This window comes from Mustela putorius, unplaced genomic scaffold, assembly GCF_011764305.1.
Source record: "Mustela putorius furo isolate JIRA1106 unplaced genomic scaffold, ASM1176430v1.1 tig00003845_pilon_pilon_pilon, whole genome shotgun sequence".
Lineage (NCBI taxonomy): Eukaryota > Metazoa > Chordata > Mammalia > Carnivora > Mustelidae > Mustela > Mustela putorius.
In genome coordinates this window covers 53,800,714-54,089,071 of record NW_025421998.1, presented here as the reverse complement: position 1 = coordinate 54,089,071, position 288,358 = coordinate 53,800,714, and the positions used below count along the sequence as shown (strand labels likewise).

Genomic DNA, 288,358 nt, shown 5'->3' with positions numbered 1-288,358 from the left:
AAAGCACAATCATGAAATTACAAAGTAGTGATAGGATAAGAGAGAACCTTACCTTAGTGGGGAACCTTACATTTATCTACACACACACACACACGCCTACACACACGTACATTCATCAGGACAAAGCACAGCAGTTTTCCTCTTCAATTCATCTTAGTTGACAACCAGTTAGACCAGTTGCAAGGGCTCATTCTTTCCTGAAGGGGTAGGGGTGGGGAACTTTCTGGAATAGGATTTCTCTGCTGTCTCGAGTCTATCTCTTCACATCATTTAGCATACTTTTTCCTATTGTATGTGGGCATCTTGCAATATTTTCCATGCTGTAGGAATTCTCCTGTGTAGCAGACTTCCAGCCCCATAACTTGTATGCCCTTTCCTATACAAAGCCTCCTTCCCCCATACTAGTTTGGCCTGACCTCCCCCGTACTGCTGTGAGCACAAGATCCCCTCCCCAGGGCCACGGTGAGCTTGCATGTAGAGATGGCAGAGGGTGGGCAGTAACAAGGGGACGCTCACCACTGCTGCCAAGGTCTGGGTCAAATAACCAGGAGGCTCGTGAAGTGTGCATTTCTTGTTCCTGTTCCACTGAGACCCTGTTCCATTCTGAGAATCCTTGTCCACTCTCTCTCTCTCCTGTTTTCCTGTCTTATGTTTCCCAGTTGATTATTCATCTGTGCTGTGAGCAGTCAGCCACCATTTTTGGCAGAAGGACCAAGTCTGAAGATCTTAGCCTTTCTTAGCCTTTTTCTGCCTGAGGTGGGGCTTACAAAGCAACTGGAAGTCCTTTGCTCTCAGGGAATGACAAGAACTTTTCTCTAGAAAGAGACGGGACTCCTACTGTGTATCTATTTTAAAATGTTATTGATATTGTACGTAACATATAGCAGAATAAGAAGCTAGAATAGTAAATAGCCTGTTAGATACCAATGAAGGGCAATTTTCTAGTTTCCATCAATGTGTGAGAAGGAGGGCAGGAGCAGTGGGTACCAGAGGGCATTTGCTGTTATCCATTCTTCCTTTCTCTTGGTACCCTTTTCCCAGTCTTTACTCAGATATTGTACCAGTTAAGGTCTTGGAAGGAAACAGAAGGCACAGCCACAGGGGTTAGTGAAGAGGTTAGTTATAGAAATGTAAGTGGGATCGGGACCCATAATGGAGGACACAGTGCTAAGGGACTGACTGGCAACAGCAGAGAGTTGGAGAGCCATGCCACCTCGTGGCCTGATAGAACAAAGAGGGGAACAGGGGACCAGAGCCTGGCTAGAGCTGGAGCTAGAAGAGTGGGAGGCCACCCAACAGGGGTTGTCCCTGTAGAGGAACACAGCCTCTGATGGAGAAGCAGTGAGGCAAGGAGCAGATGGGAAAAGAGTTACCCCCATCTTCTCCTCCTCCTGCCTTCTGATCTTCCATTGGTGCTCCCAGGATCAAACGCAATGAGAAACTAGAGAGCAAGACAGCGGGTGTAATGTATTCTGTCAAGTTTGCCCCCGAGGGTACAGAACAGAGCAGAGAATGGATCTGGGGCAAAGGTGAAACGGCAGAGAAATCATGCCTCTGGTGCCAGCCCTCATGCTCTGGGCGAGGAGACCATTCCAAAAGCGTAGCCTTAGCCTCTCATTAGCTAATTCCCAACCAGAAAATTCCATCCCCCTAGCCATAGTGCTTACTTCAGGACACACAACCCAATCCAGGCGAATGGACCAGAAGAGAGATTTTCTAGAGACTTTTGGAAAAGAAGATGTCTCATTTCTCAAGAGAGCTACTGGCAGAAAGATTTCTTCCCCCTTCTTGCTAGACATGAATGAAGAAACAGGAGGCTCTAAAGCTGCTTCCAGCTATCTTGCAAACATGCATGCAGGGAGTTAGTTTTAGGATAAAGCCACTACCACAGAAGAGAAGATGAGAAAATTGGTGCCACCACTGGGCCGCTGACATTCATCCTATTACTGTGGTTTTATTTATTTATTTATTTATTTTAAAGATTTTATTTATTTATTTGACAGAGAGAGATCACAAGTAGGCAGAGAGGCAGGCAGAGAGAGAGAGAGAGAAGGAAGCAGACTCCCTGCCGAGCAGAGAGCCTGATGCGGGACTCGATCCCAGGACCCTGAGATCATGACCTGAGCCGAAGGCAGCGGCTTAACCCACTGAGCCACCCAGGCGCCCTACTGTGGTTTTTAGTTACCGAACCAATACTGTCTTTAGTATTTATGTCAATTGAGGTTGGAGTTTCTGTCACTTGCAACCAAAAGCATCTTATGAAAGCCAGCAGGGTCATGCCTGGGTTCAGAGAATGCTGTCCTATTCAGTGCCTCCCAGACAATGGAGTCCCGGAGGGCAAGTCAAGCTCTGTTTGATGGGAGAACAGTACTCTAAGTGATAGTAAGACTATGAACAGGACCAAGTCCAAAATGCCTCAGGAGAGGCAGAAGCTGGAATCACAGAGTCAAGGGTTCCACATCCATTATAGACAGGATTGGGGAAAATACAGGTCAAGAGCAAATGAGGAAGGCCGAGTCATGGTGGTGAGTGTGTCTGTCTGACAGGCTTGAAAGGCCCGGGGCAGGTTGGGCAGACAGTTTTGAATGAGGTCATCACAGTCTCTAAGCAGGAGGACACAGCTTTCTCAAAGATCCTTGAGAATACTGGACTGTTGAGGAAAACTGTGCTGCTGTGTTGTCAGCTTTCTTCATCATGACTCTTTGTAAGCTTTTGGGCTCAGCCTGTGATTTCAGTCAAAACCAAGTGAGCCACGGGGCAGAGGGAGGAGGACCAAGTTGTTCCCGGGCTGTAAGCAACTTTGTCACTTTGCTTTAAGCAGCAATACAAAATGTTCTCTGACAACTTCTTCCTTGGTTAGAGATTTTAATAATTCCTGTCCTTGATCATACTTAAAGGTGTGCTCTGCAGGCAGTGCTGGTGGTGAATAAGAAGGTGATGGTACTAGTTACATTTTTTGAGCACTTAATATATGCCTGACTCTAAGCCAAGCCCTTGATGTGCACTAATTAATTTCATCTTCACCACATTCTATGAGAAAGTTACTGTTATTTTTCCCAGGGGGCATGTGAGGGAAAGAAGTCACATGGGTTGAATTTTAAGTGATAGAAAAGTTCTAATCATTTGGTTCACTATCTTGAACAAACTTTGAAATAGCAAATATACATAGAAGAATATAAATATACACACGTGTGTATATATACAATATATATATACATATATATTGTATATATATATATAATATACACGTGTGTATATTATAAAGAATAATGAAACACACCCCCACATGTCCACAACCACTTGGAGACATCGTGCTGATGAGGGCCCTGTGTATCTGTTCTGTGACCGAGCCCCTCACATCCTCTGTCCTTCAGGCAAACCCTTGGTTGAATTTGGTTTTTAGCGCTCCTTTGTTTTTCTGTATGGTTTTACTACCTATAGATCTGCCCAACCTATGTCAGACCTTTCAAGCTCACCAGACATATTGTTTAGATTTATGAGTTTTTGAACTTTGTAGAAATTGTATTATTGGGGTACCTGGGTAGCTCAGTTGTTAAACGTCTGCCTTCGACTCAGGTCATGATCCCAGAGTCCTGGGATCGAGCCCTGCATTGGGCTCCCTGCTCAGTGGGAAGCCTGCTTTTCCCTCTCCCACTTCTCCTGCTTGTGTTCCTTCTCTCGTGGTGTCTTTCTCTGTCAAATAAATAAAATCTTAAAAAAAAAAAAAAAGAAATCGTATTATTCTGTATGTATCTTTAAAAATATATAACACGATGTGAGATTTACCCATGTGGACATAAGTAGCTCTGTTTATTCATTTTTCATTGAAATGTGATATTCCTTTTTATGACTACACCACAGTTTACTTTCATTGTTGTGATTGTTGGACATTTGGGTAGGGGGTCCTTACTTTCCGATGTTGTCATCATGAACACTGTCGTACCTTCGGCCCATTGGCAAGCATTTCTCCACGGTCTGAAACTAGAGGGGGAGCATCCACTTGGTCGGGTCTGTGCAGCACTGAGTATCCTGGATATTGACTAGTTATTGACCAAAGTGATTGCACCACTTAGCACTCCCACAAGCTGTACAGGAGGGTTTCACGTACAGGGTCTCACTTACCTTCGGTGTCCCCCTCTAATTATGTTCTGCACAGTTGAAAAAACCAGGTCATTTATTCCATGTGCTTTCCCACAATCTAGATTTTGCAATTACTTTCCAGTATGTCAACCAGCATGTTCCACTGAACCCTCTGTTTTCTGGAAATTGGTGGTGAGATCTAGAGAATTGATCACATTTAGCTTTAGTTTTTTTTTTTTTTTATAAGAACACTTCAGATAATGTGGTATCCTTCCGTCCACCAGGAAGGAGATGATAGCTGGTTAACTGTTTCTTATAATGTTAGCAACGGCCATTTATGATTATTGTCTAGATTCATTATTTAATTCTGGCATTAAAATATTACAATTCTATCACCCCCACTTCATTTATTAGCTGGGATATATTTTTATTGACATATAATGTATTATTTGCCCCAGGGGTGTGAATCATCAGTCTTAGACAATTCATAGCACTCACCATAGCACATACCCTCCCCAATGTCCATAACCCAGCCACCCCATCCCTCCCCCACCCCCAGCAACCTTCAGTTTGTTTCCTGAGATTAAGACTCTCTTATGGTTTATCTTTCTCCCATCTTGTTTCATTTTTCCCCCTCCCTTCCCCCCACATCCCCCGCCCTGCCTCTCAAATGCTTCATATCAGAGAGATCAGATGATGATTGTCTTTCTCTGATTGACTTATTTCATTCAGCATAATACAGCTGGGATACTTCTATAAAGAAATCCTTTCCAGTGCACCTTGGTGGCTCAGTTTGTTAAGCACCCGACTCTTGGTCTTAGCTCAGGGGTCATGGGATTGAGCCCCAAATCAGGCTTGTGCTCAGAGTAGAGTCTGCTTAAGATTCTCTCCCTCTGACCCTCCCCCCTCCCTCTCTCTAAAAGAGAAATAAATAAATCTTAAAAAAATAAAAAGGAGGGATGCCCGGATGACTCAGTCGCTTAAGAGTCTGATCATTGATTTTGGCTCAGGCATGATCTCAGGGTGGTGAGACTGAGCCCTGAGTTCTGCTCTGCACTCAGCGTGGAGTCAGCTTAAGATTTTCTCTCTCTGCCTCTGCCTCCACTTGTGCTCTGTCTCAAAATAAATAAATAATATCTTAAAAAAAAAAAAAAAAATCCTTTTCCTCATTGACTGATATCCTGAGATTGAATTTGTAAACAGATTCAGTTAGCCTGATGCTTTCCCCTTATTTATCAGTTTTCAAAATAACAAATTGGTTTCCAATCTTCTAGATATGACCAGTGAATTTTTAAAATTATTATCTTCTCATTTGAAATATATTTAGTATTTCAGACCATTGTAGTTAAACCTATTGACGTTCAACTGTCCCATCACTGACCAGTGGGAGCCTCTCTTTAAGTTGGCCTGTATGTCTTCTTGACTCATCTGCAACACTCTTCAGCAGCTTCCTAATTTTCTGGTATAACAAGCGCCAGATTGATTCATACATTTTATGTCATAGACCTGGAATCAGTCGTCTCTCCAAAATCCTAGAAAAAGGTATTAGATGCGACAACCTAAGTGCTAGGGGCTGTTACTTGTTTGTTGTTAAAGATTATTTCTTGTTCTCGGGTTGGTCATTGCTTACCCTTGGGTATCATTGGCTTAAAATTTTTTTTGTCACATTGGTATGTTTAAAATGGTATTATCTTTAATTTGCTATTGAGTTTGAACATCTCCTACATGTTTACAGACTCCCCATACCACTCACCATTTATAATTCCTTTGTGGTGAAAGGCCTACTCATAAACTTTAATTTGAGGCAAGTTAAAGGTTTTCTAGTATTAAACTAACCTTGATCATAGGTATTTTACTTTTCTTTTTTTTTTTTTTTTTTTACTTGAGAGAGGGAGTGAGAGAGACAGCACGAGTGGGGTAAGGGGCCGAGGGAGAAGCAGACTCCCCATTGAGCAAGAAGCCTGAAGCGGGGCCGGAGTTCCAGATCATGACCTGAGCTGAAAACAGCTGCTTCACCAACTGAACCACCCAGGTGCCACATATTTTACTTTCCGTACACTCATAGATTTAGCCTGCTAATAAATGATTGAGAATTGCTGCATTTATGTTCACAGATGAGATTGTTGTATAATATTTCTTGTACAATTCTCAATTCGACATATTAGCTTTAACATTCGTTGAGGTGTTCCTTCTTTCCTCCTCCTCCATCTTGCTCCCCCTCATCTTTTTCCTCCTCTTCCTGTCCTTCTCTTTCCCTTTCTTCTCTTAAGACTCTGCATAACCATAATGGAAATGTTGTGATCCTTGGATGTTGGTTAGAATTTACTGATGTTTTCTTTGTGGGAAGACAGAACGCACAACCCCTGATTAAATTCATTTCAAGCCTATAAAAATAACCAGGCTTCCTGTTCTTAAATCAGAGTTAGAACATTAGACTTTTTTTTGAAACTTGTCTATTTTGTCAAAACCTACGGCGTAACAGCTATGTCTATAATCATAGGTCCCATGTGATGTCAAGCCCACTCCTGGCTGGCGCTGCCCACCAGTCCTCTCCCTGTCCCTCCCCAGCCCTTCTCCATCTCAGGAAAGCCAACCCTCTTCTTCCAGTGGCTCAGGCCACAAGACTTAAAATCACATTTGATTCTCTCTCTCTTGCAAGCCACTTCCAGTCAATCAGGAAATCCCGGTGGCCGTTTTTGCCATCTCCATTACACCAAGTGTCTCAGTCTGCGTGGGTGACTCTAGCAAACTCCCATAGACCGGATGACTTATAAAGAATAGAAATTTCTTTCTCAACAGTTCTGGAGGATAGAAGTCCAAAACCAAGGCACCAGCATGGTTACTTTCTGCAAACCAGCCCTCCTCCTTGTTCGTGGCTAGTATCTTCTGGCTGTGAGTTCACATGGGGAAAGGGGCTAGGGACCTCTGTGGGGTCTCTTATAGGAACATGATTCCATTCATGAGGGTTATGACCCAAGCACCTCCCAAAGGCCCCACCTTCTAATACCGTCATACTTGGGGGTTAGGATTGCAACATGTGCATTTGGGAGCGATACAAACACTCAGATTATAGTCCCAAGCTGTCTAGACCATCGTCACTTCTTGCTTGGTCTGTTGTATTAACTGGTTCTCTGGCTTCTGCTCTTGCTCCCCTATTGTCTGTTCCCCATACAACACTCTGAGTAAGCCTTCTGAATGTGAACTCAATCTTCAGTGTCTTCTCAGCTCTTTAGAACCAATTCCAAGTCACCCATATGGCCAACAAGATGCTCTGTGGTCTGCCCCTTGCCCCAGCTGTCTATTGGATTCTATATTCTGTATTCTTCTTTTACTTAGACAGAACTGGTTTAGGGCTCTTATGTTTTTGATTCCCTCTTTTGAAAGCACTTCCCTTTAATCACTGCATGGATCACTCCTTCATGTCTTTCAAATCCTGCTTAGTTAGATGCTCTGTCACCAGAGTCCTTCCTTCACCAAACTATAGAAAATTCTACTCCTATCCAGTCACTTATCATCATCCTCATCCTTATTTATTTTTCTCCTTAGCATTCATTATTACCTGATACACACACACACACACACACACACACACACACACAGTCTGTCTTCCATGGTTAGAATATAATCTCCCTGGAGGCAGGGCTGACCTATTTTGTCCATTGCTCTATTTTCAACATCTAGCTCACAGCCCAGCACATGGTATATGTTCAATAAATCTGTGATGAATGAAAGAATGTGTGCAGGCTGGCCTGAAGTTACAAATTCTCAGGGAAAGTCACTACTCTCTCTTTCACCTGGAGCCACAGCTCTACCTTCATATGACAGTTTTCTTCTTGCTTTCGCTGTCACTCCCCCTTTTCCTGAAGGTATAGGTAGCCCTTTGGATATTTAACTTAGTTCATGGAGTTAGGATGGCAAAAGAGAGCGTCTGCTTTTTGACTTGATACCTTTTAAGGGCCCAAGGCTTCGTTTCTATCTTCCTGAGCAGTGAATATCAGCAAATGTCCCTGGCATGGCTTCACCACTTTTAGAAAATTCTGATTTTCTTGCTCTTACTTCATTTTTTTTATAGTGTTCTGAGGATTCCCCTTACTTTCTTGTGAGCTTAGCTATGCATTTCAACTAAATAATGTTTATTTTATTTTGCATTTTAGGGAAAGATTTCAGAGGATCTGGTTTACCATATTCTTGAATATGACACTTTTCAAACTTCCCAATTTTTTTGTGCTGTGCACAGCTGTGCAACAGAGTGGCTTACCCAAGGTCTCACCATCAACAAAATCCCTGAGACAAGACCTGGGGCTCCTTACCTCTGAGGCAGTACTTTCCTTCCATGTTGGGCTGGTGGGTGCCTTCTTTTCTTTGCAGGGATTAATAGAACAGATATTTCTAGTCTGATGAGTCTCTATACATAGAGAAGACAAACAAGAGGGAAGATAATAATAACACAACAGTCTCCAGTTCCAAGGAACTTGTCATAGCCACTGAGGCTGTAGAAGCCATTTGTAAATATGAAAGGGGAAGTAGCTCTGGGAAGGAGAGCTAACTTCAGCACCAAAGTTCTTGTTAGAAGATGCCCCTTTTGCTTTTTCTTTAGAAGTCAGATACAAAGGACTCGCTTTCCTTAGGATTTCTGCTCCAATATAAGCCTGGAGGCCATGTCTTTTCTAGCTCTGGCAGCTCATATAGGCTGTGCCTTGGGAGGCTGCCAGCCAACATGGAAACAGTAGTATCTTGATAAATTGTATTGCAGATTTTTATAAAATTATTATTGGCCCTAGTGAGATAGTGTAGCTGGAAACAGCTGCAGGTTGGACTGCTCAGAATACTATGCAAATCAGTTGAAATGTGAGAAGTTCAGTCAGTCAATCAGTTTTGCTTCATGTGATGCCAACTGATTTTTTTTTTTTAAACCTTATTCGTCTTATTGAATTCACTGACTTTAGGCCCAAATTGACTTAATTGCATGGATCCTTTTGACATATTGTAGACAGTGATTGCTCTGTTGGGCCATCATCAAAGGCAACAAATAATGCCATGAGTGTTGGTGGACATCCCCAGCTGGTAGATGGCTTGTTACCATTTTCCCTTGCAAAACAACCTCATGCTGCCAAACTAGCAGTTAGTGTATTTAAAGAGCATGTGAATAATAGGCAGCAATGTGTTCTGTCCAGTGAATTAAAGTTTAATGTATGACACAAAGCCATTGGATCGGTTAATCTAGTACAAGTTTTTGATAGACAAAGTTATGATGACTTTCAAACCATAGGCAGTGAACTATTCTGAATACCTGTTTTAATAAACACCATTAAATTATGTTTTCTAGAAGTATTGTTATGATACATATTTGAAAATCTCACTTACCCAGAGGTGGTAAGAGTTAATACTTTAGTATATCTCCTTCCAGTCTTTTTTCCATACATTTTTTTACTAATTGAGGTGATACTATATCCTGGTGTGATTCCTCTTCCCCCCATTAACAATTTGTATGCTGATGGTTTTTCTTTCCCCCCGTGGAACATGATGATTCAAATATGTCCCCATGTTACCAATTCTTCAAAAATATTTTTAATAGTGATGTAATATTTCATTGTATGAATGTAGAATAGTTTACTTAAATATTCTATTTCAGGTTGTTTTTTGTTATAAATAGTACTTAAATGGACATCTTTGTATATGACGTTTTTTCCTGTATCTTAAATTAGTTTCTTAAACTAGCACCCTATAATTATAGTAGAATTATTTAGTCAAAAGTTATAGATTTTTTTTTTCAGACTTCTGAGACAAACAACCAAATTGTTTTCCTGAAAAGATGTCCTTATTTATATTGACTCAGACAAGCACACAAGAATTTGTCTCACCATAGTTAGGCCAGTATGGAATGTTTTATCCAAAACAATTTACCACTTGAATTGATGAAAATTATAGCTTTTTAAATTTATATTCTTCTGATTATTCTTAGGACAGAATATATTTTTCTTATGTTTATTAGTTATTTTTCAAAGAGGGGTGAACTACTCTTTTGAAACCCTTTATCCATTTAGAATTGGTATCTCACTACTTTGTTCTAGATTTGTATGCAATCTAATATACTAATCACATTAAGTTTTTGTATTATATATGGTAAATATTGTCAGCTTATTATTTATTACTTATTTTATTATTTATTTGTTATTATCAATTTATCTATTTTTGTGTTTTGATGTGTCAAACCTCTACTTTTTAAAAAATATTTTATTTATTTATTTGACAGACAGAGATCACAAGTAGGCAGAGAGACAGGCAGAGAGAGGAGGAAGCAGCCTCCCCGCGGAGTAGAGAGCCGGATGCAGGGCTCAATCCCAGGACGCTGGGATCATGACCTGAGCCGAAGGCAGAGGCTTTAACCCACTGAGCCACCCAGGCACCCCAAACCTCTACACTTTTATGGATTCATATCTATCATCCCTTTATAATTTTTTACATTAAATTTAAGTTTGGGACCCAGAAATAGATGGAAAGTCAAGTCATTAACTACAGTGTTTATTTCTAACAGTATTATTGAGGTGTGATTGACAAACCATCTATTCATTTCAATGGTACACAATTCAATGACTTTTTAGTAGATTCACAGAGTGGTGCAAACCTCACTCCAGCCCATATCTGAACATTTTCATCACCACAGAAGACATTTCCTGCTCACGTGCAGTCATTCCTTATTCCTATTTCTAGTCCTGGGCAAGCACGAATTTACTTTCTACCTCTATGAATATCCCTATCCCAGATGTTTCATATAAAGGAATTCTTACAATAAACAATTTTTTTGTGACTGGTTCTTTTCATAGTGTAATGTTTTCAAGTTTCAGCCAGGCCGTAGCACATATCAGCACTTCAGTCCTCTTCGTGGCCCATCGATGGGTACCCCACATTTTGCTTGTCCATTCATCCACTGATGGGCGTTTGGCTTGTTCTACCTTTTGACTGTTACGAATAAAGCTGCTACGAACATTCATATACAAATCTTTGTGTAGAGACATATTTTTATTTCTCTTGAGGAGATACCTAGGAGTGGAGTGGCTGGGTATACGGTAAATTTATGCCTAATTTTTTTTTTCTTAGAGATTTATTTATTTATTTGAGAGAGAGAGCTCAGGGGGAGGGGCAGAGGGAAAGAGAGACTCTGAAGCAGACTCCCTGCTGAGCACAGAGCCAGATAGAGGCTGGGTTCTATCCCACAGCCCTGAGATCATGACCTGAGCCGAAATCAAGACACTTCATCGACTGAGCCACCCAGGTGCCCCAAATCAATGCTTAACTTTTTAAGAAGCAACCAAGTATTTTCCAAAGTGGCTGTGCCATTTCATGTCCTCATCAGTGGTGTTCCGGCTTCTCCACATCCTCGCCGACACTTGTCCTTGTCCCTGCAGTCTTTGTACACTGCATTCCTTCCCTTGTCTCTACTGCACTCTGCTCCATAACCTAAGCTAAGGATAGAAAATAATTTTGCCTTATCAAACAATTTTTTGTCATGACTTATTATGTTAAACCCATATTCCAATGAAGAATTTTTATGGTGTTTTTCTCCCAAGATCTCCTGTTCACATTCTTCAACATAAACTTCATCTTTTTCCTTCTCACTCAAGCAAAACAAGCATTTCCCTGAAACTTGGTTCGATGCAACCTTAGGATAAACTGATGTAATGATTCAAGTGGTCGATGACTGCTTTAAATCTTTCTGAAAGTAGGAAAACTAAAAACCCTTTTTAAAAATCCTACCACCAAGTGTGTTTAAGCTCAAATGAGAATGTTTATCTTCAAAATATTCAGCTTGAGTATTTTAATGAAGTTATCCCTCATGTCGTTTCGGGGACTGTTCTTTTGAAATTGCATTGCAGAGCCCGGGGCATATTCTTTTGGGTCTCCCTTGTTGGTTACAATATTTATGGCAGGGAAAATTTGTTTTTAGAAAGAGCACAAAGTCATTTGGAACCAAACATACACAGTAAGGTGAGCGCACACACACACACACACACACACACACACAGAGTTGCATTTTCTGTGTTTCCTAGATTAAACTAGAAAACAACTTTAAAAACAGGACTATCGATGTTTTTAAGTGATAACACTATTAAACAAGAGAATAATCTTCTAGAGTGCCATCTTTAAAGATAAAAACATTCAAACAGTTGTTCAAGTTCTAGCATATTTGTTTAAACATTGATCCCACTATTTGATAATGACATTTCATTTCAAAGTTAACTTTGATAATTCCAAGTTCAAGTTTTGTTCATACTGAAAATGTTCCCATAAGAGGTTCTAATTACAAAGTTGGGTGTGTATGGGAAGAAGAGGTCCCTACGTTGTTTTCAGCTCCCTGCTTAGCCAGTAATGAGTTTCTGCTCTCAGTGGCACCTTGTGTCGAACTTGGTGAATACCATGCTCGTCTGTGCTCGTTACAGGCTCCTTTGGAATGCTAGTGGTTCCTGTTTCTTACAAACTGCTTGGAAAAATCTTTTTTCTTTGGTTTACTGGACTTCCTCTCACTGTACCTATATTCAAGATGTTGGACTGACAACATCAAAGCTGTCTTGACGTCTGGAAAAGAAACTTTCAGAACTGAGTAGGAACACAGATGGAACAGCCTGGCTGTGGTATGAAGGTGATGGAGGGAAACCCAAGGAGTCTAACTCTACTGCCTGATAGAGCAGAGTGGAGCATCCTGGATTGTGAGCTCTTTGATGTGCTGTGTGGTTTCTACACCTCCCTGGGCCTCAGTTTCCTCACCTGTAAAATGGACACAAAATGAAAATGTTTTTTCTCACAAGTTGTGGCAAAATTGAAATGTAATGACACTCAGCACGGTCTGTTGCACACATCAAGCATTTAGGTGATGTAACTTTTATTGCTGTCATCATATCAGTCATTGTCATCAACTTTCTAGCCCCTCAGCACCTGCCACAGGACCTGTTTCTTAAGAACACGGTAAATGGTACCTTGTATTACTGTCATCCTTGTATTTTTGCCATCACTTAGCCCAGAGCCTAGCAGAGAGCCAGTGGCCAATGAATGAATATTAAGTGAAAAAAATCCACATTAGCTCGCCAGACATAATTTGTATTTTATATTCAGAAAAATTCATTATTTTTTTTAACAAATCAAAATCTTCCTATTCTGCCATGTGCTCTGAGAGAGAGACAGTTGTGTGTGATTGTTGAGCTGGACCCCTTGGGTTCAAATCCTGCCTGTGGGACCTGGGAAAGTGACTTACCCTCTCTGTGCCTCTGTTTGTTCATTTGTAAAATAATAGTGCCTTCCTCACAGGGATGAGAGACTTTATACATGTAAGTAATTAGAATGATGACTGGCAAATAGTACGGGACATGTAAGTATGTGCTGGGCAAGGGAAGACCTTTAAGAAGGGATAAAGGAGCGTCTCTCCTCAGAGAAGCTCTCTCATCTTCAGGGATCCAGGCATGCCTATGTGGTGGGCAAGAGGATGAAGGAAAAGCCAATTGTATGTGAAGGACTAAGCATAGAAACATGCACATAGTTAACAACCAGCTCTCTGAGAGAAAGCAGTTCTGATTTTCCAATTTCTGTGGTGTAAATATTCCTACCGTGGCCAATTTCAGGGCACCATTGTGATATTCCTAAATGTGGCACTGGGAAAAGATGCTCACAGTTGGCTCTTGGAGGTTGATCTGGCAGGCTCCAGGGCACTACTGGGTAGAAGCTTCAAGACTGCAGAGGAGAACACCACATATTGACCATACGGACTGAGTGCTTTGCAATGCCGCTAGTTGGAGGGTTCTTCCTGGATTTGGGGACAAGGTGGTAGGCTAGAGGGAGGGGCCACTTTCTTTATACAATTTGTTGCTTTAGAAAAAAAAATCCCTTTATCACTTGATCCCTAAATTCTTTCAATAATTCAGTTTCTCTGACCATTCAGTCCTTGACCTTGAGACTGCCAGTGGGTAGGACCGTGACAAAAACTATTTAGGTTTGTTGAGTTTCAGAGAGATGGAAGAGAAACCAGACCCACTTTGCCCTTCTAATGTAGTCTTCAGACATTTCAGGGAGAAGGAACCGCATCAGAATCGTAGGCCCACACTCTCTGGGATACGTTAAGAAAGCACTGAAACTCACCATTTCTCATATTTTCCACAATACAATGGGTAAAATGATATGGTGCTAGTCCCCACTTCTATTCAACAACAATTCCTTGTGCCTGCCTGCCGGGGGCCTGCTAGGATCAACCATGTGACCAGATCCCGCCAGCGAAATGTGAGAGGAAATGCACATTCCTTTGGAGCCCAGCACTGATTTGCTGGAGGGAACACTTAGCAAGCATCAGCAGATGCTCTCTCCCTCTGCCACAAAAAGCAGCCCGTTCCATGATGGCCACTCTGTCAGTGTAGATCTGCCACGGGGTACATCCCCCAGCTGACTCATGAGAGAGCAAGCAAGAAATACATATTTGTTGTGTTAATCCACTGACATTGTGGGGGTACATTAGGGAGCACAGCCTATCCTATCCTGACATAAGAATCAGATGTGAGAATCAGATGTAATTATAAATGTTGGATGGCAATGTTCTGACAACATTAAAGCACTTTACCCAGGGAAGGAATTAGTATCTCTAAATTAGCAAGAGGGTAGAAGATTTTGACAAAACTCCTTCTCGGAAAATTCCTTGCAATTATTTCTTTGAAGTAGAGCTTGAACTCCAAAGAGCTATATCAGATCTTTACACTAGGTCAAATTTGCTGTCAGCTTTCCTGGCCCTAACCTGGAGAGCAGTCAGCTTGAAGCCTTTGGGGTTAAAGTTTCTGGAAGTGTTAATGAGGAGGGAAAAGATGTTTTATAGTTGTTTAGGAATAGGCACAGTGGGGTGCCTTTGTGGTTCAGTCAGTCTTGGGTCAAGATCCTGGGGTCCTGAGATGGAGCCCCCTGTTGGGCTCCCTGCTCAGTGGAGAGTCAGATTCTCCCCCTGCCCTAACCCACCCCTCCACCCTGCTCATGTTCTCTCTTTCTCTCATAAATGAATAAAATCTTAAAAAAAAAAAAAGGGAATAGAAAAAATGATCATAGAACAATAGCATCTCCTTTAGTAAAGACTGACAGTAAGAATGGCCATTTTTGGAAGGCTTGTGTACGAGGACTTCATATATAATATAATATATCATATAGAACTTTATATATAATATTGCCAGAACTTTATATATGATAATGTCGAAGTTCTGCACCAGCTTGCCCCCTTTCCAGAGAATGAAGTCTTCCCAAAGATCATATAGAAAGAAAACACTGGTGCAGGAATTCAAAAGAGGTCTGGTTTAGAGTCTGTCTTAGTTAGGCTTTCCTAACTCAGGAGACCCTGAGACAAAAATTTAAGTGCAAATAGTGTATTAGGCTGTGGAAGGTAATCCAGGAGAGGGAAGGCAGCCAAAAAAGGTTGCATTATTATATCAGCTAATACAATGGCAATTAAGTTTTAATCTCCAAAAGAAAAAGCAAAAAACTCATGACCCCAAATTAGCCCACCCAAGAGCTGAGGGAGCTGGGGTATTTATACACTGTTGTCATTGGTTGAATGCCTAGACTGGGGAACAAACACCCTCGGATGCAGAGATGTAGACCCTAACAATTGGAAGCCATCTGGAATGCATGATTGTCCTAGGGTTGTGGGTGGAGATATGGCAGCATTTGCTCTAGCTATAAAGCCTGAGGTCTGCCCACCACTCTACCCTGCTCCATTCCCTTGGTCCCTGAGTTATGGTAGGCTCTGGGCCATGCTTCCTCCACCCCCAATCCCCAGGCTTCTCTAAGGTCAGGGAAACCCTTCTGTGGTTCCTATGGGTGATAGCTAGAGGACAGCTAGTGTCCAGCAAGTAGAGGAGAGAGCTCTTGGATGAAACTACTTTAAATGGCACTAATGGAATCCTTCCTAGAGTATGTGTGAGAATGAGTACATGCAGCATTCTTGGAACAGTGTCTGACCCACAGTAAATACACAATAAATGTGGCGATGGTGTGGAGGACAATGGACTGGGCAGGAGAGGATGAAGAGAAGGAACAACAGAAAGGGAGGAAGGCAGGAAGGATGAGAAGAAGAGGAATGGCAGGCTGCCTGGGGGGCTCAGTCTGTTAAGCCTCTGCCTTCGGCTCAGGGTTCTGAGATGGAGCCCCTCATTGGGCTTCTTGCTCAGCAGGGAGCCTGCTTCTTCCTCTGCCTGCTGCTCCCCCTGCTTGTGCGCTCTCTCCTTCTCTCTCTCTGACAAATAAATAAAATCCTTCAAAAAAGAAAGAGGTGGAAAAGCTCTTGTCACAATGCATCCTTCATGCTGTCCATATCAGCAAACTTCTCTCTACTTTCCTCTGGGTTTGAGGGAGGGTGATACACTCCTTTATCAGCCAAAGAGCCCGAGATCCCTTCCTATGACATCTCCAGTCATATTCCTGCCCAAGGTTACCCTCCTGATGGTGCCCCCTCTGAAAAGATGGGACAAACCTCTCGGGGCTGAAATTCTGGGCTTTAGGGCAGCCGAGGATGGGGTGGCCTTTCCAAACAGCTTCTTGCATTGAGCCCAAGGCGTGGAATATAATGTTTGCTTATGTGTAATACCAGTTTAGACTGCCCTGAAAGTGTGTGCATCTGTGTGTGTGTGGATGTGTGTGTGTGTGTGTGTGTGAGAGAGAGAGAGAGAGAGAGAACACACACATGTGTTTCACTTGCAGAATGTATGGAATTATAGACTTTCTGCTCTAGAGAAGGACAAATGCAGTCATCATTTCCTATTTGCACCATAAGCTGAGGGAGAGAAGTGATGGCTTGAATCACAGAGCAGGGGTTTCAGATGAGATACAAGGGGAAATTTCTTTTTCAGATGAATTGGATAAACCCTGGAATGGATATTCAAGGGGAATTTGGAAGCCTCTTTCTCTGGGAGCTTTTAAAAATAGGGTAGACACTCATCTCTCTGAGCTAGGTGAAGCCAGATCCTATCTGGAGATGGTATGACGGGCTAGGTTCCGGCTGGGAGCAGAGGAGAAAGGCATCTCCTTTCTACTGAGGTCTACGGACTGAGCCTTCACCTCACTTTTCAGAGCATTTCAGTATTACTGACTTTCTCTGACTGAAAAAAAATCACCAATGTTCATTATTTAAATTTCAGAGAAAATGTAAAAAAGAAAAACTAAAAATCAAATAAAATCCTATACTCTGAAGGTAACCTAAAATGGTTTCTTTATATATAATCTGTATACATCTATTCTTTCTGACATAATTCTGTATAATTCTGTAATCTAGCTTTTCTACTTAGTATGTTGGGGATTCCTTTTCATGTCCATAAACACTGCTCTCTATCATGCTTGGCTGTAAAGCCTGGTTCATGGTATGGTTAAATACATATTTAACCAGCTCCCCCTGTAGAGGTATAGCTTGTTACACCTGGAAGTCCTCGCACATATATCCTTTTGGAATTGTCCAGTTATTTCTTCAAAATAAATACTTGGAAGTAAAAGAGGTGAGTTAAGGGTTTGCCTGTTTAATATTTTCCCACCTGTTGCTAGATTTCCCTCCCAAAATATCATACTGCTTTAAATTTCCATCAGTAATGTTTGAAAGAGTGTATTTCCCCCTTTTCTAAAGAACACTGGCTACTCTCAGTATTTTGATAGACATTTCTTTGAGTCTTCGAGAGGCTGAGGTTTTCAATGTTCTCAAGTATCTATATTTCTTTTGTTCCTTGCCTTTTGTGCCCTTTATCCATTTTTAATGGGGAAACTTGACAGACACATACATGTAGGCAAAGACACGTGTAATGCAGATTATATCTGTATCTTTATATGTATGTGCCATTTTCCGAGTTGTAACTGTACTGAGTATGGATGTGCTGTATGGAAGTCTGCTACCTACATCATTCTTTGGGCTCCATTCGTGATGACTAGAGTGCAGTGAATTTCTGGAATCCTGGTCGTAACTGCGTCACCTGCTTCTGGACCAGATCTCTCAAGTCACCAAGGAGTATGAGGCAGAGAGTGTGACTGGGTAGGTAAGAATGTGTATACATGATCAGTGTATATTTTAAAGAGTCAGGTCAAGCGTTCCCTGTCATCGAAAGAAGTCAGAGCCCCTGGGCTTGTCAACAGAACATCAACTTAGTCTTCAGCACATGGAGCATGTGGTGGCGGACAGACTGGGAGATGAGGGACAGAGGGAAAAAGGGGATGGTGGTCTCTCAGGGCCGGTCCCCCTGTTCCCCTCCATCTAAAAGTAGCAGCATCTGCCCCTTCTCACTTGCCTGCCTCCTCCCTCCCATTCCCACAAAGAACACATTAAGAGGCTTAACTAACCAGGCTGTTGTTGATTCTCTCCTTTCTCTTCCACTGGGCCAACAGGGGGGACGCAAACACTTTTCATAATTGTGACGTAGGGCAAGGAAGACCTAACAACACATGGACAAGGTAGACAGGGGGAGGAACAGGGCAGTCTCCCTGGGGTGGGTCTGCTTCTGGGGAGGTCCACCCAGCAGGAGGTATAGTGGAAATAGAACTTGTCATGCTTTATCACAGAAGATGGATCTAGAATGAGGACTGCATCCTAGTTTTTCTGACTTCAGCTCATCTTTGTTCATTCCTTGTAATTTTAGCTGTCTCAGGTTGCAAGTTTTGTAAGTTTTTGACAAGAGTATCTTGTTCATTTCTCTCAGAATAAAATCCAGATTCCTAACCCTTAACGTATTACATCTGCCACCTCTCCTACCCCATTTCTTACCCCATTCCACAAATCATTCAAGTCCACTTGCTCCTGGAACAAGTCAAGTGTGTCCGTGCCCCAGGGCTGTTGCGCTTGCATTTGTCTTGTTGTAATGCTCTTTCCCCACACATCCACATTCCTTACTCTCCTCCTTCAGGTCTCTGCTCCAATGTCACCTTATCTTAGTGGTGCAGAGAGGTCTTTGGCAGCAGCTCTTCTGTCTGGGAAGTCTGTCTCAGAGAGCAGGGCCCAGACATCGGGGAGGGTTCCTGAGTTGAACTCCAGGCTGGGGCAGGGCTGACTGACAGGATGAAGGCGAAGCTAGCTTTAGCAGCATACAGACCCAAGCAACTCACCAGGGCAGGGACGTGGCCCAAGGGACCCAGGTGAGGATTCAATAACTGGGACTGGATTCCCTTTAGTCCTCCAAGCCTACCTGTCTGCTGCTGAGCCGGTCCCACCCACGAACAGCATCTCTTGTCCCTGGCCTCCTTCTGGTCTTGTGCTCAGAACCCCATTTCCCCTGCTTCCCAACCTGTTCCTGAACCCCTCATTCCTTGTGCCCCCTTACCTTTTCCCCTTCCGTACTGATACTCACACCCCTCCTCACCCCATTCTGGAAAATCTCCTTTCCCCTCCAGGTGTATTGTGGGTCCAGAACCCACATTAGGGCGTAGACATTGTCAGCTGCTGCTGTTTTGGGAAGTCCACTGGTTCAATTTTTCCAGAACATCATTCCATCAAGCCTTGGCCATGCTAATGTGAGCCTGTGTCTTCCACTTGGGAGCTCACTAGTCGACCAAGGAAGGGTTTTTCAGAAAGCTGCCAATCTCTAAGTACTAAAGCCCCCCAGATATGACAATCCGTTTAGGAGATTAGGGAAGGAGGGTAAGGAGAGAGAGGCTTAGGCATTATCCATCTGCCAGGATGACAGGCATCTCCTCAACCAGGAGAGAAGAGAGTGATATCAGAGAAAGACTGAGGCAAGGGTAACCTATACACAGCACTTTGGTCAGCTTGGGTAAAAACTTGTCCATTATCTAAAGAGCTGGTGGAACACATGCATGGTGGGGCCTGGTTTGTTTCTTTAAAGATTTCCAGGTAACTAGTGGCCTCACTTTGCTCGCTACTTGATTGTTGTGTGTGTGCCAGGCATTGCGGCAACATGGGGGGTGGGGTACGAGATGAGGCCCTTATGGGCAGTGATGGAATGGACCCGTCAATGTAATCAGTTGCTTGAAAAGGGGAAAATTTAACCCATCAATAGGATGTTCTGTCTACACAATGCTTGATCATCAGCCTGGTTTGCTTTTCCTGAATTGATGCAATTTAATTCGTATTGTTGTTTTTGTACCATATGGACAGCCAAGCACATTGTCTCTTCAAGCGCAATCCAGGTATCTCCTGTTTTGGGAAGGCTGTTTCAAGTTCAATTCCTGAACCCCCACCCAGACCTCCTAGATCAGGATCTCTGGTTCCTAGGTTTTTCTCAGGCAGCTGTTCCCACCCTGTCTGCATGTTAGAATTGCCTGAGGAGCTTTAAAAAATAATAATAAATTTATTTATTTCACATAGAGAGAAGAGCAACAGGCTCCACACTGAGCAAGGAGTCCGATGTGGGGCTCGATCCCAGCAACCTGGGATTATGACTTGAGCCAAAGGTCGATGCTTAATGACTGAGCCACCCAGATGTCCCCTACCTGGGGCACTTACAAACAGCCCAGGCTGTACCTCACAGCAAGGACTTTAAACCACTGAGCCACCTAGGTGCCCCACACACCAAGGACTTTAGAAGCTCCAGGTAGAAGTGGCAAGGAGAGAACCCAAGCATCCATGTTTTAAAGTCTTCCAGGTGGTTCCACCATGCAACCAGGGTTAAGAAGCAGAGTTAAGTGGCATGGGATGAGACAGACGTCAAGATCTTTTAGAAGCTTACTGTGGGATTCTAATAGAGGATTGCTAATAAAAACCCCAGAGCCTGCGCTCAGGCCAGGTGCCTTCCACACGAAGAGCCCGGGAGCCTTCTTCCTAAGATCACTGTCTGTGACAGTACGGCTCATGGTGAGTTCTGGCCCAGGGAACGAAGGCTACTAGTCCTGCATCTGTGTGTTTCTAACACAGTGTCAGAAGACCCCACTGCCCACATCCTCAGGCCCTGATATTTTTCTTGGTGGCTTTCTCAGTCTTCTTGAGGTTGTGCTGGGCTGGGCTTCCAGCCCTCCAACACCCAGGAGCTGGCCTCCTGCATCTTCCCATCCCATCTGCTTTCCTGGGTACTCATGGGCATCGGTACTATGCATCCCAACCTGGCCACCGAGATCAGGAGGCAACCACAGTTCTGGCTGTCGTGGGTAACAAAATCCTGAACTCTCTTCGGGACACTCTCCCACCCAGGTGTATTAAACGCTTCCGATGTGCTGCTTTGGACCACGGCTTAAGGGGAAAACACACGCCACCAGCCCCACAGTCAAGGCGGCACAACCCAGGCTTGGCATTCTTCTCTGTGGTCTGAATACCCCACTCTCCTGGAGCTGGGAAAGGATATCGGCTCTCAGGAAATCCCACATCTTGTTACTCACCAAGTGTGGAAGGGTGATTCTGAACCACACGTTATAGGTACCTGAGGAGTTAGAAAAGCTCTCCATGCTGGGTTGCATTCAGGTCGGTTACATCAGATCTGTGAGTGCAGCCTGGGTTGAAGATCACTGATCCAGGAGCCGTAGAAGATGGTGGAGCCAGAAAACGAGTGTTTTGCGAGTATCCCCTCCGTCCTAGGCAATTTGCCTAGTAGTAGCTGACCGCTACTGAGGGCTTACTGTGTGTAAGGTGTTGTTTTAAGGTTTTTTGAAATCTATTGGCTGCTATTAAAACAATCTTCTGAGGAATGATCTCCATGTCTCAATACAAAAACTGAGGCTCAGAGCAATCACAGAGCTCATGGGTGGTAAAGCTCAGCGTCAGATCAAGGCAGTGCACTTCCAGAAATCTCGCTCTTGATGGCTACATTTTGCCGCCTCACAGTAACCCTGGCTATTAGGAATGGAGGAAGTAACTCAGGAAGGCCTTAGGACCACACAGATGATTTCTTATTCATGCTGTCTCCTCTGTGAGGGGGGCATGAGGATAGGGAGTAGGGGGAGGGGGAAGGGAGAGCTCGGCTCCGCAGAGTCACCCAGGAACCCAGCTGAAAGAGGTTTCACCATCTTGTAAACTGCACCATCTGGGAAAACGCCCTTTCTCAATCCCCTGGACAAGGGGAGAAAGAGATGTGATCATCACACATGGGCTCATCACCTCAGCCGGAAGTCACGTACCTGTCATCTCTGCTCATACTTCATTGGCTACAACTGGTCACATGACCTGTCCCCGGGAGGCGGTTGTTATGTGTACACAATGGGGAGCAAATGCAACACCTGGTAGCATTAATTTCCGTACCACATTCCATGTAGTGGCTGTTGTTCCCAGCTCAAGACGCAAATTTAGAGACATTAAGACAATGTGCCTCATGAGACAAAACTTTGAGTCGGCCTCACACTCTGGCTTTCTCCCTTGAATTCTGTTTTTTACCCCAAATGCAACGGGAGGGAAATCGCTACCTCATTTAGTGTTTATTTATCCTTGAGTGCATCGAGTAAGTGCTGAACACCGCCACCCAATGTAAGGTAACGCTAGAAATTCCTTAGCTGTAAATATAGATAAGTGTGCTATTTTTACAAGGTAAGCTCATTAAATCATCAGGTGAAGTACCTAATGCCATCTTGGGAGTAGAAAGGATCCTGTCGGGTGCCTAAAAATAAACGACTGACTCACTGTGGGTTGCTAATGTCTGTGGCTTCAAAAACAGCTGCCACCAAGTAGCAGAGCTCTGGTCTCTGAGGGAGACTGCGTTTCTGCTGGTTGTGGCAGCTTCGTGCCATGTCTGGAGCTCTGCCGTCCCCACCTGCTCTAGGTATAGAGCTGGATGTGTTCTTTTCTTGCTCCTTCTGTGAGCCGCTGTGGCTGTAAATGAATCCACAGTGCGAACAGGACTCAGGAATCCTCTATACTGAAAACCCCACAGTTGGAACCTGAGACTCTCTCCTCACCCAGTTACTTGGGGTCTATTGTTTTGATAATTATGTCTTACGATGTTGGACCGTTTCCAAATGGCCCGCGACACAGAGGGTGGAGAGCCCTTCTTGCGTGTGCCTTCTGGTGGAGCTGCTTTGTCCCCAGGTGCCCTGTGCCCTGGGAAGGAGACAAGGTGGGAAAGCCTGTGGTGGCATGCTGAACCCAAGTGCGTGTGTGTGTGTGTGTGTGTGTGTGTGTGTAGGCAGGCGGGAGTCCCGGTTCTTAACCGATAAAGGAAAGAGAAAGGAAAAAAGGCTTTGAAGGGGAAAAGCATTATTGACAAGAAGTAACCAAGGGTCCCTTCCCTGTTTCTGTTGTTGACTTCTATAAGGCCCAGCCTAAGACTGGGGTTACTTTCCTAGCAATATCAGGCCAGGACTTGGGCTGTGGTTCCAAAGGGATCTGGCCCCAAACTGAGTTTTTTAAGTTCCTGGGGAACTTAAAAAGGCATTAGCCAAGCCCTGCTCCTGAGTCGCTAAAACCATCCACGTCCCCAGGAATATTTTACATCAAATATCTTTGGATGTTTCTAATTGCCAGGCAGGTTTTAGAGTCCATGCTATCCCCATAGTGGAACATTTGGAACAAAATCAAAATGTTCCCGTGCAGAGGGATAGGCCAGAGCAGACCTGGGCTGGAGGACAGGTGCTCAAGACAAGTCACCTGTTCTTGTATTCAAGGACAAGCATCAAGGCTAGATCTGAAGGGGAAAAGAAGTGGTCATGGTTCAGAGTAGGAAATGTATAGCCGGCCTGCCCTAGTCATCCCTTAGTGATGGGATTGAGGTCCTCTGAACAACGTTTTATTATTTTTTTCCACTCTGTGCACCACTGAAAAATGTACATTAGTAAGAAGAAGAAAATTGGGGTGCCTGGGTGGGTCAGTTGGTTAAACATCTGACTTCAGCTCAGGTCATGATCTCGAGGTCCTGGGATCAAGTTCTGCATCAAGCTCTCTGCTCAGCAGGGAACCTGCTTCTCCCACTGCCTTTTTGCCTTACTTGTGCTTGTGCACGCTCTCTCAATCTCAAATAAATAAATAAAATCTTTAAAAAAAGGGGGGGTGGGGAGAAGAAGGGTGCCTGGGTGGCTCAATCAATTAAGCATCTGCCTTCCAATCAGGTCATGATCCCAGCATCCTGGAATTGAGTTCCACAACGGGCTCCCTGCTCACTGGGGAGCCTGCTTTTTCTCTGTGCCCCTCGCCCTGCTCTTGCTTGTTCTGTCTCTCGAAAACAAATAAATACAAATACGTTAAAAAAAATATTAAGAAGAAGAAGAAAATTAAAAGCACCAGCATTCCTATCACCTAGAGTTACACTGTTAAACTTAGGTGTATGAACCACTTCCTGCCAGATAGATAGGTTTCCTGTCTCTGGTTTGCACAGGCTGGTGGCACCACCATTTTGCCATCTGTCCACCTTACTGAGTGGCGCTCCACTAGGTCCCTCGTTCTGTCAGTAATGTGGGCTTGAGGCTCAAGACTCTGCTGAAAAGCTGAGCTGGGGTCAGCAGGCTGATGGGATTAAGGAAAGTCTGTGCATTGGGGATTTGCTCTGGTGGAGGTGTCCCAGTAGCTGCCAGAACATGTTAGCGCCACAGAATCAGCCCGGCAGAGACCACCTGTGGCCATTTCATAAACCAGGACACCAGAGTTTAGGAAGGCAATGGTCAAGCCCAGCTGTCTGCCTTCCCTGGCCATGAGTTCTCCTCTCCCTGAGATGTGACTGTTGTTCTGGCAAGGGAATCAATCAGGTGACTCCTAAGGAACAGGATTTATGATCAGCTAACAAAACCAGCTGGGCAAAGGTCACTGGAGCTTAACTTTGTCTAAATCCTGGATGACCAACTGGCACACATATTTGCATAACCTAACTGTGGCTTGGTGGGGTGAAATTCACCCAACAAACCCAACGAGGGTCTCTTGCCTCCATTTTTTGTGGAGGCATTTTTTGTGACCATACCCCTAGACACCCCTACCTCCCTTTCTTACTATTTCCCCCTGCAATGTGATTGGTTAGGTTTGGTCAAACCAGCATTAGTCATTTTTTAGTATCTTCATAATGACCATTTAAATAGATCTACTTGTAAAAAATTTGTAGAGGTTGGAAAACTTTCTCTTAAGGTCATATACTAGACATTTTCGGTTATATGAGCTCGAGGGTCTCTATTGCAACTTCTCAGCTTTGTCATTGTCAAACAAAAGCAGCCATAGACAATATGTTAATGAATGCATGCAACTGTGTTCCAATAAAACTTTATTTACAAAAAGAGGGGGCCAGCCTGCCAAACTCCTGTTCTTGTGAATAATTACAGCCTATCTAAAAAGTCTTGATTCTTTGATGAGATGCCAGCAGAGAAATCACTGACTCTTTAGAGTGTGTGGCCAGATCTATTCATCAAAAAAAAGTTTGCTTTGTTCTGGAAACTCTGCTTTCCCTGTTTTGTAACCAGTGCCAGAGCAATGATCTTGCCAAATGTGTGTGTCATATGTTCAGCGTGTAGAATTATTTAAGCTCAGACTAGACACGGCTCGTGGGTCTGCCCATGACATTAAAGCAGATGAAGGCTGGGATATCGACTACCAGTGTTAAAATTTCAGTTGTTATTTAAGCAGAAAATGCTGTCAAGGTAGCTGATTTTTTGTTCTGATTGATTTCTGTGTCAGTTAGTTGTGAAAACAAGCCACCCTAGAACTTAATACCTCGAAAACAGTAATTATTTATTTGGCTTACAAGTCTAAGCACTTGGGTGGTCTTGACTCGTGGTCAAGGCCGGGTTCACATGATGAAGACTGGGCTTGCTCATGGCCCCGGTAGGTTGGTTTGGAGCTGGCTGGTGCGGGATGGCCTCCATCACAGCCGGGTGGCTGCCAGCTAGGGCAGCGGGAGGCAGGGGCAACTGGATCCCAGGTCTCTTCTCCCCTAGGCGGGCCTGGAATTGTTGATATGCAGTCCCAGGGGCCAAGACTGTGAACGGAAGCATTAAGGGCCTCCTGAGATCCAGGCATTCTGTGGCTTCAAGCTGTCAAAAGAGCAGTTCATATTCAAGACATGAGAAAATAGGCTCTGCCTCTGAAGGAAAGATGTGCAGAGCAATAATTCAGAAGTTCACAGATCCAGGGAGGCGTGGACAATTTGACCATGACTACAATGAATCTAACAGTTTCTAAGAGAATAGACCGAATAATTGTCTCTCAAAGATAAGGCAGGAGGAACACCTGGGTGGTTCAGTTGGTTAAGCAGCTGACTCTTGATTTTTGGCTCAGGTCGTGATCTCAGGGTTGTGAGTTCCAGCCCTGTGTCAGGCTTATGCTGGGTGTGGAACCTGCTTAAGATTCTCCCCCTGCCCCTCCACAGTCCTCTCTTAAAAAGAAAAAAAAAATGAAAAAAAAAATATATATTTAGAACAGGAAATCCTACTGATAAAATCATTCACATGGTTGAGATGGAAACAGAACCAGCAGGACTGACATGTATTTTCAGTGTTTGAAGCCTTTCTTCTTGTTGAATGAATCCAAACTATGTCTTGGGTTTGAGTTCTGTCCATCTAACAAGCCTATCCAAATTCCAACATTTTGCTTGTGTGCATAACCGTGCTCTCCCTTAAGAAAGCCTTGGGTATGAACATTTAAGCTGCCAAAAGGGAAATTAGAATGTTATTCTTGGATTGACAAGAATTCCTTTAATTTTTAACTAAAGCTTTTATTACAGAGTTCCTTGAAATACTGAGTGCTCTATTTGCCATGTAATTTACTTCCCACAAATTTGGGATGGAGATTTTCTAGCATCCTTATCCCATGAAATGTGACCTATCCATATTTTTCTCGGGACTCCCTTATTTATTGAGAAGATCTCTTAGTTTTGTTTTCACCGTGCTTGAATATATGAAAAGGTAAATCTGCAGCAAGAGTACCTCTATTTAAAAAAAAAAGGGTACCTCTATTTTTAATTTCCTTTTTAGGGGTCAGTCCACACTGGGGCTGGGGAAAAAAGCATTGGACAAAGTTTGAGCAGATGTGAGGTATAGCTTCTTTCAGTGAGATGGCTCAGGTGGCAGGCTTGGAACCAGGAGATCTGGGTTTGGGTCTCATCCAGAAAGGTTTTCCTTTTTTTTAATACACAGATGAAGTCCTCTTGCCTTCATTTCTTTACTGTGGGAACCTCCAGGATCTATCCCTGTACGGTTCTATTTGTTAACTTTGTAACTTCCCTGGGCTTCAGCTTCCTTATCTGTAACATGGGGCTAATGGTACTTACCTTAGCGATTTCAATGGTGGGTAAGGATCAAGAAAGACATGAGAAACGAGTTTATCATCAGACTCCTGAGGATTGAACTTCAGAGCACCTCACTTGCATAGCTTTCCTCTAGATAAATATGCTTTTATGCCTAATTTTGTATTTACAGTTTTGATGCCATCAGAGTTTCTTAAGAAAAAACAAAGAATAAGGAGTGTCATAAAGCTTAAAGAAAAATATATATTTAATAACTGTAAACTTGGGTTTATGTTACTTTATAAATAAATATAAATAAAGAAAAGAATAAGGCTGGCTTTTCTGGACATTAAAACCTGAACCTGCCTCTGGAGAAAACATTAAAGAAGTGTTTCATCAGGGGTCTGTAGCTTAGATGGGGGACATAGTTCTTTCATTTCAAGCTTTCACTCCTAATGAAATGCAAATATTGTTGAAATGGGTTGTACACAGGGTCTTACCTGCCATTGATATTTCAGAGGGTGTGAGTTAGAGCTTTTCCTGAGAACAGATTTAATAGGGGAAGAAGAAAGAGCCAATAGTGTGAGATTCTGAAATGAGTGGAGGAGAACCCAGAAAGAGAAAGTAGGGTGACATCTAAGGTAAGACATAGGCAATGACCAAGGGATGCCACAGTCTGGATGCCTTCGTTACGGATCCTAAGTGAGGTCCACAGACCCTGGGGCAAAGGTTGAATGTAGTACACCAAAATGGTGATGAAGCCTTTATCATTGGGTGGCATGACTATTATTCTTTCTGTGCGTGCACACATAACTTTATTTCCCTCCATTACAAAATGGACACGAACCTGCTGTATCAGAATTTTTTGAACATTTGAGAAAGAGTCTACATTTTGAAGCAAAGAGTACACAGAAGATACCTGATGCTATTGGACCAAAAATGGACTGAATTGCTTAGGGCTTAGACAGTGTATCAGATGAGGGCCCTTTCTACTGGATGGTTTTACATTTCCAGACAAGCATACTTATTTGAAAGAAGCATTTTCCTCCTTGAAGCTGATTCAGGCCAAATAAGATTTTTTAAAGCTATATAAACGTTGAGTCTAATTTTCTTATGGAAACGCCATTAGGATAGAAACCTTTACCAGAGCTCATTTAATTTAATTCGATTTTATGACCATTACTTATTGGGTGCCAATAGGTGGAAGGTTCGAGATGAGTAAGACTTGATCTTTGCCCTCAAGATGCTCAGAGCCAAGTGAATGAGTTGAGTGCAAAGCCTAGAGAAGTCATGATGTGATAAGTGATAAGTACTTCAGCCGTCTTAACTCCTGCCACCTCAAATCATTTGGTTCTGATCCCAGAGACAGAAGATTCTGGACAGTGCTTCCTATGGAAGGCAGTTTCTCTCTATAGCTGTTCAGCCAGCATTCTTACCAACACAGGTGCAGATTTCAATTCTTATTCCATACATTGGATTTTAAAACCTTGGCCACATTTACTGGCCCCCCCATGGAGACCTCATCCCCAGATCTCCTAGAATGTTCTAGAACAATTTGTCCCCCTCAAACCCACCAGCCTTGCCTACTTCACTCCTAATAAGTCTCATTTACACAAGCATGGCTATACACCCCCAACAAACAGGGAAGGGAAATTTAAAATGCCGAATGTGATTTGCCCTAATTTCTCCTAATTACCCCCAAACATCGGCAGTACTACCCTCCTATAGCCAAACTTCTAATAAGGTCTGTGAAATAGAGGCACAGAATGTGGAGGGAGAAAATGAATTCCAATTAGGAAGGGAGAACTGAAAAGGCTTCCTGGAGGAGATGCCGTTTGATTTAAGACTGGAAAGGTAGGTGGGATCATCGTAAGGAAAGGGCCAGATTTGGGCAAATGGAAGGTGGGTTTTGGGAGGCAGATATGGAGCCTGCTCTGGGATAACTCTACTGCTTATGGATGAGTGTGGCTCAGGGGAGGGAATTGAAGATGGAGAAGTGACTGGCAGTGACTTTGCAAAGAGTTTTGTATGCCAGTTTAAGGAGTTCAGCATTTATTCTTTGTGCAAAGGAGATAACCCTAAAATGTGGTGGAGTGGAGAGCGTCCATGGAATCATGTGGGCTGGAAGTGAGCACAGAATCCCTCTCTGAAGACCCCTCTACACAAACTTTATCCTTCATTTCTCTCTGTAAGCCAGCTTGCCTGGCATGAGGTGACACCCTATGACAGAACTTCCCAATCCGCCCCCAGAGGCCTGCAAAAGTAGATGCGCAGAGACTTGTTTCCTCCTCTTCTGCTCTACAAGGAAATATTTATTGAGTCTAGGCCAGAACCACAGGAGTGCCCTGGTAAGCCTCAAGGCATCGAAACTTCATGAAAAATCATGCCTCGTCCAATTCAAACCCCTGAATCCAGGAACCTGCCCCGAGGAAAGGGAACACGTTGTGAGAAGTAGGTTTCCGATTATTTTGTTGTGAAAAAGACCAGGCGTTCCCTCTTGCCAACCTCTATCATGGGAGAAGGAAGTAACGTTCAGCTCAAAAGGAGGCAAGCGGGTCTCTGGGAAGAAACACGTTAGAAAAGTAATCCCTCCAGAGTCATTCTGAAAATTGCCTCTGCTGATCCATGATTGGAAAAACAAAGCGCATTTGAGGAATTCGGCTGAATAAAATCCTGGAAAATTATCTGAGTTAAAAAAAAAATTTTTTTCAAAGCAAAGCTTAAAAGCATTGGCTGTCTTCTGCGAGTGGGGAAAGAACACGCGTGCACATGCTGTCATGGTGATTCATGCCTTCAGTGGTGTAGCTTTTTGTCAGCAAGTGCCTATAACTTCAAGTGGTGCCATTTATTTTTCATTTCCTGCAGGGAGAGGGAGGTGGAAGGAAGGCCAGTGAGAGGGATGCTTTTTAAAACAGACCCCAGGAGTAAATAAAACCATACAGTATTTTTCACTGGGAGGAAGCTGATGTTGGTTATTGTTGAAAGAGTTGAAGCCTTGGGTCTCATGGGTAGGACTTCATCTTGACATTTTATACCTAGAACAAAGACTTCATCTTGACATCTAATACCTAGAACAAAGACATCTGAAATATATCTGGGGGCCCGCCTCCAGGGAAACACTCAGAATTCTTACCATTTTAACCTCTATCCACTATGTGTTCTTTATTCTTGGAGCTGGCCATGAGAGGGAGGAGCCTGTCTATCTGCTCCCTCCCTCCTGGCCCCTGAACTTCCCTTTGTAACACCTGGCCAGGTTGTGATTCAGATCTTGTGCCCCATGGCACAGGGCTTCGTGGAAGCCAGAGATGGCGGAAACTCTGTGCACCTGTCCCATGGGTGCCTGCTGCCCACACAGAGTCACTCTCTGTGGCGGCTGCCCCAGCAGAGAAGCAGCCAGAGCTCTGGGTCACAGGCAAGGCAGAGAAAGTCAGAGGAGGCAAGGGAGCTGTGTCTGATGGGGGAGAGCAAGAATCATCCGCTGTTACCCTGGATTATTATAAAGATCTAGAACTCTCTCCAGATTCTAGAAAAATCGCAAAGGCAGCACTTTAGGAAACTACAGTATGGCTCTTAGTTGATTGGGTTTGAGGATCATCCTGCTTGTTCACTCAGGCAACAATAGTAATCCAAGAGTAGGAGGCTAGGAAGTTCTTTCTGAGGCCTCATTCAGTGTCATCTCTTGGTATAACTGTGCGCTATTGGTTCGTATGTGTTCAGAGTTCTACCAGTGGCTTAATTGAACTCGGGAAAGTGACCCTAAGCAGAACAAGCCTGAGAGGCTGTCCCAGAACGCGCCTCATCACTAGATTGTAACTGAATATAGATTGTAACTGAATATTTACTAAGGACCAGGCCCTCTAAGAGCAGGACGTACAGGGAGAAGAGCACACAGAGTCCACTTTCTAGGCTCTCGCTTAGTGGAAGGGAACGTTCTGCAGTGGCCCTTGCTGGCCTCATTGGCTCCCATGGAGGGGAGGTCCAGGGTTTATGCTCAGGATCCCCAGCATCTACTTGAGTAGATCTCACTCCCCTCGAGTCCTTGCTCGGTTGTCACCTCCTCAAAGACCTACCTTGAGCACCCATTTTCAGATTGCCGTACCTCCGGTCCCCTTGCCCTACTCTGCTTTTTTCTTTCCATACATACATCTTTTTCTTTTTTTTAAAGATTTTATTTATTTACTTTGTCAGAGAGAGAGAGTACAAGCAAGGAGAGCGTCAGGCAGAGGCAGAAGCAGGCTCCCCACTGAGCAGGGATCCCGATGAGGGGCTCAGTCCAGGACACTGAGATCATGACCTGAGCCAAAGGCAGATGCTCAACTGACTGAGTCACCCAGGGGTCCCTATATACATCTTCTTTTTTTTTTTGTTTAAGATTTTATTTATTTGACAGAGATCACAAGCAGGCAGAGAGGCAGGTAGAGAGAGAGGAAGAGAAGCAGGCTCCCTACTGAACAGAGAGCCTGACACGGGGCTCAATCCCAGGACCCTGGGATCACGACCCGGGCCGAAGGCAGAGGCTTAACCCACTGAGCCACCCAGGTGCCCCTATACATCTTCTAACACATATAATTTAATTCATGTTGTGACTATTATTTATGAACCGTTTCTTCTTACCCAAGAAGATAACCCGCCGCTGCCTGCCCCGCCCCCAGCCAAGGCATAAGTTTTTGCCTGTTTGGTTCACTCTTTTGTTCACTGATGTAGCTGAGGTGCCTACCGGTAACAGCCCCAGATGCCTGGGGACCCCCGGTCATGCTTGATTGGTGCTGGGCTGTGCTCCCACTTGAGGGGGCTTCTGGACCGTGCCGAGGCCAGCCTCTCTGTTCCACAGCTCAGACGACTGCTTGCTTCTCTCTGTGATGGAACAGTGATGACTACAGGGAGCTGGGGTGACATCTTACAGAGCTCTGTGCCACCCACCGGGAACAGAGATTGTTTCTCTCTCATTTCAGCCTTCTGTCTGATCCCAGTGCCTGGGATTTCATAGGAGTTCAGTGAAGTTTATGGAAATGAAACTCCGTTCGCAATGGCATTTAGTCCCTCCTTTCCCAAACACAGAAAGAGAACGATTGTGCTCTGTTTCTATCCCCCAGGAGCTGGCTCTGTGGAACTGCCTGTCTCCAGACGCAGCCATGTGAAAGTCCGGTTGGGTGTGGGGGCGGGGAGGTGGCTCTTGTGTCCCAGCACCAGTTCTCACCACAGCTTTTTCCTCTTCTGTTCCTCCAGTTCCTCCCTTGTGAGTGGCTGCCCTTCTTGCTGGCCTTCCTGCCATCTTGAGTCAGCCTGGATTTCATCAGACCCCTCCCTGCCGACTGGGCCCCAGATCCCCACTATCAGAAATATTATGTACATCTCCCAGCTCCTTTCTGGGTTACCCAAGATAAGCAAGGGGAGGAACTAAAATATAGGGCATGAGGGCCAAGAGATGCCAAGAGATGCCAAGAGATGCCCATTAGAACTCTAATGGGCCATCAGATCTTTCTGGGCCAAGAGTCACATCTTTGACTCGTGCTTGATGGTGAGTTCCATTTCTGAGCCAGCAGTCTACATGCGGGCCAGGTGAGGGGTTGCAGCAGAATTCTTTCACAGTCGCTTCTGTTCCAGAAGCCTGACTGCCAATGTTTCCAGCCACTTTTTCCCTCTTGCTCGGGGCTTCTAAGAAGTGGGCAGCAAGTTGGAGGTACTGCAGAGAGTCCCCTGTGGCGGTCAGGAGAGAGCTTGGGTGAGGAGAAGCAACCCTTCTCATCAAACTAGATCCATTCTGGATAGCCCAGCCAGGGCTTTCGAACTGACAGCTGGTGTTAAACAGTCCTCAGTTCATTGTTACATCCAAGAGAGGGAGACCAAAATTCTTGAAAAGGAACACTGTTCCCTCATGCTGTTACTTCTCTGGAGAGGTATCTTTACCATTAAAGCCAGATCAAATAGGGGCTGAGCTAGAGTGTGAGGGCAGGGAAAAGTCTAGGTTCTTTTAGTGGGAGCACAATCCTCTGGTAACACAATGCCCTTGCTTCAAGACTTTGACTGCCATGGTCATCAATGCCCATTGACCATTTGGAGAGGGGACAGCTGTGGGGATCCAGATCCTTATATTAGCTACTAACAACTAATTGATGTCCTTTAAGAGAATGAGGAGAAGAAAGCTTTACGGGTAAGGAAACAAGGCAACTGGTCCAAATGGTGGGTCCTCTGTCTTTTTCTCAAGGTTGCTACCTTGCCAGGACATTTCCGATATTTCTGCTCTATGGCAAGTTCCCCACTCTACCTCACCCAATACTCTCATACCTGCTTTCTCTAACCTCAACAAAATGGGTCAGGAAGTGGTCAGAAACTCCATCTAGGGTCCCAGCAAAAACAAGTGTAGTTGTCATCACTTTCAGGTTTTGGTGGTTTTTTTTAAGTTTTGTTTGTTTTTTTTTTAAGACTTTACTTATTTATTTGACAGGCAGAGATCACAAGTAGGCAGAGAGAGAGGAGGAAGCAGGCTCCCCGCTGAGCAGAGAGCCCGATGTGAAGCTGGATCCCAGGACCCTGGGATCATGACCTGAGCTGAAGGCAGAGGCTTTAACCCACTGAGCCACCCAGGTGCCCCTTGAGTCATCAAAGGGATGAGGGAAGTCCACTCCTCACCATTTCATCAGAGCTGCCCTCACATGCTGCTTCTCATTATCCCCAAGTATAGGTGTGGCAGGGCTAACCCACTGGTCCCCTGAGGCTGGGATTCCTTGGAGAATCCCACCACTGTAAGGAGGCTCTACCTAGTCACCCTTTTCTTCAGCTAAGGCCCAACCATCGAGATGGGGAGGAGACAATGGATCGGAGGGTGTGGCCAGTTTAATACCTGCCAGGGTTTCAGTTCAATTTAGCATGCCCATTGTGAAAACAAAGGAACGGTAAAAAATTAGAAGAAAGCTATATATGGAAATAAGTTCTGGATGTTTCTACTGATGTTTGGCTCTCCATTGTATCTAGAACTGGGATAGTCAACCCAGTGTCATATAGGATATTGGCCTGTGATTTGGTCTGGTCCATTTGGGTTGTAATTAATTTTTTAAATGTATGATAACACTAACAGAGACTCCCACCTGTGGACATAACTAAGTTACAAGTGCCTGCTGTATCTGGGAAGTCAATAAAAGCAGTGCTAACCCAGTCTTTGCTGTCAGGTAATGTTTTTGCTTCTCTATGTATCATGATCATTTCTAAATAGGAACCGTATAAAGGGCTCACAATGGCTTAAAAATCACGGTTATAAAAATACTTCTCTTTCTTGTTGTTTCCCCAAACTGATTTCAATTCGTGACCAAGAGATTTGTTCAGTGTCATTTGCTATTTGTTTCCTATTAGCAGTTTCTGAAAGAATTGCCTTCTCCGTGAATAGTGTTTGGGGACACCATCTCTCTGGAAATGTATGCTCCCAGGCTCCAGGAACAAAATATTCCTCCATAGAAAATAACAGTATATAAAGGCCGATTGAAAATTCAGGATCCAACTAACCAGTATTTATAGCATCTTTTCTGAAATGACCAGCTGTATACCAGGGAGTTTCCTGAATAGCCAGAGAAGGATTCGGGAGAATAAGTCCTAGTTCATTTGTTTCCTTCTCTTTTGATGGATGCCCCCATGACACTGCAATCCCTTCGAGTGATGTCTGGGGGAGGAAACACTGAGGGGTGAATGAAATGCTGGTTAATTCCATCATGGCATTTACTGACATTCTGGTGAAGCTTGATCTATCCCTAGGGGACTCTTTACAGGGGAACACATCTGATGAGAAATGTAGGTTTTTGTCCTAATTAGCCCAAAAGGCAATTACAAGTCCTGGGGTTGGCAGTGGAGGATGTCACTCTGAGAGTCAACAGAACTGGACAGATTCCTATTCTTCCTCTGTGTGCCTTGCTCTATGAGCTTGGGAGCCTTTGCAAAGACTGGGTTAATGTTCTGTAATGGGAGCATGAGCTATGTCCGGAAAATTACAAATGGATGAAAGATCTGAGTTCAGACCCCGTTTTCTCTAATTAACAATTTGTAGCTCTCTCTTCTCATACAATGGTGATAATCATAGTCACTCGCTGAAAACATTTGGAAAGCTTTGTGGCAACATTCAGATAGAAGCCATCATTATCACCATGACAGCACATGCCATTATAATGCCCCCTTTCTTCCTTTTACTTTATCTTGCCTTACTTTACCTTATTGTAAATAGTGAGCCGTGTCTCTCAAAAGAGCTAGTAATTCCTTGAGTTATACCTTCATGCTTCCCCTTCACACTGCATGTTAGAGGTAGATCTTCTGACAAGCCCCGGGAAATCATTCATCTGAGCTCCCTCTTTCAGAGAGAAAGAGCCAAGGTGGCAACTGATCTTGCTGAGAAGAGTTGAAGAATTTTTCACTTGTGAGAATCTAGGGGTTGTTTTGTTTTCTTGTGTTTACCTAATAACCCCCACAAGGTGAAACTCTGCTGGGGGTAATTAGGGTAAAAATCAGCAGTAATATCCTTCATTGAATTTCCAGCACTACATGGAATTTTGTGTCCCTTTAAAAAAACATCTTAACCAAGGTTTGCATTCTTTAATTGATAATGTAAATTGAAATAGTATGCTGCTGTATTACTGCTTACTCTGAAGAACGAGCCATTCCATTCCAGCCAGAATATTGGCCCACTTATGAAATCGAAGCTTCCTCAAGTTATCATATTGGATTGGATAAGTGATAAGGAGTTTCACTGGTCTCTGCCCTAAAATGCATAGGTGTTACAGTAGGAGGTAGCTGGTGTGAGTCAGTGACCTTGACATGTGAGTCTTGGATAACCAGAAGGAAGACCTGGTTGGGTATTGCAGGAAGGTCCTCCGTAGCTTGGTGATCACAGATATTTAGATGTAAAGATTATATCAAGGACTTGCAGTACAAGTCATGGTAAACCTAGAACACAGAGTCATAGATTTAGAGCTGGAAGGCATTTTAGAGATCATTTAAACTCCTGCTACTCAGGAGGGTGGTCTCCAGAGGACCAGCAGCATCAGCATCACCTGGGAACTGGTTAGAAGTGGAGAACCTCGGGGCCCACCCCAGACACTGAATCAGAGTCTGCATGGGACCAAATCCCCAGGGCCAGAAGGCACATTAGAGTTTTAGATGCACCAGTCCAACCCATCCCTCTTGTTTTATAGATAAACAGATTCACAGCAAATCTAATGACCAATTCAAGAGCCTACAGCCGGTCACTGGCAGAGTAGGAGCCTTCCCATCTTGTAATCTCATTCTTAGACCTCTGAATTTGAGTAGCTGTGAGTCATGAGCCTGGTCCCCAAATCAAAGGTTGGTTCTCCCAGTGAAATGTACAATAGGAACCTCAAGCAATATTGGTTTAAGAAGTCACTTCTCATGCTTCAACTACAATTCTCGTGCTTAAGCTAAAATCTCATGTTAAACTAAAATTTCTACACCATCTGTAAAAGTGGGTTAGTCTCACTAAATTACCACACCTCTCCTGGTGGCTGTTTATTCTGGTTGAGTTCTTAGATGCCATGGAAATCGAAACTGTTAACGTGACCACAAAGAGGAACGTGACTTTGTGCCCATGGCCTGTGGTAATGCAGCACTGTGTTGTGATGGGACGCTCTGCAAGGCTTTGCCCCTGCTGTTCCTTTCACCTGTGAGCTCCAGCTCTGAACCTTCCACCTACCAGACTCCATCTTCTCATCCAATGTTTCATCCTTAGAGAAGTTTTTCTTCTTCACTCTAGTGTCAACCTCTCCCCCCATCCCGTTCTCCCCAGTCACTCTCTATCCCATGGTCTTATTTTACTTTACTCATGGCAACTACTAATTTAAATTATTTAGTTTAATAATGTGTTGTCTGACTTCCCTCCTGCAGCATGTGTGTTTGATGAGAACAGTGACCTGCCTCCGCTTGTACACCGAGGACATCTCTGTTAACCAATGACAATGCTTCACACAACAGTGCTCAATGATTGTTGGCTGACTGAATGAATAAGTAAATTATATATATCTTTTTAAAAGATTTTATTTATTTATTTGACAGAGAAACAGCAAGAGAGGGAACACAAGCAGGGGAAGTGGGGAGGAAGAAGCACACTTCCCACTGAGCAGGGTGCCAGATGTGGGACTTGATCCCAGAACCCTGGGATCAGGACCTGAACCCAAGGCAGACGCTTAACAACTGAGCCATCCAAGCACTCCTGAATAACTAATTTAAAACAAGGTTTGCCATGTTTATGTCAAGGATAATCAACAGTAAGAGCAAACATTTACTGACTTTAGCAATGGATTGGGCATTGTGCTATGGACTTTGTATACATTGCCTCATTTTATTTAATATTTCATTATTAAAGTTTCAAAAAGTGGTCATTAGCCTTGACTGCTTAGAGCTTGTGGCATTAAATGACTCTTCTTAAAACTGGAGAAATTGACTGAAATCCAACTTGACTTCAGGACATTTCCCTAAAAGAAAGCACTGAGTGGGCCTTCTGTATAAAGCTTTCTTGACTCTGGCTGAGGATCCAAGGATCCAGACTCTACTTGGATTAGGGAAATCATTACACTCAAAATTGTGGCTCAATATCCTTGTCAGTTTTCCTCTGAGTGCATGAATAGGGACAACCAGACATAGAGGAATGGCTGGGAATGAAATGTCGTGGTAAGCTTTCTAAGCAGTGATGGAAAAATGAACTCTTGCCCATTCCCCCTTGCATGACTTACAAAATCACTGGTAAGGATAAGTTGTGCATTGGAGGGTCATGATGCCAACCAGAGGACAATCCTTGATATTCTCAGTTTTCACCAAGGAAACAAAGCAAAGAGCCCAGTTTTGGCCTCAACCATTTCATGGCACCTACAAAAAGATAAAGGGCAATCAACTTGCCCTCATGATGGCAAGTCAGCACTCCTGCCCAATATTTTTTTTCCAATTTAAAATGTCCCAGAGCACTCATCCTCATCCCACTCCCCGTCTTGGCTTCCACCAGCTCCACACATCCACACCAATAGCGGCAACTGGCTGACTCAGTAGGACTGGGCCCACCAACTGATTGGGAAGTCAGCCGGAAAGGCACATCTATAACGAGAAGCAGGAGGATGGAGGGAAAAACAACTTGAGTAAATGTATTTCGTTCCAGAGAAGAGCTTTTTTAAAAACTGCTTAACATTTAAAGTTCTATTATTATTTTTGGCAGCATGTTGAGTCCATGTCTCTTTTTGGCTACTTTTCTAGTACTTTATGTATCTGGAAGCAAAATTTGCAACTGATTTCAGTAACACTGGGGAAGAATTTTTTCCAGTGTAATTATAGGAGGTATTTAAATGCTATCTAAATGTTATTTTGTGTACTCACCAAATAAGAGGAACAACTTAAAATCACCACATAAAATTACCTATAATATAATTTATTTATATAACATAGAAAATATCTTAAGCATTAGTCATTACAGAATTAATTGCATAACAAAAAAATCCAATAACAAATACCCATAAATTCCAAATTCATTATTCAATGCAAAAGGTGGGTTTATAAGGTCATATGTTTTCCCTTCCTTCACATGGTCAGTGGTGGAGATTTATTTTATTTTTATAGATTTTTTATTAGGGAAAATTTCAAATGTATGTGAAAGCAGAGAGACTATGTACCCATCACCCAGCTTCAACAATTACCCCTTTATTGACCCTGTGCATTGGTGGTGGGGTTGGGGAGGATGACAGGATGGTCCTTACGATAGTTGGAAAGGCAAAGTAATTGTCTGTCATGGCAGGGATGTGTCTATAACTGGTTGTCCATATTAACTGTTGGAAGCTGTAGATGAAATAGGCAGTTCACAAGCTTGATTCTGACTTCTGCTTTATGTTACCAGGCAAAAAAAATTCCAAGTCTATAAGCATTGATTATCTACCATGAGCCCATCATTGTCCTAGATAGTGTGTTGGATATAAAGCAGCCGTGAAGATATTGCAATGGTAGATAGTTCCCATTTACCTTCCCACATATGGTCTCCCCATTACCCCACCTTGCTCTGCATCTCAGCATAGAAGCTGATCTGTACTACACTAAAAGTCCCCCTGCCGTCTGGCTTTCTGGTGGTTGATGGCTTTAAGCTCATTTTACAGATGATAAAGTTACGATACGGAGCAGCCCTAACTTTTCAAAGATCATAGCTTACTTGTGGCTGAAAGGGGGTTGTATGACACTCATCTTTAGGTTGCTTGTTGTCATGACAGTGCAGAAATAGCTCTAGAATGCTTCTTATATATGTTCAGGTACTGGAACGTAGGGGTCATACTGACTTAGGCCAAGCAACATGAAGGAAAAAATCAGGCCATTGAATGGTAGTTTCTTATATACTTGTAGTTGATAAGAACAGTTTTCAAGAAAAATTTTGTGAAGAAAAACTCACAGTTGGACATGCAGTATTCACTAACTTTATTTTCTGCAAGTTGGGAAAAGCCCACTGTTAATTGAATTTTAGAATTAGAGAAGTTCAGACATGCAGATTAAAATGTTTCTGCTTTTGCTTCTGTAAACTCTCCTTTGCCAGCCAGCAGTTCCGTGAGTCAGTTACACTTAAGAGAAAAATCTAACCCTTTTGGAAAGTCAACCCTGTCAAACCCTGTCATCTCTATTACTATCGATTAGAAGCCAATGGTGTTTCTTTGCACAAATCCTAACTACTTCATTATTCCCCCTTTAGAAATAGACTCCTAAAATACCCAGCTGAATTCTATCTTTTAACTTCATTCAGTCAACAAATACTTGTTGATTGTTGATTCTGCTCTCTTAGGGACAGGTTAATGACCAAACAGACAAGAATCCCTGGCCTCTAGAAATTTCCATTCTACCAACTTTGAAGGTAACTTACTCTTCAGATATTAGTGGCATTAAAAAGGTTGCTTTCTAAAGAAAGTAGAATCCGTAACATTATTCTTATGTAGAGCTTTTTTTTTTTTTTTTTTTTTTTTTTTAAAGATTTTATTTATTTATTTGTCAGAGAGAGAGTGAGCGAGAGTGAGCACAGGCAGACAGAATGGCAGGCAGAGTCAGAGGGAGAAGCAGGCTCCCTGCGGAGGGCAAGGAGCCCGATGTGGGACTCGATCCCAGGACCCTGGGATCATGACCTGAGCCGAAGGCAGCTGCTTAACCAACTGAGCCACCCAGGCGTCCCTGTAGAGCTTGTTTCTAACCACAGCCTTTGTATTGCCTTATCCACAGGAAAATAATCTGAGTAAGGAATATAGAAAAGAAATATTCTTGGGGCACCTGGGTGACTCAGTGGGTTAAAGCCTCTGCCTTCGGCTCAGGTCATGATCTCAGGGTCCTGGGATCGAGTCCCGCATCAGGCTTTCTGCTCAGCAGGGAGCCTGCTTCTTCCTCTCTCCCTCTCTCTGCCTGCCTCTCTGCCTACTTGAGATCTCTGTCTGTCAAATAAATAAACACAATCTTGAAAAAAAGAAAAAAAAGAAATATTCTTATAAGTTCAATATGGGTTCTGAATTCTTCTGCCATTTGGGCCCTATCTCAGCTGAGAGTCTGATAGAAGTTTCCAGCTAATACCCCTTTAGAGTTAAGGTTAAATCAGAGTCAAGTATTTCCTTCGAAGCAGTCAATGCTAAAGAAAATTTTCCTCCAAACCCCACTCTAAGCATTACCCTAACCATCTTCTGCCCATGAATTTCAGACATAGATTTTATTTTTCTGTGCAGAAGCTCCATAATGACAGGAAAACCCAGGACTCAGGGTATAAACAAGGCAGAATGTAGAGGGATAGAGAAGGGCAACAGTACAGCCCAGTGGCTTATGTCCTAAGCAGTGTCAATGGGCACAAACAGAAATGCTTTATTCTCTCTCATATTGCCTCCCAATCAAGCCCAATCTTTGCGGATATAATACATTGTTGAAAATTTTTAGAGATTCTTTGCAACTCAAAATCCAAAAGTGTTAGGTAATGGGGAAGTAGTGTGGCTTATTATTTCCATTAGAAAATGTGTTCATGGAGAAGCCTGGGTGGCTCAGTAGTTAAATGTCTGCCTTCAGCTCAGGTCATAATCCCAGAGTCCTGGGATCAAGTCCCACTTCAGGCTTCCTGCTCAGTGGAGAGCCTGCTTCTCCTTCTGCCTGACATACCCTTGCTTGTGCTCTCTCTGTTTGTCTGTCTGTCTCTCTTTCTGACAAATGAATAAATAAATAATCTAAAAAAAGAAAAAAGAAACGTGTTAATGTATAGAGATCATGAATTCAGTAAATACATTTTTAAAAGCAAATGCAAAAGATATTGAGCTTATATATTTACATATTTAACTTCATGAAAGTTCTGACTCACAAGTTAGGATTTCTTAAATTAAAATTGTTATTTTGAGATAATTATAGATTCTATATATTTTTTAATTATAAAATTTAGCATTTTCTATGTGTAGTTTGTTCATAAGTGCTACTTGATATTTCCCTTGTGCCCATTATTTAAGTTTTAAAAAATTCGTTGTTCGTTAGGCCCTGCTGACAGAAGAAGTTATAATTTTCTTGGTTTCCTTAAAAAAAAAAGAAGTGACAGTTGACATTTTGTGTCTTTTGAATGTGGGTGGGAAGATGACAAATAGTGGAACAAAGATCGTTAGGCACTGTCTCAGAAGTTTAAACTGTGTAATGTGTGTTGGGAATAGAGGCAGAAAAAAGGAAGATTTCTTAGCAGAGCAGAAGCACTGGAAACTGATTGCTGAAGTGTTTAAAAAGTGCTTGGATGCCACATGAGATTGACTCAGCCTCTTGTTCTAGGTTAAAAAAAATGAAGAAGAAAAAAAAGATACCTAATTAGAATTAATAAGATAGTCATCTCCTGTGTGAAAATCTTCATTGTTGTAACTACTTATCCTAAAAAATACTTTTAAAATAATTTTATTTTTCACACTTTCCTCATTGATGCATTCTAGACTTTTCTTTCATGGAGTTTCTTGCTTTAATCCTGATGGGCACTTCAGTTTAATTAGTGTGTAATCTTCTTGGCTATAAACTAGAAGTGGAGCTCTTCCCAGATTAAACTTCAGAGAGGTTTTTTTTTAACCTTTGTTAATTGCAGATGGGAAAGATTACTTATCTATCTGCAATGCTGAGACGTGTATGGATAGAATTCAGATTCATAAAGAAATAGAAAGGCAGAGACTTGGTCTGAGTTGTTTTATTCTCACAAGGCTGATGTGTGTGTGTGTGCACACTTTTTGGTGGGGGAACATTGTTCGGATTTTTTTAAAAAATCAACCATGAGCTAAACTACAGGTTCTCCATTCCACTTACAAGTTTAGGAAATTGAGTTGAAGGAGTTATTGATTGGGTACACAAGCAGTGAATTATGGCCCATCAAGAACCCTTCTTTAATTATCAGAATTGCCATTGGCGTTGGTCTGGACCCCCATGGGACAAGTTAGGAGATGGTTGTGTTTGTGCTGCTTCCCTTGCCACCATCTCCCACACAGCCTCACCTCTCTGGGCCAGAGAAACAGATCACTCCATCATGTCCTGCAGTAGATCAATCCCTGTTTTAATTCACGACTGCTTCTTCTCAAGACACTGCCCTAAATGCAAAGTAGGGATGCCCTAAAATTGGGAGATGGGCAAACAGTAGTAATTTGAATGGCCCATTAGGTACTCCACAAAAGCTTTCTGGAACTCTTTTAGGAGACTGATAGCATTAACATCATTATAATTCAACCATGTAAATATACATGCAAATTCTTAGTTTCAGTCTATCATTTATAGCCTACTCTCAAATTGGAAAAGTATCAAATGTCAAAAGACATAGTTCTTTTTTTTTTTTTAATAATATAAAAAGGAACATGAAAGTGTGAATGCCCATGATAGCTGAGATTAAAAGCTTTGGCCAAGAAACTATTTACAGTATTTTGTGGGAATAATGATTGGTTAAAGCTGAGTACTCTTCTCTTGAGTCTAATGGAAAATATTGATTGAACAGCATTTACCTCGCAAATTGCAGAGATTCTCTGCTGGTCAATCCTCTACCTGCTGAGACGTTGGAAAGTCTGAGGGTTGGGAAGGCTTGTGAACCAGACATACTCTCCTGACTGTGTGTGATGTGGGAATGCAGGCAGGAACTAAGGTCCTGGTAGGTTTGTTTAACTGTTGGGGTGTAATGAATCTGATTCAGCAGCTCTCAGAGGACTAATATGTTCTCTTTCTTGCCTCTTTGGGGATAGGCCTACCTGAATTTCTATCTTCTGTGAAACCCCAAACTTTGGTTGCCTTCCTTCAGAACCCAATATAGACAGTGTATAGTTGGAAATAAGTGGCCGCAAATCAGCTGGTAGGGATATATTGGTGGGGGGGAGTGGTTAGTAGTGAATATACTGAATGTTTATCAGAAATACTACCTTAAAACTATAATTGACACTATTGTTTTTAAAGAATTCAGGGATCCCACTGGTGAATATAAATACTATTGTGTTTAATGTATCATAGGCTCTTTATAAAAATTGTATCTTCTTTGGGGAGCTACTATGTCACAACTTTTTTTTTTAAAGATTTCATTTATTTATTTGACACAGAGAGATCACAAGTAGGCAGAGAGGCAGGCAGAGAGAGAGAGGAGGAAGCAGGCTCCCTGCCGAGCAGAGAGCCGGATGCAGGACTTGATCCCAGGACCCTGAGATCATGACCTGAGCTGAAGGCAGAGGCTTACCCCACTGAGCCACCCAGGTGCCCCTACTATGTCACAACTTTTATGAAGAACTCATCCACTGTGGTTCCCTACCTTTTGAGAAAGGAATCTATTGTCCTTTTCCCCAAAAAGTTTAGAGATATAATTAGAAATGTCGAACTGGATGTATAAATGAATCTTAAATACATGGTGTTAAATGAAAATGGTTTTCAGTGAAAAAAAATGAAATAAAACAAGATTTTCAGAATGCTATCATTTATGTACATTAAAAACACAGCAATGATGACATGACACATTTTTAAGGATAAGTGCATATCAAACACTTAAGAGTGACATCCCTCTGGGAGGAAGGATTGAGGGTTGAAGATGAAGGGGTTGAATGAAATGAAGTAAAATAAACAAGGAAGAACCTGGCATGGACCAAGGATGTTTGTGCCACAGACTGAAGAAAAGAATTCATTCACGTCTGTGAACCTGAGGGTCAAAGATAATAGAAGAACAAAATTTTGTGATTTCTGTGGTAGGATTGAGGAGACATGTAAAAAGGGTGGTCCCTGGGCACCGGGAGGGGAAAGGGGGCCTCAGGTCATGCTTCCTCCTCCATCTTGCTCTATACCAAGCACTCCAGTGAGGCCTGGAAAAGGCCATGCCGCAGGGCAGGGGTCAGCAAACTTTTTCTGTAGGGAACTGTAGAGAAAATATTGTAGGCTCTGTAGGACATGCGGTGTTTGTTGCAAGTACTCAACTTCCTTGTCGTAGTGAGAAAACAACCACAGATGATCCCTAATGAACGGTCATGACTGAGTTCTGGTAAAATCTGATTTAAAAAACAAAGAGGCAGGCCGGATGTGGTCCATGGGCTGTGGTTTGCTGGGCCTCCTCAAGATTGGCATCACCTCCCCTCAGACAGAGGGCCCAGAGCAGAGCCTCCAAGATGGTTCTGTCATTCAAAAATATGACCTGTGAGGACAAACGCAAAGGCACCAGGCTTATTTAAATTCAGAGAAGAAGAGCCTGAGGTCCACTGGGGCTTCCATGATAATAGAATCTCAGCCTCTCCGAGCCTTCGCTGCTGGGATAAATAACCTGCGGGCAGGGTTCGCTTCGTTTTTCATTTGATCAAGTCAAGACCATGTTTCATACACAAATGCAAATGCTCAAGGGATTTCTGACTTTATAGCAAGTGGCATGAATTTACAGTCTGTCTCCCAGTAGAACTGTTAAAAGGGCTTCCCTCCAACTTTCTCAGACATCCTGGCTCAAGTCCTAGGGATACCCCCTCTATGAGCCCCTGTGCTGGGCAAGAGGCAGTCTAGGTGATAGCTAAGCCCACGCCTGCGCCTCCTGTTAAGGAAATGTAGGACACAGGTTATAAAGCCCTCAAAATGCTCATTTCTAGATGAATGGGCCAATTAAGCGCTGTTGATTCAAGCGCGATAATCATCAGTGCTATTGCAGATATCTGCAGGAAAAGGCAAACAAAATCAAGCGGCCGGCCTGTTCTTCACCTCCACCCTGTCCACTTGCTTCTAGCTGCTGATTATCGTCTCTTGAGGCCCCTACCCTGTCTTGTCCAGCAAGTATCTTAGGTTCTCTTTCATGACTGTGTCCCTAGCTGTTCTCTAGGCTCTGGAAGGATAACCTGTACACCAATGCAGCTGACCTTTTATTTCAGTCTGGTGACAGTGTCCTTGGCCATAAAAATCCATTCGTTCCAAGTTAGATCCCCCCAGGTGCCCCTCCCCTGTGTTTTACTCAAGTCTTTACTTTCTTGCAAGAGCACCTATGCTTAGTCTCCTGAGGAGAGGCTGGAAGGCAGCAAAGGTCCCTTTCTCGGCCTATATAAATTAGTGTCAGTCATAAAATTCACCCACAGATGTGCCCAGGAGTCCACAGGTCAAGAGAGAGGTGAGGAGCGTCATTGGCTCAGAATGCTTGTCTGCTGGGACTCCAGGACCTGTAACCTGCCTGTGACAATGAGGGAGCTCTCCAAGCAGACTTACAGGGGAAAAAAAATTAAAAAAGTCTCCATGGACCGGTTATTCCCATGCCTGGTATAAATCCAGATTACTGAAATACTGGAAGTTTTTTGTGGTGGAAGAACATCGTGTTAATTTTTCTCTAAGTCCTGGGAAATTGCCCTCAGCACAATTAACTGTAGCAGACCAGAAAGTGTACTGTTGGACGAGTGTGGGAATGCCAATCTGACCACATACTTCCCTAAAAATAAGTTCTACCTCAGTCATTCAAAATGAAGCCAAAAATGTTCATCCTAGCTCACTCCCTCAGAGCCCCAGGTGCCCAGTAACAATGACTTCTGCATTTTCAGGGCTGTGCCGGGATGGAGGGAGAGGCCAGCGCAGTCGTTGAGTATCCTGTCTCCCCCACTTCCCCTCCCCAGCAGCCCAGAGCAGCCATTGCTGGGGATTGCTTCGACTCTGCCATTCTCTCCTCTTTTATTGTTTTTCCCACATCAGGACCCACCAAGCCCACAACCTGTTGTAACCTCTGTACCTTCACAAATCTGCACTTCCCGGGAGGAGAAAAAACAAGTGTGTTGTCTCCCTTCGAGGCGCAAAGGTGACGGGGAACTCAACAGAGAAACAGAGAGACAGAATGCCTTCTACTCCCGGTGAACATGAACACTCTGGACATTTTGTTGAAGGGGCGATAGACTGACCCGTAGTTTGTGATGGGCTCACACTGAGTGGTGCCTATGTCGTATGCATATAACCTTTGTACCTGTTGATGCTGATGACACAGACAGCCCCATGTGAGAGGCTTTAATTGAATACATTTCTCGGGTGGGAAACTGAGATTCAGTAAGTTAAGTGACTTGCTCTTGGGTAGAGTTTGAAACCAGCCAGTCTGGTCCCTGATTTCAGCGTCTACACCACAGCAGAGAAGGGATTAGAGGAAGCAGGCAGCGTCCTGATGAGTCCAGGCCTCTCGTGGTCATCTACCTTCCCCTGGGGAGGGCTGTTTCCATCGCCTCATACAGGAATACCCAGTGCACACTGGAAATGCCTTATGGGTTAATCTGGCAGCTTGCCCCTTATCATCCCTCCGCCCCTTATCACACAATCAATCCCTGTCTATTCAAGGAATGTAAACTCGGGTTATTATTAGCTGAGGAATAATTGTGAATTTATATATAATTCATGTATGTAAATTCTACAAGTGTTAATACCTTTTTCCTGTCCTTAATCTTGTCTAAAGTGTTGTCATGAAGGGGCATTTTGATGTCTATAGCCTAACCTCTTAGAATAGAGTTTTGTTTGGATTGAATGTGGGTATGGCATAAATCATACAATACCAATTTATTATTTTTTTTTAAGAAAAATTTTTGTAACTGATCTACTAAAAAGATGTCCCTGATTCCTTGGCTAATGGAGCTTTTTTCTAGACTATTTTGCCAGTGTCTTTTGGAATAATGAACTCCCGTTCAGCCAGGCTGAGTGCAGGTCACAGAGCTGCTTTTGGAACAATGCAAAAATAAATCGTCTGATATGTGCCCCTGACTTGCATTTTTCTCTATGGAGGTAGTTATCCGAAGACAAACTTACACACTGACAAAACCCTGCAACCACAGTGGCAGCAGTAAGAGCTGACCTCTAGCTACAGCTTTCTATGGGTCAGGTGCTGTGCTAAGCCAACGACTGCACAGTCCACGGTTGTTGTCCCACTGAGTACACTGTTACACCTGTGTAGCAGATACAGAGGCACATGGACAGGGAGGCAATCACACACTCGTAAAATTGCAGAACCAAGATTCAAACACAGACCCCCATTGCCTCTGAATCACCGTGCAACTCAACCAAGTGGCAGCTCCAGCTGCTAAAGGGGGCCTGGTGGGCCACGGAGAGGAATGAGGTCAGCTGGAGCATGACATCAGGGAGCGACGGGGCTAAGGACAAATGCAGAGAGCCCATGCTGAGGAAAGAGAGGCTGCTGCTCTCTGGCAGGCATGCAGGCCAGGGTGCCCAGGTCTTTGGATTTGTCCAGAGCACCCAAAAAGCTACAGTTCAATAGAAATTTCCCACTTTTAAACAGTTGGCACTTAATTTTATAAAGGCACCCTGCATGCCAACAGCAGACACCCACAGCTCAGGCTGAGCCCATGTACTGCCGTCCCCCACCTCAGCCACGCTGGTGTCCACAGCACAGTGTGTCCTGTGAATGTGCTTTTGCTCTCCAGTCTCGACCTTCTGTGTGGACATGCGTCTGGATTCTGAGCTCTAGCTCTCAGGTCAACTTCTGAGCTCTGGCTACATAAGAACAGAGAGAGTAGATGAGCCTGCCCATTTCACTGCTCTGTACTGCAATTTTTTCAGCTCAGTTTTAACTGTACCCTTAGGCTTTCCTGTGTCCTCTTGGCCCGAGTTCTCATGAGGCTGTTAACTAAGCTGGCCTGGGTGCTAGCTCCCTCTTTCCAAGTCCGTTTCTCCCATCTTTCCATTGCACAACTTCTTGGGGCCAACACACCCGCTGGCCCATTCCTCCACCCTTTCCCCCTTTCCCCTAAGCCTGAGGTCAGTGATTAAAGGTTTACCTTTCAAATATTTACTGAAGTAAATATAAAAATTACAGCAGGTAAAGCTCATCTTTGTATTCTATTAGCAGAGATAGGTTCCATTCCTTTAATAAAGAAAGAAAAATGCAGCAACTTTGCCTCCTTCAGCCTGTTTCCTCATTTGCTGCAGGGTAATCACGACCGACCCCACAGGAACCATGTAGGAGGTGAGGGCTTAGCGCAGCGCTCGCTTCAGAGAGGCACACCATAGAGGCTGGCTCTGGTTGTCATCCAGTTTCACAAATTGCTCATGGGATTTAGTATAATGAAGCCAGGATTTATTAAACCTCAGGGGAACCATTGCAAGTGGTCCTCACATCGCAGGTGGAGTTCTAGATGAACTTGTAAAAGGCTTTTTCCAACTTAAGACAGAACTTAAGAGTCCCACACATACTTTTGTCAACTATAGTTGTTTGCTTGAACTGAGTTCATGCTGTTTTCCTTCTTACCAGAAGTATACACAGATCTCCATGAAAAATGTGTTCTTTACTCTCTGTTATGGGCTGTTTCTCCTCCTTAAAATTCTTGACTTGAAGCCTGGCTTCCAGGACTTCAGAAAGTGATTGTGTCTGGTGATAGGGCCTTTGAAAAGATAATTACGGTTAAATGAGATCAATGGGTGGGCCCTGACTCGTTCTGCCTGGTGTCCTTGGAAGAAGAGGAAATTAGGGGTTGGGCTTGCACAGGAAAAGGCTCATCTGGGGACACAGGGAGAAAATAGCCATCTATAAGCCAAGGAGAGAGGCCTCAGGAGAAGCCAAGCCAACTGATAACTTGATCTTGGACTTCTAACCTTCAGATAGGTGAGAAAATAAATTTCTGTTGTGTTAGCCACCCAGTCTGTGATACTTTGTTATGGCAACCTTAGCAAACTAATACACACTTCCTTCTTTGGATATTTGCCTCTTTCCAACCATGCAACTTCAGAATATAGGAAAAGGGCACCTGCTTGAAATATGTGAGGGGGAAATGTACTTTGGGAAAAAGAGCATGTTTGCCTAAAAACTCCGTCTCCTGAACTCATATGTAGGGGATTTTCCGAGGAAGACCTCTGCAACAGATCCTATCCACCCCCTACCTATGTATGATAAAGCACTCAGGCTTTATCCTTGTAGCACACACCAGTGAGGCTTGAAAGTTCCTGCATCACATCTGTGTGTGTGGAGGATTTATTTGCTCAGGGGACAAGAAGTGCCAGAGAACTGGTGCCCAATGACTGATGGGTATTAGAGTATAAATACCCCAGCTCTCTCATCCTTAAATGGGATAACTCCAATGACTCTACATTGGCTGCCAGAGTTCTCCAGCAGGAGCTTAATTCTTAATCTTTCTTGAAAATGCACCTTTCCTTGGCTCCCTTCTTATCCCTGTTGAAGTTCTTTTACTCCATTCTTCTCTTGAAAGCATCTCCCAAGTAAATCACGTGCCCTAGAATTCTTATTTCAGGGTGTGATTCCAGGGGAACCCACACTAAGACAACCTGCTTTCTGGCTACCTGCTGTGCATATGAAACTTCCATATTCGAAGATGCTGCTGCAGTTTCTAATTTAATGAGCTGACACACTGCACTGGGTTCTTTACAGGGTCAGAAACCCATCCACTGGTGGAGTCTCGGAGCCTCTCCTTGAGGAGAGGGAAGCTCAGCAGTCCTGCCTGGTCAATGTATTTGCCTCAAATCAACCACTCTGCATTTTTCATTCCATAAACACAGAAGCCCAATCCTTTCAATGCTCATTGGCTTTTATTAGCTTGTGCTCTTGCGTCATATCTGTATGTTTGGTAAGTATATTTGCATCAGCATTGTATGATTTTAATAGGTTGTCTTGTAGCTGAGCCACATATTTCCTTATGGGCGGCTGCAGTGACTGCTGTGAAATTTGGTTTGCCCATGGGGGTGGGGAGGGTGGTTCTGAATAGGAGTCACAGAGACCGTGACTGGAGCAAACTTCTTAGGAACAATGCAAGCTGGCCTGGGTGTGCAGCAAAGCTTCCCATAAGGACCACCAACCCTAAGGTTATTCTCTTCTATGTACAGAGGTTTAGGTCTTCTCAGCAACTGCTCAGGACAGTGCTAAGGAAATTCGACATTAAGTAACATGTGGCACGCTGGCCTCCCTTAACCTTCTGCAAGCGATTTGTACCCAAACCCCAGAGTTTTGGACCAAGGATGGCTCTAAGGCTGTAGATGGCTGTAGAGGAATGCATCAGCGAAGCCTCACCTGACTGGGCTTAACCTTCTTGGGTGTTTGACAGTGAGTTCACTCGTCTTTGCCACTATGGAAAATGTTTTGTCACCGAAGCTATTTCTGTGTTGCATCTTTTGTGAGTTGTGGGTATTAGTGCATCAATCCTAAGAAGCATTTCAAGCTTAAGGGATTTCTGGAGAACATTCAGGGGGCCGCCCAGGGCCCATCTCAGAGTTGAGGCAGCAGTCAGTGCCATGTGGTCTCTGGGACAGGACTCCAGGCTGGAACCACAGTTTTAAAAGGCGGTGACTAACCCACTCCACGCATCTCAGCCAATTTATTTACCTTCTGCTCCTTTACCAGTAAAAAGGAAATAATAAAAGTGTGTGGTACTCTATTATTTTCCATCTAATTATCTAGGAAAGCCTCCCCTATGAGTTGATGAAAGTATTAAATAAAGAGAAGATTTCAAATAGGTCCTGGGTAAACCTACTAACTTGTATAAATCCACCTATTACATTTAAAGGGACTGCCTTTGAAGTAGGTCATTCTGTAAAATGATGGGAGCCTTAATCCTGTCTTTAGTTTAAACATGTTCTGTAAGATAATTTCTCCTAGCAACCTGTTGGGGTATTAGCTCGGCCCTGACGCAAACAGCGTTAGCAATGAGCTGAGATGCACAAAATCCCTCGTTTGGTTTCCCAGAATGTGCTTCCTGGAAGATAAAAAATATTTTGTTTTTATTTCTTGTTTTGGTAATGGGAAGCAAGCTTAGTAGATTGAAGAGTTGACATTATCTGATTCTCGAGAAGGGCCCTGAGCACCCCCACAGCATTTGGCAGCTCCTCCAAAGCAGGTGTCCTCTTGGCCTGAGAATCTCTCTCACCTCCCATCCCCCATATCACCGTCCTGTTCGGTTTTGTTTCAATATGTCCAGCTCCTCTCTTCCTCCCCCTTCCTGCTTAGACTGTTGGTCATCCCCTCACCCAGTGTCACTATGATACCTCCAAGCTAGCCACCCTGATCCTAATTCTCCACAGTCCAGGCAACTCTGCCTCCTGTTTCTCGGTTAACCATCCCCAAATATGCTTCTACCACATCCCTGCCCAGCTCAGAGACCTGTCATGCTCTCTATGTCTTGCAAGGCACCATCCAGTGTCATCTGCCTGACTCCTGCTACCCTTGGTAATTCAGCCTGTCCCACCCATCCCAGCATACTGTCGTGTTTTACGACACAACATGCTTTGCTTTTTCCACTTACCATGAAGAAGCCATGATCATTTCAGGGCCAATGGGTCTGGGCATCCGGGTCAGACACTTTCATGCCCGAAGGCATTGTTCACATTGATTCTTAGCGAAATGACAGCTCCTAGCATTGTGCTTCCTACAGCACTCATCGTTCCTATTTCCCTGATTTGTTCCTTCCCATGGCTTGTCTATCTAAATCCTTTCCTCCCTCACGGGGTACCTTAGCTGTGATGTCTTAACCATGCCAACTCTCATCTGTGTCCTCCTCCTTTGAGGTTCTGGAAGTCACAAAAACGCTTACCCTCAACACATTTCCTAGTAAGAATTCCCCTGCTCCCGAAGACACGAACCCTTTCCAATTCGTTTTTCCATCTCTACAGCAGAAGACAGTGAGGCTTGGTGACTATTGAATAGTTTCCTCTTGTTTCAAATGGGATTGTTTGAACTCTCCCAGTTAGTTTCTGAGTCCCTCAAGGGAATGGATGCTACCAGCCACATGTGTAGCTAGCATAGTCCTAAGCGCAGGATTGGTATTCTTTAACTATTGATTATCTGGTTCCTGGACGTGGAAAATACCTCAAGTGTTGACATGTTTCTTAAGGCAAAACCAGAATCATCTCTAGTCTGTTTCCAGAAATATCTAATGTGAACCAAAGAAGCAGTAAGATCCTTTTCAGGAAGTTGTCAAAATTTTCCAGAGAGAAGAAAGGATTCATCATTTTTAACCAACAATAATGAAGTGGATTTCAAGCAAGGCAGCTTCAATTATTTAGAATACCAAGTAGCTATTCAAGGTTATTAATATGCAAGCTGAAAGGCAGAAAAGCTAGGAAAGCAATGTCTCTGCCTTCTTCTTGGAGATTGAAATTTTATGAGGATTACCTGTTGTCATGGCAGAAAATTATTCTAAATACATATCTAACAGTAACTATGAGGAGTCGTAAATTTTCCAGTAAATGCTCCAGAAAACACAGCGACAAAATTCTGTCATCCCATCTGTCTTTTTCTTCTCATGGAGGATCTGTGCTGCCTTAGGAAGACAAATGCAAAACCGGAACAGAAAATAAAGTTGCCTCCTGCAAATGCCTTCTCTTGGCATTTTCTCCTGTCGCATTTACCTCTCATATTTGATCCTGTGATGATTGTCACTTCTTCAGAGTATTTTTAGGATTTCAGCATAAACAGACGTAATGGATTTCCATTTGTTTTGCCCTTTCCCAAATTGTCTCCCAGCTACCCACCGCCCCCAAATTGTCTCCAAGCTACCCCCTGCCCCCAAATTCTCTGTGCCAGCAGCTAACGGTTTATGTCACATGGACCTGCATGGAGTGCTAACCTTTGTTCATTTTCAGGTGTGTGTGTTTTGGGGGTGGGGGTGGGGAGCATCAAATTGTACTACTTAGGTGTTCACTAAAAGAAGGAGCACTCCTTTGGACTGTAATTGAATTCATAGTTAACAACTCTTAATGTACACGGGGAGCTTACATCTGTCTTTGTCTTTGGCCTGTCTGTACACGCTCACATTTAAGAAGGTAGACTCTAATCCAAATGCCATAGGTTTTAGAGATGCCGTTATTAGATTACCTACTTGGAAAATCTGATGAAGGCTATGTTTCTTTCATCAGAAAAGTGCACGGATATTTTTCATATTTCAGGAGGTTCCCAGCCATTGTAAAGCCTGTGGACCCCTGATGGAAATGAATACTAAGGATAATCTCTAACACATCTGTCCTCCTGACTGCCCCAGCTCCAGTCTAAGTACTTGACACAAACTAACTCTCTTATTCCCCACATGAATCTAATGAGGCAGGTCCTGTGAGTATCCTCATTTTATAAATGGGGGAAACTGAGGCCAAAGATGGGCCTGTGGAACTTCTTGGGACTGATAACGGCAGTGGGAGGATTTGAATCTAGCCAGCCTTGCCACAGAGACCCCCCTACTACACTGGTGCTCATCTAGGATTCCTGAATTAGAAACTATAAAGAAAGCTGAGAAGAAATGAGTTATTAAGACAAACACCCCATGCTTCCAAATCTTATCCTAAGATTTCATGGGCTCTTGACTTCATTTCTTTGTTTCTTCTAATGTCTACATCATAGAGATCTAAAAAAATCACTTTTTAAAAAAAAAAGAATGTATTTGTTTATTTATTTGAGACAGAGAGGGAGCACAAGCAGGAGAAGCGGCAGAGGGAGAGGGAGAAGCAGGCTCCCCACTGAATAGGGAGCCCCCAGGCAGGGCTCGAACCTAGGACTCTGGGATCATGACCTGAGCCAAAGACAGCCACTTAACCAGCTGAGCCACCCAGGCACCCCAAAAAAATCACCTTGTTCATATAGCCTGGGAAAAACTATGAAAACTCTCCAAACATGAAAGCTTATTGATCCTTTGAGTGTCTTGTGTGAGTAAATATGAAATTTTGTTGTTACCATAGTGAATGGCATCTAAGAGAATGTTTCAAATCTATGTATTTGAAAAGTGAAACATTATCACTTTTAATTTGGAATTACAAAATTACAGTTCCATGGAATGCCCACAGTGCAGAGAACAATACAACAAGTAATGGGGAATTTACAGATACTCACAAGCAGTGACTTCAGTCCTTAGGAATTGCACAGCTAAAGAGGAGTCAAGGGTAACAAATATGCAGATACCCCAGTGGACTGTGACCAAAACTGGCTGGTCTTGATTCAACTGGAAAACGGAGTCAGGTTCTCTCAGCCCTGACAATGCAGGTTTTAACATTTCACCAGGGGTAAACAGAAACTTCATGACTAACAGCTTTTCCTACCTCTAAACCCATAGACATCAAAGAGCACCTGTTCAGATGTAGTCAGCAGCTCGGCTAATAGCAGTTATGAATTATCACCTCTTCAGGGTCTCAGAGCTGTCCTTTCCTTCCCAAGGGACCAGGTTGTTAATATAGGTGATAGGTTTTATGAAAAATAACTGTTTTCCAATGCAAAAAGAGTTTTGTGAGAAGAGTGGCATTGTTTATATTTTTGTGAATTTCTTCAATGTGTGGCTTTCTAGAATAGAAAATGTTGTATTCTGTGGGTTACAACATTATGTCTCTAGACTCTGGAAGACACCAATGTATACTCATGATAGAATAACAACAAAAGGGTAAATAAGACTTTGGAATTATTAAGACAATAGGTTCAGCTTTGTGGAAACCCTGAAAGGGTCTTGAGGGTGCCCAGATGTCTCCAGACCACACTTTGAGAACCGGTATCCTACAACTGCTTCTGTATGCATACCAGCCAGGAAAATCACTGAATCTTTGGGTTGGAAGGAACATTCCAGGTCATTGAGTCCAGTCATCTGTCTGATGACATGAAATCCCATGAGGTTCAGTCGCATCTCCCCATTTTGCAAGGATAAGGACCATGTTCAAAAGGACTTGAAAGGGAGAGAAAAGCCTTTACTATGAGAAGAAACTTTTTTCTCGGTGGTTTCCTTCTTTGGTCTTAGCTATGTGTAGAATGAATCCATTTCCTCTTCTACCTATTCAGAATATTTGAAAACAGCTACCTTGTCACCGCTTGAGTGCTGTCATTGTCTTCAGGCTAAGGGTTTAAGAACTTTGGAGACCTTTCTTGCTCCTGCAGAAGCCCTTGCTCTTCTTGGGTTTTAGCCCCATCTCTATCTTCTCTCCAAGGTCTTCAAAAGCCAGTTTGAAGTCATACAATGTTGCCAGACCCACTATGGTAGATTTTCTCCTGGCTTATTCTGTAGTTGGCTTGGATCAATACTACAGATGCTTAATATTCACAAATAGGAAGCAACACATTCTTAGTGGCCTTTGTCTTGCGGTTGGGCTTGATCTTCCACACACTGTTTCCTTTCCTGCTCCTGTCATCCCACTCCAGGCTCTGCTTCCTCCAAGGTATCATTTCATCTGCCCCCCAACCCCCACAGAAAGGCAGTGTTTTTTCACAGTGCCTTACAGTGTGCAAACAGCCTTACAAACATCGGCTCAGTTAATTAGCACAGACGCTTTGTACACAGAATACACTCAAGCAAATAGTTTAAGGAAAACACAGAAGTTTCCATCAACCGAATTTTATGGATTACCGTCTTAATACTTCATGCCTGCAATCCTGTAACCTGCTTTGCTGGCTGCCCAGCTTCTCGCATCTCCCTGTTCTGAAGCACTTCACATACTGATGCTAAAATCATCTTCCTTCTCGGCTGATCTGAACATGCCACCATCTGGAGTCCATTTATAGCCTCCCGTCACCCTTAGAATAATGTATTTTCCTGCGACCTCTGAGCCTCTGCTTCCGCTAATACCATTGTCTTACTTTTTTCTACTTATGATGGCAGTGTTTAACTAATAATGATTTTGTTTATTCATTTTTGTTATTCATCCACTGGCATTCACGTATGCATGTGTTCATTAACTTAGCATCTACTATGTGCTACGAACTGCCAAAGACACTAGAGGGGAATGCAAAGATGAATATTTTCTGCCCTCAAGGACTTTATAACTTCACATAGGTCTTCTTTGTAAAAATTTAATTCAAATATGACAGATATTCAAACGGACTGTTGTAAGGGAGGTGGTAAAAGTAGATTCATAGTTGTAGGTAAATCCTAGTTGAGGAAGAATTAATTCCAAATGGGAAGAGCAGGAAAGGCTTCTGGGAGGAGGTTTTGTTTGATCTGCTAAGGGCGAGTAGACTTGTACAAGCAGAACAGGGATGCTGGGAGAAGATTGGCTTGCCTTTCTAGCTGTCTGCTGGTCAAGTTAGTTCTCTTACTGCCTTCTTCCTCTGTCTTCTTAAGCATTTGACCACAAAGAATTTTTTTTTTTTTTTTTTTTTTTGGCAAAAGTTTTCTAAATACCCAAAGGTGGCAAACTTGCACTCTTGACTTAAAGGAAGAAATTTCCACAATGATAATAGTAAATAGCGTATGAAAAAGCATCAGTAGAATTTGTTTCAAGATTACGAGTATAATGAACAGAAGATGAACTTACCGTGGCATCTTTATCAGCCAGTCTCTGGCTGGAGACACCAATGCAAATTGTGTAAGAAAAACATCTCCTCCTCGAGGGGAATACTTGTGTGTGCTGCGTGACAAAAATAATAGCCCAGCGTCACACAGGTTTGTCATGAACAGTCTGACAGCATGTAGTTCTATTTGTGATTCTTGAAAACGAAAATAAAGTGAGTAAGCCTTAATATTTTTAGTTTTGAAACAGGTTTCATCATTTTGCTTCATTTCTCCCAATTGCATATTCATTCCCTAAGAAAACATAAAAATAGCACTAATGTCAAGTAAACCAACAGTTCTGTCTGGACTTCTCAGTAGAGGCAGGATGGGCAGTACCCATTTACCTGTGCAAGGTCTGCCTTTTGAGATTGCAGGGCTCAACCTTGGTCTTGGGAAGGTCAGATTCAGTCCATTTTGATCATCACATACTAAAGTGTTGGCAGGCTTCAATAGGGAGACACAATTGTATTTAGGTTTTGGTTTTTTTTTTTTAAATTTTTAAATTTTTTTAAAAAATATTTTATTTTAAATTTTTTAATTTTTAAGAGCTGGTAAGCAATGCAAAATATCTCAAATGGAGGGAAAATTTAAAAATGAGATGCTGGGAAGGTATGAATTCCAAGAAGACTGATCAAAGTCCTAATAGCAATTCGTGTTAGGAGACTCATTAGCATGGCTTGTCTTTTTGGTAAGTTTATCAGGAGACAAGCAGGTGCACACAGTGTGGAAGAACACAGGGAAAGCTCAACCAGTAGATACTGTGGTAATCTTGGTAATCATATGGGACTGCACGAATTAAAGGAGGAAAAGCCACAAGAGTCATTACCCCAAATTTCATACAGCTGGAAATGGGAAGTCCTCTGCTTCATGTTCTCCAAGGGCCCTGCTTGAGAATGGAAAAACTGTCTCTGCTCCTCCTCTGTCCTCTGAGCAACTTCCTTTAGTTCTACCCTTTACTGCCACACTTGTTCACGCACCAGCACTGGCCTGTCCATTGCACCTATCCTCTCTCTGGAGCTCCTGCTCACCCTGTGCCCACGGGCCACATTTTCATTTGGGTGCCTTCTAGTTTAGTCAAGTTGAACTTCCATGAAAAACGAGATCTAAAAACCAGCTCTTCCCACCTCCCTGACTTTTCTAAATCCAGCGACACTTAAAAAATAAAATTGTTCAGGGATGCCTGGGTGCTCAGTCAGTTAAGTATCTGCCTTCAGGTCAGGTCAGGATCCCAGGGTCCTAGGATTGAGCCCACGTGGAGGGGGGATTCCTTACTCAGTGGGGAGCCTGCTGCTTCTCCCTCTGCCTATCACTCCCCCTGCTTGTGTTCTCTCTCTCTCTCTGACAAATAAATAAATACAATCTTTTCTAGGTAATACAGTTACATGTTTTTAAAAAACCAAAAACATAAAAACTTACACATGAAAAATCTTCCTTCTTTCCTTTCTGCATGTAGCCAGTTCTGACTACTTGCAAGAAGTTCAGCTTTCTTCACATATACAAATATGACTATAAATTTCCTTCCTTTTTACTCACAGGGGAGTATGTTCTTCATACTTTCCTGAACTGGGTGTCTGGTCACCTACTGTTGTATAACAAATACCTCTAAACTTAGTGACTTAAAGCAATCTCTCATAGTTGGGTGGGTTCATTAGGCTCAGCTGGGTACTTCTTGCTTCAGTTTCTTACCCACATATGGTTGTAGTCAGGCTTGTGCAAAGGGTGAGGCGAAGACTCAGTTGGACTACGAGTCCAAAATGGCTTACACATGGCCAGCTCTTGATGTTGGTTGTTGGATGAGAACTCAGCTGCCAGAGCACCTCCACATGGTCTCTCTAAGCAGCTTGACTCCTCACAGCAAGGAAGCCGGACTCTGGACTCTGAGTGAGAGCATCCCAAGAGCGACCACTCCAGGTCGATTAAGGCCTACTTCTGGAGCAGGCACTATTATTTCTACCGTATTCCATGGACCACAATAGTCACAGAGCTAGCCCAAGATAAAGGGAATGTAGGAAGAAACCCTGTCTAGTCATGGGGGTGTAGAGAGATCATATTGCAGAAAAAGTCTTGGGGGATACAAGGTCCAGAGTTGGTCATCTTTGTAAAACACAATGGGCAACACCACCTGGAATACTTTTCTTGTCCTCCTAACACATATTAGGCCGGAGGATCTTTCTTTGCAATGTCTGACATCTCACCTCCCCCAGTATCCACTGACCCCACTAATTCAGACCCTCATGTCTTTGTAGCTAGTTAAATGTCAGCATTATCTTCCCAGCCTCCAATTTCCCCTCACTGCAAATAGCCAATAAAACTTGTGTTTTCTTACCATAGGTATTTCCATAAACTTTAGCCTTAACAATTGTCATTCTCCTAAAAACTGGCTCTGGTACTGAATGGCTGTTTGACTTGGGTCATATTGACACATATAGGATTTACATGTTTTTTTTTGTTTGTTTGTTTTGTTTTTTAAACTTGCAATTTTGCAAAATTGGGAGGTTTTCTGTAAAAATCCAGATTAAGCTCCTTTTGAAAAATTGAGTTCTCACATATGGAAAAATTCTTCAACTAATATGTTCTCGATACTGAACAAAAGGAACAAAAATCAGGTCCTGTAACAGTTGCATTCTTGTTGTGGAAAAGCAGATAATAGATGAAATGAGTAAGTAAAATATATGGAATCTTGGATGGCAGTAAGCTCTATGGAAGGTTAGAAGGAGATAGAAAAAGGCGCGATTGGGAAGGGCTATAATTTAAAATCACATGGTTGTGGAAGGCCTCCCTGAAATGGGCATTTTAGTTAAAAAAAAAATACAGGAAGGGAAACATGGATTTTTAGAACCTTGCTTTCCAATAGGGTAGCCTAGAACCATCTGTGGCTAACTAAATTTATATTAATTAAAATCAAATTAAAATTAAAAATTCAGTTTTTCAAACATACTAGCTACATTTCAAGTGCTCAGAAGCCACATGTCACCACTGGCTACAAAACAGATAGAAACCATTTCCACCATTGCAGGAAGTTCTGTTGCTTCGCGTTGCAGAGGAAGAGTATACCAGACAGAGGGCATGGCAAGTACAAAGGTCCCGGGTTGGGACATGGCTTGATTTGAGAGGAAGAGTATACCAGACAGAGGGCATGGCAAGTACAAAGGTCCCGGGTTGGGACATGGCTTGATTTGAGCTAAACAGTGGCATAGCTCTTCTGTTTACACATTTCTACATTCCCTATTGTCTGTGTTCTACTATGGCTGTGTGGCAATTAACCTTTACCACCGTAACCCAAGCCAGCCTTCCAAAGGCCCTTAGGGATATCGAGTTTTAGACTGTTGATCAGTGCCGTACAATCCACGGGCTGAAGTCTCAACTCCTTGGTCTTACACTGAGAAGCTATGTGGAAGAATGGGAAGACTGAGAAACAGGGTTGCCAGAACACTGGTGTTCTATTTTGGAGCAGAGTAGGCTAATAGTGTGATTCAAAATTACCGGGGGGTGATCTGGCACAAGCCGTAACAGAGTTCTGTTGACCAAAAGTGTTTTTGGAGGGCCTCTTCTGGACCAGGACTAAATGTCTAGTGGACCTCTAGTTGGTATTTCAGGGGGAAGTTTGGAGTACGGGATGCTCCAGACAATGACTGATTACCTTAAGCATTATATAATCTGGTGTAGTCTTCCATGATAACACAAGGGGAATTTCAGCCTGGAATAAATATATGTGATAGGTATTTGGAAACGGGAATGGGCTATGGAGTTCACCACAGAGCTCTTTCCAGTAAATACACACACCTGAAGGTGACAGGATTTAAGGCCTTCTGCAATGTTTGACCAGCATCCATTCTGGTATTTTTTCCCTGCTTCTCCATTGTGCTGTCTTTTTCTCTCAGCAGTATGATGTAGTTGGTGCCCAATAGGTTCAGTGTCTTAACACCTTGGTGTTTTTCTCATGTTTTTCCTTACCTAAAGGATCCTCACCTTTGTTTCTGCATGATTCAATCTTCTACTCTTGACCTTACAGCACAACTCAAACTTTCTTTGTTGACTTTTGTTTTTTGCCCATCCCAGGCCCGAAACATTTCTCACTTCTATGGCCTGGAATGTTCATTATCCATACTCACTTGGCAATTACTAAGAGTACAAGGCAATATCTGTTTTTCTACTCCTGGGCAAAAAAAAGTCTTAAGTTCTTTGAGGGCAGAGATCACAGGTCGTTCTTCTTCTTTTTTTTTCCTAATGTGGTCTATTTCCCCATATTATGGCCAAGCATCTATAACGAGAGGGGCTGAGGGCACAGTAGTTAAACCAACTGAGAGCTCTTACCTGTAATCCTTTCTTGTCAATGCTTTTTCCTTTTTCTTTTTTAAACAGGAATAAACTTACTCAATTTTAACAAGTCTTGGGCAAAGATGGGGCCCCAGTGTCCTACTGGTAAGGAGTAAAAGCCCTAGCTGGCTCTTGTTGAAGACAGACTGGGGGGGGGGATGTGACGATTTGGGGTTGTCTGGATTGTAAGGCCCTGCTGGAATAGTTTCACTCCGGATGCTCCACTATTCCTAGCTCCTGGAGCGCTGTAAACAATGATTCACACCACGGTAGGCCTATGCAGTTTACCAAGCACATTCATCACATGCATCAGGCTTTCAGGGAAGGTCAGGTTCCAACATGTTAACTGAGATTCACCTTCAGGTCACCAGACTTGGATCTCTTTGCCAAACGCCTATCATAGCCAACCAAAGTTTTCTCCCCTTATTCTTTAGCGATGAACATGCCAAAGAGTAGAGGCAAGTCTATCTCAACGGTGTTTGACCTGTACCAGACTATGGAGCCTATTCTGAAGTTTCTTGGGCAAAAACCGTTTTTGAGGAATAGCGATTATGGTTTGGGTCTGGATTGTGCAAAAAGCAAGGAGGGACTGGAAGAGGGAGGAGTGCCCCAGACTTCCCAGTTCACACGGTGGAAGTCCAAGTCAACCCAGGCTATTAGGTAAAAGGCGGTGAAGGAGACTCTTCAGCCTCAAGGAAATTGGGGGTGGGGGTGGGATGGGCAGTAGAGTGGGTTGGTGGAGGATTCTGGGAATCCCGCACCTGTGGATGAGCGGGTGCCCAAGGTGTCCCACCCTCTTCCTCTTGGGTTCCGGGAGTGGCTGAGGGGGGCCCGGCCGCGGGCGGAGGTGAGCCACCGGAGGGGGCGGGGCGGGGCGGGGCCCGGCGCACCTGGGCGGAGAGGGGGAGGTGCGCGGGGCCGAGCCTGCCGGGGGCCGCGGCGCGCGCCAATGGGCAGCGGCTGGCAGCGCGCCCCGTGCCCGAGCCGCAGTCGCGCCCTCTCGCTGCCTGGCGAAGGCGCGGACGGCGCGCGGAGGCGAGCGCGGGGGAGACGAGCTGCCGGCGCCGCAGCCGCCGTCAGGGCATGAGGATGGCCGTGGGCTCCGTGAAGATGCAGCCGCCGTGCGAGAGCCCGGCCCTGGCCGCGGCGGCGGCCGTGGCGGCAGCGGACGGCGCCCTGCGCCGCAGCCCCAGTGCCCGGGAGCAGGAGCGCGAACAGCCGCTGGCGCCGCCACGGCCGCGGCTGAGGGACCTGCCGGCGCTGCTGCGGAGCGGGCTCACGCTGCGGAGGAAGCGGAGCGCCGCCGGGGCCCGGGTGAGTGGCCCGGACCCGTCCGGCCCGAGTGGGCACGGGCGGCGCGCACGTGGAGCCTGCGCCCACCCTCCTGGGCCGCAGAGGGGGTACCTGGAAGTTGGGGAGGTGGCGGAAGGGGCGCCCTCGTGCGGGGTCCCGGGAAGGCGGGGTCCAGGGGGGTGCCCCCACTGGTGAGCAATGGTTTCCCCTTCCCTCAGATGCCCCTGACTTAACCCGGGGCACCTGGATTTGGAGCGGCGGACCGTGGGCATCCCCGGAAGGAGGGCCGTTTGCCCCTCCCCAGAGGGGAAGCTGCAGGTGTCCCGGACCTAACTGTCGGCCAGCCCTGTCTCGGCAGCAAGCCTCAGGCCCCACAAACGGGAGCCCAGTTTTCAGGAGGTGTGAGACGCGTGAGCTTGTTTGGAACGCCCCGTGGCAAGCTTCGGGCGTCGGGTCTGGTTCTGACCGCCGCTGCCACCACCGCCACTGACGAAGTGGAGACACAGGAGTTGGAAGTTCCCCGGGCGAGCTTCTAGCTCCTGGGTTCTGGAGTCTCCAGCACTTGGTACTTGGTGACGCCCCCTTGAGCGGGAGGGTGCACACCCTCCACCCCGCCAAATCTTAAATATTGACTTCCTGATGGTGTGTTCAGATATGATTTCCTGGTGAGGGAGTGTCCCTGGTTGTGCCTCTAAGTGCATTTAATGGCCTGAGCAGGTCGGACATGTTTTGTTTGTGAAGCGGGATGGCTGCTGATTTTCTCCTGGGACCTTTCACAGGCCGCGCAGGAGACTGCTCTGGGACCTCAGGCCAAGGGCCAGACCCTTGGATTTCCCTGCCCACCAGGGCTTTGGGGCAAACTTTGGTAGATTCTACAAAGTTCTTTAGAATTTGTCACCATTAAGCAGGCTTTGCTGAGAAGCTGCAACAAAATGGACTTTGGGGGAGGGGGCTGTAATAAATTGAAGTCTTGGTTGCTTGCTTTAAAAGAAGACCTTACTGGAGGACTGTGGGCCCTTACAAAGATAGGCTTGTAGAAACGTGAGTGTTGGGGAAAAACATTTGTTTGGTGTGGCTTCCTTGGGCAAGAAGGGTATGAATTGGTATAGGTCTTCAGCCTTCCCAGGTTGTGTTTCTCCTCTTCCTTCCAATGTAGGGATGGCTGGGCATGACATGATCTGCCTCAGAAGGATATTCCAAGGATTAGCTGGATGTAGAACTTCTTAAAGTCCATGACCAGCGGAGTAAAGGAATTGCCCACAAGTGACCTTAACGTGCGGCATACAGATTGTCTGCAAAGAAAGTGAGATGTCCAAAGATGTGATAGCTAAATAAACACAAGAACCAGAGTTGTAGACTTTGCAAGAATCTGGGGAAAAGTAGGTCAAATCGAGTTCCTATTATCCTTGACAGTTACTTTTTCATGGCACAGAATACTGAAGACATGAGGGCAGCCAGGCAATCTGTGATGGGAATTGCTGAAGGTTTCTGTATAAATAGATCTGTGTGTTCATCTGCATAAAGGCTTGTGTTTCTTGCTGCCTGGGATGATGATGTGTGCCTTGCCAATGTACAAATTTGCTCTTCTTAATTATTCTGAATGTGGTTACTTCAAATAATACATACTTCATTAACCCTTCTTTGATCCTAATACTGTATTCCTTTGGGACATTCCAAATACATTTTGTAAGTACATGGCCAATTTTTTTTATTGGGGGAAAGATTGTCAAATTTTCCAATGTTGGAAACCCATACTTTTCAACTATTTCCCCTTCCTTTGGCTTTGGAACCACCTTTGTGATTTTGGACCCTTCCTTAACAGAGATAGGAAGCGTTTGAAAGAAATTAAAAAATAACAACAACAGGTGGAATATGTACCTGTATTAGTCTGCTCAGGATGCTGTAACAGAATGCCATACACTGGGTGGCTTAAACAGTAGAAATTTATTTTCTCACACTTCTGGAGGCTTGACAGTCCAAGATCAATGTGCCGCAGACTTAGTTTCTGATGAGAGCTCTCTTCCTGGCTTGCCTTCTCACTATACCCTCACATGGCCATTCCTCAATGCACATGGATGGAAAGAGAGATCTCCCTCTCTTCCTTTTCTTGTAACTCCACTAATTCCATCATGGAGGCCCCAGCCTCATGACCAAGTCTACCTCTGAGTACCTCCCAAAGGCTCCCTCTCCAAATACCACCACAGTAGAGGGTAGAGCTGCAAATTATGAATTTTGAAGGAACGCAGACATTTAGTCCATAACAGAAGGGTTACATAGGAAAGAGAAAAATAGGTGAAGTGTGTACCAAACTAGCTGGTGACCTGTGAGCATCTGGGGTTACCTGGTTAGCCCTTTAATTAGACCAGTGGTGCTTGTGCAAACAATCATGGCTTAGATCCCTCTGTGGACTTTTAGTTTTATATTATATGGCCTGCACCTCCAGATTATAGCTGAGTGATTATGGGAACAAATAAACACAAATTTATTACCACTGGTTAAAAAGAAAAAAAAAAGCAGCTCTAGGTATTACACAAGTTGGTAAGAAGGTTTGCAATTTCTGTATTGACCAAGATTTAATTTAGGAATACGTGTGGCACTTGTCCATGCTGCCTTGGGCTCTCACAAATCTGGACAATCAGACATCTACTGTCATCAAGTAAGCTCTTTGTAGGTTGTGTTGCCCAACCCAGGTGCCTTGTAGGCTGTCCATTACTGGGAAAAATTAAGCTGACATTTGGTTAATACTGCAGAACTCCTGTGTGCCTTGGTGTAGTCACTTCCAATCATACTGAATTCAAAATGCAAACTGATTAAGACTCTGCACTCTTTGGGCTAAGTGGGGAATGACCACGTTTCACTTGGTGGGAGTACCCTAGCTACCTCCTAAAAGAGTGCTAAGATAGGGCACAGCTTGAATTTCCACCAAAACCCTTTAGTCATTCTTTAATAAAAGCTGTGTTGTGGAGATTATGAGAAATAGTGTGATAAACACTTAGCCTTCAACACTTTCTAACATTTTGCCAGTCTTGTTTCATTATTTCTCTTCCCCACTTTTTTTTTTTTGTGGGGGCTGGTATATTTTAAGGCAAAATCCTAAATATCCTATTATCTCACTCATAAAGGTGTTTGTTTACATCTCTGATAAGGACTTTTTTCTTTGAAAACAAAACCAAAAACCAAACCCAATGACTTCTGTATGTTTTTCATGCCTAAAAATAGTAACAATTATTTATTTGAGAGAGGGAGACAAAATGAGCAGGGGCAGGACAGAGGGAGAGGGGGAAACAGACTCCCTGCTGAGCAGGGAACCTCAGACATGGGGCGCAATCCCAGGACCGCTGGATCATGACCTGAGCCAAAGGAAGATGCTTAATCGACTGAGCCACCCAGGTGTCCCTTAACAATGACTTCTTAATATGATTCCCGTATTCACATATTCTCAAAGATCTCTTTTTACTTATGATTTGTCAGAATCAGGAACGAAACAAGGTCCATACATTGTATTTGGTTGTTAGGGTTTTTTTTTTGTTTTTTGTTTTTTAATATTAATACTTTTTAAAAAAGATTTTATTTATTTATTTGACAGAGAGATAGAGAGCACAAGTAGGCAGAGAGGCAGGCAGAGGGAGAGGGAGAAGCAGGCTCTCCGCTGAGCTGGGAGCCTGATGTGGGACTTGATCCCAGGACCCTGGTATCATGACCTGAGCCCAAGGCAGCCACTTAACTGACTGAGCCACCCAACTGACTGAGCTACCCAGGCGCCCTTGGTTGTTAGGTTTTTAAATCTATATTATTTTATAATAGTCCTCCTTACCTACTTTTTTCATGCCATTGATTTGATGGAGAAAGAGTGTACAGGTCATTTGTCTGGTAGAATGGTCCAATTTCTGGGCTAATTTCTCACTTGTGTCATTTAGCTTCTTTCTCCATTCCCATGTCTCCTATAATACAGCAGTTAGAATTGAGGCCTGATTAGGTTTAGGTTCAGAGGCAAGCATACTTTGTAGGTGGTGCTGTTAAAATCTGTTGTATCACAACCACAAGACATGTGATGTCTGCCTGTGTCTCTTTTTGAGATGTTAGGATTGATTAGTGGGTTCTTACCTTTCTACCTTTCACCTAATGACTGTAACATCCATAGATGGTTGTAGCCTAGATCCATTTCATTAGGGATTGCAAAATGGTGATGATCGAAATCTATCATTTCTCTTGCATTTATTATTTGGGTATTCTATCTGTAAAGGACTTACCCTCATGAACTGTTTGGGTCTCTTGAAATTCGGATTGTGTAGGAAAAACAAGGAAGGGCCTAATTTTTTTCCTTTTATCAATTTTCTGAGGAATGATTTGGTACTCTAACAGTCTCCCATGATAATCAGTGAGTTTTCTTTTTTTAAGTATTATAAGAATTTGTGGATCTCAAATTGTGTTTCAATCCATTGCAGTCAATATTCTTTTGGACCCACAAGTTGTCCTTATCAACTCTATACTTTTTACGAGACCCCAGTAGTCTCTGATACCTTCCTTGCTTTCTGGCACAAGGTACTTTAAGCTTACCTTGTCCATTTCCTGCTCCAGACCTGAAATCAGCCATTTTCCCCAAAGAGCACTAATTCTTTTTACTAAAAACTGTTCATTTTACTCCAACCTTTGCCTCTCTTGGTGGTTACGTTACTTCTTACCTTGGTCTTAGGCCTTCCATCTTAAGTTTTTTATTTCTTCTTAAATTCGTCTCATCAGCTGCTTCTGAGACTATCATATTCTCCCTCTAATAAAATAGCTGGTAACTACCATTCCCTCTTTCTATATATACTGTCAAATTGCTGGGACTGACTTATTTTGGGCTTTGGCGGCTGTGATCTTTTCTGCAGTGTTCTACCAGTTTCTTCTTCTCTTCAAAATCTGTTTTATTTACAGCAGACAGAATGATTCAGCAGTTGCGCCAAATTGTTCACCAAACGGTGACAGTCCGCTTTTGGATTCGTCTCCTCTCCCCTGATTTCTTCTCGCTCAGGCAGGGTCCCTGAGGCATGGCAGGTGCCCTTCCAACTTAAGAAATTGGAAGAACAGCTAGTGGCTCTCTGCATGAGGTTCTCTCTTTTTCATTTGTAGTCTCTACCCGCATGATTCCCTCTCAAAAATGAACAAGGTAGCCTGTTTCCTTTTTCCAAGCTGGAGTGTTTTAGGGGTGAGTTAACACCCTCCCCTGCTGGAACTAAGACCTTATTGATTGGGAAATACATACTGCTTCAAGTTGTACCAGTATGCCCAATTTATAGTCATTTTGTAAACATATTTCACAGGCAAAGCATGTAATTTTAATTCATTCTTTGTATTTAAATTCAAATCAGTGGCTAACAGCTCATAGCACTTAAGATTTAGAATTTACAATAATTAATCCTTGTGTGCCACGCGTGTTCTGCTACAGACTTCATTTAGCCCTCACAACAAGCCTGGGAATTAAATGCTATTACTTGCGTTCTGCAGATGAGGAAACTGTAACAGAGATGGAACTTGCCCAAGAACCCAGAGGCGGAGGGGGGTTTGAATCTAGCCAGTCTGGTTCCGTAGTCCCTGCTCTGAATTGACTCTCTGGTTTTCCTCAAATGCACTGAGGACAGGGGGTCTATTTTAGTCTAAACTAATTAGCCTTATAGTACCTAAGAGCATTCTATTACCTTACCACTGTGAGAGTGGTTAGTGAATGCTGTCGATAATGCCAGACACTAATCTTTCTTTCATTTGAGTACTCCGAGGCTTGTGGTAGACCTACTGGGTGCGAGGCAGGGAGAAGGGGAAAATATCATGGTTATGGGTGAATAGTAACTAATATTGACTAAAATTAAAAATAGCATTCTTTTTTTTTTTAAAGATTTTATTTATTTATTTGACAGAGATCACAAGTAAGCAGAGAGGCAGGCAGAGAGAGAGAGGTGGAAGCAGGCTCCCTGCAGAGCACAGAGCCCGATGTGGGGCTCAATCCCAGGACCCTGGGATCACGACCAGAGCCGAAGGCAGAGGCTTTAACCCACTGAGCCACTCAGGAGCCCCAAAGTAGCATTCTTGGTGTCATAAGCAAAAACAACCCAGGCCCACCTCAATCAAGGCCAATACAAAAAGTCTGTGGATTCGCTTGCTTACTTTTTTCTTACCTGCTTACGGTAGCCTGTCAGAGATAGGGCCATGAGGGGAGGCATGCACCTTCCGTGGAAGATGAGTCAGATCAAATATGAGGGACACGTGTTGATCTTACTTGAGAAACATTGACTTTGTACCAGCTTAAACCTTGGTATGATAATCCTTTGTTAACCATGGCTACAGATAAAGTAAAACTCCATGAGTGCTACCTCGAAAAATATTTGACAAGAGAGAAAAGAAATTATAGATTCATTTATTCTACTTTAATTTCACATAAATTCTAGTAAAAGACCTCAATGGCAAGTTAATGCCATATTTACTTTCTTTCTCTCTCCTCTGACCCCTGGTGTAGGCTTTGTTTGCACAATTAGATCCAAGGAAAAGAGCATGCACTATGACTTCAGAAACTGGGTTTCCATCCTTGCTTGAGTTATTCTTTTTTTTTTTTTTGGTGAGTTATTCTTGGAGTTCTCCAAGCCTCCATTCTTCCTTTAGAATGACATACATCATGGGGCAAGTTTTTCTGAGAAGAGAGACAGTGTATGGAGACTTTGGGGTACATTGGAGCTTAAATTTTTCCTTCCCCAGCTGGGTGCTTATTCTAGGCAAATATACATTTATAGACCTATTTATAGGAATCTAGTAACAAAAAAACTTTGCGTTCGTATGCAATGTCAGGTTCCATAATATCCTAACATAATATCCTAACATACAGTGACTATCTTAGATGTTATATAAATACTGGTACCATAACAAAATATTCTCAGTTTCACATTTGCACTGTTTCTTAAATTGACTTGGGAGCAATTGGCAGCTTGCATAGCTGAAAATAGTTGGAGAGGTGGGAGATAAGTCACTGGTGATGACTTGGAGTACTTGTGATTTTTGTTTGCCTCGATGTTGCATAACAACCTTTGTTAGGAATACTGATAATCCCAGTAATGCTGTGTGATCTAGAAGTAGTTCCGTGAGAAGTTAGAAAATTGCTTGTGAAGGCAAAATAGTTAAAATCAATGACAATTTTTTGTAATCAATTATTATTGTGATAAATAATTCATAAATGGATGTGGGAAAGGGATGGTCTGCAGACACCACTGTGGATACTGGCATTTTTTTTTGTCGGATTAGCACGTCAATAGTCCCCTAAAGACTGGACATAATTTCACCTCTGAGGAAACTAGGGTCTAGAGAGGTTAAGTAACTTTCCCATGGTCATCCAGATAGAAAGTAGTAGAAGCAGACTGGAACTCAGGACTGCCTGATTCCAAAATCTATGGCCTTTCCTCAATACTGTGATATCTGAGACTTTGACATATTCATAGCCTGTGGTATATTGAAAGAGTGAATGTACAAGACATTTCAAGTAAGTGCAAAACATAGTTCATTTTCTTTCCAGTGTCTTCAGTAATGACTTCCAGGATCAGTCTTTAATTACTCACAAGGTTGACAATGGCTTGGGCAGCAGCTGTCCCTCATCTTCGAGCAATAGCAGCCATTGTACCGGAAGGAAGGCTCCGCTTGACTCATCCTGAAAGCCATTGTTTTCTCAGGAGGTTTGGAAGCCGACTAGCTTCCCTGTACAAATGCACTTGGAAATTTATAAAGCAAGCAGGTTTCTTTTCTGGCGTGTCTAGAAGATGAGCTAAAAAAGGAGGAGTTTCCTCTAACCCAGGATTTGGGTTCCTTACGGCATCTTGTTTGCCGTTTAAGAAACTTCAGGAAGCAAGAAGTATGGATACCTGTCAAAGTAACTGAATCCATTTACAATTGAATAAAAAGCATTGAGAATATACAAATATATTAATAAAATTAAACTTTGGTATGTTTACCTTTCAATGTGGCATTACTACCTGAGGCAGATGGTTCTTAACTTTTATTTATTTAATACCAGGCCTTTTTGAGAATTAAAAGATAGCACCCCAGAAAAATGCATGTGTTAATATATTTTTTGCGTCTTTTTTCAGAGGGCTTGAAGCTGTCCTGACACCTGGTCATCACAGACCCTCTGATTTAAAAGCCTTTCTCTACTCTGTCTCTATAGAGTACCACCATGGTTCTATAATTGTTTTACTTTTGACCTTTACTTCTAAACATCTAGCATAGTATTAAGCACTCATTCCATCGTTAGTAAATAGTTCCTTGAATTAACGTGTTTTACCAGTGTGTTGAATTAGAAATCATCTGCCTCTGACTGTAATAAGGGCACTGGTGGTGTTGGTGATAACTGTTTTTGTTTAAGAAATCCTTATATCGGGCACCTGGGTGGTCCGGTGGGTTGGGCCGCTGCCTTCGGCTCGGGTCATGATCTCGCGTCCCAGGATCGAGTCCTGCATCGGGCTCTCTGCTCGGCAGGGAGCCTGCTTCCTCCTCTCTCTCTCTCTCTCTGCCTGCCTCTCTGCCTACTTGTGATCTCTCTGTGTCAGGTAGATGAATAGAATCTTTAAAAAAAAAAAAAAAAAGAAATCCTTATATCACACTTGTGGTGTTGAGGTTGTTTGGAGTACCCCTAACAACCTTGGGCAGCAGTCACCCTCATTGTCTTCTTTTTTCCCTAAAGAGGGGAACAGAGAGGTACAGAGGTACAGATTTTAGTGCCCCCCAAAATGAGGTGCAGAGAGGCTAAGAAAGATGCCTCAGGTCACCCAGGAAGTGGAGGAGCCCAGAATGGAACCCAGGAAAACAGTCTCCATATTATGAGGTCTACCTCTTCTGCTGTATCCTCTCTCTAAATAATGTATTTTTTTAAATTACAGTCTCTCTTTTTTTATTTCAACCCTTTTGGAATAGGGATATATATTAAAGTCCATGTGAACATTTAATGGGATACATTTACCCTCGTGAAGCTGTTCTTAAATTGATGGAATGTGTTAAAATTTGGGTATCTTAGAATAAAGGAAACTATAGTAAGTCATGTTCTAGTTTTTAAATGTAGCTGCATAGTTTATTTGTAGACGTCTCAGAGTAAATCACAGCTTTAAAATGATGCATATAAGCACAACCATGTCTATTGATGAAGTGTGAAAAATGTGGGTTAAGATTATATTAATGATTTATATGAACACTGATATTGCTTGGGTAATAATATAAATGTCAGAGGAGAATAAACTTAGTATTTTCCTACAAAAAGCATAAATAGCCTCAGAGCAATGTTGAAGATTAAAGAAACTGAAATTCTTTTAAGTGAAACTTTATATTTTTGGTATTTCTGTGTTTATATATAACTTCTTATGCATAATATAGAAACATAAATTTATATTATATATGATTATATATCATTTATAATTCATTTAAAAAATTATATTTAAATTTAATTTATAATTTAAATGATATTTCTACTTTATAAATTATTGCATGTAATGTATATTATATAACTACATCATTTATTATTACACAATTTGTTATATAATCTATTGGTTTCACAGGTTTTTTTAAATTAAAATTTTAAGTTAAACTTCTTATATAAATTTATTTTTTTAAACTAAGTACTGTGAATATATTGAAATGATAATAGATTTAGACTTGTCTTTGGTCACCACTTTGTGTGGTGAGTTGGCAGAGCTTACCTTCTGTGACTCAGTTAAACTTTTAAAATTTTGTCTGCTTTTTTCATGAGGCATTGGCTTCTCCCTTATAAAATGCTTTTTATTTTGCATTATTTGTATTAGCCTAGGAAAAAAATCGTTATTAAAATTAAAGAGTTCTGAAAACCAGGGCTTCTGCAGTCTAGCTGGTTGTCTTCCCATATTTTTTTTCCTAACTGGTCTAGCAACTTAAACTCCAGCCCCATTGGTGGTTTTGTTGTTCAGTTGAATTTGACCTTGTCAGATCATTTACCTGCAGCTGCTCTGAGGTGTACATGCAGATACTTGTGATGGCCTAATGCTTACACCTTTGGCGCTGACTGTAAATTTGTTTTACTCTCTCCTGTTACTGTTGTGGGAAGTGAACAGCTTATCACTTCTGTTTGGTCTAACACTCTAAATGTTGACTATAATGAACAAACACGACAAATGGTTCACTCCATCGTTTTGTGCTGTGAATTTATATATAGGTATGAAATTCTTCTTTGGTAGGGAAAAAAAAAAGAAGGGAAGATGTGTGATGATACCTTTTCTAAACTGGGGCAAGTATTATGCCTCTTTCAATCTACTAAAATAGAATTTGATTGTGACATAGTAAACAGTTTTCTATATGTTTGTCACTTAACAGCTGTATGTCCTGGAATAAGTCAAATAACCTTGCTGATTTTCTGTGGCTAAAGTGGAATACCATTGCTCCATCACGAGAATCCACAGTATATTGATAGGAGACCAGTTTTCATTTCTTGATTCTTGTCTGACCAAGGTCAGAGAAGTGGTCTTTCTCCACTGAGGTGCTAGTTGAACCCTAGGACACTTTGGGGCATATCTTAGACAGATGGAAAGATGGATCATTAGTATTCACCGTATTTCTTGAGTTGGGGAGGGGGAAGATAATGTATTAGTAGAAAGAGCACTGGAAGATACAGGAAGAATCTAATTAAATCAAGAATCTTTTAATATGAAAAGAGTAAAAAGAACATACCTATAAATCTATTTCTAGAAGATTGAATTGTTTGGCCATAAACAGAATTCTCTGAGAGATATCAGAAGAGAACTTGAGATAGCCAACCCTTTGTGTCTGAAGAGCTCTTACCAGGAAGTTCTATCTTCTTTCAGATAAGAGGTTTGTTGCTTTTTCTTGTCACCACTGAAAGCTGTTTCTTTGCTTCAAATTAGCAAATTAGCAATATTTGTTCTCCTCTGCTGTTTTAAATTTTATCACAAATCTTCAAAATAGCCCCCATTGAAACATTCAGATTTCCTATTATTCTTGGCATATAACTTCTTAAAAAACAAACAAACAAAAAACAAATCTAATCCTGTTCTAATCGATCTTGAATATCTCATAAACTTTGAGTTTAAAAAAAAAGCAAATTCAGTTCATTAGTGGTTGGCTGTTCACTCTGCTGTCTCTTATATAATGATTTACATTTATAAAGTGCTTTCACATGCATTCTTATTTTACTGTTTTCATAACTCTGGAATAAAGTATTCCTTTCTTATATGGATTCAAAAGTATCTTACTGAGTTTTTTTATATGCTATACCCTCAACATCTGTGAAGCAAAGATAGGATGGTGAGACTAAGTAAATTAATATGTGAAGGCTGTTAAGACAGAGGTAGTTATGCAGAGAAACCTAGTGTGAGCTGCCACTGTTGTCATTGCCATCCTCATCATCATCATCACCGTCACTGTCTAAAATGACAGATCTGAGGGAGTCCAAGGTCAATCTCTTTGAAAAGCTGAAAGAGTTCTTACTGTTTATGAATAGCAATTGACTGAAAAAACTGAGGCTCAGACATTGCTGTCTTACTGAAGATCATAGTGAGGAAGTTAAAAGAGTGGGAGGCTCCGAAGCCTGAACTCCTGGTTGGTCCAAGGGTCTGTGTAAGATTATCTGTGGACTCTTTACAGTCCCTATCTTTAGTCTCTAAAGCTAAGGAAGACCTCTCAAATTTTAGCATACTTGAGGATCCCTGGACTGTTTGTGAAAACACAGATTCCAGGAGCCCCACACTTCAGACGTTTAACCAAAGTCTCTAGCATGGGTAGGGCCCAAGAATCTGCATTTCCATCAGGTTCCAGGTGATGCTGCTGGTCCATGGGCCACACTTAGTAGCCCTGGTCTCAAGGGCTGCCAAGAGTTTGGTGACCTTCCTCATCAGAAAGTTAAATGAGGCCAGGAGTCTGCCTGGGTTTCCTGTTTGCCACTTCCATGATGGAAAGCCAAATCAAAGTGGAGCACCATGACAATGAGACTTTTATTTCATTAATAATATTGGAAACTACCCCTTTTTGGTTTCTACAGAGTGACTGGTAGTTAAAAAAGAAGTGGCAAACATTTGAAACATAAAGAGTTTATGGCACCTGCACTGATTGTTCTGTTTGTCCATCCCATATACTCTCTACCCTTTTTTGTTTTTCTTTGTACCTTGGAGGCTGCCTCTGGGTGTTCATCACTGGGGACTTTGGTTACGGTTCAGTCGATGGAAGGCCAGGAGAGAGAAGTCAGCAATATTTGTCTACTGTGGTCCCTCTGCTTTTCAGTGGTGATGGCGGTGACTGTCTAGAGCTAGCTACCACTGGGCTGTCACTCCTCAGTCACTTGGGCGCTCTCCAGCCTCCAGGGAAACTGTGTGTTTTCCTAGTCCCTCCCAGTTGTGGCTTTTAAAGGCTTGTTGTTACTACCTCCTTTGTGCTGCAGTGTCTCCTGTGGGATCTCTGAACCTTGCCTGCACATCTTTGATAGGCTCTTTCCTGAGAGGACCTTGGCCTGATGTAGGAGCCCAAGGAAGAGCAGTGTTAGGAAGAGTGACAGTAGAAGGTGTAGCCACGGGGAGAAGAGTTTCATGAGTGGAATGGACGTTGGCAGTGATGGAGGCAAGGAGTCAAGCCTCAAGCCCCCAAAGTGTAGATAGAAGATGAGGGTGAGGAATGCAGGGAAGGGGCCTGGTCTCCAGGGTGATACTGAGCTTAACAGAAAGTCCTGAGAGGTCCCTGGTAAGCGGCTAGAACTTGTGCTAGAATGTGACTGACCGCCATTCCTGCCTCATTCCTGTGCAGGCACTTGAATGACTGGGGTTCAGAATCAGAGAAGCTTTTACATGAGGAATTTGTATCCTTTCTCTGTGATTGCCTTAGTTTTGTTTTTTTGGTATTTTTTTCCCCCTGCTGCTACCTTTTTCCCAGAAGCCCTTAGCATTGTTAGTCTATACATAGGAGCTGTAAGACCTTTATTTGGTACTTTGATCTTGGTTAATTTTGTTGCAGTATATTGAACATGTTCTGAAATGCCTGGGAACACTACATTCACAAAGTAACAAACAGTTGAATAGAATAATTACACCTTCAGTTCCTTTGCCCGTGGGTTCCAGTGGTGGGCGTGTCAATAAGATAAAAACCATTTCTCATGGTTTTGGTGCTCAGCCAAGTCATCTTCTACAGTAGCCTCACCAGGAAACAAGGCAACAACACAAACTCATACCAATTTTGTATGTTTATCAGTTCGTTTATACTGAAATGTTATGGTCAGGATAAAACTGTTTCACACCCTTTATGGATCATTTTGGGGTAGTACAGGTTGAATGCTACCAAGAGCCAAATATTTTGTGTTAATCAAGGAAACACTTAAAGACAAAATAGGCTCTCAATTTCAATTTTTCTATGATTAAAATTTTTTAGGAAGAGAAAAATTTCTCTGTGAGGGAAAGTCAACTCTATAATTGTTTCCCCCTCTTTCTGGGTTTTCATACATTTATGCATTAGAAAACATGGGTGTGTGAAAGTTGGGGCTCGACCTCCTATAGTTGAGGCAAATCATGTAACCTCATGGTACACAGTGTGGGACAGATGGAAGCATATGAGCCCTTTGTGTTTCCTCCATTTCCCCTCCTTTCTGGTCAGTCATCCTCCAAGGCTTGGCGGCTGGGCACAGAGTAGAAGAGCCTTGCTCTGCCAGGAAGGGGATGGATCCCTAGATGAGGGCTGCCCAGAAGTAGTGGTACATGAGCATCATCTGTTCACCTGCTAGTGGAAACTGAGCAGAGGGAGCAAGAGGGATTCCAGTGCAAATGACCCTGGTGAGGGCCTGATTCTGATCAGCCAGCAGAACGGTGCTCAGTGTGGAGGAGTGGACTCCGTGCCCTCCAGTCAGGCAGGCTTTCTAGTCTCCAACGCTTTCTTGTTTTCAACTCTAGTCTAGAGCACAAGTCCTTCCAATCCCCCTCACTGGGGAAGGAGCTCTAACTTTTTTTAGTATCTCCTTCTCTGGATTGGCCCCAAGAAATCTCTGGTGAGCCTTTCCATTGGTTTTTTGAAGACTCATCTCCTTACTCACTTCCCTTGCAATGAACCATCCTTCTTTCTTCGGGTCTGGTTTCCTTTGGCTGTATCATCCCTGGTTTCTTCTCCTCCTTCCCTCCCAACCTTTGTTCCTTTAAGGCTTTGCAGGTGGGCTCTCTGCCCACAACGTCTTCTGTGAACCACCTCCTCCTTTTGTTCACTTTCCTTAGTTCACTGAACAACCCTCCTATTTCTTCATCCTTTACTGGTTACCTGGTCCCTGCTGAGGGCTGTTTCATATGGAAGAGGATGCCAGATGCTCTTCTTAGGAGTTGGGGTGATTCCACTTTTGCATGTTAAAGAGAATTATGTTAAGACCCTTGGGGAAGTCCCCATCCAACCTCCATTCATTTTTTTTCTTTTAGATGATTGGCAGCATTTATATCGTTCTCTCTGCCTCCTGCCTTTACTCCCTCTCGCCTCGGCCCAACCTCCCACCCCAAAAGAAGAGGAACTTTTGCAAGGGTAATCACTGTCTAACTGGTCTGCATCATGGGATGGAGAATATATAATTATATGGATTGCTGATGGGTATTACATTTTCAAAACTACATCCTTTTCAATAGGGACTTCTGTTTTGGTCAAAGGATATATACAAGAGGTATTATTCTTGTAAGAAGTAGGATTGTGAAATTCAAAATCCATTTAATTTCTTAATAACTCTCATAAATGTTGAAGCTTCTATGTAAGCAGTTATCTTTGGGAGTAAAAGGCTAAACAGAAGACCAAGTATAGTGGATTAATGATTTTCTTCCTTGTTCCCTCCCTGCGGGCAGCGTCTTGTAACATAGCATCGGCCCTGCCCATCCCAGCTGCTGCCCAGAGCCGTCATCCCTGCTTTGACATTTCCGTGGTATATTTCCTTTCTTTTAAAAATCTGTGTTACACAATGCTTTCTGATTTGTCAGTCAGGATAGTGTAGGTTTTGCTGCAGTAACAAAAATACACAAAAATCCATATGACAACACAGCAAAGCTTATTTCTTGCTTACAAAAAGACCCTTTTGTGAGTCTGGGTGCTCTTCAGGGTAGCTGTCTTCTGTGTGGTGTCTCTGCTTCCATCTTAGGACCTTTCCAGGTCATCACCCTCCACAGTGACTACAGCATATGAAGAAAGAATGGGGAATTTCCCACAGGCATCTCAGTGCCTCTGCCTGAGGTGACCTTTGCTCATAGTTCATTGGCCAGAGCAAGTCCTATTACCTCACTCATTTCAAAGTACTGGGGAAGTATCCTCTTTCCAGGAGCTTTGACGAAGAAAAGAAGAACCAGTATTAGTAACATCTGCTTTAAGCCTCAGAAGCTTGGAACACAGAACTGAATAAAGCCATGATCCCAGTCTTAAGTCCAGCAAGGGAGATAAACATGTTAGTAGTATTGCAATCTAGTTTTACAGAACTACAAAGTACATAGCATGATAGCTACAGTGATAGAACAGAAAGTATGCTGGGGGTACAAAGGGAGAGCATCCACCTCCCCAAGCCGGAGATGGGAGGAAAACTTCAGAGTAGGGGTGACACAGGGCTGGGGTTTTTCATTTGTCAGCCTCAGATCTACCTTACCTTGTTAAGGGTGGTATCTGGTTTTATTTTATGTACTGTATAACATCTAAACTAATAATTTGGGATACAACTGTAGGAAATAGGCTTTCTTTTCTCTAGGACCTCAAGAAAGAAATGAAAGCCATTAGCAGTAGAACAGATCTGCTAGTTCACATGAAATAGAACACAAAGGTATCCTTTTAATGAAGACATACAAAAACTACCTTTACTGAGCAATTATGCCACTGACAGTTCTTTGATCTCAAAAATTAAACTCGCTGTTGCAGTATGAAAGGAATAAAGGCAAGTGTAAAATAACAAGGTTAGTTATTAGGCAACAAAGGTGGCATGCACAGTACTTTGATTTGCCCAGAGATTCTGACATAGTTTACATTAGATATAAACGTGAGTGGTGTGGTAATGGTGCAAATAATTTGTTTTATAGACAAAAGAAGAGTCTCATCCTGAGATTCGATAAAGCCATTATTCTCTCTCCATCACTGCTTTGGGTCCCACTGGCCTTCTTTACACTGGGCCTGCTCCTACCTCAAGGCTTTTGCAGGTCTGAACCCATTTCTCTTCAGATACCATTCACTTGCTTCGAGTCTCTGCTCAAAGACCATTCTCTTGATGAAGCCCCTTGGCCACCCTGTTTAGGATTGTAACATCTATCTCTTCCCCACGTCCTATTCCTAGTCTGTCTTCTAGCATAAATAGTTGATAATTTGCTTATGTGCTTTATCTGTAATCAGTCTTTCACCACTATCGTGTAAGCTACCCAAGGATAAGGATTATCGTCTGTTTCATACGTGGTTGTATTTTCAATCAGTTAGACCACTGCTTAGGGCATGATAGGTTCTCAGTAATAATTGTTGAACACGTGGGTGGGGGTTCCATTAGAGTTCCTCTAAACTGTACACAAAGTTGTATATTTATTTACATGTATTTTCACCTGTAAGCCATGACTACTTTTTAATTCAACTTTATGATGTGCCAGCTGTCTTTCCCTAGGGAGCAAGAGTGAGGCTTATTTAAGGAGCTCATAGTCTGGTGGAGAAATTTGTTTGATTCTGCCTGTATTTTTTAGTTAAATGTAGCAAGTATTGGAGTGCCTAATGCAGGTAGATATTAAATAGAATTCCTGAATTTTGGAAGCTTACTGTTTTAAGTGTGACAGGCCTGTACTGAAGATTTGCCTCTTTGTGTCATGAACTTTGATAAAATACCTCTCCCATGAGGTTTCTTGGCTCAGTCCAGTGGCTCTTGGATTTCTCCTCTGTCAAGACACACATGAAGTGTGGTAGTAGTGCTCACGTGCTTGACCATTCCGGGGTGTGTGGAATGCTTGGTCAACAACCGGTGGGTTATTTTTCTCATAAGAATTTCACCAAGCTGTACACGGAGTTGTTCTTCACCTCTGGTTCGCCCACTCAGGAAATTATACTGGGAAGAGATGTTGTTTTAGAAAACCAATCTGCTTTGATTAAAAAAAAAATTATTCATAAGCCTCAGTACTTCTCTTACTAATAATAAAGTTCTTGTGACATATAGAAACTAAGCAAAGGGTGTCATGACAGCTTATTTAAGAATAATTGTTGGGGGGGGTGCCTGGGTGGCTTAGTGGGTTAAGCCTCTGCCTTCGGCTCAGGTCATGATCTCAGGGTCCTGGGATCAAGCCCTCCATCGGGCTCTCTGCTTAGGAGGGAGCCTGCTTCCCCCCTCTCTCTGCCTGTCTCTTTACCTACTTGTGATCTGTCAAATAAATAAAATCTTAAAAAAAAAAAAGAATAATTGGTTTAGAGGTTATATACTATGAGGAAAAAGAAAATCAAGCTTGATTACTAAGATTTAAGAAAACTACTGGGTAGAGGTAGGGTTTGAGGACTAACTAGTCGGTGAGAATAATAGGTAGGGAAGACAATAGAACAGGTCAGGGCAGAAAGGAGCATGGCATGTGATAGGGACATTGAGGGATGGGCCTGGCTGGAGTTCAAGGTTAAAGGGTTGGACTTGTAAATTGAGGGAAGATGATAGGTAACCTTGAGTTTGTCTTTGTATTAAGCTTGTTATCAGCAAGGGAAAAATGTCCTTGGAAAACCTGTGTACTGTAGAGGTTACCAGACTTCATGTTTAATGCCTTTGTAAAGAAAAAAAAAAAATTTTTTTTAAATGAGAACTGTGAGCACAGCATAGGGTATAGAGAAATTGAATCACTATGTTGCACACTTGAAACTAATGTGCATGGTGTGTCAACTACTCTCAAATTTAAACATTAAAAATAAATAAAAGCCAGAAAGATTTGCCTCTAAAAAAATAAAAAATAAAAGATATGGGGCACTTGGGTGGCTCAGTGGGCTAAGCTTCTGCCTTTGACTTGGGTTATGATCTCAGGGACCTGGGATTGAGCCCCCACATTGGGCTTTCTGCTCAGCAGGGAGCCTACTTCCCCCTCTCTCTGCTTGTCTCTCTGCCTACTTGTGATCTTTGTCTGTCAAATAAATAAATGAAATCTTTTTAAAAAATAAAAATAAAAAAAAAATTAAAAGTGAGAACTAACTTGTGACTTCAAGCTTTCATTTTGCCAAGTGAGGGCGCAAAAAAATTCAATAGGTCTTACATTTCGTAAGAGAAAGGCATTTTAACACAAAAGCAAAAATCATACAACCTCTACCAAAGAACTGCTCTTCGTAACTAAATAAATACAGCTTTATAGAAGACTAGCCACACTGTCCTTATTCTTTTTGTGCCTCACGTTGACATTTGGGGACTATTTCATGAGATACATGTGTGGGTTTGGGGGACAGAATAAAGTTGAGACCATATATAGACATGATCTAACAGATGTCAGGTGGCAGTCACCATGAGTGGACAAAAGCATTTCCTTAGAAAGATCAGTGTAGGTGGGTGTTGTGCAGAATGGAGACAGGAAAGGTTGAAGGGAGGGGAATCACTTAGGAGGCTATAGTCCAGGTGACAGAAGCCAGGGTCAGACAGGGAGGTCTTGGGGCTGAGAAGTCAGAGTTTGGGAGGACAGGATGCTGGGATTTAGTGATATCCGTTCTGTTTTCATGGGCAGCTAAAAACCAGCAGGAATTCAAAATACATTTCCGATTTTGAGAGGAATATAGCTCTGTCTGAAATGTGACCAAAGTTTATCTATATTCTATACATACGTCTCTTAGATTTCCAAGACTGTTATTTAAAAAATTATCAGAGAGAGAGAGAGAGAGAGCGCACACACGAGCCATGTGCACACTGGTGTGGTTGAATGAAAAATTGTCTTTGCGTGTAGATCACCTTATGTGAAGGAAAAAGAAAGGGGTTGCTTTTTAATGACTAACGGTGGTATTTGTTTTTAGAACATTTTTTTGAGGTTTCAGTTTTTTGGTTCCAGGAAGGAGTACTAAATTAGGGCAGTCTGCTCCCATTCTGGTGGTCCTGTCAGGGTGGGTGCTGCTTTATGGCCTCTAAGCCGGTGGAAAGGATGCCTCCCGACCCCCTTTCCTCCCTCCCTCCCAACACCTTGCCCTTAGGCTGCATTTGCTCAGTGCCAGAGCTCCACCTTCATAGCCAGATAAGCTTTGTGCCAGCTGTCCTCACACCCAACCTTGGGTTAGGTAGGGGAAGATAAGGTAGAAGATGATAGCCTATGTGGGAAGAGAGGCAGCTGACCGATATACAGGGGAGTGCTTATTTCCTTTAATCACTCCTGACTTTCTCCAGTTCTTAAGTTTCTGTGTGTGAAGTCCAAGGAATTGCTGCCGGAAGATACTCAGAGCTGCTTTTCACAGTAGGCTTAGGTAGAAAATTGTGAGTTCCTCCTCTGGCTTGAACGTGACAGTAACAAGCACCACTGTTTCTTCCTTTCATAAATTTCACCATGGCTCTTGTTTCCCACCCTGTAAGATGAAGATTTGGCTCATTTACATGACAAGTACGCCTCCCCCCTTCTGTGTTCCTCAGGTAATTGACTTGTTATTGGGCCAGAGTACAGTGGAGGCTTTTGTGTTCACAGAAGCTTGTCTCTATAATTGGATTTGGGACTGAGTCAGTCAAGGGTCTTGATTGCAAACAAGAGAAACCAACTCTGAAATTACTAGAAGGATGTTGGAGTGCAGGTCAGCCTGCAGAATTATTGGAAGCCTGGAGACATAGGTTTCAAAAGGGGCAGGAACCCAGGACATTGACAGAGAAGAAGCCACTGAAGGTAGGGATGAAAAGCACTGAAACCAGCCCACCTGGGTTTCTCTGGCACTTCCCAGCTGAATGACCACAGGCAAGTTACCTAATCATTCTGTGTCCCCAAGGACAGTTACGATGAATAAATGCATTAGTTTGCCAGAAGTGCTTGAAACAGTGACTGGTAAATAATAAGTATATATTAATGTCTGATAAGTATTTATTTCTAGTTGAAGTTGTGTGTATACATGTATATGTATTGGCATTTAACTGCTAAACATAATGCTAGGTTGCTCTCTAGCCTAGACTTTCCTTCCATGCCCACAACCTGTTCTTTGCTCAAACTAGCTTTTCCCTTAAATCACAAATTGCCAACCTTGGTTCAAGGGCTTTGTTTTAGTTCTTTGCGGTTCCCTCAGAAACTTCGATTCTGGGGCATTATTAACAGAATACATAAAGATCATAGTCTGTACATTTGGGACTTCAGTTTTACTTTACTACCCTTAGGGTTAGTTTAGTAAATTTTTTCTGCCCTTTGTCTTTTTTTTGATTCTGTGTTCTCATGATCATTATTAATATCTGCTTTAGTCTTTCTTCTTGTTATTTTATTACATGAGAAACAGCCAAAATGGAAACTCTTGTAGAAGAGGAAACCATTCTACCTCTCTGAAGGTTTTTATAGCCCCCCCGTGAAAATATAGCATTAATATTTAAACATATCAATATTTAATAATTAGCACTGCTATTAATATTTTGTTATTAATATTAATGATTTTTAAAAGAACAGAAGATTTCTGCAACACATACTGTTATCCCTTTTTAGTTTGGTTCAAAGAAAATTACATTATACATTCTTTTGTTGAAATAGCCTTTCCTTTAAGTAAGAAGTTGAGGGTTGGTTATTCTGGCAAACCAGAGTAGAGTCTATTTACAGAAGTTTTACTTAAGAAAAAAAAAAATCAATGACTTAATATATCTCATGTGTTGAATATGTTGTCCTGGGTCCCAAGGTTAATAAGTTAGTCTCTTTTTACTCTCTTCACGTAAACACATATAATATCTAGGTGTATAGTGTGTGGTTTAGCCTGATTTCGAATATGTAAAAATGTAAGTGCTTAAGTATTTACCTGAATAGTTTGAAGATTCAAATAGCTAAAATGGAGTGGAAGTTTTTCTTTGGCAGTTTAACTGAGAATTGTAGAATCATAATGAAATGTTAACATTTCATATGAATGTATATAAAATAACAGGCTCAGAGTTTCTCTCATTTGGCAGGCAGTAGAAGGGGGTGAAGAAAAGGTGTTTTGTTTTCAGTTATATACATAAAAACATATGTTTGTGTGACCTGGGTCACCACATAAAATGTACTCTTTACTGTGGGTGGCAGTCAAAAGAGTTTGAAAGGCATTGGTTTCAAAAAAATAGTCACAGCTTCTTTCAGTTGGGCCCCCCTCACTGTGTGGTGGGTTGGTTGCTCCCCCAGGCATAGAAGGGTGTGAAAAAGCCAGAGAGAAGGGGGTTCAAAATTTAATACGTCACCTGATGGTTAATAGGATTAATTGTGTGGAAGTGTTTGTTGTCTGGCTTGCCATACGTTCAGCGAGAAGTCTGTGAAAGGAATTGCCTGCCGTGAGTCATAGCATTCATTTGTGATTGAAAAGCTTTCAAAATAAGTTTCCCCATGTGTGTCACATATAGTCGGGAATAAGAAATGGGCATCACCTCCTGAAAACCTTTTGTAGCGTTGAAATGTGCGTTGAGTGTAGAGGGAGAAAGTGCTTTGCTAGGAACGAGCCAAGTTCTGTACCCTGCAGGTGGAACAGTCCTCATTTTTATGTCCATGTTCAAGGCTTTATTTAAATGATGACCTTTGTGCTGTATTTAAATATATTCATAAGAAGAAAATATGGGCACACAATTCTGTTAATTAACTCCTGGAGCTTCGTTTGCTTGTGATTATATTTCCAGCCGTTGCCATGTAAAAGTCACTGAAATTAAGACGTAGGTTTGACAAGGCCAGATCTCCACATGGCGTGGAGATAGAGGCAGAGTGAGCGCGTCCTGCAAGAGAACCTTCGACCTGGATGTATGGCTTTGGTTATGTGCTTATGTACTTCGTGTTGCAGATTATTCGTTTTAAATAAATTGGAATTTCAGAGTCTATCAAATATGGCTTAAAATTTTTAAATATTTAATTGTGGCAAAATACACATAAAATTTACCATCTTAACTTTTTTGAATATTCAGGAGTGTTAAGCACATTCATATTGTGTTGTGCATCCAGTCTCCAGAATCATATGGGTTTAATGCCAGAGGGCAGAAAAGCTTTATTATAAGTATGCTTTTAACTCTGTTTCAGTATTCTAAGCAAGTGTTTTTTAATTCATGGTTTTCGAGATTTGTGATAGAAGGAAAGCCATGGTTCTTTGCTCACTCCTGAATGTACTCCTTTCTTGAAAGTTTGTGGTCAATTCAGTAGCCCTTATAACTATTTTTAAATAAGTCTTGGTCTCTTATTCCAAGGGACACAAATAATATCAAACTCAAAATAGTGTATAAATACCAAGCTTCTGCAAGACTCACCCTGAAGAGATAAAGAGGTTTCAGTCTTGTGTTCTTTTGAAAAGATTTTGGTCTAATTCAGTTTTATATTCCATCAGTGTGGTGGGTTTTGTTTTGTTTTGTTTTGCTTTTTCCTAAGATACATTTATTTTAGAGAGACAAAGAGCATGGGGGAAGAGCGAAGGCAGAGGGAGAGAAAATCTGAAATGGATTCTGAAGAGAGCCCAATGTGGGGCTCCATCCTACGACCCATGAGATCATGCATGACCTGAGCTAAAACTTTACCGATTAGGCCACCCAACTGCACCCAACTGCCCCCTCCGTGAGTTTGAAGTTATCAAACTAGCTTAGGAACTGATTTGCAAATGACTGTCTTAATGATTTAATCTTACCTTCAGTGAAAGATCTACGAGAGAAATACCTAAAGGCTCTTTAAATCCAATTTTCCTGCCATGGGTCAAGAACTTCATCTCTATCTGTGTGCTGGTGTCTGACTACTGACACTGGCTTGTATGTGACTGGAGAGGGGTCACTCAGGACTCAGGGAGGAGTGTGCTGGATGGACAATAAAGGCCACGAGGCTGGTACTGAAACTTAAATTCATGTTTATGGCTCTGATGAAGCCAGTGTCCTATGCATAGAGGATCATAATTAATTAAAAAAATTAATGTGCAGTTTTGTATCTGGGAGTAGTGAATACTGTTCTCTTGGACAGAAGAGAGAGTTTAGACTTTGCTAGAAACTACATTGACCACATGTCTTCATATCACATATTAAATATAATATATTCGTCATATCATAATCCATGGTGTATCTCACATTCTTCCCTTGGAAGCTGATATCTAACCATTCTGTGTATAAATTCAAACATCAGGAACCCAGAAATTACTGATATTTGACTTTGGGGTATTTACTTCCTGAGCTTTTTTCTTTAGATGCGGTTAGTTCTGAGTATACAGATGTTAATGGCAAAATAAAGTGATCCTAAAAACTTGAGCAAATTGGCCACAGAACAGATAATCTGAATCCTGATGTCATTATTAGAGTTGGAACTTTGGGCAGAGGAAGTGGATACCCTTTACCCACCAAGGGCATTTAGAAACGGAAGAGCTGCCCCAGCTTGTCTTGCTGTGTTGTTTGAGGTGATCCCACGGTCCTCTCTCACTGTCTTCTGTCACAGAGGGCTCCTTTGGATTAACCTCAGTGGCCTCCCCCATGCTCCTGTCTTTTTAGGGCAGGCAGAGATGGGGGATGCATAAGCAGAAAGGGGGAATGAGTAAAAATATCCTTCCAACAGAATCTTTAACCCCATCCTGTTTTGGCGCTTTACCTAGAGGTTTATTTCACTCTCCTCGAACCCATGAATATAATTTTATGAGCGCTAACTTAGGTTTGGATTTCTTTCTGACTATAGTTATGTTCTTAATCATTTATTTATGAAGACTCACCATCTTCATCTCTGTAACTTGGCCTTTCCTTTATAGGGTTGGAGGTGGAGGATAATGGTGTAAATGGAGGTTTTATCTTTTACAGTAGCTTTTTTTTTCCTGGTTATAAAAGTAATATATTTAATATAGAAAAATGGGAAGTTTGGAAAGATTGAAACAAAATTCTACCAGGAGTAATAGTAATCTATTACATTACTATTGGCATATTCCTTTTTATTTTTATTTTTTTTTAAGATTTTATTTTTCAGTAATCTCTACACCCCGTGTGGGGCTTGAACTCAGAACCCTGAGATCAAGAGTCACACACTACACTGACTGAGCCAGCCAGGCACCCTTCTGTATTTGACCTTTACTGTTTGTTCAGTTTTCCTTTTATTTTTTTTTTTCACTTTTCACCAAAATACTTCTGTGTATTACAAGTTCGTTAAACTGTTTGTATGGCTGCATAATATTTCGTCATGTACCTGGAGTAGGAAGGGAGGAAAGGAATGTGGTTGGAAGGGGGATAGCACGGACAGTGCGGGGGCGGAGCATGGTGCTTTTAGATAAGCAAGGATTGTAAGACCCTCTTGAGTGGTAAAAACACCCTGACAAAAGGTCTCCCCTCTGTCGCTCATACAGGTAGTGTTGGTTAATTCCTCAGTCACCTACGTTTGGAATGTAGGACAGATAACAAACTTCTGATCTTTCATCTAGAAACAGATTATCAGTGTTAACATACTTTGAAAGGGGCCTCTTAAAAAATTAGGGTTATGATTAAGCATATTTGATCTAAAAGAAAGTTAGTGAAGATAATAACTTTGTTACCCTCCCTATTTCATACAAATAGAAAGTGGAAAGAGTACAGTCGTAGGTCTGTAAGATGAAGTTTGATTAAAAATTGAGGGAGTTCTAAAAATGGAACCCTTTATGAAGGTTACTTTTACAGTAATTATCCTGAAAGAAGAGGGGTAAACACAAAACCTTGCTTTTGGAACTTTTATTTTTAGTTTTTTAAAAAAGACTTTATTTATTTATTTATCAGAGAGAGAGAGAGCCCAAACTGGGGGAAAGGCAGAGGCAGAGGGAGAATCCGGTTCCCCACTGAGCAGGGACCCCAAGGCGGGGCTCCATCCCAGGACCCTGAGATCATGACCTGAGCTGAAGGCAGACGTCTAACCAACTGAGCCACCCAGGTGCCCTGCTTTGGGATCTTTTATAGCAGAATACAAGTAAATTGGAATCTGATTTGACTTTTTCCTCTTACAGAGTGAAAACCAGTAAAGAGAAGAGGCAAAGTATGTCCAGAAAGTTTGGGGGAATCACAGGCTGGTTTAAGTGGGGAATTTGGTAGCTCTGGTGTTTGGCCTCTTTCCCTTCTTGTTCATCTAGGCAGTGTAGTGTCCTGCCAAGGATGGCCTCTACTTGACCTTTCCGACCATGAAGGTAGGAGGCAACATCTATTGAACTTGATCAACACATGTACTTAAAAGTCATTGTTACACAAGCCAGAGGAGTAAATGCCATGGTTTGTGATTGTCAAATGGAGGTACTTCGTCTCTGGGGCAGGCTTTTTAATTTACTGCTTTCTGTTTATACCAAAACCATGCTCTGAGATGGTAACAGCTGTTTATAGAAATAAATTTTAAAAATTCCCAGGCCAGATATGTTTGAGAAAGTTGGGATTACTGCAGGAGTTCTTTAACGTCTCCAATATCCTTAGGTGCATTTTTTTCATCTTTAAGGAGGGAGACTAGAATAAGCAGCACCTTCAAAACCCGTTTTGCCCACGTAATCCTTTTTTAGGAGGACCTCTGTTGATACCTTCAAGGGCTTTTTGTGATTTAGAAACATGTTTGGCAGAAGCAGGATTTTGTATCTAGGCAGTATAGGTGAATACACTGCGAGATTTACTGTGGTGTGATTCACCTGGGGATCTGGTTACGCCTCATCTGACTGTGTCAGTATGTGGGGTCGAGCCCAAGGATGTCTAGTTCCCAGAAGTGCTCAGGTCTGCCCCACAGACCACACTTAGTGGGAGAAATGTAGATGCTTGTTGATTAGCAGCATCTGAGATTAGCTAGATGAGACCTGAGGAAAATAATACTTGCCAGGTGGTTGTCATTGCATTCCAGAAGCTTCTCTTGGGAGGCCTGTAATGAGCAGGGAGAACTGATGGGCAGTCACTGATGTCTGTGATGGCGGAAGGGGAAGTTCCGGGGGAGATGGGAGAACTCAAGATCACTTTGAGTCCAGAACATCTGAACACTGCCCTGGGGACGTGTGGGGTAAGGGCTGTCTTTCTTGTTCTGGTTGAAGGATCACTGGTAATGTTTGCTGGGACTGTAGTGGGCTTTGTGCCAGAGTAGAAAGTGGGGGAGGAGGGAAACAGTTTGAAGACGGGCTCTCTGTGATGCCTACTAGAGAAAGGAAAAGGTGTATAGACAGGTTAGAAGAAATAATTTGGTAGGGAGACTAGAAAGAAGGTGAATCAGTGGAGGTAGAAGAACATGTCAGTCAGGGTCCAGGGGTGGGCAGGACAAGAAACCCAGCGGCCACAGAGTGGGGCACAGTCCTACCCGGGGTCTGTCTGCTTTAGAGAGGGACCTGAAGAGAAGAGGCCCCGTCGTGAGTGCTGTATTTTGTGGAGTCAGATCTTAACAGATTAAGAGAAGTGAGAGTTAGGGTGTCATAGCTGGAAACACTAAAAGGAAAGACACTCGAGATGTGAATGGAATTCTGATTCTGTAGTATTATTGGTAGAAGGTGTTAGAAAAGGAGAAGGAAGTGAAAGAAGCTGGTGTGGCTATACAGTGAGCCTTCTTCAGTGGACCTCAGGTTTTAAAAAAGTCAAGGATTTGAGTGGAAGGAGGGTATGTGACCCAAAATAAATAAAGTTTCACAAGCCTGTAAGACTCAAGTGCCCTCTGACTGAGTGCTCGTGAAGTAAGTGAGGGCCAGCTAAGCTAACATTTTCTGTGCAGTCAGAGCCTGAAGAGAGGGAGGGCGCACGCCTGCTCCTTGTGGCAAATGTAAGCTTGTTGACCGATGAGATGACACTATTCTACGACCATCAAGAGAATGATTCTTCAAACTGGAACTACACATGATAGGCAGTAATAGTTCCCAACTGCTTTAAATGACTTTGGGGGACTAGAAAAATGATTTTGTCTGGTAAAAAGTCTGCACATGGGGTCACAGCCCTGCTGTTAGGATTATTTGTAAAACTGTGGAGAATCTGTGTCCTAACCCTAGCATGGCAAGTGACCTGAATTTCGTAAGCTGCATATGTGAAATCATAGACTGCTAGGTAAATACTGATTCTCTTCAATTCCAAAATCAGTTATTAACTCAAAGATTTGGGAATGCTAGAGAAGGTAAGTAGTGAATAACTGGAAAGGTATAACTTTCGAATGAATGACAGGATTTCCACTTGGCGGCATCCAGAAGAAATTCTTGTTTGTACAAGAATTGACTTTACCTAGAGGGTTGTGTGTGTGTGTGTGTGTGTGTGTGTGTGTGTGTGTATGTTTAGAGAGAGCATGCCTGTGGTGAGGCGGGGCAGAGGGGGAGGGGAGAGGGAGAGAGAAAACCTTAAGCAGACTCCACACCCGGCTCAGGCATGGGGCTCTGCTCCATCTCATCACCCTGAGATTATGACCTGAGCTGAAATCAAGAGTAGAACCAACTTAGCCAACCCGGTGCCCTGACTGACTGTAGCTAGAGTCTCAAACAGTAGTGGCAGATGATCGTCATTGACAAAAGCCCATTGAAACTCTGCACCCATTTGAGAACAGACCTGGTCCCAAGAGCCTTGTAAAAGCTCTCTGATTATGAGTCAAGAGGAAACTCCCAAGTATGGGATATGGGACCTAACTCCCTTGGGTTATGTGTGATGTGAAACCCCTGGGAATATTGCTAGTGGGAGAATTTTCTTTGCCACAAGTCCTGTTTTTTTTTTTTTTTTTTCCAACCAGGGGGATCCTTGGGTGAGGGGCAGAGAATTCTGTCAGGGCTCCACTTGTGTTGCTTTGTCATAGGCACTCTGTCCTGACCTAGGGATGTGGATGAAAAACATACAATCCTGTCCCTTGAGAAGCTTGCATTGTAGTAGGTGACAACCACACTCATGGACCTGGTAACAGTCAAGTTTGTTGAATGCGCAGCAACACTGGTTAACATTCACTCTACAGCAGGCACTGTTCTAAACTCTTCACGTATTTGGAGTCCCTGGGTGACTCAGTTGGTTGAACATATATCTTCTGCTCAGATTGTGATCCCAGGGTCCTTGGATCGAGCCCCATGTTGGGGCTTCCTGCTTGGCAGAGAGTCTGCTTCTCCCTATTCCTCTGCTGCTTGCCCTGCTTGTGCGCATGCTCTCTCTCTGTCAAATAAATAAATAAATTTTTTATTTTATTTTTTAAACTCTACACATATTTTAAGTCAGTGGTTCTCCAGGTGTCGTCTGTCAGCATTAACATCCTCTAGGAGCTTATTAGAAATGCAAGATTCATAGGCACCCCTCAGACTATACCCGCTAAACCCAAAATTTCTGGGTATGGGGTTTAGCAGTCTGGTTTCCTAAGCCTTCCAAATGCATGAAGTTTGAGAACACTGTTTTAAGTCATTAACCCTTACAACAACCTTCTGGGTAGATTTTATTTCTCCCACTTATAGACGTGGAAAGAGAGGCAGAAAATTTAAATAGTTCGTTCAAGGACATGTAATACAGTTGGGCTTTGAATCTAAGCCATGTAAATTCAGAGCTCTGCTCGTAACCACAACACAAGGCTTGCCTCCCAGGACCAGAAGGTGCAGGGCATGGAGGAAGGAGCTGTAAACTCCCGAAGGGGAGAGGGTTTGAGGAAAGTATTAACAGGGCTGGATTTGTTTTTCCTTGAGAAGCATTCAGTGAGAATTAACTGTGTGTAATGTATCATGTTAGATATTGTGGATATTTATGTATATGAGTAAAATACAGACCTTACCTTTAAGATTCTTAGAATGAACTGGGGGGAATCCGAATGTTAATAAGTAGCTGGAATCTAAAGTACTTTGAAAGTACATAAGAAGTTCTAATAGGGGAGTATTGAGCATATGAATATATTTTAACATAAACTCAATAAAAATTTAAATATATGAGGAGGAAATCATTACAAGCAGTGAGACTACTGTGTGCAAGATTCGATATTTGAAACAGGATAGTCTTGCATTTATTAGTACTTTTGTATATTTGACCTTGGCTATAGTTTTGTGAAGTCTAGACTTGTCTACATTATGGCAAAGGTTGGAAGTTCCCAATTTAGGAGGAGTTGGTGAAACTAATTGCTCCTTCTTTGTTTGTTTTAATCTTGGGAGCCAAAAATTGTTTTGACCTATTTCTTCCTTTTATGTGACATATAAATGAAGACAGAAATGTGCATTAAACATTTTTGGAGCAAATAATCTTCCAACGGCAGTGGGAGATAATGGGGTTCAAGAGGGAAAGAAATTCTTATCAGTAACTAATTGAGCACGGGAATGTACTGCTGGGATTTTATGGAGTACCTCCTGTTCTGTAAAATTTGATCATCTAGACCAGGGTTGGTAAATTTCTTTTGTGAAGTGTCGTATAGTAAATATTTTTAGCAAGAAAATGGCCAGAGACCATATGTAAACAAACGGGCCCAGCTGTGTTCCAATAAAACTTTATGAAAACCAGGTGGCAGCTGGGTTTGATCTGTGGGCTGTAGTTTACAGACTCCTGATCCACATTCCCACCTGACTCAGAGTGTAGATGAAGGCTGTGAAGTAGGCCAGGTGACCTCAGGATATTTTTTCTGGTGGCTTATTTCTGAGTTTCTTTGTATGTCTTATATGCGTAACTGAGAAAGAAAATCTAGATCTAGTTTTCTAACTCTTCCTTCTGCTGGAAGACAACATTATCACCTTTATTACTTTGTAGCTTTCAAAGATTTATATGCAAGTTAGGAAGAAACACTTAAGAGATTAATTTATTCCCAGAGCCAAGGAAGGAAAGAAAGGTGGCTGCTCCAAGGTGTATTTCATTTGCAGATTTCTGACTTGCCAGTAACATAGAAGAAAAGTGAACTTTTTTTTTCCTCTTGAAGACCCCACACAAAGTGACTTTATGGAAGTGTTTTTCACTACAAAGAAACAATTGGCTTTCAAATGTATCTTTAAGTTTTAAAATGAACAAAATTAATTCAGTGTATAGAAATACACTATGTATATACTCTTGCTGCATACTGGACCACTTAAAACAGAATTGAGAAATAAGGGAAAAGAAGGGTGGTGGTCTCTCTCTCTCTCTGTCAAATAAATAAATAAATAAAATCTTAAAAAAAAAAAAAAAGAAGTAGGGTGGGATGTACCTGGGTGGCTTAGTTGGTTAAAGGTCCGCCTTCAGCTCAGGTCATGACCCCTGGGTCCTGAGATCGAGTCCTGCCTCAGGCTTCCTGCTCAGCTGGGAGCCTGCTTCTCCCTCTCTTACTCCCCCTGTTTGTGCTCTTTCTCTCTCTCTGTCCAATAAATAAATAAAATCTTAAAAAAAAAGAAAAGAAAGTAAAGGATGGGTGGTGATGATATGGCAGAGACGGCAATGGGTTTCATAGATTTTGAGGTGGTAATATCATGTTTGCCACTGGCCTGAGAGCCTGGAACATCAGGTTCTGTGACAAGGGGGAAGGTCACCACTGGGTGGTCATCCCCTGTTATACACCAAAGGGCCTTGATTTACAGAAGGGACCAGCGAACACTGGGGGGTCGCCAGCTGGCTGAGGAGAGACAGCACACACGTACAATGGAGGCAGGAGGCACTGCATCCTTGTGGCAGATGAAGATGCTGGAGTGTTTGGGGGAAGATTAGTCATGGGAGGCTCAGGGTGGAATGGGGCTTCATGCAGCATTTGCGTGGATCTCAGGAAGAGCAGGGTGTGGAAATTTAGAGAAATGCAGGGAGCAGAGGTCACAGCCAGGGCTTGGGCACAGAGAGGAGAATGTGTACAGTTTGCGTAGTTAAAAAATCGCAGTCTGCCTGGCTAGAGCAGAGCCCTTGTAGGACAGAAGCGTGGCAGGGTGTCATTGAGGGTATCATCCACTGGGCAAACCGTGAGCAATCGGCAAGAGGAAACTGAAATTTTTAAGTAGCTATTTTAATTAGAAACAACAACAATAAGACAACAAACTAAGGTGCTATGTAAGGAGATGTTTTAGGGAGATAAATCTGATTTGTGCTAGAGGTCAGAGTGTACAGGGAGGCAAGTTGGGTCATTCTCTTGCAGCTTGAGGGAATGTTGTGGTAGGGGTCATGCAGCTTTCAGCAAAGAAACAGATGGCTTATTTTGAAATAATATTTGAACTTTTTTGAAACTTTATTTGTGGGGCGGAAAGAGGCCATTACTTTTTCTTTTTTAAACTTTTCCTTTTGAAATAAATTTCAGATTCACAAGTTTCACAAAGAGTACAAAGAGTCCTCTTAAAACCTTCATCCAGCTTTCCCAAATGTTAACATTTTAGGTAACCACAGTGCACTTGACAAGAACAGCATTCAGAGTCAATTAACTCAAATACAGACCTCATTCGGAGTTTGCCCATTGTCCCACCAAGGTCCTTATCCTAGTCCAGAATCACACATGGGCTTTTGTTTTGTTTCCTTATGTCCCCTCCAACCTGGGAGAGCCCCCTCCGTATTTTGTGGTCTTTCAAAGCCTTGGCAATTTTTGCAGAGTTAAAGGCTTATTTATATTGAAGAATACCCCTCGATTTGCAGTCGTCTGTTTTCTCATTGAATTCAGGTATCCTGTTTTACAAAAATGCCGTAAAAGTGCCTTCTTCATTGTATCCTTTCAGTGGGCAAATGATGTCAACATGTTTCATGGTTGGTGATAATTTTTGTCAGTTAATTAGGGTGAGGTCCACTGTGCTCCACTGAAAAGTGACTCTTTTCTCCTCCAAACATATTGACTTGAGAGAAGCCACTTTGATACTGCGCAGACAGCCCGATTATCACCCTTGTGTCCACTAATTTTGGCATCCGCTGATTGCTTTCTTTTTTGTCTGCAGTATTCAGTATGGTGGTATTTGCCTAACGGTGATCTTGTTTTCCTTCTCTTCTTGAATTTAGTAATTGGAATTCGGTAGGGAAGAGCTGTCCCCACTCCTCCAGCCTGCTTGGCCCAACATTTATTTATTCAATCATTTATATCAGTATGGACTCATGGGTATTTATTCTGTGGGTTATAATGCACAGTTATTACCTTCTATCCCACAATGTGGGATGTAATAACTGTGGATCATTTTGCTGCTCAAAGATCTCAGCAGGAATATCTTCATGTTGGTCAGTGTTTTGGAAAGGGTTCATCTTGGAGTCCAGGTGTGACTGGGTAGGTTGATAATAATACAAGTAGGGAATCCAGTGTCAAGTGGAGGTGAGTAAGCTTGCTAATTTAACGTTCTAAAATCTTTGGTGACTTGATTCCTAAATTTTAAAGGCTTTTCTGTGATTGCGTTAACCAGAAAACCCCGCCGTGTTAGGCAGAACTATTCTCTTGCTTGTAAATGCAGCAAGAAGAAAGATTTTCCCAAGAATCGAATAAAAATCAAGTCGATAACGTGTTGGGATTTGTTTCTGTTGTACCTATTGTGTATATTTTCCCAGAAGCTGCTGCTTCTTGCTGATTTATTTTCCTAGGCAGGCAAGATTTTGAAATATTTATAAGTATTCCTAGAACCCACTTCACTTTCCTACTTTAGCTGTTAAGTGAGGCAAACATGTTTATACTAGAAGAGAGTCCTTTACTAATGGGAAGTAAAAATTAAGTTTAATGCTGCGGATGTCATTAAGAGGGTATGCCTTTTGAGAAGGTATATAGCGTCTTTCTTTTCTGCAGACATGAAAGTACCTTGGCTTAGGGCTGTGTCTGGGATGGGGTAAAAATAAGACACATAACACAAACAGGGACAAGGTGGGATTTCCAGAAACACTGGCCCTTTGTTTTATACAAGCCAGACTTAGAAGCTCAGCCACAGATCCCAATGCTTTCGGTCAAAGGACTTGTACCTCTACGAGGTTCTGAACTCAGCTGGGCCTGCGAAGGAGGCAGTTTGAAGAGTACTCTGGGTCTCATAGCTGAGAAGTTCAGACTGCCGGTTCCCACTGATGATTGTTCAGTGGTCACACATTAGAACAACCTGGGGAGCTGGGCAGAAACCACCCAGGTCCCACTCCCAGAGGTTCTAATTCTGTGCTCTGGGGGTCGGATATGAGCTCCTGTTGAGTTCTCTCTTCAGCTGGCTTTCAGATGGCTTTAATCTACATCCAGGGGCTGAGAATCACTGGAGCTTATGCTGTTTGTGACTTCCGAATGCAGTGAGATACACTCGTTCATCATGTCATTCTCAAATCATCACAATCTGTAAATGACACCTGTAGAGTAATCACTACAGATGGGCTTGGGTTGCAAACTCGGGTAAATTTCTTAACCTCTTGAAGTCTAGTTCTGTCAGCTGTGAAATAAAATTAATAATAGTGCCTACCTCAAAGTTTTTCACAGATTAAGTGGTATATGTTGCATGTAAAATACTTCGCACAATCTGTAGCACAGAGTAGAAACCCCGCTAGTGATTGACAGCGGGCAGCCTATTATAGCAGACTCGTGGCTTTGGTGAAGCAGTCCCTTTTGTTTCAGTCCTGGCTCTGTAACTTTCCAGCTCAGCGGCTTGAAGTCATTTTCCCCCTTCCCCCTTCCTTCCTTCCTTTTTTAGAGAGAGAAGGGGGAGAGTTGGGACAGAGGGAGAGAACAACGTCTCAACAGATTCCAAGATACAGGGCTTGATTTCACAACCCTAAGACCATGCCATGAGCCAAAATTAGGAGTCCGACGCTTAACTGCATGACCCAGGGGCCCCATTGAAGGAAATAGCTTAGTTTCTCTTTTCCTCAGGCCTCTTGTCTGTAAAAATGTGAATAGTTGGGTGCAGTTACTGTTATGGGAAAGTGCTAAAGACCAAGGAGGTGCTTAGTAAACATTTCTGCCACTTTCCATGTCATCCCATGTTTCTTAACACTTCACGGGCAATTTTGAGAACATGATTGATGTTGGTGTGGCAAGGCTGTGCTGAGAAGGTGTTATCACAAATGACCTTTGTGGTGGTGACTGACTGGTGGGAGCATATCCCTTGGGGCCCCTAGGCCATGGTGGTGGGCCTGAGAGCTTGCAGGAGGGTGATGGCACCCTGCTCCATGCTTCCCTTTCAGCAGTTGGCTCTGGCTTGCATCATGCCTGACTTGTGATCCTGTGGAATTCTCAAGCCCACGTACTGGCTGGGGTTGGGTCCCTTTTACCTTGATCAAGTTCTGATTGAGCTAGAAGTGTATCCTGGGGCTTAAAAAGGACTCATAGACTTAGAACTCTACTGGACAGCCTGCTTGGTCACAACCCTTATTGTTGGAGTCGGTAGTCATCTCTTTACACGAGGGGCCTTCTGGTAACTTCGGAAGCTTTCTGGTTTCCTGGGTTTGTGAAAGAAGTAAATGCACTGATTCCACTGTGATGTCTTCATCTTCTACATGATGGCCCAGAATAGGGAAAGGACAGTGGCTGCAGGTGACAGAGAGTCTTGTCAGTAACTGAATTCTCAAGGCATCAATACATTTGGTAGTTCTTGCTGGTTCCTCTTTGAAATGGAGCAGGTCATACATTTGCAGGGATTGAAATGATTCGGTCTTTCTCCTTCTTCTCTCCCCTTAGCTGCTTAGGGATTAGTTCAATCTAAGGAGAGTATTAAGGCATGTCCTTTAAGAGCTAGTAAGAAATGTGCCATAAGTCTATCATACAATATAGTAAGATAACCCTCACTGACTCTGGAATGAGTTCTGTGCTTGGTTCAGACCCAGCATCTTGGACCATTATAATTTAATGTCAGTGGACACCTAACTTAAAAAAATTGAGATAACTAACCAGTTACCCTTTGAGTTATGCCATTATTTGTTTCTGGAAATTTGTGAATATCAAAGGGCTGCAGTTTTCTAATACATGTTTAATATATGAAAAATATTTGCCTGGAATCATTTAGGGATTCCTTTTCCATGGTTCACTAAAACAGAAAGGAGAAGAAATAAATTTGAATTAAAATCTAATTTCATTTGTATTGTTACCAGTCTTCTCTCTATGGTAGAAATAATGTCTTTCACGAAAGTATCATTGCATGTAGCCAAAGTAATTCTAAGAAGCTGGAAATAAAGGGGAAAAAACCCATCATTTCACATCATTGTATTAGGAGATATTACAGTGAGAGTCGTTTAAAGGAGGGCACTGTATCACTGGAAACAGCCATCCAAGATTATAGAGTAAACTGATAGGAAATGAGGATCAAGTAAAAGAATTCATGGGTTTAAAGTGTTCTTTAGATCCTCTATGTTTATGGGGTGCCTGGGTGGCTCAGTGGGTTAAAGCCTCTGCCTTCAGCTCTGGTCATGATCCCGAGGTTCTGGGATTGAGCCCTGCATCAGGCTCTCTGCTCAGCGGGGAGCCTGCCTCCCCCACCTCCCTCTCTGCCTGCTTCTCCTCCGCTTGTGATCTCTGTCAAACAGATCCTTTATGTTCTGGTAAACGGATTTAGATTAGGAACAGCATCATGGGACTTGTGTGTGTTTCTGAAAGCGCCCACAGTGCCTGGCCAGGCGCTCAGTAGGTGCTTTGTAAATGAGAAATGAATGTAAGTTTGTTGCTACCAGACGGATTAGATGAAGCCTTAGCATGCTCAGAGGAGAAATAAAACCAGGAGATTCAAAGAAGGAATGCAAACAGCTGATGACATATTAGGAAAGAATATCAAAACAGAGAGTGATGCATTTTTAAGGGTGTTCTTGTGATAGATGCTTTCAAGTAAATGTAGGAGAGCAGTCAGTGAGGTGATTCAGAGCAGTGATTCTCAGATTCTTTTAAGTTGGCCCACTATGTTCCTCTGACAAACTTACATAATTTCCTAATACCTCTTAAAAAGGAGGTCATGCATAGACTATTCCATGTTCTTTTTTCTCCAGGTCTTTGACGCTTGCTATTTTGGGTCAATATCAACAACTAAAAAAAAGCGGTCTCTAAAGCACATAGTTAGGAGAGTTGTTTTAAGTTGAACACATCCGAACTTTACAGAGTTCTGCAGAGAGCTCTGGGGCTTCCTGGAGCCCAGCTGAGTTTGAGAGCCGCTGTCCTAGAGCGTTAATGAAACAGAGCCCTCCTGGGACCAGTTAGGAGAGCGCTTCACAGGAGTTTCTGACAACAAATGTAGGTATTGTGTTCTGGAAAAGGCCGTTCTTGTTGTGTTGCTCCTGTCGATTCCCTGTGGGCTGGTAGCTTATCTGTTATCTAGTCTGCATGGAAGAATCGCATGGCTTTATTTACTCACCTTACCAATCTTTTGAAACCAGCTATCCATGGGGAAGTTTCTGTGAAGTAGAATTGTGTGAGTGTAACACTAGTGTGGAGACGGCCAGATTTAGGTTGGCAGCCGAAAGAAAGGAAATGGTTTGCTTTCTTTTGTGAATGTGCCTCTACCTGGTTCTTGAGAACTTGTTTCTACCTAAAAGCTTTCTTTTCTTTCTTTCTCTCTCTCTCTCTCTCTCTTTTTTTTAACTAAATCATGTGAAGTAGTTGCTTTTGTGAGCCGATTCAGGCAATTAGATGAGTAATAAAGACTGTCAGTTCTGGCCTGCCTTATTGACTTTTAAAAGTCTCTCTATTTAGGGGGAGAAAAATCACTTATGATGATTCATCCTCGAATGATAAAGCTAGTGCATATGCAAATTTTAAATTGTTTGGTATTTCAATAAGTGAATATATTACATAGGCTCAGACGACAGAAGGCCTGAGAAGGGCTGATTGGGAATGTGTATAATACCACACCAGAAGGGGTGGGTGGGTGTTTTATTTTAATACATGGGAATTAAAAATGGCCTGTCTACCTTCGTAAATTTAATTTTCTTTTAAGCCTTTGCACATCTTTAGCAGAGTAAACCAATTGGCATCTCTGGAAAGAGTTTGTATATTTCTTCCAGTTTAATTAAGATAAGTAACGGGGGTGGGGTGGGCATGTGGCATGGAGAGGATGCAGAATAGGAATTGTGCCTTAGACTAAGGTTTGGTTGAAGGCTCAGATGCTGAAAGGTGATGACTGGCAGGCCATGTTTTGTAATTCAGCCAATGATTTTGAGAAGTGGAGGCGGCAGACTAAAAACGATGGGATCTCAAAAGACAGCAAGCCTTGGAATAGAGTTGTAAAGAGCTTTTAAACATAGGTTGGGAGCTCAATAAATGTTAGTTTCTCTTTTCTGTTTTCCAAAGCACAATGGGAAATGATACTAGTTTTCTATTGTGCTTAAGCATATGCGGGTGATGGTGCTGCCTACTGGATCGTTAGGTACGAAAAATGAGCCACTACAATTCAAATCATTCAGTAACCACTTACTAAATTGATACAGAGATGTACATATCTATAAACAAGTGAATAGCAAAGTAAACATTTCTTTGCAAGGTTATGCGCTCTATGCTGTAAGAGCAAAGCAGTGTAAACTGTCAGCACCCACTCCAGGAGCTTGTGAAGATAGTTGGGGCAAATGCACACATAGAATGCCAGCCAGCCATGCAGAGCATCTGGGAGCTGCTGTGATTGTATGGAATAACAGAGCTGCCAGGAGGGCCAAACCCCAGTGACCCGGGCAGGTGGGAGGAGCTTCACCTAGGAGCGAACTGCACTAAACTTGGACTTCGAAGTCTGGTGTGGCTCAGGAAAGTGTCAGGGAAGATGGAGGGCTCTCCAGTGTGGAGAGTGGTGAGAGCAGAGGCAGGTGGGAGTGCCAAGCTCTTCTGATGAGGAGGTTTGTCCTGTAGGAAGTTGGAGGGAGAATACTGAAACCTGTTGGAAGCAGCCCGTGGTGGTCGGACGGACTCCCTAAGCAGTAAGAGACCCACTGTAAAGCAGGGGACCTATGTTCAGTTTTGAGGTTTGCAGGATGGCCTGTGGGGAGCGTGACCAGAGGTCCGGGAAATCCATGGAGAGGCTGAAGCAGTGGTGTAGATGTACAGTGATGGGAGTCTGTGTTAGGTGGGGAACAAGATGAAAAGGAGAAACAGAATCAAACCACTCAGAGAATAAAATCCCAACTATGAAAACCTCCATCTTTTCGTGGCCCTCCTTAAAGTTGTATCCTTTTGGTTGGGAGCTGTTTATTTATTTATTTATTTATTTATTTATTTATTTAAAAGATTTTATAGCTAGAGATAGAGACCAGAAGTGGGCATAGAGGCAGACAGGGAGAGAGAGAAGGGGAAGCAGGCTCCTGGGAACAGAGAGCCCGATGCGGGGCTTGATCCCAGGACCCTGGGATCCTGACCTGAGCCGAAGGCAGAGGCTTTAACCCACTGAGCCACCCAGGCACCCCATGGAAGCTGTTTAAACAGAATAACCTGTCCCGTTGCAATGAATGGTGACCAGATGCTTGCACTGAATGAGAATAAGGACATGAATCCTTTATAGCCCATGACTTGAGACTGAAGCACATTTTTTTTTTTGGTTTGGACGACTGCTGGACCCGCCGCATTGTAGACATTGACCCTGCTGGTACAAAGATTTGTTTAGTTCTAATTTTTCCCCTCTTCTTTCTTTCAAAATAGACTCTATCCAGAAGAATTTCCAATCCATACCTTGAACACACGCCTTCCCAGGTATGATCTTTTCTCTCACTGCATTTTGTGAAACGGATTTATGAATCCTGATGTAGAATTCTCTAGTTACAGTTTTTCCCTTTCCTCCTGGGCATGCTGTCTCCCACGCTGTCTCCTTCACCTGGGGATAACACAGATGAAGTTTTTTGAAATGCTCTGATAATTGTGTCATGGTACGAGATGTTCACCAGATAGGAAAAAAATATTTTTCCAACTTCCAAGCCCTTATATGAGTGTGTTATCAATATGGCCGAGTTAAATATATATTTTTTCAATTTGCTGTATTAATAGAAATGCTGCATTTTTAAAAGAGTGAATATTCTAAAAACTTGGTATAACAGGGACTTAATTGTAGTTATCTATTAGTAGAGTATTTCTAGGTTTGTTGAAAAAAGATGGGGAGCCTTCACTGTATTTAAAAATCATTTGACAAAGAGTTCCTTTTTTTCTTTTCTTTCTTTTTTTCTTTTCTTTTTTTTAAAAAGTAACAGGAGGCTGTGAGCACTGTGAGGTCTGAAACTTCTTGGCCTTGTTCACTACTGTATTCCCAGCACCTGCAGTGGGGTCTGAGAGCCACTCATTAGATGTTTGTTGTCACTCATTAGATGTCTTGTTCACTACTGTATCCCCAGCATCTCAGTGGGGTCTGAGAGCCACTCATTAGATGTTTTGTTTTGTTTCTTTTTGTTTTTAAAGATTTTATTTATTTATTTGACAGACAGAGGTCACAAGTAGGCAGAGAGGCAGGCAGAGAGAGAAGGGGAAGCAGGCTTCCGGCTGAGCAGAGAGCCTGATGCGGGGCTTGATCCCGGGACCCCAAGATCATGACCTGAGCCGAAGGCAGAGGCTTTAACCCACTGAGCCACTCCGGCGCCCTCACTAGATGGTTTTTGAAAGACTGAGTGAATGAGCATTGATACCTTGTCAGAACCTGTCAAGGGTGAGCTGACTTGACCTTCCTTTAGGGTAATATTTTTTCTTTTCTTCCAAATTTTTATTTAAATTCTAGTTACTTAACATACAGTGTAATGCTGATTTCAGGAGTAGAATTTAGGGATTCATCATTCACATAGAACACCCAGTGCTCGTCATGCCAGGCGGCTTCTTAATGCCCGTCACCCATTCAGCCCATCCCTCACCCTAGGGTAGTTCTTTCTGTCAGCTGACTTGTTGCTATTTTTGTTTTGTTTTGCTTTATATACAGTTACAACATGTTAAAAAAAATCATTTCCTGCCCTTCACACTTTCTCATCAGGTTGTGTTTAGGAAGTGACACTAGGAATATTAGGAAATGTAAGGATAGGGTTGAAATGTTCCTTGTCAGGTCATAGTCAATATACTATTAGTTGGTTTGCTTCAAGAGAAGATATAAAATATTTTATAGGTGCAAAGTAGTGTAGCTGCAGAAAGAGTTCACCAGGAAATAAGTAAACAGATGTCATGTACATTCCCAGTATATACTAATTTTCACGAGCATCAAGACAGTTCATTTTTACTTAGCTTTCTTTGTTTGTGAAACAGCATTGCACTGTGGAGGAACGTGCCACATACAAAGAAAGGAGGTAATATATAAAGTAGGACGTGGACCTCTCTGGATCCTTCATCCTCTAAGAATCAGAGATGCGTATGGGTGAATTAGGATGAAAAAGGAAGTTAAGTAAAATTTTTATCTGCTAGGTGGAATCATGAAGTAGATGAAACCAGGGTGCTTGGAATTAACAATGAGCTCTGCAGCAGAGGGAAGCTTAAAAGCAAAGCAGACAGCAGCCTATCACATCGTGTCACAGTGTGAGATGTTCACTCGTTAGGAAAACGTATTTTCCCATCTTCCAAGACTTTGACATGAATGCATTATCAATATGGCACAGTAATATGTAGTATAAATATGCTTCAGTTTGCTATGTTGATAGAAACCCTATTTTAAAAAAAACATTTCATTCTGGAAACTTGGTATAAAAATTATTTATAGTTAAAGCAGTTTATTTGGAAAATAGTTACTGTCACGTAAGAGGGCAAGTGGACCAATAACAAAAATAAAATGGGTAGTAGTTGGTCTGTAACTACGTAGGCTAAAGTGTTGTTAAACTTAGGAATGTGGGCATGATTTTTTTTTTATAGTGTGCTATTGGCAGCTTACAAATTGTCATATTATTGTAAATTTATGGAGAATGTCTTTTTCCATTTAGATTTATGGAGAGAATTCTTCTTGTGCAGGAAGAGCATTGAGGAATATTATTATCGTTCAGGCAGCTGACCTGATAAAGGACAGAGTGAACCTCAAGGGATTTTACAGGTAACACAGTTTTCTAATACCTTGTCAAAAATTCTCCTTGAATAATAAAAGAAAAATGTGCTGAAATCATAACCTTGATCACAGAGAGCTGGGCTTATCACTACTGGGAGGATTTGTTTGTTTGAAGTGTCTATTTGGGGTACTGATGGTGATTTTTCTCTTTAGACAGTAGACTCCTGGTTCTCAAGTCAGGGTATGGGCTCTCCAGGTGCAAGTGGATGGGTTCCTGAGAGAGTCTGTTTTGCTTCCTCTGAAATGTGATGTTTTATAATATTTGTACTTGGCATGTGCTGCTTTGGGACATCAATAAGCATAGGTCCCTTCTTCAAGGACCTTATCAAGGCTCTTTGAGGACTTTTGGGATATTGAATGGGAGAAGGAATTCTGCTCTAACTTGCCAGGTGAGGATGAGCCCCTCCTTGGGCGCTGCAAGGAAAGGGTAGGGCAGGTGGCAAAGGGTTAGTATTTCTCCACCTTGGCTTGTGAATAAGGACAGGGGTATGAAAGTGGATGGATGGGCTAATGCCCAGTTTTGAAGTACAGCCGGACTAAGAGAATAGTCACTTAGAAAATTGAGGATGTGTTTTCAATTCATTGAGCCATTTAAAGAAAAAACAAAAGTGAATTATGAACTTTTAATTTTATCAACTCAGGGTACTAAACCATACCAAAAAATACCAAAACTACATTATAAAAATAAAACAAAAAGAAAAAAATTTATTACCATTTTTTCTTACAGAAATGAGACTGCAATATACTGTAAAGAATAGGAAGAGTACTCAGAATAAATGACACCCAAAAAAAAAAGGGAAAGGGGCACTTGGGTAGCACAGTCGGTTAAGCACCTGACTCGGTTTCAGCTCAGGTCATGAGCTCTGGGTCATGAGATAGAGCCCTGCCTCAGGCTAAACGCTCAGAGTGGAGTCTGCTTGAGACCATCTTTCCCTCTGCCCCTTCCCCCCAAATAAATAAATAAATCTTAAAAATGGTAGGAAAGATTCTCAGAATAAGGACATTTCATTAAGTTAACTAACTTTATCTTTATCACAAACTCATTGTAATATTCCTGTTTTTTCCCTTTGTCACAGTTTGGGAAAAATTTCATCATGGCCTGGATTTGGGGTATAGTGATTCCCAACCTTTTTGAGTAAGAAGACCTCCTTTTTATTGAGACATGACTTAAAATGCACAGTTCTTGAGGGTACAGCTTGAAGAATTTTTTAATTATTATATACACCTATGTAACTATTATCCATACCCTAGGTAATTCCTTAATGTTTCTTTTCTCATCACTGTCCCATGCTACCAACTACTTTCTAAGCAGACTCTTGGCAGAATCTGAGGTACCAATGAGCAAGGGAGGGAGGGGAGGCTGGGAGAACTACAGTGAATTAATACTTTAAAATCCCATGCTAAATTTTTAAAAAGATTTTACTTATTTATTTGAGAGAGAGACATACAGAACACAAAAGCGGAGTGGGAAGGCCAGAGGGAGAAGCAGACTCTGAGCAAGGAGCCCTATACGGGACTTGATCCCAGGACTCTGGGATCATGACCTGAGCTGAAGGCAGATGCTCCACCGACTGAGCCGCCCATGTGACCGAATATCCCACATTAAATTAACCACATTAGTATACATATAGGTTTTGAAAAATATGACCAAGGTTAGACATGATCTATTCTGTTGAGAAAGCATGTTTTTGTATATACGGACTCATGAACCTCTTGAAAAAAGCTTACCCCCTACCTTCCAACCCTCTGTAAGCAATTCATAGCCCGAGGTCTAAGAACCTTCAGTTTAGAGTCCGGGCCAAGTAGACATGACAGGTGAGAACAGCAGTTGCACTCATGGCTGGACCACTTCACATAGAGCCTTTTGAATTTTTTTTTTTTTTAATACTTGATATCAATTTTAAACGTATCTAATTATTTTTCATTTTTAAAAAATAAAAACTGATTGAATAAAGCTTTGGGTCTGAACATGAGCTGGCTCCTGCGATTCTTTTTAGCTAGCACCCAAGTCTCTGTGTAAGACCTGTCATTGCTCTCAGTGCTCTACGTGGTCTCCATGGATAGAGATTGAAAAAAGCATTGGGAGATGTACGTTAATGAGGTTCATGGAAAAGAACCATCTATCCAAGTTAGAACAGATTTAGGGTTCGGTGGGAGTTGAATGGGGAGAGAGCATGTGCTGTGCTATTTCAGAGTCCCCGTGGTTGGGCCAGAACTTCCTGTCCTTCACAATATAAAGACTGATTAGTGCCCGGGATCTAAAGACAGTGCCAATGTGATTGCCTAGGATGAGTCGTTTTCCTTTGTCTGGTAGTAAATTGAGGTGAAGTGGTCCCCATGTGCTACATGAGAATTACTTTCAAAACTTTGAGATGTTTTCTTTTCCTTTTGCGCTCTAGAAAAAAATCATACTGGTTTCTGAGACTTCAAGTAAGTCTCTAAATACCGTCACCCCATTTACATTTAAGATTAGGGTTCTTTCTGTCTGCAGTACCATGAATGAATTGCTAAAAGTGTAACTAGAGACAGAAGGAGACCAGAAACTGGAGCTGAAATCATGTTTAGTGTTATGTTGTAGCAGTCACTTAGCCTGGTAGCTGATCACCTCCATATCCCAGTGTTCCTGCCTCATAGTGCAGCTGCAGTTAGATCTACATGTACTCAAACGGTTTCTGGATCCGCTACAACACTGAAAATACCCTAGGAGGTAGAACTGGGTGTTGAGATCGCTCCCTTCCATCTATCCCTTTTCTTCCTCCTTGCTCTCCCCTGAGTCCTGTAAGCTTTAGGTATGGTAGCTGCATTCTTGCAGCCCTGGCCAGCAAGTCAGGAGAGGAGTGCAGTGCAGGGGCCCCTAACCTCATGTTGTCTGCTTTGGTGATATTAATCATAGTGTTGCTCTCTGTTCCTAATGGGGCTTTCCCTCATGCAGATGGGTTGTTGAAGGAGATTTGAAACACAACTTAAGAAAGTTGGGGGTGAAGAAAGGGATCCCGAGCACTTGAAACATAGCTTGCTGGCTGGGGTGGGGAGCTCCGATGAGCTGTTATTGTCATGGCAGTGTTCTGGTGATATGTTTCAGTGTGTGGACTCAGCTCTGCTCCCCAAGACAGAGTGAGCCCTTCCCAGTGAGAAGCTAGAGCTGGTGGACTGGGGCTTTGTAGTCACCAGGGTCATCTGGGCCCCATTCAGCCACACTGCGTAAGAATCTACACAGTAACCGAATCCCCCAGGTGCTCCTAAACACAATTTTGAGGAGCCCCAGTCTAGGACACTTCTCCATCGCCTGTGAGCAAGGCAAACATACTCACCCATCTAGCCATCTTTTGCAGTTTGGTTTGTTTAGTAAATGTTTGGTTGTGTCCTGTTCTGGGTGGTCAGACGCTGAGAGCAGGTTGAGGACTGACTGGATTGTTCTTAGAATAGGGATTATGATGATACAGTGTTTTAATCCATAGGATAAAAGTGTTTTACAGGCTCAAAGATGCTGGCTAATTGACAGAGGTGTTGAGGAATTAATTAACACTTTGAGCCTTTAACATGAAAGGTGTCTTATAGAATTAGAAGTTAATATTGACTGTTTTGTCTGATTGCCTAGTTTATTGTGATCTGTTTTCTCCCTTTTCAAGAAACATCCATTTATTTGACAGTTAATCTTTCTAATGTCTTAACACTAACCTGCAACTAAATGTGTCTGGTATTGCCCTAATTGCCTTAGAGTATCTTTCAAATAGTGACACTCCCCCCCGCCCCCCCAAAAAAGGATGCTTTACCTAAAGCTGGAATATTTGTTCATATACCTCAGCAGAGGGGTGCCTGGCTGGCCCAGTCCGTAAAGCTTGCGGCTCTTGATCTTGGGGTTGTGAGTTCAAGCCCCACGCTGGGCATTAAAAACAAAAACAAACAGACCCAAAACCACAAAACAAATATCTCAGCACAGAAGTTTATTTTTCCTTTTACCCCTGAAAATGTAGGGCCTCATGGCATTTCTTGACATTGTTGGTTACTATGTGATTTCTAGGTATTGATGGCTATGGCCAGTCACAAAAAATAAGCAGTATTTTTTCTGTTTTAGGTATAAAATAAATGTTGATGTGTTTTGGTCCTTAAATACCAAATACTGAATAAAGACAACCATTTACACGATGCATCTTTGAAAAAAATAAATGGTGACATTTTCATAAGGGAGAATGATTTTCAGTGAAATTTCTGCAAATGAAAACTGTATTTCAGCAAGTTGTCTTCTTTTGGGTTTTCAGCTGAGGCTGATAAAGATGAAAAAGTAGGCATGAAAATACTGCTTGTAATGCCCAGATTGGGGCGTGCTTCGAATATAGCTGTGTATTTTAAGACAGATTACAGGGGATATTTTTGTATGTGTGGTTAGTGGAATCCATCAGACACATCTGGGTTTGTAGGTTTATGAGTTTACGACTTAGGCTGCTTAGCTAGATTGCTTAGATGATATTAAAAAGAATGGTTGTGGTGGTGCCTGGGTGGCTCAGTGGGTTAAGCCTTTGCCTTCGGCTCAGGTCATGATCTCAGTGTCCTGGGATCGAGCCCCGCATTGGGCTCTCTGCTCCCCCCGACCCCCGCCCCGCCACCTGCCTCTCTGCCTACTTGTGATCTCTCTCTCTCTCTCTGCCAAATAAATAAATAAAATATACTTTTTAAAAATAATGGTCATATTTATTGTTCTTTGAGACAAATTTTAAGATTTAATGTGTTTGGAGAGTAGCAAACAAAATTCTTTACCGCTCACTGTGGTCCTGACTTTGTGTAATCTTCTTGGAGTTACTTTGTTCTCAAAAAGGCTAGATAAAAATCTATAAAGAGTTGAACAAAAGTTTATCACCATCACCTTGAGGTAATTATCTTACCAAGAAGCATTATCTTTATATAAAGGATCACTACATTTATTCCTTCATTTGTTCAACTACATGTTTTGAGAATTTGCTTTGTGCCTGGAATGTTCTCACTGTTGAGGTTTAGCAGTGAGTTATGTCTGTAGTCCCTGATATCCTGAAAATGATTCTGAAGTGACGGAAGCCAATATTACTCTTTCAGAAAGATGTACAATTACTACATGGTAGGTGATTTGAAGTAAAAGCACAAGAAGGTGTGATTCTAAGTTTTCTTACGGAAATGATAGTTGAGCTGAAATTGGAAAGATGAGTAAGAGTTGCCTGTTCATTTATTATTGAGTCCCTTGGAAAGGATAATATTAAATATCAATTCTTGGGCAAATGAGTGGCAATATTGTCTTACTATGGAAGGTTTTCCTTTTGTTCTAGGAGGAGCTGTGTTGGGTCAGAGCTGGTAGACTGGCTTCTGGAACACTGTCCTTTTGTCCAGTGCAGATCTATGGCCATAGGGGTCTGGCAGCTCCTACTGGATATGGGAATTATGTTATCAGGTCAGTATTTCATGTTTTGTGAAGCATAGAAGTGTTAATTTTATTAAGCTACCAGAAGAAAATTTACCTGATTTTCTAGAGGCTGTTACAATGGAAATTGTTTCCACAGGTAAATATTTGCGTTCTCTCACATTTTATAAACAAAAATGACCAGTCATCTTTTGGTTGTTAATTCTCACACCTTTTGTAAAAATAAGTAGGTACTTGCTGATTCATAGACTACTATGTCTAAGCGTCTTTCCCTTACCTTCTCCTCTACTCAGAAGTCTGCTCACAAAAAATTTTTTTTTATCAGTGACATCTTTAGTTGCTCTAAATGTCTAATTTATCTAGCTGTACTTAAAATAATTATCAGAAACTGATATGAGTGGAATGTTATGAGTGGAATGTTATGCCTTTTTAATTGACTAATCATGAACAATTAGAGATATGACCTATGAAAATTAGCTGTTTAAATAGAACGCAGAATTGATGTTAACTAGCAACTAAAATAGATGGCAGATATGCTTTTCTTAGTTGAGCCCAGGGAATTAAAGGATTAGAAGTTAAGCAATTCAGAGTCTTAATTTAGCTTCATCATGCAGGTGCTAGTTGGTCACTCGGAAGTTCCTTTGTCCCCATAGATAATAAATATTGAGGGTCAGAGAACATAGTAAGGTTCGGAAAGGCTTATCCAAGTCCCAGTGTAGTACAGATGGGGATGTGGCTATAATTTCAGTGAGTCGTTAATACCCAGCACCTGATACTATGATTTAGAAAAGTGGTAACTACCTTTGAGGGATGTTACCAGCTTGCTCATTGAGTCTCATGTTTTGGTGAGCAAAAAAATTTGTGTCAGTATTTTTTTTAGGTTTAGTCTCCAATTCTTGATCCCTTTTAAAACAGCCTTGGTGGCACTGACATGTTGAGCTAGATAATTCTGTTGTAGGAGCCTGCCCTGTGCATTATAGGCTGTTCATCAGTGTCACTTTCTGTACCCACCAGATGCCTGTAGCACCCTCCAGTAGTGAAAACCAAAAATGTCTCCACACATTGCTGAATGTCCCTTAGGTGTCACAGTTGCTCTTGATTGAGAGCCACGGCTTGGAAACTTGGGATAGTTTTGTATTTGTATACCACTCCAGTAATTAAATCTGTTTGTTTGCTTTGAGACACACAGAAATTCTCCCCACTTTTTGAATCGTTACTGATTTCACCTGTCTGTGGAGCTGAAGAATCGTAAAACCCATATGAATATGCTGGCTAAAGCCTCAAGTAATAAAAATAGATTGGTCAGTAAGTCCCTTTTAATTCAGTGGGATTGTGAGCATGAATGGACTTAGACGATGTAATTATAGTCCTACGCCTTGATTCTCCCTAATAATTAGCAGGGCTTTTAATTTATTATTTGGTTTATGACTCTCTAAATAATAGACTTTTAAAAACAGATCTTTCCCTTTTTTGTTTCCAACAGTGGACCAGAATTTATACTTTCAAGATACCTATGTTTTCTACCAGTTTTCTTCTGATGAATGTAGCTACTTGTACTGTGAATTTGAAAGGGAAGAAGAATGGCAGAATGGTGTCAAGCTTTTACTGCAACTTGTACCTCTCATTCCGGCTAGAGCTGGCATCTGTGAACTGTAAGTAGATGCTCTTTTGTTCTGATATAAAATTATTCTCAACTTAGAGAACACTTCCTGTTTCTGGGACTGTGCTCTGCTGTTTAAGGTCACCATCTCCTTTAAGAGATAGCTGTCCCGTTCCCATTTCTCAGATGCAAGTTCAGAAAGGTAAAAGAAATGACTGGAGAAAGGTAAAAGAAATGACTGGAAATTAAATCCAGCTAAAAAAATGACTGAAGTGGTATTCGAATCACAGAAGCGGATGCCTGGCCAGCTGTGCTATTCTCTATCTACTTTAATCATCACTGTATGAGCAGTAATCTAAATTAGAGGTAAAGATGATTTGGCTTAGGTTGAAATAAAATAATAACTGACATATTATCTGCTCTCCACATCGTGACTTTCCTAAGAAAGAGAGCTTTCAGTGAACAGACCTTTCTGAAAATAAGTGAGAAGCAACATTTGGCAAATTAAAACACGTGAATCACAATCACATGAAGATAGTGAATCACTATATGAATAAAATGAATTAAAATTCATTAGAGAAGCCTTGGGCACAGAGCTTGAGTCATGATATGGTGCTGTTGACACGTCTTTGTCTTTCCATGGAATTCATGATAAGCTTATTTTGGAATAGTAAATTTCAAGTTAAAACTTTCCATCAATAATTTTTCCATATTCGGTTTTCCAAATATGTTCCCATACTGTTGACTCTCAGGTCTGTGAGATCAGCAGAACAAGTGGTGTCATTTTTATCTCATGGGTAGGAAAGTGGGTTCCAGGGGAAACACCTACAATCATCACAAAGATCAGTTACTCTTAAAAACAAAACAAAACAAAAACCACAAAACTGGATAGTTAATCCAGGCTTTTAGAAAAGAAATAAGTGTTAGGATAGTAATGAGACACCGTGCTAATAGGTTGACTGTAGAAACCTATCTTATGTCAGGAACTATGCTAACTGCTTTGTATTATTTCATCTTCAGTTGAATTCTAGAAGTTAGGACTATTGTCACTATTTTTAAGTGAGGAAAGTTAGGCACAGAGGTCAGTTGGCCTGTCCAAGGTCACACGAGTGGTGAGTGGAATGTTAGGGTTTGCATCCATGCCCATGTGATCTAATACCCACTCTTCTAACTCCTGCCAGAGTGTGTTTGTTCCAGGAGTTATAGGGGTCATTCCAATTTCCCCTTCTAAGACACTATAAACAGAAGCTATAAAAATGTTAGACTCTGAAATGGTTATGACTTGACCAGCACCACTGCACATAGAGGACCTTGGAATGGTAAGGCAAAATTCAAATGTAATTCTTCATTCAACTGTCTAAGCACAGAAGATGTTCTTCAGTGTAAGATGCTTTTAACAGAGGTCGGAATTTCCTGAGAAAAGTCAAGGAGCGTTTTAATAAACTTTAATAAGCTTTCCGAGGAGCGTGTGCTTTGGAAGCTAGAGATGAGATGACTGTGACTCGCTTTGATGCCGTGGGACTGGCCTTCTCTAGCAGCTCTCCTTCAGTTCCCATCCTGCACGCAAGAAGGAGGAGGGGCCAGCCCCCTGGGTGCACGCGGGTCACCAGGGGCGTGAGGGCAGCTGAAATGAGCTTGCAGGCAGTCCTCATGATTTCGCTCCACTGCTTTCTCCCTGACTTGGGCAGCGGATTGGAATGCTACTGGGGGAGATGACCTTGTTACAGGGAAACCCGAGTCCCCTCTAGAATCTAAAAATTACTTTCAAAATTCAGTTCCTAATATTAGTTCCAGATTACCTGCAGTCATTTGTCACACGTATCACTGAGCACCAGCGTCACACCTCTGGAGTTGAGAATCACTCGTGCCTTGTTTATTGGCAGGTTTTTTATTGGTGGTGGTGTGAACATGCACATTGGCAGTGGTCATTCCTCTGGGGCAGTTGTCACTGGGGAGCTATAGATCCATCTGTTCCTTCTTATAACTACTAACTATAAACAGGTAAAGTTAATGAACCACAGTGAGTCTCTAATGGCAGGAGATAGGTGTATACACATGTATAACATATGTGTATATAATACACAAATATATAGTTTTTTTTCTATGCTACAGTTAAGCAAACCTCTAAGCTAGGGTAAAATTTTTGGCTAAATTTTGGAAAGCCAAGGTTGAGGTTATCCAGACTTGGAAGAAATTATGGTCAGAGAAAAGGTGCCTAGGGACACTGTCCTCTTCCAGCTGTGATGGCTCAGCCTTCCTGCGGCTCGATGCATGTGATTCCCGTCGTAGCTTCTGCTCTCATCTGGTGATCCCCATTCATTCTAACCCCCATCTCACCCCGCTTATTCCCTCCTGCTCCTGCGGTGCTCTGCTCCTTCTAGGACCCCTTTCCTTATCTAGTCAAATTCTACCCACCCCTCAAGGGGGAGCCCAAGTCCTACTATGACTACAAAACTTACACAACGTCTCCAGTTCCTGTCTCTTCGACTTTCAGAAACTAATGGCGCTTGCTGTTTGCTTCTGAAAATTTTCCATTCTTCTGTGTCATTAGTCTTGTGTTACCCATTCTGCTCTCTTAATCCGTTTTTATCCATTCTACTGAAATGGCCTCTCAGGTCCTCTTGATTCATTAACTTGCATCATCCATTCACGAGCTGAAAATCCTGTCCTGTGGTCCTTTTGATATTGGAAGGCTATTAAGGTCTGTATATGTGATTCTGCATTAGGTCCCTTTAATTTGTTGTCTTCTAAATCTCTGCAAAATTATGGGAGGAAACCACTTAACGTCTCTATGTAAACACAATTCTGTACAAATGTATCCTTTTAAAGTGGATTTTTTTTTTTCGTTTAGGAAAGAAAGCTTAAAGGAGGATGGCAAATGGGTCTATTGCAGGTTTCTGGGCTAATTTGAGGGGGGAAAATCCCGTTCTATACCAAATAGCTTTTACATCCAAACTGAGTAGATAATTTCAACGGAGTGTTGAGAGTACTGTCTCTGGGAGAAAAAAATAGCAGTCATGGTATTTTATTCAAACTGAAAGCCAAATCAAGTCCTCCAGAATGGACTTTTTTCTAGCTCTTTTTTAAATTGTTGTTTTTTTTTTTGTTGTTTGTTTTTGTTTTAAATTTTGTGGTGGGTGGGGTGGGGGGGTGGTGTTGTTTAGAAATGCTGAAGTAAGAGCACAGGGAAAGACAGCCTAATCTTACCTTCAGGACTAGTGAGAAATTGGAGGACTTACTCTGTGAGGAAGCTTGGCTGTTTCACTTTAACCACCCTTACAGCAGCTGCCTGCTTCCCAGGGAGCAGTAGGGCTCTGGAGGACTGAGTCTATGAACCTCAAATACACGAAACTGTATTCTCCAATTACAGGGCAGTTTCCATTTAAGCTGTTATTTAAGGAGTTCTAGAGGATTGCTCAAAGATAACTCATGCTACACCCAGACATGTAAAGAAAAATGTCATGTCTTCATTTTTCCTCTCAGCAATCTATTATTTATTGTCCACGTGAACCTCCATCTTGCTAGGTAGCCAGAAAGAAGGGACAGAAGCCCATAATTGTAGTTTAATCCAGTTAAGTTATTCTAATAAGGTAAAAGGCTGTGGAGCATATTGCGGTAGAAAGGTTCAGTCTGTGCCCACTCCCTGTTCCTCAGGAAGACAGTCTCTGGTATGTGGTGAGTGGTATTGATCTCTTAAGCCTGGTAGAGAAGGCTCTCCTGTCAGGGTGGACCCTTTCCCATCCCCACTGATTTTGCCTAGTGGATGGGCAGTCCCTTTTCTAATGATCCCTGAGGTATAACTGGGGTGTTCTGTTGTCATCTGCTGTGGAGCCTGAGGCTGGTACAAGTTGGGTTTGTCCATCCTGGCCGGACCAGTGTCTGTTCTTCCTGCCTGGCTGGTGGGACTTCCTGTGTGCCTGCTGGTGTTGCGGGTGCTCCTAAGGGTCTGGCTGTGATTTCCACAGAGAGTACATTCAGCCCTATGACCTCTGTTCAAACAGCTCCCTCTCATGGCATCCCAGCCTGTCTTCCTGATTCTAACTATTGAAAAAACAAAAACATGTTTATTGTTGTTATTCTTATTTAGCAGGGTGCTTAGTTAAATGGTATCTTAACCTCAGTCCAGCAGGTTAATGTGAGTTTATTAGCGGGTCCCCTGAGTGGCTCAGTCAGTTGAATGTCTGACTCTTGATTTCAGCCCAGGTCACGATCTCAGGGTTGTGAGATGGAGCCCTGCGTTGCGCTCTGCCCTGGGCGAGGATCCCACTTGGGATTCTCTCTCTCCCTGCCCCTCCCCTCTACCCCTGACCCTCAAACCCCTTTCCCTCTCTTAAAAAAAAAAAAGAAAAAGATGACTTTCATAGCATTCATTATTCCATGCTCTAGGCAGAGACGCAAAAGGATACTTGAGGTAGATGGCACAGGGTGCCAGGCCTGCAGCTTGGAAGAGCGGCGGCATGTCTGGGCAGCATGAGGTAGGTCGCCACAGCTGCCGCAGGGAGTCACAGCGAGAGGAACTCAGGTTTTGAGAAGAGTGGGGAGCACGTCTCAGATGGAGCCCCCGTAGGGAACACAAGCATTATCTTTACATTGAAGAAAGAAAATGACCTACCTGTGTGTCGTTGGTTCTGAAAGAAGTAAAATACAGTTTGTTACTTGAATTCACAGCAACGTTTTTGTCGTATGTTTGCTTAATCAACATGGACAGAGTTCATGGTTCTGTGATCCATTTCTACATAAAAGGTGTCTCCCTACTTAAAAAATGGGGAAGAATTGGCTTTGTCACTTGACCTAAACTGGCCTGGAAGTGACAAGAGTAATAAAATCAATCGTAGCAGTAATGATGAACACTTCTTAAAATAGTTTGAAGTTCCAGATGAAGGAGCTGTGGCAAGGCGGGCTGCAGTGATGTGAAATGAAGGCAGAAGGTGAACTTGGAAGTGACCTCTGTGGCAGTGGTTCTCAACCATGACCCTTTCAAAAAGAAGGAGGCGTAATATGAGATCTGTTGAATTAGGCATGGGATGGAGAGCTCAGACAATCATATTCGTACTTAATATTAAGTTCTAAAGGTGAGGCTGATATATACCAAAGTTGAAGTCTACAGTTCTGTAAAGTCAGCCATACGGAAAGTGCTGGGTTAAGAGGTAGGAACCGTGAATGTTAACTAAATCAAAGTTGTAAACTACTATGTAAAGAAGTCAGATTAATGCCATTATGATGAAGATTTTATCAAGCATGGTACTTACCGCCACTTGGCTGACACTCCTGAAATTCCATGCATTTAGCTTTATAAACAATTATTATTTGGAAGGGAGTCTGGAGTCCTTAGATAACTGAATTTGCTCCTCTTAGCTTTAGATAAAGAAAAGGGGCAGGGAGAAGGTCTGGGAAAAGGCAACGACTTGTCACCAGTACTCTTCCTCATCAGACTTTCACTGACCATGAGGTTTGTATGAAGTACAAGTTTGTGCCCTGTGGGAATGCAACTCTATGTGAGTAATATAAGACCCTTTAAGAGGCCAGCATGATTAGGACAAAGTTCAGAAAGAGAAAGTGAATGTGAAAACCAGGAACTTTCTCAACAAATTTTAGTAGTAGATGGAATCCATCAATATATACAAGTGATAATACATCATGAAAATCTGGAGTTTATCCCAGGAAAAAAGGGTTTTCAAAGTTTAAAAATCAACCAGTATAATTCATCAGATTTAGTCTAACAGGAAAAACTGTATGATAAACTCCATAGATATGGAGAAAGCATTTGAAAAAAATTCAGTATCCATCCGGGATAAAAAGTCTTGGAAAACTAAGAATATAAGGAAACTTCTTCAATCTGATAAACCTTACATAAAACCTATGGCTTAATTTAATAGTGAAAGACTGACTACATTCCCACGAAGGGAACGAGGCTAATACATATCCTTTTTTTTTTTAAGATTTTATTTATTTTATTTTATTTGACAGACAGAGATCACAAGTAGGCAGAGCAGCAGGCAGAGAGAGAGGAGGAAACAGGCTCCATGCTGAGCAGAGAGCCCGATGTGGGGCTCGATCCCAGGACCCTGGGATCATGACCTGAGCTGAAGGCAGAGGCTTTAACCCACTGAGCCACCCAGGCGCCCCAATACATATCCTTTTAATCACTTCTCTTCAACACTAGTCAGTGCAATAAGGCAAGATAAAGAAGTAAAAGATATACAGACCAGAAGAAACAATATAGCCACCTCTTTCTGCAGAGGACCCAATTATATAAATAGAAAATCCCAAGGCATCTACAAAAAACCTACTAGAAGTAATAAGCTGGTTTAGCAGGGTCATAAGATACAAGGTCAGTATACAGAAATCAACTGTGTTTCTATTTACTAGCACAAAAAACACTCTGAAGTACTTAGGTACAAACCTAAAAAGTGTGCAAGAGCTGTATGTCAAACACTTCATGAGTAATAAAAAAAAATCAAGACTTAAATAAGAGACCTCTCCATGTTCATGTAATGGAAGACTCCGAATTATTAAGACCTAATTGTCCCCAGACTGATTTATCTTTTCAATGGCAATCATCTCCTTGTCTGTTGGCCTCACCATACCTGCGTAATAATAAAACCTACTTTTGGAAACACTGACCTCTGAACAGGGAGTGTCCTGGTGCTCAGCCCTCAGACTTCTTCTTCTTCTTCTTCTTCTTTTTTTTTTTTTAAGATTTTATTTGTTTATTTGACAGAGAGAGAGATCACAAGTAGGCAAAGGGGCAGTCAGAGAGAGAGGGAGAAGCAGGCTCTCTGCTGAGGAGAGAGCCCAATGCAGGGAGAAAGATGCGGGGCTCTATAATAGGGCGATGAGATCATGACCCGAGCTGAAGGCAGAGGCTTAACCCACTGAGCCACCCAGGCGCCCCAGTCCTCAGACTTTTTTGTTTGCTCTTAACTCTGGCTATGTCCTCACCCAGTTCTTTATTTAATATCCTCCCCACAGTGGTGATTTCTAAAATTCAGACCCCTGTCTGCCCTTGGCACCCTACCTACGCTAATGCTGCCACCACCCTCCACCCTGTTACCTCCTCTCCTTTGTTGTCCTTATCCTGCCTAACTTTGCCTTGTCTGCCTGACATGTTTAAGCAAGGTAAGAATCCATTGGCATTCTTGATTTCTGAATTGGTGCCGGATTAACATCTTCTAAGTGGGAGATCAGCTTCAAGTCCACCATTCCTATGTCCCAAAACTACCTTTTATATTCCTGACTTTTCTTAATTAGATTCTCATTTTATGCTCTTTGGGGAATAGGAAACAAATACTGGATAAGTAAACATTTTTTGAGTATTTCTCAAAAAAAGATTCATGATGGAACTGGGCACAAGTTTTGTATTAGGACCATAGGTGAAGAAAATTGCCATTTACTACTTTATATTGTATAAAAAATGCTATGAAATCAGCTGGTCTTAGTCTTTGTTATTACTCATCACCCCCTCTCCCAAGGAAACACTAAGCCCTCCAAAATTTCCATTGTTTACAGAAAAGGCTTATTCTAGCTGTGGGAACAGATTGTTTATTTTTATCAGAGTGCATAATTATTTAAGAGTATAGGAATTTTAACAAAAATTGAACTTTTAAACCTGGTTTTGCTAGTATTTGAAATGCTAGCTGTTTACTTAAATATTAACTACTAATCTTCAAATCTTCAATATAAAATGCAAAAATATCAGTAGTAACTAATGTTATTTGATTTTGGATGAATGTGTAACTAAATATCCTGGACTCAGTGAAACCTGTCACTTTCACATTTTACTGGTATTTGGTAAAAGGCTACTAGTTGTGCTTACAGAGGCCAGATCCTGTGAAAAATTAACTTCCCTTTAGAAGGTTGAACAGAAGGTTGTATTCATGATATCAGACATTGCAAGAAAAATCTAATTCTCATTTTTCTACCATCCCAGTTTTTTTTTTTTTTGTCATAAGAATTTGTATGCAAAATAGATGTGTCCAGAATATAGGTGTTAGAGAAGGGACAGTACTTGAGTGTACTTTCTTACTCTCCTGGAATCAGTGGCTGTTGGATGTGGTGGAGATTAAGTCTGTGTACCTGGAGAGCATTCTCTTGGATAGTGTCTAGGATTTGCTATCAGTGATTCCTAAGAAAGAAAAATCTCAAGTCTGCCCCAGGAAATATTTCTGCAAGAGAAAAGCCCTAAAGTTTCCTTGCCCAACAGTCAGCAAGTACGGAACAGACACCGAGTTGTCCCCGGAGAATGTGAACTGTGGCATCATCTGCTGACCTGACATCATTTGTTCTCAGTTTGGTGGTGGGAGAGCCCTTCTTTCTGCTCACGACACATTCTTCTCTCTGGGCTGTGGGTCCTACCCCATAGCCTTTCCTTTCCTGCTTTCTCAGTATCTCTCTGTTGGCTCTTCTCTTTAACAAACAAATGATTCCCTTAATCGTAATAACCAGAAACCAACCAACCTTTTAATTTTATATCCTCTTCTTGTTACTTCTCCATCCATTTCTAGCCCTTAGCACTAAAGAGGAACTCTCTAGCCCTATCAGATAGAGCGGTGACTGGTCTGGCCTTGGGTTAATCTCCTGCCATTTCCTACTTCCTCGTCCTGGTAATCCTGCTGCAATTCCAGGGCCACTCCTTACCCATCCGAACCTCACCCTGATATCACTGCTCCCAAGAAGTAGCCGTTGACAATCACAGATGAGGCTGAGTGCCTCTCACTTGGGTTGGCGGAGTATCTTAAAGGTGGATTTTGCTATGTTTTGTTTTGTTTTCATAGGTGCGTGTGCCGTGCATCTTCTGCTTGTTACAGGATCGTGTTTAAAAGATTCCTATATAGTTTATCTTGGTTCTGGTTTTTTTCTGCACCCTAGAATTCTATCAGCCTCTAGCAGAGGTAGTCTGGGGTCCATCCTAAATATTGTATTTCCCTCTGGCCCCTCCAAACCAGACAAATAGCACAGGACAGCTCAACACCAGCCCAGCTTTGGGGGATTGGGGGTGATGGTGGGAAGTAGTGAACAGGCCTGCTTGACATCCCCCTAGAACTCTTCCCCGTTAGAATTCTGATTTGGAGGTAGGCATGTTCCCCGCCCTCCTTGGGTCCCAGTCTAGATTATCTCTGTTTAATGTGAAGATTGATGTGTATGTGAATGGAAAAAGCACCCAGACACAAAGGGAGTCCCTGGGAGAGCAGTAATAGCATTTCACATGAAAGCTGACTGAGGCCACAACTCCTCTTGTTGGGTTTCTTCGTAATGTGCAGCTCAGTATGGTGTCAGCACAAGTATGGCTGGAAGGTGGTAGATAACCAGCTGTTTTGGCAGGTGCCCGTTATGCACAGTCTCTGCCTCTTGAACTACTCGACTCCAAATCTTTGCAATTCCAACAACCATAAATAGACATGTAACACATTTTCCTAAAGGAACAATGTTATGCATAGCGGTAGCTCTTGGCAGCCCACGTATGCTATTCAATATTGAGACTTAGATGGACAGACAACTCATGCATTTTTGAAGTATCAATATACAAATGTAAAGTGGTCTTATTTGGATATTTCCATAATAAAGTGGCTCCAGTTTTCCACCCCGAAATACCATGAAAACTTCTTCCAGTTAAAAAAGAAGTAGGGTTTTCCAACTCGAAGATGGTATTGGTTGCTTTTGAATCTTAAGGCACAAATGTTTGGCCAAAATCTGGTTGAGGAGCGTGGGTTCTGTCTCTCATATAGAAGATGTATTTTTAAGAACTTCATTGGAAAAATTTCAAACCCATTATACTAATTCTCATGAAGGAATTCTCACTGAGAGAATGCTGGGAAGCCCTACAGGGATACCAGTTAAATCCAAATTGTTAGAAATTATACTGGACCTGAACGGTATAAAATAAATTCCATTGCCCAGATAATGGCTGCCTTTACTGAGAAGGGCCTCAGTACCTCCTGAGCCCCGTTATTGGAACTCAACACTATGTGACTACAGAGCTGTCAGAGCTAAGAAATGTTCTTGGCTGGGGACTTACTGTTCTTTTCTGCTGTGGGATGAATTGTACGAATGATTGTCAAATAATTGGCTGGGTCACTATGTCTATACTAGTTATTTCTTAGAAAAAGGTGAGAAGGTGGTGGTGCTTTGTATTGCTATGACTTGAAAGATATTTTCAGCTACTACATCTCTCGTATGTGATATAAGAAAGTCATGGTTGGATGTGAATGGCAAGGTCACTGAAAGACAGAACTGCTGCAGGGAGCTGGGAGAACCATGGAACAGCTTAGGGAAAGCGTTCTTGAGTAAAAGCAGGGTCCTTCAGTTGAATTGACTGGAGGTAACAAGCCAGCACCTTCTGCATGGTAGTCTCAGTACAGAGAGTCATAGAGCACTCCTGAAAGTTTCAGGGACTCCGTTAATTTATTCAACTTCCAGCTGGAAAGTTGGGGTTGTCACTGATGAAGGAGAAAGACTGTAGAGAGGGCAGCGGTTGGCTTGATTTTGTTTTTGGTGGGGACTGGGTAGAATGATACTGTGTTCTATTTGATGGTTTAAAGGACAGAGGCAGCTTTTGCGATTCCTGTGACCTCCCATTGGCACCCTTAGATCCTGCAGACCTCTGAAAATGACTGAAGACATCTGCGCACAGTACCAGCCCTCGGGACTTTCCGTTGGAGAATTCCTGGACCTGGCTTGGGCTGTTGGGAAGCAGGGACCTTGAGAAACAGCCATAGGAATTTGTAAATCTGTCCTGCCTGCTGGGTCACAGCTTCCTGCTGGCACAAACACTCTGGGATGGGTCTTCCTTCCTGGGGTCACTGCTGGTTTCTTTCTGTCTCATGTCACTTGTCATGGCCATTACCTGCTGATGCCAGCTGGGCTTTTTCTGCTTCCCTTCTCTAACCACTGATAAACCACACAGAGCTTCTCTCTTCCTCTTCTGTTCGTTGATCCCCTTGAGTAATAATGGGAAAATAGGCAACTATTACAGTTGATTCTTTTCTTTATTCCCCCCCCTTGCCCTGTTTCATTACCTGTTTTGATCTGACATGGGAGAGCTTTGTCTTCACTGGATTGTAATGATGTGTGTTTCTATACATAAAATCAACATTTATCTTCTTTCATAAAAATAAATTTGTTGGGTAAAGAAGGTCTGGTATTTCTGGGCATTTTGGCATAGATCTGGAGAGGGGACACAGTGATTAGGTATTAGCCTTCCCTTTCTCTAAGCTCTTCCACTCTTTACCTCTTACCACCAGACCCTCTCCTAAGACCTTACTCTGCCAGGTCAGATGCGGGTACCGGCCAGCGCAGGGGGTATGGGGGCACATGAGCGGGAAAGGAAGAGTTCTGGTGAATTCTAGATCTTTCACTAGGCTGTAGATAATCTCTGAAGGTTTGAGCTCTTAGAGGAGCAGGATCAGGTCTCAGTTTTAGAAAGATAATCCTGGTATCTATAGGAGATGGGACACAAGAGGAGAACCCAGAGACAAAGAAGTTGGTTAGAAGATAGTAAAAATAATTTGTGCAAGAGAAGTAGAAGGCTTCAGTTGTCAGTGAGGTTTAACAGGGGGGAAGTGAAGGAAACAGAGGGCATGGCCACAGGGCGACCATGGAGCTGAGTTGTGAGAGGCATGAGGCGGTAGGAATACAATGTAAGTTATGTTGACTTCAAGGAGCCCATAGAAAATGAGGTTCCTGGAATTGCCCCCCAGAACCCCTTTGAAGGCAGATCGTAAAGCAGGGTGAGCTCGGGGGAGATTCAGGGGCTGGAGAATGACTTGAGAGCTCTGGTCACAAGTCGTGGTGGTTGTGGTGATAAAAATGGAATGGGGACTGGGGCGCCTGGGTGGTTCAGTGGGTTAAGCTTCTGCCTTCGGCTCAGGTCATGATCCCACGGTCCTGGGATCGAACCCCATATCAGGCTCTCTGCTCAGCAGGGAGCCTTTTTCCCCTCCTCCCTCTCTCTCTCTCTCTCTCTCTCTCTCTGCCTACTTGTGATCTCTTTCTGTCAAATAAATAAATAAAATCTTTAAAAAAAAATGGGATGAGGGCTGCAGGATGGCTCTTGGGAGGTCACTTCTGTCTGTCTTACACATACTTCCTTTGGAAACATTTTTGGTTGTTTTGTTTTGTTTTGCTGTGTTTTGCCAGGGCATGTTTTGTGCTGGAAGAATGACCAAAGGTAGTTTTGCTTCTGAGCAGGAACTAAATTATCTGTCAATAAACCATCAGTGGTTCAGCAGTGACTCACCAGGTAGCCATTATCAGTCACATACACAAGAACTTCCCTTCCCTTGGAATTCAGAGTTCCTTTCAGCAGTGTATTGAAAACACATTCACGACGGAATCTTTGCTGGTACGAAATACCTCATCCCATAAACTCATTGCTTAGCTATGTGCCAGGGTCTGAAAACCAGGAGCTGGCGGGACGAGCCCCTGCTTCCCTGCAGACGCGGACAGTGCCCAAGCCCTTGCTGGTGCCCGGGTGCTCAGTGTGTTTGGCTCTCAATTTCCCGTCCCATCTGTCCAGTGAACTCAACTTAACCCTGTACCCCTGGTTGGATGGCTTAGGTTAGAAAGGATTGCAGATCTCTTCTCAGGAGAACGTCATGTATGTGGAAACCTCATGAATAGATAATTTTAATAATAAAGTTCAGTGTTCAAAATATGCATTATCAGAGTAACTTGCTTTTTAGGGAATATGGGGATTTATAATGCTCAGTTTGCACTGTCTTTGTTGGGTGGATTATTAGCTTGCATTTCGAGCACTTTGCAGCACAGGTGGTTAAAGGACTTGACAGCGCCAGCCCCGCTTCCTACCTACCTACCTACGGCATGCAGTTCTGGTAAAGGCGAATGGCTTTTCATCCACTGCTCTGATTTAGAGGGTTGGGGTTTGTTGGTTGGTTTGTTTGTTTTCTATGAAAGGTTTTAAAAACAGGAACAGGAAGCCAATGCCAGAATTGATCCAACTCGCTTTTCCCTTCTTAAAGATCTTCTCCTTAGCCCTGCTGCCCCACCAGGCGAGTGCTGGAGCCGACCCCCGGCTGTCTCCGAGATTGAAATCAATCCTTGCCCTGCCATTCTGGTTAACACCGCCCTGCAGGGCAACTAACCCCTGGTCCCTCGGAGTCCATGGAAGGTGGCGAAAGGGATTGCTGTGGAATAGATCTGGGAGATAATTACCTATGCTCAATTAACATTAACTTTTTTTTTCTTTGACCAAGCCAGGAAAAAAAGATGTCATTTTATAAAATTTGCTTTAAAGATAATTTTAGTACACCTGAAACTAAGGTAATACTGTGTGTCAAATATGCTTCATTAAAAAAAGAAATGAATATTTATAAAAATAAAAAAAAATTTAAAAATGAATAATTTTATGTTCATGGATACATTGTTGTGGTGAAAATATTTTCATGAGATACATTACAAAGGTGATTCTCCTAAGCCGACAAACTGATCTTATCTTATGTTATACCTCATTTTAGTTATTTAGCATATTTAGCATATGTGCAGTTTTCTTGGCTTTTCAACTGGGTTGTGGCATTTTCTTTTCTTTCTTTCTTCTTCTGTGTGTGTGTGTGTGTGTGTATGTGTGTGTGAGGGCTTAGAGCCTTAGAGTACTTTAAAAAAGAGTGAAGAACTTCTGCTGCTGTTGTATTTCACATAATTCCTGTCACAGTATTAGGCCTATAATAACATTTCAAAATCTATCGGTTTTGGGTGAAATTCAGATGTGGCAGGAAATTCATGTGTCAGATTTTTAAAATCTGGATTTCATTTAGACTAGTAGGAAATTTTGGTATCTAACCACCTTCCAGTTGTATCTGTATATGCTTTGTGCATGCCCATGTTCATAAAGCTTGTGTCAGAACTATTCTGTGATATCATTTAGAGACAAATACTTGATCCTCAGGATTTAACTGGTAGACTGTAAAGAAGTCCCTGCTAATTGATTTTGAAGGAACACAGTTGGGCTGCCACAGAGCTGGGTCCCCTGGCATTACTGACACCATGCTATTTGCATGGGTACTTTCACTCATGTATTAATAATGCCATTATTTGCTATGTGTTCCCCATAACTTGGTAGATAAATTTGAGCAATCAAAATTAAGAATAAATTATTCTTTGTTTTTCAAAGGTCTCATCAGAAAATCGAAGACTCAGAAGAAAGCAGTGATGAAATTCTTGTTCGTCTAACATCTGCGGTAAGGCATGCAGTTTTTCCTAACTATGGGGGCAAGAAAATAAGGAGGGGTGGGGCTTGAAGGGGGGGCAGTTTGGGTAGCAGTGGAGAGAGACATTTGCTCTCTGGGTACACATCAATGTGGGAGGCCCACATCAAGGCAAAAGGAGACATGGCATTGACTCCTCGGTGCTGTTTCTCCAGCAAGATCATAGATATTCCTGGTGGAAAGTTCTAGAACTGTAGCGGAAACATTATATCTGATTTTTAAAATACAGTATGACTTAACCTAGGGAATGTTGTGACCTGCCACACAAAGGAGAAAAGACCATATGTTTCATTGGGGGAAAAAAATTACCTCAACCAAGAAAAGGCCAAGTCATTGGTTTCTAACATGCTAGGTTGCAACATTTTTCAGTTGTTTTCTAAAGGCACCAATCAAGAGCTGGTAATTGCCTTGTTAGTTGAAGAAAAGCTCATGCCCTTCTTAATAGAAAAAGCTAGCAGGGCACCTGGATGGCTCAGTGGGGTAAAGCCTCTGCTTTCAGCTCAGGCCATGATCCCAGGGTCCTTGGATCGAGCCCCGCCTGCATCGGGCTTTGGCATTGCATTGGCAGGGAGCCTGCTTCCCTTCCTCTCTCTCTGCCTGCCTCTCTGCCTACTTGTGATCTCTGTCTGTCAAATAAATAAAATAAGATAAAATAAAAAGATTCTCCTAAAAAAAAAAAAAGGCTAGCTATGGTTGCTAATCATTGAGCCCTAGTTTTTGATGGACTCTTACTATCCTGTCTGACAAAAATCTTTTATCCATTGGTTTGGCTTTTGGGAAACTTTTCTAATCTCCCCAAAGATTCTTCAGTTCTGCTTTAACTGCATTCTTGAAATGGTAATTGCTGAAAATTGTGTTGGATTGGGTTATATACGTGGAGAAAACTGATGTTTCACAGAATTTTATACACCAGATCTTAGCATCTGCACACAGCTTGAAAGTTAAAAGTTGCCTTACCTATTCTTGGAATGTAGCTTCAAAATGTAGTTTTTGACTAAATACAGTGATTGGTAGTGTAAAACTTCATGTGAAATGGAATCCTGACAGCCTGTTAAGAAAAAATATTTAATGTGACCTTTGCAGTTTTTTATTTAACCTTTTTTTTGAATTGAGGTATTATTGACATATAACATACATTAGTTTCAGGTATATAACCTGATGATTCGGTATTTGTATATATATTGTGAAATGATCACCACAATAAGTCCGCTTAATATCCGTCACCTCATATCACCTTTTCTTGTGATGTGGACTTTCAAGATTTGCTCTTAGCCACTTTGAAATATACGGTCGTCACCATACACTACCTCCCATGACTTATTTTATAACTGAAAGTTGACCTTTTGACTCTCTTTGCCCATTGTGCCAACCCCCAAACTTCTCACGTCTGGCAACCACCAATCTGTTTCATCTATCTATGAGCTTGTTTTTTACCGTTGCTGCTGCTGTTGTTTTTAGGTTACACATATATGTGTAATATGTGAGATCATATGCTATTTCTCTTTCTCTGATATATTTTACTTAGCAAAATGCTTCAGCTTCCATCCATGTTCTCACCAATGGCAAGATCTCATTCTTTTTTATGGCAAGGTCGTATTCAATTGTGTGTTTCTGTGTGTGTGTATGTGCGCACATATAGACATCTGTATGTCACGTCTATTTTATCTGTTCATCAATGGACACAGGTTATTTCCATATTTTGGCCATAGCAAATAATGCTGCAGTGAACATAGGGGTGCATATGTCCTATAATGTTTTTGTTTTCTTTGGATAAATGCCCAGAGATGGAATTGTTGGATCATATGGTAGTTCTATTTTTAATTTTTTGAGACTCTTCCATACTGTTTTCCAGAGTGGCTTCATGAATTTACATTCCCATAAACAGTGCACAACAGTTCCCTTTTCTCAGTATCCTCTCCAACATTTGTTATTTCTTGTCATTTTGATTATAGCCATTTGGACAAGTGGGAGGTAATTTCTCATTGTGGTTTTGATTTGCATTTCCCTGACAATTAGTGGTATTGAGCATCTTTTTAAGTACCTGTTGGCCATCTTTTGTCTTCTTTGGGAAAATGTGTATTCAAGTCTTCAGCCCAATTTTCAGTTGGATTGTTTTATTTTTGCTATTGATTTGTTTTAGTTCTTTATATACTTTGATAGATAAATGACTTGTAAATATTTATCAGATATATGACTTGCAAATTCTCCCATTTAGTGGTTGCCTTTTCATTTTGTTGGTGGTTTCCCTTTGCTGTACAGAAACTTTTTAATTTGATATAGTCCCACTTACTAATTTTTGCTTTTGATATTGGTTCCAAAAAACCATTGCTAAGACCAATGACAGGGAGATTACTACCTATATTTTCTTACAGGAGTTTTATGTTGTTTCAGGTCTTACAATCAAGTCTTTAATCCATTTTGAATTTATTTTTGTATATGATGTAAGAAAGTGATCCTGTTTAATTCTTTTGCATGCAGTTTTTCCAATACCATTTATTAGGAGATCATACTTTGTTCACTGTATATTCTTGGCTTCTTTGTCATACATTAATGACTGTATATGCATGTGTTTATTTCTGACTTCCTTATTTTCTTCCGTTCATCTGTGTGTCTATCTTATGCCAATACCATAGTGTTTTAATTACTGTAGCTTTGTGATACAGTTTGAAATCAGGGAGCATGATGCCTCTAGCTTTGTTTTTCTTTTTCAAGATTGCTTTGACTTTTGAGGATCTTTTGTGGTTCCGTACAAATTTTAGAATTGTTTGTCCTATTTCTGTGAAAAATGCCTTTCGAATTTTGATAGGGATTGCACTATATCTATAGAGTGTGCAGTTTAAAATATTTACTGAAGAGAAGTACCTGTTGTGTGCAAAATCATAACAGCCATCTGTTTAGAAAGCACTCACTGTGGATCAGTTACTGTGTTAAACATTCTCTGTGTTTGTGCATACACACATATACACATTCTGTTAAACATCACAACAACCCTATGAAATAGGTGGAATTATCCCTGTTTTACAGATAGGAAAGCTTATAGAGGTTAAGTAACTTGCCCAAGGTCACTTACCTAGAAAGCAACAAAGCCAGAGTCTGAACTGAGAATTTTCTACTTCCTAATCATGTTCCTTAACTACTATGCCTCTTTTTTTTGGTAATGTAATATATTATTGGAATAGTTTCAGAAGCAGCAAAGACATAAGACATGTTTCCTATAGTTGTACCAGGAAGACAAGTACATATAAAGAGTTCAGGTACAAAGCAGTTGGCAATTGAACACTGAATATAGTGGTGTATAGACCGTAAGTTCAAGAACAGTAACAGCTTCATCGAAGAGACTTGAACTACCAATGAAGGCAATCAGGATTTGAACATGTGGTCATTAGGAGGACAAGTACTCTAGCAGCAGGGTTTATTGTGCAGTTGGAGGAATGAGAAAGTAGGAAGGGAAAATGCTGAGTAGAGCCAACTGTTTAGAGAAGAAGCTCCCAGTTAAGAAAAGTGAAAGACTTTTTGAACAACAGATTAACAAAATGAAATAGACACGTGTAAGAAAAAAGAAAGATGAGGGGCATCTGGCTCAGTCAGTAGAGCATGTGACTCTTGATCTGGGGATTGTGAGACCAAGCCCCACATTGGGCATTGAGCTTACTTGAAAAAAAAAAGATAGAAAGAAGATGAGCTGGAGGTGGGGATACTGATTGAGAGGCTGCGAAAACCTACTTTATCATGGTTTTTGTGGGAACCAAGAGAAAAATGAGTTCAAAAAGGAGCACAAAGAATTTTTTAAAAATCAGTAGGACTAGATAAAGATAGGAGACAGAATGAAAAAGTGATGATACTCTTGGGAAGTTGAATAAAATATCGGGAAGGCAACATGGAGTTTAGACATACTGAGTTTGAGGACAAAGAAATGTAAAATATATAAATATTCAAGAAACACCTGGAGATGTGAATCTGGAGCCTAGAGAGAGGTCAGGACTAAAGGTAGAGGAACCAGTCATAGAGAAGTTGTCTGTTGAGGAGCATACTTGGAAACCTTCAAAGACAGAAAAGAAACGTGAGTGTCTTTGAGTAGGAAATAAAGTTAATGATGAGCTTCCATCTTTTGCTTACTTAAGACCAACGTCCAAAGCAAACCCAATTAAGCTATTTCTCTTTCTTTAGACTAAATTTTCATGATGGAAATTGTAGATAAGAAAACACAAATATCTTGCCTGGATTTGACTGGAATTTGCGATTTTTGTTTACACAGTGTGATTGTCGAGCCGCTGAGGGTAATGTAAGTTAGGCTAAGTTGCAAATGATATGTATTAAATGTCTGTTTGGTGGGATGGGTACATTAGTGGTACTTACAGAAGAACGAGGGGGCATGCGGTGTGGTTGCTGTGCTGCTTGTGAAGCCAGCCGTCACTCAGATGGTGGAAAAGAACAGTGCTGAGTATCTGCGCTGAAACACTAACCTGGTAGTGGTAGTGATGGAGAGTTTGCGGACATATCTGGAGAGATGAATTAAAATTACAAATCAAGGGGCACCTGGCTGGTTCAGTCGGTAAGCGCGTGACTCTTGATCTTGGAATTTTGAGTTTGAGTGCCCCTGTTAGGTGTAGAGATTACTTAAATTTTAAATTACTTAAAATCTTTAAAACAAGTGACAAATCGACTGTGCTGAATTTAGGAAGAAAGATCAATGAGGAGAGGGGCAAAATCTAAAACTCTGGGATCATTAATTAGACATACTTACTCCCGTGTATTCCTTCTAAAACCTGATTTGGTTTGTCATTCTCATCAGTTTCAGTGTTTCTGTATGGTATTGCTCTATCCCCTTGCTCATTTTCTTCAGTTCATCCAACCTTACCCTAGAAGCTCTGCATATGATGCTTTTAATGGAATTCCTAAATTCCTTCTCATAGGGTACAGTATCACTCCTCATAGGGTATATTATCACTCCTCTAAGAAATAGCACTGAACTGAAAAAAAAAAAATTATAACCCAAATTGTAAATGGAGTGTTGGTACAAGTTCTAGAAGACCTTGAAGCAAGTACATCCCCCCTCCAAAGCTAAAATGCATGCTAAGATATATATTGTTTGTTTAAAGTGTTAGAGAAAAAGAAACGTGCTATTAAATCTCTTTTAACACCTCTCCAGGAACAAGAAACATGGTTATAACTGATTGCTGCCCATTGTCAATGTCACAAAAACATTTTTCCTGGCTCAGTGTCCAGAAGTTGTGGTGTAACTCTATCAGTTTTCACATCACCTGTGAACTTGTTCTCTCGTGACTTCTAGCGTTCTTTGTAGTTAAAGTCTTGTTCTCACTTTTTTTTTCCATTTAGGATTCTACTTTTCGGGTAGAGCAGATCCAGTTTACTCTCATTCACTAAGACCTGCACTGAACTTAGGCCTTTGATTCTTCTCCCTATTTGTCTTTTCTTAGAGTTCTCTTGGGAAATATTTGTTACGGAAGGACAAGTAACTGGGTCTTAATAAACAGGCAGTTGTTTCGTATCATCCAGTGCCCGAAGGAATTCAAGGATGCAAACTTTTCACAACGCGCTATCATGCTGGCTCTCTCCTTCCTCTGCTCTTGCCTGTTCTTGTGTTCTGCTTTTGTGTATTTGGGTCTTCTTTCCTTTGCCATCTTACCTGAAGCTCAGTCATTTTCAAGGACGTGCCTTTCACAGGACTCTGTCTTTTTTGGGTCTGGGAAGCATGTAATGTGGCTAGGATTCCCTCCATTTGTCCTTCTTGATGAACCTACACATGGGGTTTGGTACATTGGGGGGAATCCCTTTTTGAACAGTAGTATCTGAAGATAACAGTGACAGATTTTTCAGTTGGAAACTTTCAAGAAGTACCAGTTCAGGAAGCAGAAATAGCATGGGATTTGGGTTTTGATGAATCTTTAGAAAGTTAGAATTCTCTTAAGAGATTGTGCACCAAGTTAGCAAGGTTTGGAAATAATCTTGGGTTAGTGAGAGTGGGGAAGATTCGGTCACATTTAGTATATGAAGAGCATAATCCAGTGATGATTTTTACCATATTTAGAGAGAGATTTTTTTTTTTTTTTAAACACTGAATGTTAATTTCCACTTACCCTTTTTCCTGGCTATCTGCCTCTCCGTTTCTGAGGAATGGAGAAACGGAGTGTAGTTAATCTCCCTTTAGTCTATCGCAGACCTGAGTGGGCATGTTTGCTCAGAGCATAAAAGTAAGTTAATTCCCCAGGGAATGACTAACCTTCTGTCCGACTGCTACAGGATTACGAACATCTTGTTACCTTATATTTCTTATCTGTGGGGAACATAAAATTTCTACTTGGAATCCTTACGTTGGCTCCAGTTATCCCAGTGGCCTAAAGAGCTACTGTGTGATTGGGGAAAGGCCAAGTAGCTTGAGTTTTCAGACAAAGTGTCAAGGGAAGCCCAAGAAGACAGACCTGGTTTCAAAGATCATCAAAAACACACCAGAGGAATTGTAGCACATTTTGGGCACAATATTCATTGTTCTTGTTATTTCTAAGGAGCCATGGGAATTGTCAGTACCTTTCCTCATTATTCTTTAGAACTCCCTCATCTGCTATAGTGTCCACAGGGCCTTGGGCTGTAGATTGTAGGTCTCTGGGAACCCATGAACAGCTGCAGTTTTCCTCAGGGAGGGTCTCACAGTAACACCTCACCAACCCATGCTTGTTCATACCTGAGCCAACAGGTGAATAGTTGATTGCTATCTTTTCTCAGTCACAAATGCTTATGTGTTTTATATCTATTGCACATCAAAATGATTTTCCTCGAGTAGATACCTAAATGCCATATGCACACAGACACACACACACATCTTTTTAACATTAATTACTAAGTCACCTCTACTTCCAAAGAAACCATCTGCACATACTCTGATTATGTGGTAACCTCATTTAACTCTAGCCTTGAGAATTTGGTTTTGGTGAGCAACATAATACATGCTGTTTTACCTACTGAAATGATGCTAGTGAGGGGATGTTTATTTAAAAGCATTTGTTCAGCAAGGTGTGAGTGTGTAGAACCCATTCAAGAGTAAAACAGGTCTCAACAAATCCCTTGTGAACAGAAGTGTGTGCGTTTGTATGTGAGTACCTATATGCATTTGTGTATATTAAGATATTTGGGTATCTCTTCCCAAGGTGAGGAAAATCATTTTGATATGCAATTCACATGGAAAACATAGACATTTTTAATTGACAAGGAATAAAAATACACCATTCAGCTATCAATTTATATATTGACAGTCATGGGTTTGTAAGATATAACCATGAAATCTTATCTGAGGGGAGTTGAAAGAGTTTTAAAAGGATGATTCATGAACGTTTCATATAGGTTGCTGCTTTGTGCATTTGTTTAAAATAGAACTTCTAGCTGCTTAGAGGAAGTGTAATTTTGCATCCTTAAGGCAATGTTATAGCTTTATACAATATGTCCACAAGTGCAGAAGGACGAGAAGTATTAATAAAAGAGTGAAAAGTACTTGAGCTTTTGGTAGTGATGGAATAAAGTAGATTTTTACTTACTTCCTGTTATTTTATATTGTTGTAGAATTTAAGTATATAATGAAATTTCATATGAATGCTGGGTAGAGATAGTGTGAATTCCACTGCTATTTTCGTAAATGTCAAAATGATGGTGAAGTGGCAGTGAGTTGTCCTTACTGTAGGTTATGTTTGCAGTTCTCTTTTATTTATCTGACACTTGGATTGTTTGGTTTGAATATAAAGACTTTGCAATTTAGAAAATCCCAGAATAGAAAAAAATTCCGTAATGGAACCATTCATTAGTAACTCATTATTAACTTAAGTGTTTATTAGTTCCTAGGTTATTTTTCTTTTATATATACTTTTTACCAAAAAGAAAAAAAAAACACCCTTTTATTTTGTGGTCTGTACTTTTCACCAAATATGTTATCAGTGCTGAAAAGTTCCTACTATGGCATTTTTGTGGCTCTATAAAATATCGTGTTCCATGGATTTTTCATTATCTCCTATCCTAGGCATTGTGGTTATTTTCAGTCTTTTGCTGTTATAAACAATGCAGGGATGAACTTCTCTGTAGGGAAATTATTGAAGAAACCTGCTTGCAGATGTCATTTATTAACGTGCTATTGATTTAAGAAGACCAAGTGAGAAATGGGTGAAAGGCTAAGACTGGCTAATATTTATTGAGCTCTGACCTTGTGCAGGCATTCTGCTAATGCTTTTCATGCACTCTCATATTTTAGTATCCCTCATTCACGTTAGATAGATGGGGAGTTCAAGACAGGAAATATTGGGGCCCCTGGGTGGCTCAGTCAGTTGAGTGTTCGACTCTGGATTTCCAGCTCAGGTCATGATCTCAGGGTGGTGAGATTGAGCCCTGAGTCAGGCTCCATGCTCAGTGGGGAGTCTGCTTGGGATTCTCTCCCTCTCACTTTGCCCCCTCTCCAGCTCTCTCAAATAAATACATGAATCTTTAAAAAAAAAAAAAGGAAGTCCACGTTAATTTAAAATAACAGGTTAGTGTTCAAAAAGCAATGTTTCCACATTATCTTCACTTAAAATATTTTATAGTTACCGAATAGGTCTCAGCAAGTTGAGTATGGTATAGGATTATAGAATTCTCTTCTTATTTAAACAATTTTATGAAATGAAACCTATGAAGTTACATTAAATAGTATTTTAATTTTTAACTTGTTGGGAATCATTAAATACTGGTAAACATGACTGCATAGTTTAGCAATTGAGACATTCATTCGGACTGGCTCTTAAGGTCTTCTGGTTCCATTGTGTGAACTCAGGAGGTACACTCTGATTTTTATGGCAGGTAGATCATGTTCCAGAAGTAGGCTCTATTGGCAGGTTATGACAAGGCCCTAAAAAGCGTTCAGGGATAATTTTTTGGAGGGCCCTGAGGATCTGTGTTACTCTTCGTTGGTAGAGAGAATGGTCCTCCAAAGATGAATACATTACTTGGCACCTGCAAATACTACGTTACAGAGCAGAAGAGATTTTGCAGTTATAATTAAGGCTTTAGACCGGGATTGTCCGCACAGACCCAGTCTAATCACTTAAGAGCCCTTACACACAAAGACGTTGGTCTGGCAGGAGTCAAAGAAAAATGGCAGAAGAGAAGGTAAAGAAAGAATTCCAAGCATGAACGGGGTTCAGTGTTGCATAGCTGGAAGTGAGAACTAGGATCCTATGTTTAAGGACCAGAGAAAGGTCTCAGGAGCTCAGGGCAGGCTGCCAGGGTCCAGCAAGGAAGCAGGCGCCTCAGTTTTACAGATGCAAGAACTAGATTTTGCCAACAGCCTGCATGAGCCTGGAGCCACCAGTAAGGAATACAGCTGTGTCTATACCTGGTTCTGGCCTCGTGAGTCTCTAAGCAAAAGATCCAGGTGAACCACACTACACCCAAACTCCTGACCTCCGGAAGCATGGGATGTTCAGTGGATGTCATTGTAAGCCAATAAATGGGTCATAGTTTGCAATGGCAGAAATACAAAATAAATACACATTCCTTGTTGAATACATACCCACTGTCCCTTGATTCATGAAAGAGCAGTTAATCTCTCATACATCCAAAGCTGCCAGGCCATAGCTAGTTAAGTTCATGGCTATCTCTGAAATTTGAAAGTGAATTTTTTTGTTTAAAATCCCAACTTTTTTTTTTTTTTTTTTAAAGATCATATTGATTTATTTGACACAGAGACAGACCGTGAGTGAGGGAACATAAACAGGGGGAGTGGGAGGGAGAAGCAGGCCTCCCATCAAGCAGGGAGCCCTATATGGGGTTCAGTCCCAGGACCCTGGGATCATGACCTGAGCCAAAGGCAGAGCTTAACAACTGAGCCACCCAGGCACCCCTGAGAGTAAATTTCTAAAAATAAATTCTGTCCTTCATACATTTATGAAATCTTCAGAATTCTGTGGACATTTAAAAGTTTATTCTTAAAGTAAATGCTGAAAATACAAACACTTTAAACATGGTTCACAACTTCTCAATGAAACGTACCAGTCCTTTTATATGCATTGCAATGGAGCAGGGGCTGGGTAGGTAGAATGTAACAAGCAGGGGCAGTACTGGTTGTCAAGGAGCATACTCCAAGTGGGAAAGAGGGGCTTAAGCATATGAAGTATTAAAGTAATTAAGGACCGGATCCTTACTATATTTATTTTAAGGCCAACTATATTAATTATAATAACAATATGATGACAGTGTCAAGCAGTGTTCAGATCCTTTAGGTGTTAACTAGTTTGATTCCAAAAACAACCCACTGAGGTAGAAGGCAATGACTCCACCCCACACCCTGGGATCCTAGAACTTCTTCCAAAGTCACCATAAAATAAATGGAGATTTCCTTCTCCTATTTCAGGCTTTTGGATCGTAGGCTCTGAATCTGTTCTTCCAGGGAGCCCTCTCATGTTAGCAATTTTTATAGATGGACTTTCTGATTGGAAAGGGATTTTGTTGATCTGAATTCATCCAAATACAGGTGTTTCCCATGTAACATTCAAACAGATAGGAGACCCCTAGAATTTCTGGGACCTGACTGGTGTTACAGTTAACACTGTTGTTGACACAGTTGAGAACCTTACCTCCAAAAGTGCAATGATTGAAAAAAGGCATCTTACCATGGACATGTAATAAGGAATAAAAGAAATGAGTTTGCAACATACAATATGTCCTTAAAGGTAACTTTTGTTAAATAAATTCTAAATCCATTGAAAAATTATTTAAATGTGGTATAGATTGAAAATACTCTGAGCTTACCAGAAAATGGAAAAAATAATGAGATGTAAACACTAAAAATATAAACGAAGTAAACATAATGCTTTATTTGGTTATTATAACTAAAATTGGAATGTCCAACATATAATTGTTTACTTAAAATACATTTCATATATGTGATATTTTCATTTGTTAAGAAATTCATGCAGCCCAGCAGTTAGGGCTTTGGGGAAATCCCTGATCAGAAACAGTAAGAGCAGTTGTGAAGACTGAAAGAGCAGATACATCTGTTCTTTGGAGAAGATGTTAGTGTTGTTAGCTTGCTCTTTTCAGATTTCTTTCAACCAGTACCTCTGTAGCTTCTCCTGCAGTTTGTGTCATGAAATTTATGAGATTTCCAAAAAAGGCCCCTGGCAGTTATTTTTTATCTGTTTAAGCTTTGTGCCACCTTTATCTCTGTTGGGTGGCTTAGGTGGCTGTGACATCACCAACTCTTCAACTGTAAGCTGACAGATACCACTACCTACAGGAGGCCTTTGCTTGTTCTCTTTTGGTGGTGGATGATTTGAGAAGGAGGCACTGGTAAAACAAATCTTGAGAACAGTCCTTTAAGCTGAGTGCTTCTGATCTCTTTACCTTCCCCCATAAAGCGTTCTCTACTGAACTTCGCATGGGAGACCGTTTCCATGGTGGACGGCTCTGATTATTTGAAAGCCCTCAGAGCTAAAACATACCTTTTTTTAACTTCACTCCATTGGTCTGAATTGTATCTTCGGCCTTTCAGATATCTGAAGCTCATGATCATAAGATCATCTCTTCTCGGCAGCAGGGACACCTCACTTCTGTTCTCAATCACAGACGTCCATACTGCAAGTGGTACCAAGATGATGAGTAAAGGAGTTCATTTCAAGGGTCTTATAATAAACTATAATATAATAAACTATTGGGGATCCCAACTAAATGGGAGGTTTCGTTAGCCTGTGAAAGCTCACTGCTCAGTTTGTATCTTATCTGAAAGCGTGTTGTTTAAGGAGCATGTCTATCTGATTCTTTCTGGAGTTCTTAATGTCCTTACAAGCTTAAGATTTTAGAGTGGTTTAAAGATGAGTATATTTGGGAATAGAACAGGGAAGAGAATTGGATTATGTTTCTTCTTCCATTTAATATAGAAAATTGAGAAAATAGCTTCTATGTTTGTAAAACATTTCCATCACGGTATCAAAATTCAAATGTTTCTAAATAGATTTACTGAAAACCTTTAGGAAATCTTTGGCAATTTATTCAAAGGTACATGAGGTACATATTATTGGGGTATAAACAGGGAGGATGTGGCCCCACTGGGGGAGTTGGGTAGCATTCAAGAGAAGACAATAACTTAGGTGGGACCTGAAGGACAAGTAAGTGACGGTCACACCAAGTGGGGAGCTGGAAAAGCATTCCAGAGAGAGAGAAGAACATGTGGAAAGGCCCAACTGAGCAAAGAACATGGCCCTTTTAGAGAATTTACAGGAGTTCTGTTTTACTAAAACTGGAGCATTGACTTCTTTTTTTTGAAACATGGATTTTTGAGAGGGGTAATGGGGATAGAATACTGAAGACCAGATCAGAAGAACACTACATATGCAGTGTTAGTCATTGGACTCTGTCATAGTGTCACAGGCCAGTATCTGAAGAGTTTTTTAGCAAGAGATGTAATGTAAAATTTATATTGTAAGGTGAGTAGTTTTGCTATAAAGAATGATGTGGTCTGAAGAGAGAAAAGTTAGAGACAACAGTCTGAGTGGGAAAAAATGATGGGCTGAGCTAAGTCAGGGACAACTCACTTTTTGGCTTGAGTCCCTGGGTGCATGGTAGTACCATTCACTGACATGGTATGTGGGACTTGGGGCAATTATACAGGGTAGGAAGAAGTGGTAAGAAAGTGATTTCACATTTGGGAGTGGGTAGTTGGATCTGCTCATGGAACATTGAAGTCCAGGAGGTGAAAGGCCCTGAGATAACAGATATACTAGAAGCACTGTGAGTAAATGAAATGACCTATGAAGAATGAACAGAGAAGGTCTAGTGGGCTGAGGATAGATTCCTAAGGATCATTAAAATTTAAAATTTAAAGGTAGAAGAAAATTTAAAGGTAGAAGAAAAGGAGAGCCCTGGGAGAAGAGAAATAGCAGCCAGAGAGGAAAGAGAAAAGCCTGGAGTATATAGTGTCATGAAATCCTAGTGGTTAAGAAGAGAACAGGTAACAGATTCAAATCCTATAGACAGGACCCAGTAAATAAAGAGTGCTGCCTCCAGCTCAGTTAGCTGTTTCCTCTTGTGGATACTGTCTCGTCCTCAAGAAGCTGAACAGATAATGTTCCACACAAAATATAACCCAGATACTGATCTTTCTGGATTTTATCAGTTTGGTTTTTTTTTTTTTTTTTTTTTTGAGGCGGGGCAGGGGGAGGCCCTAAATGTCATCCTTCTAGTAATATTCCTAAACTCATTGTTATTTCATCTGAGTAATCTCGTTTCCATTGTTAATTCACACTTTGCTTGTGATCACCTAAAAACTACCAGATCTTTTTAACATGAACCTCTGTCAAAGTAGATGCATGTACATATGGTCAACTTGAATAGCAGATTTAAAAAACTTAAGTGGAAGACCTTATTCTAGTGCATCTTGTTGCTTTCAGGTCACTTCTACCTACATATTAGTCTTTGAATGGTCAGCTGTTGTAATAAAATTAATAGGTATAACTGTATATGTTCAACAGAGTCTCCTACATAAGATTTTTTAATAGCCTTGAAATAGCTGAGTAAGCATATCTTACCATCCTAGCATGCTTAACAAATACATCTTCAATGTGGTGACAGCAGTTCCTGGGAAAACAACTATTTGTTAAATAAACTGTTAGGTGGAGAGCAGCAGTGTCTAGGCAGACGTATAAATAACTTTCTTAATTTTCTAATTATTGGTTTCTAATTATTGCTTTTCTAATAATAGGTAATCACAAGATTATCCACATGTCAGGCTTGTGGCAATATTAGTTCTTTGGAACAACATAGTGACTTTGGAAAGAGGAAAACAGGCCTCTGAGGAAGGAACAAAGGAAATTGTAACTTAGCTCCTGGGTGTTCCTTCCTCGGACAGAGGTCTAGCCAAGGCTCACTGCTCAGTTTGTGTCTTATCTCAAAGCGTGTTGCTTAAGGAGCATGTCTATCTGTTTCTTTCTGGAGTTCTTAATGTCCTTACTAGCTTAAGATTTTAGAGTGGTTTAAAGATGAGTATATTTGGGAATAGAACAGGGAAGAGAATTGGATTATGTTTCTTCTTCCATTTAATATAGAAAATTGAGAAAATAGCTTCTATGTTTGTAAAACATTTCCATCACGGTATCAAAATTCAAATGTTTCTAAATAGATTTACTGAAAACCTTTAGGAAGTCTTTGGCAATTTATTCAAAGTTAGTTTGTGAGGATAGTGCTTTGGTTAGCTAAGGCCTTTGCCACAATTTTTCTGTCTTCCCAAAATGACCTTCATATTAGGCAACGTGGCTTTCAGGGGTCTCTTCCTCCAAGTCTTCTCAGTGAACCTCTCCCAGAGATGCTCCCTGGTACTCAGGGTTTGCACTTGACGCTTCCTCTTGCCTCTTGAGCCTTGGCATTGCCACAAAACAACTTAGTGAGCCTTCGGATTTGGGGGGCTGAAGGTACAACTAAAGTGCCAAAGAGAAGACAAAACACTAGAAGTAAGACCAGCTCTTACTCTTGTTGAATTTCAGGGCTGTTTAGTGAACAGCCCTGCTGATTGTTGAAGAAGTTTAAAATATTGCAACATGTTTCTGATGGGTCACAAGGGGAGAGGGACACTTTCAACAAATGTCTTCTTTGTCCCTCAATTACCCTACCTGTATAGATATTCACAAGAGCAGATACACCCTAAGCTACAGATGTGTTTTTAATTATTTAGTGCTCTTGTATATTGAATCAACTATGATTTCAGTTAAAGTTTCAGCATCTTAAAAGTGTCCTTGCAGTTTTCCTTGTTCTTCAGCCGCTGGAACTGCTGATGCAGGAACTCGGTCTTATCATTTGATTGGATTATAGCATAATTCTAGAGCTACACTACAGGGAAGGCCATGTTCTTCACAAATGAATTAAATTAGAGGAGAACAACCTACAAAGGAAAGATGGATTGCCTTTTGAAATGATTATAAGATTAAAAGTTGAGACTTGGGAAAACTAAGATAACCTTACTGAACAGAACAGTGATGGTCAAGCCTAGAGTCCATCACTTAGGGGCCTTTGAAACCACAGCAGAGCAACTTTTCTGCACTCTCCCGCAGAGTCGGACTTAGTTGGGGCTTAGTGTCCAAAGTTTTTTTAAAGATTTTAAAGTACAGTCAGACTTGGGAACTACCAAAATAGCTTGATGAAAATCCAAGCTAGTTAAAGAAAGCATTTCTTAATAAAGCAGTGACTCCATAGCTATTTGATAACAAGAAGCATGAGGGGAAAAAATGAGGAGCAGAGATTTTAGTGAACAGTTTGTAGAGGTTTACCATCTCTTATTCACTTTTGAAGCGCAAGAGCTCTGGAAAACAAGTTTCTCAGTACTTACTCAGTGACAAAACCTAACCTACTCTGAACATTTATAGTGGAAAGTCCCAAGGCCCTTTTCTAGTCTTCCATTGTCTCATTTGGTATGAATAATTACACATTTCACTGCAGAAATTTATTCATGTGTCTGATTTCTGATGATGAGTTGTTGCCCCAGACCTCCCTGAGGATGTGACATTGATAGAGTCCCTCTCTGAAATGGATAAAAGTTGGAATTCTGAACTACATCTAGCCCCAGGGAGTGCAGATCATGGTGGGGAAGGGCTGTCATGGGGAAGGTCAAGGTAATAGTGTACCCTCCTTCTACTCACCGAGGCAGTGGATTAGCACCTACATTAATTAGAAAAAATGGCCAGTAGCAGCACATGGCTCTTGGCTCTGGCCACATCCATGTCTTGAGCCCAATCTTAGAAGAGGGTTCATTTCAGCCACAGAGAAAAACGAAGGTTAACCATCAACACGAGTAGATCAAATAGAAAAATAGTCATTTTCTGATAAAAGACTCCTCGGGAGAACAAACTGTCTCAGACTTTGGTGGTTTGGAACTACACATTTATTATCTCAAATAGTTCCTGACTGTCAGGAATTCGGAGCATCTCACAGCTGGGCTGCTTTTGCTCGGGGCGGCTCAGGAAGTTGTCAGAATGGGAGCCAGGATCCCGGCTGTCTGGTGCTGGGACCGGGACTTTGTGTTCAGTGCCAACCAGTCCCTTCCTAGAAAATTCTAGTTTCTGTTTCTGCAGCTGCCCAAAGTTTCAGTTTTCAGTATAAATGTAATAATTATTGGCAGAGGAGGCCCTGCGTCCTTCTGATATTCCGTTCTGAAGAGACCTCCTGGGAGTAGCTTCTTAGTGGAGAATGCCTTCTCCTTGTTGTTTTTCTCTCCCCCTAGATCCTTTCCATGATTTTCCAGAAGTTGCATAGGCATCCACCTCCTGTGGGCTAGTGAGTGACTGTTGATGACTGCTCTGGATAATACCAGGAAAAGACAGACAGATCCCTGCCTCGGTGGAGCCTCCTCTAGAAGACAGCACTTAGTCATTCATTTGAAAACTAGTAAATACTTGGCAGTGTGCTCTCAAAAAAGAAAAAAGGTTCTGTGGAGATGCTGTAGGAACATATAATAAGATCTTAGCTAGTTTGTGTTTTTGCTTGATCAGTGCTTTGTCCTTTGTGTTTTATACCTACCCGAAGGGTGTTTGTCAAAAGCATTCTGGGGCAAAAACATGGAAGCTGTTGCATACCCCACTCCGCATAACACACTTTTAAATCCTCCCTGACTACAGACACTTGGGGGATTTTGTGTGGTTCTGTAGGGTATTCTCATTTACTTTAAAACTTTTTTTTTTTTTTTTAACTTAGGTTCTTTCTACATTCACCTGTGAAGTTCTCATCTCTCTCATTGCCCTCTGTCCCCTCCTTCCGGCTCGGCAGAAATGTTGTGTCCTTTCCTCACGCATTCCCTTTCTCCCTTTCTTGCCCTACCTCATCTTTGAAAGGATGAGGTGTTATACAAAGCTGGGAATCTAATACCTTCCTTTTCTGAGCTCTTTGTCTTTTGAGACATTTCTGATTAGAAGAAGAAAAACTGAAGATCTGTTGAAGAGAATTTGGGGAAACTGAGAGGAGGCTGAGGAAGACTGTTTTTGATCTTCTGTAAGCAAAGGAAGGGATCTGCCTCTGGCTACTTTTCCCCGTCTGTGCTTTCTTCTTGGCCGTGAGCCCCGCTGGGATCTTCCCTGTGAGGTCATAAAATCAGAAAGCCGTTGACCAGACCCTAGTGGATGTTTATGGTCTGCCTCTTTGCCGCAAGTATTTGTGACACGGCGAGGGAAGAAAATCCTGAATAGAGAAGGTGATAGAACTGTTACAAATATGTCAAGTATGCAGTAAGTGATGTTTTTAGTGTGTGGCTGTTTTTATTTGACTACCCGTACAAGTATTTGTAAAGGTTTTTCTCTGGTCATGTATGCCTTCTCTTTCCCATCGCCCTCTTTTTCTCCCTAAGTTGTTCAACTGCAGATTATCCTACTGCGAGCATTTTCAGAACTTGGAGAGGGACTGATGGACTTCTCATTACTGCATAATTTCCCAGAGAGGGAGCCTCCAGAGGTATCAAAGAATGGGCTAAATGAAGAGTAAGCCCTTCTGCGTGGGAAGCATAGTAGCCAGGAGGGGAAAACACAGCAGTAAGGCAGTGGTGGTGGGGAGAGAGGAGAGCTGCCTTCCTCAGGGGCCATGATCCTGGCCGCTGAGAGAGCAGTCCACAGCAGGGTCCCAGAGGGTAGCATATAGATCTACTTTTGCCTTCAAGTAAATGAATATAAATTAGATTAACTTCAATAGCAAGTCTTATGTAACCTTGAACTTGTGTGTTCTCCCTTTAAAATGTCATTAGTATAATAAGCTGCAGGGTGCTTCCGGACTCACCAGCACCTCGAAACACCTGAACATATGCACACTTCTGAGCTTAAAAGACCGTCCTAGAGAGGAATGAGCTTGTGCATTGTGGAGTTTTTATTGCTGCTAAACATAGATTTCCCAAAGATTATCTTCATGGTATCTTTTTTTTTAAATCTTGTCTTTGAAAGTGACTACGGTTATCATTTTTGTCTCTTTTTTTATGTTCCTCTTTGGGAATGCTTTTAGGAAAGGATTTAAGCCTTCAAAGTTGAGGGGGAGTGAGTGTGTGCGGAGAGAGAGAGACTGGGAGCAAGCAGAAATGTGGACAAACAAGTGGGGTTGAGGGGTTTTAAAGGTCGTCTTATCTGTTCCCAATTCACCTCCTCTGGGACAGGGTGGTGCTTGCTTTTCTGTTTTTCATGTTTTCCAAAATGGCTGCTGTAAACCTGCCAGACTTCAAATGAGCATTGATTGTGTTTGAGTAGAGATCCAAGTACACCAGAACCACCTATTTAATTTTTCTAGAATTTCTGTGTAAGCTAGAATCTTTGAAGGGTTAAAGAGTGTTTAATATCTTTACCAAGGTGTCATGCATGTTTTAGTAATTGATTATTTGTGTCATTTCTAAGTATTTTATAATTACTGTTTTGAGGCTTTTCCCCAAAATACCAGTGTTTTACAATGTATACATTCTGGCAACTGCCTAATTTCTTGTGAAAGTAAGTCAATATGATTCTTCCAGATTTTTGGCCTAAAATTTCTATGCAGAGGGTTTTCCCTGATACTAAAAACAAACAAAACCCCAAAATGGGACAGCAAATATAATTTCTATTGCCATAACTCCTAATTTCGGTTCATACCTAAACACAAAGTACTGCTTTTGATAACTACATTTTTCTTATTCTAATTTGATCTTTTCCCCCTAATATCTTACCAGGTACAGAGAGAACTAGCAGCTGTTATTGCTTTGAAAGCAAGGAAGTCTGGTGAGTAGTCTTTCCTGGAACTGGGTGTATCTCAGGAAGTTTAGGTGCAGAATGCAGAAAAATATCACTGTTTCTTTTTAAAATGATCTATTCTGCCATTGAAATAGCACAGAATACTCTATGTAGTTCTTTAAAATTTCACTGCTTTGCTTTCATATTTTAAGGAAAACTGAAATTAAAAATAAAAAAAAATATGTCTGTAATCTGTTGCAACCATGAAGAAAGTCTCTGTACACAACCCAAGAAGCAAATCACATTGCATTTACCTATCGTAATGACAGAGGAAAATAACATGAAGTTGGTCTTTGTTTAAGAGTATATTTCTCACCTCAAAGCAGTTTCTTCTAAAAATAATTATGTAATGACTTTAAAAGCAAGCTTTTATGTAGGACTAATTGCGTGGATCTGATCCCTGATACCTGTAGGACACAATCTGGAAGTGATCTGTGGAAAGGAAAAGGGAGCTTTCAGATACATTTTGAAGGAGAGAAAGCCATACTCTGGTGAAATTCAATATGAGATGGAGACTTAGTGAGGTAGAAAAACACTTAGGAAGAGTGGGAGAAGGGGGCATTGTTTGCTGTTCAGAGGGAGGAGGTCATTGCTGAATAGAATGACAAACTGAGGGGAAATGCTACTTGGATCACGGCAAACTGGAGTAAGACTTTTCGAGCAGAAAGACTATGACAAAAATCGAAGAAATAAATGGAACAAAATGCCTCAAAAACACAAACCATGCATTTTACATTTTTCTTTTTCTACTTAGAAACGCTAAGAGTTTGCTTTTCCCTCAGTTACTTTTTTGAATCCAATACACCTTAGTGTGAATGAGCTTTCCCCACGTAATCTCTTCTGCTTGTTGCTTTGGTTGATGGAGAGGACACAGAGCCTGCATGCCATAAAGGCGGAGAGAGGATGCGAAGAACAGCCATCTTGACCCCCGGGGTAATGAGGAGGGGGCAGCCTGGATAGGGCTCATAAGTGCCAGCGTTAGATCGTGGTTGCTTGCGTAGGTGGAAGCCTGATGGAGAAAGGACATCAGTATAGAGGTTTTGGGAGAGAGGGCCAAGAGATCAATTCTGCTAGAGCTGCTCTTTGTTCCCATAATCATAAGGAAACAAAACCTATGGTCTGTTTGAGTTGGAATGGTAGGATTTTTTTTTTTAAGTTTCAGAAAAAAGGGAAATAATAAACTTGCAGTGTGTCATTGCTAGAGAAAAACAGAGCAAATAAATATAGATAGGCTGGAGAAGTGGAAGGGGACATTTGAACAAAACCCTGAAATCAGTGAAGGGATGAGCCATGTGGAGAGCCAAACAAGAGCATCTGGGCACAGGTACGTAAAATGTAAGACTTAGGTGAAGGGTTTATTTTTCTGTGTTTGTTGTTTGGGTGTTTAGGCTTATGAATGTCCAGTTGCCCCAGCTCCTCTGTTGAAGAGACCATCTTTCTTTCATTGAATTGCTTTTATGCCTTTGTCAAAAATAAGTTGGGCATATTTGTGTGGGTATATTTTGAGGTTCTGTGTTGTTGTTGATTGAACAGATTCTGTTGGTATGCACCCGTCTTGATTACTGTAGCTATATATAATCCTTCTAGGATTTATTTTCATGTCAGTAGTATAGATCTGCATCATCAGTAGTTTTGTTAGCTAAATATATGTACACTTTATTTAACTAATTCTTGGCTGTACATTTAGGTTTTTAATTTTTTTCCTATTTTAAATAATAATAGAAGGACCTAAATATATATTCTTGTGCTTGTGTTATTTTTGCTCTTTTCCAATTATTTTCTCATTATTATCTATAAAAGTATATAAATGTTAAAATTGGAATATCTAGGTTGATAGCTAGGTGTAGACACTGTTAAAGTTTTGTTCTTCATGTTTAGGACTTTAAATCATCTGCAGTTTGTTTTTATATATGCTGTCAGGTAGAAATCAAATTTTATGTTTTCTTTATGCTAAGCCAGTTACCCCAGGAGCATTTATTGGACATGATGCTAACTCTATCATACATGGAATTCATATATATTATTTCAATTACCTACCAGAACTTTATAATAATAAGACTTTTTCTGGGGTAGGAATAGGCAAATCTCTTTTTACCTTTCTTCTTCTCTTCATAGTATTTTTTTGGTTAGGTTCTGTGAAATCTCCTTCAGAATTTTTAAAAGTATATTGCATTTATAGATCTCTAGATAAATTTGACATTTGTGAAGTAAGTGTTTCCATCCATGAACTGAGGATATCTTATTTTTTCAAATTTTTAGTACTGCTGTGAAAATTTATCTGTAAGGCCTTGTACATTTTGTTTGTATTTTTAGTTACCTTGTGATTTTGGTAACTATTGTAAATGAACTATTTTTCTGTTCTCTCTCTCTCTTTTTTAGTTCTCTTCTGTGATGGTTTCTCAAGTCTTCATCTTTCATGATACTTTTTGTTTTAATAGATGTACTTTTTTAGGGAAGTTTTGGATTTGCAGAAAAAGTGAACAGAGAGTACAAAAGTTCCCATATACCCTTTGCACCTAGCTGTAGCTGTGCACAGCCTTTCCTACTATCAGCACCTCAGAGTGGCACAATTGTTACAATCAGTGAACCTACACTGACACATCATTATTGCCCCAAATCTATAGTTTACGTTAGGGTTCACTCTGTATTGTACATTTTATAGGTTTGAACAAATGTATAAGGATATGTGTCTACCATTATGGTATCATATAAAATAGTTTCCCTACCCTAAGAATCCTCTGTGCTTCATCTGTTTCTTTCTTTCTCCCAATCCGTGGCAACCATTCATCTTTTTGATGTTTTCATAGTCTTGCCTTGCCAGAAAGTCATGGAGTTGGATTCATACAGTATGTAGCCTTTTCAGATTGGCTCCTTTTGCTTAAAATATTATGCATTTAAGTTTCCTTCATGATTTGTCATGACTTGAAATCTCATTTCTTTTTAACAGTCAGTAACATTCCATTGTCTACATGTTCTACAGTTTATTTATCCATTCATCTGCTGAAGGACATCTTGATTGCTCCCTAGTTTGGGCAGTTATGGAATAAATCTGCTATAACACTGTGTAGGTTTCTGTGTAGATGTCAGTTTTCATCTGCTTTGTGTAAATATTAAGGAGCACAATTACTGGATCGTATGGTAGGAGTATTGTTCATTTTATAGGAAACCACAAAATTGCCTGCCAAAGTGGTTATACCATTTTGCATCCCCACCAGCAATGCACGAGACTTACTATTTTTCCATATCTTTGCCAGCATTGGTTGTTCTGAGTGTTCTGGATTTGGGCCATGCTAATAGTAGTGTAGTGGTAACTCACTGTTGTTTTAATTTGTTTTTCCCTGATGACATAAGATGTGGAGCATCTTTCCATATGTTTATTTGCCCACTTTATATCTCTGGTGAAGTATCTGTTAAGGTCTTTGGATTAGTTGTTTTCTTATTTTTGAGTTTCAAGAGTTTTTTTTTTAATATTCTTTGGGGAAGAATCCTTTTTGGGATATCTTTTTTGCAAATATTTTCTCACAGTCTGTGGCTTGTCTTCTCATTCTCTTCACATGGTCTTTTGAAGAGCAGATATTTTTGAATTTTAATGAAGTCAAGATTTTTTTCCTTAATGCAATCATGTCTTTGATATCTAGAAGATCTAGATATCTAGAAAAGTCATGCAATATTCAAGATCATCTAATTTTTCTCCTACGCATATTCTAGGAATTTTATCATTTTGCATATCCAGTTTGAGTTATTTTTTGTGAAAGGTCAGGTTTATGTCTAGGTTTGGGTTTTTTTTTGCATGTAGATATCTAGTTGTTGCAGTATCATTTGATGAAAAGACTCTTCTTTATCCATTACGTTTCCTTTGCTCCTTTGTCAAAGATCAGTGACATATTTTTGTGGGTCTGTTTCTAGGCTCTCCATCATTCCATTGATCCATTTGTCTGTTATTTCTGTAATGCTCCACTGTCTTGATTATTGTGGCTTTCTGGTAAGTGTTGACATCGTATAGTGTCAGTCCTCCAACTTTTGTCCTTCTTTACACTTGATCTTATCCAAAATTTGTGTTGGCTATTCTGGATCTTTTCCTTCCATATAAACTTTAGAATCAGTTTGTTAATATCCACATCTGTTGTCTTTTATAATTGGTAACTTCTACTGTATGAGATTTTGGGTCTAGCAAAAATGTAAAACTCAAATGAATTCTAATAACTTGTTTTAAAATGATCTGGGATTTCCCATATGGGCAAATATATCATCTATCAGTAATGGCTAGTTTGTCTCATCCATCTAAGTAAATCCTTTTTATCTCATACTATTTTATTAGACAGAGTCTTCCTATATAAGGTTGACTAAGGTGATGATAGTTGGCATTCTCATTTTGTCCTTGGCTTTAAATATATTTTTGATTAGAAAAGTAACATGAGGGTGCCTGGGTGGCTCAGTGGGTTGGGCATCTGCCTTCAGCTAAGGTCATGATCCTAGGGTCCTGGGATTAAGTCCTATATCAGGCTCCCTGATCCTAGGGGAGTCGCTTCTACCTCTGCCCTTCCTCCCAATCATTCCATCAATCTCTCTCCCTCTCTCTCAAATAAATAAATAAAGTTTTAGAAAAAAAAGAATAACATGAGTCAACAAGATTATTTTACAGATGGAGAGGGTGGTTGGGTTATGGACGTTGGGGAGGGTATGTGCTGTGGTGAGATCTGTGAAGTGTGTAAATCTGATGATTCACAGATCTATACCCCTGGGACAAATAATACATTATATGTTAATTTTTAAAAAGGATTATTTTAGTGAGAAACAAAGACATTACTCTCCTGCACTCTCAAACAAATTTGGTAAGCAGTGTAAGGACAGAAATAACCAATAAGTCCAACAAGTTGTATACTGAAATATTCAAAGAATCCAAATATGGAAAGTACTAGAGATACTTACCTGTTTAACTCCATACTCTCATCGTTTGAGTTGACGTTGAGAGGAGATGAAAAATGACAATGGCAAGATACAAGAGAGGCTATCATAGGTCTGGCATTCCTTTGTGCCTTTCTCAGATTCTAATTTGGTACCTGCTGTATTCCAGGTACAGTATAAGATGTGAGGATAATGGCAAAGATAAATGTGACCCCTACTGTTTTTAAATTACAACAAATGTTTCATAAATGGAAAACATTAATGAACCACTGGCTGTTTGAAAAAGAGGAACGTATTACTATGTGGTTAGGAGGTGATAAAATGCAGAGACATTCAGCATAGCCTTAATTAGAGTTCCAGCTGCAGAATGGTGCTTTCTGTGTATGCTTGATGTGACTTTCTAAAACTATTCTAAGGTGGTTTTTCAAGGAAGAAGAAAAAGAGGTTGGTGTACATCTAATAAAAAGTATGAAAATGATAGCACGACTGGGGCTTGGCAAAAGGAATTGATTACCCTAATATCTTATGTCTTACAGTAAAACTGTTAATTAGGGCTCAGGTGGTCATGCCAGATTTATGTCTCATTGCCAAGGGTTATTAAAACAAGAATTAGTATGAAGCAAAAGTTTTTTATTTCAGCTCACCCTACAATAGAAATAAAAGTAACTGCCAATTGATAGATTATATAAATGATTCAAGGCTCTAGCTTAGTAAAAAATCCATTTTGTTGTAATTTTCTAAAAGGCCATTAGGATGTGCCTTTAAACAGTCTTCTCCTCCAAATGTTAACCTTAGTGACTGTGAATAGCATTTTAAGGCTTCAACAGATTTACAAAAATTAGCAGAGATATCCTTGCACGTTCTTTTTGTTCGATTGCTTATTCTGCTGCTAATGTTAGCTAATTAGAGTCTAGGGAGATATGTTTTTTCCCTTTTGCATGAATCTACAGCCAAAGCACTTTCAGCTCTCATTATCTTTAGATCATATGAAATTTGTGCCGTGGTGGGCTTCTATTTCTGGAAAGCCAAAAATACCATATTGGTAAATCTCCTTGGCAGTTGTTATCTTTTACTCTGTCTGCTTAGTCCATAGCTAGTTAAGTAAGTGCTTTAAAACTAAGTATACAGGAAATGAAAGTTTGGAAAAGAAAGAAAGGGGTTCTAGGCTCCGTTTATGCCATTAATTGTCACTGTGACCTTAGCAGAGTGATTTTGATTTTGCATCACGAAGGGATTGATGTAGAATCTGATAACCTGAGAGATGCCTTTCAGCTCTATTATTTAATTATAGCAATACATATTTTTATTAATTACCTTCATTATCCTTAATGGAGTCACACCATTGGGAATATTTTATACAGGATTCTTTTAGGGACAAGTGCTAAAACAAACAAAATGAAAACTGCAAAGTGAATTTATGGGCTCAGCGAACCTCTGGAGTCCATTGCAGCAGAAAGGGAAGAAACCTCTATCTGGGTAGTCTCCACAGATGTCTCACTGGGGACCTTCTTGGAAGAATGACGTGCCCACCTCGGGAGCAGGAGAAGCCTGGTGGGGGTTCGAGACATCAGGGGGCCTGCATACAAGAGAAGACACATGCACGGAGGCTGGGATGGATGTGGCCCCTCCAGGAAAACTAGCTGAAGAGGGACCAGCAGTGAGCGGACACTGTGTATGCTCACCACAGGTGGCGCTGTTTGCATCGTGTCTCAATGTCAGAACAGAATACTGAGAGGAAATGTTGGGCCTGAGATGGCCTAGGCCAGCAAGCTTGCAGCCAGAATATAGCAAGCTTGCAGCCAGCTTGGTTGAAACCAAGTGTTTCAACCAAGTGTTCCAGCTACACTATGCTTTCCCTCCCTTGTTAGTGATTTTCTGGATTATGGGACTAAAGATGGGATTTGCGGAAAGACGTTCCCATTTTCCACTTTGGTTCCTGAAATGGAAAAAGACCAGATAAAAGCTCATACATTTTTCAAGTAGCAGATAGCAGCATTTTTTTCCCCTCTTCCCAGGATCGATTAGCCAGGGATGGAGGTTTAAGTGGTATTTATGTACCAAGATATTTTATTATTTCTTGGGGATGTTAAGTATATAAAATATAAAATAGTATAAAATAGCTTCACTCAATTGTGTTTAATTTGAGCTTTTGGTAAAAATTATTTTTAATAGGCTTTAACAAAAAAGATGGAAGGGAAGCCAGTGCTTTTCATTGAAGGTAAATTGTCTGTCCTAGCCTTCTAGATCCTCATGTTTGTTTTTTCATCTTTTAGATCCTATAGTCCAGCTTATTTAGGCATTTGAATGGGTGTGTGATTTCAACAGCCTGGTTGCTACTATTTGCCGTGCAGTGAACTCTGTGCGTGTAACATATTGAAGCAGACAATGCCGGATCTGGTCATCAAGGTGGACCCATCAGGCAGGTTGAGGGGCTTCTGTCACCCCCATAGTCTGCATCAGTTGCCAGCTTTGAAGATCTCCTCTGTTAGTAATAATCACTGGGCATCAGCAACACTTACTAGGAAATTTCAGCAGTGTTAAGCCTCCTTCTTAAGAATGTGTATGTAAGATTGGGGGAAATGAGGTGTTGACAGGAAGCTCTGGTGTGAGACTTGAGGTCTGACACAATTGAAAAAACATCTTCTCCTTCAGGGCAGAAGCATTACAAAGACAAGATATTCATGTTGCTTTGTCATGAGAAATGAAATAGATTGATTACTTTTAGCAGTAGAGAATGCTTTGCCTTTTATACTTTTAGAAGAAAAAAAGTAAGCATTAAACCTATGGAATTGCTCCGACTTTTATGATCTCTAAATTTTTACTTTTTATTTTTAGTTGACAGATTTCTCCTTTTCATGGAGAACACTGTTTGACTTGACCCTGTTTCCCTTTTGTAAACCCATAGCTCATGTATAGGAGAGGGCACAATAGAATGAGATTTTAGAGTAGATGTTAATAATACAGTTAAGATGTTAATAATACAGCAAAGACAGTTCCCATGCTAGTACAGTTACTGCTGTGTCAGACTCCTTCGACCTTTCTAGTTTTCTGTGATAGTTTATATTGAAAATCTAAAAGTAAAAACTATGATGATCTTCTTTTACAGGTGTTTATTCATCTGGTCTCTGAGGGCTCTAATAATGACTGTTGGAGCTAAAAAATACTCACATGGCAGAAGTTTGTTGGCTGGATTTTAAATAATGAAGACATTATGCTTAATTTTTAGGGATACTTTCAAACACTTAAATTTTCTCGAGTCTTCCTTAGCCTGCCCCCTAAGGATGCACCTTGTCCTTCCAGAATTGATATTTCCACACGGTATGTTTTTTGTCCTTTTCTTCTCTTTTGCCACGTCCCAGATGCTGCGCCGGCCGCGGACCGGCCGCCATCACTCTCATTCATGGTCAGCCCAGACCTACACTCATTGTCTTGGAGCCCCACTGAATGTGTTCTTTAGCATTTGTCAGCCAAGAGGAAAGAAGTCACATGTGTTTCCCCCTTAAATAATCAACACAACATTGTGGTCTTCCTGATTGATTGATGATGTAGAATTTCTTTTCCCTAGAAGAGAGAGCTTTGCCTAACACCAGGCTGATTGTTGAAGCTTGTAAAAATCTCTCTCCTTCTCTGGCACCATAGTAACTCCTTGTTCTAACATTTCCAGAGCCTGTTCTGTCCCCGCTTGCTGGCAGGTTTTGTGCGTCCATATCCCATCTCCTGTAGTGTGTGTTCTTATCAGAGATCAATTCAATGGTTAACAGAGTAGGTCTTTCATTTTTTTTTTAATGGCATAAAACCGCAGTAAAAGTCTTAATATAATAATTATCAATGCAATGTCAAGTTAAAGGATCTTTGAAAATGTAAAATTCTTGCAATCAAGAAAATAATAGCGTTGGTAAAACCCAGAAATGATTGAAAATGCACGCAGCAGATGCTTTGTGAATTTTTCTAACTCTCCCACTGGGATACAAAGAAAATTGCCTTTAAAAAAAAAAAATCCCGTGACACTGTCTTTTGTAATTAGAGCTATTAAGTCTAAATGATAAATAACCATCAATGGCATACTATAAAAGAAAATAGCCCTTTGCCCTGATTTCTCCTTGAACAGCAAGAGATGTGAGTGAATTGAAGTTGGGTTCCTTTAACCCTGAGGATTGTTTAGAATGGAGGAAAGCAAGCAAGCTGATTTTCTTTTTCATCCTTTAGCATGGTCATGTCCATTAAGATAGTAAATGAAACTGCTTTGCCAAGGAGGTGAATAATTTACAACCACAACAGAGTGTGCTCCAGAATGCTGGGGTTTGGTTTTCAAAACAAAGTTCTGTGGGCCACTTCAGGGGCGGTATGTAATGCTTATAAGGCTCAGTAGACAAAGGTAATTATCTCTCTAAATGGGTGCTTGTCCCTGTCTCAGGGAATCAGGCCCTGGGAAGGAGAACTGAGTACTGATGGCACCCGTTTCCAGGAACATGAGGGCTCACAGACCAGGCTCTTGTCCTGCATGGTCCAGGACAACGATTTTATGTCATTCAGATTTTTACCTGTTAGTGTTTGTGTTTTATATATGTTGCCAAGCCTCCCTGAGGTTTGGAGCAGAGAGGTGGGTGGAAGGCAGGGGGGGAGGCTTTAGAGGAAGAATCCAGTTTTCTATTTGAGTGCCTGAAAGCGGCTTCTAGCGTTGCAGCTCCTGGGAGCGTTATTTTCTGTGAGGAAACTAGATGAGTATAATGAGTGTACCCTGTGCACAAATTCAATATTAGTTCTACACCCAAGGTCAAATGAAAGTTAATGACCATTTGCACACCAGAGATCTGAAACCCACATTTTACTTCATTCTCATAATGACAAAAAAGGAGAGCAATTTATATTTAAATTGATTTAAATTTCAAAGCATAAACACAGAGGTCTCCCCGGTACTCTCTCCTTGTCGGTGAAACTTCCTGGTAGGGCTCGACTTTCATAAAAAATTGAGCCCCGTCCCATTCCAGTTCCCTAGTGTGGGCAGGTTTGCGTTTCCTGTGGAACAACCCTGTTGCTGCCCTGCTGGATTGGTGACACCAACCAAGTGACACTTGGTGACACTTGGGTTGGTGACACTTGACACTGAGTCAGAAGCCAGCGATGCAATCAGGGCCACTTTCTTCAATGATTCAGGTTGGGCCTTTGTTGGGCCAATTAGTTGACTGAGGCAACTGATGGGTGTCTTTAATCCATGGTGGACAGGGCAGCTTCTCCCTGAAGCCTGCCAGCTCCTTTGTTCTTGGTCTTCTGGGGAGTGGGAGCTACTCCCCAGATGAACATAGGAGACATGCCACCCAGTATCCCGAGGCCAGCCTGAGAGGCAGCCTCCATGTGTCCTGAAAGGCTGGCCTCCACGTAAAGCCCTGTGGCTGACAAAGTCTTTGTGTATGGACAAAGGTCTGCATTTGAGGGGTGCCTGGGTGAGGCCGGGGAAGAGGATTGATCTGTCATCTGCTTTCAGAATTGATAATTCTGTGATGGCTCCTTTGTATACCCCTTCTTTGTATACCCCATTTTGTACCCTTTGTATACAAAGGGTATTTTTTTTAATGGCATAAAACCACAGTATACAAAGGGTACAAAATGAAAGTGATGTAGATGATTCAAATATTAGCATATTTGAGGAAATATTTAAATAAGATGATTAGATAATTAAATGGAAAGCTGCCTTAAAATGTTCCTTTAAAAGAACCCTTGCCATATGCTGTTCTTACAAAGTGACGACGTTATACGGCCTGATAAACACACCTTCCCACCAAAATCCAGCAGTCCTGGGCATGTGGCTAGGAAGTTGGACTCCCATGCATTCTGTGTCCAGTCACTCTGCTAAATCGACTGGCTGCCCTCAGCCTCAGTCTCCATCTTTCATAAAAGGAAGCGGGCATGCGTGGCTGATGATGAGAGGTCCATGCTGAGCCTGTCGGGTCGTGTCCTAAGTACCAGGTTCTTGACAACTTTCCTTCTCTTTATAAGTTGATGCCTACTCAGTAAGAATATGGGAATAATAGCTTTTGATCATTTAATTTCCTTTATAAACTTTCATGATTCGGTGCCTTTTTCCTCCTGAAAATGTGCAGAAGGCCCTTCCTGCTCCTGCCCCCCTCCTCAGAGAACATTTTCCAACTCTCATTTGTATTGACAAGTAAGAGCTATCAAGGGAAATCTTTGTCTTGGCCACATGACCCAGCTATAGTCCAGCATTCATCACATTAAAAGTCTAATTGTGTAAACAGCCATGAAAATGGAGCTGTTCTCAGTAAAACTGCAATGACATGAGCACAGGGTATGTAAGGGTAAGTAAATAATGCTCCGTAGTACAGAGGGCAGCAAGGCATTTGATTTAGCTGAATTCTACCAGTGATGCTGTTGCGATAAAAGCGAAATTTGTTTCATGTACTTTCTTTCTGTTTATGCAAAACACACATAAATACTGAACATTGGAGAATTTCTAAATCAGACATTTTCTTTGTAAGTGGCCAAACTGTGGTTTTAGCTATTTGCTTTTTTTTTTTTTTTCCGGCTGGGTCATAAAAATACCTCATTTTAATGCTCACACAGTGATTGAGATCTGTTTTTGCAGTGAGTGGGCCATAGAAATTTTGACCCCAGAGTCAATGAAGTCTTGTATTATACGACTTCTTAAATTTTGACAGTGTTTTTGTTTGGAGTTGAGGAAATAGAGATGGATAGATACCTTTAAAATAATCGTACTTTTGTTCTTGTAAAGCATTTAATTTGCACAGTAGTTAATTTGCAGTGCTTGTAATTCCTGCTCTCTGTCCCCCCTTACCCCACTCCAGTTAAGCTTGGATGGAGGCCTTGGTGTCTGCATTTTTAACCAACCTTCACCCCTAAGTGATTTGACAGACACATTCCAAAGTCTGTGCGATCCGTTGTCTCAGGGAATGAGCTGGTGTTTTACGAAGGGTGTTGGTCTAATGAAGCAAGTGTGGAGGCAATCAAAATGTTGTTTATACATTGGCTACTAACTCATTTATTAGACAACTGCCTAACTTGTCAGTGTTTCTCTACCCGACTGGAGATTTTGTCATGGGAATGATAACAGAATTCTAACGCTCTCATGGCATTAGCAGTACAAGCTTTATAAATGAAGTGAATTATTACCACGGTTTATTTGCTGGGCAGACTCAGGAGTAAGTGTACATTCTCACTGAGGTTTTCCATACTAAACTTACCAGGAAGACATTTGAGAGGGGAGTGGTCAGCATCATTTAAAGGAGAAGTAGATTTTTTAACCCTGGCTCCCAGCAAGTGCCCCTGAGCCAAAGCCACATCCTTGTAAAGCCAGTCCTTGTAAATTGTGGGCTCCTCCCAAGTCGGTAGAACAGATGGGCTTCTCTGGTTCCCCTTTTGCTAAAAAGCAGCTACCTTCTATCTTTTGAAAATTCAAACATTTAATAAAAACAAAGCATAAAAGAAAAAAAGTGAAGCATTCACTTTAAGAACTATTAAAATCAGTGGAGGTTTACACGTTATCATGTCATGGTTTTCTGGTAGAAAAATGACTGTGGGAAATGTGAGATTGAGGGTTCTTTGTATCTATCCTGAGGAACAGATGGTAGAGAGCCAAGCATCACGGATACAGTCGCCATCTCAGTTTTACAGATTCCTATTTTCTTCATTTTGATTTTTAGTTTTGTTGTTATATGTTTAGAAGGCCCATTTCTAAATCATAGTTCCAAAGGTGAAGCTAAGGAGACATGATTTTCCTCTGTCCAAAGGGGGCGGTATACAGTAAACACAAAATTGTCCCATATTAACAAAAAAACCAACTTCACCACCCTTCAGATGTGGGTCTTTAAGGGAGTTGGGAGAGTGACCGTAAGCCCTGGCTGGGAGCCTCTGTTGCTGACAGTGAATATGGGGAGGGGGGCATTTTCTCCACCATCTGTGGTCCCCAGGCAGTGTGTGGTGTGTGTCTGCCTTGTCAGGGAAGGGGCACATTCCATCATGGGGCTTCACAGTGTTAGCACCAGACACGTGGGCTGTGGGTTCGTACAGTGAGCATCTTGGACCCTTGGGGCCTCTTAGACTCATTTCTGAAACTAACGACAGATGTAGAAATCACACTTAGCATTTGTACCTAAGTGCAAGTTACTGAAGTTGCTTTGTTTTGTTGGTAACATTAGGCCCCCGTGTAATAGCTAATTAATAGTCTTATAACCAAATGGACAGTTTCATCAAACGATGACATTATATGGGTGGTCAGCACCCTCCAAGGAAATTTGCAGAGGACCTGCTCTAAGTGCAGTTTTTTTTTATTACCTTGATATTTCAAGAAGAAAGACAAATAAAACTACTGATAGTTATCAATTTTGCATGAAAATTCAAAATACATATACTTCTCTTGATATTTCAAGAAGAAAGACAAAACTACTGATAGTTATCAATTTTGCATGAAAATTCAAAATACATATACTTCTCTTGATATTTCAAGAAGAAAGACAAAACTACTGATAGTTATCAATTTTGCATGAAAATTCAAAATACATATACTTCTCTTGATATTTCAAGAAGAAAGACAAATAAAACTACTGATAGTTATCATTTTTGCATAAAAATTCAAAATACATATACTTCTCTTTGAGAGGAAATATGACTCAGTGCCTTTGGCATGGATATGAAAAATAGTTTGGGTTGACAGGCCAAGCTGTATCAAAAACCTTTTTATCCCCCACATGTGTTTTGGCTTGGTTTTATTATCTGGTAATCTTAGGAGATTATTTTATTTTGTGAGTCATTAAAGTACTTGCATTGACCTTCTAAAGTGGTCATTAACAGAGTCTCAGAATTATTCTCCACACTTAAATAAAGTAGGAAATGCTGTGCTCTTTACTTGAGACCATGACACTGTGGTCCTCAGCGAGCTGCCACCTCCCGCCAGGGACCAACATTTGAGCTCTTTTGGATTGGAACTCTTTTTTGTGATACATGGTCCATCCAGGATATTGCTCCTGCCTGGGCTGATGGTGAAATATCCCTGTTTGGATCACTCAGTCCCTGGCATGGGGGAGGGGGGGGGTCTTTGGAATCCCACAGTGCTCCTGGGCTATTCTTGTCTCTATAGAGGTGTCCATGCAAGCCACATCTCAGCTGGGTTAGGGTCTCTGAGTCTTTCTGGCTGCCTTGCCCTATGATGCCTCTTGCTGAGGCTGCAAACCCCACTGCTTTGCTGCTGCATACTCCCTGCAGCCTGTGGCCCTTTATAAGGTGGGCTCCCTTGCTGGCATCTGAGCCCAGAGCATGTAGAAGCTTTGGGGTCTTTGCACATTTCCCATCCTCGTAAAGAGGATCAACTCGGGAATAATAAGCTCTGGACCCCATCTGCCTCTTGCCTGTCAGCTTTACTGTGCTCACTGCTGAATGCACCACGAGCACGTCGACTGCCTCCTCAGGCTCAGGGTAGACTGACAGTCTCCTCTGCGTGTCAAGTTGCAATCTGCATTTCAAACTGTGTTCCTGTCTTCAGGGTTCACTCAGCCATCTATCTGGGCTCACCTTTCAGAGCCCAAGCCCACCAAGGGAAGATGAGGCTCGTAGCTCTTACCTTTTGTCTCCGCTGCCTCTCTACTGCCCTGGCCCCTGAACCCAACAGTCCCCTTGCAGTAACTTGAGGACAGCCTTGAGTTTTTCTAGCCCATTACTTCCTGACTACTTCTTGAGGGGAACAGACCTGTGGCTTCGTTATTCCAGATTTGGAACCTATAGAGTTGGTTCTTGATGTGCAAAGGAAGGTAACATTTCTCTATAAACTTCGCCCTTTCAAGGAAAAATTCTAGCTTGGGTGTCAGAAGATGGATAGTAATTACTTTGTTTCTATGTTCCTTATCTTGGACTCTACCCCAATAGTGGTGGGCGGGTCTGATTAGGAGAAAGGCCCCATCCGTGGCTAAAAGTGAAAAAGGGAAAAAGCACATTACTGTGTTGGGAATAGAAGGTAGCTACCCTCAATCAAGCACTTCAGGCCCCCCCTTTCTTCCACATACTCATCCTATGGGGTGCTTGGTGGTAGTGATTATCCCTCTTTTTCAAGTAATGAATATGAGGTTCGGGAAAGTGATACCACTTGGCAAAGATCATACACGAGAAGGACTGTAGGAACAATGCTGTATTTTTTTCCCCCCAAATGTGTCATAAAAGGCAGTTTCTTTAAATTCTAGCAGGACAGCTTAGATGAGGGTTAAGGAAAATTCACATCTTTGCCTGCCCCCTCTTGAGCTGCATACCCACCATTGATTGCTCTATTGATTGAACTGTTGGTGTCTTCGCTTGTATTTGCAAACAGAGGGACTCTTAGGGAATTGGTGGTGGTTGCTCTGTCTTAGAATTTCCCGGTAATGTCAATGGGAAGATTTAGCAGTAGCATGACTGACATTTCAGGAACAAAAAAAGCTTGGGAACATCACATGTGTGGCAGAAAGCTGTAATGTTATTTTTTAAAAGCAGATCGCTGGTCTATCATAAAACCTTAGTGAAGTGTCAGTGTAGATATGACCTGTTGTTTTTTTCTTTTTTACAATCCTCAAGGTGGATTTGTGTAGCAGTGAAAAGCAAATCAAGAAACGCAGGTTCAGGGGCACCTGGGTGGCTCACAGTGGGTTGAAGTCTCTGCCTTCGGCTCAGGTCATGGTCCCAGGGTCCTGGGATCGAGCTCTGCATCGGGCTCTCTGTTCGGCAGGGAGCCTGCTTCCTCCTCTTTCTCTGCCTACTTGTGGTCTCTGTCTGTCAAATAAATAAATTTAAAAAAAGAAAGAAAGAAAGAAACACAGGTTCAGTTCTAACTTACCCACTTGCTATGACTTGTGGCTTCCAGAGGCTCATCTTCTTATTCTGCAAAATGGAACTAACGGCATATGTCTCTGGGGCTTGTTAGGAGTCGGGGGAGTTAAATGAGATGCCCTAACGCATGTAGCTCCACATTGACACGTAGTTAGACTCAGAAATTACTTTTCTTTTATTCCCTGAGGTAAAACTTTTACTTTTTTTTTCCTTTTCAAATTTTTATTTAAATTCTGGTTAGCATACAGTGCAGTGTTGGTTTCAGGAGTAGAATTCGGTGATTCATTACGTACATACAACGCCCAGTGTTCATCGGAAGTGCCCTCCCTCATACGCACCACCCTTCTCGCCCATCCCCTACCCACCTCACTCTGTCAACCCTCAGTTTGTTCCCTATCTGTAAGAGTCTCTTACGGTTTGTTTCCTTCTCTCTGTCTCTCTCTCAGTTTCTCTTTTCTTCCCCCTCCCCGTGTGAAGAGATACTGAGCATCGCTTATCATCAGGGAAATCTAAATCAAAGCATGATGAGATACCAGCTCACACCTGTCAGAATGGCTAAAATTAACATCACAAGAAACAACAGGTGTTGGCAAGGATGCGAAGAAAAAGGGAACCCTCTTTCACGGTTGGTGGGAATGCAAACTGGTGCAGTTACTCAGAAAAACAATATGGAGGTTCCTCAAGAAGTTAAAAATAGAGCTACCCTATGATCTAGCAATTGCAATACTAGTTATTACCCAAAGGATACAAAAATACAGATTCGAAGGGATACACATACCCCAGTTTATAGCAGCATTATCAATAATAGCAAAACTATGAAAGAGCCCAAATGTCCATTGAGTAACGAATGGTTAAAGAAGATGTGGTATATTTTTATATATATAGTATATATATTACTCAGCCATCAAAAAGAATGAAATCTTGCCATTTGCAATGATGTGGATGGAGCGAGAATGTATTCTGCTAAGCAAAATAAATCAGAGAAAAATAAATACTATCTGAGTTTACTCAGGTGTGGAATTTAAGAAAACAGATGAGATAAATCTTTAAAATTTTTAATTCCTGAGAGACGTGTGGAGTAGAGAAGTGCACTGGGGACTTTTTATTTTATTTTACTATTTTTTGTAGCAGGGGAAAGAGCAGAGGCCAGGGAGAGAGAGAATCTTAAACACACTCCACACCCAGCTTGGAGCTGGACTGGGGACTCCATCTCACCTCTCTGAGGTCAGAACCTGAACAGAAATCAGGAGTCAGTCGGTTCACCTACTGAGCCACCCAGGCATCTCTTCACTAACGTCCTTTTAAATGAATGAACATCTTGGAGTGTCTAAATACCACATCTTTAAGATGCAGTTATAACAGATTGCCCTAAACCTGTCCCATCACCAGAACATATCTCTGTAAGGTTTTTAAAAACTGAAAGCTTTTCTGTATCCCAACAGAAATGGTGAAGAAAAACTGTAGCTAGGGTTAGTTTGACCATGTACACACTGTCTTGGCATTAAAAAGAAACTTGTGTTTTTCTGGCATATTTCCTCAAAAGAAGGGCAACCAGACAGGTTCCTGGGCTCAGGTACTTACGACTCTGGGAAATGGGACAAATATTTATGATCTAATCAAAGGATTTCATACAGGACACACTCTGCTCTTTTGATGTTATCATTTTTCTCTGTTGAGTAGCTTTTCCATTGACTAGACGTCTATTAAATGTTACTCAAGAGAAAGCACTGTAAAAATCTATTATGAAGTGAAGGAAGGGAACTTTGAAGGGTCTCGGCTCTAAGACAAGGCATAAGAATTGAAGGGGACACTTTCTCCCTGAGGGCAGGTTAAACCCTGCAGTCAGCAGGCGGGGGAAGCAGTCCAGAGCTGGTGTTTCTCCGGCTTGAGCCACCTGCAGCCCAGGTCCCAAGTATGTAGCATCTGATTGGGGGGGGGGGGATGGCAGTTTTTCAGCTGCCTCTGAGTTTCTTCTCTTCACTGTAGATTTATTATGTTATCTGAGTGATGTCGATTTCCAGAACATCAGTGCCTGTATATTCAAATGTTAGTACAAGCTATACTTTCTTTTGTGCAGCAAACATGTATTATCTTCTCTCTATTGGATCCAGGGTTTGGGAAGCATGGTGAGGGTACATGGGGTATGTGGGAGCAATTAACAATGAGCAAGTCATTAGGACTCTTAATTTTTATAGACTGAATTCCTCATAGGAAATTCATGTCAGTTCTCGCCTAGACTGTTTACAGTAAACCTCCTGTTTTCCTCTGTTTTCAGTCTCACTCCCGTTCAGTTCCTTTTGGACAATTTAAGTCTTCATGGTGTGTGGGAGCAGGTAAAGAGTCAGACCCAGGTACTTAACCATCTCCTCCGCGGACTTCGTGTGTGATCCCGGCCCAGCTAGTTAGCATCTCTCAGCCTCCGTTGTCTCATGTCTGAAATGAGGATTATCATAAGAGCTCTTGGAATCGGATCAAGGAGAAGGCCAACCGTACACCTGTCCTAACACATCAGTAGGATCTGATTTAACTCCGTTTTCTCTATGAAATTAATTGAGTAACTGTTAAATGGTAAATGGATCCTACTTTGGCCAGGAAGCTAGTTGTATCTACTGGTAATGGATGAATGTTCCTTGCTGGGTCTGAATGTGGCCCATCAGTACTTTGTCAGTGAACGTATCACATGTTGCTGAAGGCCCACGAAGGTGGCCCCACCAACCTAGGGACTTGCTAGCTTTTGGTTGGCAATGAGTGTCCTTATGAAACCAAGTCAGGCATGGGGTGTTGTTGGGTTTGGGCAACATGGTTTTATCCATGTCTACAACTGACCTTTCTCTTTAGTTAAGTGTGTTGGAAAATTAATTCAGAATTAAGAATGTCAGTTAAGGATGCCTGGGTGGCTCAGTCAGTTAAGTGTCTGTGTTCAGCTCAGGTCATGATCCCAGGATCCTGGGATCAAGCCCCACATCAGGCTCCCTGCTCATGGGGAGTCTGCTTCTTCTCCCTCTGCTCCTCCCCTGGCTCCTGTGTGTATACACTCTCTCAAATAAATAAAATCTTTAACAACAACAAAAAAGAATATCAGGGGCTCCTGGGCGGCTCAGTGGGTTAAAGCCTCTGCCTTCAGCTCGGGTCATGATCCCCCGGTCCTCGGTTCCAGCCCTGCATCGGGCTCTCTGCTCAGGAGGGAACTTGCTTCCTCCTCTCTCACTGCCTGCCTCTCTGCTACTCGTGATCTCTGTCTGTCAAATAAATAAATAAAAGTTAAAAAAAAAAAAAAAAGAATGTCAGATTACCAAATGACACAACTTAAAAGAAGCAAATTGCTAAATTGCAAGAAAAATGATTTAATAAATTACTAATTTTTTATTCAACAGTTAAGTAAAAATTATTGAAAGTTCTTTTAGTAATACAAACTAAGTGTCTCACGAGCCCTACTAAAAAAGTACTGAATAGATATTTAACAAACATTGGCAAAAAGAAGGATTAAATTATTAGCCTGCTCTCAGTGGCCACAGACCTCCTGCCCGCCTCGCCAGTACCTCCAGCAGAAGGGTGTGAGCAGGAGGAGATGGGAGCACCCACAGTGACAACTCGTGTCCAAAGGAGAACAGCTCAAGCAAGAGCTGGGCATATTTAGCTTAAGGATGATAATAGTTTCTTTGCTCACATCATCTCACTTGCTGCTAAATGAGCCTCCTCAGCCTGACATAGAAACCCAGCTAACTTTCCTGGCTTTGCTTTCTGGCATTTCCACAACACCGTGTGCTGCTCGCTGGGCCCGTGTCAGATCCCTAGCTTACGTCTGCCTTACCTCTGTTGATACCAGCTCTCTGCCTTGACTGCCCTTCTTCCCCTCACCTCATCCACTCACCAAAATCCACCTTTTCCTCGAAGACTCTTCTTCCGTCATCTTACCCTCTCCCCCAGACTGGATGTGACATTAAGTGTTTGTATCTGCCTTAACATTTTTACTTTCTGAATCGGTCCTATTCGTCAGTTCAATAGACAATTACTTAGCAGCACTCTGTTGTAGAAATGATTCCAGGTCCTTAGAATAGGAAAACATACCCTCTCCCCTCAGGAACTCGTGGTGTAGATTAGTCAAGACAGAGGTTTGTGTTGCTAAGTCTAAAACACTGAGATAAGAAAATGTACATGTACAGAAAAAGAACTTTGTTAGGCCAAGAGGGGGGACCTCGTTTAACCTAGAGTCTTGAGAGGACTCAAAAGGATCGTCACCGAGGAGATGGTGTTAGACGTGGAGAGCGCAGTGGACAAGAAAATTATCCCCTGTCGAAGGCAGGAACAAGGCAGTCCAGGCTAGAAAGAAAGAAATGTGGGAGGTGCATCTGGGGAGAGAGTCTGAGACCCACAGGGGCCTGGACTTCAGGCTTGGGTTGAGGCTTCCACCTGAATGTTCCACAAAGTAGGGATCCCAGGTGTGTCCAAGCTCTCAAAGCTGCACAGCCTTCTGTGCCCCCCTGCATCAAGGTTGCCGGGGATGGGGCCTCACTTGGTACTCAGGCCCCTGTAAGACTATCACATCTGGTGGGGAGAGGCACCTGAAGGTGATGGGGATTCTGAAGGGATGGGGAGCTAGTGTGAGCAGGCTTGCCTTTTGGAAGGGGAACTTGGCACCCATGTGGAAGAGAGAATGAACCGGAGGAGAGGCTGGCTGGGCGGCTGTGCCCATGGCCCCGGGGAGAGGCGGTGCAGTCCTGAGCTCTGACCATGGCAGAGAGGAGGGAGGATGGAGACATTTCAGGGGTGGAAGTGATGGGGTGTACTGAGAGGCCGATGTGAGGGCAGAGGGGAAGGAAGAGAAGAACATGAAGACACCTGGTGGTGACGTAAACTAAAATTCTGTAGGAGGAGGGAGAGGCTTGTGAAATCCAGTGGATATGATGCTTGTGGTTTCAGATCATTGTGTGCCCCTACCTCCCCCTGCCCCCTGCAGAGGACAGAGGCTATGCCCCTGTTCTGTGATAGCAGCTTGTACCTTGCAGGGGTGTGATGGTCTGCAGCATGGAAATGTTCGGTGTATAACTGGAGATGGGATCTGGGGCTCCAAAAAGAGGACCGAGATGGAGACACAGATCTGGGAATAACCTGCATAACTGTGAAAATCGAAACCATAGGAACAGATAAGATCACCGAGGAAAGAGGCAGAGAGAGAAGAGAGAGCCTGTGGGAAACTTGCATTTGTAGAGGCTTCCAAGATGATAAGGACCCAGAACAGAGAGTTTTAAAACCGCAATCCCAAGTTCAGCTCAGAGGACTGAAGAAAGACAGTTGGGACAGAGGTGTCATAGGCACTGGTCAGCTTTCCACGTGAAGTTCAGACAGTGCTCTGGGTGGGCCTGATTTGTCATACTATTTGGCCTATCTTGATGGGGAATGCTGAGCAATATTTTTCAAATTTTAACACTAAAAAAAATATGACGATGAAATGAAGACTGTAACTGCTTTTTTTCCAATTATGTTTTAAAGCCTAGAAAAAATTGGAGCAGTTTGAAGCATTTGTGATTATATATTGGTAACCAAAAATAAACAGACTCGATCAGCATTTCTAGCTGCCAGCTCGTTTGCACGCCACCTCCGGGGGAACGCTCTGCCTGCCGAATGGGGATGGAGCCTTGGGGAGGGGCTTCCCAAAATAAATATTAGGGCCTTTCTCCAGGAATGGTACAAAAAAATAGCTGGTTATGTAGATAATGCGGAACAGGGCTCTGCCTCCTGTGGCCTGGAAACACCTCTGTGTTTTTCTAGCATGGTCAAGTCCACGACCCACTGAACACACGAAGCAGCCCAACCTGATACACGCCTCATCCACATGGTGAGAGATCCTCGATGTTACTAGTGGGGAGGCATTGTGATGTTTAAACTTCATTTCTGTTCTTTCTATTGTATCATGTTGTGTTTCGTTAGAAATGGTGGTCAGGACCCAGAAGAACAGACTCGCTGGTGTGCGGTCTGACCAGCACCGTACCATTCTGTCCATGACAGACCCAGACTTGAACCATCACAGATAACATATGTCATACAGGGAGGGCTGGTGCAGGTTACTTAACGTCATCTCTAGAATTGGGAGGATTTTACCTGTCCCCGTCTTCGGGGCGTGTGGACATCAGAATGAGACCCTTCATGAAAATTCTCTCTCTGTAAAAATTGCCCAAATTTTAATTCTTGGCAAGTACTCAGTGAATTCTTTTTCTGGACTGTGCTGGTTTCTCACATTAAAACTTGAAATGCTGAATTTCTATCTGTAGTGAAATTTTGGGTGGGCTTGTCAATTAAAAAAAAAAAAAGAAAGAAAAGAATAGTTTGGTTAGTTTATAAAGAACACTTTTAAGTATAGTCACCCAGTGCATAATGATCATTCTGTTTAATATTCTGTGAGTACGGCTCTTTCATATCTTTGCAAAATGGATCAGAGATTAAATGAGCATTTTTTGAAAGGACATCAGCCTTCTTTGCAGTTAAGTAATAATATTAGTAGAGTTATTAAGTTTTCTTAGCAATCGATTGTCCTCGGAAGTCATGAGGAGAGAAAACCTGTTCTGAAGGTAACACAGAAGGGATATAGTAAGGCAAGCCCTAAAATCTTGGAGGCTGTCTCCAGTAGCTCATCTTGAACAGCTCTTGGCTAACTTACAAATAGAGACATTTAAACTAAGTACTCTTCTGTGAATTCGTGCTAATTAATCCACAGATATACTTAGTTCTCATGCGGGCTCTCATGTTCACTGCTCAAAATACATGCTTTAGATCTTGTGCTTATGACTTTTGTTGTGGTTAAGTTATTTTCAAAGGCCTTTTCTTGCTTTTGGACTCTGTGCTGAGAGATAAGGAGATGGTTTGTGTTGGCAGAGAGGGTGGCTCCGTGCCTCCCTCAGTCCCAGAAGCTGTCATTCCTGTGTACGTGTTCCGCCAGAGGGAACTGTCCCAGAATCAATATTTATGTAGGGATTTTTCCCCAGCCTACTCTTACTCTGATCAGATAAAAGAAAATTCAGCTCAAAACTCTGAGTAACTGCTTCCTCCTCCTCCTAGCACATGAAGCACACCACGAGGAGGCATGAAGGGAGAGATCGTGTTTGTATGTATTCCTTGACATTTGTCTTCGTATCCAGGGGTCACTAGAACACTCTTTCTTACGTGACTGACTGCATATTTCATACATGAGGCATCCCGGGGTGATCATAAATCCTCAGAAGCCCAGCATCAGTATATTTTTTTTTCCAAGTAGTGTATGTGAACTTCCGGCTAACATACTTGGAATTTTACTTTTTGGAATCATACTTTTTCAGTATTTCTAAGAAAATGATGTTATTTGTGTATTGGAGGAGACCACACTCTTGTCCTGCTTCAGGACAAGGGCTGCAGCTAAGAGCCTCCCAGAACGTTGAGAGTCTCCCTTGAGCAGACTGAGACGGATTGCCGAGTTCCCTTTGCCACATCCTTGCTGAACTTGCTTGTGTGTACAGTTCTCGCTCTGTGAATCCAACCTTAGGGCTGGTCAACTAATTTTGAGGTCTTCAGAGATGTGACAAGAAATGTAGTATTGTTTGGGGGTAAGCCAGAAGTAGAGGACGGAGTCTTTCTCCCACTATGTTTTGATGCTAATCCCTGTCTCCTTTGTTTCTATTTATATGTACAAAGAATTATGCCTAAACCTTAAAAACATAGTGCTTGCTCTCAATCCTGAAACTGTTTTTTATTGTCGTGCATGTCCTCTGTTGTAGTGTAATGTGAAATAGTCCATGCCTAGGTGCCAGAATGTTGTTTCAAATAAACAAATAAAATCTTTAAAAAAAAAAAAAAAACATGGACAGGATGGTTTCTGCTCACACGGTCCTGCTTTTGCGTCCTTGCCCCTTCACAGTTACTATGACTTAGCCGAGCTAGGTTGTCTCCTGGCCTCAAAGTATCCCTTGTCAGAGCCGTGGGTCCCTGTGTCTGTTCACTTAGGACTTGGTGGACCATCATCACAGCCTCCTACACAGTGGCCACTGGCTTGCCTGGATGATCGATGTGGGAGAGTCCTTGTTAGCCATGGTTTTGTGTAAGTCTAAAAGCAACATGGATGGACGGCTCAGCTGCTCTGGTTCCTACAGACTTTCCTCTTTGGGATAGCATCTCTCTCCATCTTGATTGCTTATAGACCCAAAGGCCAAAAACACACTCAAAGAAGGTATTCAAAAACTTTCTCTGCACTTTTGACATTCAACTTCACTGTTTTGGGGGTGGGGGAGGGGAATGCTGGGGAATGCTGAGTTTACTTGATCTTTCTACTTTCCGGAAATTGAAGACCCTCTACTTATTCGATATTCTTTCATATGCTCTGGTTGAGCTTGACCAAAAACAGGAAAGGATTTAAGCTTCCCAGTTCTGCAGACTCACCTATTTGGCCAAGGGCTTCCAGCTGCCTTTTTGAGATCCTTGGCAGTGTTGGTGCTCTTTCTGTCGTCTGGTTGAAGCTGTGTACTTAAACTGCTTGTTGGTATGACTTTGCTCGCACCTTCTAAGACACCATACCCTTACCACCCTGTCTGAGCTCTCCTTTCCCCCAATTTTCCCTACCTTTCTGAACCAAGACAGAGCAACACTTCCACCATACATCACTTCCACACACACACCAGGCACCTGTGAGGCCGGATCTTATCCTCTCAAACTTCCCTTTCTCACACCACCAAGAAACATAAGGAAGATAAGCACGTGCCTGGAATGGGCCAGGCCACACAGTAACCTAGAGGCACAGAAGATGCGCTGAGTACCAAGAGGAGAGGATGGAGGAGTGCTGTCCCTGATGCAGCTGGCCAGAAGCCGCCTTTTCCTCCACGTGGCCCCGAGGACAGCACTCTGTGGTGTGCAGGGGTCTGATGGCCCCTGCTAGATGGCTCCTTCTGGTCAGGATCACATCTTAGACAGCTTGATCGTTTTCCAGCGCCTGTCCCTTTGCTTTGCACACAGGCGTTCCGTCAGTGTTTTCTGAACCATGGACGGAAACTCTGAATTAACTTTCCACTTGTTCAGTATCATTCCAGTTGTTATCTGAAAACTGTGGACCCCACTCAGTGTATTCTGTTCTCAAAGAAAGCACAGCACTAACCTTGACTGATGGTGCCCCCTTTCTGTGGTTCCCCCCTATAAGAAACCTGTATCTTTTTCCACACTTGCCTATTTTTAGTCATTTTCTCCAGACTCTGTAACATCTCCCTCCAGCCTCAAACACAGACAGTCCAGAGGTGGAAGTTCTAACTGGAAGCTAGTTACTACCTCTCCTGCTCAGCTGGTTAGACCTTTTTACTGCTGACTGGTGAGGGTAGGAGGGTCACTGACTCTGTCCCCTGACCTTGGCAGAATGTCACCTGGGAGCCCTTAGGGTTCCTTTCCTGGAGGACCACCTGCCTGTTGTCTGGGAACTAGACCTTGTTTTCCTTCTATGATGCAGTAGGGCATGTTCTCACTTTTAAGAAACCATTTATGAGAGACAGCCCCCTCCCCTACAAAAGAGGCCCCAAATAAGAGTACAATCCTGAAAGATTATGGACTATGAATTGTTTCTGATGGAGATCATTTTCTACAACTAAATCTCGGTTTTCCTGTTTCTCTTGTGATGAAGGGATTACCTTTTGGTAAGGAAAAAGATTTTAGAGATTTTTAGTTAGACATCATGGAAATATAACCCAGATTTTTTTTTTTAAGATTTTATTTATTTGTCAAACAGAGACGACAAGTAAGCAGAGAGGCAGGCAGAGAGAGGAAGGGAAGCAGGCTCCCTGCCGAGCAGAGAACTCAATGTGGGGCTCCATCCCAGGACCCTGGGATCATGACCTGAGCCAAAGGCAAAGGTTTTAACCCACTGAGCCACCCAGGTGCCCCAACCCAGATTTTTTAAAAGTGTAGTCCTGGGATGCCTCGGGGGCTCAGTTGTTAGTTATTTGCCTTCTGCTCAGGTCGTGATCCCAGGGTCCTGGGATTGAGCCCTGCATCAAGCTCCCTGCTTAGCAGGGAGCCCACTTCTCCCTCTCCTACTCCCCCTGCTTGTGTCCCTCTCTTGCTATGTCTCTCTATGTCAAATAAACAAATAAAATACTTGAAACAAATAAAGGCATGGTCCTCTCAAAAAAGAAATAGCAATGCAGTAATCTTAACATGACAACAATATGGCAGATTATTGAATGAAGTGGATTAACCTGAATAAATTCTATGAAATGTCTCTTAAAAAATTAAAAATTAGGGGCACCTGGGTGGCTCAGTGGGTTAAAGCTCTGCTTTCGGCTCAGGTCATGATCTCAGGGTCCTAGGATAGAGCCCCACATTGGGCTCTCTCCTCAGCAGGGAGCCTGCTTCCCTCTCTCTCTCTCTCTCTGCCTGCCTCTGCCTACTTGTGATCTCTCTCTCTCCCTGTCAAATAAATAAATAAATCTTTAAAAATTTAAAATAAAAACATGAACTTAGTTGGCAAAATATTCCAAATTCAATTTTCTTCATTTTCATCTAAATTAAAACCTTAAAGAGCAAAAATTCAAATTACAACATAAAGGAAGTACCAAGATACGGTTCCCACTTCATATGGGCACACTTGTCCCACGTTAGTTGCTCTCCAGGAGAATGCTCCCCACTACAGGCTGAGGAAAGACTTATTTCAGTTAGTTAAACAGAGTTCCTAACTCTGTAGCCAAGGCTTTTTTTTTTTTTTAAAGTAGGTTCCATGCCTAGCTTGGAGTGCAGTGCAGGGCTTGAACTCACAACACTGAGATCAAGACCTGAGCTGAAATCAAGAGTCAGATGCCCAACTGACTGAACCCCCTGGGTGCCCTGAGCCATTGCATTTTTAAGTGGAATTTAAAATGTTATTCTGTATTTTTCTCTTGGCATTCTTGTTTCTAGTTTTTCAGAGAAATCATGGGAGTTTTTCTTTCTTCTTAAGTTTTCTCATAATCGGGCAACAGTAGCAACAGGGGACCCCCTTTGAACAAACATTAATGAAACTTTTTGCTGAAAATAGAAGAGAAGCTTCTGTCCACTTCCGCTGTTCCTGCCTGGCCTATAGATGCTCAGTGATGGGAGTTATCCTAGTTATTCATGGTGTTTAAAAGAAGAATTTCCCTTCCCTCTTTTTCATAAATGGTTATGAAAGCAGTTGTTTCTGTAAGTAGGGGTAGTCATGTTGTACCGTTTGGGGCACTCGGGGAGGAACTGCTCATCTGCTGGTTTTTACAGAGCTCGTACTGCGTACCCAGCAATTTAGATGCACTTCATGCCAAGTAATACACAGTAGGCATAAAAGGCATACAAAAGCCAGAGGTACATGAAATGCTACTCTAAAAAAAGTACAGAGCAGAGAGCACAATATTTGAATGTCTACAAAACATTACGAACCGAACCCATAACTACGGTGCGTGACTTCACTGTCAGAAAGATTGGTAATGTTTTTGCCCTGCTTTTGATGGAGAGAGCAAAAGAAAAAAATGGCATGGCAGATGCAAGGAATAATTTCTTCTACTTAGGAGTCGTGCTTGATTGCTTCTTATCCTCATCTACCCTGACCCCCAGCCATCTTCAGTTCATTGGCAAGGGGTGTCCATTTTGCCTAAAAATTCAACTCCAGAGCTCTCTGTATCTCCACCTCCCTGGCCTGAGTCATCATCATTTCTGGTCAGGATGTCAGCAAAAAACTGGTCTCCCTGCTTCCTCTCTTGCTTCTCTCGAGGCTGTTCTCCACAATGAAGCTAAAGGAACTCTTGAAAATATGCATCAAATCATGTGATTCCCAATTTAAAAGTCCTTAGTGCTTTCCTCTGTTCTTAGGCTTATATCTGAATTTGCAGAGTGGTCCATGTTCTCTCTAGCTCCTGTCACTCTCCCATGCCATGGGTGGCTCCATCTCAACCTTGAGGTAGCAGCACAACTGTCACTTCTTCAGGGAAGCACCATCTCCCCACTATGCCACCACCAGAAGTGGCCAACCCCCAGTTTGTTTTCTGTCATATCCCCATTTATCATGATCATCTTATTTTTAAATTAGTATTATATTATTTTTAAATTAAATTATATTATATTTTAAATTATTATATGTTATTATATAATATATATAATATATAATATATTATACATATTATTATATATTTTAAAATTATTATGATTATTATTGTTTGTTACAGTAGTAGGTGTGCAGTGACTGTCTTCCCAGCTAGGATGTGTAATTCATCATAAAGTCGGAGCTCACCTGCCTTTTTCCAGGAGTAGCCCCCATGCCAGGCACATAGTCGACACTCAGTAAATATTTTGAAAGTGAAAGAGCAAACTGTACCAAGAGTAAAATAATTAAATCCCTCTGCCTGGATCAGGGTTGTATAGAATGTCATTGTGAAGTTGGAGATTAGGAGGAAGCTAGAGAATTCAAGGAAGACCTTTCGTGATGAACAGGGAATTCATACTTGATAAGATAAGCGATACATAGGCCAAAGCATGGCACTCTGTTTGTTTTTGGAGACTGATTATTTAAGCGGTGGTGCCCCAGCTGGATTGTATTAGAGGAATTAAGAGCTTTGTGTTAGGAAATGATTGCACTCACATGGAAAGGGTGACAAGGACTTGGATAGGGAGATGCTGGGGAAAATAAGAAGAGGTCGATTTGAGATTCCAGAGTTTGGAATTTTATAATAATGATGCACTGAAGTGGTCTGAATAGACAATATTATGCTTTCTTTATATGTGACCATAAACTACCAGCCAAAAACCCCCACTTTATTTAAAAAAAAAAATGTTCTCAGATAAACTTGACCAAAGCTTTCGACTACACCCCAATTCCCCCTTGGCTGAAGCCCAGTACTGACATGCTGATGTCGGGGTGGATTTAGGTGAAGAGAAGAAATGAGAGCAAACTTTTCCACTGCCCTTGATTTAATAAACAAGATAATGTACATGAAAAGTGCTCCCTGTGGTTAGTTAAACTTTCACCCAAATACTTAAGAAAAAAAAAATAGTGCTGATATTTACATTTTGTGACTCTACCTGGCATTATTTTTTCCTGCCAAATTACCATCTGAAAGAGAATGATCTGAAACTGTTTTCTTAAGGATACTACATTTTTTAACATTGTTTCTCTTTTTTTTGTTTAAAGCAATCGAACAAGAGGAAGAAAACGGTGACAAACACGTGATTGGGACAGAAGCTAGAGGTGTCCCAGATTCTCAGGTATGATCAGTTCTGTGGCCTTCTCTCATGACGCCTGTCTTCTGCACTGGGAATGCTGACATAAGGCAGGGGTTTGCAGATGATACAGATACAACCTTCTGTGTTCTGGAAAGAGTGGTATTCCTGGGAACAAAGTGCTTATTTTTGATAGAGAGGCATTTCACAGGAAGGATCCTAAATTGTTAATTATATTTGTAATTTGACTCATGAGGAAGGGACAGAGGGGCAGACATCCTCCACTTTCCAGAGAAAGCAAGGAAATAATTAAAGAGCTAAGAGAGACCACCCTAGAGCAGCCCACCCCCTGGAGACAGCAGAGAAGAATGGGCTGGCTGACAGCAGGACAGGCAGGGCTGGGCCACACGGATGGACGTGTGATGCCTTGCCTGCCAAAGATTCTCTGCCAACACCCACCATCTAATTCACAGCACAGATATGCTTTGACCAGCATCTCATCTCCAAACAGCACTGTGGCCTCACCACGTACACCCTAGCGTTCTCAAATGCTAACTTGGTGTAGATCAGAGCATTTAAAGATTCTTGGCGTGGCTGACCCATTATACTTCCTTTCCAGCTCTAAATCTATTGGTTCTGGTCAGAATAATTACATTAGCTTTTTCAATCAAGATGGCACAGGCTGCACTAGTTCAGTAAGTTGAAGGAAGGAACTGTTGGGAGCGTTTTGCTGTGGAGATACTGAAAATTCTGCCATCACCAAACTTATACTGAAATCGCCTTTCAGGCTTTCAAGCAAATGTGGGCAGGGATTTCCCCCACTAAATGTATTCCAGACTCTCTCAAAGGTTTCTTAAGTCATAAATTATTAGTGAGACAGGTATTTCTAAACATACGTTGTTGTTCTTTACTTGTTTTGAGCTTACTCTGTGGGCAAAAGTCTGTCGTAAGGGAATCGTATTTGTGTCTCAGGAGGATACACAGACCTGGCTTTTCAAGATTCTGTGGTTTTCTGTGGTTTTCTTCAGCTTTGCCACGAGTGTACATATACAGGAGGTACCGAGGTTCGAAATGAAAGCAGACAAAGCCAGTGAATCCATAATTCGATCAGAAATGGTTTCAATTTAGGTTTGAAAGGCAGGAATTAAGTTCACTGGGGGCCTAACTGTGGGTGACAGGCCTAGGCTGTGGAGGAAGGCAGGGAGCTGTCACCTCCTCTGACTCGTCTGAGAAAGCATGACCTCCTGCCACAGGACAAGCATCAGTTTTGTCAATTTTCGATTCTGCAGGCTATCTTTCCAAATGCTCTGGAGTTAGCATCCTCAGCGGTTCAAGTCATGGAGGGTGAGCTCAGAGAAAACTTTGAGAGTTTTGCCCTCAGAATAGAAATAAATGTTTGTGTGTGCCGATGGGTGTCTACGTTGACTCTAGAACATATTATTTTGATGTTTGGTGTACACACACATAACAGATAGAGCATCTGTATGCTGGGCTCGCTGGTATTTCACATTGTTGCGGTCTTCACTCCGCAGAATATTTTAAGCAGGCAGAAATTGATTTCTCACTCCTTCCCCAACCGCAGAAATACATTGCTCTGGGAAAAATGCCCTGGGGCTGTTGAAAACTTTGGATGTGTAAAGGGTTAAGATGGAGAGATGGGATCTCCTAGACACATTTCCCCCCTCCTGAAAACTCTAATTCTCTCCTCAGATGTTCCCTCCTTTCTTCCTTTTCTCCCTAAAAATATCTTTTCTGCCTGAGAAACTCCCTGTTTTAATGCAGAGATGTGTGGGGGGAGTGGAGCGAGCATGTAGACTTGGGTTTGCCTCCCAGCCCTTCTTCTGCACAGCCTGTGTCCTTACATGAGTTCTTCAGTGTCTAAGCACAGGTGTTCCTGCAGGGTGACATCAGTGACTTCATCACCATGGTGCCCTCAGCAGCCAAGTCCCTGCAGGTGACCGGCATGCGGGGTTTTCATCTCTGTGAAGTAGGTGGTCTGGGGGCTGACATGAGACAGTGTAGGACATACCAGCATGTGAGAGTTTCAGAGGCAGCATGTCTGAGGTCCAGAGTGAAGCCTTCAGGGCCGGATGGCCTCCTGGCTCTGCCGCTGGAGCCTGGGCAATGTGTTCTCTCCTGACCTTGGAGCCCTCTTCTGTCATAGTACTGAAATTTGGGTAGACTGTTACATGCAGTAGGCGCTCTCCAAAGCACTTTGTTTTATTCCCTGCACAACAAGCCCTTGATTTACCACCGCTTTACAGATGCACTGGTATGTGCCAGGGCCAGGAATCAAACCCAGGCGGTTCAGCTCTGACACCCTGGCTTTTTAAAATTTTTTTTCCCCAGTGTTCGAGATTCATTGTTTATGTACCACACCCAGTGTTCCATGCAATACACGCCCTCCTTAATACCCACCACCAGACAACCTGGCTTTTAATACTTGTGCTAACCTGCCTTTCTAACATCTGTAAAATGGGGGTCATGGTTGGGTTGTTTTAAGGGTTAGATGAAGATGTGTGAGGCAGAACAGTGCCCAGCACATAGTAAGTACTCAGAGAAGTTAATCTCTGTGAGTTACTGCCATGGTTGTGATCATCTGTCACATTGCTTTTCGGTTTGAATATCAAAGGTGTCTGGCTTGCTGGCAGTATTACTCTCTAACATTATGCTGTCTTCACATACATAAACGTTCTACACTCATTTATCACTCTTTTTTTTTTTTAAGATTTTATTTATTTATTTGACAGATCACAAGCAGGCAGAGAAGCAAGCAAAGAGAGAGGAGGAAGCAGGCTCCCCGCTGAGCAGAGAGCCCAATGCGGGACTCGATCCCAGGACCCTGGGATCATGACCTGAGCCGAAGGCAGAGGCTTTAACCCACGGAGCCACCCAGGCGCCACTCATTTATCACTCTTTATATAGGACTAAAGGATTAGAGAATTTTTTAATCAAAATGTGTAAAATTTGGGGGGCACCTGGGTGGCTCAGTTGGTGGAGCATCCAGCTTGTGATTTTGGCTCAGGTCGTGATCTCAGGATCGTAGGATTCAACCCCATGTTGGGCCCTGCACTCAGTGTGGGATCTGCTTGGGATTCTTTCTCCCTCTCCCTCTGCCCCTCTCCCAGCTCTCCCTCTCAAACAAATCTTTTAAATTAAAAAAAAAAATATATATATATATATAGATATATATCTATATATATATATAATTTTATATATAGATTTTACATTTATATATATATAAATATATATATTATATATATATAATTTTATATATATATAGATATATATCTATACATATATATATATAATTTTTGCAGTGCCTGGTTGGTTGAGCATCCAGTTCTCAGTTTTGGCTCAGGTCATGATCTCACGGTCATGTATTGAAGCTCACATTGGGCTCTGTTCTCAGTGGGGAGTCTATTTGAGACTCTCTCTCCCTCTGTCCCACACTCTCTCCTTGAATAAATAATATTGTAAATTTTTTTAAAAATGTAGAATTTTTGCCAGGTTCTAATTCAGGGCCCTTAATGTGATCTTTAATGAGTAATTTATAACATATTGAACTTTGTAAATTCTTCCTTTGCTTCAGGCATCCATTGACCACTGATTCAGTAATTATTTTCATGTCTCCTAGCCTCCATTTGTATCAATCATTTTAATATTAAGTGATGATAACTGTTAATTGTATAAAGTAATTGATTATCAGTAACCAAAGTGTGACTTCTTTTTTAATACATGGAAGAAAGCTGTTATTTAAGGCTGTGATCGTGATCATAGAAAATAGATGATCATTTAAAATCCTTTATGTTGGAATCTATTAGAATTTGCTTTTTTCTTCTTCTTTATCATTTGTCAACTTTGCTGCCCTGCTTAGCAGTGCGGAAAGCAATGTTTACAGACCTGAGCTGAAATTTCAGGTCCAAACAAGACAAAATATTAGTGTCCTCCCTACTCCAATATGAATGTTCAGGGAATCAAGTATTTGAAATACATAAACCTTTTACTTCATCAGCTATGTAAATGTATGGCAGTGCATTTTTTAGTTTTATCAGAAGAGCAAATTATGTAAGTATAATAGATTAAGAAAATATTTGAGGGAAACAGCAATTATAAATTCCATGTAATTATGGCTTCTGCCTCCTTCCCTCCTCCCACTCTGCTCTGGCAGGATGGAGCTTCATACAGTGTTTATATAGGATGGTTCTGTCTGACCAAAATGCAATTACAGAAAGGAGGAGGATCCGAGAAGTGAGCCTTCCTGAAGTTGGTGCCTTACCTGGACAGGGAGGGGCCAGGAGTCCCTGAATGACTCTCAGGCTCTGTGATGCCCCAGCATGGTGTCTGAGGCCTGTCCTAGTGATGCCCTGGGTGGGAGTAAACCTGCCTCACGCTCCCCATCACATGCACTTTTCACTGTGGACGCCACGTGGCCCTTTCCCTCAAGGAAGGGGTATATTTTTGTAGCCCATCCAAGAGGAAATTTTTCATAGTTTCTTTTCCTCTCTGAAGAAATTTGAGAAAATGAATACTTGGTGCCCTACAAAATAAAATAGCTATTTATTATTATTATTATTAATTTATAATTTATTATTATATTTAATATAGTATAAATATTATTATTCTATAATTACCATATGATATATTCTAGTATATATTACATATTACGTTATGTTATTATTTTTAATTTTTCTTTTTAAGATTTTTTAATTTATTTGTTAGAGCGCAAGCACAGGCAGACAGAGTGGCAGGCTAGAGGCAGAGGGAGAAGCGGGCTCCCCGCTGAGCAAGGAGCCCGATATGGGACTCGATCCCAGGACGCTGGGATCATGACCTGAGCCAAAGGCAGCCGCTTAACCAACTGAGCCACCCGGGCATCCCTATTTTTAATTTTTTAAAAGGTTTTATCTATCTATTTGAGAGAGAGCATGAGAAGGGAGAGGTCAGAGGGAGAAGCAGATTCCCTGCTGAGCAGGGAGCCCGATGTGGGACTCGATCCCAGGACTCCAAGACCATGACCTGAGCCGAAGGCAGTCACTCAACCAACTGGGCCACCCAGGCGCCCCCATATTATGTTATATTATTGATATGTTATATGTTTTAATGTATTATTTTTATATATTTGCTATTAATATTATATCTAATTTATTATTATTTAGTGTGAATTGTGTTCAGAATTTTCCTGGAAGGGATTCCTTTTTTTTTTTAATTTTTTTTTTTTTTTAATAAACATATAATGTATTATTAGCCCCAGCGGTATAGGTCTGTGAATCGCCAGGTTTACACACTTCACAGCACTCATCATATCACACACCATCCCCAATGTCCATAACCCCACCACCACTGGAAGGGATTCTTAATATTTGTTGCTTAGGGAGTATGTGCATACAGTTGAGTCAAATAATATATCTTCCCATCCTATCAGTGTTTCATCATTTGAATTTTCTAATTTACTTTACAAATTTCTGTGTGAGAGTGAATTGTTAAAGAAGTGACTCTATTTAGTAATAAATAAGAATTTATCCAAATACCATGAACCTGTATTAAGTAGCATTCTGTTACTACAAAAGTGCTTACTTGAAGCGTGGGCTCTTTTGTTCTAGTTTTCCTTCTCTTTTTGCATGATATTTTACCTAAGTGTTTTAGAGAAAGTGGTTTTTAAAGTGAAGATAATGCAAACAGTGTTTTCATACACGAAATGTGCTCTTTCACCTTTTGTCATGAAGGTGTTTCATATATCATCCTTGTAGTGTTCCTAAGGGAATCCTGTCCAAGCACCATTTAACCACAGAAAGAATGGACCCAACATTTTTATGACTCCGTTTATAAAAGAAACAGACTTTAATTTACATTCACAACATTGCTCTCCTCAAACACTGAAAATCATATGAATAGCTTTAATTATACATTACAGAGATTTTTTTTTTTTCAAAGCAGACCTTGAAATGAGGCTCTTAAATAACTCTTCTGACAGTTCCAGATTAATCTTTTATTTTTTTTCTGGCTTAGCAGTGTTAGGTAAACTGTTTATAATTAATTTTGTATAGACAAATTAAGTAGTTCAAGAAGTGAAAGTCTAGATCAAGGGCTGTTACTTATCTTGCTTCTCCTGCCATAACAAAGCTCCCAAAATGTATTAATAAATTCATGGGTTTTTCAAATTAAATCACTAAATTACAGAGCTGTGAAAGGGACCCCCAGAGAACATCTGGCTGAGCACGGTGCTTCCTCAGAGGACTGTCTTAGAAACTATTTAGGATGTATGGGCATCTCTCTGGGCTTCAAGTTCTCTAGGGAATGAAGAAGCATTCATAACCCTCCTGGAAAGCCTTTTTTTTGATGGTTGTTATGTAAGGAGTGCTGTAGAATTGATTATCTTATAAAAAGACATCTAGAAATCATGCAGAAACCAGAAAATTCAAGACTGTAATATTCCTTTTTTAATTACAAGATGTTTTAATTATAAATATGAAACAATTGCTCTGAAATCCATTCTTAAAAGTAATAGCATTTTGTGTTTAAAATACATAATTTGTGCACCCAAGTACCTTGTTCTAATAAAAATATGTTTCCTCATTAAAGAAGAGTCTATATTTAGAATCCTAAGCATATGATCTAAAGAATGTTTATTGTTACTTAATCATCATGTTCCCACAGAAACCAAAAAAACAATTAAGGTGTCTTAAGTTTTCACTACTCAGTCCCACCGTCTTTTTGCTAATGATATCAGTTATTTTTTAAAAATGTATATGATGGGGTACCTATGTAGCTCAGTTGCTTAGGCTTCCGATTCTTGGTTTTGGCTCAGGTCATGACCTTGAGTTGTGAGGTCAAGCCCTACATTGGGCTCCGGGCTGAGCCTGGAGTCTGCTTGAGATTTTTTCTCCCTCTTCCTCTGCCTCTCCCCCCACGTACACACACTCTCTCTGTCTCTCGAAAATAAAAAAACATCTGGGGCACCTGGGTAGCTCAGTGGGTTAAAGTCTCTGCCTTCAGCTCAGGTCATGATCCCAGTGTCCTAGGATCGAGCCCCGCATTGGGCTCTCTGCTCAGCGGGGAGTCTGCTTCCTCCTCTCCCTGCCTGCCTCTCTGCCTACTTGTGATCTGTCAAATAAATAAATAAAATCTTTTAAAAAAAAATAAATAAAATCTTTAAAAAAAAACAAAGAATGTGCATGGATCTGTCTCCCATATACATACCATGGAAAGACCGTCTCCAAATCAGAACACATGGGAGCTTAGCCCAGTTAACTCTGAAACCTGTGCTGGTGAGGAGGAACAGGCTCAGTCTCATGCCTGTTTAGTTCTAAGACGCTTTCCTCCTACGTATCCCCCTTCCTGGCCCCAGCCCCCCCACACACACACACTCTGTTATACAGGGCACCCCACTGGGGAGCACGGAGAGATTAGGACTAATCCATCACACTGGGAAATAAACAACCACAGGGCAGGTCCTAAGGTTGCAGGGTCACGAACCTCCTCTCTAGGCTCGCAGGACAGTATGTTAAATGCTGTCAGGATGACATGGATGGAGAGAGAAGAAATTCTAGCTGGCCGACATCAATGAATTTTTTAGATAACAGAAATTTATTCCTCTAAGTGTCAGAGCTTTTAAAGGATGTTAATCATTTGTAATATAGGAATCCCCCTCCCTAGTTTCCTTGCCTTTTTAGTTTGAAGGAGGATATTTAACACCACTGATCCTCTTGTACCTCTCTAGTATTGATTAAAAGTGCCTCTTCAAGATCAGCTCATGTATTTAGCATTACATCAGGTAATGGGCTCCATTAAAATCCCAAGAAACAGAAACATGCTCCAAGGAGCATGGCTAGTATGGTAAAGGGATCTAAAAATAAAATCAAGTGGGCCCTTAGTAGTGCTTGACCATCTTATACTACTTCCCTTGTCCTGTTTCCTTCCAGGTTGGGAGGCAGCAAACCACAGTTGACTCCCAGTTTTTGTAAGTGAAGTGTTACTGGAACACAGCTGTGCTTTTTCACCCACCTATCATATCTGCTGCTTTTGTACTAAAACTGCAGAACTGGGTAGTGGCCCGAGAGACCATGTTGCCTACGAATCCTGGAATATGGACACTCTGGCCCTTTCCCAAAAAACTGGCCAACCCTCGCCATTGCAATGACCACTACATGCATTCTTTTATTATACCTCCACAGCATCTTCTCATATTCTCTACTCTCAGCTAATAACTTGACTTATTCTTTGGGGAAATAGAAGCATTCAAAAGAGAATTTCCAGGAGGGCCTGGGTGGCTGTTGGTTAAGCGTCCAACTCTTGATTTCATCTTAGGTCATGATCTCAGGGTCCTGGGATCGAGCCCCATGTCCAGCTCCTGGCTCTCCTGGGAGTCTGCTTGAGATTCTCTGCCTCTACCCCTCCCTCACCTTGCACACATGCACATGCGCGCTCTCTCTCTCTCTCTCATCCTTAAGAAGAGAAATATGTCCACCGACCTGAATATTTACCCATGTACTTTACCTGCCCTCCTGTTACAGTGAGTGACATGTTCACAGTCCTGTTTCTGTCTGATAGTAGATATTTATGCTTTCTTTGAGCCCAAAATGCCCCCTCTCCATCCCGCATCCTCAGGTTTCCCTCTGTGCTGGATGATTTCTAATAAGATAAGCAGACGGGAACATCCCTCACCATAAACAAGCAAGCAAGCAAAACTCCTTTCAACATCACTCCTGAGCTAGTGTCCTGTTGCTTGTAACAAAACTCCTCAGAAGGGTTGTTGCTCATTCTCTGTTGAACCCTGAGCTAATGCAGCTTTTTTCCCCCCTACCACTTTTTTTGCTCTAAAAGAAACTATCCTCAAAAGCCACCGATTACTTCTGTCAAAATTCTGTCAAATCTATCATTTCGAAACTATCATACTTGACATTTCAGCAGCACTCCATACAGTTTTTCTCTCCCTCCTCCTTAAAACACCTTCTTCACTACTCACTGGTTTCTCCTCCTAGAGGAGGGTCTTGGTGGCGGAATCCCGAGCTCAGCGAGGAGTCTGCTTATGGATCTGTCTCCCTCTCCTTCTGCCCCTCTCCCCACTCACTCACTCTCTCCCTCTCTTTTTAGAATAAATAAATAAATAGATAGATAGATAGATAAATGAATAAATCTTTTTAAAAAATTCAAATAAAAGGCAAAACTGGTACTCATGGCTTGACGTTGAGTGATTTCGGAGTTTTGTCTAGTGTGGTAAGGGACTTTCCAACAACCGTGACTCTCCGACAGTACACAGGCTCTCTTAAGATAAACTGTGATCCCTGTGCAAGAAGCTTGGAGACAAACTGGACGGCCGCTTGTGAGGGATATTTTAAAAATAAACATCTGACTTTGGGGGAGGAATTCCACTTGCTGTCTCCTGGGAATCTGTGATTTGGGCCACTTGAAGAATTTTCTGTTTCCTTCCTAGTTGTTGGAGAAGTGGTTAGATAAGGAGCTATCTTTGCTCTTGGGAATAAAGATAATAGTCATTGTTTCGCTTGCATGGAGGATCCCATTTTATCGATGCCCGCTCAACAAAATGGTTATCTTTGGCACAATTAAGACCATGAAGCTGAACATCACTTGCTGGCCCCTTCTTCATATTTGGTCCTGTTGCTAGGTCCATTCAAATCCTGTACATTAAAAAAATAAGAAAAATCCTGTATAGTTGCATTGTAGATTCCCAAATTTTGATTGCTCCTACCAAGAATAACTTCAGATTTCATTAATCATGTCCTGATAGGTCAGGACATTTTTTTTTTTTTAATAATTTGAGCAGAAACAGTTAACAATTTGTGTTACAATGAACATCTTGTTTTTCTAATGAAAGTCTTAGATTCTTCTCCTTCATATTATTGTTACTTAGGTACTTTGGCATAATAAAAAATGTGATGCTTAATGGTTCATTTCCAATCCCTGATGACATTTGAAGCTTTCTTTTTGCAGTTTATTTTTAATAAACTTTTTAAAAATCATGTTTCATGGAACATTAGAAGTACTTTGCTAATAATGCCCCACAGTAATTTTCCAGTTGTTAAAAAGAAAAATCTTGTGATCTTGTTAAACTCCGTATTTATACATGGAATAATCTGGTGGCGTAAAAGAATTAGGAGCTTGTGTACTGTTATTTTTAGTCCTCTGTATCATTTCACCCTTTTTGTCAGAGTGGTTGCTGGCTAACTTTCCCATGAGTTTTTAACCTCTTGTGAGGCTTTGCTTATGTAACAGGAAACAGGCTGTCAGGAACAAATAGTGGCATATCAGGAGCTCACTTCAGGAGCAAATGATTTAGTTTGCTCTGCCCTTCCCTCTCTTAAAGTGGACTGATACGTGATCTGAACTTTAAGACTTGGGGTGTGAGCTTCCTCGGTTAAAATAATTCAGTTTCAGTTTTGGAAAGGCCAACTGTATGACCAAGACCAAGCATTAATGCAGACAACAGAGAAGATGAGCTTATTGTAAGGCGAATTGTGCAGTGGTGTCATGTCCTGGGACTGTGGATTTAAGTATATCTTCGCTTTCTCTCCGACTCTTAAGGCAGGAGTGATGTGCAAACTTCAGGAGAGAGATGACATCGGACGAATTGAACTGGTCCAGAAGCTGGCGAGAGAAAACTGTCAGTTTCTACAGACCGACAAAAAAGAACAGGAGAAATCTGAACACGTAAGCCCTTTTTCTCTTGGGGATGCAGGTTGGAAAGGGGTGAAAAGTGTTTCCGCCTGGCTGCATGCTTGAAGGAAAAAATATTTTAAATTCTTTAGTTTTGGGGGTTTTTCCCCCCCAAGTCATCCTCTTTACTAAAAATGACAGCTGCTCATAACTCAAAGCCAGACATTCACAACACTGGGTACATAAGAGAGCGCTCCTCAAAAGTAAATCCTGTAGAAATAGAAGAATATATGTAAGCAAATACGAATGCCTGTGTATGATTTTTGATTCAATGGCTTTCAAGTTTGACTTTGGGAATTCTACCCATCACATAGTTTGTGGAATATGAATTTTGGAAGAACATTCTGATGTACTTTTATGTTGAGTATGGCATGGCTCTAGTCACCAAACAAATGTACCCAGTAGAAAAAGGTAAGAACAGAATACTAGATTATAGACGCCTTCACCAAGTGGGAGAGTCAGAAGGGAGTTTTCCCAGTATCTTATGAATGTTTGTGTTCCAGCAAAAGCTCTGTTGTTTGCAAGGAGTTAAACTGGAGGAAAGGGATGCTCTGCTTCCTTCTCCTGAAAGCAGTAATTCAGATTGAACTTTAGAACTGAGAATGCTGTCCTCACGCTGGGGGGACAATGGCACCGCTTTCTTCTACTACACATTGTCATTGGTTGATTTTTTTGCTGTTGTTTGTAAGACTGAGTTCTCAGTGCTCAGCTATCCAGGGTTGCTCACGAAAGGGAAAATTCTTCAGTGTGTATAAACATGTCTTCATGTCTTCCTCTGACTTTAATTTTTCCTTGGAAGTTTATGTCCAACCCCTTCTAAAGGGGAAAAATTGCTTCATTTTTTTTTCTGCTCTCAGGCTCAGTACACATGCCAGGGGTTTACTGAGCAGGAGGTGAGATGAAATGTTCAAGGCGGCAGGCTGTTCAGTTGAACATAACACGCCCCTAACAGTGCAATGTCAGATGATAACAATTGGTGTCTCGAGGGGGAAAATAATCAAGCAGTTTCCAAGCCTTGCGACTGAGCTGTTTCAGGGGTGTCCGGCGACTTTCAGTGAGAGTGGACATCTTAGCAGCCTTCACTTCAGTAGGTACTACTGGAAAGTCCAGGAACTTGTTTCAGTTGTTAAAAGCATCCTGAAGGTTGACTGTATCAAAGACTGACCCTTAATCTCTGCCGTGTCCTTAGAATATTTGAGTATCCGGGGCACCTGGGTGGCTCAGTGGGTTAAAGCCTCTGCTTTCAGCTCAGGTCATGATCCCGGGATCCTGGGATCAAGCCCTGCATCAGACTCTCTGCTCAGCAGGGAGCCTGCTCCTCCCTCCCCCCCCACCCCCCCGCCTGCCTTTCTGCCTACTTGTAATCTCTCTCTGTCAAATAAATAAATAAAAATCTTAAAAAAAAAAAAAGAATATTTGAGTAGCCTAGTGTGTGACTTAAGTTTCTAATTAGAAGAGCAATAGTTTTCATTTGCCATATTTTGTTGATTTCAAAATGCACACTTCCCCTGCATTTTAGCATCTCTGAAATCAGGGTCATCTCAATGATTGATGATAGGAAAACACATCATGGGTTAACCGTCAGCATTTTCCCTTCCTAGCGGTTCTTAAAATGAATGATATATTTCACAATGAATTGCATATTCAGTGTAGTGGACCAGCAACAGCCTGCGGGTAGGGCAAGATCTTTTAAAGCCAAACCCATGGTAGAGTACCAATTCACCAAGGCTAGAAATCATCGGCCTTATGCCACAGACAACTTCAGGCTTCTTTTAAAAGATACCTACCAGTGTTGCCTTTGCCTTGTCTTTAGTTCAGTCTGGAATATTATAGTCAAAGCTAATGAGACGATCCTACCCTCCAAATATGTGTTGGAAATCCAAACTCGATGCTGGTAATTGTAACGACTTCTAACAGGAGACAGAAATTTAGTGGTAGAAGAGTGACAGCTTTGCTTTTGGTTATCTGCTATTGCTGTCTCCTTTATACCGATACCTAAAATGAAGTTTTCGTCCTTCAGCTTAAGATTGTAAAACGCAACACTAGGGTTTGTTACTTCTTACATGAATGTCGTGATATGAATGCATTAGCAGCTCTGATAGTGTTTATGCTCCTGAGAGGAAAGACGGTGTATAAATCAGCATTGGAATTACGGCCTTGCTACATAGACCTTTCTTTTTTTCTTTTTCTTTTTCTTTTCTTTTTTTTTTTTTTTTTGGAGCTTTGAGTGAGGAGATGTGAATATTCAAGCTCTTTCTTCCTCAGTGATGAATATAACCTCGGCTGTTCTGCCATGTCCCTCCTGCAGGATGACAGCAGTTGAACTACTCAGCTCTCGAGGCTGATACTGATGTTGTGTTCCACTCGATGGGTTATTTAATACTAGATGCTTATGCTTTTTGCAGTGACATATTAGGAACAAAAACCATCTGATAGATGATCTGACTCATTTAGGTCTTGAGCATTTGATGTTATCTCCATCTTTGCTTCCTCACGGAGTTCACCGTGTTCATGAGCTGGGGACGGCATTTGCCTTTTTCCTGCCCTCGCTCTCTTTTCAGTGGTGGTCATCTGCTCTGGCTCATGAAAACGCTGTTATAACACGCAGGATGTACAGAGGAAACCGCCGTTTACCCAGTGTAAACCCAGACCCGCAGTTTCTTCTTGTAATAGCAGTAACAATGATGACCCAACCCTGGAGCTACATACTGATTTCCTTTCTTTTATGATTTTAAAATGCTTCACCTACCTCATCTGCCATTCCTGGGCCAAAGCTATTTAAGGAGGCAATGGTGAAATTTGAGTTAAGACTCTAAGTTACCCATGGAGTCTTTTTTTTTCTTTTTTAACTAAACTACATTGCTTCTCCAGTTCTAGAATACCACATCACTTTAAATACGTATGTGCCAAAAATGAGAAAGCTGCTTTAAAGTACCACTGAATAGAAAAAGAAGCTTTTGTTGCTGGTGCATCTTGTTACAAAGAGATGGAGCTTCAAGCTTTCCAAGCAGGCATTTCTCCTATTTTCTCAGACTGGTCAATGCCATGATTATAAGTGCAGCTAATTAGAGACACACTTCGCTCTGAGCTTTTGGCAAGGTATTTCTGAAAGAAAAATATTTAAATGTATAATTACCACAAGTTTCTCAGGAAGCACTTGGTTTTCTTATTTTATATTAACAAGCTGTAGGCAAAATTAGCCCACACTCATTACTAAGTGTCGAAAATCATTATGTGAGAACTTTAAGAAGGGGACAGAGATTGGTTGTTTCTTCTAAACATTATGATAGTGGCGTTAAAATTTAGTCATTAACTCTTTAAAGAAATTATTTCTTTTGTAGGTAGGCATCACATTTCCTAGTCTTAATCAAATTATATTAATAAGGGAAAAGCCTGTGTTACCACAGGCCTTTCAGTTTACCTGGGGCTTTTCAGCTTGGCCTGGAAGGCTGACTAATGGCCCCAGCAGGGGGGACAGGGAAGAACCTGGTAGACAGAGGGACCAGCAAGAATGCACATGACTTGAGCGCTGGGTGATTCATGGGAATAAAGGGGAGTGGGTTGTGAGGGAGGTTACCATTCAGCTGCATAAGACCTAGTAAGCCACTGTAAAGAGTTTAGACTTGTTTTTCTGGCAAAGGAAAGCCATCAAATAAGCAAAGTGGCACAATCAGATGGAGTCTTTGTAAGATCCCTTTGGCATTGGAACAAATGAGTGGAAAAGAGGAGCGTGTTGGAGAGAACCCTTGGAAAACTATTGTAGTGAATCAGGTGAAAGGTGAAAGACTGAACCAGGGTGGTAGATGGGAAATGAGAAAGCTGTAGATGTAGATAAGAGATGGTAAAATTGGCAGGATTCGGTGACTGGTAATGAGCGGGTGGGAATGAGTGTTATTTTCTATTAGGTGGTAGACATTAGAATGTTCTGTTTAGCAATCGAATGGTTGGTCGCCTTCACCAAAAAGCTATAAAACATTTACCTTGCTTTTGTGTTCCCGCAGTATGTTTCAGGTGTCTGAGATACAAACTAAAGCACACTGTGTTTAACTTATTGGCACATTGTGAGCTGGGGATTCTGGATAGCGGCATGGAAACTATATAAGCCATCTTCTCAGACCAGACCTTTTGAAAATATCTTGGACAAACAGCACCTCTGGTAGCCCCCAAAAGAATTGGATTATTTAGCCAGAGTTTGGCATTTGCTGCAAAGATGTGTGTGCCATCTTTAGAATTAGCCGTGATTTCAGGAATGCTCTCTTGACCCATATAGTCTGAAATGGTAATACCATGCTGTTATTTTAGAATACTCTCAATTATTTATTCATTGAGCATACCTTTAGTAAAAGCAAAGTCATAGGGGATTCAGAATAACTATGGTGGATGTTTCCCTGAAGAAGTATAGTCATGTTGTGGAAAGAAGTCATTGACACAGGTAACTGAGATACAAGAAGACAGTGTTGGTAATCCCCAGAGAGATACACAGAAGTTAGAAGAAGAATTTCCACCTGGAAAACAGGAGTTTCTCTTACGGCAGAGATAAAGTTTGACGTGGACCTTAAAGTGGGTTTGGGTTCTATTAACAATTTAAATTGAAGAAGAGCATTGCTAGAAGGGAGAACAGCATTAGAAAATGCACAGAACGTCAAAGTACAAGGTATTTTTGGTCATCAGAAGACATTCTGTGTCACCAGCCCCAAGTGGGGCTGAAGGGCCGAAGGGAAGCAGGAGAAGGAAGATTTCTTGAGAATTGAGATTGGGACCAGACCATGGGGATTTTTTGAAGGCTGAAAAGTTTTACTGAATTCTAAAGTAATGAGAAGTCACTGATGACTTGGTTTTGTTAGTTTTCCTAGAAAAGGAGGAGTGGGGGCAGCACAGGGGGTGGGGAGCTCTTTTGAGGTAAATGATGTGCTTCAGTTTGGTACATTAGAAAACTGAGGCTGAGGAGTAGCTATGCAGAGCTGGGCTAAGAGCGGTCTCACGTCAGTTGGCTTCTAGGATGTATCTTCTCTCCACAGTCATTACTGGAGGGAGGGCTGATCAGAGGACAGGAAACCAGGACAACAAGAATCATGATGATCCCAAGAAAGAGGAATGGCCAGGACCACCCTGGAAGAAAGAGACAGAGCGATTATGTATTGACAGGACAGTAGTGGCAGATATGGGAAGGATTACAGAAAAGAGAATGCTAAGGTGCTCGCTTAGTTTGAGTCCTAACCTAGATTTGAAAAGCATGTAAGCTGTTCATATTTTCATATCTGTGAGATAACTGTATGAAAATATATATCTACAGGTAGGTCCTTCCTGGAATACAACCGTCCTCTTGACCAGAAAACTAGAATTATTTTTTCCGAACATGGAGCTTTGTAGCGTATTAACTTGTGGAATAGAAATACTGGTGGTGGCTGCTAAACCGAGTTCCTAATTTCCAAACTGCTGAAATGTGGATGTGTGAAATGTATGTGAGAGCCTCGCTAAGCAGTCCTTTCCCTAGAGACTCGAAGCATAACCCACCCTCTTCCCACCGGTTTTCTTCAGTTCCTTTGTTAAGTCTGAGGACCCACCCTACTTCCTTCCCCTTTTCTCATTTGCTTCTGAAAAATGGGTGGGAAGGGGATTTTGCTGAAACTAAATCTTGGCATAGCTGTCAGGGTAGGGTCCCTATCACTCAGCCTCCACCAGGCTTCCTTTTCCTTGTTTCCTGCAGCCTCATCCTGCAATTCTGCCTACGTCAAAGGGTCCCTTGTTCATGGATGACTCGGGGAGAAGTGGTTTGGGGTATCCTGGCGGTTGTCCCTCTTACTTCACCTATTAAAAGTTAGCCTCTGCCTTTTTCCAACTTTCATTTGTCTCTTCCTTTGTTTAAAAAATAAAGCTAAGTATAAGTTGGAAGCCCTGTTTTTACTCTCTATGAAATACTAAAAGCAAAGGTGGTTTTACCGTTCTGTATTCATACTTGCATTATACATCTAGTGAAGTTAAGAGCAATCATAGCATTATTTAAAGTTTATCAGTAATTTTGCCTAACCGAGGAACTACTTAAATACAAATAGGATTTTATAACATTATTGCTTAATAATGAAAGTCAGAATTCAGATGTGATAAGCAATTCATTATATATTAAGTTGCCTACCTGTAAACTGAGAAATTGCTCTATAGAAGTGATGTTATTTTTCTTCCTAACAGAATCTTGACTTTGTGTTGGTTTGGTACTAAAGTACCTCTTCATAGGAGAGAGACGGCCCCGAATGAACAGTTTTAAGTTCATTTTCTATCAGGATTAATATGGCCACAAAGTAACACAAAAATGGCAGAAGATAATTCGTGCCTCTGAGAAGTTTACCGTTGAGCTGAGGGATGGAGGGGAAGTATTTACACATGGAAAACAAGGAATCATCCAAGACAGTATTTAGTCAAGTGTTTAAATACTTTCACAGGCATTAGGAAGTAAATACCTCTGATGAACATTTTTCACGAATGCAGCGGTCCATACTCTTCTGTGTTACACAGCAAGCTTTACAAGTTTGGTTCCCTCCACGGGGTCTTTAAATTCTAGTTTTGCTGGGTTATTTACTTATTTATTTATTTACCAGAGAAATGGCCCCTAAGCTGCCAGTGAAAGTGATGGGCTCATGCTGTCTGGTGGAGCCATCTGCTCATTAGCTATATTTTTAAGTTCTTACAAGAACCCACTTGCAAGTCCTGACATTTATTTTTAAAAAATGAATTTCAGTGTTTTTATTTATTTTTTTTAAAGATTTTGTTTATTTATTTATTTGACAGAGAGAGATCACAAGTGGGCAGAGAGAGGCAGGCAGAGAGAGAGAGGAGGAAGCAGGCTCCCCGCTGAGCAGAGAGCCTGATGCGGGGCTCGATCCCAGGACCCTGGGATCATGACCTGAGCCAAAGGCAGAGGCTTTAACCCACTGAGCCACCCAGGCGCCGCAAAAACTGAATTTTCAACTTTTTTAAATGGGGGAATTTGTCATTACAGTGTTTATTTTTCTGAAAATACTCGTTTATTTTAAAAGGCCCAATTAAGAAAAGTGATAGTGGCTCAGTTAGATTTATCAAAATCACGTTTTCAAAGATCTCATATTCCCCATGGAGAGGTGCTGCTCCCTAGGTTTATTAAGTTCTTATTCTTATAAAATTAAAAGAGGCATATCCTCTCTAGAATGTCTGAGAAATCATTAAAGTGAGATGTTGAGAAAGAGGTTGCTTTTCATTGGCTTATGGCCCCAGACCCTGCGCAACCTTACATTCTTTCCTCTTCTACCCCTGTCACGGCCAGATCAGCATTACTACTAATAAACAACAATATGATTACCTTCCAGTTGGTTGTCTGATTAGGTAACACTAGGAATCTTTGGTAGTTTAACTAAACTACCACATCGCAAGTGTCATGTGAATGCTTCATGGCAGAAAGGTAGGGAGGAGATGCACAGACAGATGGATAGTCCTTCATGACAACCGCATACCACTGAGGCTGGGAGAAATAAAGACTTGAAGAGATCTCATGGAGAAGGGAGACATAGGTACCAGCTTAAAATGTGCTTTCATTCTCACGGACCGCCCTGATACCTCGCTGCCTTCAGAGAGCTAACACTGCGAGAGATCCCGAGGCTTATTTCATTACCTGGGAGGTAGGCGTTAGGCAGAGTGCTATGGAAGCCCGCCACAGGGAGCTCAGTGGGTCTCAAGAGACATGCATGTGTCCCTGAGGAAGAGAGACTCTGAAGCGCCAGGAACATTACTTGCAGAAGTGAGGAAACACAGGCATTTCAGGTGGAGGAGACAATGTGGGGACAATGATGTGAAGGGCTCACACAGAGAGACAGTGCTGTAGCTCCAGAGGTGGAACCAAGTGGCCAGAGCATGGCGCCCCAAAATTGTGTGCTCCTCACAAAATACCTTTGAGCTCTTGTGAAGAACGTAATAGGCAAAAGAGAAAAAGGTGGGTGCATTCAAGTTTTGGAGATGGCTATCTGTACCACAGGCATGGGTTTCATTCACTCCCTTTCTTCACGGTCCTCTCTGTTGGTTTTACAGGAAGCAGTTACCAGCATCAACTAAGCATTTCATGTGAGGAGCTCAAGTCTGTGTCTGTGGACTCAAGCTTTAAGTCCCTGGGAAGACAGAATGTCCAATTATAGCTCAATTCCAGTTCATTAGCTTTACCCTAAAATATACCACTACATCATTGTTTTCTTTGAAAGTTGACTGTGATCCGGTCCTGTTTTTATAGAAGTGAATTTTGAGCTGGCATGTCATATGAATACTTGCTGTTACTGAATACTACACAGGCTGATATGTTCACTCTAAATACACACTCTGCTGTATGCTATTTACCTCATACTGATTCAGCCAAAGTTTGGTGATTTCTGAGTGATTCAAATACTTTCAAGATTTCCATGTAAGATGCACAGAACTTTTTGCATCTTCCTTTTGCAATGGGAAATGGATGGAAAGGAAAAAATTCCATCTGGCATACAACAGCCCTAAATGTTGTTTTAAGATAGCAAAAATAGAAGATTACTTAAAATATCATAACAGAACATAACAGACTGTGGGCAAGTGTACAGTACATATTTCTCTGATAAATCACGTTAAATATCCCTATCCTATTTAAAACGTGACCGTGTTCTTAATTTTCATTACATAAAAATTTGTCTTTAATTTAAAAAGTCCATTCTGTTGAAGCAGAAAAGACTTGTTTTAGTCTGTAGAAATTGATGTACAGTGCTTGGGTTTACCTTGGATAGGTTTCTTAATTTTTTGTTGTTGTTTTCCAGTATTTTCCTCCTGTTTAAAAAATGGAGAAATAAGATACGACATATAGATTCATTTAGGGTACGTTTGTCCATAATTAAATGAACACGGCTCAACAATTTTGACAAACCCTTGTAAATGTCCTCTTTGTTCAGGTTCCAGGAATGGCTGGGCATGATCAAGGCAAGCTGAGTCAGAATAAAATATTAGGGGCTTCTGGAGATCCAAGAAACACATAGAGGGAGAGAATAATAGTGATAATAAGACAATTAAGATGGCAGGAAGTGGCTTGGGGGTAGGAATTTGTAAGAGGCTCATGAAAACTTAATGAGTCATAAGAGCATATCTTGGTGATTTCAAAGGTGGGGGTAGGGTAGAATATGTCAAGGTAAAATTTTGGCCCTGTGCAGTCAGTGAGGGGAGAGAATGGTACTGTAGACAGATGAGTCCTTAAACCTTTCATGATCTTGCCTTGGCTAGGATTTATAGAGGTGAAACAAGCTTCATATTGATACTCATATGAATAGAGAAGTCTAATGATCCCCAAATGGTGCAATGCATGATAAAATCCCAAACTGAATTTTATGCTTGATGGAAGCTATCACTTTCTCCCTGCTCAGAGAACTGTTATTATTACAAGTTGGGGGATTGTGATGATGGCGTTATTTTTTGCAATCAGTCTGAGTATCCTGGAGTTTTCCTCTGAGAGTCATAGCCATTGAAAAGAACTTTAGATATCCTGTGTCTTGATTGCTTGGGTAAGAAGAAGCTTTCATTCAAAAACTGGCACCTGCTGAATAGCATTGTAGAGTTTCCTCTAAAATAGGCAATAAATAAATACTATACAATCCATTACTTCCGTTGGAAGTTTGTTAATCACAAGGAAAGGTTAGAAATACTTCCATTGATAATATTCCCCTAGTAAAATAATCTTTGTTGTCAGAAGGAAAAAAAAATTAATAAAAATAATAACTAGGGATCTTTCAGGTCTGTTAGAGAAAGTTGCAATTCAATCTTTGTGTTTTTAGATGTGTTCCTAAGAATCGATTTTGTGGGGCCTAAAGTGAGGCTAGGCTGATTGAAATGACCTTTGCCCCCATAAAATGTTTCTGATGGACTGCTTCTCCCCTACTTATTAGCAGTTACCCTATCAGAAAATTAGCACAGCAACTCCTGAAAGACACAAAAAATTTTGTCAGCAAAAAATAAATGGGATCATCCAGTGCTTCTCATTAAATATCCATAGGGAGCTAGAGATCTAAAAATTAACTCAGTATTAAAACAATACTCAGATACAACTCTAAAAACATGGGAACCGAGAGGGTAATTGAAGCCATGGAGATAATACCATCTCCTATAGCAACTTGCATGATTGGAATGTTAAAAGATGTCGGTGAGTAGAACTACAAGAAATAGAATGGCAGACACAGTAGAACCCATGGGCCCAAACTGGTACTGATTTATACCTACTTGGTTAGAGTTCAGGGATAATCCATCAAGGTGGTAAAGGGAAGATTTTGAGGTTGGATGAGGCAGAAGACACATGTAAAGCCCAAGAGAAGAAACCTTGGAACAAAACAGCCAATTTTATTCTGATTGTCTTCTGAGGAATACACGTGAACGCCAGATGCTTGTGGACAGAAACCTTTCGTGACTTGTTGAACTATTAAGTACCATTTCCATTATAATTTGGCAATCAACTCTGACTTTATCTCAATTTTGAGTAGATTCCATTTCCGTACCAACTCAGTAAATCTCAAACTCCTGTCCTTCGGTATTACTCATAATCTTGGCATAGGGAAGAGATACGCACAGACCTGAGAAAAGCTCACCACACCCTGGAAAAACCCTTGTTACTGAAGATCAGAGGGCCCTAGGTTTATTCAACACCTGTGGCTGCTGATTCCCCTCTGGCCCACCCGCTGGGGCTTGCCACTGCAGCATCTTTGCCCCAACCTCTACTCTTATGTAGCACATCAGGTGACTTCAGAGCCTTTGGGGAAGAGTGTAATCAAAGAGAGTTCTGTTGGTCCATTCTGGCCTAAACCTAAGTTTTTGAGACTACTTCAATCCAGAATAGAAAAGCCAGGAATGGCATCTCTTCCTTCTGAGTGACAAGGACAGCGGGCTTCAGGCAGATCAGTCTGGAGGTCCCTAAAAAGAAGAGTTAGGTAGCACAGGCTTATGGAAGATGCAGAGTAAATTGAATATGCATTCGTTGGTGGAATGTGGTGACCCATCAACACTGGGGAATTCGGTTACTTACCTGACTGCGTGGAGATCTTCGGACAGAAGCTGGCATCCCTTCGTCAGACATTTCATTTATCCACCAACGAGCAGCTTATCTCAGATTCCCATCCTTAAAGTTCATAGAGATGATGAGAAAGGATCCTACCAGGTGAGGGTCGGGGGCAGCCAAATAGCTCTCCAGCTTCCTGCCACCAGCAATGATCGTTCAGCCATTACATATAAAATTAACTTTGTTGGGGGCCGAATTTTTAAGCTCACAGACCTTTCTCCTTTTCGTAGATAGAGCCAATTTTTAAAAATACCTGGCTAAGATTAATTTAGTCCTGCCTTCCTTCGTTGAGAAAAGCATCTGTGAACCAGGCCCCACACAAAATGGAGCAGAGGCAGGAGTGCACAAGATCTGATTTGAGCCCCAAAGGCACCCTTAGTTAGTGAGGGAGAAAACGAAGACAGGAGAGTGAACAGCACTCTGCACGGGGAAGAAAGAAAGGGGCCTACGTTAAATAAGGTATTTGTTTCTAGAGAGTTGTTGCCTCACATTCCTGTGAGGCATTTGCTAAAGGAAGTTTCACTTATTTGTGGAGCATAACAAATATCATGGAGGACAAGGGGTGTTAGAGAGGAGAAGGGAGTTGGGGTAAATTGGAAGGGGAGGTGAATCACGAGAGACTGTGGACTCTGAAATTTCAAACAATCTGAGGGGTTTGAAGTGGCGGGGAGGTGGGAGGTTGGGGTACCAGGTGGTGGGTATTATAGAGGGCACGGATTGCATGGAGCACTGGGTGTGGTGAAAAAATAATGAATACTGTTTTTCTGAAAATAAATAAATTGAAAAAAAAAAAAAGAATAAAGGCAACCTTTACTAGAAAAAAAAAGGAAGCATCGCTTTTTTACTTCCTAGGTTATGAGTGGGAAAGGACATAAATCATAAAAGGCAAAACATAATAAATGTCAAAGCTAAAGAAAATGACATATTTTTGGCATTTACCGTTTTCCCTTCCCCCCACTTCCTAGGTACCAAAAAAAAAAAAAATGTTAAAGATTGATTTATTCTAGAAGGGGAGAGAGAGAGCCTGTGCATTATGGGGAAGGGTAAAGGGAGACAAGCTGACTCCCTGCTGAGTGGGAAGCCCAACCCAGGGCTCCATCCCAGGATCCTAAGATCATGACCTGATCGAGAATCAGAAGCTTAACTGAGTGAGCCACCCGGGTACCCCAAATACAAAATATATATTTTTTAATAGTATATTATATATAGCTCTGGACCTGTTTTACTGATTGAATTTGTTTCTGAAAACCAGCTTCTGGAAGAGATTTATAGGTGTTTCACAATTGAGAAGAAGAGATCAGGCAACTTGCTGGAATGTATTGCTTTGAAAAGATTTTTTTGTTTGTTTAAAATTGTTCTACTAATTGTAAAAGAAATACATACCTTTTGCAGAGAATTTAGTAATAATAGACAGCTACAAGGAAGAAAAATTTAGTGAAAAATAACCATGATTCCCCTTCCACCTTGCCCGGTATATCAGTATTTAATTTAATAAGGAAAGACTCATAAGTCAGGTTAGGAGTGCGCATGTTCACTTATATCAGCCATACATGAAAACACTTGTTTTGTAATGCTCTCCTTAATTTCATTGAGCATTATGATTCTCAGAGGAGAAATTAATCATTCTTTCTAGGTTGATGGGGGGAAAGTATTATCTTGTCCAAATTTATGTTTCTTGCAAGATTGGATATTTACAATTTATATCAATCCATTATCTTTCTTCTGTAGATAACCAATTTACCTCCGTTGTCCATTTTTCCATTGAAATTGTTCTCATTGATCTGAATAAGCTCCTTATATGTTAAGGATATTAAATCCTGCTTGTTGCATGCAGTTTTCCTCCATTCGTTTCTTTCTTTTTTTTTTTTTTTTTTAAGGTTTTATTTATTTATTTGACAGAGAGAGAGAGATCACAAGTAGGCAGAGAGGCAGGCAGAGACAGAGGGGGAAGCAGGCCCCCCGCAGAGCAGAGAGCCCGATGCGGGGTTCAATCCCAGGACCCTGGGATCATGACCTGAGCTGAAGGCAGAGGCTTAACCCACTGAGCCACCCAGGCGCCCCCTCCATTCGTTTCTTACTTGTTTACTTATCTTTATGTTTACATGAGCAAAACTGCTGATTCACATTTTTTAAGTTTTAAAAATACCCTTTAAGTGAAAAAGTCCTTCCCATTCTGTGGCCAGATACTCAATTTTATTTTGTCTGTTTCTTTTAGAGTTGTACTTCACTCATGTCTTTAACATAGCTGGGACTTATTTTTTATTAATTTCTTGATTACCTATCACATATAAAATTTTTCTTAAGTTAATTTACTATTTTGTTACCAGGATTTTAAAAAATCCATTTTGTTCTGGAGGAATTGAAATTCTATTAACAAACTTCCTCCAAATTAAATACATTGAGTACAAATTAGTAAATCACGTTACCCCTCTGAGCTTGACTTTCCTCATCTATAAGGTTAGGAGATTAGAGATTTAAGATTTCTTCTAGCTTTGAAATTCTTTTTTTTTTTTTTTTAAGATTTTATTTATTTATTTGTCAGAGAGAGAGGGAGAGAGAGCGAGCACAGGCGGACAGAATGGCAGGCAGAGGCAGAGGGAGAAGCAGGCTCCCATCCAAGCAAGGAGCCCAATGCGGGACTCGATCCCAGGACGCTGGGATCATGACCTGAGCCGAAGGCAGCTGCTTAACCAACTGAGCCACCCAGGCGTCCCTAGCTTTGAAATTCTTAAGTTGAAAACTAACCCCGAAAAATTCAGCAACATCCTTACTTTTTGAGTGTTGAACACTTTTTGGGAAATTGTTGCTCATAACAATCAATTACCCAGGAGGCTTTCAGGAGCCCTTTTTTACTCTGATTGAACGTCCCTATCAATGCCAAGAATCATTCTGTTCTTTTATGTTCTAAAAATACTCATGTGGATAGAACTTCTAAAAATTTACTTTTTGTGAAATAGCGTTGATATGGGACAGATGGTTGATCTAGCATACCCAGCTAGAAATATCTCTGGTCTTAGGGTATCATAGTTACATTTCATGTCAAGTCATTAAATATTTGGAATTGTTTTTCTGAGTTCAGAATGTCCTGAGGAGGATTGAGAAATGCAACTCCCAAATAATGACAAACTAAAAAAATGTTAGATCTTACTGCCTTGAACTCCTAGAAATAACAAGAAAGCAGGCTGATTATTTATACTAGCTAAGTTCATTAATGAACTGCTATCTACAACTTAGCTCCAAACCACTCCTTTAAAAAAAAAAAAAAAAGTGCAGATTTATATCTGTCCTGTAAAGAATTTATTCTCTGAGGGCAATCCCCATTTTTATTTGAACTTTTATCCCCAATGTCTAGCACTAGGCTTTCAGTCAGTATTTGTGGACATGAATCCAGGAGAGAAGACAGTTGTGGGTAATTCAAAATGTTTCCCCAGTTAAAGCAACCTAAACCAAATCTGTGCAAATCCAAAGTTGTACCAGCCCCAGGCTTCCAGTTCTTTGGAGATTTTTAGCTTTAAGTGAAAGGTTTTGTACTACAGGGAATTCACCTGGAAATGACAAGCAGAAAAGACAAGAAAGTTCAACACCAACAGTTAGTTTGTAAGCGTAGACAAGCCTTTAGGAGAATTCATACTGGTAAAGAGTAGACATGAGCTTTTGGTCTTCAATGAGTCACAGTTGATGGAGTAAGAATCTTACCTAGGCAGGTTTGTCTATGATGGTTTTAGTCTTCTTTGGTACCCCAAGTGCAAGTTAATACTCAGAAAAATAGATGTTTTTGTATTATCACTGACGTACTTCCATTTCTTTTCACTTGGTCTTTCCTTCCCATTTCCCCCAGCCACCCTCTAGAAAAACAGGGAGAAAGACCAATACCATGCAGTGAAATTTATTTTTGTCTTATTTCAACCAAGTCTCTCTTTTTTTTTAACCTTCTAATTTTATTTGTTTGCCTCTCAAATAGTTTAGCAATATTTCATTGTATTTTAAATTCTCTTGACGAATTTTAATACCAACTTTCTACAGTTTTGCAGTGAACCAGGAGTGACACAATTCTACCTTTCTTCCGGTCTGCTTTCAAACTGTGAAATGAGGTTTCTGAGATGGTTACTACAGAGACCAAAGGCGTACCTCTCTAAAAACACCAAGGAATGTACAAAATGTGAAAAAAACAAGAGTATTAACTTACATGGCTTGTATCTCCTTGCCCCCCATGCCATACAATATAGCAGTTGCTACGCTAACTAGGAATTTTTCATTCCCTAACTTGCATAAGTATTCAGGCTGCATCTTTTATTACTGCTTTGCCGTCTCTGAAGTTACAAATGTATGCATGTATGTGTACACATCTGAAAACACACATGTATATACACACAAAAGAGATTTGGAGTTACAGAGTTCCTTGACTTGAAGCCTTTCCATTTTCCAAGCAAGTTATTTTATATTTTATTTTTTATTAAAAAATGTTTTACAGCTTAGGTATAGCTGACAAGTAAAAATCATATATATTTAAAATATACAATGGAAAAAATATACAATGGGATGTTTTGATGTATGTGCGTACATTGTAAAGTGATTATCACAATGAAGGTAATTAACATACCCATCATACTTCACATAGTTATGTGGTGTGTGTGTGTGTGTGTGGTGAAAACACTTAAGATCTACTCTTAGCAAATTTTGAGTATTCACTACTTTTTAAATTTGAAGAATACTTCTGCTGGGTCTATTCAGAGTGAAGAGCTAGCTTTTTCAAGTAACTTCAGTTTATAAATTAGGTTTTCATTTAATCAAGAAGTATTTTCAAACCTCTGAATTTCCTTCAAGAAAAATTTGGGAGAAGAAGCCAAAGTGATAGGAAACAGGGCTAGCTATCAAGTCCTGCTCTAAAAATCCATACTGTCCTCTTGTTACTCAGATTTTAAAGGCTTATATAAACTGCAACTGTGAATTATTCAAACCCCAAGTGACAAGTATATCTGCAGCCAGAATGTAGAAACTTAGTCTGAGTCATAGTTTAGCATAGGTTATCACCCCATCTCTGGGCCACTTGGGGAAAGTGTCAAGATGTTTTCCCTTTAGAATAACTTGTGGGGGGACACGACTAGGTGGCTCAGTTGGTTAAAGATGGCCTTTGGCTCAGGTCATGATCCTGGAATCCCACATGGGGCTCCTTGCTCAGCAGGGAGTCTGCTTCTCCCTCTGACCCTCCCCCCTCTCATGCTCTCTCTCAAGTAAATAAATAAAATCTTTAAAATAACTTGGCACCTGTCACACACACACACACACACACACACACACAAACACACGAAATGATTTGAGAATACTTGGAAGCTAGAAGGTAACTCTATGTAACATTTATATTTGTCATTTTTGCAAAATCTCCTGGGAAGCAAGATTTCAGGTATTTTCTAAGTCTCAGGTAATCTACGTATTACATTTCGATGGCCGTCAAGATAAACCAATAATGAGAGGTAGAAATAAGTGCTGTTCTCAGCACTAAAGTCATCTCAGCTTTTTGAGGCGTGTCATAAATGTATCAGTCTGCATGGAAGCCATGGTGGAATTCACGTTTTCAAAATATTGATAGTTTTTTCTCAAGTGACCCAGTTGTTGAGTTTTTTCCCCTTTCTTTTGAATCTGCATGTTAGGAAATACCTACAAATCTAATTTAGAACTTGAAGCATCCTCCTATCTTCTGAATTACCTTCAGATAGACCTCTGTCAGCTCATGTATGCACAAGGCAATGCTCAGTTGCCCTTTGACCTAGACTTCTTAATTCCAGAGAAGCCAAGAGGTGAGTCTTGGGGATTCGCAGCTGACCCTTTGTGTATTTCCTCGGGCCCACTTACCAGAGTGAGTGGACATGACTCGTGAGTCTTAGCAGAATGAAATGACCACCATATCTGGAACAGAAAATCAACAGAAGCCGTGGGGTTAATTGCCCTCACCCCAGTGACCATGGCTGACCCCACACCGTCTTTATTGCTGCGGGTGTTTTATCCTGTTTATACTTTGGATTTGCTGATCCTAACGGATGCTGACTACTCCCTCACATCAACTAACTCTTGAAATTTTATTTTAAAAACATAAGAGTCAGAGACAACTGAAATTCATTGTCTCCCTTCTTTTAGATCTTCACTTCTAGAAGTGTATGGTTTCTTGGCAAGTGAACCCTAGGGTTGAGGGGTGAGGTGGGTGCCAGAGAGAAACAACCCTGCATTCCCATGAGAATGCTCCATTTCCTCGATCCTGATCCCAGTTCTCTAGTAGAACAGCTTGCAGCCTTCTTTCCTCCAGGTTCAGTGAACTCTGTAATTAACTTCCTGGGATGGCCTCTGGCTCTCTGTGGCACTTACAGCACCATGGGGAGTAGTTTCCAGTGCAACTGAAAAAGTTTGATGACATTATTTGTGTCTCTTTAAATATGGATGATATTTAAACACACATACACATGAACAAAATTGTAGCACAATTGTAACACTTTGGTGTTAATATACCAAAATGGCACTGCATCCAGTTACAATACAGTTTGTGTGTTTTTCTGCATCCATTTACTGAGGGCTTTCTCTATGTCTAGTGCTCTTAATTGGGTTAATAATAAGGTAGATATTATCCCATTTCACAGGCAGCAAAACTGATGCTGAGAGAGAGGTCTTAACCTTGTTAAGACCTCCCAGCTAGTAAGTGGCAAGTCTAGGATTTGAACCCAGGCAGGTCTGTTTTCACTCTGGTGACTATCAGTTTAATTGGATTGAAGTCATAGGTTCTTTGAAGGGCTGTCATCATCTCAGTTTAATTTTTGTGCTCAGTATTGATAATCACCAAGGAAAAAAGAAAACCCATTGTCATTACTAAAACAGTCTCTTTCTACCTAGAAATGGACCATACCTCTGACATGGGATCTGGTAGAAGGGAGCTTAGGAAGGCAGGTTGATTGTTGAACTGTTTTTTCTAGTAATTTGTGATAAAAGCGTAGCTGGGCATGACTATGCGAGGCCTTTTGCATACAGTCTTTTTTTAGTGCCTAAAAACCTTCTGGGAGGTATAATATCCTCATATTTCAAATTACAATTTGGGATTTGGGGAGTACATTTCTTCTCCTGGAACACAGCTGTTAAATGGTTGTAGGCTTTTACTCTAGATAAGGCAAACCCTGTAACTTCTGTCTGCTCAGGATAGATTGAGGCCATGTCTACAGCTGTGAACCCAGATTCTCTGTGAGGACAGGACTCTCCCTGGATGAGAGCGGCTCAGAAGATCTTGGAGTCAGAATCAAGTGTTGTTTCTGTGATGGGTGAGCTGAGTCCATTAATCAGACCATTTGCCTCTGTCTGACTTTGGAGCACTGCTTCTTAGCTACTGGTGGCCTAGATCTTGCTTGGTTCTGCAGACTTGTAGCTTGAATTTTCCTCTCTGCCCTAACCTGCTATCTGGACTGAGTCCCTCTGTGGCTGAACCTCTGCCTCCTTACCTCTCCCAATCTCTCTGTCCTTAATCTTGGGCCATTCTGACACATAATATCAGTACACCTATCCATAATTCACCAGGCCATTCATTCATTTAGGAGGTACTGTTGTTCTGAACGGTTGACAACAGCCCAGAGAATGAAACAGATCAAACCCATGTTCTCATCCAGCTAATATGAGAGTTGAACTTGTCCTGCCACTTTTCCTTTCTATTCCCCGCTTTATCCTCACCCCCAAATCTGCTCTTCAACCAAGAATTTTTATACCGGAACTAGAGGACTTTCTAGGAAATATTTATCAAAATCTAAGTTTTTATGGTAAAAATGATATCCGTGTGGTCCAACAACTTTCAAGGGTCACCTGGGGAGTGTTGGATATGAGGCATGTTGTGGGACTGGAATTGCAGTAAACTGATGGAGGAAGACTGTTAAGACATGGAAGCCTGCAGGAATGAGATTAAGTCAGTTGGGTAATACTGACATGTCCTACTCAAGAGATGCTAGATCTTTGAGTTGCTTTCCTAAAGCAAGATGCTGGACTCCATTCCTGGTATGTTGACCCCAGCTTCTCTGGGACCAGAAAGGCGTCATTGTATCCATATCTTCTCTTCCATTTCCGCCTCTGATCTGTGTTGCCAGCCCAGTAAGTCCTGACTCCTGCGGACTCTGTCACCTGGGTACTCTTGGCTGCCATCTCCAAAAGGGACCTGGCCCGTGGGAGCCACTGCTGGACATCAGAGTGTAGGAGGACAGGAATATCAGGTGTTGGTGGTTCCCACCTCTGTCCCACTTCCTCCTGCAGTTCTGACGGTGACCACACCCGTCTTTGATAGCCGCTCCTCCCTGGGAGCCTCTCACCTCTCAGGCTCCCAGTGGAATCCCACACTCAGCTCTCAGTCCTCTTGCCCTTCAAGCCCAAGGGTGGTTAAGCTCTCTGTCTAGGCTTGTTACATCACCATTTTTTTGGTGGTTGTTGTTAATTTCCCCAAGCTAGCAGCACTTCTGTAAATAGTCCCTTCATTAAACACTTTCAGAACTCTAGCTGAGTGTGCCTTTCTCTCTCTCTCTCTTTTTTTTCCAAAATAATCAATCAAGCTAATATGGCATATTGCAATATACTTGGGATCAAAAGATATTGACTTTACATTTCCAGATATTTCAGTCTCTTCCCATTTCTTCTCCCCTTACTGCTCAGTAGGGTTACTCACTGACATTGGCAGATCAAAGTCCTAGGCTTGCCCCTAATATTAGGATTCTTCGACAGCTTGTTTTACATCGTAATAATTACTAGGGGCAATGAAATTTAATAAATACTGTTCTTCCCTGTCAGCCAGAGCTTTCCATCCAGATATGTTTACCGGTTTCCCCTGGAAGTTTGTTCATATTCACTAACAACTTTGTGTTTGCTTTTATACCCATGGAAGTCAGACTGTACCTAGATTTTGTGAGTTTGGGGATGATGAATCCTCTTAGATCCATTTAGGCTTTAGGTTGAGTTATTAATCTTAATATGTGTGGGATTGAAAAAAGGAACCCATTGTCATTACTAAAATAGTCTCTTTCTACCTAGAGTAGCCTCTGCAAAAATGTAATTGTCAGGTCAGCACTCTGTGGTTCTCTAAATCCAAGCCACCACTCACCTTGACGCACACCTGCTTACTTAATCTCTCTCTTAGCATATTCTCTTAATCAGGTCTGTCTTGCCAGCAATATTCTTTTGACCTTTTTTTTTTTTAATTCTGTTTACTTTTTTCCATGAGAAAACAGAATCATGAGATACCTTGTCAGCAAATTCTATGAAGGTTGTTTTCAGACAAAATTGGTTTTGGCTGGGGAGATTATTTTTTTCCAGATAAGTATTTTAATTCTGCTGTACCCACATTTACAGTACAAGAATAGATGTGGGCATTGGTGGTTTGGTTTTCTAAGCTGTGTGTGAATTTCCGTAGTACAAGATGAGAAGAGATACTGCTAAATCGTATGCATCTCTCCTATTCAGGAGAGCCAGTATTTTGGGCTTCAGTGGGAAAAGTGAAGTCAAGACAAATGAATTTTTGTAGAATCTTGATGCTGGAAAAGATACCAAGGTCATCTTGTCCAGCCCCCACTCTCCCTGAAGAACCATCTTCCGTTGTTCCATAATATTATTGACGGGCTCTGCTCCAGCCTGAGGGAGAGCTCATTCCACCTCTCTTGTTAAGGCTTCCTTAAATTGAAACACAATCGGCCTCTTTTATCTAGCCACCCATTAATGGAAGGTCACCTTTCTAGAACATCATGAGTAATCCTGTGGCTCTTTCTCCCACAGGAAGGGTAGGGTAGCTCACAGAATGGAAATTACCTACCAGGGTTTCATTCTCCCAAGCTTTTCTTATTTAGACATTCCAGCTATGTAAACTGTACCTCACAAGGCATATTTCTCAGAACCCCTTGTGGCTCTTTGGTGTAGGGCCCCGTGTACCCCAGTCAGCAAACTTCTGTGCCCACAGGCTCATCACAGCCCAGTTTGGGGTTTTTCTTTTATTTTTTCCCTTTCTTTTCTTTTCCTTTCTTTTTTTTCTTTTCTTTCTCTCTCTCTCTCCCTCCATCCCTCCATCCATGCATCCCCGCCCTCCCTTTCTTTCTTTCTTTCTCTCTAAAATTCACATTTCAGTGGGTATAATTCACTTTCTTCCCAAGGCAGCTAATGCACCAGAAGTCCCACCAGCCCTAACCTGCATGTCTCTGTATACCCAGGGTGTGTGGGCACAGGTGCCCAGAGTCTCACTCCTCTGATCCCTGCCGTGTATAACTCTGTTCTGGCTAGCATTTCATTCTTCCTTTGCTGGTTCTTGAGCTCTGCCCTTGCCTGAGCTGGTTTACTTGTGGTCCTGATACTATGCTCAGCGCTTTTCAACCATCTTCCCTTTTCAGTCCCTTGATGGGTTTTCCAAATCACATGGGCCATCTAGAACTGAAAACTGGTGACCCTAGTAGTTTTGAGCCTCACCATGACTGAAACACACCTGTTATCTGACCCCCCCCAAGCAGATTGGCCTGCTTTAGCTAGCAGCACCAGAGTAAACCAAGCCCCCTCCGATAGTTGTAGTCTATAATGTATGTTACTGACCATCTTTAGGGGAACATCTGTGGTTCTAGTTAAGAGCTCTGTTGTTGAATCTATCCGGCTTCAGTCTCAGCTTTACCATACCTTCACCCTGTGATCTTTCTTGGCTAAATTACTTTATCAAAAACCCCTGATGGTTTTAGGGGCACTTGGGTGGCTCAGTGGGTTAAGCATCTGCCTTCAGCTCAGGTCATGATCTCAGGGTCCTGGGACCAATCCCTGCATTGGGCTCTCTGCTCAATGGGGAGCCTGCCCCCCACCTCCCGCCTGCCTCTCTGCCTACTTGTGATCTCTGTCAAATAAATAAATAAACTCTTTAAATAAAAAACCCAAATGGGGTTTTAATAGTATTTACCTCATAGAACTGTTTTTAATGAAAAGATAATGCATGTGCAGCTTTTAGCTTTGGTAAAAAGCTAAATGGTAAACCCTCAGTAAATGCTTATTGTTGTCCATTTATCTGCCTGGGTCGTGACTTGCTCCCTTCCTTATTGCCCTCCCTAGTGAATCTGTTTGTTGCATATGGCAGTGCTTTTTCCTTATTTCTTGCGTTGTGGTTACCTCCATTCCCATGATATTAGCTTTTAGTGGTCTAGTAGTTAACAACTGCGTGATTTTTATTCTTCACAAAATATCGATCATGTATTCTCTTAGATAGGGGCCAACTCTTGGAGCTGCCTTGAAGTGATTTTTCACATGAACCACCCTCAGGCCAAGATGTAGAGCAGGTCGTTTTGATCTGATATTTATCAGGAAACCCCTTGCCTGTATTTATCAGTGTCCAGTTGGGTGAGCATGCCAGCTGTTCTTTTCAGTTTACCTGATCTGAGGGCCTCGCCCAAGCTGATGGTCAAGATGCAGAACAGCACAAGCCAGGGTCACCCACCACCAGAGTAATTTGATGACCCTCCCTTAGGAAGAGCATAGCAAAACGTCCCCTCTATCAGCACCATCTTTGAGAAGGATTCTTTGAAATTTAAGGTATTATTCTCTTAAGCCTTCACTCTAAAAGGCACATTTACTCATTCATCTTTTTTGTTCATTTATTCATGCAGTGTTCTTTGAGTATCTGTGAAGTGTTATGACCTCACTGGGAATTCAAAGTTGAAGATTTGGTACCTGCCCACAAGTGGGCTTTTGCTTTGTGCTTCTCCAAGTGCTGAGTCACAAGGAGTCCCTTGGTACCCTGGGGTCAGCCCCTGGAGAAGGGCCAGCCAAATGACTGGAGGCAAAGAGAGGGGTGTTCCTAGAGGCAGCAGTTCTTAAAGTGAACCTTGTGGGGTGAATAAAGGTTAGACCAAGAAGGTCGAGAGATGAAAGGAGTCATAATAAGTTATTGGCTGTATGTCTTAGTCATTCGGGCTGCTCTCACAAAACACCACAGACTAAGTGGCTTATAAACAACAATAATTTATTTGTCACAGTTGTGGAGGCTAGAAGTCTAAGATCAAGGCACTGTCAGATTCAGCATTTGCTGACAGGTTGCTTTCTGGTTCGCAGACAGCCATCATTTCACTGGGTCCTCACAAGGTAGGAGAGGTGAGGGAATGTTCTGGGCACTAGCCCCATTCATGAGGGTTCCACCCTTATGACCTAACCACCTCCCAAAGGCTCACCTCCAGACACTGTCACACTAGGAGTCAGGATTCAGCCTAGGAATTTCGGTGGGGGAGGGGCACATTCAGTCCATAGAAAATGCCTTCTTATAAGTAAGTTAGCATCTTCAGATACTGTTTTCATGAGCTTGAGGGAAAACAGCATTGCAGTTTGTGCGACTTCTTGATCGCCACAGCATCACGCCACATGAGTCTTTGCATTTTCCATTTGAAAGGTTCTCTAGTGCTGCCCCTTTCAGGCTGGTTTGGTGATGAGCACAAGGCCGTGTGAGTTGCTGAAGATCCTGGTTGGGGCCAAGCAGGAGGGGGAGGATAGAGGATACAAAATAAACATCTTGGCCAGTTCACAGTTTAGCCCACATTTTGACCTGTTCATATCCACTCCCTTTTTATATCCCCTAGACCAAGGGGCAGTACTGTTTAGTGAATGCCTTCCTGATGCTGTCCTGCTTACATGGCTTCTTATATATTAGTTGCATAGGAGCTTGGTTTCGTAGATGGAATAAATAATTATAACACTAAAGTTCAAAGCACAGTTAGCTCTTATGATGAGCACTGTAATAGGAAAGTGACAAAATGGAGGGTGAGGGAAGCCTTGCAGTGAGAATAACCTTTGAGCCCTGCAACATGGAATTCTGCCTTTTTGAGGCAATTCACTCCCTCTCTTGCTTGTTCATTAATTGGTATGTACAGTAAACCTTTATCAAGTGAATATCATGTGCCCTGAGCTGTGTGTTAGAGAGATAGAAGGCACAGTCCCTCCTCTCAAGATGGCGTCATTTAGTGGAGAACACCGAGAGCAAATGAATAGAGGTCACTGTGATGGGTGTCGTGATCAGGTTCTTTGGGCATCTCGTCTGAATGGAAGGTGTTAGTGGCAGGACTTGGAAAGCAGTTTTCTTAGGTGAGATGATAAGTAAAAGTTCCATCATATGGAATGGTTTGCACTTCTTGGTATTCATAGACTTCAGTGAGTCTGACGAGTCTGGACTTTACCTAGAAAAATGTGCTTACACATAAAAATTTTAGATACTTTCAGAGGGTTCTCTGAATCCCTAAAGCCCCTCCATGAACCCCCAGTTAAGCACTCTTGTAAGAGTTTATGCTCATAGAGCAGCAGGGACACGATGCCATAGAGAATATAGATGGCTGCTTTATGTGAGTATTTGGAGAGGAATGTTTTCCATTATCTGTGATAATGGAAAAATCAAACAAGTAGTTGTGACAACTCCACGAGGCCTGAGAAATCCCTTAGTAATCACTTTTTTTGCTAGTGCTGGTGAGAAGTGAAAATATAAATACAGTCAGAAACTTGGTTCGGGATAATACAAATTAAGACCTGCTCAACTGTGAGCATCGATTCTTCACCTTATTTTTTGAAAATCCATAGTTTTATTATTAGGTATTTTCACCCTAAAAATAAAAGTCTTTCATGTGAATAAATGAAAGAAAAGAAGTTTGATTTAGAAGTACAAAAGCTGATCATGATCACTGAAGTTAATCTAAAGTAAGTCAAAGGTACTGGTTCTGTATAATTCATTCAGAATTGACAGTCAAGATAGCAGTATAGCCAGAAAAAGGAAATAAATAAGAGCTGCCTACCCAAAAAATGGCACAAAGACGAGGAACAGGGTGAATTTGAAAGCCTGCCTCTGTCTTCCTGGCCCTGATGGGCTCTCTTCAGTGGTCCTTTGATTCTGTGACCCATCAACCTTTCCCTGTTGGCATTTATTGCCCCCACCACACACACACCATTTCAGCTGAGGACACCTGTTTTGGTTTTGCATTTCCCCTCCTTCCCACCTCCCCATTTATCCTAAATCACATCCCATAGGCAAAGCTGGGAAGACTCCATCTGGTCCAGCTTTCAGTGTTTCTCCTTCTTCCCTTCAGGAGCTTAGGGAAAGAACTGCTTTCTGCAGATCTGGAGGCTCATGTATGTTTTGGGAAGAGATGGGAATTTTCACTGACATGTAAAAAGCAGGGCTGAACACCCTAGGCAAGGGCATGGAGGAGTGTGGTTCCTTCGGGAATACACCCTGTGCCCCTCATCACCTACCATACCATGGTCACACCTGCAGAAGCCGCTTCTCTCCCGAGGCCCGTGCTCCCTGCTCAGGTCATCTTTCCTTCCCTCCAGATGCTGTTCTGCTTGCTGCAGAAGCTTTATTATCTATCTCTGACTTTATCATCCTTTGAGCCCCGTTTCCCGCAGTCACTTTCAGAAACATCCCTTTGTGTGACTTTCTCATCACCCTAACAAGGAAATGCTGTGTGTGTGTGTGTGTGTGTGTGTGTGTGTGTGTTGTTGACTCCAGTGACCACCATTTCCATGCCCCTCCATACCAGTGCCAAGGCAGCATCCTCTAACTGTTGTCAGTGTCCTCTAGCCAGAGGTCCCCCGGGACACACCTGTAGTTGGACAAGCTGGGTCTGCTGCCCGTTGCTGAGGGGAAGACCTCACACTTTGGGGAGCCATGGAACCGATCAGAATGAGAGGTGCTAGGACAAAGGACCCCTGGGACTTGGGTTTGTGTCCAGTGATTAGGGGGAGGGTTTAAAGAGGCAGGGCTTTGCTGTCAGGAAATGGGGTAACTCTGACTCGCTGTAATGAGTCTTACCGGCGGGGAAGGCAGACCAGAGCAAAACTGAAATGCAGTTGGGAAAGCAGCAGCAGCTGCTCATTACCTGGGCTTTTTGGTATCTTCTGGCTTGGCCAACATTCGTGCTTCGTCTGTGTTCAGGTGTGATTACCGTGTGGCTGTGTGTCTCTCTTGTTCCATTGCGATCACAGATTGGCCTTTCTGATGCTGACTTTCCGCACAGTTGCTGATGCTCCCAGGACAAGCCCAGCCTAGCAGTGGGGGCCAGGCCAGCTTGCGAGTGCCAGGGGCTTCACCAGTCCAAACTGTTCCACTTAACGTATTTGCCTTCTTGGTCTAAGCTTGTGCCTGCTTCCTCGTCCACCCCCTGCCAGCCCCCTTAGCTCCTGTGGGGCCTCAGCCCCTCCATGTTGTCCCAGTTTCTCAACAACTTCTCAGCTCACTGCTTTCCCTAGCCAGACAGACCCTGTGTGGTGAGGAGCGACGTTCCTTGGTATGCGGACAGCCACCCAGAAGCCCTCCCCTTGTCACCTCCTGTGGTTGCCTTTGCCAGCCCCTTCTTCTGGGTGGGCCCCATCAGACACTGTTCCCCTCTAAGGTTTGTGAGCCCTTCAGCAGAAAGACATACAACCATCAGTGTGTGTTTCTGCCCTCAGCAGTCCACAGAGCTGCCTAGCAATGCTCTTTTTCATAACTTGTTTATCCCCTGTTGTACCCCTAGAAGCCGTGTGTTCACCATCTTCACCCCGAACCCCCTCCTTCCAGAAGGTCATCTCAATCCCCCCTCTACTAAGAAGGCAGAGCCATCTCATAGCCTCTACTGTGGCTTCCTTATTTTCCCTACTTTATTTTTTTCTAAGTCTCCACCCATCCTCCTTCCCTTGAACCTCTCTGAGGGAAAGAAATGTTCATCCTTGTCTAGCCTGCCCTCTCCATTTTGTTCCCGACCTTGTCCCCTCTTCTCAGTAGCTGCCTTCCCCAGCCCTACAACCCCTGCAATGTGACCCCTTCCCTTCACAATGCAATTCCAGAAAGTGGTTTTCTCTGTCTGTGGACTCCCTCCCCGTTCAGTCACACCTTAGCCGTTCTCTTCACACCCCCGGACCAAAGGGAGCTCATCATCTCTTTTTCTTAAACTTAATCTCTGTAAACACTACAGCAACAGACTAGCATTTTCCTTGAATCTCTTGAGACTCTCCCCTCTAGATTCTCCTGACCCATCTTGGTTTTACTTCTTCATCATCCCAAGACTCTGACCCTCTACCTATTCCCCAACTTCCTGTGGGTTTTTTCCTTCCCCTATACCCATCTTTGTAGTTTCCTTTCTCTCCTGTTTCCTCCTAACAATCTCAGCCATTCCCAAAACTTGAATAATTGACAAATTTTTCTCTGCCCTGGTCCTCTGTGAGAAGCCGAGTTCATTATTTCTAACTGCCTGCTGTGTATCTATAGCATGATAGATTATCGGTACTAAACTGTCACTTATCTGAAACTAAATTCATCAGTCTTGCCAGAACCAGAGTCTCTGTATGTTTTTGTCCCATTTCATGGCATTCCCATCTCTGTCACACAGTCATCTTAACCCTCATATCCCATGGGTTCTGCCTTTGCATTGTCTCTCCCATTTGGCCTCATCTGAGGGTGCCTGCCGAGTTGCAGTTATGTTGTTAGGGAGCCTATTAACTTGTTAGTTAAGGGCAATGGACTTGTCTTACTCTGCTTGTCACTCGGTGTCCAGCTCAGTACCTCTTTATCCATGGACACCATCACTGGTTGTTGAGTGAACGACTATAAATTAAGCATTTTAATGCTTTGCTTGCTCTTCATGAACTATTTGTCATTGAACAATTTTCCATCATGAGAGCTCTAAATACTTTCATTCTTCACCAAGCAAGCACCAGCACAAAGTTTCATGCTCAGAACCCCAACCATGGTACTTCTGCTCTTTTTCAGGAAGAGCAATTAGGTGAGTGTGTGTGGGTCGTGAAGCACTCACCTGACCTTCCTTGTTGAAAGACAGAATACCTAGGACTATTATAATTTCATGGCATTTTTAGATCACTTACATCTCCCTTTATACATCGATTTTTCTGCTTTTTCTTTTCTTTATTTTTTAACAGGTTTTCAAAATGGAAATGATCACTATGACATAAGATGCTATTGATAGTACATCAATATGATTCAGCTGTTTCCCTGCCCAGCAGAGTGTGGCTGCTGTCTGCACAGCCTTGTAATACATATTAGTTACACAGACATTAGGGAAACCCTTCCCATCCATATGTATGTGCGTGGCCCATGGAAGTTAATAACGCCATATATCACGTGCATGTAGAATGTAAAATGTACTTCACAATGACAGCAGGCGCATAGAAAATGAATATTGGCTTACGATGAGAGGAAAACCAGGGAAGGATTTTTGTCCTTTCAAATCCACTGTTGAGTGAATTATTCGTTTCTGTGTCTCAGTATCCCAGACCCACATTCTGCCTTTTTTTTTTTTTTTTTTTGGTCAATATACGCCCCTCTCTCCAGCCACCTTATTTCACTTCAACTACACAGATAACAAAAGGACCCCTTTGGAGAAATGAAAGATAGCAATTACACATTGGTATTCATGTTACAGGAGTCACACTGCCGTCCTCAGGGAGTTGAACAATGAATATCCAACATTAATTGCCACAGTAACTGAGCATCTGACCTTGCTGAAATGTAATACACCAGTTTTACATAGTAAAATTATTTGCCACTAAAAGATTTTTTAAATTATCATAAAATTACATTGTTGTTTCGAGTGACTAATAATTTTTATTTTTGTCTCTACATTTTCTTGGGAGTCAGGACATCAGCAGTTGCAAGCATAATTTTATCACCAATTTGGTTGACAATTATGGAAAGATTAGTCCCTTTGTATTCTTAGTAAAGATGGATAAAATACATGGACATCCCTGGTAGATCTATGGAACTGATTAAGAATGTACAATGGACGTAGTACATTTTACCCATTGAGGAGAATAATACTCTTTTTTTTTTTCTTTAATATTTGCACCTAATTATCAGTTGGATTTTCTGCCTGTGGCAGAAACATGCTAGGACCTCTGGGGCATGTTTCCCTTTTGAAAGAACTGATACCATTTTTAAGGTGAAGCCTACCTAGTGTCAACTTTTCTTGCCTTCATCTTTTGCCCAAATTCTCAGACATATAGAAGCTAGCTTTTCTTACTTGCATTTCACAGGTTTCCCCGCCCCCTCCCCCCGGGGCTACCTTACCCTTCCTGGGTGTCACACACTGGTAGAATTTCACACTCTATCCTCTGGAAGTGTTCATCACTCAGGGTCAGCCTCCACACTGCTGGGTCAGCAGTGAGCTGGACTCCAACAGAGCTACGTCAGCGGGCCACACTAGCTCTGGGCCGTGGAAGCTGTGTGTGCAGAAATGAATGATTGTTCAGCCTGCTCTCCTTTTTAAAAGAGACTGAGGTGAAGAAAGTCAGTGCACTCACCCACGACATGCGAATTTCAGCCCGGATGAGATTCTAACTAGAGATCCATTTTTGCTTGTATTCTGGCAAAACTGGGATAGGATAAATTTGAAGTCCATCTTCTGTCTGGGGGGGTGGGGGTTGGGAAGAATGAACTGAGTGATAGAATGGGTAGCTTTTTGCCCACCTTCTAAAGTCCGGCTATGAAGAATACTTAATATGGCTTGCTCATTGTTTTAGTGTTTTAAATGATTTATGACTTTCCAGTTTTAATACAGTGAATATTTAATAAGCATTAACAAGATAAGAGAGAATACATATGCAATGAGCATGTTGTGTCTTTTGAAACTTTGAGCTTTGGATGCCTTGATTCAAATCACTCAAGTAGTTTAAATGCAAGCTCTCCGAATCCCAGCCCCTCTTTATTTATTTCTTCCCATTTCCTTGACAGTATTTATGTCTTCCTAATACTTGTCTGTGCCTGTAGAATCTGAGCCCAGACACTCTACCATCAAAGAGAGATTCTTGCCCTGACTCCTCCTTTTTTTCAGGATCTTTGAAGAAATCCTGGTGGACAGCGACTTGAGAAAACGTGGCTTCAGTTTGGCCCCTGTTGGAGGGGCTGGAGTTTGTTTGGTTTTGTTCTTGTGTTTGTTGGCGGGTTTGTCTAATTTTCTCTCCCCTTTGTGTCCTGTCCGCTGCCCCCTGCCCCCCACGAGAGCAGGATGACGAAGTGGCAACCGTTGAGGTGAAGGAGCAGGAGCGGAACGTCCTCGTGCTGAAGAGGGTGCAGAGCTGCAGCCCGGCCCCCCCAGCCGGCGGCGCCGAGCGGGATTGGAGGTGAGTTGGCCCCGCGGCGCGCGCCCCGCTCTCCTCGGCCCTGCCCGCCTCCCCTTCTCTCGCTCCGTCCCCCTCGCTCCCGCTGCCTGGCGGCCCTCCCTCCCCCCTCTTCTCTCCGCCTCTCGAGCGTTCTAGCTGACTGCAGAGCTCTTGGCAGCCAGATGGACTCAGTTCCCGGCGAAAGGACAGACATGGCAAGATCTTTGCGCTCTTAGGGGATGCCTTTGTTGGTAGCCGTTCACAATGGGCAGCTCCCGGCTGAGGGTTTTGGACCCTCAGCTAGAGAGGAAGGAATCCGCCGCGCTCTCGGACCGAGAGCTGCCCCTGCCTACCTTCGATGTGCCTTATTTCAAATACATTGACGAGGAGGACGAGGACGATGAATGGAGCAGCCGCTCGCAGTCTTCCACCGAGGATGACTCGGTGGACTCTCTGCTCTCTGACAGATACGTGGTCGTGTCCGGGACCCCTGAGAAGATACTGGAGCACCTTCTGAATGACTTGCACCTGGAAGAAGTCCAGGACAAAGAAACAGGTAAGGGCAGCGGGTGTCTCCAGCTTCCAGACCCACCGCGGCGCCCGCTCTTGTCAGTTCGCATAGGGGCAAGGCTCCCGCAGCAGCCCAAACCGGCACGGGCAGAAAGAGCGGTTTGCTCTGTGCACCTCCCCGCTTGGCCTCGTGCTGTTTTGTTGCAATCCAGTAAATGGACACATGGAGACCCACGCAGTTGCCTGGGAAGTCGCAGTACAAAGAAAGCCGTAGGAAGGCAGATGTTCTTGTGTCTTTGGCAGTTTTTACCAAATCTCACCTAAAGGCAGTTGGCAAGAGGTTAGCGTTATAATAGCCAGTGTTCTCTGGGAAGAAATACAAGGGAGGAGCATTCACCTGGCCTGTGGGAAGCCTTGAGCTGAGGGGAGCAGCCTCCCTGCGGAAATGTCAACAATTAATGCAACTACTCAGCAACTGTCAGGGTAGCAGCAACTTCTTCCTTTTTCCAGGTGGTTTACAAACTGCTCAGAGCAAGCTCGGCTGTGCAGAATATCCTACTCGTAGCTTTGCAGACCAGAAACTATAATTCACTGAAGTCTTACTGATCAGACTTCTTGTCCTTTCTAGCTAATCTGGGAGCCAAGTACCCATTTAACTTTGTCACCCTTGCACTTTGGGAAACAGTACCATTGCGTGTACAGAACACCCTAACTATGCTTCCTTTATCACCAAAGGGCAAGTACTTACTTCTCTTCACCAGAATTTGTCATTTGTTCCAGCATAGAACAATCATTCCAGTGAATGGGCCTCTGGCTGCAGCCTCGATTCTGTAACTTGATATCCTGACTAAAATGTGCTGTTTGCTGCTATCAGAGCACCTGTGTTCGTGGGTTGAATTCCTACAGAGTAAGACCTTAGGTTTTTTTCCTCATAGGAAGGATTATGAAATGACTGTGTAGGTGGGAGCAAGTTTCCTTGGGTCCCGGTAGGTTTTTGTCTGAATCTAATTGATATCTGACTCTAAATTGCATTTTAAGGACGTGAAGAGAAACGAAGTTGTGTGAAATATGTAGATGGGCTAAAAAAAAAAAAAAAAAAGAAGGAAAATGACTCATTTCCATATCCTACAGTAATGTTATACTTTTTTTTAAGGGTTTTTTTTTTTTAAAGATTTTATTTATTTATTTGACAGACAGAGATTACAAGTAGGCAGAGAGGCAGGCAGAGAGAGAGAGAGAGAGGAGGAAGCAGGCTCCCTGCTGAGCAGAGAGCCCGATGCGGGGGCTTGATCCCAGGACCCTGGGATCATGACCTGAGCTGAAGGCAGAGGCTTTAACCCACTGAGCCACCCACGTGCCCCAGTAATGTCATACTTTGATCTCAAAAATCAAATAGATACTTTATTTTGTACAAGTTGGGGTGGGGGAAATCAGTAGCTATCATTTATACACAGCCTAAAAGAAAAACATTCTCATGGCGTTTGCTGGGTTGTTTTTGTATGTCTTGTTGGTTAGTATTTCATGCATTTGAGCACTATTCCCATATTCTGCTTCATCAGATATAATCATCATGGAACCAGGCATCATTTTCCATGTACTGATTACCAGGCTGCTTTACACAGGTGGTTTGGACTAGATTACAGGCAAATAAATAATCTGCTGCAAAGGGGACACCTTTCAATGTGGATAGATGTTTCGGGGGATTAAATGCTTGCTTCTTCTTAACAGCACCACAGTTCTGGTCTGTGATGTGAGACTCTGTCTAGATCATGTGAGTAAGTATAAAAATTATTAAAGCCAGTATTAGGCCTAACTTGATTTCTTCTTTTCTTTGTAATTGTTGGTGGTTTTTTGAGAAAGATGGCCTAATGCCCATGACAGGTTCCCACTATCTATCTAACACTGGGAATGAAAAGTCTCTCGGATGACTGTACTAATGCCAGGAATTGCCTGCTGCTGGAAACAGTGTTGTGCACGGTGTCTAGTGACTGTTAGACCTTGCCTGGGACCACATATGTCACTCTAGCCCAGTGCCCAGCAAAGCAAAGCAGCCCAGAGCTCAGTGGTTTGCCCTCAGCAGGGCAGGAGGAGGCCTCTTGGGGTCAGCCTCCCTCATTCCTACTCATTTCCTCAGAGTTTTCAGAGGGTGCATGAAACTTCGGGTTTTTGTAGTGATACTTGAAAGAAAACATGGTAGCAACTTTCCCTGTGATTAACAGAGAGCTTGAGGAAAAGGAAGAGTCAAATGTAGAGAGAGATTGATGGGTACGTAATAGGGAGGCATAAGTGAAGTCACGTGTGATTCTCCAAAACGTCACATTCCAACACTTGGAGAAGACACAACAGAAAAGCTGCCGTGTGGTTTTTGTTGCCAAAATAAAAAGATATATCATGTATGTAACAGTAAAATGAATTCCTTGGGCACCTTGAGGAAAAGAGGGTTGTTAGTTTGTTCTAGTTTGAATACTAAATGAACCACATATTTAAAGGAATTGAAGGCCCCTTGTTACCAACAGAGGTGAGTTCTCGTTCTTCATTTCGGTCAGGCCAGCAACCCTCATTATAAAAGGCCTATGTGTGCAAGAGCCTAATAGCATCGTATAAACATATGGAAGACAGATGGAGGAAAATGAGACGGGGCCGCAATAAAAGTATAGAGCAGCGTTTTTATGTTCTCAAGCACCCCTTTTAGGGAGCGGGAGCCATATGGGGCTGGCTGGAGCCATCTGGTGGTGGTCCACATGGCCCTGACTACAGTGGGGAAGAAAGGGTACATGGGAGGCTGTAAGTGCTCCCGTGGACCAGTATGAGCCTGTTCTGGGTTGTTACATTCCTGTGCCCACCAGAGGCGAGGGAAAATAATGGAGCAAGAGATGTGAGTCATTTCCCATCTCTTTCCCACAAAAGTCACTTAGTTGTGAAAATGGAAGTACAAGGCCCGATAGAAGAGACCTTCTGTGCTCACAGAGGAGCGTTGAAGTGATGACTCATCAATAGGGACGTGCAAGTGGAAAAACGTTGACTTAATTGAATGCAATAAGAAGGAGAATGCCAGAGCTATTGACATAATGGAATCCTGTTGCCACCTGAATCAAGAAGCGAAAACAACCGTTCCTACGGTATTCTGTCACCAAGTCAAGCTGAGCTTTAAAAACAATAATATTAGAGATGCTTAAGAGCAACCTACTAATGGTTTTCCCAAGTGATTCGATGCACACAACGAATGCCCTGTGTGTTTTCATCATCCCCTGTAGGCATACCTTTCCTCCCTTGTAGGACCTGGCACAAGGAGTCTTTCTAGGAATAGCTGTAGAATGAGTGAATGCATGAAAGAGTGAGTGAGTGATTCTTCATTGTTTCAAATGGAAAAACTATCTGAGTCTGTCTGCTGGTTATCTATGAGCATGGATCGTGATTGAAACAGCTTTCAAAGGTGACCTTTTCTGTCAAGGTTCAGGTTCTGGCTTACACCTTTGGGATGGTAGAGAAAAATCAAGCAGCTCTGTCTTTCATCTTCCCAGATGTAGGGGAGACGTTGTTGAGTACTCCCAGCCCAGGAGAATTACAAAGCAGGCAAGGAGAAAGAAAAACAAGGAGTTGTGAGTAGAGGAGCTGGAGGGAGGGACAAGTGAGTTGCCTCCAGCCAGCCCTGGTCTTCGGGGTCTTCCGGGGGCTCCTGCTCCGATTTAACTCTTCCCGCTCCGCTCCGTGGAAAGGATAGAGTATGTTTTCTTAACCCACTGAGCCACCCAGGCGCCCCTAGAGTATGTTTTCTTTAGGGCTGCTGTTGTTGGGAATAGTAACTTCTGGTTCAAAGCAATGGCAGGAGGGTTAGGGGGATTATGTATTGGATGGATTTCATAGGGGAAAACCTTCTTACTGATTTTTCCCTCTGAAGCCGCGTTATGACAGGTCCATCTTAGGGAGAACCCAGGAGGAAACACATTATCGGCTGGCCTCTTTTCCCCCCATTTTCCTATTCTTTATTCATACTTTCAAAGCAAATGTGCTTAAGGGTGTGGGTTTTTAAGAAAAGCAAATGAAGAAAGAATAGGATAACAGGAATAGGTAAAGCCAAATGGCTCATTCTTATTAAGCTTGACCTGCTTTCTTCAAGGTGTGGCTGGTTTTGATAATCAGGTGGCTGTCCTTCAGCACATTCTGTGGATGGGACTCGGGGTGAAAGCGCCTACTGTGATCACGTGTTACTGGTCGGCTTTCAGCAGCCCCTCATAGGGTGAGCATATCATTGAGAAACTGGGTCCTTTACCCTTGAAACAAGGCAACGACCTCTGTGAATGTACCTGCCTTACATCATAGGGGTGTCTCACTCCATTGGTAGAGTTCAAAGGTTAACCTCGGTTGCCAGCTTACTGGTGGCTTTTCTAGAGTATTACACTTACTGAGGAAAGAAAGGACAGGCACTGGTTTTTATGAACTACTCTGTCTTCTTCCCAGTTAGCACCAAGCCTGTCCTATGTGCTAGGTGCATGTTTCTTGTGAAGAAAAATTAAGAAAGGTTTTTCCCTGGTCATTGGAAAGACAGAAGACAACTTAGGTAAACTTCTACCTTGATCTCTTTGCCTTTTAGGATTTCTAGAAAGATGTTTGGCATTTCTGTCCCAGACTTCCTCTTGTAGGTGGCAAAGACCTCAATGACCATGTAGCAGCTTAGCTTGTGCAAGCTAAACATCATTGAGGCTAGACCCAGAAAATTTTTAAGATGGTGGTAAATCACTCTGTGGTTTTGAGCAACTCAGATGCATCTAAAATTATCTTGTACGTATCTTTTGTTTTTATTTTTATAATGTCCTATAACAAATAGACCAGTGGATCTTACACACTAGGGGCACATGGGGCACTTTTTAAAAATACAATGCCTGGGTCCCACTCTGGAGGTTCATATTCAGTTGACCTGAGATGGGATCTAAGCCTTCTGGGCTTTAAAAGCTCCCAGGTGATGCTCATATGCAGCCAGATGTGAGAGCCACAGAAACAGAACATTGACCTTGTCTCATCTACCTTCCTCCAACTTTTTAAGATTTATTCCAAATTTCTAAGAGTTGCAAATATAGATCTGCCTTGGAGAGTTAGGGGCATCAGTTCCCTTTTCCTCCACCTCCCCTGTATCCCCCACCTCCTCTCCAGGGCTTCATGTCCACTGGTCAGCCTCATCCACTGGTCCCTGCCTCTGTAGCCTGAGTTCACAATTTACACACCTGCACTGGTCCACCCCTTGAAATCATTTTGAAAAGAAACTATCAGAGGAGACAGAGGTACTGGACACACAGCTGTTGAATTTCTCAACTCTTGGAATGAGGAGGGGTGATATATAGTGAACAAAACCCATTTGGATTTTTGCTAGGGTTCTGTCTTGCCATAAAAATCCCTGGGTGGCCCTTGGGTCTCACAGCCAAGACGCCTACTTCTGCAAGAAATCGGACTTTAAGAAAGGAGAAAATTCACATAGCAGAGGAGAAAAGGAATGGAAATAAGATTCTGAGGTCTTGGGTCCCAGATCTGGGCTCCAGTAATAAACCAGCCTGAGACGTTAAGCAAGTCATACAAACAATCTTTGGATTGTCTTTCATCGCTAAAACACCTTGATTCAAAGGGATCTACATCAACCTCTTTCCAAATGTCACACAGCCATGAAATTCTAGATCGGGAGGAGAGACCCTAGAATTCATGTAGACAGTTGCCAGAAACTTGTGGTCATTTTATGCTGAAATCACCATCACTTAGCCATTGCATAAGGACATTGGCTATTCAGTCTACCTTTGTATTACTTATGTTACTGCTGCATTTCTTTGGAATCATAGGGCAGTTAGAATGTTGATGGAGGAGGAAGCTTGGAAACCACTGTTTAGTGGCCATACCTGGTGATGATTTATGCGTGTTCGTGTATAACTTTGTTCATTGGGAAACTTCTTAAGCTCTTTGAGAAATTATGTTATAACATTTCCAAAGAATGGCTTTGATTTATCACCTACTAGTAAAATCCATTTACCAAATTATATTACCAAGCCATCTTGGGATATTCAGAAAGAGTCTGTTGCCAAGGAAAAGTGGCAGTTTTCCCCCAGTGGTGAAAGATACTGCATCATATCTCTTATACTAGCCATCCCCCTGTAATTTCTTTACTTTTAACTTTATACACTGCTTATAGGATAAAATACAACTGTGCATTTTTAATTACTCAGCATCTGTATGAATACCTTAGAAAATAAAATTTCTTCTTTCCACAAATATCTTTAACACTTCTCTGTCCTACATGTGGGGATACAGTTGTAAACAAAAGAAACTCCTTACCTTCTTGGGGCATATATTCCAGTGGAGGAATTCAAAAATTCCAAAAGGAGAAGTAGGAAAACAGTATATATTAAATGCTAATCATTATAAGCACTCTTTTATGATAGCTATATCCACATGTCTTTAAAAATAAGCTAGAGGAGGGATGCCTGGGTGGCTCAGGTCATGATCCCCAGGGTCCTGGGATTGAGTCCCGCATCGGGCTCCTTGCTCAGCAGGGAGACTGTTTCTCCTTCTGCCTGCTGCTTCCCCTGCTTTGCTCTTCCTCTCTCTGACAAATAAATGAATTAAATATTTTAAAAAGTAAGCTGGAGGATATTTTAATGTATTTAAAGTATTTTCAAGGTGCCCCTGGGTGGCTCAGTTGGTTAAGTGTCTGACTCTTGATCTCAGGGTTGTGAGTTTAAGCTCCACCTTGGGCTCCATGCTGGGCTGGAACCCCCCTTAAAAAAAAAAAAAAGATATTTTCAGGAATTAACATGAAACTGTATGCAGCAAAGTTCAGAACAAAAGGAAACAGACTTAATTGAAGAAAAAAAAAAAAAGAAAAGAAATTTGAAGTAGGTATAGGCATCCCTGGCTTACTAGCTAGGACTCTAAGCCATAGAATCCGCACCCATGGAAATGTTTCATATCAGGCTTTAACCCTCTTGACCTGTGAGAACAACTTTTTCATAGGCAAATACCTAGACTAAGTTGTCGTTTGAGGTCTTTTTAAGCTTTATGAAACCACCACTTTTAAGTAACCGTTCATTTTGCTTGCAGACATGCTTTAATAAAAAAGTCAACAGCAGCCCAATTCATTAGCACCAAGTGCAGCTGCCCTGCGTACGCCTCAGACCGCAGCACTGCTGCTCGGAGAAGACTGACTTCTCCAGGTGGAGCAAAGGCTTGAAATAGCTGTCCATGGTGACAGTGGAAACCCCAGAGTGCTGTCGAGAGAGCTGGAAGTGCAAGTGCTTACGTTAGAATGTAGTCCGTGCTCTGCGGTACAGTCTTTGTACTGTGGGTTTGGTTTGCTCTGATTTGATTTGGTTTTCTGGCAGTGCCTTTCGCTTCCCTCCCTCTTACTGTTGCAGAGAATGTCATGTATTTGCCGACCATAACGGAACACTTAATTTTGACAAATGATGAGGGATTAGAACTGTATAGAACTTGTCTTCTCGATTGCCTCATTGATGAAAGCAGAGGACTTGGCCACATGTTGTTGGAGGCCCCGTCCAGATCTGACAGCCAGGATTTGAAGGTTACTCAAGATTCCCCTCCATTTATCCAACCTTCCTTACCATTTGATGCATTTTAGTACAGGATAATTGTCCCCATCTAATGGACCTAGAAGCTAAGGTAGAAGTTATCTAAACTGCTTCAGAGATAGAATGATCATTTGAAACTGGAAATGAACTCGGGTATATCCCTAGCTTTTTCCCGGAGATCATTTTTTCCCCCTTAGTGACTAGAGTCATGGATAAAAGGCCTAATTGAAGTAAAAACCTACTATTCAACTCCAGCTATCAACCCCAAATCAGGTGCTTCCACAGCTGCTTAAGAGTGCTCTAATCTTGCACAAAGGCCTGCTTCCAGGTTTCCAGCTGTGAGCTGCATGGCCCCTAGGCCATCCGCCTGCTTCTGAGAGGTTACAAAAAGAAGGGGTGTGGAGGAAGATGTCCTAGTACAGGCGGGTGCAGTCAGCCTGCTCACAGGAGGAATGATTAAAAATCAGATTTTGCTGTGGATTTCATTTGAGGTGTTCATCATCTGGACTAATCTATTCCCACCACCTTTAGACATGTGATAGTATGTATGATAACAAGGGAATTGATGCTTTTATGCTGCCAGTAGATTGTGGGTTAATTAATACCCTTGTTGGTAATGAAGCAAGGTGAAATGAAGTGAGACAGAGCTGAAGCATAAGGTCATTAACATACATTGATTAATAATGGAAATGTGGACGTTTTCATTACCGTATAACCAATGGGCAAAGGCAGGTGTGTAATGCATGAGGCTATGAGTAGGAGGACAGCATACTTTGCGGGCACACAATCCTTGTTGAGAATGCATTTCTTTTAATTGCATCATTTTCATGTTGAACCCACATGACCTCTTCTAATACTTGAGGTTCAACTATAAGTCCAGAGCATACCAGAGACAAACCAAAGTATTGTAGGACTATGGAAAGTTAACTTCCAGAGTATCTGAAGATTAAAAAGGGAAAATAAGATGCACAAGGAGCAAGATTTACCTGAGAAATGAACTCTTAAGCCTTTTGACTGTAAGAATGTTGAAAATCTTGGACATCTGGACAAGTTTCTAGACTTCGTTTTAGAAATTTGGTATTTTTAAGATATTTTAAGAAACAAATCAACTACTTTCTGATGGTTTGAGTGAAGGCCTTGTCCTAGAGCCTGGAGGTGAGACAGAGGGTCTTTGAGGGTCCCCTTCACACTGTATGCTATATGAAATTCACATGTGACTATTGTCTCTATGTAGCCAGTCCTAGTGCTGATGTCCTCAACCCATGAACCAGGAGGGATTTTCCGTGTAAACTGCAGAACGGGGTGGAGATGAATGGTTTTTCTCCTTCATTTACCTTTGCACATTTTATTTACTTTATTTCCTTTATTTGCATTTTATCTGCTTTCCCTTCACCTCAAATGACACATTGTTAGGAAACAGGAATTTCTTTATAGTTCAGTAAATTTCTAATTTCCTCGAATGGCTGGAGAAAAATTTATTACAAAGAGTAAAACACTCTGGTACATGGAAAGTTGCCCTAAGTATATATATATATATATGAGTTGTCAGTTTTTTAAGGATCTGAATATATAAAATTACAGTCTGTTTTTAAATATAAGTTATATAGGCCCTATCTGATACGACACAAACTTCATGTTGAATCATGAGGCCCTGAGAGCCTTCAGCTTTATTATTGTGAGAATAAAATACTGGCTTAAATCTATCTAGTCTCTTTGACATAGGATGGAGGTTGCTTGTGAAACACAGATCATCAGTGCAACTTGAATTTTCTCTCATAAAAGTAAACTTGAGAAAGGTAACAGCTTTGTTCAGTTTTTATATTCTGGCTCCCTAACATATGCCTACTAAGAATCTCTATAGTACAGGGACGCCTGAGTGGCATGGTTAAGCGGCTCACTCTTGGTTTCAACTCAGGTCATGATGTCATGTCGTGAGATGGAGCCCTGAGTTGAGCCCTGGGCTCAGTGTGGAGTCTTGCTTCAGATTCTCTCTCCCGCTCCTTCCAGCTCGAGTGTGCCCTCTCTCTCTCTCTCTCTCTCTCTCAATAAATAAATAAATAAATAAATATCCTTTAAAAAAGAAGAAGAAGAAGAACCACCTTTATAATATACCTTCTCAGTTTGGTACTAACGGATTTCTTTGTTCTTATAAATTGTTTCTTTCTTTCTTTCTTTCTTTCTTTCTTTCTTTCTTTCTTTCTTTCTTTTCTTAATTATTTTAAAAGGAAAATGGGGATGCCTGGGTGGCTCAGTCAGTCAAGCATCTGCCTTCAGCTCAGGTCAAGGTCCTGGGGTCCTGGATGGGGCTCTGTGCTCAGCAGAGAATGTGCTTCTCCCTCTCCTTTTGCTCCCTCCCTCCCTTCCTCTCCCTCTGTCTATCGCAAATAAATAAATAAAATCTTTAAAAACTGAAAAGGAAATGGATTTCTGTTCCTTGAAAAAGAAATGCTATTCTCAAATCTCAAAGTTTCTAAAATTACCATATTTTCCTAGTGAGTTTTGGGTCTTTGGGCATATTTAGTGTTGTACTTTAGTGCAAACATGATTTTGTCATGTCCAGCTATATTTCTAGAAACTTGCTTAAATGTGTGGTATCAGTCAGACTCTTCTGGAGGAGCACATTGGAAGGAGCAGATTCGGAAATTCACGAAGACAAGATACTGTGTCAATAGATTTGACAATCTAGTGATTTTAACAAGACCACAGTTTTACTGTAACATCAGCAGCTAAAGTTGGAGACGAAGATAATGTTGAAGGATGGAAGAAACTCTTCTTTTTCTCCTCTCTCTCTCAGAGATCTTGTGTGTCATCTCCCCAGACAGCTGAAAGATTTAAAGTGAGATCATTCGTTGTCCTCGTCTTGTATTTTAAAATGCTGTGCCACCTTCCTCAAGCAAAACTAGCATCCTAGCAGGGGGAAAAAAATTGTCCTTTTTCTGTGTAAGAGTGTGTACTTCAGGTAGTCTCCTAAATGTTAGTGAATGGCAATTTGTTGATTATAATCACTGCATGTTAATCTCTCACAGCATGTTTCAATCAAATTATTGCTTCATTGAAAGGGTGCAGTGCCACATAATTGCTGTAATTGACAAGCACATGTCTGAAAGGAATATTCTTTGAGCAGGAGAATTTTTGCCTTGAACATACCTATAATTGAGCTTTTTCTCATTTTTCTTTGCAGTCTTTCTCATTATAACCTTCCCCTCCCATTTCCCATTATCCTCATTTTCTGCCCTTGGGGCTTTCTTGCTCTACAATTGAAACCGTTCTTTTCATTCTGTTGGAGCTTTTTGCCATATACATAAGGCCAATGCCTGGCTGGCAGGCCTTCCCCCATATCTTTCAATAAATATGAAATTAGACAGAATTGTTAAATATGAGTGAAAAGAAAATGTAGAAAACTAAAATATCTTGTAATCCCCAAAATATCTTATTGTAATCTGAATAGTGCTAGGAAATTATTTTTAGAGCAATTCTGTATCCTTTTCTGCTTCAGACTTACTGTTCTTGTCTGTTTTCTGCATACACAATACTTTGTGAATATTTTAAATCCTTTAATCCTATAAATGTGCTTCACTTAGTGTGATGATGAAAAGTACAAGTTAGAATTGCCTTTTGAATACCTGGCTGGGTATTTCTACTTAAATGCTCAGCCTTAAATGAGCATAATTTTTGGTGAATGAGTTGTATATATCAGGACTTATCTTAGGTAGTAGTTCTAGTATTAAAGTATCTGGCATACTACTTCAATAATTACATTCCTTTCAATGTCCCTTAAATATACTTGTTAGGAAGAGAGATCTATCTAGTACTTAAAGAAAGTTGGGTTTTTCCCCCCTAAATTTTCTTCTTGCTTGATATCACAAATTTTGTTTTTGTATAACGGGTTTAAATATACCATGAATGGTGTCATGTGTTTTGTTAAGAAAAAAGAAAGAACATGGTGAAGATATTTTCATCCCTATTTTGGATCTTACCCCCTAGAGTAGTTGGACATAGAAAATATAACCTCTTGTTGTCTTGTTTCAGTTTGGTCTGAATTTAAAGGCATTGCAAGCCATTTTTATTTACCACTGTGCTGACTTTTGTAAAAGCATTGTAGTTGGCTCAAGTTCTGCCAATGCTGATTGGCACAATGCAAGTGCATGTCTCAGAGTTATTATGACAATTTACTCTGTTTTACAGTCTCCTAGGGAGAGTGTTTGTTCTTTGGGGAAAAAAACATGCAAGGCAAATGTGTCTTCATCAGCATATTCTAGAAATCCACAGTAGTGAGATCAGGATAAAGTCACAATGCTTATCTCTCAGTAAATGTACTTTGCTTGCTTTGGATAATAGAGAAACTTAAGAAGCAGATCACATTACTCATCGTCTGTTTGAACGCCTAAGAATTTTCTGTGTATATATATTATTTGTTATTAGGTATGACTGCATGTAACAGAAAAACAGAAGATAACTTAAACAAGGTAGAAATATACTTATCTCTCATGTGAAAATACGAATAAATGGGGCCCCTGGGTGGTTCAGTCCTTAAGCGTCTGCCTTCAGCTCAGTTCATGATCCCAGGGTCCTGGGATCTAGCCCCACATCCTGCTCCCTCCTCAATGGGGAGCCTGCTTCTGCTTCTCCCAGTCCCTCTGCTTGAGTATTTATATATATATAGAGAGAGAGAGAGAGAGCATGGAGCGCTCAAGAGCATGCAAAATACGGCCAACAAAAAGCAAAGTTCGATTCCTAAGAAATGAAAAATGGCATGTAATTTTATAAATGGAAGCTAATGTTAGTTTGTTTTGATACTTTAGATCCCAGGCCATAATTATATTTCTGTCTCTTTAAAAAAATGTAAAAATATTGTGATTTAAAGCATTACATAATGGGGGTCATTGCTCAGTGGAGAGTCTGCTTCTCTCTTCCCCTATTCTTACACGCTCTTGATCACTCTCTCTCTCCCCCTCCCAAATAAACAAAGTCTCTTTTTTTTTTTTTTAAGATTGTATTTATTTATTTGACAGAGAACACAAGTAGCAGAGTGGCAGGCAGAGGAAAGGGAGAAGAAGACTCCCTGCTAAGCAGGGAGCCTGACACAGGGCTTCATCCCAGGACCCTGGGATCATGGCCTGAGCTGAGGCAGACCCTTAACCGACTGAGCCACCCAGGTGCCCCAATGAATAAAATCTTTAAAAAATATATATTTTCCACAAAACATCTGAGGCATGTACTAAAAAATATTTCCTATATTATGACTTCGACTAAGCGTAATAATAGCACAAATTAAATTTGTTCTCATAAAAATAGCTTCAGTATTTCATTATATTATTATTTTCCTGGTGATATTTTGGAATTCTTATGTACCTTCTGAGTGGGTCAAATCACCAGGACTCGTGTGATTTCAGTGCTATGAGAAACACCTAAGGATGTTTTAAGATGTGTAAGTAGATCGCTTATTTTGAAACAACACAAAACTGACTTATTAGAACCATTTGAGACAAAGGAGTTTGTATGAATGACTTTAGCCAAAAAGACAAAAATACCTTAACTGATGACAGTTAATACATATTTAATGGCTTGATTACCCAGATGTTGGACTAATAAGCATATATATGATCACTGAGGTGAGGAACAGACATGACTTTGATGTAGAAGTCAGTTTTTTTGTTTTTTTCTTTTAGGAAAGAGGACAAAATAAAATGTGACTAATGATTGTTAGTATCTGTAATGTTTGGTATGGAGAAGTTTATCTAGAAGGAAAAGAAGAGTTTTACAGTTTGTTTTAAAAAATTCAGTTTCTGCCTTTACACTTCATGTCCCTCAGCTCCTCCCTCTCCCGCTCCCCCCACCTGTGGTGCTTGTACATGTGCTTTAGAGAAAAAGCACATTCTAAAGCACTCTCTAAAAAACAAACAAACAAAAAAAACAAAACAACAACTTAAAAGAATTAGGAGTTTGTGGACTATCTTAATCCTTCCATGTGATGGTCAGTTCTACTTTTAGAAAAGGAAATGAGCTGATCCCTTATAGCTCTTTGCTACTTACCAAGTATTTGCTAGAAAATAAAAATGAAATTCGAGTAGGAATAAAGGAACTCTAGGATGCTGGTGTATAGATGGAAAATGACTTTATGGGGGCACTTTTGTCAATTCAGAAATAGAAAGACTAAGTTCCTCTATCTGCGGCACTCCTCCCTGTCCAGGACTCTGTTACTTTCCTGTACACCCATTACCTCCATGTCTGGTATGGACCATTTGGGTTCACAGCCTCAGAAGAGCAGAGTGCAGTGAAATCCAGAGCTGGAGATCAGCCCTCCTTGGGACCTAGGACCCTTCTGATATTAACCTGCAGCAATCAGTAGTTTTTCACCCTACCTAGCTCGGGCTTGGCGTCAATCATCCCACAAAGAGAGTATCAGACCTGCCTTCTAGAAAGAGTATGAGGAGCACAGATCGTGTGGGTAGAGCTCCTGGTATAGCACACAGGATGTGGTCAGTAGAGGGGGGCTTTTTCGATTATGTTCGAAGAGAATAGCTACTATCTTCCCTTCTCTACTTTTCCTCGTTGCCCATCAAAGCTGTTTTTGGCTTCCTGGTGCACACTAAAGAATAGATGTCGTTCAAAGCAAATTTGGGGCTCTCTAGGGCTAAAATGCATGCTGGCTGGGGGGTGTGGGTGAGGGATGGGGGTCTGAGTGGGGGTAGCGGTTTGTTCAGACATCCTCATGAACGGAATATTCATCAGCTTGGGACTATAAGCCCCCCATATGTGGTCCTTTTAGGATGTCACCAGTTAAATTTCAAACCCTATAAAAGTTGAGGCCTTAAAACTTGGCCTTCTCCATGGCAGCAAACACAGAGCTCAACCCCAAGCAATACATGTTCAGTCAGTGGTTGTGACCGAACCTTTATTTGTGACCCAAAAGCACTAGTCTCCCTTTCACTGGTGTGAGAAAAAAAGCAGCTATGCATTACTGAAAAGAACTCCAAAGATTGTTCTGGAACCTAGAGCACAAAGCATCCCTGCTATCAGTCAGTGGATGAAATATTTGTCCTAGAAATAATTTTAAACATGGGCTACACAGTAAAGTGACTTTTCTAATTTGGGGCATTTTCAGATCGTGTAAGATCTTGTGCCAGATTGTTTAGAAAGAGGCTTAGTTATGTTTAATTGTGTTTAATTGTTTTTTTAAAGGCTTCTTTATTTTTTAAGATTTTATTTATTTGAGACAGAGACAGAATGAGAGACAGAGAGCAGGAGTGGGGAGGGTCAGAGGGAGAAGCAGACTCCCTGCTGAGCAGGAAGCCTGATGTGGGACTTAATCCTGAGACTCCGGGATCAATGACCAGAGCTGAAGGCAGTCACTTAACGAACTGAGCCACCCAGGCGCCCCTAAAAAACTTCATTTTTTTTAAAAGATTGCATTTATTTATTTGATACAGAGAGAGGGATTTTATTTTATTTATTTGACATAGAGAGGGGAAAAAATATTTATTTATTTGCACACACAGGGGGAGAAGCAGAGGGAGTAGGAGATGCAGGCTCCCCACTGAGCAGGGAGCCCAATTCGGGACTGGATCCCAGGACTCTGAGATCACGACCTGAGCCGAAGGCAGACACTTGACCGACTGAGCCACCTAGGCACCCCAAGACTTCAATTTTTAAAAATTTTATTCACTTATTTGTTGGGGGAGGAATGAGGGAGAGAGAGAGAGCCCAAGCAGGGGGAGCAGCAGGCAGAGGAAGAGGCAGGCTCCCCGCCAAGCAAGGAGCCTGACATGGGACTCGATCTCAGAATCCCCGGAGGCAGACACTTAACTGACTGAGCCACCCAGGCACCCCTAAAAGATTTCATTTTTAAGTAAGCTCCACACCCAATGTGGGGCTCAAACTCAGACAACCCTTAGATCAAGAGTCACACTCTCCACCATCTGACCTGACCAGGCACCCTAGTTGTGTTTAATTTAAACTAGTAGATTGGTAGAGTATCTTTTTATTTTTAATATATCTAGTTATCACTCTTAGCTTTATTTTTTTTTTAAGGATTTTATTTACTTATTTGAAACAGAGATCACAAGTAGGCAGAGAGGCAGGCAAAGAGAAAGGGGAAAGCAGGCTCCCTGCTGAGCAGAGAGCCCTATATGGGGCTCAATCCCAGGACCCTGGTATCATGACCTGAGCTGAAGGCAGAGGCTTAACCCACTGAGCCACTCGGGCATCCCTCATTCTTAGCTTTAAATCAAGGCAGTTGATTCTCGCTCAGCTTGGAGGAAAATAACTTTTCTCTCATAGCTCTAGAATTTGTTAAGCAGAAACAAAAAATAAAATCTTACTCATCTGAATTCAGTGATAATGATTCACAGTGACCAGGGTGGAAAAATTAACATTCCAAATGGTGATATATTCCAAGTTTTGGAAGAAAGCTGATAATAGAGATTCTTCGTGGCGACTGGGAGATAAAAATATCATACCTTGTCCTAAGTTGATTCCATTCTTAAAATTATTGCTTCAAATAACCATGCCCCAGACTTCTAATTTAGGATTTGATGTTTCAATTAATTTTTTCTTCATTTTGTGACATTTTGGAGTTTTTAATGGACAAGCACTTAGGGACACAGTTTGTGTCTTTAAGAATGCATTCTGTGACGTTAATCACACCAGATGGGGCAACTCCGAGAGTCGGCTGTGTGAGCCTGAGTGACTCCTGCAACTGGTTAATAATTTTTGTTGGTAGATGCTGGCAGATTGGTATTGAAGGCTCCGTACCCATGACACTTCCCACGTTCTAATCTTATACTGTTAAATAAAATGATACTTAGATTGATCAGGAAGAAATACTTCCTCCCAGCTTATTGTGAGAGCCGCTGCTCTTACTAATCAGGAAACTATAACACCTGCAAGAAGAGTCTTTGGGGAAAACAGTGCGATAGATGGTGTGAAGGCAATTATCAGAATATCCTTGGTTCCTTCTAGTCTCACTCTCACTAACATATTGCAAGGGGCATCTCTCGAAAGCCCTCAGACATGCGCACCATCCACACACCAAATCCTGTGGCCTTTGAATGTGAGCAAAGTCTTATGGACTCCCTCCAGCAAATTTTGACACTCAGGATCTGCTCTCCTATCCATCACCCTTCCTTGTTGGCTTCTGTTATGTTTGTGTCTCCCTGTTCTCCTGTTTCTCTCTCCCTTGTCTCCCCCCTTCCTGAACTCATCCTTCTCTTAGCATTGCCCAAATGTGAACATACACCCCAGCTCAGCCCTCAGCTCCCTGCTCACAACTTGCTGGGGTTTTATCTGAGAGCTGATGTTGTTCCGGCCACTCTCTCTATCCCTTCTTATGGAGCTCCCATAATCACCCAGACCTCTTTAGCGAGCTCTAGTCTTTGATATGTCTGCCCAGTATCTTCACTTAAAGTAACCGTAGGGAACTCAAGCTGCAAGTATTTAAAAAGTACACTCATCTTCCCTCTCCTGATTTTCCCTTTATCCAGTCTGACTGTCCTGATGCAGCAAGTGTAATCTGTATCTCTTGTCATTTCTGCCCTTGAAAATTTCCATTCACTTCCCTTTTCCTATAAAACAAGCCCCAGGCTTCTTGCTCTAGGGCTTAAAGACCCTCCAGGAATTGGTTCCAACCTATTTTCTATCTTTACTTTGCAGTTACACATGTGATCCCTTCCATTGCTATTTCTAAACTTTACCGTAGACCAAGACTTAGAAAACTCACCTGTCCACAGACCGCTCATAAGAACAAGTGAAGCCAAGGAGGGCAGAGCTGTGATGAAACGCAGAGCGTTTAGTGCTGAGGGCAACTCAGCACTAAACCAAGTTGGCTTATGAGATGTGGGCCGGGTATTGCCAGATCTTCTGATTATTTTGTTTCGTTTTGTTTAAAGATTAATTTATTCGTTTTAGAGAGAGTGTGTGAATGAGGGTGGGGGGGAAAGCCATCTCAAGCAGACTCCCCACTAAGCGTGACCCCAACCCTGAGATCATGACCTGAGCCGAAATCAGTAGTCAGATGCTTAACCGACTGAGCCACCCAGGCGTCCAGGTCTTCTGATTTTTAAATATTGTCACGTAACAAAAAGTATCTTTAACGGCTAGACATGGCCCAGAGGCCACAGGTTTGACTTGGCAGCAGACACACACGCTGTCACTCCTTCACTCACATTTATTTAACCTCTTTATCCACCAATAATTCTTCTTCTTCTTCTTCTTTTTAAGATTTCATTTATTTATTTGACAGAGAGATAGAGGTAGAGAGCACAAGCGGAGGGAATGACAGAGGGAGAGGGAGAAGCAGGCTTCCCACTGAGCAGGGAGCCTGACGTACGGCTTGATCCTAGCACCCTGGGATTATGACCTAACCATCTGAGCCACCCAGGCACCCCTCCACCTGTTCTTCTTAGAAGTTCAGGGGTGACCCCCCATGGCACCTTCCTTGGCACGTTGGGGTTTCCTTCATCCCTTAGAACATTTATGATTGGTGCTGCCCAGTTGAGGTGGTACCTTATTTAGTTCATTTCATGGGGACAAAAGTCTCAGCTCCCTGACTAATTATGAGCTTGAAGCCACAGCTCCCTCGTGCTTTCTTGTCTCTTACCCCCAAATCCCTTAGCAAATACCTTCTATATAGTCAGTTCCCAGTACTCGGTTTTTCCTTGGTTGATTGGTAAGACTTGGAGAATTGGAAAAGGGTCTGAATATTATTTTATGAAAGTAAGAACAGGTGGTACTTATTGAGTGCCTAATGTACACCATGTTCTCTGCCAGGTATTTGAGAATACGCTATTCTGTTAATTAATTCTGTTTAATTCTGCCTGCAGTTCTGCTAGATGTGGATATGATACCCACTTTATAGCTGACTTAACCAAGGCCCAGAGAGGTTCAACATTGCGCCCAAGGCTATCCAGGTAGAAATTCAGCTCTCTGATCCCCTTGGTACTTTCCACACTGTTTTTCTAAGTTTCCTAGCAGGTTTAGCAGACACACATGCAAGAGTCACAAATAGGTTGTAATTAAAATTGTGCCTAGACGCTGAGAGAAGCTGAGGGCTGGGACAGCAGGAGCTCATGGGGCCTGTCACCTCTCTCCCCTCCCAGGGTGACTTGCAAACATGACTCTTGGTGTGGAGAACGTAGAAAGCCCTGGGTTTATTAGTGCATGTTCCTTCTAGTGACATTTTTAAAAGGCAGCATGTGAAATGTTACATAGTTCAGAACATAATTCCTGTTGCATTCAAATCGTTTTTTCCTAAAGAATGATGGGATTCCAAAACCAAATTTTTCAAGTTACGATAAGAACAGATTTCATTATTTGAAGAGTGCCACCCAAGCTCTGTATGTAGTAAACTCCTGTCATGAAAGAGGTGACCTTTAAAATCTGATGTAGAAACAGCATTCAATGAATAAGCATTTTTTATGTAACCAATAAGGAAAAATAAAACAAGATCTTAAGATTTGGTTATTTTAGAATAGCTAAGCAATACTTTGGCAAAGTATAAAAATATCCAGGAATTGAGTGAATTTAAAAAGCTGCATTTGAGGTCATGAATATTGCTTTCAGAAATGTCAAATAAACTGAGGAAAAAGCATAGCTCTTAAGGGCATAGCACTTGAACCTATGGTTCAGGTATGAACGTTAATTTTTTTTTTTTTTAATTTGTGCTTAATCAAGTTACATGGTACATTTTGGCACTGCTTCTCGAAAAATAATGGCAAGTCATAATATTCCCGGACCAGAAACAAGACCTTTCACGTACAGAGTTTTTCTTGGCGAAATAAAGTTTAAGTAGAACATACTTTAGAGTGCCTTAAATTCCATTGCATCTAGAGTAGAAATATAAGTGAAACAAAACTGCTAACAGTACTTTAGGGAATGTGGGTCATTATAGAAATGTTGAATATTCACATTACCATACTTCGTTTAAATAGCAACTATTGGCAGTTGTCTGTCAAAATTCTTACCATTTGCTTTCTTGGCAATTCACTTATACCAAAAAAGAAAGAAAGAAGAAAGAAAAGCACTAAGCTAGACCCTTTTGAAACATATAGATCAGTTCCTCTGAATTGATTACATTTATGTAACAGAACCCTATAAAAAAGATCTGTACCAAACCAGTTACTAGTCCACCTGACACAACTTTAGGATGCTCCAGAAACACTTGCGTTTTACAGAAATAATGGACATTTTAGTGCTTGATACATTTCAAGCGAGAATGAGAAGATATTTTAATATCTGCGTAAAAGAAAAATACATTCAAGTAAAATCAAATGAAAATGGACAGTTCTTTTCTTATACCTTAAGATTTAGACAATAACAGATGAGGGGAAAGTCTTGTATTAACATCATTATGGTCATGAGTTTCAGAGTAATTTCTTTTTTTTTTTTTATTTAATTTTGTTTTTTCAGTGTCCCGAGATTCATTGCTTTTAGAGTCATTTCTATCAAAGCTTTAGATTTTGACTATACCTTGATGTATTTTATTTCAAGTGAACATAATGCTTAAAACTAATAGTATCTGCTTTCCAGTTTTGATTGTTACCAGCATGTTTCTTTTATACTGCGAGAATACTTCCTATACTTAAAAAAGCCACAACATAAATATCTTTTATTTGGGGGGAGCAGGAGAATACTCGCAAAAGGATGGCTGAATACTTTTGTCAGTGATGAACCAAGAATTTGGGATTTGATTTAGTGATTGATTTAATGAATAGAATTTCAAAGGAAAGATGTTTGTCTGTTAATACCTAGGTATTCACAGAATTAGAAAACAAAATGAATAGATCTTTTTATTCAGAATGTTAGTGTATATGGCAACTACGAATTTGTTTAAATAAAAGATACTTTTATACACAAAGGTGCTTTTCTGCCTAAGGTCTTAAATTAAATTACTGTTAATTAAGCACTATATAATATAATAGATAATTATAGTGTTTTAATGTGGATGCCAGAGGATGTGCTAGTCTTTCTAAATGGCTATTGTTGGCTAATAGTCTTCAGGGGATCATTTGTATAGCCATTGTGGTTCCAAAAATATCTCTGAATACCATGGGACAGTCTTTTTTGATACATGGCTATTACAAAATGCATTTTTATTTGAAATCTGTCATTTTGGTTATATCGTTCAATTACTTTCGTGGGCAACAAAAAAATACCAGTGCTGAAAGAGAGTAAGGGAAAGCTCTTTATATAGAGAAAAATTTCATGACAATATGGTAGTTAAATAGGGAAAGATTTGAATCAAGGGCAAAGGGAATCTGTACTCTTTTGAGGAATTTTAGCAGTTCGGTAGGACTTTAACTGGAGATGTTTTCATGTAGCCTTGTTGTTTTTATTTTAATTAATATTTCTGTTGCAAAGAGATAATTAGGTAAATGCTGTTGAATATTAAATATGGTAGTAGCTTAGGGGAAAGCATTTCTGGGTCAAAGCCCTTAACAAAATATCATCACATGTGAGCTCATTAATTGAATCGAACGCCAAATGGTTTTGCCACCATATGAACCAGACTTCTCACAGTCACTCAGCTCATTATCCAAGGCTGTTCCAGAATGGAATGACTGGTTATGTCAAAGTTTAATGGCATTCTTTTTCATCTCAGTTGCTAATGGAGTAAATTTTGATTAGAGAAGAGTTCCAGCCTCCTTGAATCAGCTAAGTATAAGAACATTCCAAAGAGTCTGAACCTATGTCCCATCAAGTATTCTGAACGCTGAATGGTGAGGTTCGCAGGCTCTCCCCCAGCGGCTTCTGTGTATCGTCTGCTCTGATCTGTAAGGGCCCACAGAGAACCTTCAAATCGATTTTAGGCTACTCTGTGGTTCTTGCTGCCTGTACCTAGCACTGAATGCAAAAAAGACTCAATTTCTAACGAGAGCAGAGAGCTTGAAGATACTCATCACCCACATTTATTACAGAGCCGTGTTAGAATTGGTGACCATCCCTGCTCAGTAGTGTCCCAGAGGGCTAGTTTTTAAGTAGTATTTCAAAATATCCTAGGGGTTCAGACGTTATGCCACTGTTTGATTTTTCTTGAAACTATTTTAAGAACTGTGATGAAGGACACACAGACCTCCAAAATGTATATTTCAAGATTTTCATTAGGATAACCAAGTGATGAACTTCTGTTGCCAGGTTAACTAGTTTGGGGGGCTGGTCTTAGAGTACGGTTTCTCTTGCCTTTCCGGGCAGATGAATATTTGAAACTGCACAGAATCTTTCCTGTGAATTTGGAAATTATGTTGGCGGTCACAGCTTGCCAGTCACTTTTGTAAACAGGGTCTCTAGGAGAGAGCTCCCAGGCCTTCTGTGAGTGGAGGCTGTGCGTGTGCGTTCACACTGAATTGTCCAACCAGCCACACTCCCAAAGTTACCTTCAGCATATAGGGCTGCAGAGCTCTATACAGGGCTGTTCCTTCCCCTACACACTGGATAGGGCTTCGTTTCTGCCTAGCAAGGCCCAGACACATCTGTTTGAGAACTTAACTTTTACAAGTAACAGTAAACTGGAACAGAGACCGTTAATATATTGCAGTGTGATACATTATACGCGTAGGCTTATTTGACTTTATGGGTGCCATTTGTCAAATTTATTTTTTTAATAAGGAATACTGTTACTTAGCATAAATAAGTAAATATCTTTAAAAAAAACTTTCTTAATACTCTTCTAGCATCTCTGGTTCATTTCACTTCAAGCCATTCTGCAGTTAGAAAGGAAGTTTGTTTTTTGTTTTGTTTTGTTTTGTTTTGTTTTAACCTGACCATTTGCAGTCACTTATTGGTGTAAATTGGGATGATCTTGATGTTCTGCAACCAAACAAAACAATTAATTAAGCAAGGGGCAGCTGACAAGGATTGGAGATATCTTTCACTACCTCTTTATATCAGAGTTTTGTGTTCGTAAGCATAGCCTTGTTGTTTTGCATTGATCACTTCTTATAGTAAACGTTATTGGTTATTTCTAAAAATTCAGGCATTTTTAGATGCCATAGACCTCAACATAGACCTTCAGAGCTCTGTACAGGGCGATTCTTTCTCATATACACTCAGTATAGCTCTTGGAGAGCATAAATGGTATCGCGTGTACAAGCTCATTATTCTTACCACTGATTAATTACTACTTCAGATTCCTAGAAATTTATGTTCAGGATGTAAAAGACATAAAAATGAAATTAATTGAAAAAGAATTTTAAGTTAAGGAGGCTGGATAAAAATAAGTATGGCAAGAGCTCTACTTTGCACTATACATGTGATTTTTTTCTGTCAATTTGGAAATGATATTGGGGGGTCAGGGTTTACCTGTTTAGCTGTCCCATATTACATGTAAGTTGGACTTTTCCAAGAACACTCAAGGCCAAGAGGCAATAAAAATCAAAGCTTTTTTTGTCAGTGGAGGAGGTAGGGAAGGGATTGGGAAGGAGTATATCATGGTACATTATCCCTGCTCCCCATATTTAAAAAAAAATTTTTTTTTAAAGATTTTATGTGTTTATTTGACAGAGAAAGATCACAAGTAGGCTGCGGGGCAGGCAGAGAGAGAGAGAGAGAGAGAGAGAGGAGGAAGCAGGCTCCCCGCTGAGCAAAGAGCCCGATGCAGGACTCTATCCCAGGACCCTGGGATCATGACCTGAACCGAAGGCAGAGGCTTTAACCCACTGAGTCACCCAGGCGCCCCTGCTTTCCATATTTAACAGGACTTAGCTGTGTCTCTCTCCACCGCAGTACGATCACCCACCACATTTCCAGCTTTTCATAGATGTATTTGAGAGAGAAAGGTGAGTGGCCTTGGAACCTGTTATGTGTCCTCTAAGTTTTATTATCCATTGTTCTTGGCCTAGACTTAGGTAAATGACTTTAGAAAGCCTTAATTTATTAGAACATGCGAGCTTCATTCCCTGTCGGGCTGGAGTATATACCCCAGAAATACCATAAAATTTATCTTTAAAAGGACATTATTTATGCATTGGGTTTCTATAACATCTTTACCCACAAAAATAAATGATGTTTTAGGGAGCGAAAAAAATAACAAGTTGTATGTTTAGAGAGCCTTGCAACAAAAAAAATAATCCCATTGCTTGAGGTGTTCTGTGTAAGGAGTTTTAAAAATCTTAACTTCAACAAATAATGTATTTTTTGGTTAAAATTCTCCTATCCTAACTCCTCTCACAACCACCACCACTTACTGTATTTCTGCCACACGTGCTGTTTGAGAGCCTGGAGAAGCAGCTGCCCTTCTTATCACTGGTGTGCTTACCTTGTGTTTGTTTTTCTTTCTTTGCAGAGACCCTCCTTGATGACTTCCTCCTCACGTACACGGTCTTCATGACAACTGATGACTTGTGCCAGGCGCTGTTGAGGCAATATCCTTCATTAACTTCAGGATGCTGTGCTGGCTTCCTCTCAGACAGATGTCTCACATTAGGAATTAACTGCCTTTCTTAATTTACTCAGCCCCTCTGTAGAGTGTGGATCGGTTAAATATTAATGTAATGATATCCAAGGTAAAAGATGAAATGAGACAGAATAGACAGGGAGAACGGGAAGGCGGGGCTGCTGTTCTCACCTTCTGGGTTGTGGGTAAATTGTACTGTTTGTGCTATGTTTTCTTCAAACATAGTTCTCACTGAGGTAAGTTTGGCCCACTGGGTAAAGCCCAGAGTCAAGAGGTTGGGTGGACAGGCCATAAGTGAACTTGTAAGACAACCAGGCCGTTAGTGCCAGGGGACTTGGGCAGGAAAATGTACGTGCATGATTCCATGTTTCTCTGTAAGCGTCCCGGGGCCCGGTGAGCCATCCCCAACGTGGGAGGTTGAAACTACCCCCTAATCAACTGTCATCTTTCAGAAGCTTTGTGAAGACATGTGCTGTTAGAATGACAGGTGTGATGAGGTTAATGGCGAGTTAGGGAAGCTTTATGATTTGATGCATGAACTAGAAGGGGTGCAACAGATGAAAGACCATAAAGGCAAGCCAAGTAAACTTACACAGAGTCTCCATACGGGCTTCACCACTCACAGTGTGCAAGAAAGGAGCTTCAGAAGCACTTAAGAAGTCTGTTAACTGTCAGGTATTTATCAAACCAAACTGAAGATTCCACTAAAGCCCTAGTGAACATTTTTAGGAAGATGGATTTTTTTTTATGCATATACCTGAGTTTTATTGAGTCATAATGGTAGTGGTCTTGGTAATATTGTCCTGTTAAATGATCGTTGCATTTTTACCCAGCTTGATAGCCTTTTCCTGCTTAAAAGAATACCTTAAAACTCCATAAAGGGCATACCTGAAATAAAATCTCTCTTAAAAAATATATAAACTAGAAATCATGATTACTCAGTAGTACTTTGCTTTGTCTATATGGCCACACAAAGCTACATTTTTTTTAAATATTTTATTTACTTATTTGACAGACAGAGATCACAAGTAGGCAGAGAGGCAGGCAGAGAGAGAAGAGGAAGCAGGCTCCCCACCAAGCAGAGAGCCCGATGCGGGGTTCGAGCCAGGACCCTGGGATCATGACCTGAGCTGAAAGCAGAGGCTTTAACCCACTAAGCCATCCAGGCACCCCCAAAGCTACATTTCTTGGGGAGCTTTTTGAACTGGTTCATAAAACTGGCCTTGAAACATTACCCATTTTGAATTTAGAGAATTTTAAAAACAGATTTCTTCCACAGCTTCCAAGTGGATGTTATTAAAAAATTCTGCAAAAATTACAAGGTTTTCAAGTTCTTCTTTAATAGTGTTTTAGAAAAATAACTATGAGCTAATTTCTTCTACCTTTTAATGCTAAAGACTTTTCCAAAAGTATTACCATCTATTAAACCATATAGTTTGCTTCATAGCAAATAGATGCCTTCAAACCATTGTTTTTAATTAGAATCCTAATAGGGACACCTGGGTGGCTCAGTCAGTTCAGCATCCAGCTCTTGATTTTGGTTCAGGTCATGATCTCAGTGTCCTGAGATCCAGCCCCGTGTCAGGCTCCCCTCTTGGCATGGAAGCTGCTGAAAATTCTCTCTCTCCTTCTGCCCCTCCCCACATCCCTCTCTCTTTAAATAAAAATAGATAAATAATAAATAAATAAATAGGATCTAGTATTATTTGTGATTATTGAGTAATTTAATGCCTCATAGAATTTCCCTGAAGAGTCTAAAACTTCACTTTCATATAACCATGTTTTAAGTCTTTGACTAAGACATGTTCTATGAAAATTTAGTTCAGATTCTTACTTAGCAGCCTTTTTACTAATTATCAAAACCCATGAAATCCATACTCTGCTTTTTGTGAAATAATACAAACCACAAACAAGAATATGGCATCCGTATTTAATTCGTGAGATTTTTTTGTGCCCCTTAGTGAAGCTATCTTATATATCCCACTGCCATCTCCTTCTAAGGAGTGGTCTGAGGTCTGAATTAGTTTTTGTTGTTTGTCTCCCATTGTTTTTAAACATTAGTTATAGATTAGAGCCATTTTTGCTGTGTTTGGGTATCTGAGACAGGTACTTTTACTGTGATAGAATTTTATACTTTTTAGCTTTTATCATCATAAAAAGTATTATGTAAGCTTCCAGCCTTAGGCTAGCTAATGTTCAGTGCACTACACTGAAGGTATAATTGTCATCCAGTGACATTCCCATTATTCCTGTCCTCTGGCTATGTTTATAAATCAGTATAATCTAGCATGGGAAAAATGTATAAAAGTGAATTCACCCTGATAAAGAAAACAGAGTAATCCAAATGTTAAATTTAATCACTAACATTTTTGAAAAATACATCTTGTAGGCAAAACAAGATGAAACAAATAAATGGTAGTAACTGTGAATGGAGAAGTCCCTGAAATGGCTCTATCCTACAGGTCCATAATTATAAAACATAGATGCAGTGGTAATAATTAAGCCCACCCCGTGGGGCGCCTGGGTCGCTCAGTCATTAAGCATCTGTCTTCGGCTCAGGTCTTGATCCCAGGGTCCTGGGATCCAGCCCCACATCGGGCTCCCTGCTCAGCAGGAGGCCTACTTTTCCCTCTCCCAATCCCCTTGCTTATGTTCCCTCTCTTGCTGCGTCTCTGTCAAATAAATTAAAAAAAAAAAAGAAAAAGCCCGCCTCCTGGCTTATACATGCTGACCTAAAAGAAAGAAGTTGTTAGTGTTTCTGAATTTTCTAGGTTTTCTTCTTTATATTGGTTAGGGCATGGTAGTCACAGGAAAAGAAGAACATGACCTTTGTACAAGTGGAAATAATGTAGGCTATAATATTTTATATTTTGTCTGTTAAGAGAAAAAAACAGGGGAAAATGGATGTTTTAACAGATGCTTTGTGGGTTTGCCTGAGTCTGTTACTCACACAGAAATTTAAAAAAAAAAAAAAAAATGCCCTGGATGTATTCTTGCAAGTTAGAGAGACAGTGACTAAAATATGTTTTAAAATATTTACAAAGGCTGACATAGATACTCATATTTTGCAGTTATATTTCAGCATTAAATAGTGGAGAATCCTGCCCAGCAGGCCCAAGTTCTCCCTGTCCTTGGTATCATAGCATTTCCTTTTCCTATGTAACTTTCCAGTATGTACGAGACGGTCAGAAATGATAATTTGGGGAGCAAAAACACTAGGTTGATTTGGAAAATGCCAAGCTTTCGTCTTATCCCCAAAGCTTTAAGCACATTGCTTTTGGGGAGTTGTTATTTTTATGTAATTTGAACAGCACAGTTTGCCCCTGTTATCTTCCAGTATATATCATTCAGGGTGATGAAATTTTTCTTATAAATAAGCATAGTTAATGGAAGCAGGTGATCCCAACGTATTTTCTTGTGTGCTTTCCTGCTCAACAATATGCTGAGTGTTCGCCATCCATAAATGTACCACTAGACCATCAGTCTTACAGCTGTAGATTGCCTATTAATGGATCTGTGATGATTTAGCTAAGTATCCAGTGTTTGACCCATTTAGGTTATTCCTATTTTACTTTTTTATTCCGATGAAAATGAAAAGTAGTAGTCCTTTTTAATTACATTTACATGCTTATCCAGTCCTTTATTCCAAGCAGATTCCTGGGAGTGGGCATATAAATAACAGCACAAATGATACTCCAGAAATCAGTGCCCATAGGGGCTAATTGAGAAGTGACTGCTTTTATCAATTGTGAATTTCTGAAAATCAAAGGATATCTGGCCTCGTTCTGATATAACTTTTATGGAAGGTGTCTACCTATGTAATGAGGCCAGCACTGCTGTCGCCACCCTTGAAATTCATGGGCCACTTAGAATCTCTTCGTGGTGGCATTGACCCGTGCTGCCTGTGGGACTGTGTCAGCAGCTGTCAATGCAAATCATCTAATTAACCTTCACGACCTGCCACCAAGCACACGGACATCATTTTCCTGGGTTTACTTACTTTTGCTCTTTCTGGTGCACACCTTTGCTCTTGCCACCCATGCTCTTTTCTTCCCCCAGGCTTAGATACTTGCAGATTCTTTGGCAAATGCTTTAGCATGTTTTGTGAAAATAAGAATACGTGCATCTCTTCATATTTTCAATTAAAGAGCACAATGCAATATTTCCAACAATGCAATATTCTCTCTTAACCATTTGCACCTATTCTGCTAAGAAGTATCAAGGCAAAGAAGAAAACTCAGATGTTCCTTGTCGGAAACGTAAGGTTTTGCATCTTGTGTCCCAATGGATTGCCCTCTACAAAGACTGGTTACATGAAGACGAACATTCAAAAATGTTCTTAAAGGTAATGTAAAACTTCAAGATATTCTTTGATTCCAAATGCCTGATTTTATTTTCAGTTCTGTACTTCAAAAATCCTTTTGTAGGGGGCAGTCAAGCAGCTTTTTTGTCATATTCAAGGTGTGATTCAAAGAAAATATTAATTTGTTTTTATTTATTTTTTAAAGATTCTATTTTAGAGAGAGGGAGTGAGTGAGCAAGAGAGATCACAAGCAGGAGGGTAGGGCAAAGAGCGAGAAAAAGACTCCCCACTAAGCAGGGAGCCTGATACAGGACTCGATCCCAGGACCCTGAGATCATGAGATCATGACCTGAGCCGAAGGCAGATGCTTAACTGACTCAGCCACCCAGGTGCCCTGTTTTGATTTTTGAGGCCTGCTATTCTATACATAGATAAAAATTTTTTTAATTGAAAATAATCCATTATGAAAAAAAATGTAGGCAGTCAGTTTTACATTTGCTAATTTAAGGTTATTTTATATAATTCATGGGAATTTTGATTACAGATGAAATAGTTAAGGTAGATAAAACATACAAGCCGGGCTTGGAGCTCAATCCCAGGACTCTGGGATCATGACCTGAGCCCAAGATGCTTAACTGACTCAGCCACCCAGGTGCCTCAAAAACTAATGTTATTTTCAAAACAACTGGGTAATAAGATTCAGTCCATTTTTTTTCTTTCCAAGTGACTATGTGGGTATTATTTTTTAAATATAGAATAGGCATGAGAATCTCGAGTAGCCTTCCAGGTATCTCTAAGTTTAGCATTGACTACGTATGGCCCCTGACAGCTGTGAGAAAGCCACACAGTTGAGTGAGGAGCTAGGAGGCGGAATCCCACCTAGGATCTCACTGGTATTGGTCTAACCCCCTCATGATCCTTCATTCCACCTGTTCCCTCAGCAGGTTAACTGTCATCCAAATCCTAGTCCTGACAGGATAGGCATTTCAGCCACCATTTTTCTTTCTTCCCCTGCCCCCCAGACCATATACAGGAACGTGCTGGATGACGTCTATGAATATCCAATACTTGAAAAAGAACTGAAAGAGTTTCAGAAGATACTTGGAATGCACCGTCGCCAGTGAGTACCTACACCTTTCCGTATTACAGTTAATAAATAGAGTAGCAAAGGTGATAGAATCCGAGTGTCTTACAAAGTTCATTTTGAACACTTTGTATCTGGGATCCCTTGATTCCTTAGCTTTTCTAGTAGTGAATTGTGTATCTTGCTTTTATATCAAAATGAATGAATACAATATCAAGCTTATTGGCTATTTTTTCCACTTACATGCCGATTTTTAATTTTTATTTATTTTAATTATTTATTTTTATTAACATATAATGTATTATTAGCCCCAGGGGTACAGGTCTGTGAATCATCAGGCTTGCACAATTCACAACACTCACCATAGCACATACCCTCCTCCCCAGTGTCCATCACCCAGCCACCCCATCCCTTCCATCCCCCAACCCTGTAGCAACCCTCAGTTTGTTTCCTGAGATTAAGTGTCCCTTATGGTTTATCTCCCTCCCAATCCCATCTTGTTTCAATTTTTCCTCCCTTCCCCTATGATCCTCTGCCTTGTTTCTTAAATTCCACATATCAGTGAGATCATATGATAATGGTCTTTCTCTAACTGACTTATTTCACTTAGCATAATACCTTCTAGTTCTAGCCACTTCATTGCAAATGGCAAAATTTCTTTTTTTTTTTTTATGGCTGCATAATATTGCTATTTTTTTTTTACACTGTTTGATACCATAGAAACCAACAGAGCTAGAACAACCTGGATACATAAAAACAATTCTTTAGTAAGTTATTATTTAATTTTAAAAGTGTAAATATTTAACTTGTCATTTAGGGGGCTCATAGCTGTCTTTAATGGAATAGGGGAAAAAAAGTTTTAGAAATAGGTTTCAGCAAGTCATGAAGCATTTTTTTTTTCAAATGTTTTTTTTTAATTATTATTATTTATTTGACAGACAGAGATTACAAGTAATCAGAGAGGCAGGCAGAGAGAGAGAGGAGGAAGCAGGCTCCCTGCTGAGCAGAGAGCCCAATGTGGGGCTCGATCCCAGGACCCCAAGATCATGACCTGAGCCGAAGGCAGAGGTTTTAACCCTCTGAGCCACCCAGGCACTCCAAGTCATGAAGCATTTTTAAAGCTCCATCTTATGGATTCCCTGGGGCTTCTATATCAATTTAGAAAGATTAAAGAAAACCATTTACTCCCTGACTTTTGGTATGTGTAAGTATCCCCAAGGTATCTCTCATTAGTCTTTCAGATTGCCAGCACCTGATTGACCACTAATTCTCCTTACCAATATTAGTGAATGAAAACATGAGGTCATTATTCAGTTTTCAGATAGAGCTGCAAACTTAATCTGAAAGGAAAAACTGTTCTCCGATTTGCAGTGTACTTTCTATTTAGTAAACATGAAATGCACATGTTGTCAAGTTGTGAGAAACTTCTATGAAGATTTCAGCAGTCACAGAGGCATTTCTCATAGAAAGTGTTAATTTAGGCCTTTCAGATGATTAATTTGAGACTTCAAGCCTGACCTAATTTTAGTAAAGAGAGATCCTATTGCAAATTAACTGTCTATATAAATTAATTTTAGGGCACAAACAAATCATGTAACAGCTTTAGTCCTCAGTCATGAAAATCACATTTAGAAATTCAGAAATGAGATGCAGTATGGGACAGTGTTAGAAATAAAGTTGGGAATTTAGGTGATGTTCCTTTGTCACGGTCTACACTGTAATAAGTTCTCAGCACCTAAAATGAGTATGAAAATGTGAACAAATAAATGAAACAGGAAAGAAAAAGCGAGACAACCTTTCCATCAAAATAATCCCCCACGTAAAAGTTGGTCTTTGCTATAAGGCAGGCCTGGTTACCCTTGGGAAACTTTAATTCATGGGTTAATGCATTTATATGCATTCAGTACATTAATGGAACTTAATACATCCCATTTTAAAAACTCAAATAAAATGAGAAATAATAGATTGAAATAAGAAAGTGATATAAGAGATGGTTTTTGCCTCTTTGGTGAAAGATTATGAGTTATCTCTAGATTCTAGAAAAAGGTTTGAGCTGGGGATCTACAGAACATCCCCTACTTCCACCATACACAGAGACATTCTGGAAAAGTTGTGCCTTGATTAACTTAACCATCTGAATAACAAGAATTTCACCCAATCTATCAGTATATGAGAAAACTCAGAATTTCTGCGGACTGACTAAACCTAGTTCATCCTTCAGCACTCACTTTCTGTGCATAGAAAGTAAAATATACCCATTGAGCAGATAGCATCTTTTCTTTCTCATTCAGTCGAAACCCAGAGCCCAAGGTCAAGGGTGTTATACATAGGGACCTAATGAATACCAGGTTTTATCTTTCTGAAAAGCAAAATCATCTGCCCAGGGCCTGAAAATTAATCTTCTGTGGCAATCACTGCATTATTCTGGGTTTGGGACAAAGACTGACTTCTTTTCCTTTTCCTTTCAGCACTGTAGATGAATATTCACCACAAAGGAAGGTGAGGCAGACCTTTCTCTATCCGAAATGGGGCCGTCAAGTTGGGAGACCTTGCTTGGCTTCAGTTGGCCTTTCTTCATAATTAAAATGAATCCTGCCTCTCGCAGACCAAGGGGTAGTCAGGGAAGCCAGGGGCTGTGGCTTATGTGCATTTCACGGCCTCACTTCACCTTGCTTGAGCCGCTGTAGATCCAGATCAGACGCTGGCCACGTGCCCTTGACTTGACATTCTGCATATTTTTGGAAACTCAGAGTTTCTCCAGTGTTCCCAGAGTGATATAAATTTTAATTTGAAACATTGATGTGAAAAAAAAAAAAAAAAAGAAGGAAAGAAAAAGAAATGCAGGCAAGAATCTTGACTGCAAGGGTAAGGAAGTCTCATAATGAGCAAAAGGTTTGTACTTTTCAACCCGACAAAAAGGGAAAGAAGGAGTGTGTTTCCTATTCACCTTGAAGGGGAAATGCACAATGAGATGTCAGGCACACGTTTTGTAGAAGCTCATCTATCAGGTGGATAATCATAATGAATAATGTACTTATTTCCCTTAAGCGAGTCCTGGTGCTACAGCAGAAGCGTGCAACCACCTAAAGTTGCTTTGTTCCAAAGCGTGGTTAATGTTGGGATATCCCTCTCTAGCGAAGAATCTGTGGGTGTTTGTGGTAGCCAGAGGTTCAAAATCAGGCCAATACTTTCCAGCATGTTGCAGGGAATAATTATAGGAGCTTTTTGCAATGCTCCTGGCTTTGGCCAAGGTCTGCTGTGTTGCTCAGCATCTTTACCTCCACATGCATGAATAGTGGTAACCCCCTACTTAGTCCTCTAAAATTGGATGGGTGGATTTCATATTTTAAAAAAATGAAAGAAAGAAAAATTGGCTAGCTCTTTTGGAACATGTTGTAAACAGCTGTGGTTTTCCAAAGGGCAGGAATGCATTCATTCATTGTTCTCTTTCTCGCTTCTCACAGAATAAAGCCCTTTTCCACCAATTCAGTCTTAAGGAGAACTGGCTCCAGCACAGAGGAACTGTGACTGAAACAGAGGAAAGTGAGTGTCGTTTTAACGAGGGTTTGGGGTAGGTGGAGTCGCAGTTAATCACCCTCATTCTCCAGCATTAACACATCAGCCCGCCTTGGAACATTTCCAGCCATCACAGCCCTGTGACCTGTGTCGAACACGTTCACACCCAATATGATGGTCGTTATTTTCTTGCTTCAAGTGTGGCCATTTTCTTCACCCTACACCAGTGTCTCAGGGGCCAAGGATGTTTCTGATTGGGAAGGGAGGAAAGAAAACTTGGAACAAGCACTTCTTGACTTTCTCAGGGAGAGGTGCAGCATTGCCGGGAAGGTACTCCCTGTTCCTCTTGGCTGCTTTCTCCCTTGATCGGTCAGCTCGCTGTCTGGGACTGACTGGAAAGCCCATTAAAGCCAATATGTGGGGCTTTGGTGGGGCAGTCCCTGAGATGAAGAGAAGAGACTCTTGGCAAGAAGACCAGAAGGACAGGAGTGTGGCCGAAATCCCCCTGCAAGACAGTGCTACGTGCCCAGACCTCCCACCCTCGGTCAGCACTCCCCAAAGCTCCCCGGTGACAGGGCTCGGACCCACTCTGAAGATGCTTGCCCAGTAGGGGTGGGGAAGGGTTGATAACCTTTAGCCCCATGAAGGTGCTTCCTTCTATGTTACTCCCTTGTACCAGAGAAGGAAATGACTTCCTTCTGTGTGCATAAAGGTTGAGTCGAGTGCAGAGCCTGGGGAAACACAACAATGGAAACATTCACGCTCTTGTGACTAGGAGGTTTCTCTTAGAGCCCACCTCTCCATCTGGGCTGAAATTCTAAGTGTGAACTCTTCCTGTCTGCTCTGCTTCTCACATACTTAAACAACAAAGTGTCACACCCAGGCTTCTGCTGCTACGCGGGATTTGTGGAAGCTGGGAAAGAAATGACCTTACCTCCTGATTCCTTAGTTGTTGACCCTCCAAGCTGATTTGTCTTCCAGTTGAACCAGATAATTTCCCAAGCTGAGTTACAAAAAGTGGAAGTGTTTCGAGACCCCTGGCCTCATTTTGTTTATCTGTTTACGAAGCGGGTTTTAAGCTTTCCTCATATTCAGTGGCTTGTGCACTGGATCTTGTCTTGCTCAAAAATTTGATTTTTCTGTGGAAGCAAAAAAGCTTTTGTTGCCTCTCACATGTCTGTGGACAACACATAAAACAACTGTTTGTTAGATGCTATTGTTTTAGTGACATACTGAACCAAACCAAGACCAAAATATTTTCCGTGCCTTCCGGTAATGTTTACTTTGAGGTTCCTACACATAAACTCATTTTTCTTTTGCCTCATCTGCCTTTCTGTGGGAAGCATTCCTGGGCTTATTTTTGGGGGGGCCATTTAAATTGCATGTAAGATTTCTCTAGGAACTGCGCTCCCCCTTTGTTTTTTTATTTTTTTGCAACATGACAGAGAAGAATATTATCTTTTTGAAAGAAGCTAGTATTTTATAATTCAAAGTAGCTATTGTAAGAAACAATATATCAGTTATCTCCACTGCTATTTAACAGATTCTGCTCTCAAATCAGGAAGAAAATCTTTTCCAGGACCCCAAGTCACCCTGGTAGTGATGATGTCCTAGTAATAATTATTTGCACTGCATACAACAAAAAGGATATTAAAAGGGCTAGAAATGTGCCTTTCCTTTGGAAACCAGACTCACCCACATCTTGATCAGGGACATCATTATTAAATGATCAAGATGCCTGAACACAGAAACCATGGCAAACGGGCAGATTTTTTTATATAAGCTTAAGAGAGCTCCAATAGCAAAATGTGATGTTCCTGATTGAATCAACAGTGACTGCCTGGAAATGGAGTATAAAATAAAAATTTATGAGTGAGATATTTTAATACAGTGCTTTGGGAAATCTCAGTAACCCTCAAAGAAGGAACTCAGAGCTATAAGTTATGTACGCTCCCCTGCACCCCATCCCCTGTGCCATGGTCAGGCTGTCTCCACCGTGAGCAGAGCACGTGGCTTTTGTAACATAGGTCTCTCATTCCAGTTTGGGAAGCCTAAATCCTTGGCGCACTGATTCACCAGCTTTCTAACCGCCTGTATCTCCCGCGTGGCCAAGCACCTATTTCTCTATGGATGCCCTCAGGCACCCGAGCGCAGACACAAATATGTAAATCAAGTTGTGTAAGTTTTACACTGAAGAGAATAGGCTGGTAGATGCCTTCATTTGGAAATGTCTGTACCTCAGGTCTCCAGTTCCCTGTTGACTAACGATTCTTGTGTTGTATGCAGTCTTTTGCCACGTGTACATAACGGAGCACTCCTATGTCAGTGTGAAGGCCAAAGTTTCCAGTACAGCACAGGAGATCCTGAAAGTTGTGGCAGAAAAGATCCAGCATGCAGAAGAGGAGCTGGCTCTGGTGGCTGTCACGTTCTCTGGGGGTAAACTGTTTTCTGTCCTGGAATATTAATCTTTCCCCGGGTCGCCTCTGAGAGGAGGAGAGTCGACATTTTTATAGAGTAAACGCACGGCTTGTCCCTTCTGGGTCCGCAGCTGGGTGACCACAGGAACAATAAGAAGCTGCCTGGCAGAGGCGTTTCCATGACAACAGCTGGATACTGTGGGATCCTGAATTTCCTCCCCAAGAACGGATAAAGGGCCATGCCAGTGTTTTGAAATATATTATAAAGCTTTTCATATTTTATACTCTAGATAAGCCTACTTTCATATTTAAATTAACTTGGGAAATTGCTAAAGGATGAAATTACTTTAGGAAGGAAAAAGAAAGACAGCCTTGAACTAGTCGTATTGCTGGCTGACAGTTTAATACTTAAAAAGACTCCCCGTTGAAGGAAATAAAAACTCCAATAAGCTGAAAGCTCGCAGGCTGTGTTCGTTCAGGTGGACGTGGGGAGTAAGGTCTAGTTATAGCTTTTCCTTCTGCTGGGCCTTATTTATCCTCAGAGAATGGTTTATTGTCTGTTTTGAATAAGATCACACAGATTACAAGCTGACACTATTGATCTACGTGACCTGAAAGGACCCCTTCGTTTTCACTGGGGCCTGTCAGATCTCAATGTTGCTGGCCTCCTTTTTGGCTTACAGTCTTTATTTAATATCTCATTAACCCTGAGAAAAATACAAAGAAAGTGACTTAGCATCAGTAGTTGAAAAATGGGAGTACTGTGTGAACCAGTCAACCAGAGATGGGGCGAGAGGGAAAGGGGGGAGCAGATAACCAGCGTTCCTGTTTACCCTTTGTTACCAGGCTAGGGGAAGGAGGAGAAGATCACCAAGAATTTAACTTGGTGTTAAAGCATTTCTGTGACAGAAGCAGGTAAAACCGTCCTATAAACTAGCAGATGACATATGCAAACCGCCTAGCCCCTCTCCCTGGGCCTCTCGAGAGTCCCTCCTCCCTCTCAAGGGGCCCTACTTGTGCATCCCATCAAAACATTATCTAGAGAAAAAGAGCAAAAGTGGAAGAAACATCTGGACTACATGAATTTTAATGTGTTGAATTTTTAATAAAATATTTCAGGCATTCCAGTTAGATACAATTAATGTGTATTATGTTTCATTTTAAGTGACCAAAAATATTAAGTGATTCTAAATAATATTACACTTCATCAAAACCATCATTTGCCTCTCAAGACAGTACCGTTACAGAAAGTCGTCATTGGGTCCCCACTGTGGAGGAGGAAGGACCCTGAGAGAACTTGGTAGCACACCTGAGACCCCCCCCTCTCCCTGGAGGCTGACTCCGAGTCAGCCCAGAGCCACGCTTGAACCTGGAGAGTAATGAGTAGCTGTTTTACTACTCAATATCTATTTGATGGCCATGAAATACCATTTTTACACTCTATTAAATTAGATTCATCAGGGAGGCCAATGTTGTTCTAATGTATATAGACCCATTGCTAATCTTCTGTAGAAATATCAGCTTATTTCTTGAATTATCCCACAGATTTGGATATGTGCCATCATTTCCCATCAATTAGTACTTTTATCTGTTAAGAACCTTTCTGCCCATAGCTTAATAACCTCCAAACAATAATGCTCTATGAAGAAAAAGAAGGAAAAAAAAGTGTTGAATGTATTCCTTGCTCTAGTTACCTAATTTTCAGTAAATAGTCTTTTAAATACTTCAAAATGAAATTACAGTGAGATCTACTCTTATTTTCTTTTTGTCAAAAAAAGTTTAAAGATATTGCGAATGTGGAAGGTTTTGTGGATTTTTCTAAAAGGACTGGGGCTGTTATCCTCATCGCTTTCAGTAGGTTTCTAGCTGTTTTATACCCAGAGTAGGTGTAATGTATGTAGTAACAGAAACCTACCTCTCTATAGTTTTTCAGAGTTTAAAATTCTATGAGCTTTAACTTTCAGAGTGTAGTGACAAACCTGAAAATAAGAAAAAAAAATATTTCCCAGAAAGTGGAAAAGTTACTCTCCGAAAGTCATGGCATTTTATTCTGTAGCAAGAGCAGAATGGCTCTCGTAAATTCTGATGTAGGGTAGACATGAGCACACACAGGGCTGCAAGAAATTGTAGCTAGAGAAAGAGGGAGGAGAGATGGAAGAACTTTGGAGCCCAGCCGTGTGGGACCATTTACCACACACGTCAACGGCCTGACATGAAAGTGCTATTGATCTTTATAATGCTGGGTCATAAAGAATATATTGGATTATCATTTGTGTACTCTGTATTAAGCAGAAATGTTCAAAACAAAATTTGGCCTTTGAACTGATTAAGTTATCTAGAAGAGGATACATGGAATATAGTATTCCCCAACCATGCTAGGTAGCTAAATGAAGCTGATTATGTTACAGTGCAATAAACTTGAGGGTTAGTTTAGTTTGGAGGAGGACATTTTTTTACAAAGAAGTCTATTGAGTTATAAGAGCACTCCAATGATGGTAGAAAAATGGCTGAGGGACAGGAATAATTTGTAACAAGGGAAATAGAAGAATACATGAAGAACACTCAGCTTTTCCAGTGATCCAGAAATTTAAAATAAACTGAGAAATCTATTTTTGGTTTTAGCTAAACAGCAAACTTACCACCAGGAATGATCAATGTTGGTTAATGTAAGAATTTGAAAGCAGTTTGGCAGTTTGTATCAAAATCTTTTAAAAAGTATTCATTCCCCTTTGACCTAGTAATTCCATTTCTGGGAATCTATTTATAAAAATCATGTATGAGCAGCCAACGATTTATGCATTAGGATGTTGACTTCAGCAGTATATATTATGGCTGCTGTAATAATAGATCCCATTTATCAAGCCCCTATTAAGTACCAGACCCTGTGCTAGTATTTGCATATATTTTGCCATCTCATTAGTATGACAAAAACATTGGAAACTATTAAATTGGTCAGCAATAGAGGAAAGATTACATGATGGTATAATGGACTGTTATGTAACCGGTTTAACATGATATACATAGTTAATTTTGACAAGTGGATAAGTGCTTATAATAAAATCAGAATATAAAACCACATATGGAATAACTACAAATGTATATGTAGGTATCCATACTAATTATGAAGCATATGTGTAAGTAATTGCAATTATATGTTGTAGTTGTGGATGTCGTTTACACACATTAACATCAAGAGCAGAATAAAAACATACCCAAATATTACCAACATTACCATCCTGTGGTTATCTGAGAGTGATGGGATTTTTTTTTTTTAAGATTTTATTTATTTATTTGACAGAGAGAGAGAATGCAAGCAGGGGAAGTGGCAGACAGAGAGAGAGGGAGACTCAGTTTCCCCGCTGAGCAAGGAGCCCAACATAGGGCTTGATTCCAGGACCCTGGGATCATGATCTGAGCCAAAGGCAGACTCTTAACCTACTGAGCCACCTGGGCAACCCCAAGTGATGGGATTATGAGTGACTTTTACTTTTTTCTCTAAACTGTTCTGTGTTCTAAAAAATGACTAAATATTACAAGAAGGCATTGCAATATCCACTCTGTGGATATTGAGCGGTGATGTCCATGGTACCATTGGTGCCATTGAACAGAGTATGCAGATCTGAATTAAATCTGCATTCTATTTGCTTTTAAATATTTTTCTTTGGCAATTTTCACTCTTTAGGTATACTGTGCATGCCTACTACTGTTCTCATGTTTCTAATTACTTTTTTTTTTTTTTTAAATAAAGAAAAGCATGAACTTCAGCCCAATGACTTGGCCAGCTCCAAATCCCTTGAAGCTTCGGGTCGGATATATGTCTACCGAAAAGACCTAGCTGACACTTTGGTAAGGACTTTTAGCCTTTACTTGAAACACAGATGGCAGACTAAAGTCATATTTTGTATGTTTTATAGTAAATGTTAGAAAAACACATCAAACTACTTCCTCCTCTAGCCAGCAATACACCTGGCAAGCAACACTGCCTTTGCAAATCAAAAACAGGTACACCTTGAAGAATCCTAAGCCTTCCTAGGTCAAAGCCTGCTTCTCTCGGGCCTCTGACATAGAGGATGTGAGAGAAGTGACCCCCCTGCCCATTAATCTTAATTCCATTCCTTTTTTGGTGGATATGAGGCGATCAGGCTGAGAAACGTACCCTGTGCAAATTTAGTGGGAAAGAGACTCTGTATTGTTTCCATCTCTCTAGTGCACTTTGAGTATACCGTTCACTGGAAGAAAGGGACAATTATCAGCCTTCCCCATGTAAAATCAGCTCATAACTATGGTCTATGGGATGCCAATGAGGAGTAAGAGTTGGAAGAAATGTAGAACCCGTGCTGTAAGTTACTTTCCATTTTAAGTGTAAGAACATTTACATCTAAGCAGATGACTTGTCATTATTACCTTCCTAAAAACCTCAGCCTTGTGGTTGCTTTCTGCCTGGTAGGATCAGGCCTCAGACCTATATCCATAAAGAGCAGGCCCTGCCAGATGGTGATGGTATCCTCGAGAGACACGGTCCTAGTCTGTTTCACGGAGCCAGTCACTGGCATGGTTCTTTCTAGGCGACTCCTGTTGTGTTTATAATTGAGGAATGTGTATACCACATGGGTTAACCAAAATTGCTTATGATAAAAATATTTTATGTAAAATCATCCACAAGTATCAACCTACCAGAATACTAATCTTTGTCACTTCTGGCACTTACCACCACTTAGGTGCTGGGTAATTTACCTACGGTATCTCATTTAACATTCCCAGTGACCCTGTGAAGTTCAGAGAGGCAGAGTCCCTTACTGTAGCTTCCAGCAGCCAAGGAAGGGGAAGTGCTAGGACTCCAGGCTAGGATTCCAATATTATTGGCCTCAGAAGGTCTTGCACATTCCTTTCATTTGTATGTGATGAGGGGGCAAAGCAGAGGGAAACCTGTCTGACTCCAGCCTCTCTGCTTTGGAGTGTCCTTCAGCAGGTCACAGGTCCCGTGTCTGTGCATGACATAATTCTGCCAGTGAACTGTTACCAGCCAGCATCCTTGAATAGACAGTGAGACTGTCTTGGCTTTAACCCTCCCTAGGGAGGAGGACAATCTACCCTCTGGCTTCCTTGGAGCTCCTGGGTGATGGTAGAGATTCACACTCTTGTCTTCCATGCCCTCCTTCCTCACGCTACCCACAGACTTCTTTTCAGTTCCCTGCTATGCACATCCCGTGCGCTCTCCGACCACCAACCAGGACCTGCTTCAGAAGAGCAGAAGGCAGGCCTGAGCAGTGTCCTAGTACAGGACATGGGGGCTCTGAAGTATGTTCCCGGATGAGCCAGGTGCCATCCTGCCCTCGAGTGTTTCCACCACCAGCTCTCCATGCTGCCTGAGAGTTCCCTGTTGGAGTCCTAGCTTTCAGTGTTTTATCTCCAAAAGATTGCTAGTTGAAATGGAATATTATTAAGGGCAGGAGAGATAACATGGGGAGCCACTGGGCCTCATTCCACTTATGTATAGATGAGTTGCTCTTCTCAGAAGGCAGGCGTTAGAGCCCTGGATAAAAGGGTAGAAAAATAGACCGTGTTTGTCGGAGAGGGCCATAGACAGCCTTGGGTACCCAGAAGGCAGTACCAGGGCAAGGGGTGCATTTAGGGAGAAAAAGCAGGAAAGGTAAAAAGCCAACTGAAAATATCCTTACATCTCCAAATTAGTGTGCAGAGATTTATGTCCGTCTTCCCAGCTCTTGGCTCTCCCGCTGAATGCCTGCAGAGTAGTGTGGCACCTGTCTGGTTCCAGACTAGTCAGGCCGCGAGAAACGTGAGCTTTCCTTCCCCCCCAACCCCACTCAGTACTTGCACACGCGTTATTTCAGTCTGCCCTCATTGAGCTCCCCTTGTGTCCCACCCGGGGCTACAGGGACAATTTGTACCTTGACCTGCCCTGAAAAAGTCTGTGGAGAAGCTCTGAGAAGGTGTTTTGTCATTTGGTTTTTGTTTTTTGTTTTTCTTCTTCAAGTTAGGAAACCTTTTTATAACAGTAAAACTTGTGAAATGCTAAGAATTTCACAGTTTTGAAAGAGGAATTGGGGGCACCAGGGTGGCTCAATCATTAAGCGTCTGCCTTTGGCTCGGGTCATGATCCCAGGGTCGTAGGATCTAGCCTGGCATTGGGCTCCCTGCTCAGCAGGAAGCCTGCTTCTCCCTCTCCCACTTCCCCTGTTTGTGTTCCCTCTCTCACTGTGTCTCTCTCTGTCAAATAAATAAATAAAATATTTAAAACAAACAAAAAAAACAACAAAAGAGGAATTAATATTTGGAACCTCTTCATCCTGTCATGTCATTTATTTTTGCGAAGTCCCATTGTTTTTTGTCCAAGTTATTAATAATTTTAATATCATTAACTACTCAAATCCAACCCTTCAAATGGGAGAATTTTTTTTCAAGTAAATGCTTAGCCAACATCAACTCAAACTCATAACCCCATACCATGTGCTCTACTGACTGAGCCAGCCAGATGCCCCTGGAGAATTTGTACTTTAATTAGAAAATATCAAATATTTTGAAAAGATGCCAGATAGTTTTTAATAAATTCAACAGTGACAAAATATTTAAAGTTTTGATGGAATTTAAGGAAGTGCCATTACCAGACTCGCCCCTCTTTGTATAGGTAAAGCAACAAATACTTGAAATAATCATCCACCATGGGACATAAATGAAGTAACTTTTATTTTTTATTTCTTGTTTAAATTTTTATCACTTCCCACAGGCATTTTAATAAAATTTGTAAGTGTGTGTCTGGGACGAGGCTCGTTAAACATATTTCCTGTGAAAACCATGTCTGTCTTTATTGAAGTACACCATGACATTTCTTTTGTTTGTTTTTATACTAACCTGCTGGCACACTAATTCTTACCAGAAGCCAAAGTGATTTCAGGGCTTTCGCTTTCATTACGCTGTCTGCTGGGGCAGTGTTTTATAATCAGATCTGTGGATGCGTGCATGTGTGGTGGGGGGAGGGGCAGGCTAACTCACTGAAGTATCATTGATCACATTCTACTGTTTCCAAGGCTGTTTCCCAAATTGATTGTAACTCACCAAAGATGAACGGACCAGGAAAAATATTAAGCGCACTCAGACAAGATTACTTTCCTAATCTGGGCTTCTAGTGGCTTTCTGTGGTCAGCCAGTTCAGTGCCAAACATTTGGGAATTACTGAGGATCCTTTTGCTTCTTTCTGTTGGTTTAGAACCCATTTGCAGAAAATGAGGAATCGCAGCAAAGATCGATGAGGATTTTGGGAATGAACACTTGGGATCTTGCTCTGGAATTAATGAATTTTGATTGGAGTCTCTTCAATTCAATTCACGAGGTAAGTAAGGAGTGAAAAGATAAAATAAATGCTAGTGCTATTTTAACTTTGCATTCTTTTTTTGAAAATAGATTAAATCATAGTTGAGATAGTTAAGATTTTATTTATTTATTTGACAGAGAGAGAGAGTGAGAGAGGGAACACAAGCAGGGGGAGTGGGAGAGGGAGAAGCGTGCTCCCCACTGAGCAGGGAGCCTGATGTGGGGCTGGATCCCAGGACCCCAGGATTATGACCCGAGCTGAAGGCAGATGCCTGATGACTAAGCCACCCAGCCACCCCTAACTTTGTATTTTTTTAAAAGAGTATTTGTACGTGACTCAGTTTTAAAAAGATCCATCATCTCATGCTGTAGTTCTGCGTAGGATGCCATAGCCCAAAAGATATTTGGGGACTTTAAATACATTAAATACAAACCTAGCAAAGTCAGACACGTGATCATGCTTTATGTGCTCCTAATATAATCATATGTGTACTGTAGTATAAAAGTGCTATATTTTTATATGTTTGAATACTTATGTATTTGCATAATTATGAAGATCTAATGGAATTGAAAAGCCATTTTACATTTGACAACTTTGATATTGATACTTTAATTTTTTTCCATAAAGTTCGTGGTCTTGTACAGAATCGTATTTATGCACGTACACATAGTCATTCTTTTCCTCTAGAACATTCTAAACATTTAGACTGTGCTGCAAGACTTAAAGTACTTTCTTGAAACTTTGGAGATAGACTTCAAATCTTTATGTCCATCACCCCTCCCTTGGAAGACAGCTTAAACATTTATAAAATGATAGAGTAGAGTAGGGACAAAATGCTATTGACAATTAAGGAGTAAATGTAGCCAGTGGAAGGGCTCACAGGAATCAGGAGATGAAAAATGAGACCTTTCTGTGCAACCGTGTGTTGCCTTTGCTTTGCCATGTAGTGACATTTTTCATTACAATCAGCCTTTCCTTCTGAAGAAACTCGTGCCCAACTCGGGGGCTTGAGTTCTCCTTTCAGTTTAAAGTGTCCTCCTCAGAAAAATGTCCTCCTCAGAAAAATGTCCTCCTCAGAAAAATGCCCACATTATAATCTAAATCCAAGCAAGTCGTGAACTCCTTCAAGCTAAACGATGTGCGTCTTACGAGATGTGACTGGAGCAGGCTGTGTCACTGCTTGTACTGCTTTCTTAGGGGAGCGGGGGACCCCTCCTGTGAAGTGCACACACCCTTTCATTTAAAAACACATCCCTTCTGTTGCTCTGCCTATGATCAGTCTGGATAAAGAGTGGCTGGTCTTGCTACATTTTGTAAATTTTGGACCTTTCCCTGATCTCACTGTCTTTCTGTTCATGATTTTACTCTGTCTTTTATCCATGGTTTTCAAAGAGCAGGTACCCAGACCAGCATCAGCAGCACCACCTGGGGGCTTGTTATAGATACGGGTTTAGGACCCACAGACTTATTGAAGGAGAAAATTCAGGGGCTGGGGCCCAGAGAGCTGCTGTAACAGGCCTCCAGGTGATCCTGATTCACTCTACAATCAGAGAACCCTCATGGAAAGAACCTACCTGTACTAGTAACAATCATTTCCACTTGCTTTTCCCAGTACACCAAGTTCAGGAAGTTTGGATTTGATTCAGCCTGTGATTTAAACTTCAGAACTTCTTAGAGTTTCATGTAAAACTGTGTCATCTGCACATTCTAAAAATAACATTTTTTTGTGAGGATTCTAAGTGAACATTATTTCACAAGGCATCTCTAACCCTGCGTTGTGTCCGGTTGGATCTATTGTTATGTTCTCATAACACATGATGAGAGTGGCCACCTGAGGCAGCTCTTAACCATGGACTGACTTCTGTATCAGCTTGTCTCTGCTAAAAATAAATGCTGGTGTGCACCTGTCTTCCTGCAGCAAGAGCTGATCTACTTCACATTTGGCCGACAAGGCAGTGGGGAGCACACGGCGAACCTCAGCCTTCTCCTGCAGAGATGCAATGAAGTCCAGCTCTGGGTGGCCACGGAGGTCCTGCTCTGCAGCCAGCTGGCCAAGCGAGTGCAGCTGCTGAAAAAATTCATCAAAATCGCTGCACAGTGAGTTTCCGATGGTGACTAATGCAGTTCTTCTGGTCTCCTTGAGAGAGTCCATTTTTTTCCCTTTGGGATGATAAGAGGGGTTAGGAGGTAAAAGTAAAATACAGAGTGAAGTGAGCAAATGATTGAAAAGGTCTGTTCTGGAATATTTATGTCTTTGCATGTGAGGGGGTTACACTTTGCCATCAGTGTCCATACCAGACTCAGGCCCTCTGCTCTGTGCTGCAGAATGAGTGAGCAGCCAGCACGCACATGCTCCGTCCCGCAGCTGACCTGTGGTGTGCCTGGGGAGCTACAGCAGGCAGGGAACACTGGGAAGATGACGTGAGGGGGGAGAATCCTTGCAAATTGGGTGCATTCTAGGATCCTATTCTTGGCTGCTTGATGCCCACTGTGTGGACTTTGCAAAATCCTCTGCAGGCCCAGCCCGGCTGGTCCCACCTGACCTCAGAGCCTCACCCTCTGGGCGCGCTCACGTCACAGCCGCTCCTACTGGCTGTCTGTCCCGGGCATGCCGTCCTCCAGGCCTGCACACGGCATTGTTGGCTCTGTCGAAATGACCACTTCCACTATGCAGATTGCTGCGTTCTTTAAGACCGAGGTCAAAAGTTACTTCCTTCTTGAAGCCCTCTCTGATTTTCGGATGCAGGGCTAACTACTCCCTACCCCCATGCTCCCTCACACACATGCTTATTCCCTTTTAACTTTTTCTTTTATTACATTTATTAAACTTCTCTGTTTGTATAGAATCCCTTCCCTTGCCTGTGTTAGCCTCCAGAGGACAAGGGCCATTACTAATCAAACATTGTACCTGATACGCCTGATGCAGAACTTAAACAGCAGTGACTCAGTAAAGGTTCATTGAATGACATTTTAGTAACTCGCTGAGAGCTTCCCTTAAAATGCCAGATTAGTATCCTGAGAGGGCTCTTGGGGACAGCCTCCCAACGGAAGCAGGCAGCAGGAGTCAGAATCTCTCCCAGTTCCTACTATTACCCATTTTATTTCTCCTTTGTCTTCCCGAGTAGTTTCTACGTCAAACAGTTTTGGTGTGTGCATCAGTGTAACACGTTCAGGAAACTATGAATAATCACTTATTACTGGTACGGATCCTTGCAGGGAAGTATGGATTTCCATGGGGAAACCAGACCGACCCTACGCCCAATCCATGCCTTTGAGGAGTTTGCAACCTGCTGGAGGGGATACTTGGATACCTCAGATGGCTAGCGTGCAAAATAGAACGGGGGGTGCCTTATTCTGAGATTGAATTCTCCTGGGGCTTTAGAGGGGGAAAAGCTCGTATGCCAATGATGTGGAAAAGAAGGATGGGAAACATTTGTGAAGGACGTAGCATTCGAGGCCGTATTTGAATTCTGGGGGGGAACTGGACAGATAAGAGTTCGGAAGTACGTACTGTCCGTGGAGGTGAACCTCCCTGGAGGAGGAGGCAGGCAGCATACGGTCAGGGAAAGGGACCTCATCTGCTTTCACCAGAATGGAGTGTTCTTTGTACAGAACTGTTGGGAGATTGATCTGCAAAGGAAGATAAAAGCAAATGGTGAAGGACGGTGCATTTCCGATCAAAGAGTTTAGGCTGAACTGAGGAGCTAGGGGTTCATTGCCTTTTTTGTGCAGGAGACTGTCAGGATCAGAGCTGTCCTTAGGAAGATTGATGGGAAGGTAGCACATCGACTAAACTGCAGGCAAAAAGACCCCCAGATGCAGGGCATGTCGTTTACCTAGCAAGAGATAACAAAAGTACCCAACCTGGTGTTTGGTGCGACTGGAAATGGAAGGTGAGAGATTCGGCAGATATTCCTAAATCTTGGATAGTTTTTATGGTGAATATTCCTTTTTCTTCTTCTTCTTCTTCTTCATTTGGCCAGTGCATTCCAAATGGCCTGTGAAATTCATAAAGGTGAGGCTCTTTTGGATCAAAAGCTTTCTTATAAATGCCAGTTACTTGGAGAAATGGGACATTAATGTCCCAAGGAGTAAAATGACACCACACAGCTTAGTTCCAGTATAAGATTATATCTATCCTCAGGGAAATGAAATATATTCACATCTTCTCCATATGGCCCCATGCTCTTGAATTATTTACTGTACTGGTCTTTCTATTCCTAGCCCATAGAGTAGAATGCCAACAGAAACATAAAGTTAAATTCCTCATAATCACACTAGTAGGAATAACCAAGGGAAAACAGTAATTTCCATGATCATGAAGTGTCTCCCCTGCCTAAGGCATCTATTTGCATATTCATGTTTCCTTCCTTCTCGCCCTCCCCACCCCCCACCTCTGTGGATTGAGTGGAGTTTATTTCCTCACACAGACAAAGGAGTGTTTGCTAAACCGGAATGTTTCAGTGTCAGTCTGTGCTTATCGTGGAATGAATGAACCTTGGTAACAAAGGATTCCAGACCGGATTGGTATCCAATATTTGTACTCTTATCAATTTGTCTTCTAGAGAAAGTATTTGTTCTTTTTATAGGTTCAGAAGTTAGTTATATGTGCTTTTTTTTTTTTAATTGTAAGTATGACTACAAAAGAGATCTGGGTTAGGAAAATTGTTTATGGAAGCTTAAAGATAAAAAGATGAGAATTCTGAGATTCCAGACAGATAAATGATACCAAATAAAAAGAGGTGTAATAAACCTTTTTAAAATGAATATTAATAAAACCATATCCCCAAAAAGTCTTGTTTTCAACGCCAGCAAATGCTGTCCGAAAGGCTTGCTGTATACTGGGTATTTGGGTGATGGGCAGAATATAAAAATGAATGGATATATCCTCTAGCTGTGAGGAACCTAATGTCTAGTGAAAAATCACAGGACCACGGGGCTTCCGTCCTGTAGTAAGTGGGAGGACCTGGGAGTCAGAGAGAGCCTCCCACAGAGGTGCTTGTGGCCTAGGGGCGGGATGGTTCTCCCCGACCACAGGAGCCTCTCCACAGAGGAACCTCCCATCAGCACACCAAGCCTTAGAGCTGCCTCATGTCTGTTCTGGCTGGGGAAGGAGGTGAGGAGACAGAAAGGGAAGCAGAGTCCAGGTAATAGATGCCTTTCGTCACTGATAATATACAAAAACAGTGGATTTTCTAAATCATTGACCCAGAGAAACATACCAAGTAGTGTCCACCAGGAGCAAGTTGGTAGAAAGCAGATAAAGGGGCCAGTTAGACTGAGTTTCCGGTCCCCTCACTGATCTGCAAGTCGCAGGCAGGGCCAGATGCCGGGCAAGGAAGACTCCGAGGGGTATAGCTCATGACTGTGGAGGCTCCGCGGTGAGGGGCCTCTGGGACAGTGTCTAGCCCAGATGCTTTGGACCCTCAGTGTGGAGGCAACAGTGCCTTTGCACATTCCACTCTTGGTGGGGATGGAGTTTGCCACATGCTCCCTGGTGGGGCCCTGTCTGCCCTGGAGCCCAGGCGCAGCTGTCCTTGGGCAGTGTGCAGCCCCCGAGGCTGGCCCTGGGAGCAGCTGTGTAGGGAGGACCTGCCAGGCACAGCCAACTATGTGTGTGACCTGGAAACAGCCCTATCCGTTCTCTTGTTTCTGAGCTAGATACTTTCCCCTACAGCCTGTGCCACCGGGAGGCCGCACCATTTTGGGGGACAGTTTTCAGTATGTGTCGAGAACATTTAACGTCGAGATAGCTTTGGACCAATCATGTCATGAATGACTGAATTTTAATTAGAAGCACCATAAATCCAGTTAAAAAGTATTATGCACGAAGATACTCTTTGTAGCCCTCTGTATTGAATTGAATTGAGAATATCCTGAATGTTAACAATAGGGGAATAAGTAAGCAAATCATGAAACGTTTTTGATGAAGTTGTACAGCCATTTATGATGGTAGTGGAGAATTCATAATACACACTCTAACACAGTATAACTGAAAAGGCAGGACTCGGGAGTTACACATCCACTGTCCCCAAGTTCCTCATGAGCCCAGTGGGGATGTGGTGGGACGGAGGGCGTTTGGCACAAGCTGGCACTTTTTCTGCCCCGGCTTGCTGTTGCTCACTTTCATATGACTTCATATTTATCATGTTAGAGGAATTCCTTAACTTTAAAAACTTGGCTCGGAGAAGTATTTTTTTGTTTGTTTGTTTGTTTGTTTTAAAAAAAAACACTGCAGATAAAGGAGTGTCTGGAACCCACAGGCTGCCCTGGCTGACCTGGGAGGCTAGGCCCCTTCCGCAGGCTTTGAAAACCAGTGGACTTTTGACCGATTAGATTGAAGGGCATGACTGACGTAATGCAGAACAGATCATCTCACAGAGTGAATGGAGCTCAATGTGATCTTATTTTGCATTTTATTTCCTCCTTTCTCCTCTAAATGAGAAATATGGAATGGGACCCCCACAACACATGCCATATTTTACATAGACCTATAGGACAGTGTCTGTATGGCGGATAGCGAAGAAAATTCATCTGAATGTTGAGGGAGGGGGAGCTTGAACCAGTGAGGGGAGAGGGGCTTGTCTGTCGAAGCGTAATGACAGCATCCTAGGTACAGAGAGATGGGACAAGAGAACTATTATAGTAGGAGTATGCTAGGGCGCCTGCGTAGGTCAGTTGGGTAAGTGCCTTCAGCTCAGGTCATCCTGGAGTCCCAGGATCGAGTCCCACATCAGGGGCTCCATGCTCAGCAGGGAGTCTGCTTCTCCCTCTGACCCTCCCCCTTCTCATTCTCTCTCTCTCTCCCCCAAATAAATAAATAAAATCTTTATTTAAAAAAGAGTATGCTATATTAAAAGAAACATGAATTGAAGAGTTTTCGGTTGAAATTGTAGATGCATCATCCAAAATAGATTTTTTATTAATTTTTAAAAAATATTTTATTTATTTATTTGTCAGAGAGAGAGAACACAAGCACGGGGACCAGCAGGCAGAGGCAAGAGAGAGAAGCAGGCTCCCCGCTGAGCAGGGAGCCTGATGCGGGACTCGATCCCAGGACCCCAGGATCATGACCTGAGCCAAAGGCAGACAGACACTTAACTGACTGAGCCACCCAGGGATCCCCAAAATAGATTTGTTTAAAAGGAGGAATCTTTTGAGGTGTCCAGAGGGTGTCGGAGCACAATCTTTTCCTAGACGGAATGTTTGGAATCTGTTACCTGGTGAGGAGCAGCAGAGCGGACACTGCCAAGCCCCCCCAACACACACACAAAGGCATTCAGTGTGTGTTGGCCTTGGAGTCCCATGCCACCCTGGACGTTGAACTCTGTGGCCTAGGAGAGCCTTTGCATCTTTATCTTTTGCAGCCATCTGGCAAAAGGATGTTGCTCCAAGTACCTTGTGCTTTCTTTATTCCGTAGCTGCAAAGCCCAGAGAAACCTGAATTCTTTCTTTGCTATCGTGATGGGTCTCAACACTGCTTCTGTGAGCCGGTTGTCGCAGACCTGGGAGGTGAGCCTTGGGGGTCTACATGGAAAGGGGGAGGGGAGGGATAAAGAAAACTGAATGGGAAATGTTCCCGTGAAAAGCCGTTCTTCAAAATCAATTTATTTGCATTGTTTAAATGAGGTAAGTACTACTAGGAAAGAAAAAAGTTAAAAATCTATGTGTCAGGTTGGACTGTTTTAATCAAATCATCTTCAGAATGGCTCTATTAGTTATATAAAATCCAATACAAGAAATACATATTTTCATACAGAGAACATACATATATGAAGGAGGTAAAAATTGTAAAATGCTCCACAGCTCGTTTTCTGCTTTGCTGCCGTGCTTGTGTGGTTCCAGTCCCATGCTGGTCCTTTCAGAAGTGGTGACAGGTGTCCAGAAGCAGATTTGCTGAGATGCTAATGGATGTAAGCTTCCAGGCCTCTGTCTTGCAGCCCCCAGCCCCCAGCAGTGTGTTCATGTGGATGATGTATATCTCTGTAAAATTTGCAGAAGTACAGTAGTTTTGTATTCTTATTTTTTAAAGAAGGCCCACAGTGTTCAGTTTCAGCCCCTCCCCAGTCTGGGCTCTGCCTGTGTCCCTGTTGCTCGGGGAAGGCTGCCTGCATTCTCAGATGGAGAGGCCCACTCAAGTCAACTCAAGTTCTGAGACACGGACTCAGCTCTTCCCACATAGGCCCTTAGAGTCTGTGTCTTAGAACTTGAGTCCCTGAGTGTGGCCAGACACAGGAAAGAGGGCTCCGGCCCTTCCCCTGGCCCCATCACCTGTCTTTGGGCTTCTATTTGTCTCCCTCTGTTCCTGTTGATGACTGGCTACCTCACTGCGTGCACCATTTCTCTCCCTCAGCCCTGCTCTTTCACCATCAAGCCTGCCCCCTGATGGCCCTGACCTGCGTGTGCTCGTGCGTTCTCCTTAGCGTCTCTGCGTCTCTCTAGTCCCCTCAGCCTCACTTCCTGTCACTACTCCATTCTCTCCGTGGCTCCCTATTCTCACTCCTGCAAGACAGGCCGACTCTCTTTTTTCTGACGTGAGATGTCAGCACAGGGCTCCGAGCAGTGTGCTGGGGTTTCACTTTCTTTGCATCAGGCGCCATTCTCCACTGGGAAGCACGGGGGTGACCTGAGGGTCAGGGTCAGTGCTCCTTAGAGGGGTGCCAAAGAAAAGGAAAGAAAGGCCTGCTTGCCCCGGTTAAGCAAACAAGACGTGCGTGCGCATCATAAGGTGAAAGGAAGCGATGCCACAGTCCATCAGAGCTGGAGGGACACTAATGGCCACCCAGGGTCGGAGGGGCATGGAATTTGAATTAAACCTGGAAAGAAGCCTCGATGTGTAGAAATTGAGAGGAGAAAGAGTTCAATTCAATTCAAATAGTGTGCATTTCGTGGGCATGTAGATGGCCTCCTATGGGCAGGGCCCTGAACATCTGTCCCATGGTGGATCCAGAATGGGCTGGACCAATTAGAACAGAGGATGTGGTGATGAAGGAGATACGGGACCAGTTCAGGCTGGACCCCAGGAGGGCAAGTGGAAACTCACCCCAAACCACCCAGCTGGAGCAGGGCAACGTGGGAATTCGAATTCAGACCCACTGACTACCCTGGAGAGCCTGTGTTTCCACCCTCTGTGACTTCCCATGCCACCTGCTGGTGGGGGTGGTCCTTGCAGCTCAGCTCTCCTGCCCATTGGCAGGCAGGCTGTGTCCGTTAGGGTTTTTATGGCCTTTCACCATTTAGCCCTCTGCTGTGAAATGCAGTTAGATCAATTCGACAAAAAATGCTAGCCAATATTACTATTTCCCACTCAGCAAGACGACGTAAGAAGACAAGAGCATTCGCCAAAGGTGGGATCTGGAACAGAAATCCTAGTCTGTATTAAAAAATCACCAGCGTGTGGAATGTCTAATCAGCTGGATTCCTGAGTCACGTAGCCATGACCTATTTTAAACTGTTTTTAGCAACATTCCCAAGGAGTGTCACATTAAGGAATGAGGAAGATTGCGTAGTGAGAAGCAGTCAGGGTAAACCAAAGGATAGAGGTGTTTGTGTTCAGATACGTGACATGTGGAAGTTTAGCTTAATAAACGTTGCCCCCTTGGTTCCTCTGAAAGTAACAGACTTCTTTGACCTTTCTTTTTTGTATTTTGTTTGTTTGATTTTAGAAAATCCCTGGGAAGTTTAAGAAACTTTTCTCTGAACTTGAAAGTTTAACAGTAAGTAGTGAGCCAAACGGGACTTACTCTTCAAATTAATTGATAGTGCCGAATTTCTGTTAGATTGCCTTGTTCATGACCCTCTACCGTGTCTGGTAGCTTAGACTAGATCACTCGTACCTGAAACTGTAGCTTTCCTTCCTACAGAAGGAAGAAGTTGACAGTAAATGCTTCTTCCTCTCCATGGAGAAAGGTAGTGAGAATGGTCCTTTTGACATGATTTGCAGAGTGCAGATTTTTAAGTATATAGTCCATTTCAACGTCTACAAAATTAATTGGTATAAATGGAAGGTGCAGTGTCTTATGCATGATTCTTTTTTCCTTTTTCTCCTTCGTACCATTTCTCAGGTTTAAATTTTTTAAAATGTCGAGTTGCTTTTCAGAACACAAGAAAACAGCGTTCTCTTATTTTTCTGTGCATTGTCCATGCATTATGAGGAAGGTTTTTCTTTGCATTGTACCTAACAAAAGACTTTGGGGTTACCTCGTGATAGAAATTATGCAGAGGAAACTGTGCTTAAAGAACCTATTTGAGGAAAATAATAAGGCAATCAAAAGGTGCCTCTCTTTTGCAGTCATTTCCTATTATTGTAAACCAATAAGTTGACTTTTATTCATTGCCTACATTTCCTGCCCTAATTTAGTGAGTTTATTCTCCTAGGAAACCTTTATCTACTTTGTTCTGAAGAAGAACCTCTTGATATCTAAATCATGTTCAAATTGTATAGCAAAAGTGGATTTAGAATTGTTTCTATAGCACATTGATTTTTCTTTCTCTTTGTAATCTGCTTGGTTCGGCAGGATCCTTCCCTGAATCACAAAGCCTACAGAGATGCATTCAAAAAGATGAAACCACCCAAAATCCCATTCATGCCCCTGTTGCTTAAAGGTAACAATTGTCTTTCCTTTATGCCATCCAATTCCATCCGCAGAAATGTATCCCTCTAACTGTACAGGGCCAAAAAAAGAGCAAGAGAGACTCTTAGTCTATTTCTTCAGAGTAATTTTGACATTGAGACCTAACCGTGTTTGTTTGAGATGGGTTTGCGAGTGCTCAGTTATTTCTGAGGTCACTGAAATACTTAATTGTTTCAGAGAGATACCAAAGCATTTTCACCTGACTCACAGAACTTGGCACTGGACACCAGTGCTTTTATTTTGCTCTGCTCTCAAGTGCAGGCTTACTTTCTTGGAGTTGACCATCCACTTACTTCAGCCAGGCTGGGAGAAAAAACCCAGAGAGAGATCACACTCCGAGTTTGCAGCTTAAATTTTGGAGCGCTAACTGCCAGGCTGCTGCTGTGTGAGAAGTACCTATGGTCAACCCCCTGGCAGTAAAGTCTGTGACTGGGGGAGAAGGTGCTGTCTTTCTAGGAGTGGCATTCAGGAGAGTATGTGACAGCTGCAAGCTGGTCCGCTGACTTTTCTTCTGAAGAGCCCCAAATAATTCATCCCGAAACACGTTAGTTAAATTCGCTAGTGAGATCTCAGTAGTCTCTTTCAAACCAAGAGGGTTCATTCAAAGGAAGTTCTTTTGAATCTGGCCTGTGCTACTAATATTCAGTATATACCCTACCTATGTGCTTTCCAGGAAAAAGGGATTTGGTCTTTGTTTTTGGAGCCATATTTTAATACTTTCCAAGGGGTTTTATAGGAAGACTTTATTATGTAGCCTTCGCCTTTCAGAGGCTTGTATTTTCTGCTGGGTCTGGCCCCAGTGACTAAACTCCGACATACTATTCTGGAAATGGGCTGCCTGGAAACCGGATTGCTGGAGGGCCCTGCCATTCTCCTCCCAGCCCACCCCAACCCCATCACTGCCCCCACTGGCAAAGACGCCTGTATTCCCTCCTCAGCCTCTCTCCAGAACAGGCAGAGCTTGCAGAATCACTGAGAGGCTCTGAGCCCACCACTCCTCAACCACTCTGCATCTCGTACAAAGCAAGAATCTTCCTGAAACAATACTCTGTTAGCACAACTGAGGCATGCAGATGCTTCGTTCAAACTGACAAGATTCTGCTAAATGTAAATGGATGGAATAGGGAGAGATTGTAATGCCAAAATAACAATTTAAAGGTTTATTCAGGCTTACAGTTTTTATTTGCAAAAGGAAACGGTCTCCTGTGGAGAGTGGGGGGCGGCAGGTGGAAAGTAACAGAATCCTTTAGACACAAGTGGGAAACAGGAAATGAGGACAGATCTGGGAGAGAAACGAATCTTAAGCAGAAAAAATTTTGAGAAAAAAGTTTTTAGGTAATAAGAAATTAGTTGACAGTGTCCCTTTAGCTTAATTAGATATGAGCAGTGCTTTTTGCTGAATGTTTGTGATTTTCCCCAAAAAATATTTAACGCAGTCAAGTGTCTCAGACTTACATCTTAGCTTGGATGCAATTTTCTGCTCTACTGAGTTTATCTAGACCTCTTTGTTGGCAGCAAAACAAATTTCCCTTTTTTCTCTGCAAATACATTCACTCTAGTAAATTAAACATTTTTTTTCTTTTTTTCATTAGAAGCTTTCTTGAGTTTAAGCACTTAGTTTTCTTTTTCAAATATTTTGTCATTATAAAAATAAACATCATTACACTTTATTGTTTCAAATTACCATTTTTATCTGAAATAATTTCCAAAGGAATATAGGGTGAAAATTTAAAATATGTGTATATCATGCCTAAAACAAAACATTTTGGAAAAAAAAACAAACGTCAATTTGGGGATTTTTTTAATTGCAAAATTTTTTTAAAGTTGAGATAAACTACTTTAGAACAACCAGCCTTTTAGTGAAAACTCACCCCTCTCCCCCTTGTTCCTCCCACTTTGGGTTGCTATTAGAGAAAAAGGACCAAATTGAACTCCTTGGGTGTTACAAAGGATTAGGCCTCCCGTGTTTCCTTTTGTGAGCCGGTCAGTTCCCAGTAAGCATGCAGATTACCAAGTGAGCACTTAACCTCAGGGTCCTTCTTCATCAACTTTCCTGTTGAATTCTTGCCTTTTGATCCATCCCCCCACCCCCATAAACCCCCTACCCCCCGCTGTGGTGTGGAATCCATTCAGAAAGTGGATGAATGGGAAACCCTAAATAAGTGTAGGGGCAAGGATCCCGCTCAGCTAGAGTCAGAAGCAGCCCAGCAGTGTGTATCATGCGGTGTTTGGGGAGCCGGTAGTCCTTTCCAGCAGAGTGACTATCAACAGGTGTGGGAGTGTGAACTGAGGTCCTCTAGGGGGTTGTGTGTGTATCTCAGAGCCAGGATGATGACTGCAGATTTGCAGGGGCTTTTAAATCAAAGGAATGTTAGGGTGCTTGTACATTTCTTCCTCCTCTTACTTGTCATCTCCAAATGGAGCCGTTTCCTCCAGTAGTTCTATTATATGAAGTGTTTGGAGAATGTTTGAGTGTCTTCAGATGAACAGCGCTCATTTCCTGCACTCTGCTTGCTGGGTTCCCTGAAGTGCTTCACAACCCCAGACTTAACGTTCTGAGAGTCCAGGTCTCTCTCTCTTTCTTTGTCTCTTTTCTTTTTTTCTTTCTCTTTCTCTCTCTCCCCCTCCCTCCCTTCCTTCCACTTACTGGTTTATCTTCCTCCTACCTTCCTACCTTCCTCTTCACACACCTGCCATTCACCTGCATCAAACCCTTCAGCCCCTTGAACCCCCTTCTGGGTGGCAGCCCTTTCCAGCCTCTCTCCCCCCACCTGGCCAAATGCACCTTCCCTCCTTTATTCTCAGGCCAGCATGAGCCTGGCCTCCAAGCCACTGGGATTAAGTGAGACCACCCAAGAAGACAAGAGACCTCAGGCTGGAGGGAAGAGAGGGAGCCACCAAGGGAAGACGTGGAAAGTTGCTGACATGCTCCCTGTGCCATAAATCTGGCAAGGCGGCTCTGATGGGTTTAAGAAATGCCCAAGTCTGTTCAGCTCGAGCTCCTGGAGAGATACAGTGGTGAGAGGAACCAGGCTCCCTGGGTTTGAATCCCGGCTGGGACGAGCAGAGTTGTCATCGTGAGCCAGAAGTGCATGGTCTTTGGCCCACAGTTTCTTCACACTCTGTCCTGCTGGGGCTATACCTTACAGTCTTTTGTTAATGCTCTTAATACAGATAAGGGCCCTTATTGTCATGAGTCCTTGTCATTATCCTTGGGAACACGGTGAGAGGATGACAATAATGTGACACTGGGGAAATGGACCAAGGGATTCAGAGAGGGCGTTTGTGACCTGAGGTCTCAGGGAGTTAGGGGAAGCTAGGCTTTTAGGTGGTGTGTGGTGTAGATAGGTGCACATGGCGTTTATTTGTCACACCAAAAAGGTAAGAGCTAACTGCATTGACGAGTGTCTTCTAAGTTTTTCTAAAGAGATTTATTTATTTTAGAGAGAAAAAGTGCACAAGTTGGGGAGGGACAACGGGAGAGAGAGAATCCTGAAGCCGACTCCCGCTGAGCAGGGGGCCTGACAGAGGGCTCCATCCCAGCACCTGGGATCATGACCTCAGCTGAAACCAAGTCTGCCGCTTAACCAACTGAGCCATCCAGGCACCCCACGATCTTTTTATTTTTTAAGTAATCTTTACACGCAATGTGGGGCTCAAATGTAAAACGCTGAGGTCAAGAGTTGCATGCCCTTCTGACTGAGTCAGCCAGGTGACCCAGGACTACTGTCTTCTAAATATTGTGACATAGAATGAAAGCTTGTAGTTCTTTTTTTGAAAGCAAAGTCTTGAAAGATAATAAAATAACCAGAGAGTTTGTCAGATGACCGTATAATTGTGAATCGTTTTCCTGTTAGAACATCGTTTTAAAAGAAGGGGGAAAATCCTAGGAAATCTTTGCAGTCAGTACTGGAAGCTGTATGTAAGGGATGGCTTGAGGAAAGATTTTTATCAGGGTATCCTGTAACTATGTAACTCGTGTCGCCCCCTCGTGGGCCATCAAAGCTCAGCAGCCAAATGCATCCTAGGCAGGTTTCCAGAGCACCTAGCTCATAATTGCCCCTCAGGGACCCCCAGAATGAAAGTCTTGATTAGATGCAAATGCTTTCTCTTTCTATTTATAGGAATCTAAGGCTGTTCTTTTCCCTCTTTTATGTCAGCTTACTTTATAAGGATTTTATTTATTTATCTGTCAGAGAGAGAGGGAGAGAGAGCGAACACAGGCAGACAGAGAGGCAGGCAGAGGCAGAGGGAGAAGCAGGCTCCCTGCTGAGCAAGGATCCCGATGTGGGACTTGATCCCAGGACACTGGGATCATGACCTGAGCCGAAGGCAGCTGCTTAACCAACTGAGCCACCCAGGCGTCCCTAGCTTTGAAATTCTTAAGTTGAAAACTAACCCCGAAAAATTCAGCAACATCCTTACTTTTTGAGTGTTGAATACTTTTTGGGAAATTGTTGCTCATAACAATCAATTACCCAGGAGGCTTTCAGGAGTCCTTTTTTACTCTGATTGAACGTCCCTATCAATGCCAAGAATCATTCTGACATTGGGACGCTTGGGTGGGTTAACCCACTGAGCCACCCAAGCGTCCCAATGTCAGCTTACTTTAACATGGTAGTTTTCATTTGGTTTGCCCTCCACTTTTGCTTTTTGTTTTTAATTCTTTTTTCTAAGATTTTTATTTATTTGACAGAGAGACAGAGCACACAAGCAGGGGGAAGCCACAGGCAGAGGGAGAGGGGAAACAGGCTCCCCGCTGAGCAGGGAACCCAACGTGGGGCTCAATCCCAGGACCGCGGGATCATGATCGGGGCTGAAAACAGACGCCCCACTGACTGAGCCACCAAGGCATCTCTGCCCTCCACATTTGTGATCTAACATGATTATTTGCAGGCTTTTTAAACCGTAATATATTTCTTATTTTGATTCCTGTTTTAGAGGATTCCCTTAGTGCTCAGTCGTGGACCCTGTGATGTGAGTTTTTATGAGTCACTGCTCATTGAGCTTCAGCTGCTATCTTTATTTTAAATGATTCCCAAATCCCTTTCTCTTGAAGAGGGACTCCTGGGTTTTTCAGTTCTGATTTTTGGTTTTTGATTTTTGTTTGTTTGTTTGTTTGTTTGTTTTTGCATCCAAAGGAGATTTTTGCTTGAGTATCTTCTATCACTTTAAATGCAGTGAGGCTCAAACCAAGTGTAACTTCCCCTGCCTCTGAAAATGTACTTTCATCCTACTTTCCTTGTGTTCTTTTTGTCAGTGATGCTTTTTTGCACCCATCAAGGAGGGCCAGAAACTCTGACATTTTCTGGCTTATCCCTTTCTGATACACAATTGGGCACTGGTTTTTGGAACCAAAAATCTAAATTGAAACATCTGCATCTGGATCCACTAACATTTTAGGTAAAACAGGCCCCATACACTTGGCCAGGAATTGTTAAAAAGCAAACACAAAGATATTAAAACTCTTCTGTTTCTGGCTATGTAGTTCTTTCCTGCTCAATGTTCTGGCCTAAAAATTAGTGGGCTGGTTAAGTTATACTAGTTAAGTTGAGGTCAGGCTCTTCACTGTGTACATAATATATCATTGCATATGTTCGTTTATGTTCTCTTCCCACACTCACAAACACAAATTATGCCTTTTCATATCGAATACCATATAGATTCAATTCCAGGTTGCCTCATCAAATTTATGGAATAATGCACAATGTTTAAGAAAAATTAATAAGTTGTATTGCATCTAGACCTCCTTAGCCCTGACTCATTCCTAACAGCACATATATCTTGTTTTTAATTTTCAGATGTAACATTTATTCATGAAGGAAATAAAACATTTTTGGATAATCTCGTCAATTTTGAAAAACTGGTATGTAAATTTCATTATTTCTCCCCTTTCCCTTCTGTAAGGAAAGTGTATGCTTTTGTTTCTTGCTCCAAGAAACAAATGATTTAAGTACTTTTCTCCTTTGAAATCACGGTGGTTTGCAGGAGCTCGTTTGCTGCATGTTATGCATTGTCACGAAAATGTATTCCAGTTAAAAATGGGGGTGCTCACAAGACTCGCAAAGTATATGAAAACCTGCTTCTTGGGCTTGAAAATGGGACTTCATTACGTTTCTGTCAGAGGTGGAAGGTGTGTTACTGAACCAGAAGTAAAACCGTAAGGTTCTGTCAAGAGGAATTTTGCATGCAGGAGGCTAAGCCTGACTGCCTGAAAGGCATCGCTCCGTGTCTCAGTGTACACGGCTCCCGAGGCTCAGGAGGAAGCTTCTGGGGAGGTGTGTTTGTCTCCAGTGCTCCCCACTCGGATATGAAGGTGGAATTGGGAGCGTGTGAGTGTGAGGGCAGGTTGCATGTCTCTGCCAGCCCTTGAACGGTGCACAACTGTGGAGGCTGCAGCGCTGGCATAGGGCCCTCCCTGCTCACCAGTGAAAGGTTCCTAGTTAGTCCCTTCCTGCAAGTTACCAGAAGGCCTCTTGCTGAATTATTTCTAGGACCTTCCCAGGTTTCTTTCTCATATGGTAGGCTCCTCCTCACCTTTCTGAATGGCCTGGGGCCAAGGAGGGGTGGCCTGCTAGAACTGAGCCAGATAAATCAAATGGGAGTGCTCCAAAGAGGCCCAGTTGACCCCAGAATGAGTCTGTCTGGTAAATCAACCTTAGTGACACAGATGAGACTGTCCTTCATAGTTAGAGATGATACCAGTGATCCCTGTCTGGAGATCCTGCCCTTTGAGTGACCTTTTCAGCAATGATAATGGGTTTGTGTGAACTCTTTCAGGAACTGACCTCCGGTTCCCTATGAGACAAGGTCAGGCCTGTGACAGCAGGTTGAGGGAGACAGGGGCTGTAGACCATGACCAAAGAGCAGTACACACTGATGAGTCCAGGCGGGGTTTGAGTCTGACCTTTGCCTTGTAAGTGCCCTGCTCTTATGGTCAGCTTAACTCATTGCACAGCGGGTGAGGCAGCAGAGAACCGCAGTGCAACTTGAAAATCCACAATACTAGAATCTGGGAGGTAGACATCTTGGGATATCTTGTCATAGCTCCATTTTAATCACTGGAGGATGATAGGTTTGTGCCTTTTTTTTTTTTTTAAGATTTGTTTATTTATTTGAGAGAGAGCGTGAGCAGGAGAGGCAGAGGGAAAATCTAAAGCAGTCTCTGTGTTGAGCACAGAGACCTGTATGGGACTCGATCTCACAATCCTGAGATCACCACCTGAGCCAAAACCAAGAGCTGGATACTTAACCGACTCCCCAACCTAGGTGCCTCTGTGCCCAGTTATTTTTAAAGTGGATGTGTTTAGGAACACCTGGGTGTCTCATTTGGTTACATGTCTTTCTTTGGCTGGGGTCATGATCCCAGGGTCTTGGGATCAAGCCCCATATTGGGCTCCCTGCTCAGCAGGGAAAACTGCTTCTCCCTCTCCCTCTAGTGCTCCCCCCGCTTGTGATCACTCTTTCTGTCAAATAAGTAAAATCTAAATAAATTAATTAATTAATAAAAATTAAAGTGGATGGGTTTGTAACATTTTAAGTGCAATTGCTTTGGAATCAGAGCTCAGTTAGAAGACTCTACAGTCAAACCAGTACAGCCAGAAATGTATATTCAAAGTGGGGTTTTTGGATACTTACTCTTTGAGATTTCTGCTACATCAGTGTTCTGTTATGTTCTAAAGACCATGGGGCACCTCTTTGCAACCAAAGGCTATAGGTACTGACATTCTAGACTCTGTGTAGGTTCATCCCCAGTGTGTGATATTAATGAAATGATTTCAAGCAAATGACGCTTTCAATTAGTATCTCCTTCAAACTCTGGCCTGCACATCTGGTTAAGAATGCCCAACAAACATTGGAGAGCATGTGTGAAGATGTGGGATGGGTGTTTCACACTGAGTGGAATCCCCTATAAAGGTCTAGTGAGTTTCCCTCTGATTCAGAGGGAGTGCGAGAGAGCAGTCGCACTCTTCATAAGCTGACTCTTGTTGATTGTTGAGGGCAGGCTGGCGGTGGACCTTCTCCCCAAAGTGAACTGGTGGTTTGGTTAAGCTCATTGTGTTGCTGGTCCTCAGATGGTGCCAGCAAAGTGTGAGAACAATTCGATAAAAGCCCAGATGGGAGAGAGCAGCGGAAAGATCCCTGCAGCCCTCTCTCTCCCTCTGACCAGCATCTCTGGTTTCCCATGCTTTCTCCAACATGCCAGTGGAAGCCGCCTAATGCAGCTCATGTCGCCTAGGGTCTTGCTTTCAGATGTGTCAACGCTTCAGAGTGACCACAGGGAAAAATAAAAGTAAAATCTGGGGCACCTGGATGGCTCAGTTGGTTAAGCATCTGTCTTTCCCTCGAGTCATGATCCCAGGTTCCTGAATGGAGCCCCACATTGGGCTCTCTGCTCACCGGGAAGCCTGTTCACCTCTTCCACTCTTCTTGCCTGTGTTCCCTCTCTCACTGTCTCTTCCTCTGTCGAATAAATAAATAAAATCTTTAAAACAAAACAAAAAAAGACTTCAGACTGACCATAGGGAACAAAACAAAGTCTAATAGATAGTCCTTCTGTTAAAATCAGTAGCTATCAGTAGTAGTAGAATCAGTAGAATCTGTTAGAATCAGTAGTAGAGATCACAAGTAGGCAGAGAGGCAGGCAGAGGGAGAGGGGGAAACAGGCCCCCCCACTGAGCAGAGAACCCCTCCATCTTAATTCTTTAAGATGGTTTAAGGAAATAACATGGCATATATAAATAATCATATTCTCCTTTGAATTTTATTTTATTTTATTTTTTTTTAATTTTATTTATTTACTTGACAGAGAGAGCATAAGCAGGGGGAATGACACAAGGAGAAGCCCCAGTGCGGGGCTCGATCCCAGGACCCTGGAATCATGACCTGAGCCTAAGGCAGATGCTTAGCCAACTGAGCCACCCAGGCACCCCTCTCTTTTAAATTTAAAATTCCTGAAGAGAACTTTATGAAAAAAAGACAGCTAGAAAATCAATGCAGCTATAAGGCTGTCCTCTCGGGTCCCCTCCCCCTTCAGGAGCGTTGAACTACTGCTCAATAAATTTTGCTTTGTCGTCCACCAAAAAAAGAAAGAAAGAAAGAAACACAGGTATACATACCAAGAGCAGGGCCCTAGCACCCCTGTGCATCCATTAGGTGCTTGCTAGCACATCATTGCTAAAGAGAGCAGATTTTGTAATATTGGGGAGTTCCTGGTCCTCAAAGTAGATGGCATTTAATGATGCAGCCCACCTCGGGCTGACCCCCTTCCTCTCACAGAGAAGACAGGGTGCATTCACATTTTTTCAAAGGACAGAAATCTATTTTACATTATACACAGCCCTGTCTCCTACTTGGATGCTGGAGAAGGAAACTGAATTTCCTAATGGAGTCAATATTTTCGAAGGAATGTTTCTTAGCAAGGAACAGCATTTCGCTTAAGCTACAGCAGGATCATCTTTCACAATAATGAACCAATAGAACATAACTGAATTAACTGGTAAGAAGCCAATTCCTCATGGTGGATATTAGCCTATGCCAGCTAGCAAATAATTCAGTGCATTTTCTTTATCTGGCTGATACAGGCCAGCACATGACGGCCAATGACACGAGGGCCCCGATGTGCACACTGGGTCTAATGAGCTGTCCGCCGTGCCCTCTGCTGTCTCAGCAGCTCTAACCACTTCACCCCTGAACTATTAAATAACCAAGAAACAGACACTTTCTCTTTTCCATGTATAGAGTATCATCCTTTACCAGATATTCCTCCTCCTCCTCCTTCCTGCATCGGGAAAGCCAAAGATGAGGCCCAGGACCCAGGTTTCCCTGTGGCATTCAGTCCTCAGCCTTGCACCTGCCCAGGGCTCCCGAGAGCCACATGAGTGGCATACGATAGAAAGCAATGTGACACCATAGCTTAGAACAAGAGACCTGCCCTGGGAAGAGCGGTCACATTTGGGGAAGGAAACATTAACAATACATTCACAGACATGAGTCACGTCTCATTTCCTTTACAAAGGCAGACTGAGCTACTGTTCTAATCACTGCCCTATTTAATTTTTCACTATTGAGTAGAAATAAATTAGAAATACAGTGGAGAACAATTTAATAAGTAGGTCATGTTCAAATAAAGTTTCTACAGTTCTAAGGGATATTAAATTTAAAAAAAAGTTTTGTACTCATATTATTCTTTTAGCAATCATTCATTAAGGGCTTGCTGTAAATGGATGAACCTTTGCTTGGTATGTACACGCAGGACAAGAAAGATGATGACATGTTTAGGGAGGTTTGGAGGACCAGATAATGGATAATGTTGACTTAAGAATAATAGGATGATATTTGGATTTTTTTAAAGATTTTATTTATTTGTTTGACGAAGAAAGAGATCACAAGTAGGCAGAGAGGCAGGCAGAGGGAGAGGGGGAAGCAGGCCCCCGCACTGAGCAGAGAGCCCAATCTGGGGCTCTATCCCAGGACCTTAAGACCATGACCTGAGTTGAAGGCAGAGGCTTAACCCACTGAACTACCCAGGCACCCCTGATGTTTGGATTTTGAGATGAACCAAATGAGAAAGTCACTGTGGATTTTCCAGAGGACTAGAACATGATAGCAACAGTGTTTGGAGATGATTCTAGCAACCGGAGGGGAGGAACAGTAGTGCAGAATGGTGTCCTAAATGCTGTCTCTCTCCTTCATGGTGGAACACTAAAAACAAGAGAACTAGAAGACTGTTGGAGGTACCTGAGGATGAGCTGGTGGGAGCTGGTCAAAGGCAGCCATGAACTGATCAGATCAGCTAGAACTTCAGAGAAAGAATTAAAGCAAAATCCTGAAGACTGTTGGAGGGAATGTAAATCATAAACAGAAAATGGTCTGTGTAATGATTCTGGGGTTTTAGAAAATGTTCAACTTTTGTGACTCTTTTCCTGTCTTGATTTGTGATACTGAGTCTTTGATGCCACCCACATTCCTACCTGCATTCAGCAGGTCTGAGTGAATCCCTGTGTGACATACAACAGGTGCTGGGCACGCAGAGCCCTCTAGTGGCACCTGGCCTAGAGGAGGTGCAGAGATCCCGAGCAGTGAAGACCACACAGGCCGATCTGTACTGTCCGAAGGAGCCTCCCAGACTCAGAAGGGGAATCTCAGACAGGCTTCACGGAGAACAACCAAAACATCCCCAGAAGTGAAAAGCCTGTGCAGATTCAGACAGGCAGACGGGGCTGGGGGTGCTGGATTTGCCAACACTGTGTAAGCAAAGGGCTGTCCTAGTCCATGGCATGTGGAAACCCTGGGCTCGGTTAGACTCTGTGCAGCCCGAGCTGGAAGCACTGTTTCTGCAGAAGAAGATCGAATATCTCATAAGCCAAGCTCAGTGTTCTCAGTTACAGTCCAGTTCCAAATACATCCCCTCCATTTTACCCAAGGCTATAAAATCCTACCATCCCGGGAGACACCGCTACCCCAGCAGCACCCTAAATAACTCTCCCATTGATGGGTTTCTGCTCTCCCTTGCAGCACATGATTGCCGACACTGTCCGAACCCTGAGACACTGCAGGACGAATCAGTTTGGTGAGTACTGGCAGTCCGGCACAGAATGTAAGCTTAGGAGAGACCACGAGCCAATCCCAAGTGTTCAGTGGGAATGTACTGAAACCGATTATAAAGGGTAATATGCAGATGCCGTATTCTCTTTTCATTTCATCATTGCCTGTTAGGGATGCAGAGGAAGACAAGTTATGGCAGCTTTTTACCCTTTCTCGGCAGTAGGTCTCCCTGTACAGAGTGACTTTAGACAATCAGAGGCTCCCCACTGCACCCCTGACCCAGAAAGTCTGTTTGCTTGTCCCGTGGCTCCGAATTACCAGTGGGTTTATCAGGGGTGATCCTGTCCCTAACCTCCTTGCTTGGAGCCTTCCTGGAACAGGAACACAGTTTCCAAAAGCGACTAAAGCAGCCTTCCAGAATTTTTACTCCTCTCCAACAAAAACTTCCTGACTGGAGTTGCCTTTCACTGAAAATGTATTTTTCTGAGCACTTCTATGGACTCCCCCACTGAGATGAACATATGTAGGAATATGTAGTCCTTTTTAAACCTCGAGCATAATTTACACTATGTTTAAATAGCATTAAAACACTGCAGGAAGGAAGGAAATAACTTTGTTGAGTTCAAGGAGCGTTCACATGGGCACTGACATCCTGACCCCGGTATTGGTGATTGGTGCACGGAGGTCACTCAGGCAGAGCAGAAAGCAGAGCCTCGGAGAGTTAACCCATTCAGCCATTAGTCAGATGGAGCCCTCCGGATTTCCTGATCCATCCTCTTTTCTTTGCCTTGTGCAGATTCCATAGATAAGAGCAATGAAAAAAAAATTACAAAGTTTAATTCAATAATTAGAAATCAAAGCTGGCCACTAAATAAAGCTTTAAGTAAAACATCCTCATTATAATTTTCTCAACAATACAGAAGGACACAAAATAGGAAGCAGAAAGATCAAAGTCCTATTTCCTAAGGATAAGTGCATATTTTTAATAATTTTTTTTGTTTTTGGTCCCAGCTGGTCTTGGCTGGCAGTATTGTCTCCCAACAAAGCAATGGAAATTCAGTTTAAATTACGAAGTTTCTGCTTGAAAGGGAGAGCTACAAATACAGGACCAAAGTTTTTAAAATACTTCCATCCGTTACTGCCACCTGATAGGTGCATAAGTAATTCTGCAGAAAGCACACCGTGGAGGCACTTACCATAGAAACAGTGATAACAGCGTCCTGGGGATTCATTCAAATGGACAAGCATAATGTTGCTGAGCGTTGGTTCCTATTTGTTTCCTCCTCCTCGGCCTCCCAAGTATTGATGGGTACTCAGCTCATTCTGAGACATTTGTCTCCCTGACCAAGAGACTCTCCAAGGGTGGGCAGGAAGGCCATACGGCTTGGGGGCCTCCTCCCTGTCTTGAACCTCCCGTCGCCAGGGAGTAGGTGTGCGTAACGTGAAGCATAACTCTGTGTTCTCTACTTATATATCTTTAAAAATTGGGTTGGCGACTGAGTGGGGTTAAGTGTGACAGTTTATATTGTCATAGTAAACCCATGTCAGCACTGGGGATAAAATGAACCAAGTCACTTAAAAATTAGAGTGCTTGGGGGCCTCCTCCCTGTCTTGAACCTCCCGTCGCCAGGGAGTAGGTGTGCGTAACGTGAAGCATAACTCTGTGTTCTCTACTTATATATCTTTAAAAATTGGGTTGGCGACTGAGTGGGGTTAAGTGTGACAGTTTATATTGTCATAGTAAACCCATGTCAGCACTGGGGATAAAATGAACCAAGTCACTTAAAAATTAGAGTGCCGTGCAGGTGTCACACTGGTCATGGTTGGAACCATTCGTTCTGCTATCTTCAGGTCAAAAAAGTAATAACAAAATTATTTTGTACTACTCTGTTTTCTAAACCAGTATTTACTAAACCAAAAGCAGTCTCTTCAGTGTCTCCCAGAGAAGGTGTTCTAGAATTATACCACTTTTGGGTCACTTCCAAACAGGTGGAATGATAAAAACGTTAACTCCTGATACTTCAACTCTTTGAAACCGGGAAGCCTTGTTTGCCATTAAGCCTTAAGGAATGACAAGCTACCCATGACTTACAAGCCTTCTAAAACACGGGTGTCACAGAGGAGGAAAAAAATGGATCTCACCCAGAGAAAAAAACTGCTGCTCTAGAATTCTTAGCCCCCTGCACACCCCTTCTCCTCAGGCCCACTGCTGCTGCTCCCATCTGAAACCCCATGAGGCTGGAGGACATGATGTCACTGTCTCTCAGGGACATTGTCTCTCTCAAGCGGTTTAATCAGACTCCAGTGCCTTGAGGTTTGGGGAGATTTTTTTCTGGATTGTGTTTGGTTTTGACTCTGGGAAGTGGACTTGCCCCGTTGTCCGGGCTGCTTTGTCTCAGGCCCCTTATCAGAGCTGTCACCAGCATGGCGTGTGCCTGCAAGCTCACAGGGCGCCAGAGATTCTCACGGCCCTTCAGGCTTTTAACGGCCCTGGGTTTGGGAGGAGAAAACCCCCTTAAGTTCAGTTCTGTGATACCTTTTCATTCAAATATTTCCTTATTTTTTTTTTTAATTCTTTCAAAAAGTAAGGATGCCAAAGAATTATACAACATCTAAACACAAGCAAACTGTTGTGTCCGTGTGCTGAGCAGATGAGCAGTAACTTCTGACGATTCCAGACTGAGCTCAAAGAGCCCGGGATAGCCATTGAGACAGGCAGTTACCGTGACGTGGGACCAGGAATGTGGACTCTGGAGCCACGTGGCCTGGGCACCAGTCGTGCTCTGTCACATACTGGCTGTGTGTCTCTGCTGCTTCCCATTTGTAGGGGGGCTACTGACGCAATTGCTAAATACTAGATAATGTGAGGTAATAAGTGCTCTATGAATGTTAGTGAAAAGAATAGCTTGCCAGTCTAATGGCCTGAGCTGAGGCCCGAGCCTGGGCTGGAGAAGCATGTGCACTGTGAAGATCAGGATCTCCCTTCTGGTGTGTGACTTAGAGGCTACCTGGTCCATGTGCCCTCAGCCTCAGCCTGAGGTTTTATTGGTATTTAGAGATAGTGTTTCTGCTCTCAGGAGATTGACTTTTTTTTTTCCCCCTTCCAAAAAGCAGGAGGTGACATGTCTCCAAAGGAGCACCAAGAGTTAAAATCCTACGTTAATCACCTATATGTCATCGACAGCCAGCAGGCCCTGTTTGAGCTGTCCCACCGGATCGAGCCCCGGGTGTGAGCTGCCCCCTCTCCCCTCAGCTGGCCTCCCCCATAACTGTAGCACTTTGAGCTCTGGGCATGTCAGTGCTGAGCACGTTGCTTTCCTGTGAGAAAAGAAGTTGCTGAGTTTTATCAGCATAAGACACACACAGGAGGGCCAAGCCAAGCATGTTCAGGAAGTGATGTCAGCCACCCGAGATGGGGAGAGGCCTCTCCAAGCTGCTGTCAGAACAAGAAGGCAGAAAAAGAGTCAGAAGCATGCTTGAAGTGGAGAAGTCTGGCTTCTTACGACTGCATTGTTGATCCAACCCAATTTTGATCTTGAGATGTGCCGGTGTCAAGACGAGAGCATGTCTTGTCCTAGTGATCAAATACGTCAGTATGAGTGTGCGTGAGACAAGAGTTTTACTTCGCCTGGTGGTAGATTACTGTTTATAGGCTGTCCAAAAAGCAGCTCATTTGAACACATAAAGACAGTGATGGCATCTCTTAATTTCCAGGGAAAAGGAGTGGCCGATGTCAGTACAAACCGTGATATCACCAAAAGCCACTGTCTAGGAAGTTAGTGAGGACCAGCTGGCATCCGTGCTCTGATCTCCAAAATGGAAATACCAAGGCATGCATTTCTTTGTATCCACAATCACTTATCCATGCAGGCTTGCAGGGGAAATGCATTTCTGCCCAATTGATTTGCAGCTATGGGCTGCATTGCTTTGCCAATAAGGAAAAATAGTAATCATTTGTAAGAAATAGACTCGCTGTTTAATTTCTGGGGATTTTCTTCACATATGCAAGAAGATTCACATTTATTATTGGAAACAGCGTGATTTTTGAAAAGCACACAGTGCCTGATAAAGGATAGGCACTTGGTAATAATTCAGAGAGGTAACAGAGTCCCAGAGGTCTGCCTTCTTGTGCCTGATGATGTCCTGGGGTTTTGCTGGCCTCCAGCAGGCTCCTCTGCCCCAGTACAGAATGGTAACAGCCAGCACAGGGAGGTTAAGTGGGATCGATGTGGCAAACACTTAGCACTCCCGAGACAAGGGCAAGGTGGTGACCAGTGACTGCCCATCTTACAGCAAATAAGAAGCCCCAAATACCCAGATGTCTGATTGATGTTGGACACTCAGAAGTCCTGCAGTCCACCTCCCAGCCAAGGCCTGGAGTCTTTCTCTAATTTGTCTTTTTAACCCCCAAAAGTCTAAGAACCTTTTAGTCTATTTTTATTACAATTTTGGCTCTGCTAGTAAGTAAAACCTCTTGTTATTCTGAAGACCTGGTTAGAGGATTACCCTTGAGCTTCCCGTGAACAACAGAAGTGTGTGGGATACAAGAGTGAGATCCGGTGCTGCCAGCCACATGCCTGTCCGGAGGAGGTCCTCGGCCCTCCTTTTCACGCGAGTGAATTCTCCGGGTTCCTCCTGTTCATCCCTCAGGTGCCCGCACAGAACTGCTTCCCGCTGTCCCGTCCACACCTTAGGACGGCGGTGCCCGAGGCTGGCTGATACACCCTGTCGGCGGCGCTGGTTCCTGGGCTTGGGAATCACATGAGCTTGAGAGGTCATGGAAAGGAACCGTGTGGAGAAAATTGGGGGGAGGACTTGCAAGGAGACGCCATCTGTCCCTGCACGTGGAAACCTGAGGCCTGAAAACTAACAGGATTGTAAGAGAAAGGCACCCTCCAGGAGTGGGCCACTCAGAGACAATGAATGGACTGAGACCCTGGAGGACATGAGAGCCAGCGAACCAGGGAAGACCGGCTCCTCTCACGGCCGAGCAAGGTGAGAGCTCTCCCCTTGGCAGTTACTGGAGGTAGCGTGGGCTGACAGCACGAAGACCTTTTCTCTGCACTAGGGAGGAGGATCATGTGGCCAGTCCAATCGTCTCAGGCTGGTTTGACATCGTCTGCACATTTTAGCATTACCTCTGTTCACATCAGATCTCCGATGCAAACACCAGAGCATTACCTCTTGAGGACCTGGTTTCAGTGGAGAATGGTTTCAGCATAGCTTCTGCGACTCAGATCCCAGTTCCGATGCGAACGCAGCCACATGCATCCACACGTGCACCACGTTTGAACACCTTCCGGTGGTGCAGTCAGTATTCCCCCCGGTATGGGCAGACGCAGGCCGGGGGGAATGGGGATCTTGCCCCCAGCCCTCTCCAGCTGTGGCCACGCGATTGTGAGGGCGGCCGCAGCCGTAAGGGAGGGTTTTGTGTGGTTTACATTTGCTTTCTCATCCCTGCCTTCTGGATGTCAGAATTTTCAAATCTTTCTGAAATTGAACAACTGTCTCCAGACAGTTCCCAAGCATCAGCAGCTCAGCAGTTCCCAAAGCCCTGTGAAGACCTCGTTCTGGAACTCAAGAATTGAAGGTGGAACCATGGGAACCACACTTAGCTCAGCGTGAAGCTTGCCCTCCCTAAGCCAGGCTGTCCGACTGCAAGGTCCCCTGTGAAGAGGGGTGGGCTGTATTCCCTTTCCAAATATTTGCCCACATCTCTTGGTAATAGGTTCTGTTCTGGCTAGAAGCACAGATGAAGATGTTGAAACTCCCTCCCAGGTCTTAGATTTTGTGGTTGCCTAAGATCTCCATTCACTCTGAAAACCTGTTATCGGCCACCTTCCTTGGCAAGTGGCCCGTGAGCACTTGTCAGCAGGTTCTTGCTGCTAGAGCACAACCTCCAGATGGTCCTGCGGGCCCGTGGACTCGTCAGCAGCCCAGCAAAGCAGCCCTGCTTGGAAGTGAGCTCAGGACAGGTTCCTGCAGGCAAAATGGCAACCTTTTGGAAACTTTTCTCCATCCATATTTGCAGATGCTCCACAGGCTACCACATTTTAAATTCACTTTTTGTTATAATCTGTACCAACTGGTTCTAGTGCTAAATACTATGACCTACATTCACTTTCTGTTAGTATCATTAATGAAGTTGGAGTAAATGGATTTTCCTAGACCCCTGTTTGCAAGCAAGGTGGGTGGAGCTTACATTGAAGTCACAAGGATGAGGAATAAAGCAAAAAGCCAGGCCTCCGATTGGCAGATGGTGTTGCGCCATGTACGCAAGCCTCTGAGTGGAGAGAGACGGTTGAATGAAAGAGGGAGTTGGTGATTTCTGGCCCCTGGAGCTGAGCTTCCCCACGGCCCCAATCCCAGCCCCCTGTCTTGTTAGGGCCGTCACATACAGCACAGGTCCCAGACCTCACATTCCGGAATGGCACAGCTAATCCACGCTTCTCAGAAACTAGGCAAAAACATTCAACTGCCCACTGCAGTTGTCTAATATGGAGTTTCTTTTAAATGCTTCAAAGAGATGTCCATAGAATTTCAGCCTGCTTCTCAGTGAGTGGGCCGTCGTGCTTAAAACTTGTAGGGGGAAGAAAAGTTTTTAAAAATTGCCAAAAAGTTAGATGAAATTGTACTACTGTATAAAGCAAAGCTGTATATACTAAACGTTTTTTAGCAGAGTAATATTTATTTGCATAGCCTATTTATTGTATTCGTATGACACGGTTATTAAATACTGGGATGAAACTGACGCCCTGAAGCAAGGACTCTCGCCTTTTAACGTACCGTTAATTAGGACTGCTGGGACATCGTCAGCTTGCGTTAGCAATTAGAAGATAGCAAACCCGCAATCAGGGTGTCTACCTAACTTCTCAGGGACTACACTTCATAGTTTTCCACCATTATAAGAGCTGGTGAATATGAAACATCTGTGGAATTACCAGAATTGCCATTAACAGTATTTTCTTTCTCCTTACATCATGCTTTCTGCTTCTGTGTATATGACTGTGCTGTGTATTTATCGAAGCTAGTAAGCAATAATTTATATGTAAAAAATGGCCCAAGCAATATAAGGTGAAAACTTATGTAAGTCACTGTTACCCTATCTTGTATTTTCAAGTGTTTTTTAAAAACTGCTTTTCCAAATATAAGATTATGTTAAAGATGCTGTTCGCGCCTCATAGCTTCTTGCTACGTCTGTGGGTTCCATAGCCTGTGTCCTGACCCTCACTGTTTGGGACCCAGAAATCACTTGCTCGCTGAAAGATCCACAAGTAGGTGGAGAGGTTCCCAGGCTGCCATAGGGTATTGGGGGACCTAAGACCCTGTGTAGGAAATGACATCGGTATTCTCATATTCCGTCACCCTTGTCACCGCACTCAAGTGGGATCAGGACTTCTCCTTTCCTCATCAACCCAGATACCAAGGGAAGCTCCAGGCCCGGCCCGCACCAAGCTGTGGATGGGGTGGTGAAGCACAGGGGTAATTACTTGCTCTGGGGAAGAGGTGTCTCCCTCCGCCTGGGTCTCCAGCCTGTGAAGGACGTGTAATTTGAGAGAAACATAAAACATCGGCATTAGAAGCCACTGAAGTTTGGGGATGATTTGTTACCTCAGCAGAATTTAGCCTAAGTCTCCCAGGACAAGTCTCCCAGGACACTTCTTTCTTGATAAACTGTGCTTTCCCTCAGTGTGTGGGCCGTCATCCTGGCTTGCAGACACCTCATGGGTGAAACTACCTCTTGTCACACCTCCAGGCAGAGGTCTTGTCTTTATGTGAGAAAAAAGACCAGAAGATGATGTTCTTGGACTCTTACACCCAGAAGTGGCCCTTCTGGTGCCAAGGGAAAGTGAGAGGCGAGAGCAGGGGCGCATTCCCTCCGAGAGGATTAGGGAGCAGCTAGGGGAAAACCACTGGGCCCCAGTGCCTTTGTCCTCATCCATAACCACTTCATCAGGGGGCAGGCCTACAGTCTGGAGCCAGGCAGGAGAGAAAGGAGAAGGGAAGCCCTCCGCTCCAGCTTTGGAAGGGAACAGAAGAAATCAGAATTCCCATTTATCCCGATAGTTGGGAGATTCCTTTCATTGGGATTGCTCATACCGGGAGGATGAAAAGGGTTCCTGTTCAAATTAGTAAACTTCAAAATGAACTTTCTGGTCCTGACCCTGGTGCTTACGTTACAAAATCCTACTTCAAGGACGGAGAGCTCCAAGGCTGGCTTGGTTCTTCTCTGAGTCTTCTGGATCCCCACTGAGCCACCTGTGTATTTGCTTTCTGCTCATTAAACAAACAAGATTCCTAAAGCTTTAGACCTGCTAATGTTCTTTGGTAAAGTGTCCCTGTTCCAGAAGACAGCACAATTTTGTCTTAGCAGAAGCAGCCAGCATCCTTTCCCAGCATGAGGAAGGCATACCCAGCAAGCCAGACAGACGTGCTATGCAGAAGCGTGCGGGCTGAGCATATGCCCTTGGCTCTGGGGGCCACAAGCTGAGCACCCTCCTCCAACCACACTCAGAACCGGGTACAACCGCGGCTCTCAGTTTTGTTTTTCTTACCCTGACATGATGTTTGCTCAGGAGGAACAGGACCTACTCCTCAGCCCTACTGTGGCTCCTCATTATGCCTCCCCCACCCTGTCTGGGGGGAGGTCTTCGGGGAGGGGGTGGGTAGGGTAGCTGTCCCTGTGGTTAGTTTTCAGGGCATTTCTGCCAGCAGGTCATTACACTCCTCCCCGCAGCAGTCCCGGAGTAAATTCTGCAGCCACCCCTGACCTGGGGGTAGAGGAACTGCCGGTCCATCCTAGCATAACGCTTGCACTCCAGGGAGAGAGTGGGGAGGGGAAGGGTGGGAACTCTTCTTAGCCCTTCCCTGCTGGCCAGCCACACCACCTCATCATTAATTTCCTGCTAAAACTGTACCACGTCCCAGATCTTCCCAATGCGCCTGGGCAGTTTCCCCTAGGAAGACAGTAACACGTCTGTCTGTTGTGGACTTGCTCCCAATACCTTGGGCTGTCTCTGACATCCCTGGGCAGTCATCTGGGTGTCACTCCGACATCCTGTGAGTGGCAAGGGTGGAAAAGCCGGGCATTCCTCACTGGACTTCTCTTCTCCCAGAAGACCCACAGGCATTCCCAGCCGGGAGCCGGCTGGCCTGAGAGGCTATCCCGGGAAGTGGTACTGAGCACTCCTTCCCCGAAGGCCCCTTTCCCGCTCACAGACCTTTGGAGGGTCCCGCGTTGTCCGTGTGTGGTTAGGGGCTGTAATTTCTAGTTAGAACTTGTGCGAAAATGATCGTGTTCTGAGAAAATCTCTGCAGTGGACCACTTGTTCTTACAGTGCTGACAAAAACAAAACCAAAAATAGTGCAGCAGAAAAATCAAAGTCTTGGAGCACCTGGGTGGTACGGTTGGCTAAGCGCCTGACTCTTGATTTCAGCTCAGGTTGTGATCTCAGGGTTGTGAGAGCGAACCCCTGTGCCCTGCAAGGAGTCTGTTTGAGATTCTCTTCCTCTGCCCCTCCTGCTTTTGCTCTCACTCTCTTTCTCTCGCAAATAAATAAACCTTAAAAAAAAAAAAAAAAAAAAAAAAAGGAAAGAAAGATTCAAGTATCAAAAATAATTAGCCCACATGGAAAACTTAAAGAAAAGGCGAGATCTTTCCCAAGTTTTATGACAACAGTGGGTCTCTGGCATCATGTAATTCAGAGGTCCCTTTCTCTGGGGGAATCTCACGGTGATACACCACCAGGCCAAGTCCATGGTGTGACGGCCATCTTGTCTCCCCACTTGGACACCCCCTGTGTGTCAGTGTCTCCACCAGCAGCCCCATCCTGTCCCTGAGACTGTGCTCAGACCTTTGCTGTCCAGTCTTTTGGTCATTACAGTCAACTTCTCCCTGTGTCCTTCCCTCATCACCGGCAGTCCCATGAATGCCCCCCCATAAAATCTCCAAACTGCCCTCAAAAATTTTGTTTCCTAAAACACAAATGTGATCATGCTTCTGCCCAGCTCAAAAATCCTTCAAGAGCGCCCCAGGCTATAGAGCAAAAGCTCAGGGGCATGCAAGTGCTTTACCTCCTGGCCTCTGCTTGTCTCTCCAGGGCCCCAGAGATCAGGCAGCTGCCCCAGGAGACCAATAATTTGTTTCCCTTTTTAAACTGATATTTGGGTG

General features: G+C 42.1%; 1 protein-coding gene and 1 long non-coding RNA gene across 3 annotated transcripts; one reads left to right on the top strand and one right to left on the bottom strand.

Moving 5' to 3' along the window:
- Positions 1-25,633: 25,633 nt before the first annotated feature.
- LOC106004877 lies at positions 25,634-31,958 on the bottom strand. The gene is made up of 3 exons (XR_001177937.1): positions 31,855-31,958; positions 27,183-27,350; positions 25,634-25,947 (listed from the first exon to the last, which is right to left on the bottom strand). It is a non-coding gene; the product is annotated as an uncharacterized LOC106004877 (long non-coding RNA).
- A 30,120-nt stretch (positions 31,959-62,078) lies between these two features.
- RAPGEF5 (Rap guanine nucleotide exchange factor 5) lies at positions 62,079-285,355 on the top strand. 2 transcript variants are annotated; one of them, XM_004743361.3, is made up of 26 exons: positions 62,079-62,446; positions 100,867-100,917; positions 103,104-103,210; positions 108,517-108,638; positions 110,092-110,260; positions 124,334-124,400; positions 143,113-143,161; positions 172,032-172,105; positions 182,603-182,728; positions 212,800-212,915; positions 213,362-213,450; positions 237,246-237,324; positions 241,557-241,701; positions 242,682-242,779; positions 245,212-245,242; positions 246,208-246,286; positions 248,546-248,695; positions 252,425-252,522; positions 255,902-256,024; positions 257,925-258,103; positions 263,428-263,518; positions 265,672-265,722; positions 266,524-266,611; positions 272,442-272,506; positions 278,158-278,212; positions 281,299-285,355. In XM_004743361.3, the coding sequence occupies exons 1-26, from the start codon at positions 62,216-62,218 to the stop codon at positions 281,418-281,420; spliced, it is 2,655 nt and encodes an 884-aa protein (XP_004743418.2). In that variant the 5' UTR covers positions 62,079-62,215; the 3' UTR covers positions 281,421-285,355. The 2 variants fall into 2 exon arrangements, with proteins under 2 accessions (XP_004743418.2, XP_012907126.2); XM_013051672.2 differs by having other exon boundaries at positions 62,080-62,446; positions 281,302-285,355.
- The last annotated feature ends 3,003 nt before the right edge of the window (positions 285,356-288,358 follow it).

Coding starts and splice junctions, on each gene's coding strand:
- RAPGEF5 (XM_004743361.3), top strand. CDS start 62,216: ATGAGGATGGCCGTGGGCTCCGTGAAGATGCAGCCGCCGTGCGAGAGC. Junction 258,104..263,427: donor TTCATCAAAATCGCTGCACA/GTGAGTTTCCGA, acceptor TTTATTCCGTAG/CTGCAAAGCCCAGAGAAACC. Junction 272,507..278,157: donor TCGTCAATTTTGAAAAACTG/GTATGTAAATTT, acceptor TCTCCCTTGCAG/CACATGATTGCCGACACTGT.